The sequence below is a fragment of the Chelonia mydas genome, chromosome 2, assembly GCF_015237465.2.
Source record: "Chelonia mydas isolate rCheMyd1 chromosome 2, rCheMyd1.pri.v2, whole genome shotgun sequence".
Lineage (NCBI taxonomy): Eukaryota > Metazoa > Chordata > Testudines > Cheloniidae > Chelonia > Chelonia mydas.
In genome coordinates this window covers 36,110,291-36,398,648 of record NC_057850.1, presented here as the reverse complement: position 1 = coordinate 36,398,648, position 288,358 = coordinate 36,110,291, and the positions used below count along the sequence as shown (strand labels likewise).

Sequence of the window (288,358 nt, the reverse complement as noted above, 5' to 3'; positions counted from 1 at the left end):
GCTTCAACTATCCTGTGTCCCTGAAGGATTAAACTATAAATCACAGTATCTGTGAGGGTGGAGCTCTGAGGAAGCTGTGCTTAAGCTAGTGGTGGGATCTCCTGGAGGGAGAGGGGAGTTCAGCACTGGTCTAAGGCTTAAGACAGCTGGAGCACAGGTCTCCTGAGAAGGGGTACAAGACAGAGTTTGTGCACCCAGAAAGTATGCAAAGGAGGCTGGAGCCTGCTCTGGCCGAGGGACGCTTAAAAGCACATGAATCCTGCATCTGGATCCAAGCACAGCAGCCTTGTGAGTGTCCAACAAGTGGGAGCTCAGCCAGGTCTGTGACAAAAGAATAAAAGGTGGCTTTGAACCATGGACGCTTTGAAGGGAAGAAAACACAGCAAAAGAAAAATATTCCTCCCCCCGCCCCAAACTTGTAACAAAAAAGTAATCAGAAAATTAAGCTACATCTAATCTTGTAACTTCTATAGCTCTTGTGTATTGCCATAGCAAGTAACCATAGTCACCAATTTAACCTTTACCTGTGTAGCATGGAGAACAGAATTCAGAACCTGATCCTCAAATGTATAACAGCTAAGCCATAGGAGTATCTTCATTAGTTATCACCAGTATATTCTATCATAAGCTGATCCTGAATAAAAGATGGCAAATCATTTAAAGCCATCTCTGTATAGGCCAGATTGCTAAGGGTTTGAAAGATGTTTGGATATGGTGTTACGATACATGGTATTTGTCCCTTTCATGCACACGCTTGTTGAAAGTTGTGCAGTTACCTATCCGGAGTAAATCTTTAAGCCGAAGCTATTTTGTCTGTTCTTCAAAAAACAAAACAAAAAACAAAAACCTACTATATACTGCTCTTTGAAAAACAAGATATAGCCAGTAAGTTTTCTTTTTGTTGCACCAGTAATATTAGAATGTAAAGCGTTTTTAAACAAGAAAACCCTTAGTTAGAACAGAGCAGCAGGAAAAAAGAAAGAAAGGAGGTTAATTTTCTTTCTGCTTTCTTTAAATCTGGAGAGCATCCCAAGATTTCCTTACAAAGAGGAATGTAATGAGAACTGAGATGTGTGGGGGAATTTTAAATATTAAAGAATCAATGGATAAATAAGGGAAGGGGAGGACACCACTGTGCTGACAGAAGTCCAGTTTAAATGACTGAAGATAAATTATTCCATGTTAGTCTTATAATAGTGTGAAGATTAATTTTCTGGACAATTAGGCCTGCAGCTGCTGTTCAGTTCAGCACGTCACAATATCAAGTAGCAAGTTTCCAGATTTAAAATTCATTGGTGCACGCTTCCTGAAAGGAGGGTGCAATCAGTCCACATAACTTCCAAAAGCCTAGCTGATTTGGATCTCTGCCAGAGCAATGTGTGACTTGTTGGAAGAGTTATTGTGCTGGTGGTCACCTTTACTAGCAACACTAATAAATCATACTTTTCAGAGCTTCAGATCATGGCTGATAAATTTAGCTAGCAACGTTTTTATAGCTAAAATATTCTTAGAGCATAACTTTGCCTTTCTATAGGCTTTTGCAAACTGCTGGAATTAGCAGTAAGAAAGAATGGTATCTGCTATAAGAGCTGCTGAGGATGACCACTTTTCATTTATCTTATGTTTCTGGAGTGATTTTAGTACTGGTGAAAGGTCCTGCTTCATCGCTCAAGAGGACAAAGTCCCTTATTTAGCCACAGAACTGCTACAGCAGTGGTAGCAACAGGCTTCTACCCATATCACCCATCCCTGACAATGTGCCTCCCCCAGGAGGGACCACCACTAGGGGAGGGAAAAGGTAGCTGCCTCCGCTAAGAGAGTCTTTTGTGATAGTATTGTTTGTGACATGGATAGGGTCACTGTGAGTGGTTCCACTCACTGCCATAGCGCCCCCTGACATCAAAGCATGGCACTGTGGGGTGTTCACCTCTAGCATCTCCTACTGACCACTTCTTTGGCCCTGCAGTGGCCTGTTTCTGTCTACATCTTCCATGGCCCTCCAGCCAGGTCACCTCTTTCCAATTCTGTCCCTTTCTGGGTAACAAGAGTCCTACTAAAGAATCAACACCAACATCCAAACAGAAGATCCTTCTTCCCCTCTCAGAAAACATTGATGTTTATTGCTCTTCACTCTCCACTTCCAGGGACTACAGATTTCCTTCTTTACTTCCTTGGCTGTGCACCGCCATCCATGTCACTTTTCCTGGAGCAGGAGGCCCTTCTTCCTAGCAGGTTTCCTCGCTGCCTCACCTGCTCAGGGACTCTGGCAGCTTTTTCCAGGGACCTCTTTGCTTCTTCCAAGCCCTGTGTCGAGGCTTCCCCCAGGAGCCTGACCTGCTCCCTGTAGTTCTCTTCAGCCTGGCTTCACAAGGCCTTTCCCAGAGAGGGGGAGGGAATGCCCCATGCTTCTCATTCCTGGGTCTACTTCTTACTGAGTTCTCCCTGACCTTTCAGAACAGGGCTCAGTAATCGTAACTGGGTAACTGCAACATTTTTGGGGATCACTCAGACTAGCACAAGGTTCTGTCACTGCCTGCCCTGTGACCTCGAGTGCCTTAATGCTGTGCTTCTATGGGTCAGAGCCCTGACACCAGTAGCCAGCCTACAAGCATAAAGGTCCTGAGTCTCCCCAAACCCACCTACCCCAAATATTTAACTACTAGACACTTTTCCCCTTTGGTTTGTGACCTCCCAAAGGAGTGAAACCTGCCCCCAGTTATCAGTTCACTTGGGCATGTGCTCACTTCACACAGTTTGCACTATAGAGACCTGCCTGCGGTAATAATAAACAAAAAGTTTATTTAATAGAAAAATCAGATTCAGAGATGAAATAGTAAGTTACACAAAAAATAAACAAGCAGACAAAATTTCAGGCTTTACACTTCTATATGAGCTAAATTCCCTTTTCTAATATGTTACCTATTGCCTCTGAAGAGTTTCTCCACATACCCCCATCACAGAGGGGCTTCAGTGTTTCACAGACAGCACCCAAGATACTGCCCCTCAGTTTCTGGATGTCTTTCACTTTGAACCCCCTTCTCTTCTAAGGGTTTGAATCTTTTTCTTTCTCTCAGACTATAGTGATTCATGGTGGGAGAAATTCTTTCCTCTTAGTTTTTCAAGACAGGGGTTTTCTTTTCAGTTTCAAGTTGATTCAGTGTTTTCCCATTAGTTCTAGTGGTCTGCCATTATCTCGTCCTGGCTGGACAATGGATAGGTATTTGAAGTTAGTCTCATGTAAACAACTGGCTTGGGAGTTCCTCTCTCCATGCAGTGAAGTGCACTTGAAATTATAGTACCAGTTATGAGCATACTATTCTATATACACAAACACATCATTCATAACCACAGTCTGTGTACCTATCTCATAATGACCATAAAGTTCAGGCCATTACAAACTTTCATAAAAGCCCTTACTTAATACACTTTCCTAGTACAAGAACATTGTATACAATCAGTTGAGTCAGCTGCGTACTCTTTGGGGTTCAGACCCCCTGTTCTGCCTTTGGGTTGTCTGGACCCTGATTGACACAGACACCCAAACAGGATCAGCTGGGGGGCTAACTGTTTGTGACATGCCAGGGTACAAGGCAGACTAATGAATAGCTGTGTCATGCCTGCCCTTTGCACTACTTTGCTACTGTAGCCTCCAGCCTGGACTGCTTACAAACAGCCTCCAGCATGTAAGTCACTCTGTCTCTTACCATACTTGGTCATACTGCAGGGTGACCCCAACACACCCCCAGTCTCAGATTTTCCTCCAGCTATATATATCCTGTACTGCCCAGCCCTCTCCTGGACAATACAAGTGTATATAAAGTCCATTATTTCTTTAATAAAATAATATGCACACAACTTGCACCCCAAATGGAGATTCCCAGATACTTCAATTTAAACACACTGGATTAGATAAAACAATAAAACAAGTTTAACTACAAAGAGATTTTAAGTGAGTACATGTAATGATGCATAAAAGTCAGAAATGGTTACAAGAAAATAAAGTTAAAACGTTTGTCATAGCCATACAGCTAAGGGTAGCCTAGAATTCCTCCTTACCTGTAAGGGGATAAGAAGCTCAAATAACCTGGTTGGCACCTGATCAAAAGGACCAATGGGGAAAGAAGATACTTGAAATCTTGGGGGGGGGAGGGAGGCTTTGTTTTGTGTATTCTCTTGGGAAGCAGAGAAGCATCAGGTCAGGAAACTCCTTCTCCTATAAACCATCCTAAAAGTCTCTCATATTACAAAAATTGTAAGTAAAAGCCAGGCAAGGCATGTTAGATTATCTATTGTTCTGCTTGTGAATTTTTCCTTTGCTGGGGGGAGGTTTATTCCTGTTTTTTGTAACTAAGCCTAGAGGAAGTTCTGCTGTGTTTTTGAATCTTTTGTTACCCTGTAAAGTTATTTTACATCCTGATTTTACAGAGGTGATTTTTACCTTTTTTTAAAATAAAATCCTTCTTTTAAGAACCTGACTGATTTCTCTATTGTCCTAAGATCCAGGGGGTTGGGTCTGTGATCACTTTGTAACCAATTGGTTAGGATATTATTCTCAAGCCTCCCCAGGAAAGGGGGTGTAAGGGCTTGGGGGCATATTTTGGGGGAATAGTAACTCCAAGTGGTCCTTTCCCTGATTCTTTGTTAAATCACTTGGTGGTGGCAGTGTACCCTCCAAGAGCAAAGAATTTGTGCCTTGGGGAAGTTTTAACCTAAGCTGGTAGAAATAAGCTTAGGGGGTCTTTCATGCGGATCTCCACATCTGTACCCTAGAGTTCAGAGTTGGGAGGGAACCCTGACAACATTATTGGTGCTTAACTTAACAAACTGTATCAGATTCAAGCAAAGTTTCTTACCATATGCTTTCAGTGGTCTTACTGACCAAAACCTCTAGGTCAGTATCCCTTCCCCAGAAACCAATGAAGGCTTCTTCTGTAGCTTCAGGTCCAGAGACTCGATAGGCAGGGAGAAAGGGGGTGTCTTGGGTGTTTTCCCCTCCTTTTTATAGTTTCAGTCCCCCTTTTGAAAAATACTTCCTGCTGGGTACTAGGAGACACAAGTCTTTGTGGAAGGATGTTCCCTGCTACTTTTTACTCACTTGTTTGAGCTTCTTTTGTCTCCCCTTCCTGCTTGATGACTCTGTTTGTTGATTAGATGCAAATTAAGCAGAGCACGTATTCCTTTGTTTGAGACAGACCTATTTGCCAACCTCTGTTTGGATCATGTGTTAATAACACCATAGAGTGGAAGCTTATAACTTCACATACAGTGTTGCCCCATGCATTTTATTTTATCAGGACAATACTGACCAGCAAATTAAGAGTTTTCAAATGCTACACTTTGTACAAAGATTATTACAATGGTGTGTAGGGTGAGGACCCAGGGGTACATTCTGTCACACCGCTACTGAACAGACAAGGCTGAGACTGACTCTCTCTAAAGAGCCAACTAGCCTGTGACAGTCATCAATGCACAAGGGGTGAGGAGAGTGCATGGAGCTCTTTACAGTTGTGAGTGGGATCCCTAGCCAGCCCAGAAAACCCCAATACTCCATTGCAGCTGTCCAAACACGCCCCAGTTTCTACCCACTTTCAAGTATCCTGACTCCCCGTACTGTCTCAGCTACAATGATTCTCCCCAATCCACATTGACAAGCAAGTGATGGATGCTCATGCACCTCTTCCCAGCTGTCAAAACTCACTCTGACATGCCCCACCAACATCCAGCACCCTTCTCCAGTTTGCCCAAACCCTTTCTGATTCCTCCCCACTGGCAACAAAGCCCTGGCTGGGATGATTTAATTGGGGATTGGTCCTGCTTTGAGCAGGGGGTTGGACTAGATGACCTCCTGAGGTCCCTTCCAACTCTGATATTCTATGATTCTATGATTCTATGAACACCCCAGCAAACCTCTCACTTAAACCTGTCCCAAACCCTACCTGCCCAAAGAGATGCCCTCCCAAAACTCACTGCCAACTTTCCTGCTCTGCCTCCCTAACTCTGACTCCTGTCCCAAGTGCCCTCTATCCCATCAAGTTCCCTCTCTGGAGAAGCAGCCCAACTACCCCCAGCTTCCTAAAACTACTCCAGTTCCCACTGACAAGCACTCAATGCATCCGCTCCTCTCATATCCCATTTCCAGCTGCCTAAACTCTTGGATTGCCCCCAAATGTCCCATCCACACCACCATCCACACACCATAGTTGTGCAAACCTTCTGTTATACCCCAAAGTACTTTAGTCTCCCCTTCTACATTTCTTGATCATAACCCTTGTCTGGAACCTCCCTCTTTTCCATCCACCAACAAAACGGTTCCAACCTTTTTTCCTGATACCTAAATCCTCCACAGCAAAACACCAGACGCTATTAACAATATTGTTTATATACCATATGTGTCTCTTGCTGAACATGTGTAAATGAATTGTAACTGAGTTTTCAGTTGTTACCAACATTCTATTTGATAAAGTGTTGATTGACTGATTTAACAACACTCCTCACAAATAACAAGATACTGTACAATATGGTATATGCAGATAACTTTTCCTGGCAATGAAATATAAACACGTCTAAAGGTGAGATGCAGCAACCATTCTATTCTAGCAACACTTCCCAACTTATCTGAAGACCGAGAGAATAACTTATTCTGTTGAACAAAAGCGAGAATTTAGGGAAAGAGTGTAATCATCCAAGTTGGAATTTGCAGGACAGTGTTGCTATCACCTCCACTCTTCTGAGAAACACCATGGGATCTTTAATGTCTCATCTGCGGTGAAAAAAGCTGTTCACAAAAGCAGTTGATATTGTATATTTGTGTCTTTTTCTTTAAAAGTGAGATTATATTCAGTGTAGGTGTATCCTGGTCTTATTGTTGTTGCCATAGTTACTATCAGTGTTTTTGTGAATACTGTCAGATATAACCCAGTATAAGGCAGCATTCTGTTTTCCTCCTGAGCTGAGCTTATACAACAGTTAGAACAATTTATTAAAATGTTAGATTGATCTAGAGGGTTAAACAACTCATTTATTGGGCCGGGGGAGAGAGAAAAAAGAATCAGAACTTGAGACAAAACTTTTAAAAAACGGCAATGGTTAAAAACCCAAAGAATAAGATTATGGGCTTCATCCTTTCCCCACTGAAGCAAATGGCAAAACATCAGTTTACTTTCAAGTGAAATTAAGATAAAGGTCTTTGGCTCCAAATGTTGTGCTTAGCTTACATTTAGTATCAGTGCTTAGGGTTTTAAAGAGGCACAGAATACACCGGTATGTATTAATTTAATCAATGGCTAGGCTGTGACTTGGACTGTGTACTCACACAGGGGCATAAAGGGGAATACATGTCCCTTGGGCAGGGTACAAGGGCCTGGGCACACAGAGGTTAACAAGCACAGTATTCCTATTATTCTCCCTCCCCTGTCAGTTGTTAGGCCTAGTGGCTTTTGACTGAGCAGACTGTATAGATTTTGGTGATCAAAGACTCTGAGACTATAGGCGCGGGAACTAGGGGTGCGGAGGGGGGTGGTGTTGCAGCACTCCCGGAGTCCCAGCTGCCAGCCCCACGCCTGGGGTTCTGGCTGCTGCCCCATGCCGGCCCCGCACGCCCAGCCTCAGCTCTGGGAGGGTGGAGGTGGATAGGGGCAAGGGGACTGGCTTTCAGCACCCGCACTCTTAAAAATGTTACAGTGCCAGTGGCTGAGGCCCAGGTGAACTCAACGTAAGCTTTTGGGAACTCTCTGAGCTTCTCCTCAGTGTGCTTCTGTGTGGACTGACCCTGTTTAGATTGTTTGTTTTTCTTTATTTGTTTATGTATAAATGTGTATTTGGATTATAAAGTAGCCATGTAATGTTGCAGAAATTAAGCTGTCGTTTTTGTTAATTATTTATTCTTATTTATTTATTTATTGTTATTTTATTGTTTCTTCATCATATGATTTTATAAAGTTGGTACTTAAGAATTAATTCCTTTTTGGGACTTGAATGTGGGGAGATTGACCCTGTGCAATCCTTACTGAAAAATCCTTAGAGACCGAATTCTGGGTCTCCAGGTGCTTTTCTATGGGAGTTGGGGGGGGGGGGCATTAAGCACTGGAGAAGGGCAAAGAAGTAAACTCTAGTGCACCCAAAGGTTACACTTGCTTCTGATGATGAGTTTGGAGGGATTGGGGGGTTGTTTGAAGGCCAGAAGAGTAAGTTCAGAAAATATTTCTTTCAGGATGGGTTCCCCATTGAGCATGGTTGTAGTTAGTTGATGATACCCCTTATGGGTTCCAGTGCGGGATGCTAGGTGACAACTAGGGGTGTGCTGTTCAGGGGCGTATTTTTGTATTGAAGCAGCTTCTCTCAGGTATATTTGTGTGGGCCATTCCATGTTATGATCTACTTCTCTGGTGGAGTGTCCTAATTTGGTGAAAGCGGTTTTGTGTGTGTTATGGTGTGTATCTTGCTCCACAGAGCCTGTTCTGTGGTATCTGAGTGCCTGGCTGTAGATAACAGATTTCTGGGCATGTTTGGGGTGGTTACTGGCTCAATGAAGGTAGGTGTGGTGATCCGTGGGTTTCTTGTATGTAGTTGTCTATAGGGTTCCATTAATGGACCACTTCACTTTGAATGGTCCCTTGAAATACATGTTAATAATTTATGCAAAAAAATCTATTCCACCTTCTATTTAGCTGTGACACTCTGAGTACCGGTAAGTTTCCCAGACCTGAAGAAGAGCTCTGTGTAAGCTCTGTGTAAGCTCGAAAGCTTGTCTCTCACACCAACCAGAAGTTGGCCGAATAAAAGATACTACCTCACCCACCTTGTGTCTCTAAGATTCTGGGACAGACACAACACCAGTCACTGGCAATCAGAAAAAGCAGAATTGATATATACTGGCTGCTGATATAAAAACCACAGATGAAACCCTCCTGACTGGCAACAAAATTAAGCAGCTAACGTAATTACTTGACAAGTTTTGAAAATCTTGTACATGGGCAGATTTACTAAAACTTTGTGAAATTAATTAAGCACTCTCTCAGGAACTCATTCAATTAATCCTTTTATTTTAGCAGGCTAAATATAGCAAGAACAAAACGTAATGAAATAAATGGTTTGTTTATATCCTGTTCATGCCAATCAAACATATTACAAATCCACATTAATGAGATTCTATGATTCCTAACTACCAAGGCTAACTTTATCTTTGGGTATGTCTACACTGGCAGAGTTACATCGCCAGCAGTCACAGTGTCGCTCAGAGAAGGCTGAAGGGAAACCGCTGTTGTGTGTTCACACTGTCAGCTTCCTGCGCAATAGCATGTTCACACTTGCAACACATGCAGCAGTATTCGGAGCGGTGCACTCTGGGCAGCTATCCCACAGAGCATCTCTTCCTCTTCTGCCGCTAAGAGTTGTGGGAAGGCGGCGGGGCATCCTGGGTCCTGTCCCAATGCCCCGTGATGTATTGCTTTGCATCCCAGCAATCCATGTGCTTCCATCTGCATTTGGTGCCATCTTTCAATGGTTTGTGTAGTGCGCACTTTGCCTCTTCGGTCTGCAGGAATGGATCCCGCACTGTTGACCAATATGCTGCTCGCTCTCACTAACATGTCACAAGTGGCTGTGGAGTTATTCTTTAAACTACCAAGGCAAGAGGAGTTTGACATTGATCTTGCCACGCATAGTAGCTACAACATGAGATTGCTTGTGGCATTCACAGAGATGCTGACCAGTAGAGTTCAAACCGATGACCAGAGAGAAGAGAACAGGCATTGTGGGACACCTCCTAGAGGCCAATCACAGCGCTATAATTGACCAGGGTGTCTATACTGGCACCGTGGCGCTGTAGCCCCGGCACAGAAGGCTGGATGCCTCTCGTTCGGTTATTTTTTTTACAGGGTTGCAACTGTGCAGTTTCTGCACACTAAGTGGCTTGGCAGTGTGTATACCTCGGGAGTTACACCTCAGAAAGTCGCTTTACTGTGCAGAAAGTTGCCAGTGTAGACAAGGCCTAAGGCAAAACACAAAGATCCTGTTTGTCATAAATATAAAGGGAAGGATAAACACCTTTAAAACCCTCCTGGCCAGAGGAAAAACCCTTTCACCTGTAAAGGGTTAAGAAGCTAGGATAACCTTGCTGTCACCTGACCAAAATGACCAATAAGGAGACAAGATACTTTCAAAGCGGGAGGGGGGAGAAACAAAGGTTCTGTCTGTCTGTGTTTTTTTTTTCTTTGCTGGGACGAGAGCAGGAATGCAGGTCAGAACTCCTGTTGAGGGCTAATAAGCAATCTAGTTAGATATGCATTAGATTCTGTTTTGTTTAAATGGCTGATAAAATAAGTTGTGCTAAATGGAATATATATTCCTGTTTTTGTGTCTTTTTGTAACTTAAGGTTTTGCCTAGAGGGATTCTCTAGGTTTTGAATCTGATTACCCTGTAAGGTATTTACCATCCTGATTTTACAGAGGTGATTCTTTTACTTTTTCTTCAGTTAAAATTCTTCTTTTAAGAACCTGATTGCTTTTTCATTGTTCTTAAGGTCCAAGGGTTTGGATCTGTGTTCACCTATGCAAATTGGTGAGGATTTTTATCAAGCCTTCCCCAGGAAAGGGGGTGTAGGGTTTGGGAGGATTTTGGGGGGAAAGACATTTCCAAGTGGGCTCTTTCCCTGTTATATATTTGTTAGATGCTTGGTGGTGGCAGCAATAAAGTCCAGGGGCAAAAGGTAAAATAGTTTGTACCTTGGGGAAGTTTTAACCTAAGCTGGTAAAAATAAGCTTAGGGGGTTTTTCATGCAGGTCCCCACATCTGTACCCTAGAATTCAGAGTGGGGAAGGAACCTTGACACTGTTACAAAAGTATTTCAAAGGGTGATAGCGAAATCATTCTACAAAAGGATTTTAAGGTAACAACCTTTACCTTCCATCTCTTTAATCACAGATTGGATCAGTCATTGGTTTGATACAGTGCTTGTGATTCTCATGAGTTGTTCATGGCATTGTTTTTGTTATCTTTTCTGTTTCATTGTTTAATTCATAGTACACTACAGTAAGTGGGGTTTTAGATACCTGTAAGATTTAAAAGATTTGAGTGTTAGGACCCAGCCCCACAAAATGCTGAGCCAATGGGACTACTGTGTACTAAGCACCTAGCAGGACAGCGAGAAGAGGGACCGAAAGGAGAACGTGGCACGCCAAAACAAAGCCACAGAGAGGCTCTTAAAAGTTATGGAGCGCCAAGCAGACACGCTCGAGGCAATACTAGCACTACAAGCAAGCAATTCCGTGCCCACCCTCCCCTGCAGCTGCTGTCTCAAAACTCTTTCCCATGCCCTCCCAGACGCCGCCAACACACTCTTATCAACCTCCTGGCTCCAGTCTGTACCCGCAGCATTCCACTCCTGCCCCATCATCATCCAGCACTGCAGACTCCCAGTACCCACTGCACTCAACACCCGTCTCTCTGCAGTTTAGCCCTGCTGAAGTTCAGTACCCACTGCACTGTACTCCAAAGGACAAGGCTGCATATGATACCTGGACATACACAAATCTTTAACTGTCCTGGGACCCCCACCTCCTGGGACCTTCCCTTCCCCCATCCCCCACAGTGCTGATGTGTTTTTTTTTGTTTGTTGTTTTTTAATAAAAGAATTGTGTTGGTTTGAAAGCAATCTTTATTCCATTAATTGAAAGCAAACAGAGCCCTGCAAAGCAACAGGCAACATTCTTAAACCTTCATAGTGCATCATCCGCACCAATCACAGTCACCTCCTAGCATGACAAGCACTGCACTCTCGAGCATAGCAACAAATATTAGGGGCTTTCAGCTTCAAATTGCTGCCTCAAGGCATCCCTAATCCTTATGGCCCTGCACTGCGCCTCTCTAATAGCCCTGGTCTCTGGCTGTTCAAATTCAGCCTCCAGGTGCTGAGACGCAACGGTCCAGCCCTGAGTGAAGCTTTCACACTTTGCTGCACAAATATTATGGAATGTACAGCACGCGGCTATAAGCACAGGAATATTGTCCTTGGCCAGGTCCAACCTCCCTTATAGGTAGCACCAGTGAACCTTTAAACGTCCAAAAGTACACTCAACAGTCATTCTGCACTTGCTCAGCCTATTATTGAACCGCTTCTTGCTTCTGTCAAGGTGCCCCATGTATGGCTTCATAAGCCATCGCATTAAGGGGCTGGCAGGGTCTCCCAGGATCACAGTGGGCATTTCGACTTCCCCTATGGTGATCTTCTGGTCCAGGAAGAAAGTCCCTGCTTGCAGCTTCCTAAACAGGCCAGTGTTCAGAAAGATGCATGCATCATGCACCTTTCCGGACCAGCCTGTGTTAATGTCCGTGAAATGCCACAAGCACCTGGAGAACCATAGAAAAATACCCCTTCTGATTAATGTACTCGGTGACTAGGTGTTCTGGTGCCAGAATTGGAATATGCGTGCCATCTGTCGCCCCTCCGCAGTTAGAGAAGCCCATTTGTGCAAAGCCATTCACAATGTCACACACGTTGCCCAGAGTCACGGTCTTTCGAAGCAGGATGCGATTAATGGCCCTGCACACTTCCGTCAACGCATGTCCAACAGTCAACTTTCCCACTCCGAACTGGTTAGTGACTGATCAGTAGCAGTCTGGAGCAGCCAGCTTCCACAGTGCAATTGCCACGTGCTTCTCCAATGACAGGGCAGCTCTTGTTCTCATGTCCTTGTGCCGCAGGACTAGGGCAAGCTCATCACACAGTCCCATGAATATGGTTTTCCTCATGCGAAAGTTCTGCAGCCACTGCTCATCATCCCAGACGTGCATCACGATGTGATCCCACCACTCAGTGCTTGTTTCCCGAACCCAAAAGTGGCGTTCCACTGTGGTCAGCATCTCCATGAATGCCACAAGCAATCTCATATTGTAGCTACAACGCATGGCAAGATCAATGTCAAATTCCTCTTGCCGCTGTAATTTAAGGAATAACTCCACTGCCACTCGTGACATGTTAGCGAGAGCGAGCAGTATACAGGTCAGCAGTTCAGAATCTATTCCTGCAGCCCCAAGAGGCAGAGTGCGTAGTACACAAACCATTGAAAGATGGTGCCAAATGTGGACGGAAGCACATGGATTGCTGGGATGCGAAGCAATGCATCATGGGACATTGGGACAGGATGCAGGATGCCTTGTGACCCCCTCCACCTTCCCACAACTCTTAGCAGCAGAAGAGGAAGAGATGTTCTGTGGGATAGCTGCCCAGAGTGCACCACTCCTAATACCGCTGCAAGTGCAGCAAATGTGAACACACTATTGCGCAGGCAGCTGACAGTGTGAACACACAACAGCGGTTTCCCTTCAGCGCTCTCTGAGCGGAGCTGTGACTGCCGGTGCTGTAACTCTGCCAGTGTAGACATACCCTTAGCTGCAAAAACAAAGATTGTGTGGTATAGGCCAGGAAAGGCAGTGCAAAGCCATGGCAGGCAGCTTGAATAGCCAAAACTGAGACCTCATTAAAATTAAAGCAGCAGATACTGACATGCTTTAATCCTCATTTAGATGGATACAAATGTTTTGCTGTTAGACTTTTCAACACCTCAGGCATGCCATTTGCATTCTCAGCAACCTTTTTTCATACAGATGTGATGATGGAAGGTTAAACTTACTGAGAGCTTGAAATGTCAAAATCCAGTAAGGGTTCATGGTAACTGTCTGGTGTTTCAGGGCCAGGACTGCCGTGCTAACATGCTTGAAAACGCTACTGTTATCATATGCACTTTTAAAGGTAATTTCAAGCAATTTTTAGAGAAACTGTAATTTCCACAGCCTTCTGCTGTGCAAAACCAGGCTACAACAATAGATGCTTCTGTATTGCTTCACCACTGAGACCATACACCAACCTGTCATAAAAGGTGAAAAGGTGAATGAGGTAGTATCTTTTATTGGACCAGCTTCTGTTGGTGAGGTTTTGAGCTGCACAGAAATTCTCTTCTTCATCAAAAAGGTGTCATTTAACACACAAATTCAGCATTAAGCCAACATTTTCAGACTATCACAAAACATTAAACTTTTTTCCCTCTTCTTCTTCTTGGGGCTTGTCTACATTACCCGCTGGATCGAAGAGCAGCGATCGATCCAGTGGGGGTCGATTTATCGCATCTAATCTAAATACGATAAATCGACCCCCGAGCGCTCTCCCATCGACTCCGATACTCCACCAGAGCGAGAAGCGGAAGCAGAGTCAATGGGGGAGCATCAGCAGTCGACTTACCACAGTGAAGACACCGCGGTAAGTAGATCTAAGTACGTCGACTTCAGCTACTTTATTCACGTAGCTGAAGTTGCGTAACTTAGATCGATTCCCGCCCCCACCACCACCAGGCCTTGGTTTCTCTTATGAAACCAGAATCCCTCTGCAGTACAATTTCTGTATGTTCTGATCTGTTCGCTACCATCAGACTACATAATGCTATAAAGTGGAAGGTTTGCCCCACACTCAGGAGAGTGGGTATAGTTGGATTCACAGAAATAGCATTTGCAGCTGCACTGAACATTTTTAATATTCTGTAGGAAGTCCATATTCTCATCCAAATCGCCCAGAGGTCCTATCGCAGCTGCCATTTAAAAAAATTTAAATTAATATCTTCAATCTCACAACACACATGGCCAACTGTCCCTCCTTTCCTCTCGGGGAGTTTTACTGTCTCATTCCAGGGTATGAGAATACACAACTCAGCAAAATAGGTTTGATTCACTAGATCCCCTGCATCTAAAAAAATACTTTTTTATTAAAAAAAAAAAAAAAAAGGCCAGTTGTCCTGCGGCTTTTTTTCCTGATGATTCATAGTAGAATCATCAGACTTGTCACCTTTATTAAACCTGGAACTTAGAGACTGTCACATCAATGAGAAAATTCACCAGCAGCAGATCAGTAACCAACTATATGTGATGTTCTGCTGTACAGAAAGATCTAAAATAATTCCTGCCATCCCATCATTTTAAAGTATATTGTTAAAATTAATTATGCATTCTATGCAGTCATGCAACACTGCTATCTAATCTATCATAGGTAGCTATATGATCCCAATCACCATAAGTTCCAACCACCTCTCTTTTTTCTTCCCAATCTGTAGGAGAAATAGCTTAATTTATTGATGGGTATTTTTGTTTTGTTTTAAGTAAGAAGAGCATGTTTCAGGGAAGTGAAACCCATGGAATGTGTTTTCCATCTAGCTCTAAAAATTGTGAGTTATTTTTATTTCATCTAGTTACAAGTTCTGTTTTCTAGCTCCAATAAATGTTCTCTCTCCCAGGCTCACAAGTTTCCCCATACTGATTGACAGTTCCATTGTACCAGTGGAACATAGCTGTTCTGGTAGCTCTAGTTGGCACTGGAAGAGACAACCTTTCAGGTAGCTAGGCCTAGTCCCAAGGAGAGGGTTGTTTATTTGGACAGAGACTTTGAACTGGATTCTGTATTCAGTGAGGAGTCAATACAGAGAATGGAGCATGGGAATGATATGTTTGTGACGCTGGCAAACCAGGTGCCAGCTCTTGCCAAGACTGCACGCGTTAGCTAAGAACTGACAAGCTCATAGCTGGAGATCAGGCCAGTTCACCTATATGTTAGTTTTGCTCAAATAGGAATTAGTCTCAAGAACGTATTTAGACTCTATGAAGTGCTTGTAAGTTGCTGCATGCATTAATTTCACTTGTAATGTCTGTCTTCCAGGCTATAAGAAAATATATAAATTTTGCTTTATAACTTTGAAAATGTTTGCTCTGAACTTGTGAACCCAGGCACAAAAATCATCTCTCCCTTCCCATTCAGAAGGATTATCATAATCGGATGGGCCATCAAAATACAAAGGATTGGTTAATGGCCCTATCACACCTGGGAAATACTATGTGCCAGGAAGCTTGTCCTGTGGACTTAGAAGCTGAGTGAAGGAAATAAAAGAAAGTCACAGGAAAATTTTCCATCTTTTTGGCTGGTTGAACCCTGACAGGGCTAGACACGCTAACCTGAAGCCAGAGATCCCCAGGGACTGCCCCGTATATCTGCCCTGAAAGACTTGACAGATCCCTACAACTCTGTCTCTTAGGATTTAGATGATAGCTCATTTCTGTGTATAAGTTTGCTCGCTTTAACCTTGTAATAACTCTCTCATTTCTTTTCTCAGTTAGACTATCCTTTCCTGAACCCCCATCTTCTGGCTTTCAAATTACCTTCATCATCAGAAGCAAGTTCCCCACAAACCAAGACACAGTCACCAACTCAAAGTGGCACCAGACCCTTTCAGAACAACAGATGCAAAACTGGCTGACAAATCTTCACTGGTACAATGGTCAATACCCCCCACAACACACCTTTCAAAAGGCATGTGTAGAACCCATTGATATCACAACATGTGATGTACCTCATCCAGGGCACTAAATGCCCAAATAGCAACTGTGTGGGTGAAACCAGACAAGCACTATGCTCTTGAAAGAACTCACATAGGAAAATGATAAAAGACAAAAACACCATATCACCTGGGGGTGAACACTTTTCACAAAGCGATCACTCTATAGCTGACCTTTCTGTCCTCATCCTAAAAGAAGGCAACCTGCACAACACTTTCAAAAGATGTGCCTTGGCGCTTAAATTCATAACTTGGCTAGACACTAAAGATCAGGGACTGAATAGCAACACTGGATTTATGGCTTCTGTGACATTATTGACTTGAACTGGGACCATATAGATCATTGTTGCAACCAAAGTCCTGTAGTGGCACCAAATCTTATATAAAGGGGGTCAAATGAGGTGTCTAAGATAAGGTTATGGTTTGCTGATTATGATTATGCTATCTGTGTACGTGTATCATTTTTATAGTTGAAGTTATGAATATTGGCTCTATACTGTCTGTAGTTCAAACTTATGCTATGCTTCTGGGTGACACCCCAGACAAGTTGGTGTCAGCTCTGCCTAGCCTGCTTGATGGCCCATTAAGGACCATCAGCTATACAACTGACCCATTGAGAGAAGGCAGACAAGCCTTGTGACTCAGCAAGGTATGCAGGGACATGCCTATGGACAGAACTCTGGAGTGTTTCCAGGCCATGTGATAGACAGCTTGTCCTTGGGACAAAGAAAGCAGAGACCACATGGCAAGAGAATATAAAAAGCTGCTGCAGCTCCTCCATCTGGTCTTCAATCCTGCTTCTTACCTCTGGAGGGACTTTGCTACACTGAAGCTCTGAACCAAGGACTGAAAGACCCATCCCAGCTGTGGATGTACTCCAGAGACTTGATTTGAACCTGCAGTCTATTCCATCACTGCTGCAAGCCTGAACCAAGAACTTTGCCATTACTATATGTAATTGATTCCATTTAACCAATTCTAGCTCTCATCTATATCTTTTTCCTTTTATGAATAAACCTTTAGATTTTAGATTCTAAATGATTGGCAACAGCGTGATTTGTGGGTAAGATCTGATTTGTATATTGACCTGTGTCTGGGGCTTGGTCCTTTGGGATCAAGAGACCCTTTTTTCTTTTACTGGGGTATTGGTTTTCATAACCATCTGTCCCCATAACGAGTGGCACTGGTGGTGATACTGGGAAACTGGAGTGTCTAAGGGAATTGCTTGTGTGACTTGTGGTTAGCCAGTGGGGTAAAACCAAAGTCTTCTCTGTCTGGCTGGTTTGGTTTGCCTTGGTGTGCATGGAAACCCCAGCCTTGGGCTGTAACTGCCCTGCTTGAAGCAATTTGTCCTGAATTGACACTCTCAATTGGGTCCCACCAGAACCAGCATCGTTACAGCTTCTTACAACAATTTCTAAACCACTAAGGGCTTGTCTACACTGGCACTTTACAGCGCTGCAACTTTCTCGCTCAGGGGTGTGAAAAAACGCCCCCTGAGTGCTGCAATTACTCCCCTCGTGGAGGTGGGTTTTTAGAGCTCTCCCAGCGCTGTGCCATGACTAAACAAGCCACGTTAAAGTCCTGCCACAGCAGTGCTTTAACGTGGCCAGTTAGGACTAGCCCTATCACAGTCCCACTCTCCCCCCATCCCCAGCTGCTTCCTGCCCCCTTCCTTTCCTCCATAGGACTGGAGAGGTATTACTGGGCCACTTCACTTTGAATGGTCCCTTGAAATATGTGTTAATTACTTATGCCAAACAATCTGTTCAGACCTTGTATTTAGCTGTGACACTCTGAGTACATTCCCCAGACCTGAAGAAGAGCTCTGTGTCAGGGCATGTCTTCACTGGCAACGTTAAAGCACTGCCATGGCAGCGCTTTGATGTGGCTGTGTATTCGCAGTACCAGCGCTGGGAGAGAGCGCTCCCAGCACTGTAAAAAAACCACCTCCACGAGGGGAGTAGCTCCCAGCGCTGGTGCACTGTTTCCACTGCCACTTTACAGCACTGAAACTTGCAGCGCTCAGGGGGGTGTTTTTTCACACCCCTGAGAGAGAAAGTTGAAGCGCTATAAAGTGGCAGTGTAGACAAGGCATTAAAAAGCTATTTTTCTCTTGCAGGTTTCTTGTTTCTTAAAATATCTGAAATTCCTGCACAGAACAAATACCCAGTAGTTGCCAGTCACTTAGCAATCAATTTTGAATATCACATTAAATAAATAATGACAACTAGGTGGAATGCAGCCCAGCCAGGATTAATGAAATCAGTTTGTGAAAGGTTTTTTAAAAAAACAGACTTGATATATATTTGGTTCTACTTGTAATGTTTCAAAAGCACTCAGGAGTCAGGTTGGTTAGACCGAAGCTTTATTTAAAAGTGCACTAACTTTCAGTTCAGTTTGAGTTTGCTTAGGCTTCTGTGACTATTTAGCTGACATTGGGCACGCTCAGAGGTTTAATGGATGAAAAAAGTAAACGCACCAGAATTCTTTCTGCAAGGAAATTAGCATGTCTTTCACAGCAACACACAAGTAAAGCTAGACGCAACATCAAAACAGGCTTCTGGACTTTTACTTTGATACTTTTATTACCAGTGCCATTCCATGAAATATCAGGTTTTCTAGCAAATCTAACCTCTTTATAGGTAGGGCACCAATCATTACCGTATGTAGGTACTGCAAATAGAGAAAATGGGAGGTATGAAGGTGGGCTACATTCTTGCTGTCCTGACAATTCACAGCTTAAACATTTTAAGATTTCCTTTAACGAAAACAAAATAAAATTACAGATCAAAATATCTTCTAGAAAAAAAAAATCATAGAGTCTATTAAAGAGCAAGACATTTTTCAGCAAAATGGTTTGCGGCATTTGAGTACCAGCTGTCTGACCTCATTTGACCCTGGCCACACACTCATGCTCTCACTTCCCCCTCAGGTAAACTCAGGGTTGCGGCGGAGAATAGCAGGAATGGTGGGCTTTTAATTGACTTCTGTATTCATCATTTATCCTGCCTTACGTAACTGTTTTCACTTTTCTGAGGACTTGTGAGACTGCTAAGCGATGCAAATTTCCTGGCAAAGCAGCCAGTAAGTAGCTTATTTACAGCACAAATGGCAAGGTAAGAGAGGAACCCGATGTTTCTTCATATTTTGTATATGTCTAAGACCAAATCCTCCAATCGGCTCTACAGGCTGATGCCACGTCTGCACTGTGGCATCCGGCCTGGCAGCCAGAAGGAATGCTAGTTTTTGCCAAGTCGTTAGATCTGGTTGGTTAAGGGAGGTTTGAAATAACACCGTTTAACTGTAAACTCCAGCAGCAACAACCTCAAGAGGATCAGGGTCCAGTGGTCTCGACTGTGAGACAGGAAGTGCTGTGTTCTAATCTTAGCTGTGTGGCTTGGGACAAATTCTTAACCCCACTGTCTCCTCATATGAAATAAAGGGATTTTAATTTATTTGTATAGCACCTATTGTTCCAGCGAATAGCTCTCCAGTCTCAAAAATTACCAGTGAGTCATCTATAAAATGGAAAAATAATACTCCTTTCTCCTACTCTTTGTTTTGTCTAAATAGACTGACGTCTCCAGGGGAGGGACACAGTGTGTATGTTGTAAAGTATGTGGGCCCATACTGAAGTGGGTCTGGGATTACTTAACTGTTCAACGCTAAATAAAATTAAGTTTGATAGAAATGTTAAAGCAGTTTTGTGTCTTTACGTTAGAGGGTGCTGAGGTAAGCTATGGACTTAAGTAAGTGTGGATGTAAGTGTGGGCCCCTTACTGAATGAGGGAGGCAACCTAGTGACAGAGGATGTGGAAAAAGCTAATGTGCTCAATGCTTTTTTTGCCTCTGTCTTCACTAACAAGGACAGCTCCCAGACTGCTGCGCTGGGCATCACAACATGGGGAGTAGATGGCCAGCCCTCTGTGGAGAAAGAGGTGGTTAGGGACTATTTAGAAAAGCTGGACGTGCACAAGTCCATGGGGCCGGACGAGTTGCATCCGAGAGTGCTAAAGGAATTGGCGAATGTGATTGCAGAGCCATTGGCCATTATCTTTGAAAACTCGTGGCGAACGGGGGAAGTCCCAGATGACTGGAAAAAGGCTAATGTAGTGCCAATCTTTAAAAAAGGGAAGAAGGAGGATCCTGGGAACTACAGGCCAGTCAGCCTCACCTCAGTCCCCGGAAAAATCATGGAGCAGGTCCTCAAAGAATCAATCCTGAAGCACTTACATGAGAGGAAAGTGATCAGGAACAGTCAGCATGGATTCACCAAGGGTAGGTCATGCCTGACTAATCTAATCGCCTTCTGTGATGAGATTACTGATTCTGTGGATGAAGGGAAAGCAGTGGATGTATTGTTTCTTGACTTTAGCAAAGCTTTTGACACGGTCTCCCACAGTATTCTTGTCAGCAAGTTAAAGAAGTATGGGCTGGATGAATGCACTATAAGGTGGGTAGAAAGTTGGCTAGATTGTCGGGCTCAACGGGTAGTGATCAATGGCTCCATGTCTAGTTGGCAGCCGGTGTCAAGTGGAGTGCCCCAGGGGTCGGTCCTGGGGCCGGTTTTGTTCAATATCTTCATAAATGATCTGGAGGATGGTGTGGATTGCACTCTCAGCAAATTTGCGGATGATACTAAACTGGGAGGAGAGGTAGATACGCTGGAGGGCAGGGATAAGATACAGAGGGACCTAGACAAATTGGAGGATTGGGCCAAAAGAAACCTGATGAGGTTCAATAAGGATAAGTGCAGGGTCCTGCACTTAGGACGGAAGAACCCAATGCACAGCTACAGACTAGGGACCGAATGGCTAGGCAGCAGTTCTGCGGAAAAGGACCTAGGGGTTACAGTGGACGAGAAGCTGGATATGAGTCAGCAGTGTGCCCTTGTTGCCAAGAAGGCCAATGGCATTTTGGGATGTATAAGTAGGGGCATAGCGAGCAGATCGAGGGACGTGATCGTTCCCCTCTATTCGACATTGGTGAGGCCTCATCTGGAGTACTGTGTCCAGTTTTGGGCCCCACACTACAAGAAGGACGTGGATAAATTGGAGAGAGTCCAGCGAAGGGCAACAAAAATGATTAGGGGTCTGGAACACATGACTTATGAGGAGAGGCTGAGGGAACTGGGATTGTTTAGTCTGCAGAAGAGAAGAAAGAGGGGGGATTTGATAGCTGCCTTCAACTACCTGAGAGGTGCTTCCAGAGAGGATGGTTCTAGACTATTCTCAGTGGTAGAAGAGGACAGGACAAGGAGTAATGGTCTCAAGTTGCAGTGGGGGAGGTTTAGGTTGGATATTAGGAAAAACTTTTTCACTAGGAGGGTGGTGAAACACTGGAATGCGTTACCTAGGGAGGTGGTAGAATCTCCTTCCTTGGAAGTTTTTAAGGTCAGGCTTGACAAAGCCCTGGCTGGGATGATTTGATTGGGGATTGGTCCTGCTTTGAGCAGGGGGTTGGACTAGATGACCTCCTGAGGTCCCTTCCAACCCTGATATTCTATGATTCTATGATTCTATGACTTGCATCGAGATGGGGCTCTCAGAGACATTTCCTTAATTTCTTGCCTAGTAACAATCATGAGTTAATATGTGTGAGAATGGCTGACAAGTTGCTAATTATTTTTAAATAAATGAAGTGTGCACTCCAAGTCCATCACCCGGAGTAGAAGCCTGTTGCCAGTCCTTCCAGCAGGAGCCCCACATGTATTCTTGGAAGAGCCTCAGTCTTTAGTCACCACAGTGGATCTTGGAAGACTGAAATTTTCCGTTATGACTGAAGACCTAGAGACAGCCAAAGCCTTGGGGCCACATCAATCATATCTAGCATGCAGGGACCATCTAACTGGCCTTTCAAGATACAATGGTGGCCCCTGAGGTGAAGTGAATGGGATACTGACCCCTATAAAAATTAAAACCATGAAAATTAAATGTGTCTCTCTCAAGACATTAGCAACACCAGACGCTACATGCACCTGTCCTCCTTTCTTCATGCCCCTTGCCCAAGCCATCCAGAGAAAATGAGGTAAAAGACCTATGCCTTTGGCCATGCCACCCTGACCAGTCTACAACCAAATGAGACTCCCCACATACACACACACCATGTGCCTGAAGGTATCTTATGAGTTCTGACAGCTGTTCTATCACCTGCTTCCAGTTAACAACAATCACATGAGTTAAAGACACCAAGAAACAAAGAAGAAATGAGAACTCTAATATGGCACGAGGGACTCCTCAAATCCCCAGCACTACATCAGTGTGTGTGTGTTTGTAGGAAAACAGCTCCCTTTTAATAGCTCCCCAGAATTGAATATTAAACTGTCTGTTAGCTAATTAGTCGGAGATTTTCCTGGGTTAAAAGGAGGTGTTTAGTCTGAAGCTCCTAGTGTGTGTGGTTTAACACCATCACTGTGTAAAACCTGTTAAAAAGATGCTGTGCTATTGTGTGATAGGGTGAGGGGAGAGGGAGAGAAGTAAGAAAAGTGGGACAATTGTTTGTAACTACAATGAGACTAAAGGACTAAGGGTTCAAGTGGTGAATTACAAGGAAATCATTCTAAGGTCTTGTCTACAGTACAAAATTAAGTTGACCTAATTTACATCAGCATACCGCCACCGCAGTGGTTAAATCATGTTTGTGTGTCTACATTTTGCTCCTTGTGTTGGCAGTGCGCACCTTCACCAGGAATGCTTGCACTGACTTAACTGTCAGTGTGGGGCATTGTGAGATGGCTTCAGAAAGGCTTCTGAAAGTTGATGTAAGCAACACAGTGTCTACACCAATGGTGGGCAACCTGCGGCCTGCACGGGGCCCATCAGGGTAATCCTCTGGCGGGCTGCAAGACAGTTTGTTTACATCGACCGTCCGCAGGCATGGCCGACCTGCGCCGCTTCCCGCAGCTCCCATTGGCCGGGACCAGCAAACCGCGGCCACTGGGAGCTGCGGGCGGCCATGCCTGCGGATGGTCAATGTAAACAAACTGTCTCATGGCCCACCAGGAGATTACCCTGATGGGCCGCAGGTTGCCCACCACTGGTCTACACTGATACTACGTCGACCTAACTACATCAACATCGACTCCGTGTCTCCCATGGAGGTGGAGTTACTAAGTTGTGTAGTGAGCAAGTTACATTGGCGGGAGCAATAGCTTAATGTAGGTGCTTAGAGTTAGGTCTATGTAAACTGCCTCACGTTGACCTAATCTGTAATGTAGACCGGGGCTTAGAGTTTTACTTCCTTAAAATAATCCAAGGCAAGAACATTGTCTGCTCTGAGCAGTCTCATTTGGTTGGGGTCTCAGATCAGAGAGAAACCTGCTGCTCCTTAACTCTGGTTAACGAAATAATTCTTTGTGATGTCAGCCCCATAATTTGATTGGATTACATGTATTAACTGGAGAAACTGATAGACTGAGCCATAGATCAATTGATTTTTATTTCAACTGTAACTTTGATCATTGCATTGTTCTATTAATTAATATAGAGAAATGATAGTAACTTAGGGATATGATTGTTTAGTTTTATATTTGCTTGCTTATTCTCTTAATAAAATCCACAGAAAGTACACCAAACTGGTTTCTCTCTCAAAACTGCAACACAGCTCCTCCCACCCCAAGAACAAAGGTACTTTTAATTAAAACATAATTAATTCCTAGATGGCTCCTACAGTGTACAGAGCCTAGGCTGCGGCTTCTAGATGCAACTGCAATATAAATAATCACAAACACATAAAATATTTATCTCACCAGGAATTGTGAACATTAATTAGATGAGGCCAATCTTGAACACTGTTGAGCACCCTCAACTCCTACTGTCTTCTGTGGGCATTGAAGGCATCCGGGATCCAGAAGCTATTATTTCCATCTAACAGCTCTGCAGTGACCCATGTGAGAAAAAAGGGATGGTATCAGTTCTGTATCTAGTAAGAGAGGCATCTACAAACAAGTCACCATTGAAACTGGCACTCTTTTGGTGGTCCCAGCAGAGGTCAATGAAGATGGACACTGCCCTGCTTTCACAGCCAGAGATAGCCTCTTTACCGTATTGGATGGTTTGGATGTGGATGTTTTTATCCAAAAAAATGTATTTTTGCTGAAGGTTTTTTTTTTTTTTTAATATTTCGGTTCTACTTGGTCTCTTCCTTAAAGGCTAAGACACGAGGAAAATGATAAATGGTTTTCTCTTTAGTTTTCCCTTGCTGCTCTGTGTCACTCCAGCCAGAAATCAATAGAAAAATGATAAAAATCTTGAGGGGAAAAAATCTAAGGTTTCCCACCAAGCAACAGATTTTGGTTGCAAAATAAATGAACATCCTAAGTCATGTGTCATTCAACAATGAAATGGTGGATATTTATTGTCCAGGATTTCAGCCAAATGTTTCCTATTTTGGGTGTCTAGAGAAAGGCACTTAAATAATTGGCCTCATTTCCAAGTTTGGCTTCCATAATTAAGCTTAAAAATTACACATGTGGAGATGTGTGTGTTAAATTCATAGATCATAGTTCTCTGTCTGCACATGCAAAAAATCATCAGTGCATGTGTTTATATTTAAAAGGCTGCATTTATAGCAAGAAATGACTGTTTAGTTGTGACGTTATTGCCATAAACTGTGACCGTATAGATCATTGTTGCAATCAAGGTCCTATAGTTGCACCAAATCTTGTACAAAGGAGGTCCAGTAAGGTGTCTATGGAAAGGTTATGATTTTCCGGTTATGATTATGCTATCTGTATATGTGTATCATTTTTGTAGTTGAAGTTATGAATATTGGCTATGTACTTGTATCTCAATGTGTTTTGATCCTAAATAGTCGCAGTGAAGCATTTAGTCAGCTTCTTGAGAAAGGCCTATTCTCAGTAAGTGCCCAATCAAGAAACACTTAACTGACAATGAACTTTGGGCGACGCCAATCCGCATCTGAGCTTTCCTGGGAACGTTCAAACTAACATGTAAACAATGGCATCAGTCTGTAAAGAACTGAATCATGCACGGACATGTGACTTGCCCATGTGACTCCAAACTCCATCTTGTTGCTGTGCTTTTGCACAGAAGAACCAAGGGGTTTCTGCCCACAAGAGAAAGAATATAAAAGGCCCTGAAAACCCCTCCATTTTGTTTTCAGTCCTGCTTCTAATCTCTGGAGGAACCTTGCTGCAAACTGAAGCTCTGAACAAAGGACTGAATGACCCATCCCAGATGTGGATGTATTCCAGAGACTTGATTTGAGCCTGCAGTTTATTCCATCACTGCTACAAGCCTGAACCAAGAACTTTGCTATTACTGTATGTAATTGATTCCATTTAACCAATTCTAGCTCCCATCTATATTTTTTTCTTTTATGAATAAACCTTTAGGTTTTAGATTCTAAAGGATTGGCAGCAGCGTGATTTGCAGGTAAGATCTGACTTGTACATTGACCTGGGCTTGGGGCTTTGTCCTTTGAGATCAGGAGAGCCTTTTTTCTTTTACTGAGGCACTGGTTTTCATAACCATTTGAACCCAAAACAAGTGGCTCTGGTGGTGATACTGGGAAACTGGAGTGTCTAAGGGAATTGCTTGTATGACTTATGGTTAGCTTGTGGGGTGAGACTGAAGTCCTCTCTGTTTGGCTGGTTTGATGTGCCTTAGAGGTGGAGAACCACCAACCTGGGGCTGTGACTACCCTGCTCTAAGCAATTTGTCTTGAATTGACAATCCCAGTTGTGTCCCGCCAAAGGCAGCATTGTTACATTAGTACAGAAAGAAACCTTGGATTTTGGAGAAATTTGTCAGAATGCTTCCACCTCGCCATACTCTGTAGAAGTCTGCTGTCCAATTTTTAGTACTACTTGGTGAGCCAAAAACTCAGCTAGTGTAAGTCAGTGTAGATCCACTGAGCTGCTGTTAATCAGCATAGTTTCATTTACTTCAATGGACTTATACCAACTGAGGATTTGGCCTAATGTATTTATCTGAAAAAGAAAAACTTTACACAGTTGGAGTAAGATGTCAACCCAAACTGTCTGATAGAAGCCCAGCTCAATATGTTTGCAGGTATTAATAGCTAAAGGGTATGTATGTGTTGGAGGAAATTGTCTAGAATCTAGATTTATTAATCCACACAAACGGCCATGAGTGTCGGTGACACAAAGACTGTATATAAATTGGATTTTGGGCAGAAGTTTCCCATTGCTACCCATCAGTTCAGCCCCACCAACAGCAACACTACAATTGTCATACACAATGCTCCAAATGGCCACTTATACTTTTCCTGTATCATGTCTTCTAATCCTGTTCAAAGCAAGGTTACACAACATAGTACTTGAAATATTAGAGGCTTCTGGAACCTTATTCACACTAGCTCACTTACTCTTGCTATCACTGTTGCCACTCCACCATTGGTAGAAGTTTTAGCAGGAAATTTTAGCAAGAATTTCTTCAGGCCCTGTCTACACTACAAAGTTTTGCTGAAGCAAGTTACGTTGGCATACGCCCACCATTGTTAGCATATCACTTTTGTGTGTGCATACTTGGCTCCTTGCATCAGCATTGCACATACTCTCCAGAAGTGCTTATGTTGGTGCACCATGGGTAGGTATCCCACAGTGCAGCCCGCCACTGTTCAGTCTTTTGGGTAGTTTTGACAATGCATGGTGGGGTGGAAATGAGTCACAAAGGGGTGACTGGGAGCCAGGGGTCAACTTCCCATGATGCAATGTTGTCCATCTATATCATCTATAGCCCATAATTTTCAAGACATAGAGACATTGTTCTTTGACTGACCAAGGAAGTAGCAGTCTTCTATGATGGCAAAATATATTGGAATTGGAAAAGGTACAGAAAAGGGCAACAAAGAGGATTAGGGGTATGGAACAACTTCCATTTGGAGGAGAGATTAAGACTGGGACTTTTCAGCTTGGAAAAAACTAAGGGGGGGGATCTGATAGAGGTCTATAAAATCATGACAGGTGTGGAGAAAGTAAATAAAGAAGCGTTATTTACTGCTTCTCATGACACAAGAACTAGGGGTTATCAAATGAAATTAATAGGCAGCAAGTTTAAAACAAACAAAAGGAAGTGTTTCTTCACACAGCACACAGTCAACCTGTGGAACTCTTTATCAGAGAATGTTGTGAAGGCCAAGACTATAACAGGGTTCAAAAAAGAACTAGGTAAGTTCATGGAGGATAGTCCATCAATGGCTATTAGCCAGGATGGTAGGGATTCAAAACCATGCTCTGAAGTGGCCCTAGCCTGTTTGCCAGAAGCTGGAATGGGCAACAGGATGGATCACTTGATGATTACCTATTCTGTTCATTCCCTCTGGGGCACCTAGCATAGGCCACTGTCAGAAGACAGGATACTGGGCTAGATGGACCAAAGGTCTGACCCAGAATGGCTGTTCTTATGTTTTTATCTCCACACAAAAGGGTAATAGGAGCTAGTGAGGGCCAAAATTCACAGGAAAAGCTAAATTGATGCAAGACCTCCTCCTCCCCCACCACCCTTACCATTCAGATTACCATCAACCCACGACCCTTAGAGACTTACAGCCACTTAGCAACTGTAACTCCCACCACACATTCAGTACCTTTACACTGCTTGCTGGTCCAGAGTTGCTTTCTGTGGCATTCACCTTGGTGTATGTTTAATTTTCTCTATGTCTGTAAAATTGCCAGTTAAGACTTTAGTTTGTCTTAAAGCAAACAACTGTTGGCTGTGTGCACAAAAGAGTTAAGTGCTGAGATGCTGAACATCATTGTGCCTAACTTTCAGGCATGTAAGAAAACACTGATTCTCAAAGCCTGAGTTAAGCACAAAGGCACTTTTGACTGCAATTAACAAAAGACATGCTAGGCAGGAAGCCACCTAAACTATCCAGGAGATGCTGACCATAGGGCTGTGTGCTAAACCCTGCCCCTCTATAGTCATAGTTGCTTAAGTCCAGGCTGGCGCCTATCTCTGTCAGCGATTTTTCAACTGTGAACCCTCTCCTGGAGCCAGGCACCTATGCTCTTTTAGCAAAAAGCCAGGGGCAGGGAAGGACCTCTCAACTTTTAGCCCAGTGGTTAGGTATTCAGCTGGGATGTGGGAGAACCCCAGTTCAAGTCCCTCTCTCCTTGACAGGGAGAAGGGTTTTGAACTTGGACCTGACACATGAGCACTCTAACCACTGGGCTATGGGATATTCTGATATAGAGCTCCCTCACTCTCTCCTCTTAAAGCTGTTGCACTGTGCAACTGTGGATAAATAGTCATCGGAGCTGGGGAACTGGATCCTACTAGATTGGGCTCCACACATGACTTAGGGGGCCAAATGCCTATCTTACCCCAGTTTGTGAATAGTTCTGGGGCTTAGGTAAGAGATAGGTATCTGGAGGCCTCGAGGGTGAAAGCAGTACACACATTGAGAGGCAGAAACATAAGTGCCTAGGGAATGTATACTGCAAAAACTTAGGCGCTGAGTGAATTTAGATACTTACAGGGTTCAGAGGGAGTTTTGTGCATCGCAGTGGCCCAGAAACTGAAACAGGGACTTGGGCACCTACCTCCTTTTGTGCATCCAGTCCTTTGTACCTGACTTACGTGAGCCAGATTTTGGTTGATGCACTCTCAGAGCTGGTCTACGTGGGGAAATTTACAAACAGAAATACAATTTTACTGCTATAGTCATACCGGTATAACTCCCTACATAGACACTTATTCTGCAATAAGAGTGTCTTGGAAAAAGAGCGCACAAAAGAAGTATTCTAGAAGTAGTGTACGCTTAACTGTACATTAAATTCAAGTTAGTTTTACAAGGTTTATAAATAAGAGGGCAACTAGTCTATCACTAATCAAGACTAACTAACTAATCACTATAACTAGTCTATCACTAATCAAGACTAACGCTGATAGACATTGTTGCACTGGCTGTGTTTTGTAAGCAATAACCCAATCAACATGCATCACACGGAGGTCTGTATTAAAATTGTTCTTTATTGTAAACAAGGTATAAAGTACGACATAAGAAGTATTGTGCAAAATTTTAAAGTAGTCATAAAAGATTACCTAGTACACTATTATCCAACTGTTTAGTTGTCTATATTTGTGTACTCAACATAAGATACACTAGAAAGATGGTTAGTAAAAGTTGATGCATTATTTGTCACAAAAATCTACAGTATTAATTCAAGGCTGGTGTGTTTACTGCCTTATTTTTACTTTACAAATAACTCCTAACTTTCTAATTTAATACAGTATAGATTATATCCTCATTATATAAAGACCATTTATCTCTAATAGAAATCATCTTCAAAAGTGACCTCCACATCAAGTAGCCTAGCATAACATACTTGTTCTTGCCTTCTTAATAAACCCACGTAATTTATTATTCTTATGGTTACATTTTTATTTTTTTAAACATACCATCTCAGTGTTTATGAAAAATGCGGTGGTATGGAATTTTGAAAGGTATAAAGGAAACCATAAGCAACTTGAAAGCAGAAGCATCATAGGATGCCTAAATATAACCAATTGTAATAATCATGAGCTTTCAAGAGGAATAGCAAAAATAGTATTAGCGTTCTATATTATAATAAATTAATGGGGATTTAGATACTTTTGGCTCTCTCTAGCCACTCAATCTATTCCATATTTGGACAGTAATGTAAAACTGGCATGACTGACATACTTGATACATTAAATACTGTATCAAGAGGTGCTAAGCCTCAATGCCCATCTCTCATGATTGGGCTGCAATGTAAATAGGAAAAAAAAAAGTATAAATATCCTATCAAGGAAAGGTGACAGCAGTAGGATAACTGTTTTATACTATCTCGTACAGATGCATTTCTGATCTACAAATCTGTACTATACATTGATATTTCTCTCTAGTCTGTGCTCTACTGAAAACTCATTACGTCTTTGAAAGCTGTAACTTTAGTTGGTTTCAAGAATTATCAGCCAACAGCTCTGCATGACTTATGTCTGACCACTCTATAGTACATACAAATAATCTGCATAAATTCAAAACCCTTCGCTACCTGTGCTGCTCTGCTCTCAAACCTTCAACCTCTTTCTCTTTTCACCAAGTCGAAAAGAAACCTGACATTCCATTATTAGTCACTGGTTCTCTCAGTAGCATTTCCTGTGACCAAGCACAGACTGCCTTTGCCTCTCTGCTGTAATGCCATCAACAGCTGGCACTGAAGAACTACAGACCTGGAGTAGGAGCTTTTATACATCACTGGTGGTATACCATAGTGACAGCAGTTAGTTCTGGTAACTTTTCAGGAATTCTTTCACTGTGCAGGTGTGGATGCAGGTGGCACAACAATGTCATTTAGCTTGCTCACTTCCATTTGCCAGTTTGGTAGCTTCTTAGCTGACAAATGCCGCCGTGCATGCTTTGTTAAATGGTCACTCCTCATGAACCGCCGATCACACATCGGGCAAGCAAACTTCTTCTCACCAGTATGCGTTCTGCGATGCCGAGACAGTTCATCAGATCGTGCAAATCTCCTGTCACAGCCTTTCCAACTACAGCTAAAAGGCTTTTCTCCTAAAACAAAATAGAAACATGAGCATTTATTTAGCAAAGATTTTGCTTTTCACTGATATTATGTTTGACTTTTTTATAACCAATTTCTACTGTGACAATCAAGACACAAATAAACAACCAGCAAACCCAGAGACAAACAATATTACGATGGTTTTGACAGTGCTAACTCGAAAAGTCACCATCATTAGGTAGCCAGCTGTACAAAGGGTCAGTGCACTAGCCTTTCATCACTGGAAAGCAGAGTTCAGCTTGTGCTTTATGTTTCAAAACAGTTATATTCTCATCCTTATCTTCATTTATATACATTACGAAACCATGACAGCTTTGCGTGACCAGCACCCGCTGCTGAAAATGACGTCTATACTAAAAACAAGAGGGATGTTACATGACAAGCTGAAGTGCGCCAGTGGAGCTGTGTAAACATACATAGCCCCTTATCCTTTACTAGTGTGATTAGATTCACTACCAGGTTTTTTTAAAGAACTGCCGGACACCTGAAGGAATGACTCTCTGGGGTGTTAATGTTGAAGGTGAGAATGCTAGTCACCTCTCCTTTTTGAGGCATCCTACCAAAGATTATGCCATGTATTAACACCTACTGGCAAAAGCAAGCAATAGCACTCTGGGACTACCCCACAATGCTAGATTATGTTCAGTCAAGACAAAAAAAAAAATCTTTAGAGATGTACAATGTTAAGATAGCTTTAACTGAGGTAACTAGAAAGGTCACCATTATCAGGAAGCCAGCTGTACAAAGGATTAGTGCACTAGCCTTTCACCTCTGGAAAGCAGCAAACATGAACAAAATCACAACTCACTAGAACATTGATAAATATTAGCACAAATATACATGAAAAGCTTTCTTTGAAATTCCTACTATCCACTGCTTAATGACTTACCCGTGTGTGTTCTCACATGAGCCTTCAAATGAGAGCTCTTGAAATAAGTCTTTCCACATCCTGGATAGTTGCAAATGTGGCTTCTTATTCTTGATGAGTCAATTGGTGGAGTGATTTTTGCTGCAGAAGGTGTAAAACCTGGAGCAGGAGCAATAGGAGAGAGTCTAGTGCCATTTGGACTAATGTTTGGAGCCTTTGTGTTCTGCACAACCGGCTGGGGCACAACAAACATAACGGCACCTTTAGGAACTTGAGTTCCCATGAACATCATAGGCTGGCAAAGGGTTGATTGTTGGCTAGAAGGAGTGGTGGGCACTATTGCTGTCACAACAGAGTTGTTAGTAGACAGAGGAACCATCTGGCAAATTACTGGTACAGATGAGACACCACTTGCTTGCACAGCAGGTGAAGATGCTATCATCGATGACTGCTGTACTGATCCAGGAACAGTCTGCGGTCTACTGGTTGAAGTCTGGATCAGGGACAATGGACTGACAGCTAGTGCTGTACTTGTTTTTTCTTCTAAAACTGGAAGTTTGTCACTTTTGTAAGTTGCTCTGTTTGGTGACACAATTGCACAAGGTGGATTTTGTTTTGCAGTTCCATTATTCTGTATATTTATTTCCCTTGAAGTATTGTTCTGATACTTCAACACACTAGCTGCTCTCACTGGACATGTTCTTTGATTACAAAGCTGAGCATCAGCTGTATGGCGAATAACACTTGTTGCTTGAGCTTTCATTGGTCTTGGTGCTGGAGACATTTCAGTCTCTTTAAAAGTTGCTGAAGGAACAGGCTTTGAAATATCAGACAATAATCTACATTGTACAGCAGATGGCGCTGCTGCTGCTGGCAGATGAATTACTTGAGACATCTCAAAATCAGAAGGGCTGTAGGGTGGAGTCAAGCACTAAAAGGGGAAAAAAGATGCAAGTAATGAGACATCTATTCAGCACGATTATTTCTCACAGTTAATGTGATCTAAAAAACTTTAATAAGGCATGTACAATAATAGAATAAAGCTTACAAATGCTGGTATTGCATGAAAGTCAGCTGCACCAGGTAGAAGGTTATCATCAGTTTCTTCTGACATATCAGATGCTGGTGTTATAGGTCTCAGTTCGGCATATTTTTTGAAGTCTGATTTCCAGTTGCAGCTCATGGACATAAGGGCTTCTACGGCTTCAAAATCACTCTTTTCAGCGGTATTGTTCCAGGAACGTCTATTGTTTTGCTTTTCAGTAATCATCTCTATTCCTTCCTCCTAAAAGTAAAAAAGGAATATTTTTCAGTTTACGGTTAATTTAACTATTTATCAGTTCCTTCTTTAAAGAAAAATTACAAAAATTAAATGCAACCTGTAAAACATATTATACTTCATAGAACCTATTCAATATTTTTAAAGACACTCTACATTCCTGTTTCCTCTCCTAATACAGTATATAACTTTCATTAAAAGGTTAATATGAAAGAGGGAATCAGACTATCTGATGAATATTGTGTCTGCACAGCTGTCTAGTGAAATTATTTGGAACAAAATACAAAACAGTTTTTGAAAAGCAACAGTAAGTTACTCCCTTACTGCAAGTTTTGAATGACTGAAAGAAAGCTTGTTCCTTAAACTTTCCTTTAGTTATTTTGTACTTGCTGTTCCTTTATTCCATCCTGTAAGGATTTTAATTAGGGTACAATCTTAATGTTTTTGTTTGAATAAACTGAAAAGGGACAATACTGAGGCTGAGGCACAAAAGTTGACTGACTTGAATTGTGACCTGATAAAGTTGGTCAGACAATATGGAAAATGTTTCTGTTGTTTCATTCTGTTGTTTTACTCATATCATTTGAATATTAAAAACAGGTAAACACTATTTTGTGTAGCTGGAGGGTGGTGGGTGGGGAATGTTTTGGACTCTACAGGATCATATAGCAGCCGCCATTGCTGAAGCCGATGATTTTAGAGTGCTGATGCACAAACAGATATTTGTGTGCCTGAGCTCATTGGTGGGTGTCCTCAGTGGACAATTCACACTGCAGGAAGCTGTGCCTAAAGTGCTCTTGCCAGGGCCCAAACTAGTGGAGCTTCAGCATGCATTAAGATGGAGCTGTTTGATCAAGCTTTTAACCAGCCTCTGGATAATTCTTAGGGGCAAGACAGGTAAGGTTTTATAGATGCTTTTCTAAAGGCCTATGTTTTGCAGATTTTGAATTTTATAAAGATGGAACATGTAATACTCAGAAGATGGTCCCTGAGAGGGCTAGGGAAAGGTTGTCCTCATTGGATTCTATAAGGAACTGGCCTATATTAAGAGAGACATGAGCAAAAGCAGCGGAGGAAAAAACTGCCTTTGGCTCACAAGGGAGGCAGCAGAGGCTCAGGGAGATCCTCGCTGGCAGACGGATCCTGTGTTTGAACCACGCTCACCTCAGTGAACCTCTGTGACTCACTCTCTCCATGCCTGCACTCAAACCACGCAGCACCGCCCCCGCCTCTCGCCCATTGGTCGCCACGGTCAGGCACCTCAGAAGCCGAATGGCTGGCACAGGGCCGAGGCGAGGTTGGGGCGGAGGCATGTGAACAAAGCGTGATCAGCGGCTGGTCCCAGGCACTCGCGAAACGTGGTGAACTGGGGACTGCCGCTCGGCGACCTTTCCCCTACTTGTGCGGTCTCTCTCTTCCCCCGCCTCCCTCCCCAGAGGGTGGAGGCTGAGCCAGGGCCCGCCGCCAAGCAGGAAGGGAGCCCGCCTGCTGCAGCAGTGAGCAAGGCTGACAGCCAGCCAGCCGCGTGCTTCCTCGCAGCTCCCGCCAGGCCAGAGCCACACGGAAGGGAGGGGGCGGCCTCAGTCCACCCCCGCGGCTCCCAGGAGAACAAGGCGGAGACAGCCCCTCCTCTCCAAGGGCTGGGGCCGAGAGGTTCAGCACCACCACACCCGACGCTTTCCCGCGCCGCAGCTCGGGTTACCGCAGGGAGCCCTAGGAGGGGTGCTCCGGGGGGGGGCTCTCAAGGGAACGGAGACAGGGCGCTCCCTGTTCCCAGGCTGCACAAGAACCATTCGCCCAACAGGCACAAGCCCTGTCCGGAGCCTGAGCCCGGCCGACGTGTCCGGGGACTCTTGCATGGCGGGAGCTGGCCACGGACTCCCTCGCCCCGCCCGCTGCCTTCAGCCTGTCTCGTCTCATCTCACCCACCCCCGGCTGACCTCCAGCCTCCGCAGCCTCGCCCACCGGCTTGTCCCAGGCTCATCCCTCCCCGTTCGATCCCCCTCCCTGAGCCTCGCCCACCGCCTTCCTCACCCGCGAGGGAATCCCCCAGCGTCTCCGGCGCCCAGCCCCCACTCACCGCCCCTTTCCCTCACAGGCCCTCTCAGTCTTTTACAGTCACCCCAGTGCAGTCCGCCCCCGACCAAACCCTCCCCACCCACCCCTCGCTCTGTCACACGCACCCACCTCCCCGCCCTCCAGGCAGGGCTCCCCAACTACCCGCATCCTAGCGGCGTGAGCCCACAGCTCCCGGTACACACCACGTGCCCCTCCACTCGCCACAGGCCCCCCAGCAACCTCTCCCCGCCAGCGCCCGCAGACCGATGCCCTGACATCCAGTTCCCCAGTAACCTCCCCCAAACAGCCCCCCCCGACTGCCTCCCTCTCTGCCATCCCCTCTCCGCAGATCACCACAGGTTCCCCAATAACCCTCCCCTAATCCCTCCCCCCTCTCTGCAGATCAGGCTCCCCAGTAACCTACCCCAGCTCCGCCCACCCACTGCCTCCCCCTCTGCCATCCCCTCTCCGCAGATCACCACAGGTTCCCCAATAACCCACCTCCGACTGCCTCCCTCTCTGCCATCCGCTCTCCGCAGATCACTACAGGTTCCCCAATAACCTTCCCCTAATCCCTCCCCCCTCTCTGCAGATCAGGCTCCCCAATAACCTACCCCAGCTCCCCCAACTGCCTCCCTCTCTGCCATCCCCTCTGCAAATCAGGCTCCCCAATATACCCCCCGAGTGCCTCCCTCTCTGCCATCCCCTCTCCGCAGCCCCACCAATAACCTCCCCGCAAGACCCCGATTCTCTCTCCAGATCCCACAAGCTCCCAGTAACCTCAGCCCCAGCTCGACTCCTCCTCTGCCGCCACAGGATTCCCAGCAACTCCTCCCCGCAGCTCCCCAAAGGGAATCCCTTGGGGCATCGTACCCCAGACAACATCTCTCCCCCTCCATCCTCCCCGGGCTGAGCCCCTTCTCCTCGTGCCCCGCCTCACGGCGCGTATCCACCTCTCCCCAGGTGCAGCTGATGCGGGGAGGGCTCGCTGGGCACCAACCCCCCAGGACTAGGGAGCGGGAAGAGCCGCACTTACAGCTGGCTGGTAGAGGGAAGCTGCGAAATTCAGCATGGCCCTGCTGGGAGGCGCCGTGGCTGGGAGCTGCTCTGATGCTGATGCTGCAGCTGCTGACAAGAGCTTTCACCCCAGGCGCTCTCTGGCCACTGCCTTGATTTTCCTCTTTTTGTTCGCAGCTGCCCATTCGGCTGCTGGTTCCACCAGCCCGGCGTAGGGGGAGACCGGAGCTGGCCGCGGCCAATCCGCTGCAAAGGTGTGTGAGGCGGCGGCCAATGGCGAGCGGGGGCACGCGTGATCAGCGGCTGCCCAGCGGCATGGAGAGCGTGTCAGCTCTGCGTGTGCACTAGCCCCGGCAGCGTGTTCCCGACGCAGCCCTTGGGTAAGTCCCGACGAGGGCTGAGTCAGTGTCACGTCTCCTCTGTCTCCCTCTCCGGATCCATGTGGGAGAGGCGCGCCCGAGCGGGGGAGGGGGCAGCAAGATACTTCCTGTCAAATGAGATCATACCGCTGGGGGAGGGGAGGGCATAGATCATGTCTCCGCATCTCCCTTCTCATCCGACTAGCCGGGGCTTGTCCTTGCACCACTCCCGAGGTCTCAGGTTGGGTAGGGGGTACTTTGTCCAGATTTTTTTGGAGGGGGGATTTCCTGTGGGAGTCCAAATGGCTGTACCTAAGTGACATCAAATGGAGCAGTTTACAGTCACCAGTAATAGCTGCTATTTATTATTTTATTTATGGTCTCCATCTGAGCAAATATTAACCAACTTTTCACTGCAACTCCCCTGTGAGGTATGCAAGTATTATTATCTTCATGTTACAGATTGGGGACTGAGGCACAGAAAGATTTGTGATCCCGGGGATGAGTGTGGCAGAGCCTGAAAGAGATCTCATACCCAGCCTTAACAGGACCATCTGATACTCTTACCATTTGAGTGGGTTGGTCAGTGTGATCCATGGAGGCTACAAGTTCCAATATTTGTTGCTCCTAGGGGGCCTTCAATGCAATCAAAGGAAACAGCTGCTCAGGCTCCTACCTGTGTGTCACCACTCTAAATCCACCCTAGGTTTGAGTCCCAGTGACAATGAGTTTGCAGTTCATAGTGTAGAACCAGGGACATCTACGTCAAACACCTCACCGGCCACCGACACTACCAGGAGGTGTGAGCCGGTACAACATTGTGCATCAACTATGGGAAAGGGACTGAGAGACTTTTTCCATTGGACCATGTGAACTGGAACCATAAACTCACTGAACATTAAATCCCACCAAATGAGGGTAAATCCATCCTCATCATCGTATCCACTCATACTCCACACCTGAACATAGCATTATATGAACAACATAACCCCATATCTCAATGTCTGTACTTTGATCTGTTAAACTTTTACCCCCAATCGGGGAGATTGCAGATTATGTATTCCTTACACCACCTGTTCCTAAACCAAATTTCGCACCCCTTGATAATCTGTACCTTATTCCCTGATAACCAGAAACTTCTATGCTTAAACTCTGTACCGTTTTCTTTTTACTTCAACGTCATCTTAATAAAATTATTAAATGTGAGTGACTTTAATCATCTGTAGAACCCAGCTAAAACCTCAGTCCTATCCTAGGCTTTAGCCTGCTATTGGAACACTGTATATTACAGATGGCAACTGTGTCAGAGGATAGCCTTGGTGTAATTAGGTTCATTCAGCTGTCTTCCTAGTGGCTTGGCCCTTAATGAACCTGCATCCAAGGCAAGCTCTACTTGTCCTAGCTCCCTTATTATTATTGAGACTCAAAGGGGAAGATGATAACTAAGTGTTTTTCACACATGCTTGTTGGGAGCAGGCCTTGAGAAGAGGCAACTCATGGCTTGATTTCTCCTACTGGGAAGTTGGGACAATAACTGTAAGGCCAGCCTCATCTTAATCGGAGTGGTGCAGCTTATGTGGCAGTTAGTACCTATTTTACAGGTTCTTATATTGTTACCAAAACTGTGGTTTCTGAGTGCCTTCCATATATTAATGTATTCTCATAACACCTGTTATTTAGGAAAGTATTATTAGTCTTTTACAGATGGACACAGAAAGAGATTAAGTGACTTTGCCAAGATGGTACAGGAGATCTGTGGCAGAACTGGGAACTGAAACTAGAGTCACAGTCTAACACCTTAACCACAGCATGTGCTGCTCTGCCTTGATCTGAGAGAACAACTCTTGCTTGGATCAAGTTGGAGTACCTCTCGGGCTAGGACCCATTGTCCCCACAGACTATCATTATGAATCAAAGATGTAGATGAATGAGGGTCATACTGTTGCAGTCAGTGGGCTGTGTTTGATATAAGGACCAATGTATTGGTCCCTATATCTCTCAGTGATTACTCTGCTTACTGTAACTGTTGTTAGAAAAAAAATAAAATAAAAGGGCTTAGTAGTTAAAAAAATTTTTACACTCTGTTGTCCTGTGGAGTTGGTTAGAAACGTGAAGAGTGAAAACATCTAAACTTTTAAATTTTACATTTGTCAAACTTCATTCCTTTCTTAGTGCTGACTTCAGCTCTTTTAGTAGCACAGTTTTAAAATTAGTGTTCTACAGCATCTTTGTCCAAAACATCTTTAATAATGATGCTGTAGAAAGTACATATGGATCTGACCCAACTTCCATTAAATTCATTGGGAGTTGGATTGGGATCAGTGGCAGTTTAGATGCTAAATAGCAAACAGGAGAGTACCCACTTTTTTCTGCATTTCATAAAAATTGTTACTGTTCCTTGAATGTTAAACTTTATTTCAGATATTATAATACTTTAAATCTCTCTAATTTCTTTCATTCTAAAGGGTTCTAAAATACTTGGTTAACTATATACATCTAACACCAATGAAATGCAAGCCTGTCTTGGGTGGAGGCTGGCAGTCAACTGACACATTGCATAGTAACAAGGGGTGTGGGAATTTTGGCTAAGGACTGTCAAAGTCAGATTCAAGGCTCACAGAATTTGTCAGACCACTCTGTTTATTAGCGAAGCGCTTTGCCAATGCACCCAGATATGTGAGCCCCCTGCAAAAGCTCAAGCTAACTTATTTATACAGATAAGCCAAAGCCAATTTAACATAAGAGACAAAAGGAAGAGAAACTGACAAATATACATACATATCTTATTTGCATACTAACGTTTACCAATCTCCTAGCTCAGTAGGAGCTCTAAGTTAATTAGTTTGAGGACCCATTGTCTCACACTCCTTAATGTTTCTCTTCCTGACAACTATATTTCAACAAACCTTTCAAGCAGCATTTCTTTAATGAATTATAATTTAAATATAATTCGTTCTACTTTCACAATCCCTCCTTTTGGTCAAGCTACGCAATGACCAACAATTACTGGGTTCCACATATCAATCGTTCTTTATCTCTTTGTTCATCAGTGATATTTAAAATCATCAAATTAGCACTCTGGTTTGGGGCAGTTATCTGTGTAGCATGCCTGACACAATTTTGGATACAACAGGAAAGTAACTGAAAACATACAAAAATTATTAGGATTCCAAACAGGAGAGTTAGGGCTCCCTGAAACAACCAGTTTTCTATGCCAGAGAAATTGAAAAGGTTACTTAGCCACTTCCATAAAGAACTTGGCTCTTCGTGGGGAAGATATGCGATTTGTTCTAAGTGGCTAGCACGATCTATTACGTCATTGGTGTTGTCTGGTATATACACACAGCAGTCTTTTGCAATAAGAGCACAAGTCCCTCCTTTTGCCGCCAGCACTATGTCCAATGCCTGACGGTTTTGGAGGGCCATCTGTCGGATTGCCCCTGTTTCTTTGGCCAGGGCTCTTAAACTTTCTCCGGTTTTATTTGCCATTATTTCAACTACTGCTTGTAACCTTAGGAGCCTTTTTGCATGGTGTATTACTCCCCCTAATGGTATTAAGGAACCGCCAATGGCCTCTTCCCAGGTTAAAGGGCTTATGTTATTTACATACCATTGGGCATCTGTTAAGCCCCTTCTTTTTCGCCTGAAATTGCGGAGGCGTTCTTGAGGGAAGGTTCCTAGCACTCGGAATTGTGGGAAGAGTCGGGCGGATAAACAAATTCCTGACCAATTAGCTGGTAGTGCAGTATAAGCTCTGGTCCCACACACCCAGTGATGGCCCATTAAGGCCAGGAAGGGTTGGTTGCACCCATTTGTCATATAGGTGTTTGCAAGGAAGGAGTAGTATCCCACAAAGGGTACAGGGTAATTCTCCTTACGAGGAGTGATGTTATTTGCATGACATTGAAAGATTGTATTGTTTTCACTAAGGTTACTGTAGGTGGGAACATGAGAGTGATTTCTCTGTTTGATCCCAGGTTGAGAAAAAATTCATATCTCCATACCCGGCCCGCCACTTTTTAGTTTTGTTTGAATAATCCCATACACCACTGGCCACAATATGCTGAAGGCAACGGCTTTTCCCCAAATCCAGCACTGTCCCATTACACACCCAACACCAATGACCTTTTCCCTCCACCACACTTATCCATTTATTCCCACCGCTTCCCAAGTGTCATTGCTGTTCCATATTTTGTTAAACGGATGAGGCCCTCCAGTGAGGTCTGGGGACTTGAGTGGGATAGCCAGGACAGGAACACCAGTTTGAGAGTGGGCTGGGGTGTGGTTACAGTTAGAAATATTAAGGGTCTGAGCTATCCACACCTGCTGCTGGATAAAAGAATTGTCATCGTGGTCTCCCCAGACCGTAAGATACCAGCAGCCGAGGAACAGGCAGAGGCGCATGTTGGAGGCAAGGCTCTTCTGGTTCTGACAACCTCAACTGAGGGAACCGCAGTCACGGTTTTATGCCCACCAGGCAGTAGGCGCTAGGCTCACTACTGCTTTTTTTTTTTTTGTTCGTCTGTTTCTGGCAACCCTTACGAGAGCATAGATTGTAAGGTATTGCAGACTGTTCCTCTATGTCTTCTTCTGGAGTCAAAATTGACTTTGCGTTGTCCTGAGGTGATGATTGGTTCTCTGGGGATGGTGCCTTCTTACACTGTGAAGCATGTATCCACGCTGCGATGCCAGATAGTTTAACAGCTGTCTGTGTAGTAAGCAGTACCTGATGAGGACCCTTCCACCGGGGCTCCAAGGCGTGCTTTCGATGATGGCGCCGTACATAGACCCAATCACCTGGCTCGAGGTTGTGGCAAGCGTCGGCGGTGGGTTCCGTGGGCCAGGTGGCTCGAACCTGTGAATGGAAGTGACTTACAGCTTGCATCAGTCCCTTGCAATACTGAAGGAGCGTGCTGTGGGTCAAGTTCAAATCTGGAACGGGAGTAATGGTAGTCATAGCTCGCATAGGGCGTCCCATAACAATTTCAAAGGGACTTAATTTATGCCTTTGGGATGGAGTGGATCTCATGTCCATAAGCACTAATGGTAAGGCTACTGGCCAGCTTAATCCTGTAGAGTCACAAATTTTAGCAAGCTCATTCTTAAGTACACCATTTCATCTTTCAACTGCATCTGCACTCTGTGGGTGTTAGGGACAGTGCAACAGGTGTTTGATATGCAATATATGGTCCAGGTGTTGAACAAGTTGTCCAGTAAAATGTATATCCCGATCACTGGACAGAGTAGCAGGAATTCCCTTGGCAGGCATAATATGATTTAACAAACATTTGGCAACAGACAGTGAGTCAGCCTTGCAACAAGGAAAGGCTTCAATCCAACCCGAGAATAAACATACCATAACCAATATAAATTCATATTGTTGACACTTAGGCATTTGTACGAAATCAAGTTGCCAATGCAAGAACGGTGCTTGAGGCAGGCCCCGGAACCCCTGGGCCATTTTTACAGGTTTACCAATATTATGGCTTTTGCAAATGGTATAGGCTGCACAGTGGCGGGCTGCAAAAGAGCAAAAATGGGGGGCCCACCATCCTGTCTTAGTTACAGCAGAGACCATCCCCTCCTTTCCGACATGTGAAACACCATGTAGCAGGGCGGCCAGAGACTGGTAGAGTGAAAAGGGGGTTACAAAAGCTCCAGTAGGCGAGCGCCAAAGAGAATCAGGATGTAGAGAGCAACCTTGGGCAACCCAGGATTCTTTCTCGGTTTCTGAGGCAGAGTCTTGGAGCAGGGTGAGGTCAGTGAGGGACGGTGGCGGTATAGAAACAGAAAGGGAACCTAGAAATGCATCTGGGGAAGGTTCTATGGCAGCAGCATGTTTAGCAGAGGCGTCAGCAAATATGTTACACTTAGCAACATCAGTATCCGCCATTGAGTGGCCAGGGCACTTAACAATAGCTAGGGCAGAGGGAAGTAAAACTGCATACAGGAGGGCAGCGATGTAGGGCCCATTTTTAATAGGGGTATCGGCAGAGGTAAGGAAACCCCGAGTTTGCCAGAGGGTACCAAAGTCATGTACAACCCCAAAAGCGTAGTGGGAGTCAGTGTAAATGGTGGCGGAGCGTCCCTCCGCCAAAAAGCAGGCACGGGTGAGGGCAACTAATTCAGCGACTTGTGCTGAGGTTACAGAAGGTAAAGGCGCAGCTTCCAGGGTTTCAGAGAGTGAAACTACAGCGTATCCTGCAAGGAGATGACCTTGGTCATCTCGAAAACAGGAACCATCAGTAAATAAAACAAGGTCAGAGTTAGGGAGAGGGACATCAGAAAGGTCAGAGCGCGGGACGGTGACAGCAGAGACAGTTGCAAGGCAGTCGTGGGGATCACCGTCATTAGACAAAGGAAGGAGAGTGGCAGGGTTTAACTGAGAACAACGCTTTATGGTGATATATGAAGCTGATAGTAGTAAAAGTTCGTACCTGGTAAGGCGGGCAGAGGAGAGGTGGCCTGTGTTACTTTGTAGCAGGAGAGTTTCTACAGAGTGAGGGACCAGGAGGGTAAGAGGAGAGCGGAGAACAAGGGAATCAGATATTTCGACTAGGTGCGCTGCAGCAGCCACAGCACGCAGGCAGGGGGGTAAGCCTTGGGCAACAGGGTCTAAAGTGGCAGAGAAATAAGCCACTGGGTGGTTCTTTTCTCCGTGCATCTGAGTGAGAACTCCAAGTGCACACCCAGATTGTTCGTGGCAGAAAAGGGTAAAAGGCTTAGAAGAGTCAGGCAGCCCTAAGACAGGGGCAGAAGCCAAACCCTGTTTGAGGGAAACAAAGGCAGAATTGGCCTTAGGGGGCCACGGCATGGGGTCAGGCACAGAGAATCGAGTGAGTTCCTGGAGAGATTTTGCAAGGGAGGCATATTGGGGAATCCATTGTCTGCAAAATCCAGCCATGCCTAAAAACTTCCGGACCTGGCGTGGGGAGCGGGATTGGGGAAAGCTAAGGATAGCTTGGACGCAGGTGGGAGAAAGTGCACGGGAACCCTGGGAGAGGAGAAAGCCAAGGTATGTGACAGAAGCTTGACAGAGTTGTAGTTTAGAGCGAGAAGCTTTGTGACCCTTATTTGCTAGGGCAGTAAGGAGCACTAAAGAGTCAGTTTCAGAGGCAGACAATGAAGGGGAACAGAGGAGTAGATCATCTACATATTGGACTAGTGTGGACCTGGATGGGAAAACAAGGTCAGCAAGGTCTCGGGCTAATGCTTGGGAAAAATATGACGGGCTTTCAGTATACCCCTGGGGCAGTGTGGTCCATGTGTACTGTTGCCCCTTGTAAGAAAAGGCAAACAAGAACTGGGAGTCAGGGTGAACCGGACAGAAAAGAAAGCAGAGCACAAATCAACAACAGTAAAATGAGTTGCATCTGGTGGGATAGAAGCCAGAATCTTTGAGAGAGGCAAGTTTTGATTCTGTCCACCTATGATTTGTCTCTTCCCACCACTGCATGAAACAATCAACCTCTCCTTTTGCCAATTTAGTTTCAGGTTGGCCGAGTTTGTCTTTTAAGACGTCTACTCGGTCTTTGTCCCAAGATCCTAACAGTGGCCACTGAATTTTGGGATTCTCCTGAGTTAGCCTAGACCATTTTTCCAGAAATTTACAGGAGTCCGGACCCTTCCTAAAATACATAAAATGAGCCAGCATTCCTTTAGGGAACTGTCCCGACTTAGACATCTGGTTACACATACAGGAGGACTTTACACACCAATCACACAAGAAGGAAAGTCGGGTTCGTCAGAGCGATGCCCGGTGCAACACACAAAAGGAGCCCACAGGCTACTGCCTCAGTCGCCCTTGCTTTCAAACCAAGGGTTTTACCCAAGGCGCGGTGCGGCTGCGATTGTGCAGATTTCACTCACTCAGATCGTGGGGACAGGAACCCTTTGGTCAGCCGATCCCCGGACGGAGACGGCGACCAGACTCAAACACACCACAGGGAGGACGGATAGACACAGAGACAAGACAGTCCTCAGTCCGGACAAAACACAAAAATAATTACCTGACCAGATTCCTGATGTCAGATCCCGGGATCCCTACCAGAACAGAGTGGGAACCAACAGGTTCAATGGCGTAGACTTCACTGTGGTCATGCACCCTTCCGTTCTGGCGGAGGACCATTCGGGCCAGGTGCCGGCTTGCCACGGCTGTCCTAAGAACGGTCAGGAGTCACACGGCCCCAGTGAAGACAGTTGCCATCTCAGTGGGACCTCCAAATTGTCAAAGTCAGATTCAAGGCTCACAGAATTTGTCAGACCACTCTATTTATTAGCGAAGCACTTTGCCAATGCACCCAGATATGTGAGCCCCCTGCAAAAGCTCAAGCTAACTTATTTATACAGATAAGCCAAAGCCAATTTAACATAAGAGACAAAAGGAAGAGAAACTGACAAATATACATACATATCTTATTTGCATACTAACGTTTACCAATCTCCTAGCTCAGTAGGAGCTCTAAGTTAATTAGTTTGAGGACCCATTGTCTCACACTCCTTAATGTTTCTCTTCCTGACAACTATATTTCAACAAACCTTTCAAGCAGCATTTCTTTAATGAATTATAATTTAAATATAATTCATTCTACTTTCACAGGACCCTGGAGCAGAACCTCCTTCTTATGAAAAGTGCTATGGGATCTTTAACTTTCACACACAACAGGCAGGACGCATCCTAAAGGCTCTAACACAAGCAACTTCTTTTGTTGTCTTTGGGAGGATGAAGAATTGCAGTACATTTTTAGATAGTACAGATAAGTATTTAGAATCCAGCGGGTGCCCCCATAATATATGTCATGATTTTAAATGCATACCAAATAATGGGTTAAAATATTCACAGTGTCCTTTTAATTAACTCCAAGAACCTGATTCTCCACTTAGTTGCACCATTGTAAATCAGAAGTAACATAAAATAAATGGAATGATGTCACTGTAAAACTAGTGTGAGAGGAGAATCAAGTCTTTTGTGCTTATTTTCCTTAGACAGAAACACATTGGTTAATCATTTGGGCTCTAGGAAATGCACACAGAGCAGTGCCAAATTCAGCATTCATTAACATTAAAGTAAATGTGGAGTCACTCCACGGAAGTTGATGGAGTAATCCATCCAGATTTACACCAGCGTACCTGAGAACATAGTTTGAAACACAAGTTTTATGTTTCCCACCAAAATAAGAATAAATTATTTAACAATTATCTTTCTTCCCATGTTGGAGTATTACGGATCAGGTTTCAGCAACCATCCTTCCAACCAACATGGACTGGACATGGACTCCTTTTACAGTCACCCTTAAGTCCTAATATCTTCTAGAGAGGTTACTGTTGAGAAATGAATGCCTCTTTTCCTCCTTGGCTGTCTGTGTCTTTCCTCTCTGTGTGTCCCATCCTCCTGTGCACGTTGTGCTGCATTGAAGCAGTGTAGCTGGACACAGCACTGCTTGGAATGAGTGTTATCAGGTCTGAACTCAGCGCTTAATACAGTGCTTTCTGTTATTGGTTGACACGGGGTGCTGCATTCAGCTAAGCCATTTCAAAGTGATATGTTGTCGTCAGGACAAGCGATACCTAACTTGGGTTTCAGATAGAGGCCCCATTCTCTCTGTGGCATGGTCTTCCTCTGTCTGTTCTTTTTAACCATCTCTTTAATGAAATGATAATACCAGGATGTATTGGGGGAGCTTCTCTGAAGCCCTCAGGCCCTGGTGCTCTCTTCTCTTGCTGCTTTTTTTTTTTTTTTTTATTATTGTGGCTTCTCATTATCACGGCAAAAAATGTGCTCTTCTTTTGTGTCATGCACTCCGTACAAGTTATGAGGATGAGAAGGTGGTTGAGTTTGGCAGCATCTGAAAAAGTATCACCTCCTGCAAGGCTGTTACTTTGGTGGTTCAGTGCACCATCTCATCTCTCCTGCATTGGGCCACTCCCCTCACTCCTGTTCTGCTCCTCCAATAGCAGCTCACCACCTGCAGATGGGAGCTGACAGCAAGTTGGTTATATCCTGCTGTTTTGCTTGTAAGCATTACATAATACTTTGCATATCTGAAGGTGAGAAGTGCCATAATAATAGTGCACAAAACACTCTGGGATATTTCAGTCTGAAGGTAGAGTGAGGATACAAAGTGAAAGCTGAATGCACAAATTCATTGGACAAGAATAATTCTAACAAATTCTTAAATTATTTATTTTTTTAGCTGAGAAGACACATTCTGAGGTGTTACCTTGATTCTGCAGTTGCCACTGAAATTCTGTGCATGGGGATTCCTTTCCACACAACTGCTCATACTCATTTCCTTCCTACTGGGGTACTCCATGCCACACACCAATGGTGCCCTTCTGTCTTTCCTCTGTTCTATTCTATTCAGGTTATTTATACTGCTTTCATCACCATGGTATCTGAGAGACCCATTATCTCTCTGAAATGGGAGAGCCTATGTATTTTGCCTTTTGGTTACATTATGTAGCTTGTAGCAATATTGAGGATCTGCTACTCTTTGGCTGGTTTTTTAAGACCTCTAATCTAATTGTGAGGAGCCCAATCGGCTGAAAAGCCCTTTTCTAGATTTCTTGAAAGAGATTTAGTATACTCTGAGCCTCACTCCCTAACAGCAGCGAACGGTTGTTTATAAACTAATCCTTTGGTTCCCACAACTCAAGTTATGCTTCAGCAGGAGAAATTGTATTAACTGTTACTCTTAGGGTTTGATCTTTCTCCTGCTGAAGTCAGTGGGAGTCTTCAGTGGGAATAGATCAAGCCCTTAATGTACTGTACTTCATCAAAAGGCTCAAAAAAATCCCTTAGGCATCCTCATAAGCACAGATTCTCCTAGCTGCTGCCCCAAGCCCCCACTCCCAGTTACATAAATAACTGCTGTGCGATTGAGGTAGGAGTCACTCAGTGAAATTTTATGGCCTCTCTTATGCAGGAGGTCAGACTAGATGATTGTAATAGTTCCTTCTGGCCTTAAAATCGATGAAATATTTCATTTACTAGTATGCTAGAGATTAATCCAGAATAATGACAACAAATAACAATTGTCTGTGTAAATGAAATGAGTACATTGTATGAAATACTACTTCCACTTCTTTTTTTTTTTTTTAAAGAGTTTGTTGACTTACCCTCTAAGGCCCACTGCAATTACAGAAAGTTGCTGGTAGGTCTACACTGCAGCTGGGAGCTAGTGCGGCTTGAGCTAGCACATTACAAACAGCAGCATGGACGTTGTGGCTGGCAGCAGCTCAGGCTCTCAAGTCCACCTGAGCCCCTTGGCTTGAGAGCCCGAGCTGCTAGCTTAAGCAGAGCTAGTTTGAATGTCTACCTGGCAGCAGTATAAAGAGACCCTCAGTCGTCAGTGAAAGCTAATGATATACAGTACTCTCCTAGTGGGGGGGAGGGGAAAGAAACTACTCAGAGAAATTCCATCGTTATGTTCATACATAGGTCAAAAACAGAGTATTTCTTTAGTTTATCTATATTGAGGCTTGATTCAGTGCTCACTGAAGTCAGTGTACGGACTTTCATTGATTTCAGTGGGCATTGGATTAGACCCTTAAATTGTATGCACTTTGGGGCAAGGACTGTGTCTTTGTGTTTGTACAGCACCAAACATGATGGGTTGGAGTCTCTGGGCACTGCTGTAGTATAAATATTAAATCACTCACATTCTCAGGTGGCCCTTCTCAGTCAGTTTTTCCTTTTCTGCTCTTTCTTCCTCTTTTGCTCCCTTCCCCTTTTCTTTCTTCACTGCACTTCGTTATTTTCACACGTTTATTTTGGCTTCCTCTTAACGCTTTCTTTCTGACTCACACCTTTTTTTGTTGCCTCCTCAAAGGGTGACCTTCTGCTGTTGCTATACCATCTTCAGATATCCACTACTCACCCACCGCTTTCCAACTGCCACCCCCAATTAACCCCTGCTAACCTGGCCCCGCCAACTGCCATTTTCATCTGGCCCTGCCTTAATTTGCACCTGTTCCCAGATGCTCCTTCCCATCCATCATTTCCAGACTGCCTTCTCCCAGTGCACTGTGTCCCACACAACCCCCTCCCAACTGACATTCCCAACACGCCCCCTTCCAACCTGCCCTGTAACAACTGTCGTTGTCAACCCACCGCCTCCCCACTGCCCTTTTCAGTTAAATTCTTCCAACCTGTCCCTTGCCAACAGTCATTTCAAGCTGCTCTCTTCAATGGTGTTTCCCATCCTGCACCTCCCAACTGCCATTTTATACCTACCCCTTGCAACTGTAATTCCCAGCTGACAACTTCCCACCTGCCATTCACACTTGCGTGACCTAACCTGCTTGTTGCACTCTAATTCCCAAATGAAGCTTTCCCAGCTGGTATTCTCAACTGCCCCTCCCAACTGTCATACCCACCATGACCCTTCACAACTATCATTCTCACTTACCCCCTCCCAACTGTCAGTCTTGTCTGTTCCCTCCCAGTTGTCTATTTCCAGCTGCCATGGCACCTTCAGAGTCCAGCATGCCATTCCATCTCTTGTTCAAGGGACAGCATCCAAAACACTGTGCATGCTGCCTGAACATCAATACAGAATAGAATATCTCCCTGTCGGAATCCTGTTACAATTCTTCTTGGATCCTTTGGGCTAGATTTCAAATGAGATCTGGCCAGCAGCACAAAGGGGCTGAGTTCTAGCTGCAGTGGCCAGCAGGGAATTTCCCTGGTGTAGAGGAACTCCATGCTGGCATAAAGCTGACACCTGAGTGCTATGCCAGCTGCTCCTGAATCCTGCAGTGGGGTTACATCAAGGGGAAAGGAGGTAGGGAGGGGAAGAAGTATGGTGGAGTAGAATTTTGCTACACCTATCCTCCACTGACAGAGACTCCCTTAAGGACCCTATGCCAGTGACATACACATGTCAGGGCTGGGATTGGTGTAGATCAGCCCTCAGAATGAGGGAGCTGTAACCAGCTCGGTGACACTGCTGCCATTATCCTAAGGAAAGCTGCGTCTCAAGAGACTCTGGTCCTTTCTGTGTACTCAGAACTTCCAATTGGTCTAAACCTCTGCAGGGTAGTGGGAGTGGGCTTGTGTATGTTGTACTGTCATTTCCCCCTACTCTGCATGTTTGTCCCAGGGTATTAAAGAGAGGAGGTGGGTGAGGTAGTATCTTTTATTGGACCAACTTCTGTTGGTGAGAGAGAGAAGCTTGCAAGCTGCACAGAGCTCTCAGTTCAGTTCAGAGTGCTGCTCAGAAATACCATCCATGCTTCCGAGAGAGGAAAATGTGACAGCTTCATTTTCACACCTAGATCAGGGCAGTGGGTGTCGGAGGCAGAGAAGTTTGAGGGGGTGGGAAGGGAAGCACAGTGCTGAAGCAGCAGAAGAGTGTTGAGCAGTCAGGGAACAGGAGAGGAGAGAAGTGGGAGGAAAGTGAACAAATTAGAAAGTGAGGAGGGGGAAGGGAAGGGAGGAGACAAAGGGGAGGTCAAAGCGGGCCAGTATGTGGCAGTTGAAGGGATAGATATATTTTTCCCCTGCCTCTAGTCTGACTTGAGGGAAAAATGAATTGAAGCAGCATTCATTTCAGAAGTGTTTTGTTGGCAGGGCAGGTGACGAGTGGTGCAAAGGAGGGACAGTGTAATGATGTGTGGATGTTGTAACTGTGTGGTAGAGGTGGAACTTACAATTTGCACCTCTACCATGGGGGTGGATTCAAGGGAGGTGACAGCGTGTGTAAGGATGAGAAAGTGGATAGTGTGCATGGACCTGAGGGAGGGAGGTAAAGTGGGGAAAGGCAACAATGTGCACATGTAGCAATACAAGGCCAAGATCAGAGATGATACAGGCCCTAGGAAATGTTCGCAGTGTCCTGGTTTTAGAAGTAGTTTAGTTTTTGTCTGTCAGAGAAAAGACAGAGCTTAACTGAAATGAATATAAAGGGGATTCTTTATTAAGGCTCTGGAGACAGGCAGCTCCCTGTAGTTTCTTCTAGCAGCCTGCCTCCCAAGCTAACTAAGCACGGTTTGGCTGACTATTTTTTGTTGTTGTTGTTTCTTCCCCATGCTACATCACATAATCTATAGTCATTAAATGTAGCTACTTTGTGTGTGCATTTCACAGAATACTCCTCATGGCTTAGGGCCTCCTGTCTAAAAGCACTTGTGCCTGGTCCTGAGTCATCACTGCTCTAGTTTTGCCTCTCCTGATTGGTGCCTTTCAAGGGGAGGGATCAGAAGAGGGTCATAACCATGACGTTCTCACTCCTGCTGGTAGGAGACCAAGGCTGCCAGGAAGGGCAGTGACTCGGACACAAATGACGATCCTTCCTGAAGCCTAAGGAGAGCAAGAGAAACTGTTTGTGCTATCAAATAAACCGTTTCCAATAAATCTGTCCCCCGTCCCCCCTCCAGTATAGTCATTGGAAGCATTTGAACGATCACAATAAGCTCAAACTTAGTTATGCTTCTCATTCACTTTCCCAAACATGTTAACTACATTCATGTTTCTAAGAGAAAATTTGTGAAGAGTTTACAAGTATGACCTGTTTAGCACTTGTGCCGGGGTTATCTATTTGTATATGCCTGTTGCACTGGATTGTATATCTTTTATGCTGAATTTCCCAGAAAGCCTGCAGCCAGGAAGTCCAGCCCGCAGGTCCTATTCTGTTGATGCAGAAAACTGAATTACCATGGAATTGTGACGATAAACTGGGAGAATAATTGGCAGCATGTCGGGTTTCTGGTGGGGAGTCCCCAGGATTGGGAGGGGGATCCCAGGTCCCAGCCATGCACCTCTGCACAAACATCAACACTCCCTTCTAGGTGGGTCAGAGTTAACCTGAGGAACAAGCCCCTTACTTAACCATTGAACAACAGTTCTATCTATCCCAGGCAAAGCCAGGAATAGACCCATGTGAGGATCTCTAGCAGGGCTTACACAGACTCCCTTGTCTCTGACACAGCATACAGAAAAACAGCACCCCTTCTCCCTCTGCCCCCACCCCCCAAACGCCTGGCTAGACACACACAAGATCTCTGCTCCACACCAATGAAATCTCCCCCTCCCCACCCCTGTCCTTGGGTCAGTACAACCTGTCTGTGCACTCTGATGCTGGCATGTGATGTGAGCTCAGAATGATGTGTCCTGTTGTGTGGTCTCAGCTGTTCTGTCAGCTCCAGGCTAGGCATTTACAAGAATCCCCTTTTGCAAACAGCTGGCTCTCCTCCAAGCAACTCCCTCCCTGCTGTAGCTGAGGGTTTCTGCTTCCTGTGCTTGCTTCTTCCTTTGTTTCCTCTCTGAATTTTCCCAGGCTCGTCCCTGTTCGCGCATTCACTCAAACCCTGGCTGAGTTCAGAGTTAGTTCTGTGTCCTTGGTTTGGAAACCACCCCACCCCCCACAATCAGGTTTCTGCAGAGTATCAGGAAGGGGAGGAGAGGAAGGAAGGGAGGAGCTTTCTGGTTAGCCCCAGACCTGCCACCATGTAACACAAATGTCACCAGGTAGTAGGCACACCCTGTAGCTTGGTCACCCTCATGACTGCTATAGCAGTCGGGTACGGGGATCCCACCCCCACCCCCGGTTTGGGCCTTTGAGAACAGCAGGGTCCTCTGCCTCATTGCTCTGTTTCCTCCCCTGCCCCAGTTTCAGGCTTGGGTGCCTCCTCCCTGCTCTGCTCTTGCCCTGCCTCAAGGCCGGGACCAGGGTCTGGGGCTTCTGGTGGGGATCCCTCCCAATGTGATCCACCCCACAAGCGGGAGCACATTGACTCCTTCTGGCCCTGTCTCCTAGGTACTAGGGCTTGGATCTCTTTCCCCACACCCTCTTTTGTGACTCAGGCTCCAAGTGGTAAGGCCTGAGCATGTTGTGGTGGCCCAGGTCCTCCAGTCTATCCGCAGACTCTGCTCAGATCTTGTATCCTGGCTGTCTGGGGTATGGGATCCCACAGACAATGCATGACTTGGGGCTCCAGGCTGGATCCAGTTTGGAGCACCTCTGCTGCTTAAGTAGGACCAGATCCCCCAGCGCCAGTGGCCTGGCACCAGTCTGTCATAACGCTGTTTCTGCCTGTCTCGGTCATGGCCTATGTTAGTGGCCACAATCTGGCCTGCCTCCCAGAGGCATTGGTGATGCTCATGGACCAATTCTGGGGCCCCTGGACCCTGGTTCCCCTAGGTGGCTGCCCAGGGTCATGTCTGTAGGCTGCTGGCCATGCCTGCTGAAAACCAGGAATTAGCACGTGTATTTTGGGGCAGAGTGCACTGCATTGTTACACATGTAGGTCAGTTCCGGCAGGTAGGAAAGCCAGTGTGTCTGCTGCATTTCTGACAGGGGCCTCAGCCCTGCTAGCAGTGTCTGGTTGGCTTGTTTGCAGATGATAGGATGTCATCCTTCGCTTGTGGCTGCCATATAGAAAGCACAGTTCTTTGAACATCTGAGACTTCTAGGGTGTGCCTTTGTCTGTGAGCACCTTGATAGGACAGCCACAGGGCTGGTCAAAGTAGTGCCGGAAGGCTTCTGTGGTTGCTCTGGATGTGATCTCCCTGAGGGGCGTGGTGACCAGGAATTTGGTATAATGATCTACCATGGTCAGGATGTAGGATGCACTGCTCTGGTTTATTTCCATCTTCAAGGGGTCCAATGCCACTGACTCCAAGAGTGTGCTGGTCTCTGTTGGCTGGAGGGTTTCTCCATTCCTGGGTTTCTTCTGCTGGTGCAGACCAAGCAGTTGTCACAACACTCCTGCATGGCTTGGGCTATCCTACAGGTAGAACATCCTAAGGCTGTTTTTCTCAGACTTTTTGGGGCCAGAATGGCCCATAGCATCATGATAGGCTTGGAGCACTATCTCAGCTGCTATCTGGGGCAGCACTGTCTGGATGATTTCTTCATTAGTCCCTGGGTCTCGGGTCTTGTGTACCAGTCTGCCCTCTACCCTCACATAGATAGGCCTGCTGGTCACTTCTGGGGTCAGAGCACTCCAATCCATGGCAGAAAGTCCAATGCTTCTCTGGATAATCTCTAATGCTCTCTGAATAACAGCGTTACGGTCTTGGATCTGGACCCAGAGGTCTTTGCCCTTTTCAAACTCTTCCAGGCGTGGTTCATGCAAGCCTGGACTGCTTCAGCAGAGATGGTCACAAGTGGTAACATCTCTAAATCCTTGTGGTCATCTGGTGCTCTGGTTCCAGTGTTGTCAGAGCCTTGATAGGGCATCAGCATTGATATTGCTCCGGTCAGATTGGAATTGCATGGAGAAGCTGTAATTAGCCAGTCTTGATGCCCAGCATTGATCTAGTGCTCCTGGCAGAAGGGGAGAAGGGAGGGAAGGCGCTTTCTGCCCAGCCCCACAATGGCAAATCACAGCACTTTTAGCCATTCAGCTGAACCTGAACCATTTTAAATACTTCTGATTCTTATAGTGCACTGGTATCTTTTAGTCACAGCTCTGTACAAGTGGGTGTCTGGCTAGTGGGTCTTGCCCACATGCTCAGGGTCTAACTGATCGCCATATTTGGGGTTGTGAAGGAATTTTCCCCTGGGTCAGATTGGCAGAGACCCAGGGCTGGGGGAGATTTGCCTTCGTCTGCAGCATGGGGCAGGGGTCACTTGCAGGTTTAAACTAGTGTAAATAGTGGATTCTCTGTAACTTGAAGTCTTTTTAATCCATGATTTCAGGATTCAGTAACTCAGCTAGAGGTTATGGGTCTATTGCAGGAGTGGGTGGGTGAGTTTCTGTAGCCTGCAATGTGCAGGAGGTCAGACTAGATGATCATGATTAAGGATAAGATTATGTCGTGGAGGTCACGGATTCCGTGACTTTCAGAGACCTCCATGACATTTTCCAGCCCCGGCATGGCGGGCCGGAGCTGTCAGCTGGCGGTGGGCCCCTGCACCTGTAACAAGCGGGTGGTGTAGGTGGTGAATGCTGAACCCCTTCCGCAGTGGGGGTTCTCATTTCCCCCCAGCTGCCCCACTTGGGCTTCAGTCCCTCCCCAACCCCCCGGTCAGCCCCATTTTCTCAGTTACTTTTAGTAGAAGTCAGGGACAGATCACGGGCTTCCATTAATTTTTGTTTATTGCCCATTACCTTTCTGTGGCTTTTACTAACAATAACTGACAAAATCTTAACCTTAATCATGATGGTCCTGATCTTAGTCTATGAGAAGGGCCTGCATGCAATTAGAGCAAGAGGAATTCTAGCTCAATAAATACTTCATCCAGTGCCTAAAGTGAGAGGCTTTCCATTAGCTTCAGGTGTTGAATCAGACCCTATGTCAGCCACAGTTCCTTCTGGGGTTCTGCAGGTGTGTGTGCTGTTGCAGAAGTTCACATCCTTTTGCAGTGTGCGGTATCGGTATGTGCACCTCCTTGTGTTCAGTTGGTATGCTGACAGGCCCTTCCCTGTCCTCCCCCTTCCTCCCCTTTTTGCAGGCTAGCCACAGTACTAACCTAGTGCAGTGGCTGCACTTTCTAGCTACTGTGCAGCTGGTATCTGAGTGGGGATGGGGCCGGGACAGGGGAAGTCTCCTTGTATTCTCTACCACCGCCTTAGTTAGCCCCCACATGAGTGTGTAAGCACAATTTGCCCTTTACTGCTCTCAGAACACTCTAGTACTATTGTCAAGGTTCCTTCCCCACTCTGAACTCTAGGGTACAGATGTGGGGACCTGCATGAAAGACCCCCTAAGCTTATTCTTACCAGCTTAGGTTAAAAGCTTCCCCAAGGTACAAACTATTTTACCTTTTGTCCTTGAACCTTTATGCTGCCACCACCAAAGTGTCTAACAAAAATAACAGGGGAAGTGCCCACTTGGAAACGTCTCCCCCCAAAAAATATCCCCCCAAGCACTACACCCCCTTTCCTGGGGAAGGCTTGATAAAAATCCTCACCAATTTGCATAGGTGAACACAGACCCAAACCCTTGGATCTTAAGAACAATGAAAAGCAATCAGGTTCTTAAAAGAAGAATTTTAATAGAAGAAAAAGTAAAAGAATCACCTCTGTAAAATCAGGATGGTAAATATCTTACAGGGTAATTAGATTCAAAACATAGAGAATCCCTCCAGGCAAAACCTTAAGTTACAAAAAGACACAAAAACAGGAATATATATTCCATTCAGCACAACTTATTTTATCAGCCATTTTAACAAAACAGAATCTAATGCATATCTAACTAGATTGCTTATTAACCCTTTACAGGAGTTCTGACCTGCATTCCTGCTGTGGTCTTGGCAAAAGCATCACGCAGACAGAGAGAACCTTTGTTTCTCCCCCCTCCAGCTTTGAAAGTATCTTGTCTCCTCATTGGTTATTTTGGTCAGGTGCCAGCGAGGTTTTCCTAGCTTCTTAACCCTTTACAGGTGAAAGGGTTTTTCCTCTGGCCAGGAGGGATTTAAAGGTGTTTACCCTTCCCTTTATATTTATGACAACTATCTATGCTAATTCCAGTAGATCCAGTACTTAAAATGGAGTTCTAAAAATTACTCAATGAATTTCCCTCACACTTCATAGGAAAAGTTTCTGCCTGGTTGACAGTTTATGTATGCAGTACTGCAGCATTTTAGACAGAAACATACTTTTGCCAAAAATTGAAAATCCTATACAAAAGAGATTTATTTACCCCTTCACAGGAACCAGGGGTCACCCAAAGAAATTAATAGGCAGCAGGTTCAAAACAAGCATAAGGAAGTACTTCTTCACAAAACACACAGTCAACCTATAGAACTCTTTGCCAGGGGCTATTGTGAATGCCAAAAGTATAACTGGGGTAAAAAAAGAATATAATAAGTTAATGAAGAATAGGTCCATCGGTGGCTACTAGCCAAGGTGGTCCGGGGCGCAACCCCATGCCTAAACCTCTGACGGCCGAAAATGTGACTGGATGACAGAGGTGGATCACTTGATGAATTGCCCTGTTCTGATCATTCCTACTGAAGCATCTGGCACCAGCCACTGTTGGAAGACCGGATACTGGCCTAGACAGACCATTGTTCTGCCCCAATATGGCTGTTTTTATGAGATCCAAACCAAAACTGCTGCCAGTCTTAATTATTACATTCACAAACAAGCTATATTATAGTTTATGAATACCAAATTCATGGTCCATTTTGATCAATTTCACACGCACAGGATTTTAAAAATCATAAAATTCACGATTTCAGGTATTTAAATATGAAATTTCATAGTGTTGTAACCATGGAGAGGGGGGGTCCCGGGGCAGAAGGGGAGGATCACAAGGCTATTGTAGGTGGGTTGCAGTATTGCCCCCCCCCTTACTTCTGCACCGCTGCAGGCGGCAGCGCTGCCTTCAGAGCTGGGCTCCCAGCTAGCAGCTGCGGAGCTGCCTGCAGCTGGGGGAGGTTCCTAGAGATGGGTCTGACCCAGCCCTGGGAGCAGCCACTGCAAGGGAAGAGGAAGTCCCGTCCCTCCTCAGTCCAGCTGGAACTAGCATCTGGAGACCAGCGCATAGTAAGAGGCCCCAGCCCTGCCCCTCCCCTACACTAGCCAGATTTCTTGGGTGAGACCAGATTTCACGGTGTGTGACACATTTTTAATGGACATGAATTTGGTAGGTCCTATTTTTGAAGTTATGCAATATAGCAGTCAGGTGGAAACCTGTGAATGCTGGTTTGTAAAGTATTGGGACGACAAAATACAACGTTTACATGTTGACTATCATGATTAAAGTAGCCCACGTGCCTAGAATAAGAAGATCCCAGGCAAAACCAAGGGCTGCTGTGTACTGGCCCCACACATCCTATAACTTTCCTACAGTGTTATTGGAGACATTGGGTTAGTGTGTGCTGCTTTAGTTTGTTTGTAGTCCTAACTCCTTCACATTTAGAACTGCAAGTAGTGCACATGGATTCAGAATTAGCTTTTCCTCCTCACTGCCGCCCAAATCAATGACGCTGTATTCTTGAGCTTAAGCTCTTTATAGGATGATGATAATTTGCATCTACCCCATAAATGCAAAACCTTGAGTCTTGATCTGAGATGATAGTTGCCCTGGTTTTCTTAAACCAATTGGCTGCTGCCCAAAATAGCTGCATTAGGGGCCAGCTTCAGATGCAATGTTTTAGTGAAGCAGACTTCTGCCCACACTTACGGGAAATAGCTCCTTATGTTGGTTCCATTCTGTTTGGGGTTAAAGATGAGTAGGAGTGCCTGTATATAATACAAACACTACATCTGTTTGTAAGAATTGCTGTTTCAAATGGGTACTGCAAAATGTATACTCTCTGACTATCTTCCACAGTAGTTTTTGGTTCTTAAGCCCAGGGTTCACAATTTGGAGTATAGACTTGGAAGTGTTCTTATGGATAAGATATACACTCTTGTTTAGATGGCCTTTTGGGTCTAACCAGCCCAGGAGAGAGATGAGGGTATATGGCCGGTGGAGAATGGGCGGGAGGACACAGAACCCTTGGCAGGAGCAGAATAGGGGACCCTGGTATGAAGGTGAAGGGGGCACAGAATCCCTGGTATGGGGGGGAAGATTAAGGGAGGCGTAATAGGGGGAGGAACAGCCCCTTGTATGGGAGAGGGAGGGAGGGGGACACCTACAGAGCCTCTGCCATGGGGAGGGGGGAATGGGGAGTACACAGAGCCCCAGGTGGGGGAAGAATTGGGGACCCTGGTATGGGAGGGGGGATGCAGGGGTACACAGCGCTCCTGGCGTGAAGGAAGTGGTGGGAGAAGATGCAGGGAGTCTCTGAAATGGAGGGAGATGGGAGGGTGGCACACAAGGAAGGAGTTTGTGGGAGGAATGAAGGGATGCGGGGAGCTCCTGGTATGTGCAAGGTGCTCAGTCTACAGAAGCAACAAAGTTACAATCTTCTAGTAAAACTTGCAGATAGGAAGCTGAATCTCTCTCTGCCTCATTGCTTTGAACTCTCATTCTGGGGTATTGCCTTGCCAGGGAAATGAAGCACATATATGGGTCAACTCTTTCCTGTACGACCCTGCAAAAACTCCTGGTAAGAGCAAGGAATGTTTGTCTTCACTAAATTAATGCAGCCAACTAGAGGTAAAGGAAGACTTTGCAACCTTTGAAGGTCTAATCTAAACATTTCATCTACTCTCCCTTCTTCAAATATTATCTGTTTAGATAAACACTTGCACTCCCACATATTTGTGGCCTTTAGGGTTCAATCACATTAGAAGTTAATTATGGATTGATATGCTGATTCATTCCATATAGGCAATGTTTCAAATTTCGCCATGTTTACATAGAAACTGAATATGGCACTGTTCTTCTAGAGCTACATTGAATAGAGTTGCCAGTTTGAGTTAGGGATACCAAAATATCACACAGAAGTAGTCAGAACTTGTGTTCATATTCTAGTCCTGGGGGAATTCTGTGCCAAAAAACTAAAAATTCTGTGCATAATATTTTAAAATTCTGCAAAATAACACTATAATCATGCCAGTTTCAATTATTTTGGTAATTTATTTCAAAATACTTATCAGTAAGTATGTCTGTAGCAATACAGATTAAAAAAATATCAGGGATTTTTTTTTGACAAATAGATTCCTTACTAGGCATATTAATACAGAATGTTGAGTAATTCATTTAAACTACAATACAGAAATCCTGTGTGCCCTCAGAAGCCTCCAAGCGAAGGCTTGGAGGAATCAGGGGTAACAGAAGAGCGGAGGAAGAGAGAAGGAGCCTGGGAAGGAACCTGGAGGGTTGTTGGGTGTGGGTGGGAGAAGTATGGAACTGTTGTTTTGGGGGAGCGGGGTGGGAAGGAAGGGATTTTTAGGGAGTTGGGGAGCCTCCCCTATGCAGAACCTGGTTGACCCCTAGCCTCTCCCATTCAGTCAAGCACATCTGCCCCCTGTCCCTGTGTGACCCTGCAGCCCTTCTCCCATTCAACCCCTGGCTCAGTGCTGTCACCTCACTAGCTCCTGAGCCCACGCTCCAGTCTGTCCCCGCCACTAGCCCTTCTGAACCCCAGTCTGTGACATGCCCCCCAGCAGCTCCTTGTGCCCTGCTCTGCCCATCCCATGTCTCCTCACCTAGCCCCATTGTGAGGAACGAATCCTCTCCCGCTGGCTGCCCTCTCTTCTGGTGCCACAGCAGCCTCTGGTGGGTGAAAGGTGTAACTGCAGCACCTCTCCAGCAGAATCTATATTCTGTGGAGGAAAAAAAAGTTGTGGGGGGGGGGGACGACATGATTCTGCACATGTGCAGTGGCACAGAACTCCCACAGCAGTAATATTCATTTATATCAGTGCCTTGTGTATCTTCACTGAGTATAAACTGCTAGTGGGTCTATAAATAAGACAAATAAGGGTAGAGACAATGCACAGTCTTGTCACGTCCCACATCATAATTCAACAAGTTCTAAATGTATCCCATTTAAGAATGCCTTTGGATAGTTACAGAAGCATTCGATAGATTTCATAAATTATTGGATGAAGTTAAATTACCTTTTGCAGTACTTGAAAAATCTCATAACCTAAGTTCCCTGTAAGCTGTGCAGTTGGGCGGCTGCCCAGCAAGCTATCAAGTGCCACACAGTTCAGGTGTCCCTCCCCCCACTGCCATGTGTTGCTTCTGCCTTAGAGCTGCTCCCAGGTGCCTCCTGCTTGCTGTGCAGTGTAAGGGGGAGAGGAGTGCTGATGACAGGGTGCCCCTCTCCCCCCACCCCTGTACCCCATCTCCACAGAGCGGGAATATGACAGGGTTCAGGATGCCGGGAGCTTGCTGGCAGCTGCTGCTGTGTTTGAACTTGCTGATTTACTTAAATGGGGAGCATACTTAAAGTGGGGTCAGCATACTTAAAGGGGCAACATGCATCTCTATCTCTGTCTCACACACACACAAACACACACTGTCTTTCACACTCACCTCCCAACACAAACATGTTGTTGTTACTTCTTGATACTTCTTTCAAAGTGTGTTGTTTTAGTTTTTTGACTGCTCTATGCATTTCATAATTTTTATTTCTCTCTTATGCTTAAATTTAATTTTTTGAATAGTGCGTTCTCAAATGCCTAACCTGTCCTGGATGGAGTAATTATCCCTATGGTAACTCTTAAAAAATATATATTATATCTAGGTTTTTGGTTTCTACTGGTGGCGCACACATCCACACATTACCTCAATATGGTGCACATAACAAAATTCATTTTGCACATGGATGGAAAAAATTAGAGGGAACACTACCCATAATACACAATCAGAATTTTTTTTTTCATGGAAGGATAAAAGAAGCCTGTGTGTTGTATCTTTGGGAATGGTGTAGGACATTCAAAGGTCTCCTGCTATAATGATTTGTTGATCTGCCATATGTAAAGCCCACTTGATCAATGTGAATTAGGGCTTGATCTTGCCAACACTAATAGCTGAGCTGTCAGCCACTTTGGTTGAAATACAACAACCTTTAAGCATGACAGAATGATGGGCTTTCACTGAGCACAACACCATCTGTCTGTACTATGAAAAATAAGCAAATTTCTTGACAAAATGCTAGATGCAACTCTGTGTTTTTAATATCAAAACCAAAATTTATTTGTGATATAGGTGACCTAATTACTGCTATTCTTGACAGAGTTCCTTTGATGTGATAAACTCAGGCTGTAGGAAGTGGGATTGTTTAGTGATCTAAACGTCACGATTGGCATATTGATATGGATTCAAATCCTAGCAGGGACTATTCAGCCTTTCATCCTTTTAAGGAAGATAAATAGAATACTATCTAGCTACTCTGTGTGCATGTGTCTTTTGAGGCCTTAAAATGAAGGTCCTGTCTTCCCTCTTTACTCCAGTGTCCTTGATTTTCACCTCTCTGTCTTGATGTGCAGCAGACTGCAGACCTCCACCCCAGAGGGGGTTGCATATCAGTGGCATTGTGTGTATATAAGCCCTGATCCTGAGGTAGTATCACCGTATGTGAACCCCTGCGCCTATGTAAAGCCCTGCTGACTTAACTGTCAGGCATCAGTGTCTGCTTCTGTGGATTCTGTTGCCCCTTTTTGACCTGAGGGGCTAGTCAAATTTTGGGGCCCTGGGGTTGTGTCAATTAGAAATAGAAATTGATGGTGTGTGGTATTTTCTTTGATGCTATCTTGTTTATTTACAAGGAATGTACAAAGTCCTGCTTCAACAAACACAAGAGGAATCAAAAGCAAAAGGAGCGGTTCTTAGCTTCCATCCCCAAGCCTCTTTAGCCAACAGCCCCAAAAGGTCTGTCTGTAGCTTTTCCCAGGGTCAGACTGTGCTTGCAGGTTACTGCTTGGCTTTCTTTCTTTTTGTTTTTCACCCCCTCTCTCTTCTTCGTTTCTGTGCATTCTCTCACATGCCCATCTGGTCACAATACCCAGTGGAACTCCTGCCCACATGGTACTAGTTTCTGGGAAGACTCTATTAGGCCTTGTTTTTGGTGTGGCCTCTTAACTGTCTCTGACAACTATCTTAATTGAAGGGCACGTTCATACGTCAGTTTGAATAAGGTTTTGTCTCAACATATAGCAAGGCTTAATCCATTTTACAGCAATCTGTTGTGAAACTGGGGTCAGTTTGTAAAAGGTTTTGTGATTCTTATAATTTTCCAGAGATGATTTTAAAGTATAAACTGCAAAAGCTACTGGAGAAAATCAGTTAATAACAAGAATGTTTTATTAAGACAATTAACACCTGCTTTATTTGTGAGCTGTCAAAATCCCATTTAGTGAGAATACTTGTTTGATTACTTTTGTTAAATCTTCCTGGAATTAATTGTTACAAGATATATTATCTTAGCTCTCAGTATTTGCATGTATCCATTTCAGTTTTTTATTTTTATATTTTCTTGTTTAATGGTTAGATTGTGTAAACAAATCCTAGTTTTATTAAGATATAAATGTTCAAAGTAAATGTATAGCAATATCAGTTTTTATCTTTCAAATGGCTCTTTGTGTCAGTGGAATGGTGCTATCTAAATTTAACCATCTGTTTCTATAGTAATGACAGGACAAAGTGATTGTTGTACAAACCCATTTCACCTCACTTCAACCTCAGGACAAGGAAGGGCTGGTGATGGTGTTTGTGGTACGTGCAGAGGGCCTGATCCTGCAGTTCTGCTCAGAGGTTTTCTTGAGGAAGGGCCCTGTGGCTGAGAGGAGTGAGCAGCGGGCAGGCAGGGCCTTGAAGGAAGAGGTGGAGTGAGGGTGAGGGCCTTGAGGGAAGAGGTAGAGTGAGGGGGAAGGGAGGCTGGTGGTTCCCCCACTTCTAGGGAGCTTTGCATCCTGCACTACGAAAGTGACAGACTGGCGCACCTCCAAAGGGAGGTGACCCATGGCGTATCCGTGGCATTTGCCCTCCTGCATGGCCAGCCTTTATTTTATTTTATTTTTTTTTTGGAGAGGCTTCCCCTCCCCAAGCCTCTTGTATGCGCTGCCCACACATTTGTGACACAAGCTCTTTGTTCTTAGAGACCCTTTGTGAACTGGTTTTCTTTCAGAAAGTGCTGTCAATTTGTGCATGCGGTGCAAACGCCTGTGTGTGCGGTTGGTGGTTTCTAGATAAATGGATTTTGTGCATGTTCAGTTTGTAACCTGTGTTTGCAGGTACTAGTGCTAGAAAAGTGCACATGCAGCTTTACACATCCAAATACAAGCAAGTGCACAAAAGGAGGATGGGTTGGAGCCCTTTGAAATTCAGACCTTTGATCTCCATTGCCCTGAGGAAGCTTTGAGGTTAGACTCAAACTCAGGTCAGTTTTGTGACAACAGAAGGCACTTTGTGCAGGGTGACATTTAGTGCTCTGGAGCAGGAAACATTAGTGAATCCTTTCCACCCAAACATGCTCTGTCTGTTTTCTCTCTTCTGTGGAACAGCAAATGCTGGTGAAGGAATCCCTGAAGTTCCAGAAGTCCATGTGAGTGCTGTTTTATGAGTGAATTTGCTGGGATTACCCATAACCTTGTGAACTGAGCTGTGTTGTGTTTGGTATGCCCAGTGGCAGATTATGCAACGGGCCAATTGGGGAGCCCAGCAGAAACCTGCCTTGGGATGGCAGAAGCCCAGAGCCATTGCAGAAGCCCCGGAACAGCCAGGGGAAGCCCCAGTGCCTTGACCCAGGGTCCCTGCAGAAGTGCCAGGTGGGCAGGGCGGGGGAAGCCCCAGTGGCTGGCTGCGGCCCCAGGACGGGAGGAGGTCTCACTCCCTGCTGTAGCCCCGGAGCAGTGGTGGGGGGACAGAGCTTCTCTGGTCTTGGGGCCGTGGCAGGGGGACACAAAAGGAGGCAACAGGTTGCAATGCTGCAGTGTGGGAGGAGGAGTGGAATGGGGCGGGACTGTGGGTGAACTGGGGGCAGGGCTGCAGGGGAAGGGGTGGAACAGGGGTGGGATTGCAGGCAGTGGAGGATTAGCCAATGGGCCCACAGGGCCCATGCCCAGGGGCCCTGGCCAATTGGGGGCCCCCCAGAAAATGAGTGCCCTGCCCCCAGCAGACAAGCACCAGGGTGTGGCAGGGGAAGCCCTGGACCCCGCTCCTCTCCCCGGCAGTAGTGCCAGGTGGGACAAGCCCCCATACCCCAACCCCGCTCCCTGGCAGCAGTGCCTGGCGAATGGGATGAGGTAGGGGAAGCCCCAGTGCCTGGACCCTTGCTCTGGCTCCGGGACTGGAGGAGCTCTTGCTCCCTACTGTGGCCTCAGGGCTGGAGGACTCTCACTCTCTGCCGCAGACCATCCTCTTTTTTTTTTTTTTTTTTTTTAACACTGACTCTGGCCGTCACAAACTCAATGTGCAATTTTATTATGGTCAATGCAATATTTGGCAATTCTGGCATAATGCCCTTACTGGTTCTCTGGGCTCTACATTTTGGACAGCTTGAGAGTTTAGAAATCCTTTAGCCAGCTTTACCCACGTTAAATGAACAACTGATATGGATTACAACCTATGAGAGGCTCTGTGGTTTAACAGTCTTCCTGGTACTGTGACCACTCAGAATTCATTTTAAAACGTATACTCAGAATTCATTTCAGTAAATATTTGTTTTTGTGTGAGACAGAAAAACAGTTCAACCATTTCTCACACAGCTGTCTCTGTGCCTTTATCTATATCACCCCTGCACATGGAAGGTAGAGTTTTCAAAGCTATTTGAAGATTTGGATGCTCAATTCCCATCCATTTTAACTGAGTATCCTGATAGGTTAAGTAGTTTTGAAAATGTGAGCCACAATGCTCTGGCTAGCCTAGTTCACCTGGAAAAAACCCTCTCCTCATTAATATCCCCTCTAAACCAGTGGTTTTCAAACTGTGGGTCGTGACCCAGTACTGGGTTGCAGAATGTAAGGTACTGGGTCACAGCAGCGGCTTTGGTCAGCACTTCCGACTGGGCTGTTACAAGTCCCATCAGCGGTGCTGCCCGACTAAGGCAGGCTAGTCCCTGCCTGTTCCGACCCTGCGCTGTGTCCTGGAAGGGGCCAGCAGCAGGTCCGGCTCCTAGGCGGGGGCTCGGGGGGACGGGACGGGGCTCCACTTGCTGCACCAGCTCCACACTCCTGGCCAGTGGGAGCTGGGGGGACGGTGCCTGCGGGCGAGAGCCGCGCAGAGCCACTTGCATGCCTCCGCCTGGGAACCAGACCGGCTGCTGGCCACTTCTGGGGCGCAGCACGATCCGTTGTGCCAGGACAGGCGGGAAGCCTGCCTCTGAACCCTGGCTGCGCCACTGACTGGGAGCCACCTGAGGTAAGCCCGTGCCCCAATCCCCTGCCCCAGCCCTGAGCCCCCTCCTGCAATCCCAACCCCTCATTCCCAACCCCAGCCCAGAGCCCCTCCAAACCCTGAACCCCTCATTCCCATCCTGAAGCCTGCACCCCAAACCTCTGCCCCAGCCCTGGGCCTCTCCCACACCTCAAACTACTCATCCCCAGCTCCGTTGGGTCGCGGGCATCAACAATTTTCTTCAGTTGGGTTGCCAGAAAATTTTTTTGAAAACCACTGCTCCAAACACTCCCATCTGCTGCACTGCCACAAAAAGTGAATGAAAATGTTTTAAAACAGATTTTAATGCCCCCCCCACAACTGTTCATCCATCTAGCCCTGCTCTTTCCTGTCTGTGTTAGTGGGTAAGGTCTTTGAGGCAGAGTCTCTCTGAGTTCCGCGTATCATACAGCAGCAAGTCCATTGTCAGCATGCAAATCATCATAATGTACCTGTCATAAATATAAAGGGAAGGGTAAACACCTTTAAATCCCTCCTGGCCAGAGGAAAAACCCTTTCACCTGTAAAGGGTTAAGAAGCTAAGACAACCTCGCTGGCACCTGACCAAAATGACCAATGAGGAGACAAGATACTTTCAAAGCTGAGGGGGAACAAAGGGTTCTCTCTGTCTGTGTGTTGTTTTTGCCAGGACCAGAGCAGGAATGCAGGTCAGAACTCCTGTAAAGGGTTAATAAGCAATCTAGTTAGATATGCGTTAGATTCTGTTTTGTTTAAGTGGCTGATAAAATAAGTTGTGCTGAATGGAATAAATATTCCTGTTTTTGTGTCTTTTTGTAAGTTAAGGTTTTGCCTAGAGGGATTCTCTAGGTTTTGAATCTGATTACCATGTAAGGTATTTACCATCCTGATTTTACAGAGGTGATTCTTTTACTTTTTCTTCAATTAAAATTCTTCTTTTAAGAACCTGATTACTTTTCATTGTTCTTAAGATCCAAGGGTTTGGGTCTGTGTTCACCTATGCAAATTGGTGAGGATTTTTATCAAGCCTTCCCCAGGAAAGGGGGTGTAGGGTTTGGGAGGATTTTTGGGGGAAAGACGTTTCCAAGCGGGCTCTTTCCCTGTTATATATTTGTTAGACGCTTGGTAGTGGCAGCAATAAAGTCCAGGGGCAAAAGGTAAAATAGTTTGTACCTTGGGGAAGTTTTAACCTAAGCTGGTAAAAATAAGCTTAGGGGGTTTTTCATGCAGGTCCCCTCATCTGTACCCTAGAGCTCAGAGTGGGGAAGGAACCTTGACAGTACCATTCTAAACTGACAAGGTGGGTGAGGTAATATCTGTTGTTGGTCCAATTTCTGTTGGTAAGCTCGAAAGCTTGTCTCTCTCTCCAACAGCAATTGGTCCAATAAAATATATTACGTCACCCACCTTGTCTCTCTAATCTCCTGGGACTAACAGCTACAACAACACTGCACACATTATAAACTGATACAGATTAAGCATCCAGAAACCATTTTTTCCCCCCTGTTGATTCCTCTGCTGTACAAATACATGTCAGGCTTCTTGCCTAAATGAGAACACCACATAGCACTGCCAAATACAACTCAAGGCAGAACTATGTAGACAGAGTTATGTAGGTGAAAGGACCTGGGAGTCCTGTTTACTACACTGGCACTTATTATCCATCCTGGGACGCTACCATGTAGCATTGCCAGTTTTGTTATCGCAGCATAGCGAAGACATTGTTTACTGTAATATTATTTGATGAGTGTGGTTTTTTGGTAGTCTCTTGTGTCTCGTAAAGGACTGTTTGAAGGATGAAATAGCCGTAACTATGAGGTCTATCTCCAGACACGCTGAGAGGAGGACCCAGGATAATGGTTCAGCCAGTCTGGTGTGGGTGAGTGAACGAACAATCACAGAGATGGACCCATCCAGCTCTGGGAAAATGGATGCAAAGGTGGATTTTTCCTAATGGTTTTTCCCTTTTCTTTTTAATTCTGGTCTAAGTGGAAGTCACCATGGTGAAGTAGATTGCTGAGCATACAACCCGTTGAATGGGAATTGAAGGTGCTCAGCACCTTGCAGGAATGGGCCCTCTGCTGGTGCTATGTGTTGCTGCTATGCTGTAGCTGTGTTTGGCCAGTGTTTCCATTTTAAACTCCATTTTTTCAAGGCAGAAATTAGCTTGGACCTTAGCATACCAGGGCAATGCCGAGTGTGAACAATTTTAAAGTAAGGCGCCTGATTCTGATCTCCCTTATGCTGATATGACACCATTGACTACAATAACTTACTTCTGATAAAGGTAGAAGTGTTCAGTAAATATTTCTGTTCTGTATTAGAGGGGGAAAAACAGATGATATAGCCATATCATATAACAATCTGTCCATTTCACTAGCATCTGAGGAGAATGTTAAACAGTTGCTACTGAAGTTAGACTCTTAAAATCAGCAGATCTCGATAACATCCATCCAAGAGTTTTAAAAGAGCTGGCTGATGAGCTTGCTGGACATTAATATTGCTATTCAATAAATCTTGGAAACTGAGGAAATTCCAGAAGACTGGAAGAAAATTAATGTTGTGCCAGTATTTAAAAAGGGTAACTGGGATGACCCAGATAATTATAGGCCTGTCTGTCTACAGGCAAGACAATGGAGTGGCTGCTATGGGACTCAATAGTTAAAGGAGGGCAATGTAATTAATGCCAATCAGCATGGGTTTATGGAAAATAAATCCTGTCAAGTTCATTTATCTTTTTTTAATGAGATTTCATGCTTGGTTGATATAATGTACTTAGACTTCTGTAAAGTGTTTGTTTGACTTGGTACCACATGACATTTTGATTGTGGGGGTGGAACTAGAATGATATAAAATTAACATGCCACATCACAGGTTAAATGGACTAAAAACTTGCTAATTGATAGGTTTCAAAATGTAACTGTAAACAGAGAATCCTCATAATCAAATGGGTGTGTTTCCAGTGGGGTCCCAACAGGATTGGTTCTTGGCCCTATGCTATATAACATCTTTATTAATGACTTGGAAGAAAACATAAAGTTTACAGATAACCCCCAAATTGGGGGAGTTGTAAATAATAAAGAGGAAGGTCACTAATACAGAGTAATCTGGATCTCTTGGTAAACTGGGTGCAAGCAAATAGGTGTTTTTAATACAGCTAAATGATGAAACCACTCCCGGAACAGTGTGTCCAGTTCTGGTGTCTGCAATTCAAGAGGGATGTTGAACATTTGGAGAGGGTTCAGAGAGGAGCAAATTAAAGGATTAGAAAGCATGCATTTATAGTGATAGAGTCAGGGAGCTCCATCTACTCAGTTTAATAAAAAGGTGAAGGGGCAACTTGATTACACATCGATAAGTACCTGTATGGGGAACAAATATTTTGATAATGGGTTCCTCAGTCTAGCAGAGAAAGGTATAACATAATTGAATGGCTGGAAGCTGATGCTTGACAAATTCAGACTGGAAATAAAGTGTAAATGTTTAACAGTGAGGGTAATTAACCAATGGAACAATTTACCAAGGGTTCTGGTGGATTCTCCATCACTGACAATTTTTCAATCAAGATTGGATGTTTTTTCTCTAAAAAATATGCTGTGGGAATTATTTTGGTGAAGTTCCAAGGCCTGTGTTATTCAGGAGGTCAGACTAGACTGGGGTGGGCAAACTTTTTGGCCCGAGGGCCACATCTGGGTATGGAAATTGTATGGTGGGCCATGAATGCTCACGAAATTTGGGGTTGGGGTGCGGGTAGGGGGGTGAGGGCTCCGGCTGGTGGTGCGGGTTCTGAGGTGAGGCTAGAAATGAGGAGTCCAGGGTGTGGGAGCGGGTTCCAGGCTGGGGCAGGTGTGCAGGTGAGGGGGGGAGGTTAGGGCTGCAGCTGGGAGTGTGGGCTCTGGGGTGCAGGAGGGTGGGATGGAGGGGTTAGGAAGGTGGGAGGGGGATCAGGGCTGGGGCGTGAGAGGGGGTGAGAGGTGCAGGCTCCAGGTGGTGCTTGCCTCAAGCAGCTTCCGGAACCAGTGGTATGTCCCCCCTCTGGCTCCTACGCGGAGGGCGCGGCCAGGCAGCTCTGTGCACTGCCCCGTCCGCAGGTGCCACCCCTGCAGCTCCCACTGGCCAATGGGAACTGCAGGTGCGGCACTTGGGGCGGAGGCAGCATGCGGAGCCCCCTGGCTGCCCCCTACACATAGGAGCCAGAGGGAGCCACGTGGAGCAGGGCAAGCTCCCAACCCCACTCCCGGGCTCCAGGGCCAGATTAAAAAGCTGAAGGGCTGGATGCGGCCCCCGGGCCGTCGTTTGCCCACCCCTGGACTAGACAATCACAGTGGTCCCTGCTGGCCTAGGAATCCATGAATCTGTGACGTAAGGCCACATTTTGTCCCCAAACTGCCATTGCACAGTACCTTACTCCATGAGCAGACCCATTGAAACAAATAGGACAACTTGTGGAATAGGATGGGTATTGTCTGTGTAATATGAGGACATATGATCTGAACCTCTCATTAGTGTAAATGAAAGGAGAATCAGGCCCAAAACGTCCTAACAATTTAAAAAAAAAAAGCCCACTTTATTTCTGGGAGTGCTGAAAAGTTACAGTGTAGTGGGGGCAAAGATCTTGTGTTCTTATAAACCCTGGAAACAGTGTTTTTGTTAAAGGAAATTTTCACACACAATGAATCTGTAACAATCTATCTATATACTTCTCTGGGTCTCTTCACTGCAGCATTCGAGAACCTGACAACAGAGCTTCCCTCAGACAAAGTCCAAAGCAAAGTGCTAGGCTAGGCTTCTCATGAAGGGGGGCCTAAAGTTAGGCCTCTAAAATCCCTATTTAGACACCTAAATAAGTTGCTTGCTTTTCAAAAGGACCGAGCATCCAAGAGCTTCCAGTGGAGACAATGGGAGCTGTTGGGTGCTCTGTTCTTTTGAAAAGTAGGTCAGTAATGGAGGTGACTAAATCCATATTACATCTAACTTCAGGCACACGTTTTTTAACTTGTGGCACTAACATGGCTCAGGCCAGCCAAGTTTTAGACAGGCAGAGGAGAGCCCTGCCTCTGGCGCTTCTGTCTGTACCAGCTCTGTATGTATAGATTTCCCCTCCCTGACTTTCCCTGCCAGACTCAGCACTCAGTTCCCCACAGCACATCCCTCTTATTACTACAGTACCCAGTTCAATTCCAGTTGTCGTCAATGGCAAACCTCTCATTGACTTCAGTGTTGCAGGATCAGGCCCATAGGATGCTGGGGGAATATTAACTAACTCCCCAAAGTTGGCCCTGCCCTAAAAATCCCTGCATACCCACAGGTAATTAGGGTCCTTCCTGTAGCCAAAGGAGATGGTTAACCTTGGAACTGCACCCATACATCCTATCACAGGACTCTTCTGAGGAGCAGATCACTGTATGGATCCTAATGAAATGCAGGGCAGGTGCCAGTCTTAGGTCATTTTGTCTGAGAAGAATTTCACACCTTTCACTCCTTTTTATTATTCACACAATAAGTTACTTCAGCTACTGCTGATGGAGCAAGAGACAGAAATGGACAGTGTCACTGAGCTCTCTTACATATGCTCACAAATGCAGATTTATTCTTTCAGATCCCAACTACGGAAAGACATCAGGGACACCTACAAATTCCTCCCTTCTTACTGGGTGGCAGTGACTCTCTTGCTCCTTGCTCTCTGTTTATACAACAGTTAGTATGTCATAAGGTATGTAAGGAATCAATCGCAGACAACCTAGTGACCATTGGTAAAAGTAGATTTCTTATATTTGTTTGTCTTTAGTAACCATTCTGTGATACAGTTTATAGACTGCATGAAAACTACACACAAGATTAATCCAATTCCGATTGAAAGTGTGGGCCTTTACTCAGATGCTAAATACTACAACTTTGATGTTTCCTCTTTTTGGCTTGCTAAATGGATGGACAAAATCCAAAATCATAAAGCTGGGTATCTTTATTTGTGTGAATTAATAACCAATATTCCAAGAATAGCGGTTCTCAAATGTAACTGAACTGCAATCCCCTTCTGACAATTACTTCACAACCCCATGAGGGTGGACTGAAGCCTGAGCCCGCCTAAGCTCCACCACTCTAGGCAGGGGAGCCAAGCTGAAGCCCAAGGGCTTCAGACCCTAGTCAGGGGGCCTGCAACCCGAGCCCTGCCATCCAGGGCTGTAGCCCTCGGGCTTTGACTTTGGCCCTGGCCCCCAGCAAGTCTAAACCAGCCCTGGTGACCCCATTTTGGGGTCCCGACCCACAGTTCAAGAACTGCTGTGCTAGATCTTGAGACAAAGCTCTGTTGCTTTCTATCAGAGGTTTTAGCCATTTTGATCTTAGCTCATTATAAAATGAGCTCCTTAATATAGAGTGGCACATACCCTCAACTTTACCCTTCCCACATGGGCTTAATCTCAAATCAAACTCTCTAGCCTGGGGTCCGCAATTATTTTGTTCAAAAAAGAAAATAAAACCGACAATTCTGCATCTTGCTTTAACATGGGAAGGATGAGCGTCCTATGTGAGATTCTACAGGTGAACCAGTGACTTTATGGGGAAATGTCTTAAAAGAATATTGGTAGTCTTGAATACTTCTGTCATGAGAAAACAAGGAGATGCAAAGTGAAGTTTTACATGTAAAAACAAAACACCTCATGAAAGTGATTCAAACAACTGGGAGTTATACTCTACCAGCTTATGCGCTGGCATGCTGTCTAGATTAATTCTGCTAAGGGCTTCAAGGAGTTTGAATCCTGGGGCTGAAGGCAACTTGAGCCAGATCCTGGGGTGCTGCATGGCCACTTTGCATCACATTGCAGTCAGGTTCTGTTCCTAAAGTTGGTATAACTGACCATGGGAGGATCACCCAGTGCAGGGGGATCACTGAATGTGATATAGGAGCTGCTGTCTCATCCCCTAGCTCCCTGCTGTTGGCACAGAGGGCATGATTGGAGCTTTCCTGTGTCCTCCTGAGCCCTGGCTGTTGTGTTGGCCCTTTGGGCTCAGAGGTATGCTGGGGGGAAATGGCCTGGCACACAGCCAGTTTTGAATCAAGAGAGCAGAAAGGCCACCTTCTCCCCATTTCTGAGCTGCCATGGGTGCTGCTTGGCTGTAGCTGAGGAATCAGGATTTGAGCTTTTCAATCCTGTATGTTTGCATTCTTCCACAACTGGCTTGTGAGCGCCAGATGTTCTGCTGAGGACATTAAATCTTGCATAATTGCACTGACACATTTGGCAAGTAAGCTGGAATTATTCAGCAAGGACGTCAGGTGAATTTTAACATCTTAAATTGCTAACCCCAAAACTGTTCACTTCTTGAAAGGGCTTTCAGAAGTCCCAACGCTGTAGGGGAACTTGCCTTGGCCTGCGTGGGAGGAGGGCAGGAGGAGCTGAGAGTGCAAAGAAGAGGTGGAGCATAGTTGGGCCCAGAGACAGCTAACATTTTGGCTGATACTAGGGGCTAAAGAGAGACCTTCGCAGCAGACAGCATGAGTTTCTACAGCTTGAGCTGAGCTGAAGAGCCAGCCTGTATAGCTGGGGCTGTAAGAGATTCATCTCCTCTGTGGATCAAGCACAGAGGGGCACATGTAACCCATACCAACCAGTGGGTTCTACTTGCTCCCCCGGTGTGTTGAGGTGCTCAGGGAAGGATTGTGCCCCTGAACACTTCCTGATGCTCTGCCCCCCACAGAGGCCAGTGATGAAATGCAATACTTGGGCCCTGAATTGTTTTGACTGGTTGTGTGGGGATCGATCAAAGCTGCAGCCATGTGCCCATATAGCTCAGTGTATCTGTTGAATCGCAGACATGTGTGACTACAAGTGGGGTGTGTCAGGTAATGCACAATATGCAAGCTGCACTAATAGTGTGCACACAGGATGATGTGCTCTCTGTCAGTGTGTATACACATGAGGGAGGCTTGCTGCTTACTAAGGGCATGACATTCTTGGAGGTATTGCATTGTCCTTTGCTGCTGAGCAGTGTGCATTCTGGGATTTCTCACTGTGCATTGTGGGATGCAAAGCAGAAGCCAGATGTGTTTAATTTTTAAAAAACAAACAAACCCCAGAACACCTATGTTTCCTCTGTCTCCACTCTGTCCTTCCGTTTTGGGTGGCCTAGCACCATTTCTGAATTGCTGTCAGCCAGCACAGACCCAACAATGCTCTGCACTGCTATGCTGGCAACCATGAATGTGCAGAAGCTGTTTGGGCTGTCTTAGAGCTCTCAATGCTGGATACATTTGGCTTTGGACTCCACCCACCACCCACTGAGCACGTGATGTGGCGGCAGCAGCAGCTCCTCAGTAGTAGGAAATTCAGGGGCAGAAGAAGCAGGACGAGGATGAAGAAGAAGAGGAGGATGCTAAGCAACTGGTTCCTGGAGCAGCTTCATGCTGTGCAGGGCTGTTTCTGGGCTTGGGGAAACCAGTGTGGACTGGACATTCTGCAGACCTGGAACAAATAGCAGTGGGGAGAGAATTTCAGGATGGGAAAGGCCACCTTTTTGGAGATATTTGCTGAACTAACCCCTAAGCTGCAGCAGCAGCGAACCAATATGAGCTGTCCCATACCTGTGATCAGTCAGGTTGTCCTTCCCATCTGGAAACCAGCCACCCCCAAATGCTTCTGGTTCATAGCTAACCAATTCAGCATGGGGAGGGGCCATTGTCATACAGGTGTGTGATGCCATGGAAAAGGTGCTGCTGAATTGGGTTATAAAGCTCAGTAATGTTCAGGAAGTTATTGATGACTTAGCACACAGGGGCTTCCAACATTGTACTGGGATAATTGATGGGACCCATGCACCTATTATTTGCCCACAAGCCTCCCTCCTCCATCAGGGATCAGAATTTATAACCAGAGATGGTCATTTCTCCATGGTGCTCCAAGGGCTTACAGAACAGATGTAAGGTCACACATACTGGCTGATCTTTCAGAACTCCGCTCTGTATACCTTAGTGGTGAAAGGACTGCTTGCCACCAGGAATGCTATGGACCTTCATGGTGTGGACACTGCTCATTATCCTGGGAGACACGGCTTGTCCTCTTGTTTCCCTGGCTAATGAAGCCATTCACTTGTTGAACTACTGTCTCAGTGGTTGCAGAATGACAGGGGAGCATTTGGCCGTTTGTAAGGAACGTGGTGCTGTTTGTGGAATAGGTTGGAAGCAGCAGGAAAAAAGTGCCCAAGATCATAGCAGCATGTTGTGCTTTGCACAATGTTTGTGAGAGAAAGAGAGAGAGCCTTAGTGATGAGTGGGAGGCTGAGGCGCAGACACTTGCTCAGCGGTTTGAGCAGACAGCAAGATGTCCAAGAGAAAATGGAAACAGACAGGACAATATTGTCAGGGATGCCTATTGCTCCTACTTTGAGTCTCAAGCCTAAACCTGTGCGGCTGTACATCCAGCTGTTAACCCGCAGGGAGGTCTGGATGGATTGTGAGCAGTTTCATGGTGCTTATGGGCAATGGAGGTGCAATGTTGTGGCAGTCCTTATTTACCTCATGTCTTTGCCTAGTACTCTTGTAAAATGGTATGAGTTATATAAAACTTAATGAATTTCAGTATTAAGTGCCTTGACCCCTTATGAATGTTTCTTTGAATTTCTCAGTGGTTTTGTTATTAATCTATTATGTAATAAACAAAAAATAAACCTATAAATGAAACCATAATGAAACAATGTATTGTCAAACAACTACAAAGAAACCTCTAATTAAAACAATAGTCAAAACATTAAAGTGCAACAGCACAATGCATGGTTTGAAGTCACAGGCAAGCTTTACGTCTTGCCTCTGCTTCTTCTTATTCATGGGTCTTATGGTGTTGAATGGTGAGGCTTAAATTTACCAGGGCAATAGAGGTTTCTAAAGAGCTGGGCCAGCAGGTACAACTGTTCTCAGTGCCCTGAGCTTGGCCCAACAAGGGGAATGGCCTCTGGGAGCTCTCCTGTGGGGTACAGAAGGGAGGAGTTGCTGGTGCTCCCACTATTCTGTATTGCCCAGGAGCTGCAGAACTTGACTGGGTCCTGGTTTACAACAGTGCAGTGCCTCCTGCCCTAACAGCAACATACGTTATAGTGCAGCATTTTGGCTGTGTGTTGTATTCAGGAGCGGCCTCTGCATCTCCCTTGTCTTTGATGAGGTCTTTGGCCACAGCAATACTGTCTCTGGCACCTGCAATGCTTTGAATCCCACAATGTCATTGGCCATTCCCGCAATCTCCGAAGAGTTCCCTGTCGGTTTCCCTTTCCATCCTCAACAACTAACTCCACCACTGCGTGTTTTTTTGGGTTTTGGGAGGGGGGGTAGGGATGAGGAGGAATTGGATGGTGGTGGGTTTTTTTGTTTTGGACTTTGCGGTGATGTCCATGAAGATTTCATCATGAGTTAGCCAGCCGGTCAGTCACTGATAAAGGCCCTGTCCTTGAGGGTCTGGCCAGTGCAGGTGCTGTGTCAGTATTTAGAAGAGAGGAAAAAATTAATAAGTGATTATTGTTCATATTCTAGGGAAGCTGTGATAGAAATGCATGCTAAAAATGCTGACTTTACCTCCCTGAGAGTCTTCCCATCCTTGCGGGAGGCAGTTGAGTGGAGTGTGCTTTGGGATTTTTGTCTTTGCTGTTGTGCATTGGAGGTGGGGACATAGGCTGAGTTGGGAATTATGTTCCCAGTCTGGGGGTGGTCGGGAATTATGTTCTCAGTCTGGGCTTTGCAGTTTTGGTGTATCTTGGAGGTGCCTGTATGCTATCAGAAGGGACACTTCCAGGAGCAAACTGCATAGTAATCCCTTCTATGTCCCCTTTAGGCTGTCCTGACTCTGGATGACATTACACTGAGGCAGGAAAGCAGGAGACAGAGAATGGCCTTATTCAAAAAGGCAGAGAATAGACCAGTAAGGTACACTAAAGTTATTCACCAAGATGGTCCCTCCCAGAAGCGTTGCAGGCGTGAAAGGGAGTTGTGCGCTATATCATGCAGCTATTCCTCAAAATATCCGGACAAAACCTGAGAAATTTCTCAGTCTTAGATTTTGCTTTATCTGCCCTGCAGCCATGGTGAAAGTTCAGAGAAAAATAGAGTTCTGAAACGATGGACACATTCACTGTTCCCAGTTTTTCTCCGTGTAAGCCTGTGAAAAGTCACTAAGATCTTTGCTGTCCCTACAGTAAAGCTTTTGTACTGTAACATGTTATGGAGCTTTTATATCTCAGCTGGGGGCTGCAGTCTTTGTAACTTAATTGGCATGCAATGTCCATGTCTACCTCATGCAAACAGAGAACGCTAACCAAACTTCTTTTCCTGTAATCATTGTCTCAATAAATCAATGAATTTTGCACAAAATAATATTTTCATTATTCGAGTCAGCTGCAGGAGAGGGGGCTAAGAGAGGCTGTTGCTGGCTGCCGTCTCGAGCTGGGGAATAGGGTTGTGGGCAGACTGGTGTGGTAGGCTGGGCAGATCAGGGAAGGGGAAAGGAAAGGAAACCAGAGAAACTGAGGCATGCCTAGGAGTCATATTACAGAAAACTCCCACTTTGTCAAAGCTACACCCCATTTTTGTACAGGTATAACTATTTCTGAGAGAGTATGATTTATTTTGGGGTTTTCATTTTTTTCTTTTTAACTGACATAACCAGTATAATCTACCAGTATAACCTCTCATGTGGGCACAGTTATACTGGTAAAAAGGCACCTTTATACCAGTAACACATATTCCCCTTCCCCTACAGGAATAGCTATGCTTGTATAAGCAGTTATACAGAGTAACTGTATCCACACTAGGGCTTCTACCAATATTGTTAAAACAGTAGAACATCTGTGAATAGACAGGGCCTTGCGTATTATCTTGGAATCAGTTGCAGAACAATTTACCTTGAGCTGACAGCATTTTTTTTGGCTCCGTCTCCTGCTGATGACAGTTACTATGGAAAATGAGGGTGATTTAGAGGGTTTATGAACACCAGGTTCAAGGCAAATTGGAAAAGGAGACATATTAGCTCCTAATCCTTGTCCTCACTTTATTTGATGCCTGTCTCTTTTTACCGTCACCCCCATATCTCCTTGGTCTCCACACCTCCTTCCCAGCTGGGGCTGTGTTATCATCAGATGTCAGCTTTTAAACAAAAAATCAAGGTCCATCAGCAGTGTATGGGAATGCTACAGAGATGAGCTGTTCAGGGACAAGGGAACTCTGCCAGTCAGCAGCCAGTCCACTAGCCAACTAAAGGTTACTATTGTCAGGCTTGGAAGGGGGAGGGTCCTGTCTGGGCTAGCTAGCTCCAGATGGAGCAATGGTGGCCATGATTTGATTTGTAAAGCAAAAGGAAAATTGTGGGGAGATCCTCAAGACTGCATCAAGGCAGGAGATAACCAAGGCATGGAGATGCTTCTTAGCTGTAGGGGCAGAAAGGAAGGGTTGGAATTTCAGTATGTTGTGGAGGAAGAAATGTCAGGATTTGATGACATCCTGGATGTGTGAAACATGACACCACGGGCTAGATTTACAAAGGGGACTTAGATTCAGTGTAGCAAGGCCTAATGTTTAGATGCCCTGCCACCTAGCATAACTCTCAGCCTTTTGTCAGGTGCCCAGGCTCCCTACACACTGGATGGCGGGAGAGAGGTGAATGAGAATGGGATCCACAAAAGCCAGCACACTAAGTGGAGGGCTACCTAAGCTAGCCAATAGGACATGCTGAGGAGAGGGGTCTGGCCTAAGCCCTGCTCTTGAAAGGGATTTAGGTGCCTAACACCAGGTCAGAGGAAGGTGCCTTTATCTAGTTGGGATTCGGAGAGATGAACCCCTTCCTAGAGTTAGGCTTACCTGACTTAGGCACCTTTCTCACAAAAACTGGTGGTAGTGATGACTTTCCCCCGTAGTCCAGTGGATGTGGAGTAAGGTCTTGACTCTGACTTGCCCTCATTGTACATGAGAGCCCTAACTACTGGGCATAGAGTCAGCCTCAGTCTCTCTCTCCCCCACTGGCAGAAATTTAGGCACCTACAGGGGTAGGTGACAGCTGAGCAGAAGTTTTGAGGATCTACATTTTGGATGTAGGCACCTAAATCCCTTTGTGGCTCTAGCCTCAAGGTTGCAATCTGGATGAACAGGAAGATGGTGGTGAAGGGAGGGAGAAGAGAGGTGAGAAGGTCAGTGAAGGTCATGTTGAAGCTGAACTGGAGGCTGAACATCCAGCATCATAGGTAGTAGGATAGTTGGAGGAGGGTGGCTGGACTGCAGGGGAAGGTTAGGGTGGAGAGAGAGAGAGATTTCAGAGTCGTTGACATAGATGGCAGCTGCAACAGAGTAAGCAGATTAGGTCACCCAGTAACAGGGTATAGAGGGTGTCAAGGTTCCTTCACCACTCTGAACTCTAGGGTACAGATGTGGGGACCTGCATGAAAGACCCTCTAAGCTTATTCTTACCAGCTTAGATTAAAAACTTCCTCAAGGTACAAACTATGCCTTGTCCTTGAACCCTATGCTGCCACCACCAAGCGTGTTAAACAAAGAACAGGGAAAGAGCCAACTTGAAGACATCTTCCCCCCAAAATATCCCCCCAAGTCATACACCCCCTTTCCTGGAGAAGGCTTGATAAAAATCCTCACCAATTTGTACAGGTGAACACAGACCCAAATCCTTGGACCTTAAGAACAATGAAAAATAATCAGGCTCTTAAAAGAAGAATTTCAATTAAAGTAAAAGAATCACCGCTGTAAAATCAGGATGGTAAATACCTTACAGGGTAATCAGATTCAAAACATAGAGAATCCCTAAGGCAAAACCTTAAGTTACAAAAAGACACAAAAACAGGAATATACATTCCATTCAGCACAGCCTATTTTACCAACTTTAAACAAAAGGCAATCTAACGCATTTCTAGCTAGATTATTTACTAACTTTCTACAGGAGTTCTGAGCTGCATTCCTGATCTGTTCCCGGCAAGAGCATCACACAGACAGACAGACCCTTTGTTCCCCCTCTCCCCCCCCCCCCCCCCCCCCCCCCCAGCTTTGAAAGTATCTTGTCTCCTCATGGGTCATTTTGGTCAGGTGCCAGTGAGGTTATCTTAGCTTCTTAACCCTTTACAGGTGAAAGGGTTTTTCCTCTGTCCAGGAGGGATTTAAAGGTGTTTACCCTTCCCTTTATATTTATGACAGAGGGAAAAGAAGATAAGACCCAAGAACAGAGTTTGGAGAGTTAACAATACAGGGAGGGAGGAGCAAGAACAGAAGGGTTCCTGGAAGTAGCAGATGGGGGAAAACTAGGAAAGTGTATCAAAATCCTTACAAAGTTCTCCATGAATGCTATCCACAAGCTTTCCCTCAGCCACTATTCTTCGATCTCTTTCCCCAGCCCCTGAATCCTGCTCCTGAGGGTTCACTGACCTCAGCCTCTTCTTTCTGCTGTAGCTGCTCTTACCACTGGCTCAGTGCATGCTTGCTTTGCTAAGTCAGTCAGCTCAATGCTGTGCTTGACAGGAGGCTGTTTCTTCAGGGCTGAGTAACAGAGTGGGGACTCATGGAGAATTACATTCAGGACGCTCTTTAAGTAATGGTTTGTCAAGTTATGGAAAGATATATTCCCTTAATTATACCCCTGCCTCTGATATAAATAATTATGAAATAAAACAGGAATGGAATAAGAGTAAACCAGACGGATCAGTTCAAGTACCTGGGTGGCCGAGTTACAGAAGATGGCGAGTTTGAACATGAAATACAGTCCAGACTGGGGAGCGCTGGAAGAGTGTGGGATAACTTCTCAGGAGGTGTGTATGCCCCTGAGACTGAAGGCCCACTGTACAGAGCAATGGCTCTGAAGCATGGGCAGTGAAGAGACTGCAGGTTGAGTGCCTACAGGGGTTTGCGATTAAGTCTTCACACAATAAAAAGAATTGTGACAGGACAAGATTTTGAAATGAAAGCATTAGGATGGGGAGATAGCGAACAGGGGAGTTTGTAGGAGGGAGTTGTAATACAGTCGCTATGGTTAGGAAGGGCCACATCGCCAGTGCCAGCGCTGCTGCTGTCTCCTCCACCTGCGCCTGTATCCACACAGACAACCTAACCACAGATGCCTCTACCCAGATCCTGGTGTGGCTTTGCAGAGACTGTGGCCTGCATTTCCCACTCTTAGAAAGCCAGGCTAGGGGGACCATCCAGTGTGAAAGGTGCCTGCTGGTGGAATCTCTCAGGAAGCAGGTGGGAGAGCTACAGGAGGAGGTGGCTAGACTGAGGAGCATCCTTGCCCGAGAGGAGTTCCTCAAGAATATTTACATGGAGACATCCAAGGTTGAGGAAGCTATCCAGCTACAGAGGATTGCTGTCACACCACTGGGGGAGGAGGATATGGGTCTGTCACAGGGAGGGCACTGGCAGCTGGTTACTTCTGGCAGCAGGCAGTGCTCCACCCCTACTCACAATCCACCCACCCACCATGGTGATGGAAAACTGATATGCTGACCTAGCAATGACCAATCCTCCCCCCGCCTCCCCAAGAGGAAGAGGAGAAGCCATGTACCCCCAAGGCTGGGAGGATCGCAGCCACCACTCCCAGGAGGAAATGTAGGGTAGTGGTGATTGGTGACTGTCTTCTGAGGGGGATGGAGGCACCCATCTGTCGCCCTGACATGGCATCCCGGGAGTTATGCTGCCTGCCAGGGGCCTGTATGCAAGACGTTATGGAGGGATTGTCGAGGATCATCCAGCTCTCTGACTACTGACTACTACTACCCCATGTTACTCATCCATGTGGGCACTAATGATACTGTGAGGTATGACCCTCAGCACATCAGAAGTGACTACAGGGCTCTGGGAGTAAGGGTGAGGGAGTTGGGAGAGCAGGTCGTGTTCTCTTTGATCCTTCTGGTCAAGGGTAGGGGCCCAGGCAGAGACAGACTCATCCTGGAAGTGAATGCCTGGCTGTGAGGATGGTGTCGCCAGGAGTGCTTTGATTTCCTTGACCACAGACTACTGTTCCAGGAAGGACTGCTAAGCAGAGATGGGATCCACCTATTGAGGATGGGGAAGAGCATATTTGGATACAGACTGGCGAACCTAGAGAGGAGGGCTTTAAACTAGGTTCAAAGGGGGCAGGTGACCAAAGCCCACAGGTAAATCAAGAACATGGAGACCTGGGAGAAGGTTTGGAATTTGGATGGGAGCACAGGCTGTTATAGCAGGGATAAAGGAGAGACCAGACAGAATTGGCAGGGGAGTGGGGGGATCAAATCAGTATCTTAGATGTCTGTATATTAATGCAATAAGTATGGGGAATAAGCAGGAAGAACTCAAAATGCTAGTGAATAAACAGAACTATGACACAGCTGGCACCACAGAGACCTGATGGGATAATACGCATGATTGGAATATTGGTATAGAAGGATATAGCTTGCTCAGGAAGGACAGGTAGGGGAAAAAAGGGAGGAGGTGTTGCCTTATGTATTTAAAAATGTATAACACTTGGATTGAGGTTGAGATGAAATAGGAGACAGACTTGTTGCAAGTTTCTGGGCAAGGATAAAAGGAGTAAAAAACAAGGCTGATATTATGGTAGGGGTCTACTACAGACTACCTAACCAGGAAGAAAAGGTGTGTGAGGCTTTTTTAAACAACTAAAAAAATCATCCAGAACACAGGACTTGGTGGTGATGGGGGACTTCAACTACCCAGACATCTGTTGGGAAAATAACACAGCAGGGTACAGATTATCTAATAAGTTCTTGGAATGTATTGGAGACAACTTTTTATTTCAGAAGGTGGTGACAGCTACTAGGGAAGAGGCTGATTTTGACAAATAGGGAGAAACTGGTTGAAAATTTGAAAGTGGAAGGCAGCTTGGGTGAAAGTGATCATGAAATGATAGAGTTCATGATTCTAAGGAATGGTAGGAGGGAGAACAGCAAAATAAAGACACTGGATTTCAAGAAAGCAGACTTTAGCAAACTCAGGGAGTTGGTAGGTAAGATCCCATGGGAAACAAGTCTAAGGGGAAAAACAATAGAAGACAGGTGGCAGTTTTTCAAAGAGACATTATTAAGGGCACAAGAGCAAACTATCCCACTGTGTAGGAAAGATAGGAAGTACGGCAAGAGATCACCCTGGCTTACCCAGGAGATCTTCAATCAAGAAGAGTCCTGCAAAAAGTGGAAACTAGGTCAAATTACAAAGCATGAATATAAACAAATAACACAGACATGTAGGGACAAAATTAGAAAGGCCAAGGCACAAAATGAGATCAAACTAGCTAGAAACATAAAGGGTAACAAGAAAACATTCTACAAATATATTAGAGGCAAGAGGAAGACCAAGGACAGGGTAGGCCCATTACTCAAGGGGTGGGGGGAAGGAAATAATAACAGAAAATGTGGAAATGGCAGAAGTGCTTAATGACTACTTTGTTTTGGTTTTCACCAAAAAGGTTGGTGGTGATTGGATGTCTAACATAGTGAATGCCAGTGAAAATGAGGTAGGAACAGAAGAGGCTAAAAAATAGAGAAAGAACAAGTTAAAAATTACTTGGACAAATTAGATGTCTTCAAGTCACCAGGGCCTGATGACATGCATCCTTGAATACTCAAGGAGCTGACTGAGGAGATATCTGAGCCATTAGCAATTATCTTTGAAAAGTCATGGAAGACAGGAGACTGGAAAATGGCACTATATTTGCCCATCTATAAAAAGGGAAATAAGGACAACCCAGGGAATTACAGACCAGTCAGCTTAACTTCTGTACCCGGAAAGATAATGGAGCAAATAATTAAGCAATCAATTTGCAAACATCTAGAAGATAATAAGGTGATAAGTAACAGCATTTGTCAAGAAAAAACCATGTCAAACCAACCTTATAGCTTTCTTTGACAGGGTAACAAGCCTTGTGGAAGTGGTAGAGGTGGTATATCTTGACTATAGTAAAGCTTTTGATATGATCTCACAAGACCTTCTCATAAACAAACTAGGGAAATGCAACTGAGATGGAGCTCCTATAAGGCGGGTGCATAACTGGTTGGAAAACAGTTCCCAGAGAGTAGTTATCAGCGGTTCACAGTCATAGTGGAAAGGCATAACAAGTGGGGTCCTACAGGGATCAGTTCAGGGTCCAGTTTTGTTCAATATCTTCATCAGTAATTTAGATAATGACATAGAGAGTACACTTATAAAGTTTGTGGACAATACCAAGCTGGGAGGGGTTTCGAGTCCTTTGGAGGATAGGATTAAAATTCAAAATGATCTGGAGAAATGGTCTGAAGTAAATAGGATGAAATTCAATAAGGACAAATGCAAAGTATTCCGTTTAGGAAGGAACAATCTGTTGCACACATACAAAATGGGAAATGACTGCCTAGGAAGGAGTACTGCGGAAAGCAATTTGGGGGTCATAGTGGACCACAAGCTAAATGAGTCAACAGTGGAACGCTGTTGCAAAAAAAAAAAAAAAAAAAAAAAAAAAAGCAAACATCCTTCTGGGATATATTAGCAGGAGCATTGTAAGCAAGACACGAGAAGCAATTCTTCTGCTCTACTCTGTGCTGATTAGGCCTCAACTGGAGTATTGTGTCCAGTTCTGGGCGCCACATTTCAGGAAGGATGTGGACAAACTGGAGAGAGTCCAGAGAAGAGTGACAAAAATGATTAAAGGTCTGTAAAATATGACCTATGAAGGAAGATGGGGGAAAAAAAAATTGGTTTGTTTAGTCTGGAAAAGAGAAGACTGAGGTGAGGGACATAACAGTTTTCAAGTATGTAAAAGGTTGTTACAAGGAAGAGGAAGAAAAATTGTTTTTCTTAACCTCTGAGGCTAGGACAAGAAGCAATGGGCTTAAATTGTGGCAAGGGAGGTTTAGGTTGCACAGTAGGAAAAACTTCCTAACTGTCAAGGTGGTTAAGCACTGGAATAAATTACTTAGGGAGGTTGTGGAATCTCCATCACTGGAGATTTTTAAGAGCAGGTTAGACAAACACCTGTCAGGAATGCTCTAGATAATATAGTCTTGCCTTGAGTGCAGGGGACTGGACTAGATGACCTCTCAAGGTCCCTTCCAGTTCTATGATTTTATGACGGAAGTCAAAGTCCGTGATGTGGCTGACAAATCTAGGAAGCGCAGCTTTGCTGGTTTGGTTATGTACAAAGGATGAATGAAGAGGAGTGGGTGAAGATAGCATGGCAAGAGAGGGTGGTAAGAAAGAGACCATGAGGAAAGCTGAGGAAGCAATGGATGGATTGTATCAAAGAAGGTGGTAAGCAGGTGGACATTAGTGCCAGCTCAGGCAGGTAAAGATGGCAGAAGCACAATGACCTGACCCCAGATAATGGGATAAGACGAAGGAGGAGGAGAAGAATAGGAATAAGGAGCTGGACAAAAAGGTGAAGTCTAGACAGAAACATAGGATGGGGAGAATGGGATGAGACAAAAACTCATTCCTCTCCGGCTTCAGCTGCACTTTCAATCCATCCTGGACCATGCCTTCCAAATGAAGCCCTTCTTTCAGGGACTGCAGGAGAGGAGACCATGCACTGATGCAGCATGTTGATGGTCAGCTAGACTAGTCCAAATTTACTGGAAAACTGTAGAAAATCAACAACGGAGACCAGTGCATGGTTTCTGAACATCTTTGGAAGCCAGTAAGGCTTTGCCTCTGGTATAGATCCTTAAGAGGAGGAGGACTCACAATGTATCATCCAAACAGATGCTCTAGGCTGCAACTGGCATTGACACCATTTCAGATACATCTGAATGAGCCTGGAGAGGCTTGTGGCTAAGAGACAAGCACGCCAGAGACCATGTCCTCAACTGGGAAAGAAAAGGACCAAAAATAAAGTGTTAGCATTTTGGTTTTGTTGCAAAAGTAAGTCTCAGGGAAAGCGTGTCTGATTCGGAGAATGAATTTCTACCCTAACGGAGTGGCCTGATTGTGAGAAGTGCTGAGCACCTGCATCTCCCAGTGATTTAAAAGGGACTTGTGCTGATAATCTGCACTTCTTGGGTTTAGGCCCTAACAATGCAACTGTGATGGAGGGAGGGGTTTAAAAATAAAGAGCAGGGAAGGGTGGAGGGGAAGGGAGAATTTTCTCTCTAAGGTTCTAGCAGCGAACTTGACATGATTACATCAATTTTGTTTGACTGTAGCTTTGACCAGATGTATAGAAATTATGTTCTCGGAACTGTGTGTAGGGAGGAATTAGCTTTTTATTTCAATCTGCTGAGAAGAAAGGGGTAGTATGATCAAATTACTAGGGCACTGAGCCTGAGGCACTGGCTTCTGTTCCTGGCTCTGCCATTGACACACTGTTACCTGGGGCAAGTTACTTAATCTCTGCACTACAGTTTCCCCATAACTCACATGGGGACGACAATGGGTACCCATTGTTGTAAAGAACTTTAAGATCTACAAATGGAAATTTATCATGTAAGTACTAAGTGTTGTTTGTTAATAATCGTTTAATGACACTTTAACTACAAATAAAACAACAAATCTTTGTCACTAGAATGTTACTTAAGCCAAAAATGGTTTTTTTTTTGTTTGTTTGTAATGTCCAATCTGTCTGCCTACATAAAGTTAAAGAGCCACTGATTCAGGCAGTGCCTTCAGTGCTACAAGGACATTTGTGTTTGAATAAACCAGCAATCCAGTTTGGGGGAAAAGGTTTCTTTGGGAGAAGGAGACAGTCTGTCTGTGACATGCAGATGGGCTGGTCCCTGAATTCTGTGCCGGTTCTTTCTACTGCAACAAACCAAGTATTTCACCCTGCAACTGTCAGTACTGCTATGATGCATCACAAGTGTGCACTGATAATACTCTAGGAAAAGGAATAGCTACTGTCAAGAAAGCCGTAGATCTCATCCAAATGGGGGGAGAAGGGAGTGCTGGTGCCAGACTAGTGACAGGGCTCGTGCAATGTGTGTGGTTAAGAACAAAACACATCCCACTTTCATATACCTGACTTGACTATCACTTTCACTGTCACTGCCAAATCCCAGAAACATCCTCAGGTCTGAGCTTTTCAAGGAAAGTCCTGCCCATAGAAGCGAAAGTTGTAATAGTCACTTTAGAAGGCAAGACCCATTTCTGTAATCAATGTGTCTGGGTGGGGAAATTGAGAAGTTGACTCTTGCTGTGGAAGTCAAGGATTGGAGTTGTTCACATTATAGTCATTGTGATAAATACAATATTGTTATTTTATGGACTGTTCATCACATCAAGTGTTACACAATGCTTTACACTCATAAGCTAGAGACAGAAGATACATTCTAATTCAAGATTTAAAGCAATCTACTCGCTGGCTCTTGAGGGCACTAAGTCCCAGTCAGATGGAGTAATACAAGTAAAGCTGTGACCCCTAGTGGAGAGTGATAGTAGGACACTAAGAGGAGGCTAATGCTGGAGGAGGGGAGTGAGCTGGTAAAAAGTGATGAGGTAGCACCAACAGACAACCCTTCCTGGTTTGTCTGTTTCACTAAAGAAGTATTTGATTAAGACAGCCCATGCACTGTCTTATCAAGCCTGTAAGATTGTACTGAACAAGTCCATAGACATAACTGTTTGAGCTGTGTAGGAAATGATACATCCCCTTTTCACCCATCACACATACATTTTCAAATCTCAGAAGTGTTAATGTAGAACATTATTCTGATGGAGCCTCTGGTTTTCTCATATCTGAGTTTGGGATGATGGTGACTGATTTCTATCATCCTTTCCTGAAAGGTCAAAACAGGTATTTTACATGTACTATCATCTCAAAACAGGTATGTGCAGACCTGAACGCAGAGAGAAGACCTATTACATAACTTAGTCTATCCCTTGCCAATGCAAGATTATATTACAAATAATCAGAGACTGGTTTAAGTAGCTTGTCCCCATCACTATTGTATTGAGTGCCTGCCAGCTACTCAAAAGTAAATGTAACGATCTCTCCTTCTCCTTTTTCAACGTGTAGAAGAAACAGCTTGGTTAGGTCTTGTGTGGGTGTAAAGAATTTAGTGAAGGAAAGCCAAGTCTAAGGGATGAGCTTTGCATTTAGTTCTGAGAATGCTGATAGCTGTGGTCACTCTTACCTGTTGCAGGAGCGAGTTCCATAGTTTCTATCTACCTCTTGTGGAGGTTTTGTCTTCCACGTTGACCAACCTCTCAGTTATTGGTCACAAGTTTGATCCAGTGAAACCAAGGTGTCACGGGAGATCACTGTGCTGGAGAGAAAGGCAGTGGCTCAGGTAACTAGATAATTCACACAAAGAGCTTTAGATATCAGGATAGAGATGCTGAACTGGACTCTCTTATTAGTGGAGGCAGAACACTGGAGGGGAGTTCTAGGAGACATTTGGGAAACAGACAGGCTGCTGTGTGTTGTACCATTTAGACCCTTTTCAGGGTTGCAGGGATCTCAAACTCAAATGACCACGACGGCCACATGAGGACCACATGAGGACGAGTGCATTGGCCCGAGGGCCGCATCACTGACACCCCACATCGCTGCCCCTGGCTCCGCCCCCACTCCACCCCTTCCATGAGGCCCTGCCTCTTCCCACCCCTTCCCTGTCCCCATTCCAACCCCTTCCCCGAAGTCCCCACTCCAACTCTGCTCCCTCCCTGCCCCCAAAGGTGCAGGAGGTATGCAGGGTACGGCAGGGGGCTCAGGGCAGGGAGTTGGGGTGAGGGGTGCAGCAGGGGGTTGGGGTGCAGGGTGCGGCAGGGGGGTTGAGGTGCAGCAGGGGGTCAGGGTGCAGCAGGGGGCTCAGGGTAGGGAGTTGGAGTGTGGGGTGCAGCAGGGGGTCATGGTGCAGGGTACGGCAGGGGGCTCAGGACAGGGAGTTAGGGTGCAGGCAGGGCTAGCTCCAGGCACCAGCAAACCAAGCAGGTACCTGGGGCGGCAAATATAAAGGGGCGGCAGGAGGTCGGGCTCTGGGGCAGAAATCCACCCTTGGCAGCGGCGGGAATTTGGCGGCTGCTCCGTCACAGCGCGTTTCGCGCTCGGTGGCGGGGATGCGACTCATGTTTGGTCACCGGAGGCAATTCAGTGGCTGCACCGTCACTCCCCATCCGTGTTTGGTGGCAAGGTTTTTTGTTTGTTTGCTGCTTGGGGTGGCAAAAACGCTAGAGCCGGCCCTGGGTGCAGGAGGGGTGCAGGATGCAGCAGGGGGCTCAGGGCAGGGAGTTGGGGTGCAGGAGGGGTTCAGGGTGTAGGCTCCGGCCCAGTGCCGCTTACCTAGAGCGGCTCCGGGGTGGCAGCGGCGCGCACTGGGGCCAGGGCACGCTCCCTACCTGCCTGCCCTGGCCCCAGTCCACTCCAGGAAGCAGCTGGAAGTATGTCCCTGCAGCCTGGGGGGGGGGGGGGGGGCAGAGGGCTCCACGTTACTCTTGCTTCCAGGTACCTTCCCTGAAGCTCCTATTGGCCGCGGTTACCCGTTGCCGGCCAATGGGAGCTGCAGTTGGCGGTGCCTGGAAGAGAGAGAGAGCAATGCACGGAGTCATCTGCTCCCCCCGCCCCCCCGGGGCTGCAGGGACATGGTTCTGTGCACCATGGGGGGGCAATCCCATGGCTGGATTTGGCCCGCGGGCTGTAGTTTGCCCACCCCTGGCCTAGAGATAGGCAGAGAGGTGGGGGGGGGGATATGGGGGGCACAGGGAGCTTGCTGGGCCGCACAAAAGAACCCCGTGGGACGTGTGTTTGAGACCCCTGGGTTATGGCTTCTTTCCTGGGCATGAGTTGCAATAACAAAGCCCCCAGGTCACACAGACACGGCCAGTTATCTATGTATGAGACTAATAGGATAGGGCTTTATCTTCTGACCAGACACAGATTCGTAAGTTCCAAGGAAGAAGGCACCATTGTGAGCTGACCTCCTGTACAACGTAGGTCATAGAACTTCCCCAAAATAATTCCTAGATCGTATCTTTTAGAAAAACACATAATCTGGATTGAAAAATGGCCTGTGACTAAGAATCCATCATGATGTGGTAAATTGTTCCAATTATTAATTACCCTCCCTGTTAAAAATATGCCTTATTTCCAGTCTGAATTTGTCTAGCTTCTTGCTAGATTGAAGATCTTACTACATTCGTTCCTCTCATATGTACCTGCAGAAATGATCAAGTCACCCCTTCATCTTTTTTTAATGTTAAATAGTTTGAGCTCCGTGAGTTTGTCACTATAAAGCATGTTTTCTAATCCTTTAATCATTCTCATGGCTCTTCTCTGAACTCTGTCAATCCCCACCCCCCCCAACCCTTCTTGAATTGAGGACACCAGAACCGAACCCAGTAAAGCAGTGGTTGTACTCGTGTCAAATTCAGAGGTAAACTATCCTCTCTGCTCCTACTCAAGATTTCAGTTTATGCATCCAAGGATTGCATTAGCCCTTTGGGTCACGGGATTGCACAGTGAGCTGATGATCAACCCCAATGCCTAAATCTTTTTCAAAGTCACTGTTTCCTGTGCAAGTATGGCTTACATTTTGTTCCTAAAGGTATCCATTTACACTTACATATTGTTTGCTTGCACTCAGTTTACTATTTTAATATAACTAAGTGATCTAGATCACTCTGTATTAGTGACCAGTCCTCTTCATTATTTACCACTTCCCCCAATTTTTGTGTAATCTGCAAACTTTCTCAGTGATTTTGTTTTCTTCCACCACTGACAGAAATGTTACAGCATAGGGCCAAGAACTGATCTATGTGGGATCCTGCTAGACACACACATTGTCAGACCTCAGTGCGCGTTTTCTGCATCATAGCTATTCGTGCCCTCAGTAGAATTGAGGGCCTTGTTGGGAGTCGATTGGCTACAAACAGCTTGAGGGCAGGTGACCTCAGTGGGAGGATGATGTACAGTAAACTTAGGACTTCTGTACAACTTTTATAGGATAGGAAATGTCTTTTCATTCTAAATCTCAAGGTTACGAAAATAGGACCTACTCAGCCCTTCAACAATGTAGACTTTAAATTAAAAAAACAAAACAAAACAAAAAAAACAGAAGACAGTGTCAATTTCCAGACTTTGGAATGGCTGCAGCATAGCAATCAAGAGAATGTTAGTATAGATTGTTACATTCAGAGGCAGCCAAGGAGTAACAACCAACTTGACTTCAGAGAAAAATAACTATTTTTGTAATGACCACATTGCTCTGTCTTAATCTGACAAACAGGAGCACTCGGGACAGAACAGAAATTAATCTGTTAGTGCTGTTACTGTCTTACAGCAAGTTTCCCTTCTGTCAGCTAGCTCATACTGTCAAGCACAATTGGCTTTGTTCTACAGCAATTCGCTGGGTAATCCTATTAGAACACCTAACTCAAATTAGACTATACAGAGGCAAGGAGATTAAAATGTAATGTGAAAAGGTGGCTTTGTTTAGCTTGAAGGTTACAGTATTGTTTAATATTGGGTTCTATATTCTACTCAGCCTGTGACCATTTCCACGGCAGCTAGTTTTACAACAGTCAAACCCTCCTCTTCTTCAGAGGCTCTTTTAACACAGGTAATTTTGTCATGCCAGCCATTCTTCCACTGGAGGACCCAATACTATTGTGTTATACAAAGAGGCTACAGGGTAGCTGTACTAGGATCCAAACACGAATTCCCTTATGGGGTAGCAGTATTGCCAATCTCAACCATTCAAAGATCATGAGTCAGATTAATTAAAAAAATTTTTTTTTAAAATAGGGGGGTTTACTTGCCTTCTTATTCTGAGCCTGCAGCATGCATTCCAGTTCACGTTTTCATGCTTTTCTCTGCAACCATGAGGTCTAAAAACTTACTTAAAAATAAAAAGCCGACCCATATCGCTTCTCTCCAGGAGATTTGGGGGCAGAGGGAGGCAACACTGCAGTAGTAAATGGTATGCCTGCATGACCACCATCTATAGCTCCCCCATCTTCTTAAGAAGGGTTTTAATAAAAGATGTGTTTATGGCTATTTGCATTTTACCATGGAAACTCTCAGGATGCAGATTCTAGTTGGCGTCAGGTAGGAAAGGAGATGATTTAAAACAATGAGTTTAGGCTATTCTTGTGTGAACTGAAGGGCTGAATACTTAAAGCCTTGGTTGTTCACAGGCAGGAATGGATTAAGACTATCAAAGGCCACTGGCATGCCACAGCTTGCCCCCCACCCTGCCCACCACCTGAAGTGGCTGTGGGCCTACCTTCCTTCCCAGAGAGGTGGCAGCAGGTACCCTTGTCTACTCCCTGAGCAACAAAAGTCAGGGTCTACCACTTGTGGGTCCCATCTCCCTTGCAGGGGTGACCATATCTTCTAGGGTAAGTACTGGGGCCTTACAACTATTTACCTTAAGAACTGGCGAGGGGGAGCCTCTGACACTCCCCTGCTGCCACACACCGAGGTCCGTGCTAGGGTGCTGTTGGTAGGACCTACTAAAGCAGCAGTGGATCTTGGTCTTTATAGCAAAGGCACCTCATGTCTCAGCACTGCTGTTTGACTCTACAAACTCAGGCAGACCTCTCTCTAACTATGCTCAGTTTACATTTTCAATATTTTTATTTTAATGAAAGCTGAGATGTCACAACCTCATCATGTGCCTCTCGGAGTTGGTGCCTAGGCCTGTGCCTAATTACAGGGAGTCAACAGCAAACCAAAATGCAAGATTAAGTTTTAGACTAGCACGCCCTAGTCTATCAAATTCTAGCAATTTATTTAGCAGGTATCTTCTGAGGGAAGTAGGGACCGTAATTAAATCTAGTTTGTTTTCCTAAATATACAATGAAATGGTTTTTCATAACTTTCCCTGTTCTCTCAAGCCTGGATCAAGTCTCATGTACAGCCCATTAAGAGTATTAAATCTCTTTGGTGTTCCCTATAGTGTGGGGGAGTGCGTTCATTAAAAATAATGAGATGGGGAATGGAATTTATCCATCTCTGACACAGGACTCACCTTAGCTAGGTGACAACCCTCAGCTCAAGGTAAATTTTATATTTAGGTTGACTGGGTAGCAGCAATGGATTTACTAAATCACATTTATGTGACTGGTTGCTTGGATAGAGCAGAAGCAGCTGCAAAGTGTCTTTCCCTACTGAAAGATAACTGACAGAACTTGAGTAGCTTGGTTATACCAAATAAAGAGGGACCATTGCCTCAAGTTGTGGTGCCTAATTAAAGGGTGGTGATGAACGCTTGGGAAATGCCAAAACATATATACAAACTGTCAAATGTACTGATGTAGTACTTCAGAAGAAGTATTAATAGTTTTGTGAACATAGGTATGGTGTAACACTGAGCCTATTTGGGATATACATGATTATTCCAGTGTACTGGAAACAGCGCTTGGATATTAACATCATGGAAATTAATGGTTTAAAATCCCCACTGTATTCATACCAAGGTCCACAAGAGTAGTTTTCTGAGCAAGAAGTTGTAGATGTGTATTCAGCATGACAAAGCTACATTACAGTTCAATTACCATATAGAAATCATTCAGGTTTATATTTTAACTTCTGAACTGAGATTACAATATTGTAAACAAATGATGGTAACAATTTTTAGCATCAAATTGAAATACATACTGGGTTCAAACTTAATTTTTTTTATGGCAAACTGTCTTCATATACAATAGGTATGTCTGAACTGACCACCATATCATTTACAATGGAATTATTCGCAACTGAGCTGTAAGTTTAACATAAAACAATTCTCTTTAAGGCTCCACAGCAGAATCCTGCAACATGATCTCAGATAACCCTAGCTGATGTTTTGTATTTGTTTAGGATTTCAACCAAACCTGCCACTGGAGGACTAGAGTACACAGACTCTTTCAAACCTAGAGAAATTTGGGCTGATGGCTAGATTTTCCATAAGAAACTAACTCTGAAAGTATTAACCCCCATAAATAATTATTATAAAACATGACCATCTTCAACCTGTCTCTTCAAGAGACAGGAACAATTCATTAACTCAAAAAGCACAAGACAGTTAAGCCCAGAGGTGCAAAGGTATTTAAGCACTTAACAGCCACTGATTTCAATGGTACTTAGATACCTAAATACTTCTGAGGATTTGGGCCTTAGTGCTTCCCTTAGGACTGGCCTACACCATTCTATCAATTGAGAAACAGCATGGTACAATTCCCTACTGTGATTGTAGATACAGGTATAAAACTGTGTGTAGGCAAGCCCTTGGTGCTGGAAGTCCAAGGTGAAAGGATCCTTCCATGATAAACTCACCTTCTTTCCACCTTTAAAGATATACAATATTATGTATTCTTAGCCTTTCTGAACTGCAAACTTGGGTTTCCTGCCAGTTGGCACTAATGTACAAATGCATTTGTACATGTAAGGTGGAAATTTCACACCCCCAGGTAAGGAGCTAAAAAATCATCTCCATTTTCTAATTAATGCTTTTGATTCAGAGATCCAGGATTTAGCACAATAGCCATGAGTATTTAAAAATCCTGACTCCTAACAGTTTCAGGTTAGCAAGAAAAATAAGTTAAAATGAAAAAGCAAGTGGAGGACTGGAGAAAAGAATCAAGAGACTTTAATAACAGAACAAGTAATTCCACTGAACAGCTTCAGTTATTAAGATTAGTTGGCATATATAGTTGGTGTGCTTTGCTGTTATTTAAATACACAAAGTACAGTGCAAAAGAGCATCAAGGTTTCTGAAGACATGTAGCCCTTCTATTACAAAGACAATGCTGTACAGGACTAGTTGAAGGTTTTCTATAAAGCTAGTTCAAAAAAGGGAACTGACATTTCTATTTAACATTCAGTACAGCTGTAATTCATATTTCTACATGGGTACTACATGCATTCTAGCTACAGCTACCTCTCTCCTAGGTACTGCTATATTCACTACTGTTGCCTTGAATGTTTGATATTTTTGGTGTTAGAAATGTTAATATAATTTAGTTTATGTTGAAGCAACACCACAAACTGCATTTCAGCTTGCCAGGAACTTATCATCTGAACTTCCCTTCACACGAGCTCACCAAACTTAATTTACTTAAATTAATTATTCATCATTTAATGTTCTGCCAACCTAAACCTGAAATAGGCTGGAAGAAAAAAAAAATCTTTTCAAAACAATCATCTACATATCCATTTCACTGCTATCTAGTCCCTCTCACAAAGAGAGCCTGAAAAAAAAAATCTACACAAAGTTTTATTGCAATCATACATGGGTTACGTCAAGGGTCAAATACAACAAATACTATGATGCAATTTTACATTTATTGAACTACAGTTCAAAGCACAAATTTACACACTAAATACACTGAACATCTCTAATGAAGTCACACTAGTCTCCCACTGACATTTGATATATCTGGGTGAAAGACAATAACTTTACAAGACTTTCTAACAGGAATCCTTAGTATAAAAACTGTGTACTTGTATGTAAACTGTTTAACTGAGAACCCAAGTGATGGGTTTCCATCTCGACTAAGTCATCCATTTTGTTGCATATTTTATTTAAACGCTCAGGGGTTGAACGAACTGGCAAGTTTAAATCTGCACACTATTATCTAACCCTCCCACCCCAGTGAATTGTAGTTGTAGCTGGTTTTGCCTGGTCCCAATTAGCTATTACTAATTTTCAAGTTTTGAAGAGAATGAGTTGAATTCAAGATTGTTCCATTTTAATTCCACAGTGGAATGTTGACCAGACAAACTACAGGCTTGCAACTGCAAGTCTACATGAAGCGTTACGGCCTGTTTAAGCTGCAGTGGAAAAGCTGTCTTCTGGGCTCAGCTGAATGCAAGAAGGCACAAAGAAGAAGTTCTTCATCAATGTGTCTGAAGTAATTCCAGCATCTTGCATCTCATACCTACAGCAGAAAGTATAACAGAGGTATGTTCAGGAAGCATAGACCTGAGAGTTTTAAAGTTCTCATGGCGGCTTAACATTGGAAACCAGCATTAAGTTCAGTATTCAGTCTAAACAAAAAAATTATTTGGCAGACTTAAGATTAAGTTAACCTTTTCCACCTTAGTAATATGTGCATCACGGTATTTACTGGTGAATATATGTTATATAGGCTGTGCTTATCACAACACTTCCTTTTAACACATTGGACAGCTGCACAGAGACTCATCAGCCAGCAAAGCAATACCTACAATTGTATGCATTCTACCATTGTCTTAAATGAAAGACTTGTCTACACCACACCACAGGGTAGACTATGGGATTGTGAACTGCAGAGCACTCCAAACCATTGTGCTCTAACTGTCCTGCATGGACACTACTGGTGAGAATACCTAGTTCATGTTAATGTAGTCCTGTTTGAAAGGTGAAACAGTGCGGTAGCATTTTAAAAAAGAAACATGAACTAATTGTCTAAGTTGATTTTTTTTTTTAAATAAATCTTCCTCTATCAATCACCATGCATCCAACTGTAAGATTATGACTAAATGTTTTCAGGGGGGGGAAAGGCTGAGTGCAACTACCACAGCAAATATTGAGATCATCATCTTACCAGTCATTGAAAGACATCATGTAGTAAATTGGTGGTCTCTGAAAATCATTAAAGGCAGACTGTTGACCCAAGGTACCAGAACCCATATTATCAAAGATCAGCCAGTCTCCGACACTCAACTCAGGAAGAAGACAGTTTTCCACAATTTGATCAAGCTCATCACAGGATGGACCCCAAAGGCTGCTGGCAAACAGAGGCTCATCTTCCTTGTATTTCTACAAAAACAATCCAGTCAAGTCAGGCTTTAGTTTAAGGCAAAAGAAAGTTTTACAGACACATTAGAAAAAGAACATTGATATTAAGTCATCTGAAAAATTCCTTTCTTCTAGGGAAAAAGTCCACAGATCCATTACAATGGGTCTCATGCCGGCTTGCAGCTTCTTGGGGCAGAAAAGACTTGTCAATCAGGCAGTCTGGGAGAGGCCATACCCCTAAAGACCTAGCCAGTTCAAAATACTTCCAAAGCTGTTTTGTAGTGCAAAGTCCTTTAAAGGTTAATTCACAGGTTAGCAGACAAGATTCATAAACATTTTCCGCTGCAGAGCAACTTGAAATTCTACCCCAATTATATTATGTCCCTAACTTCAAATTTCACCCCAAGGAAATATATATTGTGTCCCCAAAGAAAATGGAGGCGAGTGTGATGGTTTAAGCCTTCCTCAGACCACAATCCTTGTGCTGGGTTGGATCTGCGGACTTTTATGACTGGAAGAAAGGAAATTTTTGAGAAAAGATATGGTAGGTTTCCCTATTCTTTTTCACAGGGAAAGTCCACAGAGCCATTACAACAGGGTGTCTAAAAGCAGTGCATTTCCGTGAAGGGAAAACAGGAAGAATGAGATGAGTGGCTCTGAATGAATGAGCACCAGTTTTTTTGGTGGGGGGCATGCTTTGCCTGTTCCATGCAGGCCAATAATGTAACATGACACTCATAGACCAAGCCCTTGAAGATGTCCTGTTTGTAAAAATACTTTTTCAAGGCTAAAGAAGTGTTAACACATCTGACTATCCTATTTTAATTATACCTCTCACATAATGTAGTTAAGATTTGATTTTCTGGACTTGGGTACAGAATTTTGTCCTTGGGAGCAGATTCTTTTTGTAGAGGAGACATAGCTGAGTGGTGGTTGACAACTGAATTCTACATGAGACCTAGAATTTCCCTTGACAGCATGGAGGCCATCATGGCTCACTTCTGCCTTGTTGGTTTGTCCTGGAGATCCTGGAGAATACTGTGATCAGAAAAAGAAAGTCAGGCTTTTGGCCCTGGAAGAAAGGTGCATAATCATGCCTGCAGCCTATTAATTTCTTCATCAGAAAAGAGACTCGTCTTTGCTGGGTTCTGGCTGCAGATATGTCCATTGACACACAGGTGACTCAGGGCTGACTCTGCACTCAAAGACCTTAGGCTATAGACTCCGCTCTTCTGGATTTTTCCTTTACTTTAACCACCTGCTATATTTATTTATTCTATATGTAGTGCTTGAATATACAGAAGATTTTTTTTTGCTCTTTTCAAAATATGCAGCCAGGAACAGCGAAGATTAGATGCTCATCCAGGTTGAGGACCTGGTACCTCTGTCCTTGTTTAAAGCTATTGCTGAAGTGTTGTAAGGGATCACTGCTACATCTTGGCTGATCAGGACTGCTCTTAAGGCCTAATTATTTTGATCCCCTTGATACTGTGTTAGAAGTCTGTTCTTGCATTAACTTTGGATGAAATTTGTTCCCTGAATGAGGTTTCCTGCTTTTGAAGCTGCTATAGATTATCTCCACCAATCCTCTCATTGCTACATACCCTCTCTTCCAAGTACCCCTGGCAATGGCACAAAAAAGACAGTCCTACATGCTCAAGAAATTTATGGAGAAAATCCATGTGGAGTCTCACAACAGTATGTTGTTCCTAGAGACCTCTGTTCTTATCCAAGACAACAGAGCCCTGACAGATGTGACTGGAGAACAAAGGACACTGTGCCTCCTGACCACTGGCTTGGAGTGGAGGTTGATAGTTATAACTATTCCCAGAAGTAATAGTGCCAGTATGATCTCATTTAGATGTTTGTGATATTGACAAACTATATTGTTCCAGGAAAGAATATGAACTGTATGGTATCTCTTTTGTGTGGGCATTTTCCAGGAACAGTGCTCTGATGAGCAAGTCATCTTAGCACATGTATACAAGAATCTTTTTCTGCTTGAGGAGAAACAATGTTAACTAGCACTTTGGAGGACAGCCTGAGAAAGGCAGGTAGGCCACAGAATAAAGGGCTATATGGGTAATGTAGTCTGTTGCACATGATGCTGGTATCTCCTCCAGCACGGTTGCATAATAACATGTAGATAGGTGTTCACATCAATTAATGATGAAAATTTGGTGCAGTGGTAGAACTTGGTCTCCATCTTGTGACTTTGGAGTTGAAATTATGAATATTGGCTCTATACTGGCTCTATACTGTCTGTATATCAAACTTATGCTATGCTTCTGGGTGACACCCCAAACAAGTTGGTGTCAGCTCTGCCTAGCCTGCTTGATGGTCTATTAAGGACCATCAGGTATACAACCGACACATTGAAAGAAGGCAGATACACCTTGTAACTCAGCAAGGTATGCAGGGACATGCCTATGGCCAGAACTCTGAGGTTTTTCCATGCCATGTGATAGACAGCTTGTCTTTGGGACAAAGAAAGCAGAGACCACATGGCAAGAGACTATAAAAAGCTGCTGCAGCTCCTCTACCTTGTCTTCAATCCTGCTTCTTACCTCTGGAGGGACTTTGCTACAAATGGAAGCTCTACACAAAGAACTGATGACCCATCCTAGATGTGGATGTACTCCAGAGACTTGATTTGAACTTGCAGTTTATTCCATCACTGCTACAAGCCTGAATTAAGAACTTTGCCATTACTGTATGTAATTGATTCCATTTAACCAATTCTTGCTCTCATCTATATCTTTTTTCCTTTTATGAATAAATCTTTAGACTTTAGATTCTAAAGGATTGGCAACAGCGTGATTTGTGAGTAAGGTCTGATTTGTATATTGACCTGGGTCTGGGGCTTGGTCCTTTGGGATCGGGAGAACCTTTTTTCTTTTACTGGGGTATTGGTTTTTATAACCATTTATCCCCATAAATAGTGGCACTGGTGGTGATTCTGGGAAACTGGAGTGTCTAAGGGAATTGCTTGTGTGACTTGTGGTTAGCCAGTGGGATAAAACCAAAGTCCTCTCTGGCTGGCTGGTTTGGTTTGCCTTAGAGGTGGAAAAACCCCAGTCTTGGGCTGTAACTGCCCTGCTTTAAGCAATTTATCCTGAACTGGCACTCTCAGTTGGGTCCCACCAGAACCAGCATCATTACACCCTCCTCTAAGTCTCAGCTGGATCAAAGAGTGCCAAGACCCATAGAAGAGTCTTTTTCTCCTTTTGAGTTATCAGAGCTCCTTAGATGATTAGTATGTTTTAAAATTATTTTATGTAAGCAGGTTTCCAAGGCAGGTTTGTTTATAGTCACTAAAGTGTGTGCCCCCTGTCCTACTCAGCAGTAACCTGTACCTACTTGGCCTGAGGATTGGAGCTCCACAGCCTCAGACAGAGCTGGTGCTGTGACTAAGTTGAGCTTATTGCTCTTACTGTAAATCTCAGGCTGTTTTGATGTGGGAGGGCTAAGGAAATCTTTCTCAACAAGGCTGCTGGCCTGAAGGTTCTTAATGATACAATGGGCAAGAGGTAGTCTGGCCATGTATGTCTGGTTCTAGTCCAATATGTGGAGGCACAAAAGACTGCTGAGCTGGCTCAGGGGTTGTTTTGGTTTTTAAATTATATTCTTTTTTCATAGATTCATAGATATTTAGGTCAGAAGGGACCATTATGATCATCTAGTCTGACCTCCTGCACAACGCAGGCCACAGAATTTCACCCACCACTCCTACAAAAAACCTCACACCTATATCTGTGCTATTGAAGTCCTCAAATTGTAGTTTAAAGACCTCAAGGAGCAGAGAATCCTCCAGCAAGTGACCCGTGCCCCATGCTACAGAGGAAGGCGAAAAACCTCCAGGGCCTCTTCCAATCTGCCCTGGAGGAAAATTCCTTCCCGACCCCAAATATGGCGATCAGCTAAACCCTGAGCATATGGGCAAGATTCATCAGCCAGATACTTCAGAAAATTCTTTCCCAGGTAACTTGGATCTTACCCCATCTAAAACCCATCACAGGCCATTGGGCCTATTTACCATGAATATTTAATTACCAAAACCATGTTATCCCATCATACCATCTCCTCCATAAACTTATCGAGTTTAATCTTAAAGCAAGATAGATCTTTTGCCCCCACTACTTTTTAAATAAAGATCATCTCTTTCTTTAACATGAGGACTGAATCAACACTGGGAGTACAAATTATCACAAATTTGCTTGTGGATGAACTAATTCCCCTTTCCTCACAATCCCCATGTTTCCTTTTGCAGGGGCTTATCTGGAGGCACACAGAGTCCCCACCAAATACTCCTGAGAATGGTTTCTGATTACTCCTCAAAAGAAAAAAACCTGAGTTCTTCCTGTATTGTGGTGACCTACAAGTGGAAGGAAGTCCCTGCACCTTTTTCTCCTCCTTTTTACTAGGAAAAAATCAAGCCTTAGAAATTTCCTCTGTGCAGGAGTGACACCTGCGAGTAGAGTCCATAGTGTGCCTTTTATGTCCCTCTCAGCTTCTGTATTCTGTGGTAATAGAATATCAACAGAGGGGGTCAGGAGAAAGCATAGCAGGTGTGGTTCTACAGAAATAATGTTCTTTTGAGATGAGCCCTTGAATTTTATAGAAGCTCCTTAAATCCCTGCCTGTGGAAGGAGCAGGGAAAACAATCACATGACACAGCCCTTTTGTCTCACTAAATTCCCTGGTGGGCCCTGTAGTGCTACACAACAGTTAACACCCATGTTGTCTCACTGAATCCTAGGGTGGGCAAGGCAGGCTTCCATAAGGGATGACTCCCACCTTGTTAAAGAGGGTGAAGTAAATTAGAAACAAGTAGTGGGCCAAGACACCCTTTACTGCTGCTTGTTCCTCCACCTCTGGGCTGCTCTCTACCTCAGCCCTCCAAGACTGGCAGTCTGGGGCATGGCTGACCTGCAAAGAGCAGGGACCCATTAGTCAGGCAGGTAGCACATGGCTGACCGGCAAAACAAGCTGAGTTCAGCTGGCCAGACATTTTTGCGCCCTTTTCTTCCAACTTCTCTATTCCTCTAATTGCCTTGAAGCTGTTCCAACAGAGCGGCATGTCCAGACAGGTTAAAACGGAAACTTCTGCAGCCAGCAACCCTGGTATCAAAACGGGGTGGGGGGAAGGTGTTTCAGCAAGCCTGCTGCAGAGCACAACTCCTCCACTCACCCACACCCCTTCCAAGGCAAAATAAAAAGCCAGTTCAAACTGGCTAGAAGTGGCTGGGTCTTCAGGGGTGTGGCCATTTGCACTGTCTGAGTGGCAGGTCTGGTTACTGCCCCAAAGAAGCTGCGAACAGGAATAAGATCCATTGTAATGGATCTGCAGAATTTCCCCACAAAAGAATAATCCTTTGTAAATTCTGTAAGAATATGATATAGACTCACCTTGTGAACCTCTGGGATGGTATTAAATTTTTCAAACAATTTACTTGCAAAAGAACCATAAACACCATCGTTCATGTAGTACATAAAGATTGGCTCATCATCACTCCTGGTTTGCTCCACTGGAAGAAAAATGGTTACAGAGGATTGCGAATTAAATGTTTTTATTATAAAAATATGTAACAGTTAATCCCCACCCCCCAGAGTATGTAAAACATGCACTGGGATAAGAATGTTGGGGAAGGAGTGTAATTATGAGACTACAATATCCATTCAAGCCTACCGTTAAAGGCTATGCTTAAGGACACATTTTGTATATTAATATTTCAGTCATTTACTCAAAACATCCAAAAAAATTCCATTTTGGTAAAAGAGGGACAATAGTAACTCCATTGCATGTTCTTTCATCTTCCCCTAATACAGCTGTAATTATATGCTGATAGGATGCCTGAAGATCATAGATGAGTCACATCCATTTACCAGTGAGGAAAAAAGCAATGCCAAACAAACACAGAAAAAAGAAAATTATCAGAGGTACAGATTAACCAGGTTTGGAAGGATTAGATTTTTATCGGTATATGTCTTTCATTGTACACACATCAACTGATGAAAAAATATTTCCACCAATGATAACAAAATATACAGATAAGCAAAGAAAGAAAAACGCTGCTTGAGAATTTATTAGAATTTGATTAATGATATTCATTTTATATATTTTGACATGATGTTGATAATTTGTTTTAACAGTTATAAAAAATTTGGTTTTTTGAAACTCAACATCTACTATAACAAAGTAAGTATTGTCTGACCATGCCACATAATATCCTGCAAAGGTGAAAATTTAAAATATATAAAAATGAAAAAAATATGCTTTAAAACAAACATCAATTATTTTTAAAAAAATCAACACTTAATTCTGCCAAACCTAAGATTAACATAGGGACAGAACCTTAAAAAATAGACAGACTCAAGTATGAGCCATTTATTGAATAGAATATTTAAAAAGCATAATTCATGATCTGCACATAAAATGGAGCTATGCTGACAAAAATGGAGACTTATTTGTACTGATTCACACATGTACAAAACAAATATATTGCTTACTTCCAGAAGGAAGAAATTTATCGTATTCAACAGCTTTCTTTGCAATGATGTTAACTGCTAGAGTAAATGCAGATGAAACATAATAGCATCCAGGCTCTGCAATCACATTAACACCGGATTCTTCAGGAAAGTAGACATCCAACAATGGACTGATGACATGATTAACCTAGGAAATTGAAGTCATAGCTAATGTTTAGATTGCTCATCTGATTTATTTTGAAGTTTATTTATAGTTCTTGTGAAAGGTGCTGGATTGATAAATCAGACACAGAAGTCCTCTGTCACAAATTCCCAGCCAACAATTTACAGTGCTGGTGAGTTGGCCATAAGCTGATTTTTACTATCCATATTGGGCCTTTGCTGAATCAAGTCTCAGACACCACGGTTAAGATTTACAAAAATAAAATGGGTGTTACTTTTGGGATACTGATGCCATACCTAGGCACCTAATAATAATTGCTAGCTCTTATATAGTGCTTTTCATCAGTAGATCTCAAAGCGCTTTACAAAGGAATTAAGTATCATTATCTTCAGTCTCCAGTAAAGTCCAAGTCCTCCAAATGACTGAATCACCCATTTAAGTAATTTCATAGTGGTTGTAGTACAACAGATGTTGTAAAATTATTTATGAATCCATGAAATGCATCAGGGTTGCGTTTAAAAACAAAAAAGCAATTTGGTCCACTACCCTCAATAGTTGTGCATCCTGACAAATAAAGAAACAGATGGTATTCACTGAATTTACCCAACATTAATCTGATTTTTAACTTCAGTATTAATGCCATAGTCTTGCATGACTTGTCCACAACTACTTGATAAGGCAAACACTAAGCAGACAATTTTCAAAGTTCTATTAATGATTTTAGCTGTTTGAACCTATTCATTTCAGCACCCCAGGCTTTGGGAGTTTATCTTTAAGAGTACACAAAATACAGTGATCAGTCTAAATCTCCATTATTCACTAGTGACCAGGTCATGACACCAAACCAGAGATCAAACGAGGCTCTGTCTACACTTAAAATGCTTCACTGTAAACACTTACTAAAGCAACAGGAGGGGTTCTGTCATAGCTAGTAGGTAATCCACCTCCCTGAGAGGTGGAGCTAGGTCAATGGAAGAATTTATCTGTTGACCTAGCACTGTCCACACTATGGGTTAGGTTGGCTTAACTGTGTCTCTCAGGGCCATAGATTTTTGACATCCCTAAAAAATGTAGCTATGCCACTTTAACTTTTCAGTGTAGATCTGCTCTAAGAGTAAAAATCTTAAAGCTCATTAAAGCAAATGTCCAGCTGATGCATTGTGTCTTCAGTTCTAAACCAAAATACTGAAAATTCCAGCTGCAGCAGCAGGTCAGTATTCATCCACTATGAACACAATAAAAAGAACTGCCTCCAGAAGAAAGGGCTAAAATCTTCATGGTACGAAGTATGCAACATTTTAAAAGTTACAAGGATAACCGAGGCTTTGGTTTGCTGTCAATTTAGAATGGTTACTGTTTCTCTCATTTGTAAATCCTTAGCACCTGAGGGACAATTCTGTGAATAATTTATGTAACATTAGTTGAATCAGAGTTGAGAAACTAGCAGGACTTCATGGACCTGTACTAATTCTCTGCTAATGACTCCACAATGCAATTGTGGCATATAATCCAGTCCATCCCCATGGTTTTAAATCTGTCAATCCAGCTTTTAACTATCAATATTAGTTGGAAACTGACATGTCAAAAAACTCCAAACCTACAAATGAAAGGCAAGCTAGTTCTAACTTCCACTGAGTTGCATACCTCTTCCAGCTGAAGTTCTGAACCTGTGAAGCCCCCACCAATGTCCAACATGTTCATCTTAAAGCCAAATTCTTCCTAAAAGGAAGTATAGACAGGCCTTTAAGTATGCAGACAATAGAAATTGAAGTTTTTATTGAAGAGCTCTCCAATCTCATTCAATATTGTATGCTCATGATTTTAAACATGAAATTGTGACATCTTAAATACAGTAGAGTATTCCAGTGAACAATTCACTCCTGTTATACCTAGTATTATTCTACATTAAACATTACTGCAATATTAGTAAAGAGAATAAATAAATTAAGCAATTCCAAAGTAAAGCAACCTTAATTTGGCCTCTGTTGAGTATGCAGAAGAGTCTTTTCCTCACAAAACTGGACAGTGCAACACACTGTCCAGCAAATACTTTACTACAGTATAGAGGGAAAGAATTACATGTTTATAACATTAGATGCACATAACAGTATGTATAATATAAATGGATGCATGGTATGATAATGTAATTCAAGCCCCTCTTGTAATGCATATGCACAAGGAGGAAAGAGTTAAACTGTGTGGGAACTTCAACTGTCTTCCTTGTGTAATTAATCACATCAATAATTTTGCAATAATCACAGCAAGGTCATTATCTTTGATTTTTCTGAAGTAAAACTTAAGCTTTTCTTTCTCACTTAAAGCGAACAGAAATATTTTCAATACAAAAATCTGTTTCATTAACACAAGAAGTATACATTTATAGCCTCAAACAACAAATTAATTTACCAGTGTCAACAAGTCAGTTCCTCTTTGCCAAGAGGATCATTCAGAGTTCTGTTCCTCCCCACCGCAAAACCCAATGACATAATTATACAAGGAAACATAGGGAAGGCAGCCACATGCATTGTTCAGTTGGTAGTGATTTCATCTCATGCAGAAAAACAAAACCTGTTCACTGGTCTTGGTAGATAAACATTTTAGTTTACTTTTAAGATGTATTCTTAACTTAGAAAGCTACAAATATATTCTGCTCGAGTTGAGATCTGGGACTTTAAAAAAAAAAAAAAAAAAAAAAAAGCAGTTGGCCTTTAATGAAAATTTTAAAATACAATCAAAGCATGTTTTAGTGGAAGATTTTATTTGTCTCACATTAAATACTAAGTAAGGTCTATAATTTACTGCTCAGTTGTGTGTAATCATTCCTTTATTTGAAGGGTCTTTACAGCAATTATCTTTCCTACCCTTATCAGACTAGCAAGACACATTTTAGGAAACAATTTTTCTTATCTCCATTAGTGAGAATATAGTTGGATGATGACTCTATTAAATCATATGTTACCATAATTACTTACAGCCATGTCAAACACACACCGAGCATCAGATATAGCATGAATGTACACTTGAGGTTCCTTGCAAGAGCTTGAAATGTGAAATCTAAAAGAAATGAAATATAATAATAAATACACAAACCTACAACCTGCATTAACAACAGACCACTGATATATCTAGACCAATAGGGACGTACAGCAGATCACTCAAGGAAATTTGACAAAGGAAGTATTGTTTTGACAGTACACACGTATTTATAGTAGTAGAAATGCATGTATATTCCATGCATAGGTGATTAAGGTTTTATTTGTTTACAAGAAATGTATGCAATATATACAGGACTATAGGAAGAGACCTCAAAACATCTTTGCTTTCCTTCTAGCTCATTAATTTTGCCCACAAGACAAATTTGTACAGCACAATTTAAGAATGGCTAACAATGGCTTCATTCTAATCTTTTTCAAAAAGGAAATGTCAGTGTCAGTGTTCTCAAGATATGACAGTTAAAGTTGCCTAATGGCAATTCCATAGAAATAGTTTATTGAAATAGGTTTATAAAGAAAAATAGGCTCAGTAGTGAGATAGCATCTGAGAACCAGTTACCGAAAATACTCTAAAACACAGTCCTAGCACCTCCCTACCCACAGTGTGTCCATATCAGTTTTGATTTTAAACAGAATTTTAGGCTTTGGAGAATTAAAACTCTTGTAATGCAGGTTTATAGAACTGTACAAATGACCAGAGGGACACAGTAAAACAATAGATGTTATAACAATTGGGAACAGTAGTTATTCCCAATTATCCTCTTTATGATTATTTTCCTAGTAGACCAGATTGTGGACTAGACACTAGACAGATTGATTGCACAGATGAGATGGGGTAATTCAAAACAGGTGAACAGAAAACATTAGCTAGAAAATGAGAGGCTAAGAACAGATCAGACAAACCAGCCATTTTCTCATATCTAAAACTACAGACATGAAAGGAATAGAGCACAGTTTCAGCCAGCAGTCTGGTCTCGAAATCTAAGATTACTATCTTACTATGACAGAAGACGACACAAAAAAATAAACATTTTCATCACGGAAACTTAAAATATTGTGACACCATGTTTATTCACAAAAATTGTTCCTTGTGCCCATTCACTAGCACAGGGCCTTTTAAAAGAGACCTAGTACTTATGAACTTTGTTATCCTGACAGCCCAGAAGAATGATGATGTCTTATTTATGTACAGAACATAAAAATATAAATACAACTGTGAAGATATAAATTTCCTTTATAAAAATGTATCCATATTGACACTGGAGAGATGAGAAGGTAATTCAGCTTCCATGGTTATACAATCTACTAGACCACTCTGCTCAGGCTGCCAACAAGGTGCCAATTAAGAGGGTGACTCTTGTCCAAGGGAACTAGATGAAGACTACAGTTCATTTTATATCTTTTATGTTTCATGCCCCTATTATATAAAGCTTCAGTGCTTGTGAAAAACACTAACTCTGCATCATATAGAGTAAAGGTCACAAAAGCCATTGGTTGCTTCTGATCACTATTAACTTGGGTAAGAACCAAAGCAGCAATCTAGAGGGGAAAGGCTCTGTATCCCATTATCAATCCCCTTGAGCCATTCAACCTCTAACATGCATACTTTGATATGTAACATGTATTCACTCAGTATTCTATAAGCTGTTTTATAAATAAAAAATGGTACAAAATGCAAAACAGATGACCCGTAGCTAGAAGAAAAGGCTCAGCGCAACCAAATGATGGGAAGGAGAAAGAGTAGAATGTAAGTTTGAACTACAATGGATAGAGTATTTTAACATATTTTAGAGCCCAATCCTGCACCGCCAGGATGGACTAAGCGTTCTTTTCCAAATTATTTGGCCAAACATCTGAAAGAGGGAAGGAGACAATGAAGAATGTGACAAAACCAGACACAAACTCAGAACCAGCTATATTTTCTGCCTCTTTTTGGAGCCTTGTGAGCCATGTGGCCCCACTGATTTTCATTTCTAGAATTAAGTTAGAACAGTTTTAGACAAACTGATTTAACCCTGTATGCTGACAATTTGTATTCTCTTCTCATCCTTAGCGCTAAGTAAGCTCAGCCACAACATGACTGTTACTGAAGTGACAAAAATCAGACAGATTAAGCTACTGATACCTCATCCAGAGTCTAAGTCTTCATTGTGACAGACATGACAGATCAATTTAAATCAATTTTCATCCTGTTTTGCATTTGTACATTTTAGTTATTTTTCTAAAGAAAGGGTGATTTGCATTGATTGGTTAAATTTGGTACTTCTTTTTGCTAACCAGGAGGATACATTATCTATAAACAATATTTCAAAGCAATTCTATAGCTTAACATATAATAAAATGCAAAAATCTGAATAAATGTGATAGAAAATGGTGAATGATGCAGTTCTAGATGATTTTCTAGATTAATATTTTTACTTGTGATGTTTGTCAAACTACATTTCAATGGAAATTGGAATTCAATTAAAAATGCACAAAGCTTTTTAAAATTAGTTAAAAATACCTTAAATGTGCCGAATACATAAAGTTTATCAAAACATATTTTGCATTTAAAACGGATTTATAAACAAAGGAAGTATCTGCAGTTAGTGAACTGAACTAATTGTTTCTGGTCACGTCCTTCAGGATTTATAAGTAGTTCATCTCATCCTCAGACACCTCATTTTTGTATATTGGAAGAGCCGAAGAAGCTTCTCTGCTTTTTCAGCTCCCAACTGGTTTCTCAAATTTGAATGAATTAGTCATTAAACTGAACTAACTGAATAAACTGAAATGAAGAAAATATTCTCTCTGTACTTGCAGAAGCAGCTAATGCTGTCAAAAGCTGGTTTAGCATTTCAACACACACTGGTTCCAGGTGCTTAGCCAATGACTTCCATTAGTTCAGTGTTTTGACTTTCTTTAAAACTTTGGCAGCAAACATATACTGCTTGAATTTTTTTAAATTTAATTTTAATACTTTAAGAGATTATAGTAAGTTTAGGCATTAACATACATTGCCAACTTCAATTTTAAATAGGTTCATTTATTAAATAATAATGTATTTAATTTAAAAAATCCAATTTGTTTAGGTTAAAAAATAGATTTTTTTAACCCACCCCCGGTGACTGTAAAGGAATATTCCTCTTATTTTGATTGTTTCCTTAATCTATCAAACATGTTCATTAGTGTTCCACAAGTTTTTTCAGCAGTTGAAAGCGTACAGACAATTTGTGCATCGATTTTTGATCAGTGTGATATGAGAATTTTTCATCTTTGTGTATCTAGCTTACTCTAGATTTAAGAACCACAGGTCACTCAGTTTAGGAAGACTAAAAACACTTCAAGAAGATCCTCTGCCATCTACAGGTCAAAAACTAAAATTACTAGAACTCTGAATTTGAAGTGATTACTATGGACATCACTAAAAACTTTTCATAGTTAAATCTTACAGCATTATCTCACCTAGTATCTGTACTGATTTTCCCACACTTAACTACTGGCTTTTATCAGTTCAACTGTTTATTTTTCTATGCAGAGTTAGACAGATAAAAGCTAATCACTGGAAAGCACAACAGCAAGAGTGGGGAAGTCAGTGGATGAAACGCTCCAGCAGTTTTTCTGACGACAGCAGAAGGGATTTCACATTCCCACTATGGATTGCATTAAATTCACTTTATGTAGCTCAAATGCAGTTACTTTTCTGTTTCATACTGATTTGAATGCTTAAATGTCACCAAAAATTCTCAAATGATGCAACTGGATTTTATATTGTTCCCTATAAGGAAAGGAGAATAAACTGGCACAATAAAAAATAGTTTGAGTTAAATCTAAGTTTGAGTATTTAATATTACACATAAAGGGAAAATGAAAAAGCTACTCACTTAACACCAACTATTTGGACTTCAAGCTCCTTAGCACATTCCATGAGGTGCCTACAGCTCTTCAGCATGGTGCCAAATTTCATGTTCATCTCCTCAGCTCCACTAATGTCTTCTGTGGCAATACGTAGTAAGAGCCTAAGAGAAGGGGAAGATGATTGGGGCACAGTTGGTTTACACCATCATCAGCACATGTGAAGCCTGAAGACTGTCAGAAGTATGTTGATTATGTTGTCAGTACTCCAGCTCCATCGATGGATGAGTCAAGTGAACCTAATAAAAACAATCCTGTACAGAGAAAAAACTAGCAATTAGGGGCTAAAACATGGAGCCAACAAGGAAAAGGGATTTGGAAATGCAGCAACTAAGACTCTGTTGTAGCAGCAAGAGTCTGTTGGGTGCTGTAATAAAGAAAGGGTTACCGTCTCATAAGGAGTGCTTGCTCAAAAGCTGCTCTTTAGTGACAATGGGATTGCTTCTCTCCAGCCCTTTCCTCCTGGCTGGCAGGAGGAAGAGTGCCCTGGGATTCCCTTTGGAGCCTGCTGTGTTTCTCTTCTTACATCAGCCTTGTCTGGTAGAAGTCTGATACATGTAGAGACCCCTCCCATCCCCCCATCTCCACTGGCAGTTGGACTGGGTGCAAGGGGTGTTCCATTCCCTCCCCCATTACTTCCTAGTTGCCTGTGAGAAGGAGGCTGCTGTCTGAGTGCCATTTCTCCTCCTCCAATGGGTCTCACATATCAAAGCTAGAAGACCTATTAACTCAGTCTTTGGCTAGAGCATAGGTGGCTAATTTCTTGTGGCTTCGTGAGCTGAGTCTCATTAGTTGATATTTAATCAGTCTTGTTATGCTTTAATTGCTGTGGAGTGGTAATTTGATAAGACATGCCTATCAAAACCAGAGAATGTACAAACAAGATTATATTAATACAAACTCACTCAACGTCAGCTAAAAGGGTCAATGATTCCATTTTCAATCCCAAGTGAGAAACACCATCAAACATAAAAAGCCGCATTTTGCACTAGCTGAAGGTTGGCTGGTGAAGTCCAAGCACCCTATGCAGAGTGAACTGCAGTAATCCAATCTGGAGATGAAAAAGACGTGGATAACTGGCAAGTTCTACATCTGAAAGGAAAGATCACAGTCTCCTTGCCAAGCAAAGATAAGCACACTGTTGGCTACTACCAGTGATGTGATAATCTAACAGCTGCCAAAAATTTAATGGAACCCTCAAATTGCAAACATTTACAAAAGACAGTTTAAAGGTGTATGCCGGGGGGGGGGTGTGTGTGTGTGTGTGTGTGTCATCTAACTTCCATTTCTTCCATGTGTGCCCTTCAGCATCCTTGCTCGTCATTTATGCCATTTGTTACTGCTGGCATTTCACTCATTTTGGATAATTAAAGTAGACTGGCCAGTTTCATTTCCTGGTTCTCTTTCACCAGCACAAACGCTTCAGAGGAATTTTTTAAAAATCATTTATCAAAATTAAACAATTTTAGTTATACAGTATTCCGTAATAACATTTGGACAAACCTATATATTCGGCCTAGTTATTTGACAAAATCAAATCCTTTGAATTCATCATATGAAAACTCCAAAAGTATATCTATTTTTGCACACTACAGCTTAAGTAGCACCAAGGTTAGCCTGAAAACATTTGTTAACCAAGACTACATATGCCATACTGAACTGACAAGTTTTCATGACAGCATTATAAAGCATCAGTAAAGATTTTCTAGCGAAAACAACTGTACAAGATAAAAAGAGAAAACTACTTTACCTTGTAATTCTGCTCTTCTCAAAATATCTTGCAGGATTCTCACACCTGGGTCTCAGCTGGCTAAAGTGAGGCTGGAGGAAGTCCAAGATCTTGGTGCTTTTTGGCCCTTAAAGGCAATGGTAGTGGGTAGGAGCATGAGCCATTCTTTCCCTACCAGAGGTCACATGACACCCTGAGCTTAATTACTGCCTTTGGATTCTTTCAGTCAATTCCAGATTTTAGCAAAATGTGAAGGCTCCGCAAAGAAAAATTCGCCAATCACAAAACAAAATGATTAGAAGAAAAGAATGCTTCAGAAGGCTGAATAGTAAAAGCATCAAAATCTGAGAAACCAACACTTCAAAAAGGTTCCTCTTCAAACATCGACAGAGATGGATGAAAATCTTCAGAGAAGAAGTACAATTTTCTGTGCAGGATTCTCTCCAGGAATGCAAGTAACTAGAGTCACATGATTGGAACAGGCAGCAAAGGCAAGTCAATGGAAAAATATGAAATTATTTTTGAAGTACACAAAGAAGGTATAAGATAACTCCCAAAAGGAAAACCAGGCTTATCACTTCAGACTGTTGGACAAACACAACGACTTCAAAAGTTTAGCCAACTCAGGTGAAATCCAGAAAGAAATAAAACTATATAGTAAGAGAATTTGGACTCACAAGTTGTACAGGATTTATACTCCAAAATGGGATTTCTTCCTGTAAGCTGAATCTAAGCAACTGCTTTGTACATGCATGGAGCAAGCATCATGTAGCAGTCTTGTACACTGCTAGAAACATCCACGAGGAAGACAGCACAAGCCACTCTGACTCTGATTGAATGATCCTTTAACAGGGCCTTTAGCTTATAAAGGCTTTCACATACACCTGCTAGCTACCATCACCCACATCAAAGGCTGTCTGCACCAGATGCCAGCCCAGGTCCATGCCCTCCTGCACTAAGATTATTTATTTACCTTAAAGAGTCCTGGCATTTTGTCCAAAGAGACTGACTGAACCAGGGCAGAGGCCTTTTTTCAAAAGTCAGTCTGTCCTTTAGCATGATGAAATATCAGTTCTTCACGGTCAAAGGATCCAACTGTGCACTAGTAAACCTTTGTCCAAAAGAATCTTAGTACTGAAGCTCAGGATCACAATGAACAGTCTTTGTTCCAGCCATGGTCACCTCAACCACAAGCTCATGTGGGGATGGGGCAGGGCAGAGAGAAGGGAAACTTAGCTGAAATACACTTCTTGACTGTCTGACAGGGACAACAGTCTGGGCAGCCTGATACTTCTTCACCAGCTGGACCCAAAGAGGGTGCAATGGTACCACAAGCCTACTGGATGGAGGTGAAAGTCTTGATTATAGCCTTTGAAGATTCCTGAACTGGCACTAACTCAAACTAGCCAACTTAGCCAGTTTTTCAAGAAACTGGAGGAAGCCAGTTCCTCCCACAGTCTTGCTAACCTGCTGCTGCTCTGCAGTGGAAATGTATTTGCCATTAGTTGGTGGTCAGCTTATCTGATTCCAAATAGAAGCCATGTCATCCTGATCACCACCCTGCTCCCACTATAGTGATCTATCTAACACGCTAATGGAGCATAGACAATACCACAGAAGTCATCTACGCTGCTTTTCTTAAGACCCTTCAATTGCATGAGGTACCTATGTCAAAGCCAATGCTTCATGCACCAGCTCAGTGTGAGTGTAGTCTCTGTGCAGACGGTGCTCTGATTGTGTGAAGCGCCACCAGGTCTCAATGCAGGGTGGGAGATAAGCACTGAAGGGAATACTGTAGCCTCTGGGACAGCCTGAGAGATAACCAGGAGGGATGTGGCAAGATCCCAAACACGTACCATCACAGAATCTCCCCACATCCATCTCCAAGATGTGAACCTGAACAGAGTCGGGTGCTTTGGTAGTGATATGTCAGGCAACTTGTTTCTTGGTGTTTCCTGTTGAAATTTACATGGAAGCAACGCCTTGTTCACCAATGTGAAGCATAGTACTGTTCACTTCAAGTACTAACTCGCAGTGTCTTGGGAGGCTTGGACCATAGGCGAGCCCCAAGCTATGAATGGGAATGATGCAAGATGCTTTGAGGGGAAGCTCTCTCACACTGGGTTTGGAGGGAAGTGGAATCTGTACCAATGTGGGTGGCACTAACGGAACTCCAGCCCTCAGCAGCTGAAGCAGACTCAGGTTTATGATTGAGTGATTTCTCTTTTGAAGTACTCTGAGCCATGGCTGGGGTATCTCAAGAAGGGACTGAAGGCAATACCCATTACTCTTAATTCGCTTGTGACATCTGCAGGTGTATCTGACACCACTACACAGCACACCCAAATCCCAGGCAGAAGATTCAGTGTATGCGGTCATTTGTTGACAATTGAAGCTGTTGGGAGTCAAGTAAATGGATGACATCCTGAAATAAAACACTGAAGCCATGCAAAGCAAGACTACTTGTAGATGAAGAGAAGCTGAGGCCTCAAGGCAGGTGCCAATGTACTGAAATTAAACTGCCAGAATACTGAAGTGAAAGTTGGGCCCCCAAAGCCAAAGTTCCCCCCAGGTTCTCCTGAGCATAGGAAGTTCCACCTGTTATGCTAGGAAGCTGAGACCCAGAAGAGAAAATCCTGCAACAAAATATCTTTAGAGAAACACTGCTACGCCAGAGCCAAGGTTGGACAAAATACATGCAAGTAAACTGCATTAAAAAACCCACATGCTTCTCTTGCTTCCAGGTAAACAGACAAACCATACCACAGCCAAAGTTAAATTCCCACAACAATAAGAGAAACTAAGATTTCTCTCTCTTTTCAATGCAACACTTACTTAGCACTTGGATGGTTACGTGCAATTTTCTTTAATTCACTTTCATTGTCACAAGTCATGATGTTTACCCCAGCTTTCGCTGCATATTTTATCTGAGAAGCTTGCTTGCAAGGATTTGTATATATAATGTTTTCAGGAGCAATGCCCAAGTCTTGTACCAATGCCATTTCAGACTGAAAAACAAGACAGTATTAAAGTGTTAAGACACAAGTCAAATGAGTTTCAGTAGTGAATTTATCTTCAATTTATGTGGGGATATATAGCTCAAATAAGGTTTTCTTCTAATTAAACTGTATATTATAAGCTGCTTCAAGAGTACAAAATGGAATTGCTATACTAAATCATAATGAAGGTTTTACAGTTTAAGGCAAAGAATGTGTCCGCATGGTAACTAACACCAAGAGCAGAAGTTTTATACAGGACAGATTTAATGAACTCCAGGATAGAGGGTAATTTGACAGGCAAACAGGATATACAGAACAAACACTCACTTTACTAGAACATGCAAACCCAATTCCAAGAGCTGCCAAAATCTCAAGTACACCTGGAGTGGAATTGCATTTTACAGTGTAAAATGGTTTTACTGGTGCCATCACATTCTGCCATTCGTTGTGTTTCTTCAGAAGCTTTCCAAGATCACCAACAAAAAATGCATTTTTTCCAGTCTATAAACAAAGGACAGTAGAAAAATAAAAATCATGTATCTATAATGGTGGACCTGAAGTCAAAGCAAAAATATCCTATGACGCACAAATATCTCATGTTTATTAGGTCAAAGAATGACTGGGAATCATAGGTTATATATTTTTTATTCTGCCATTTGCTTAATGTATGACCGTGGACAATTCTTTTGACTTCTGAGCCACAATTTACCCAAATTTAAAATGAAGGCAATACCTACTCCTTCAAAGAAGTTGTTAAAATTATTTACATAATACTTTAGAATTCCTTGGATGAAAGGCCCTACCTTAAATGCCTAGTATTATGGCTTTTGCAAGAACTATATTTAAGGTAACAACTATATTTAAGGTAACAAAATATTTCCATTACAAGCACTTCTTTAAAAAAAAAAAAAAAAAAAAAAGTCGTCAACTTTCTTGAGCAGGGCCAGGGCCATAGCATCAGAGAAATGTAGGACTGGAAGGCACATCGATAGGTCATCTAGTCCAGTCCCCTGCACTGAGGCAGGATTAAGTATTTATCATGACTAGGGCTCCGTGTCTGTCACGGAGGTCATGGAAGTCACGGATTCAGTGACTTTCTGTGACCTCCGTGACTTCTGCAAGGGCCAGTGTGGCTGACCCCAGAGCAGCCGAAGCAGCCGACTCTGGGGACAGCTACTCAGGTGGCCTCCAGGACAGCCACACCAGCTGCTGCGGTCCGCTGACTCCTGGATGCCTTGCCTCAGCCACCCCCCCGGATGCTTCCCCCCCAGCAACACCCCACCCCCCCAGCCTCAGCCACCCCCCCAGATGTCCCCCAGAAGCGCCCGCCCCAGATTTAGTCAGAGGTATTTTTAGTAAAAGCCACGGACAGGTCACAGGCCGTGAATTTTTGTTTATTGCCCGTGACCTGTACATAACTTTTACTAAAAATAACTGTGACTATGTCGTAGCCTTAATCATGACCATCCCTGGCAGAACTTTGTCTATCCTTATCTTTAAAACATCTAGTGATGGAGATTCCAAAACTTTCCTAGGTAATTGGTTCCAGTGCTTAACTACCCTTAAAATTAGAAAATTTTTTCCTAATGTCTAATATAAGTCTGCCTTGCTGCAATTTAAGCCCATTACTTCTTGTCCTGTCCTCAGTGGATAAGGAGAACAATTTATCACCCTCTTCTTTGTAACAACCTTTTATGTACTTGAAAACTTTTATGTCCCCCCTCAGTCTTCTCTTGACTAAACCCAATTTTTTCAACCTTTCCTTGTAGGTCAAGTTTTCTAGACCTTCAATAATTTTTGTCATTCTCCTCTGGACTTTCTCCATTTTATCCATATCTTTCCTGTGGAGGCCTTTGCTGAGCAATTTAGTGCTGAGCAGTGTACTCCAACTGAGACCATAGCGCTGAGCAGAGTGGAAGAATTTCTTCTCACGTCTTGCTTACAACACTCCTGCTGCTATGTCCAAGAGTGATGTTCACTTTTTTGGTAACAATATTACAATGTTGACTCATTTAGTTAGTGATCCACTATAACCCCCAGATCTTTTTCTGCAGTACTCCTTCCTAGGCAGCTGTTTCCCATTTTGTATTTGTGCAATTGATTATTCCTTCCCAAATGTAGTACTTTGCACTTGTCCTTACTGAATTTCATCCTATTTCTTTCAGACCATTTCTTCAATTTGTCCAGATCATTTCGAATTCTAATCCTATCCTCCAAAGTGCTTGCAATCCCTCCCAACTTGGTATCATCTGCAAACTTTATAAGTGTACTCTCTATGCCACTAGGCAAATTTATGAAGATATTGGCTAGAACTGAACCCAGGACAGATCTCTCCTGCAACCCATTTGATATGCCTTTCCAGTTTGACTATGAACCATTGATAGCTACTCTCAGAGTACGATTTTCCAACCAATTGTGCACCCACCTTATAGCAGATTCATCTCTAGGCTAAATTTCCCTAGTTTGCTTATGAAGAGATCATGTGAGACAGTATCAAAAGTCTTACTAAAGTCGAGATATGACATCTACTGCTTTCCCCCCTCCACAAGCCTTGTTACCCTGTCAGAGAAGGATATTAGGTTGGTTTGACGTGATTTGAGGTTCTTTCCCCCATCTATCTGAGGCATCAAGATTATAATTACAATTCTATACAAGAATCTATACTAAAAGTACATTAAGGTTCTAAAGTCAAGCACTCAAAAGTTAGGAAAATGCCAGGTCACCTATGCCATACCTAAGAGTTAACCAGGTTGCACATTAAAGAACAGGGTTCTATTCTGAGCTCTGCCACAGATGGCCTTGTGCAACACTTCCATTACCCCTTTATGCTGTCTGCCTGCTTTTTAACATTGGGGTGTGAGACCTTGCTCAATAAAAAAAGTCTATGACATCACAGAATTAATAAAACTAGTCAGTAGAAGATCCAAGACTAGAACTCACTGTCTCCTCCTGGCTCCCAGTGCAGCATACCTTCCTCTAGGCTAAAGGAGGAGCTGCTGCTGTTGTTACCCCACCCTACCCCACCCGCTCTGTTCCTAGCATGTAGGAGGCTCATTGGGAACGGGGAGCATATACAGTGCACTTACCATATGTGGAGAAGGGCTCTGTGAGACTGCTCAGTGCAGATGGAATATAGAAATTTTAACAGGAAGACCCAAACAATCTCTGAGCACGTGCAAATGATTATTTTCAGAGGCTTATGAATCAGCCAAATCTGTGCAAATTTTCATGGGGGCAGTAAAAGTCACTTCTCTAACCCCAGCACTATATACTGACCAAACTTCAGGTCGCTGCTCCAAATCCCATAGCTAAAGCTCTTCATAGGAACAGCTGGAGAATTTTATTTATTTAACACTGGCAAAGCTATTTTCCCCACAACCTCATTCTTGGAAGTGGCTGACCAGGTTTTGCTCAAACTTTGCCAACAGAGAGCAAACATGGAAAATTTCAGCCCAAATGATTAAAATTCAGCAAAGTTATAAACAATTGGAAAGGGGTTTATAATTAAACAGGTTAGGCAAACTTAACTGTATGTGTCATTGCCATCTTGCCTACAATACACTTGCTAGTCAAACAATTTGAAACTAGGAATTGAAAAATTTAAGTACTAGAAAATTATACACGAAAATTAATTCAGTTAAATTAGAAGGCATGGGTATCAAATACTTACAAGTGTATGTTCATAAACATAGTTGTCAATAACATCTCCAAGAGTTGCTCCTTCATCCAGCAAGCCAATGGAATAGTTTGCATCCTCAAGAAATCCTTTCATCTCAGCCGTATTCCGCAAAGCCGACAGTCATAAACCAAGAAACACAAGGGACAGGCCGCCAAGCCTTAGATCCGGGTCCTTAAATTATGCAACAAACTGCATAACAGAAAAAGAAAAGAAAAAAGAAGGTAAAATAAACCAGCTGATAGCAAACAGCACACATCAGCCCCCAAGGCTTCTATTTAAATTTACAACGGACCTTCCATTTTTGGTGTGCTGCAAATGATAAGACACTTATTAAATGAAGCTTTCTGCTCTGCTCCCTTCACTTACCATGGATCAAGAGAACGTGGGTCCTGCACAAAGATACTCTGAGAATTAGTAAAATTGTGTAAAATAAAATAAAACTGCCTTAAACTGATGCTAAACTTTGAGATGAGTCAGCTTTCATATTTTCTACTAGAAAGGCACTATTCTTACCTCTATTCAAATGGCTGAAATAGTTCCTATGAAAGTCCTGTTCTTGGAAGGGTCTCAGGCTGGACACACATTTATTTGTGTTTTGCGACAGGAATTCAAAATGTACTGCTCTGGATTATACAAATTATTAAAAATACTCGTAGATAAACCGTAAAACCGAAACGTGGGTGGGTGGAAGCTTGTTTTCAGTATTGTTGTAGCGTGTTGGTCCCAGGATATTAGAGACAAGTCGGTGAGGTAATCTCGTTTATTGGGCCAACTTCTGATGGTGAAAAAGACAAGCTTTTGATCCGTACAGAGCTGTGTGTGACTTGAAAGTATGTCTCTTTCATCAACAGAAGTTGGTCCAATAAAATATATTACCTCATCCACCTTGTGTGTGGAAGCACAGTTCAATGTCCAGAGTGTCATCAGCACTGGATGTGCTTTATCATCTTAACAGTTGCAACCCCTTCTGTGTTATTCCTTACGTTTGGAGACAGATGTGTATACAAGGCTTTCAATAGTGTGCTTCTTGCTGAGGCCTGGTCTACACGAGAAAATTAGGTTGGTATAACTACATAGCTCATGGGTGTGAAAAATCCACACTCCTGAGGATGTAGAAAACGCTAGGTCGATGGGAGAATCCTGGCAACTGCCTCTTGGGGCAGTACCTACGCTGACAGAAGAACTCCTCCCATCGGCATAGGTAGTGTCCTCTCTGAAGTGCTACAGCAGTGCCACTGCAGTGTTTTAAGTGTAGACAACCCATATTCATGGAGGCCCTATCCGCAAGGAACCCCTGAGTCTACTGGAAACATGCTAGCATTAAGATTTGTTAGGCTGTTCCTATATTTTCCGTTCACAGTTTTGTTTTGAATTTAGAAAATACAAATGCATACCCATTTTATGCGGATATTAAATCCAGGAAAAAAAACTTGACTTTGTGCCATTCTAACTTTATCTACGGTCTTTGACATCTCTATTTCAGAAGAGCTAAAGATATCAATAGAATGGAAATAAGATCCGTGAAAAGCAGTTATTTAAGAAGCTTTAAAATTGTATAAGAACTATAACTGCATGTTTTAAAACTCATTTGTTGTGTTTGCTATGTTGCGATTAATAGTGACAGACTTCAAAATAAAATCACTGATGTAAGAAACATGCATTTGTTTGTCTTTTGTTTAATAATAAAGTCTGTATTGACAGTTAAAAAAATTTTCTGAACAAGGTGCATCAATTCAATTTAACAAAGTGACAATTTGGGTCAAGAAGGGCCCTGAATAACTAAAAAATATTTTTTTATTAAATATATGCAATGTATTAATATGGGGGTATGTGAGATAAGGCCAAGTAATTTCATGTAAAAATGTGCACATGGCTGAGAACTACCAATTGCTCACTGGATCATCCCATCAGTCTTACTTGCTTAATAGGCTGAACTAGTTTAATCCTGCTTAAAACAGTCTGTTAGAACCCTTTGAGATTTTAAAGATTAACTGTCCAGCTTTCCATTTTTTCAGATCCCAGACTGGAGCTTATAAAAATTGTCTGGCTACCACTTTTACGTGAACATTGTGGATATTCCCCAAAATCTCTGGTTGAAGATGTCACACTGATTAGGAAAAAGAAAAGGAGTACTTGTGGCACCTTAGAGACTAATAAATTTATTTGAGCATAAGCTTTTGTGAGCTACAGCTCACTTCATCAGAAACATTTAGTGGAAAATACAGTGGGGAGATTTATATACACAAAGAACATGAAACAATGGGTGTTACCATACACACTGTAAGGAGAGTGATCAGGTAAGGTAAGCTATTACAAGCATTCTTACAACTACAATACCCACCTGCTGAAGTGAAGAAACAGACTGACAGAGCCAGAAGAGTACCCAGAAGTTACCTACTACAGGAACGGCCCAACAAAGAAAATAACAGAACACCACTAGCCGTCACCTTCAGCCCCCAACTAAAACCTCTCCAACGCATCATCAAGGATATACAACCTATCCTGAAGGACGACCCAACGCTCTCACAGATCTTGGGAGACAGGCCAGTCCTTGCTTACAGACAGCCCCCCAACCTGAAGCAAATACTCACCAGCAACCACACACCACACAACAGAACCACTAACCCAGGAACCTATCCTTGAAACAAAGCCCGTTGCCAACTGTGTCCACATATCTATTCAGGGGACACCATCACAGGGCCTAATCACATCAGCCACACTATCAGAAGCTCGTTCACCTGCACATCTACCAATGTGATATATGCCATCATGTGCCAGCAATGCCCCTCTGCCATGTACATTGGTCAAACTGGACAGTCTCTACGTAGAAGAATAAATGGACACAAATCAGACGTTAAGAATTATAACATTCATAAACCAGTCGGAGAACACTTCAATCTCTTTGGGCACTTGATTACAGACCTAAAAGTGGCAATTCTTCAACAAAAATCTTCAAAAACAGACTCCAACGAGAGACTGCTGAATTGGAATTAATTTGCAAACTGGATACAATTAACTTAGGCTTGAATAAAGACTGGGAATGGATGGGTCATTACACAAAGTAAAACTATTTCCCCATGTTTATTCCCCCCCACCCCGTTCCTCAAATGTTCTTGTCAACTGCCCACCCTGATCATCACTACAAAAGTCCCCCCCACCCCCGGCACTCCTGCTGGTAATAGCTCACCTTACCTGATCACTCTCGTTACAGTATTTAAGGTAACACCCATTGTTTCATGTTCTCTGTGTATATAAATCTCCCCACTGTATTTTCCACTGAATGCATATGATGAAGTGAGCTGTAACTCACGAAAGCTTATGCTCAAATAAATTTATTAGTCTCTAAGGTGCCACAAGTACTCCTTTTCTTTTTGCGGATACAGACTAACATGGCTACTACTCTGAAAACTGATTAGGAAAAAGCTGAGAGCTTTCTGGAAAGATATGCTACTTTGCTTTGAAATAAAAGCTTTGTAGATTTTAATAACGGTTCTGGGAACAATTGTACAGAAGCTGCAATAACCAAATGAAAAGAACCCATTGTTTCAAATGTCAGCATTTTCCTATATTTGGGGTCCTAAGTAAAGCACCAAAAGCTATATTTCTACCAAGGGGTTTAAAAAAAAAAAAACCATCACAAAACATGGTTGATCTGTTTCCAAAAGTTAGTAAGATAACTATGACTTCAGGTGGCTTGAAGACCACTGTACTATTCCTGGGGGAATTCTTCACCACTGCACATGAGCAGAATTAATTTCCCCACAGATTTCTTTGCTTCCCCGCTGAAAAATGACTTTCTGATGGGGAAGCAAAGGGAATCTGCAAAAGTCGTCATGTGCCACTCCCCAGCAGCGCGGGTGCGTTGTTTTGGGTGCCCAGAGCAGCCATCTGAGAAGTAAATCGGGGGGGGGGGAGGGGGCAGGGCAGGGCTGGGGATGCTCCAGCCAGTGGCTCCTACCCTGTGCCAGGCTCAGCTGTTAATCCTGGCTGGGCTGGGCTGGGCCTTCCTCTTCTCCTGCAAGGAGCAGCCACGGCCGGGTCAGACCCATCCCCAGAAACCTTCCCTCCCCCCGCTTCCTGCCCCCATTGCTCCTCAGTCAAGGGGGGCGAGGAGTCACTGTATAAGGAGCTGCTCCCCCATCTGCCCAACCCCCATACATCTGGGACCTCCCCCATATACAGATCCCCCACACAGAACCTCCTGCACCCAGGCCCCACCCTCCCAGCATCTGGACCCTCACCCCTGCACCCAGACTGTCCCTGCACTCAAACTCCCACTCTGACAAACTCCACCCCAGATCTCCATCCAGACTGCCCCTGGCACCCAGACCCCCCCACCAAGCCACCTGCACCCAGATTTCCCCACACAGAACCTCTCACCCCACACCTGGATCCCCTCCCACTTGCACCCAGCTGGGCTGAGCCTTCCTTCCTATTCCTAGTGTACCTGGCATGGAGGGGCAGGGCCCCGGAGTGTTTCTGGGGCAGGCCTAGCCCTTGTGCTGTTTCAGGGATGGGTGCAGCCTCACCACTGAGTCCGTGTCCCAGGGAGGAGGGGACAGGGCTGCAGGGTGATCTCCTATCTCCGTGCTTGCATTGGGGAGCACAGGCTACTACCATGTTGGAGCCATCATATTTATTTATTGACAAATAGAGTTTGCAGAATTTTAAAATACTGGGTGCAGAATTTTTTTTGGGGGGGGGGGGCACAGAATTATATCAGGAGTACACTGTACTAGCCCCTTTACCCTTTCCCCAGAAAGGATACTGGGAAATGAAATGTAAAACCAATTTCGCGAATCCTGCTTAGTAAGGTTATGAAAACAACACTGCTAGTATCTCACGCCATCTTTGAGAAGGACAACTTCTATATGCAGTTCAACTTCTTAGCATTTTAATCTGGTGTATGGAAACAAATCATGGCCTTGATTTACATGCTTTCTATTTGGACTTATTTTAAAACTATATGGTCAGAAAAGTGCCTTGAAAAAAAAACCTGTACCTTCTTATCTGGCATACCTGCCCTGGTACATACAGCTTATCTGAGATTTCTACTTTTGTGAGCCCTGCAGGGCCAAAACAACTACAGGAGAGCGAGATGGATACCCTGATTAGCATCAACAGAATTATTTACTAAGTTCTCAGCTGTAGAAACCTCACTACAGGTAATGGTGAGCCAGAAAGATAGTGGAAATGTCTATCAGATCAGGTTCAGTTTGGCAATTAAAAATTTACCTTTAACCTCAGCACATTTGATTTGGAATCAATAACACCAATATGGAACACCAGAATACTGTTTACATAGCTACTATGCACAATGCAGTAGCATTTTAAACACCCCAGCAATATCGTGGACTTGACAGTTAGCCAGTGTCCTAGGCAGGAGCCCATGAACCCATTTTCAGACCACACGCAGAAGTTACAAGAAAACAACACTGGGAAGACTCTAGCTCAAATCTTCATTTTATTAAATTTGGTGTAGTTCTGGAATCTATTCAAGGACTGATGGAGAGAGGAAAAGCTATAAAAGGAGTTAAAATCACTTCCTTTGCCATTTCTCAACACTACAATTTAAGGCAAAACTAGTGTTTGACTGTTCTTTGAGATGTGTCCTTCTGTGTGTGTTCCACTGTAAGTGACTTCACAGCAGTATCCCTCATGGATGGCTGGGACTTTGGAGTGGAGTCTGTTACTACAGAGTACTGTGGAGTCGAAGATGGCATTGAAGGCCAAATCTCCAGTGATTGCATACTGTTCTGTGAAAGTGTGGACAGAGATCTAAGTCCCAGCTCTGCAGATTTCCAAGATAGGGGACATCTTTAAGGAATGCGACCAAGGTAGAAATTGTGGAGTGCATAAGGATTCCAGACAGAGGCAACAGTTTGCACCCAATAACAGTGATTAATGTAACACGAGACCCATTTGGATAGTCTTTGAGCCAATATGCACATTGGAAACTATACACATAAAATGATGGGATCTAAATTAGCTGTTACTGTAGAACTGATCAATGAAATAGTTTTTAATTGTTCACTTTATTAATATAACTTCATAAGCAAAGGTTTATGAATGAAACATTTATTCATAAACCAGGTATCCCAATAACCGGCTAATTGAGTTTCACTTTCAATCCAATGAAACTTGCACTGTTTCAACATTGTAACTTCTGCTCACTGTTTGTCATTCCTTACACTTGTCCATACTGTAACTCAGACTCCATTTTAAAATGCTCATTTCATTTTTGCAAAATCCTGCTGTAATCTTACTAGTTTAGATGTGTGAATGAGGTATGTATGGATGATGGAATCAACCTCCAGCCCCAGACTGTCCTGATGAAATAAAGTGTAAACACCAACGGCTGAAGATCCAGACAACAGCCCTGACAAAGCAAGAAGAGTCCACCCTAAAAAGAAAAGAACAAAAGTACAACGGAAGAAACATCAAAGCCAGGTCCCAGGCTGAAAGTCATATCTGCAGTTGACGGGTGATCAATCACACCGAACCCAGAGACAGCATGACACAGCAAGACCTACAGCCTCTGGATTCAAACTGAAGCCTACAAAAAGAATGGGTGAGATGGAAGACTTTGGAGGGTAATATTCTGCTGCCAACATGGAAGGGCATCAGTGCATGCCCAACAGAGACCCAGCCCTTCCTTGTGCCCGGCTTTCCTGGCCAGTTAGCCGCCACAAGCTACAAACCCAAGCCACAAACTCAAGCTACATTCAGGACTGGTAACTATCTAGCAGCTGCAGAACATTTGATATGTGTGTGTGTGTGTGTACATAGGTATTAGATATTAGTTATTGGTCATAATTCAAACTGTGTTATTATAATAAATGTGACGTCTTGTCTTATCCCCTGAAACGATCCTGTGCAGTTTTGTCTGTATAACATTACCACTCGAGAGAGAGCTTGGAGTCATTGTGGATAGTTCTCTGAAAACATCCACTCAATGTACAGCGCCAGTCAAAAAAGAGAACAGAATGTTGGGAATCATTAAGAAAGGGATAGATAAGACAGAAAATATCATATTGCCTCTATACAAATCCAAGACGGTTGGTAGCGATTGGAAGTCTAAAATAGTGAATGCCAGTGAAAATAAGGTAGGATCAGAGTCTAAAATAGGGAAAGAACAAGTCAAAAATTACTTAGACAAGTTAGATGTCTTCAAATCACCAGGGCCTGATGACATGCATCCTAGAATACTCAAGGAGCTGATTGAGAAGATAGCTGAGCCATTAGCAATTATCTTTGAAAAACCATGGAAGACGGAGGACATTCCAGAAGACTGGAAAAGGGCAAATATAGTGCCCATCTATAAAAAGGGAAATAAGGACAACCCAAGGAATTACAGACCAGTCAGCTTAACTTCTGTACCCAGAAAGATAATGGAGCAAATAATTAAGCAATCAATTTGCAAACACCTAGAAGATAATAAGGTGTAACGTAACAGTCAGCATGGATTTGTCAAGAACAAATTGTGTCAAACCAACCTGATAGCTCTCTTTGACAGGGTAACAAGCCTTGTGGATACGGGGGAAGCGGTAGAGGTGGTATATCTTGACTTTAGTAAGGCTTTTGGTACTGTCTCGCATGATCTTCTCATAAACAAACTAGGGAAATACAACCTAGATGGATCTACTATAAGGTGGGTGCATAACTGGTTGGAAAATCGTTCCCAGAGAGTAGTTATCAGTGGTTCACAGTCATGCTGGAAGGGCATACCAAGTAGGGTCCCACAGGGATTGGTTCTGGGTCTGGTTCTGTTCAATATCTTCATCAGTGATTTAGATAATGGCATAGAGAGTATACTTATAAAGCTTGTGGCTGATAACAAGCTGGGAGGGGTTACAAGTGCTTTGGAGAATAGGATTAAAATTCAAAATGATCTGGACAAACTGGAGAAATGGTCTGAAGTAAACTGGATGAAATTCAATAAGGACAAATGCAAAGTACTCCACTTAGGAAGGAACAATCAGTTGCACACATACAAAATGGGAAATGACTGCCTAGGAAGGAGTACTGCGGAAAGGGATCTGGGGGTCATAGTGGATCACAAGCTAAATCTGAGTCAACAGTGTAACGCTGTTGCAAAAAAACCAAACATCATTCTGGGATATATTAGCAGGAGTATTGTAAACAAAACAGAAGAAGTAATTCTTCCGCTCTACTCCACTCTGATTAGGCCTCAACTGGAGTATTGTGTCCACTTCTGGGCGCCACATTTCAGGAAAGATGTGGACAAACTGGAGAAAGTCCAGAGAAGAGCAAGGAAAATGATTAAAGGTCTAGAAAACATGACCTATGAGGGAAGATTGAAAAAATTGGGTTTGTTTAGTCTGGAGAAGAGAAGACTGAGGGGGGACATGATAATAGTTTTCAAGTACATAAAAGGTTGTTACAAGGTGGAGGGAGAAAAACTGTTGTTCTTAACCTCGGAGGATAGGACAAGAAGCAATGGGCTTAAATTGCAGCAAGGGCAGTTTAGGTTGGACATTAGGAAAAACGTCTTAACTGTCAGAGCGGTTAAGCACTAGAATAAATTGCCTAGGGAGGTGGTGGAATCTCCATCATTGGGTATTTTTAAGAGCAGGTTGGACAAACACTTGTCAGGGATGGCGTAGACAATACTTAGTCCTGCCTTGAGTGTAGGGATCTGGACTAGATGACCTCTCGAGGTCCCTTCCAGGTCCATGATTCCTATGTTATCCCCATATCTTGAATACTGCGTGCAGATGTGGTCGCCCCGATCTTAAAAAAGGTATACTGGAATTGGAAAAGGTTCAGAAAACGGCAACAAAAATTATTAGGGGTATGGAACAGCTTCCATATGGAGGAGAGATTAAGACTGGGACTTTTCAGCTTGGAAAAGAGACAACTAAGGGGGGGGGGAATATGATTGAAGTCTATAAAATCATGACTGCTGTAGAGAAGTAAATAAGGAAGTGTTATTTACTCATAACACAGGCACTAAGGGTTACCAAATGAAATTAATAGGCAGCAGGTTTAAAACAAACAAAAGGAAGTATTTTTTCATACAACTCACAGTCAACCTGTGGAATTCCTTGCCAGAGGATGTTGTGCAGGCCAAGACTATAACAGTATTCAAAAAAGAACTAGATATGTTCATGGAGGATAAGTCCATCAATGGCTATTAGCCAGGATGGGCAGGGATAGTGTCCTTAGCCTCTGTTTGCCAGAAGCTCGGAATGGGTAACAGGGAACGGATCACTTGATGATTACCTGTTCTGTTCATTCCCTCTGGGGCACCTGGCATTGGCCACTGTCAGAAGACAGAATCCTGGGCTAGATGGACATTTGGTCTGACCCAGTAGGGCCGCTCTTATGTTCTTATGGTATTGCAGAGCCTTTGGATCTTTCTGCAAGCAAAAGGAAGAGTTTAAAGGACCTCCTGAAGTCCTTAGTTCTGTCAAAGTAGAATGCTAGTGCTCTTCTAAAATCTAGCATATTCAGAATGGCCTCCTTGTTGTCATAATGTGGTTTTAGGGAAAAAACAGGAAGATGGATCTGTTGATTCATATGGAAAGTCGAGGCAACTTTAGGGAGAAACTTGGGATGCGGCCTTAAAGTTACTTTGTCTTTTAAAAAAAGACCATGTATAGTAAGTGTGCTATTAGGACTGCTATTTCTTCTATGCACCTAGCTGAGGTGGTGATGGCCATTAGAAATGCAGTCTTCATGTACAGGTGTTGAGAGAGCAAGTTGCCGTGGGCTCAAACGGAGGTCTGGTCAAAGCTCTGAGAACTAGGTTACGATCCCAGGTTGGAGTGGGTGGGTCTCACTGCCATGGAGACCAAGTGGGCCACTGAATCAGCTGTATCCGGCGCCATCTATAGTGCTGTTCTGGCTACTAACTGACCATCTCTGACAATGTCCTGAACCTGCTCCTTGTGTGTGTCTGGTAAAATGTCCAGAAACACTGAAAGAAAAGGAGTACTAGTGGCACCTTAGAGACTAACAAATTTATTTGCAGCTCACGAAAGCTTATGCTCAAATAAATTTGTTAGTCTCCAAGGTGCCACTAGTACTCCTTTTCTTTTTGTGAATACAGACTAACACGGCTGCTACTCTGAAACCTGTCAGAAACACTGAGTTTCCCATAATTAATACGATCATATTTAGCCATGATAGCTCAGTAGATTGCGACTCTAAACTGCAATGTTGCCAATGAATATGCCTTCCTCCCAAAGAGATCTAGCCTTTTCTGATCCTCACTGTATGGGGTCTACTTGGTATGCTGTTGCTTGCCTCGTGCATTAACCACACCCACTATGATGGAGCTGGGTTATGGATGCTGAAACAGGAACTCTGCCTCTTTGGGAGGCATGTAGTATTTTTGTCAGCTCTTGTAGGTTGGTGCAATGGAGATTAGTGTCCACCAGATGACTTTGGCAGGATCTAGAATTGCTTCATTAATTGGGAGGGCAATTTTAGATGAGGAGGTGGTGTGCTGAATATCTACCAGCTTGTGATGTGTATCTGGCACCTACTGTAGAGGAATCTGCAGCTCATCCGCCACCCTCTTAGTAAGGTCTTGGAAGTTCATGAAATCATGAGCTAATGATGGGGGGGAGGCACATCACAACCTCATCTGTTGAGGACTAGGAGAAGTAGCTTCCCCTTCGAGCCCTTCTTCCTGTTCCTCAAAAGGTTCCTCCTCCTCTGGTTCAGGGGTTCTGGACAGTGACACTGTAGGAGACCATCTGACAGACTCTCTCTGAGACACTAGTCACCTGCAGAGTATGGGATCTGTACATCGCTCAAGGATCCCAATATGGCCATGGGTTGGGGAAAGGGCATAGGTGGTGGGAGTGCCCAAGGGGGCCCAAACCAAGAACAGAGGTCAGCTCAACGAAACTGAAGAGGATCCTTGTATTGTGACGGGAGGCCAGGGAAATTATATCCTCCTGGTCACTGTCCGACTCCTTACTGGGTAAGGGTGGTGCTGACTGTGGTATTGGTGGTACACAGCCCAGTGCTGAGGGAGGTTCCAGGCAGTGGGATGTGCTCAGTACCAGGGACTAGTAACAAGTAATGGGGATTGCTGTTCCTCCCCAACTGTCAGGTCTCTAGGGTACCGGAACTCTTGTGGTACCGTTGGCTCACTCAGTACCACAGAGGAGTGTCCATAGTATGTTGTCAGTACCAATTCTTTGGAAGGTGCATAGCGCTCCCTAGACCAAAGGTTTTCTCAGTGCTGCTCCTTTAGAGGCAGTATGGTATTTTTTATTTTTTTTTTTGTCCTTAGAGGGGGGTAATGCTGCCTCAAAGACTCTAGGTGGTGTGGCAGAGCTCACAGCAGAGGCACCCTGCTGTTTCTGGATACTGTGCTTTGGAGCCACTGGTACCGAGGTGGTTGATCACACTGGGGAACCCTGCTGGCTGGCCAACTCAGTTTGGGGAGTTGGAGCCCTTTTTTCCCCCACAAGCCTTTTGGGGGGGAATCTGCTGTTTTTTCCCCCCACAATTCTACTGCCTTTGAAGTTGAAGGCTCCAGAGATGAGCCAGGGTCAGCACCAGAACCCTCCGGAGGGTGAAGTGCCTTCTCCATAAGGAGGAGTTTTAACTTCAGCACCTGGCTCTTGTAGGACCACAACTTTAGCTGATGGCAGAGGGAGCACTTTGAGGGATATAGGACTCTCCCAGTCACCAGACACAGTGAGAGTGTCCGTTACAGGAATCAACTCCTTGCAGGAGAGGCACCTCTTGAAGCCAAGGATAGGAGGAGAGGGGAACGATCCTACTCTCGCAGTGAGGACTGCAGAAGAAAGTTGTCTCCCCCCGCCTTCCTTTTAAAGTGGAAGAACTTAGAGAGGATCTTCTAAATACCCAAAGGGAGGGTGGGCGGAGAGAGAAATAGTCCCAGACAGGGCAGGGAAACAAACGAAAGTTTTTTCCTTCCTTCCCTTTTTTTTTTTTTAAATCCCAAGAAGGTAAAAAAGGAAACACTAACAAAATCCAACTACTTATGCTAATAACACAGATAAGAAAGGGATAACTGTTTGTTGAGGCCAAAGGCAGTCAAGAAGGAACTGGAGGGGGGAGGGGTCGTCTAGGAAGTGCTAGGTAACCTTGAGGCAGACCATGAGGGAGGGAGGGAGGGAGCGAGCGAGCATGTGGGGGCTGAACTGACACTGCAACCTAAAATCTCCGATAAGAGGTGCAGGGGTGCAGATATACCTATAATAGAGCACCCACAGGGACACTACTTGAAAAAGAAGCTGCATGTTTAAACAACTGATGAAGTTGAGTACAAATAGGAGAAAGAGGGCTTTTCTTCATTCTCAGGTTAGTACATTAATTAATTGCTCAAATTACGCATAGTTTTTCTAAATTAGCTGTCTAATACTTGAAAATGGGCAAGTTTAAAAAAGAAATGCAGGCCAGGTTTTATAAGACACTATATTTTTTTTCTTTCAATTAAGAACATCTGATATGCTGAAGGTTATAGTGTATCATCTCTACTTTAAGTTATGCTTGAGTAAGACCACTGAATTCTGAAAATGAAAACCAATTACTGTAAAGTCAGGAGGCAAAAAAAGGGACTTTTAGGAATGAACAGTTAATTAACATTTCATATACAATAGGCATTTAAAGTGTATTTAAAGAAAAAATTAAATCACTAAACAGCAATTCCATCCCCTCTCCTTCACAGGTGCACAGGCTCCCCAGGCAGCAGAACAGATGTACATTTGTTTGGAAAAGGGGCAAGTTTCCAGGAGCTGCTCACTACTTATGTGGCATATAGCTTTGCAGCAGCTCCTACGCAGCAGACAGTCGAGTGGATTCTCTGCTGCACTGATCCTTCTGTGGATGACAGTTAGCGGGAACACAGCTTCAACTGTTGGGTTTCAGTAGCCTCAGAGGAACAGATCTGTCCAACACTCAAGCTGACTCTTCATTTTAGGATTTATCCCTTAATTAGCTTTTAGGGAAAAAAAGCTCAGATTTTGTCAAGAGTTATTGTTCATGTGTGTTTTCTAACACTCTCAGCCTTGGTCCAACTCTGCTCTCATTGAAGTCAACCATTGGGAGAGCAGAGTTAGGCTAACTGCTTCATACTTTGACAATACAGGCTGGGATTTTTAAATTTAATCAAGGTGGTGGCGATGTTTAGTAGTACAAACTAAGCTCAGTGGACAGATTTCTTCAAATCCCCTTCTCCCCCCCCCCACCCACCCACCCCCGCCAACACAATTAGATGGAATCAAAGATGACAAGATAGCTGGGAGGGAGGGAGGGGGCAAAAATGACAAACAGAAGGAGGAAACAGGGGTTTAGCTCTTAATTTTAATCTTTTTCTGCACCTCACTCTGAACAACTTGGGCAGAAACCACCATTCCAAACTATGAAGTGAAAGTTTTGCTTGGAATGTTGAATTACCATAAAAGTCACATAAATGTAATGTGTTGGCAGTAACAATACCCTCTTTACCCCACAAGTGTCACTCTTCAGACAAAATCGTTTGAGGCAGACCCAACTACCATCAACTGAGCACTATAAAAGACAGCCACATAGCCATGTAATTGCTCCCTTTGACGTAGGTGTTAAACAATGAAGAGCCTGGGGATCCCTAGATTAAAAACTTTCAATTATTGATACATTAAAAATGTATCTTAATGTAAAATACTTAAATACTGCTGTTAGAATACAAATATCTGAAAGCCAAAGAAGTTAAAATTCAGTTTTACTTTGAAAAGCAATTCAAACCAAATATTTGTTTATTGTATCTGAGTGTCCATAAACTGTAAACTAAGGCATTTATTTATTTATTTATTTAAACTGACAGCACTGGATACGCAGCCTATGCTCTAAAACAAGTTAAGGTGGTTTCCTTCTTTGATATATATCACCTGAAAGCTAGCTAGAAAATAGAAATCACTTCCCACCAATCCCCTCCCCCACCATCAAACCTATGGGGTTGGTTTTTTGTCTGTTTGTGGGTTTTGGTGGTTTGTTTGTTTGTTTTTTTGGGGGGGGGGGGGAATAAGCTTGAACCACAACAAAATGGTCAAAAAATGCAAAAAAAAATTCACAGGAAGATGTTTCAAGAAAAAAAAATCCATTTGGGGAGAACCAAACTGGAATTTTTCAGCTTCCTAACAAATGAAATTGAAAAGCGCTTACAGCCAGGCTGCCAAAGATGCAGAGAGCCGGGGTACAGAGCCTCCCCTCTAGCTCCAGGGCTAGAGAGGCAAAGGTCAGTCTCTGCCACAGCTGTGAGAGAGGAGGGAGTCTGAGAGACCAAGTCAGGGTGCTCAGCCTTGGCACCTGTTCTGGAAACCGTTTATCAATTTCACTCACAGAAATTTAAATTGACAAAAGCCTTTGAGGCCTAAAGCCAGGGAACCGTCATTTTGATTTTCCTGACAGAAAAACCCAAAACTTTTCAGAAAAGTTGAAACTTCCCACAGAAAATTTTAATTTGGCAAACAGGACATTTTTTGTCACAAGAGCATTCTGATGTAATTTTTCTGATGCGCTGTAATCAGTATCAGGGGCTTTGCAGGCTAAGCTAGGTTCTCAGTAACAACTTTCAACTCCATTGGCTTCAGTTCAATTACAGAGGTAACAGATTGGAAGTTTAGCAAACACGTCTGTTGATGCACTAAGAGGAAGAGAATTCACCTTACATCACTAGCTGTGTTAATTCTGCAGAGCTAACAAGTAAAAACCAGCAAAAGTATTATCACTAAAGCCAGAACATATGACTGGATATAGCCAAGGAGCTATTCTGTTGAGTCAGGAAGTGCCGTTAGACCCTGGTTTTACATAGTAAAACCCAGACTACAAGATTATACAAGAAACTCCAAACATTGAAATATATATATAAAAATCCCTGTTTAAGATACTCCAGACCACCACTACTCTGCCATTCTGTGCATCTTCCGTATACAAAAAAAGATTCTGGTACTTCAGTTAACTGAATTTCCCCATTAACAAGGCCATGGGAACATGTGGGGTCACACTCCACTTAGGCCAGGTCTGCATAAATAAACTAGATCACCATGTAAAGTGCAGCAATTTAATTACTGAACCAAAGCATCTACACTGCTTTGTTATGCTGGTTTAAGGCATCTGTATTGTTAATCATTGCATCCACACAGTTCTCTCTCTGCACTTGTCCATATTAACTCGTAAGTACTCTGGGCAGATCTCTCATGGCACAATGTTCCACCACTCTGCTCTGATTTTTCTTGCAGTGCAGTGTGTGATGCCTACTGAAAATTACAAGAATTCTGGAACTGGGGTTCGAACCAACAGACTCATGACTCCTACCCAGCATCCATTAATTTTGCCAGTGCCATTTTCCAATCTGTCAGGCAGAACAGATGAACCCCTGTGCTATGACAGTCAATATAAATAGGATGATACACATGCACCTGGAGTTGTGCAGACAGATGGATTCAGCTCTGCAGATTCATAGGGCTTTGGATGATGCGGAAATACAGCTAAAAAGAGGAGGAGGAGGATTAAATCAAGCAGTTACTTCTGCACAGCATTTATACAGAGCAGCTTTATTTGGTGGAGTGCTGCTTCTAGTTTCAGCCAACTCTCACTTGGTGAGATGAAATATTGATGCAGAACTGAGATGACCAGCAGTGGCTGCAGAACTTCACAGGGAGAAAGGCCACTTTCCTAAAGATCTGTACAGAGCTTGCTTCAGAGCTGCGAGAGCAGCAGAACACCAATATTAAGAGCTCCCCTCACTGTGAAGAAGCATGTGGCCATCACCTTCTGGAAATTCACCACCCCCGACTGCTAACAGGTCAGTAGTTAACCAGTTTGATGTTGGCAGATCAACTGTTGGGGCTATTCTGATCAGGTTTCCAATGCTGTGAGGGTGCTGCTGTGCTATGTAATGAATCTTGACAAGGCAAAACCCACAAACAGGAGTTTGATGACTTTTCATGGATGGAGCTCCTGAATTGCATATGGGCTATAAATGGGATCCACCTGCCTATTTTTTGCCCCTCCCACACTGAAACAAAGACCATCAACAGGAAGAGGCATTTCTCCATGCTGCTGCAAACATGGTTGATCACCATGGAAGATTCATCAATATTCATGTGCAGTGGGTTGGAGGTCCATAATGCCAGGATATTTAGAAATTCAGGCCTCCTTGCAGGAATAGGCAATGCAATATTTGCTCCACAACCACTACAGACATTCATGGAGTTACGGCTCCTCCTGTCATTCCGGGAGACCAAGCTTATCCTCTATTTCTGTGGCTCAAAGCCTCTTGCTGTACACTTGGCCAAGAAAAAGGAGCAGTTTGATTTTGGCAGGAGTAGGTACAGAATGCCAATGGAGTGTGAGTCTGGAAGGAAAGATAGGTGTGTGGTGCCTTATGAAGAGGCTGGATGTTTATCATTAAGTGCCTCATCATAAGTACCTGCTATATTTTGTACATCTGTAAGAACAAAGGAGAGCCTGGAGGATGGGTGGGAGCAGGCTGTGGAGAGACTTTTGAACCAGACAGAAAGGGTGCTGCTGAACATGCCCCAAGTGGTCAAGGAAACAAGGTGAGGCATGCACTATGCTCCTACTTCAAGGCCAGAAGCTGTTAGGGGTAATAAGTCACTGTAACCAAGAAACAAACCAAGGTGTGTTTCATTTTATTAAGAGGTGACAGGGAGGAATATTATGCCATTTATGGATTGTGCTGTGCCTCACTAAAATTTTTCAACCAAGCTGTACCAAAACGAAGGTACTAAATTAACAAAGCCATCACTCCGACATTGCTTCTTTAATGAAACCAAAAACAATTAACCAAGACTATAGTACAAACTTAAGATGAATAGACTTTAGGCACGGCCAACCTAAGGTGTGCTCAAACACTCCTGTAGGTGATTCACTCGATATGGAAGAACAGTGTGCAAATGTCCTGTAAGTGAAAGGAACACAATTGGAAGGTGCTGGCTACAAATACCCAAAGTCAGCTGAAAATAGTGAAAGAGGCACTCCAGGAATGCAAAGAGATAGATTCCTGGCAGACCAAGCTAAAGCCTCTGAGAAAATTGAAAGAGAATTATGTGCTCCAAGGTATGGTAAAGAAATTAACCTTGAAGCAAGGCAGAGCACCTGCAAATCATAGTCGTCATGAATCACTAATTAAGAGTCAGACAAAAATTGGGCTTTGCCTCTAAACAGGTAGCAGTCATTACAGCAGGTGAAGGGGGAGAAGGTCCTATGTACGGCACCCCCAGGCATAATTACAAAGAGAAGAGAGTGAAAAAGTTACCTCTGCAGAGGCTGGAGGGAATTAAGCAGCTAAACTTTTTTCTTTTTAATATTTTCACAAAGCGTTAGAGGAAAATAATTCTTGGTTTCTTTTGAGGATGAAGTACAGAAAGGGAGAAGAGAAGAGAAGGCAAACTCAAAAATAAACCCTTTCCCACATGAAGACTGGTGGTGCTAGATTTCCTCTTACAGAGAAAGGTAAAAATTTAGGCACAAGGTATTTCAGTTTTAAAGAACTTTAAAAAATCCTTTCAGCTTCCCTCAAGTTTGCCAGGTTATCTTGCTACAGGAGTCGTGTCACAGGAGGCAGCAAACAGACTTGAAAACATGAGTTTGAGGGAGGGTGTATGGATTATTTTTTCTTTCTCCTTCTTGATAGGAGCTTAGGAGGGAAGGCTGTGACAGCTACAGAAGCAGCAGAGGTAGTGACTTAAAGATGAATGGATGTGGAAGCTGCAGAGAGAATACCTGAAAGATGCTTTGTATGTATGAATAGCACCTGAATGATCTGATGGAAGAGAAGATCCAAGGTTTGGAGCTGCAGATAGAAACTATGGTTGAAGTTCTATGGGAATTTGAGCAGTTAGTGGAGGAAAGAAATGAGGCTGAAGACTTGCAGATGCATACTGGATCAGAGAACTGTGAGGACAGACTGCTGGATGAGAAGGGTGGCCAGTGGAAGCATAGCACTACAAGGAAGAGGAAAAGACTGGCTAGCAAAGGAGAAACAGAGCCGAGAAAAGGTTTGCAGAGGTGGAAAATGAAGGGGAGAGGCAGGCAGTAACAAAAGATTAGAGAGTAAGGAAGAATAGCAGAGCAAGTCCTACAAGAAGTAGGGAATAGACAATGGAGATACAGAGTTCAGCGTCCCAGGAGACCAGATGATTGCTCAGAAGATTGCAAGTGAGAACAGAGGACAAGACAACTTGCAGCCAGAAAGAAGAGAAGGAGGAACTCCAGAGAACCACACCAACACCAGTAAGAGGCAGATCTGATTGGGGATTCCCTACTAAGAACAGACACTCCAGTCACCAGAGCGGATCTGGAGACTAGAAGGGTGTGCTCTCTGCCAAGGGCTAAGATATGCGATGTGGACTGAGGCTGAAGGAGGTGCTAGTGGGAGCAGGAAAGAAGCCACTGATTGTCCTTCACATGGGAAGGAATGATAGAGCAAGATTCTTGTTGGGACACATCAAAGGAGACTATGCCAGGCTGGGGAAAATGCTTAAAGTAACAGAGGCTCAGGTGATAGTCATTGGGATTCTACATGTTGCTAGAGGAGGTCAGAAAGGGAGAGACAAGGTTATGAAGATCAACAGCGGCTCAGGCAATGGTGCTATAAGGAGGGACTGTGGGTGTTCAACCACAGAGGCATTCATGGACAGAAGACTGTTCGCATGGGATACACTCCACCGGAGTAGGGCAGGAAATAGACTTCTGGGATGGAGGTTGACAACTGAGCTTTAAACTAGGAATTCAGAAGAGATAATTGGAGATGGTCATGTAATCACTACACCTGATTAAAATACTGAGTGAGGAAAATCAAGTAAAAAACACAGCAATTGAGAAAGAAACAGAGGATAGGAGAATGGACAACAAAATAAAAAGATAGTGCCAGTACCAATGACAGTAACAGTCAGGTAGGCGATACTGGCAGTAAAACTACTACTAAATCAGGATAGAAATCTGGGTTATGCCAAACAATTAAGATATCTGTACACCAATGCAAGGAGCCTGGGTAACAAAATGGAGGAGCTAGAACTACTGATGAGGAAGTTATTATATGGATAATGGAAACCATGGTGGAATAATAGTCATGACTGGATTACAGGTATGAAGTATATGTACAGTTAAGGAAAGACAGAAAAAAGTAAAGGTGGTGGAGTGGCATGGTATATTAATGACGAAGTGGATTATAAAGAAGTGATGGAATAGATAAAAAACAAACAATCTGTTCAGGTCCAAGTCACTTTGGGGAAGAAAGACGACTCCACTGGGCTAACACTTGAGGTTTGCTACAGACTCCAGGATCTGATCTGGATATGGACAGAGACCTAATATTTTTCACCGATATTCCTGGATGTGACAGCTGACGGATTTTTTTCTACCAAATAGTCACTGAACTAAGAAAAGGTGATGCCATTTTAAATTTAGTAAGCAGCAAGGACCTCAGAGAAGAGATGGTTGTAGAGGACAACCTTGGTTTGAGTGATTCATGAGTTAATTCAGTTTAAACTAAAAGGAAGGATAAACAGGTGTGCAACTAGGGCCCTTGACTCAAAAAAAACAATGAAGGCAATTAGTTAGGGAAGTGGACTGAACTGAAGAAATCAAGGATTTGAATGTGGAAGAGGCTTCGAATTAATTGGATACAATTAACTTAGACTTGAATAGAGACTGGGAGCGGCTAAGTCATTATGCAAGGTAACCTATTTCCCCTTGTTTTTTCCTTCACCGCCCCCCCCCCCCCCGACGTTCTTGTTAAACCCAGGATTTGTGCTGGAAATGGCCCAACTTGATTATCATACACATTGTAAGGAGAGTGATCACTTTAGATAAGCTATTACCAGCAGGAGAGTGGGGTGGGAGGAGGTATTTTTTCATGCTTTGTGTGTATATAAAAAGATCTTCCACAGTATGCATCCGATGAAGTGAGCTGTAGCTCACGAAAGCTTATGCTCAAATAAATTGGTTAGTCTCTAAGGTGCCACAAGTACTCCTTTTCTTTTAATCAAAGTTGAAGATAGTATCTGGAGCCTGCATCCCAAGCAAGGGGAAAAATTCATAAGGCAGGGTTGCAGACCAAACTGGATGAACAAGCACCAGATTATTGAGAAAGCAAAAAGCCTACAAGGAATGGAAGAAGGGATGGATCAGCAAGGAAAGCTACCTCTTGGAGGTCAGAAAGTGTAGAGAAAAAAAGTGAGAACTGCCAAAAGTCAAGCAAAGTTGGACTTTGCAAAAAGTATTAAAACCAGCAGTAAAAGGTTATTTTAGCCATATAAAGAAAACAATGAAAAAAGTAGGACCAGTAAGCACTGAGGGATGGGGTGGAGATTAAAGGTAATGTAGGTATGGTCAACCACTTAAATATTTTGCCTCTGTTTAAGAATAATAATGAGGCACTTGGGGACAGTGGCAGGGTGGTTAATGGGAATGAGGATACAGATGTAGAAATTACCACAGATAGAAGCTGAACTGAAACAGTTTAATGGGACAAAATTGGGCAGGCCAGATAATCTCCATCCAATGCTATTAGAAGAAGTGGCACATGAAATTGCAAGCCTAATAGCAAGGATTTTTAATGAATCCATAAACTTGTACCCTATGACTGGAGGAAGTGCAAATACAGTGCCTACATTTAAGAAAGGGAGAAAAGTGATCTGGGAAACTGCATACAGTTGGGGTTAAAGTAATAGGCCTGTAAGGTCTTAGAACAATTTTTGAAAGAGTAATTAAAGACAGAAACAAACAGTAATTGGGATGAAATACAACATGGTTTAAAAACGTAAATCATGCCAGACAAAATTCTCTTTAAAATAAGATTTTCTAGACAAAGGAAATGCAGTAGATCTAATCTACCTAGATTTCAGTAAAGGATTTGATACAGTTCCACCTGGGAAATTAGTTATATTGAAGAAGATGGAGATTAATACAAGAATCAAAAGGTGGCTAGGGAACTGGTTAAATGGGAGACTACAATGGATCATGAGGAAAAGTGAAATGTCAAGCTGGTGGGAGGTTACTAGTGGAGTTCCTCAAGGAACTGTTTTGGGACTAATCCTATAACATTTTAATTAATGTCCTTGCAACAAATAGTGGGAGTGCGCTAATAAAATTTGCGGATGCCACAGCTGGGAGGTATTACCAACATAGAGGAAAACTGGAATATCATACAGGATGATTTGGATAATCTTGAAAACTGGAGTAATAGAAAAAGGGTGATATTTAATAGTGCAAAGACATGCACTTATGGCTAACAACAAGAATTTTTGCTATAAGATGGGGACATATCAGTCAGAAGAGACAGGAGGATGAGGAGAATCACAGTATCGGTCAGTCACAGGATGACTATGAGCCACCAATGTGATGTAGCTGTGAAAAAAACTAAATTGCTCCTAGGATGCATTAGGAGAGGTATTTCCAGAGGAGTCAGGAAAGTGTTATTATACAAGGCACTGATGAGACCTAATCTGAAATACTGTGTGCAAATCTGGTCTCCCATGTTTAAGAAAGATTAATTCAAACTGGAACAGGTACAGAAAAGGACGACTAGGATGACCACAGGAATGAAGAATCTACTTCACAAGAGGAGACTTAGGCTAAACAAGCTATGCTCCTTAACAAAATGAAGGCTGAGAAGAGATATGATTACTTTCTATAAATACATCAGAGGGATAAACATCAGCAAGGGAGAAGAGTTATTTAAGTTAAGGCCCAATGTTGACACAAGAACAAATAGATATAAATTGGCCATCAACAAGTTTAGGATTGAAACTAGACCAAGATTTCTAATGAGCAGAGGAGTGCAGTTCCAGAACAGCTTTCCAAGAGGAGCAGTGGGGGCAAAAAACCTAACGTATTTCAATACTAAGCTTGCTAAGTTTATGAAGGGAATGGTAAGATGAAGCTGCCCCACAATGGCACTTGGCCCATCCAAGACTGCTAGTAGCAAATATCTCCACTGGCCGGAGATGGGACATTAGATGGCAAAGGCTCTGAATTACAAGAGAGAATTCTTTCCTAGATATCTGGCTGGGGGGTCTCACACATGCTCAGCATCTTATGATCACCATATTCAGGGACAGGAAGGAATCCCCCACATCCCTAGTCAGACTAGCAGAGACCTGGGGGTTGGGTATGTGTCTGATGGGCGGGGAGGTACCTTCCTCTGCAGCATGGGGCACAGGTCACTTGCTGGTTTGAACTAGATTAAATAGTGGATTTTCTGTAACTTAAAGTCTTTAAATCAAGATGTGACAAACTGGAGTGGGTGGGTGAGGTTCTGTGGCCTGTGATGTGCAGGTCAGGTTAGATAATCATGACTGTCACTTCTGGTCTATAGGAATACACCACTCTGGGATATCACCAATATCAAAAATCAGAGCTTAATAGAAACCACTGGTCCCACAGGTTTATGGAAAGTTATGAAAGTCTGTGATTCCCCCCCCCCCCCACAACATCTGCTGACAAAGTTACTCCCTGACTGCCCTTTCTTCAGTAGTCTAATCAGTGGGAACACTGAGCTGATGTGTTTATGTTTAGCTCAGCTCGTTTTCTGGTTTTGCAGTTGAACTGTAGCTCTACAACTGGCTATGTGAGGAGTGAAGCCGAAAATAATGTTACTACTGATCAGTTCTTATGGACCGTACATATAGTAAAACTTACTCACCTAATAAATCATAAGTGAATACATCCTTTAGGCATCATTATATGAGAAAAAAGTTGACTGCAAGAACTTAAAGGAATAAACTCGTTAAGCGGCTTCAGCTCTGCTCACCAGGCAAAACTACAATCAGGATTTAAAGTCAATATCTGCACAGGGACTTCTGAACAGTAACTGAAGAATCCAAGACTTTCAAATATGCAAAGCTTAGGATAAATCAATTGTTTATGTTTTGCCCAAGTTTCTCCCATAGTTCTTTGGCCACTAAATTTACTGAAGATTGTGAGGTGCTTGGATACTACAGTAATGGGTACATGAGATATGATATATACGTACATGAGACAGACCTTTTAAATTTAACCAAGCGCACTCAGTTATTATGCATTACTACAACATGTGTTATTTAACCTAAGTAGTATCCACTGAAAGCCTTTACTCTAGGGTTAAAAATGCAATTCTAAGGTTGCTTTTTTAAAAGATTACAAAAATGGCTTGGATGAAAGCTGCCGTCTGAGTGGGAGAAGAGACTTCAAACATGTAATTTTCTCCCAATGAATTCACATCAGGACTACAAAGTCTCTTCAACAAGATTGCTGTAATAGCCAAGCACTTTTAAAAATTATTAAATTTAAATCTTAAATTTTCATCTGAATAATCTTTAATTTTAAATTATCTTATAAAAAGTGGTTGATGGGATCAGAGAAGGCAAGAGCTGTAAAATTCAGACAGCTCTGAACCACTACTTCTTTCACCTGACAGAGATGGGTCTGGCTAAAAGTTAAATGGCTTCCCCACTGCCTACTACTTCCCTTCATCTCTCCATTCAGGGGGATCTGTCAGCAAACAAAGCAGATTTTCTAAAGTAGATCAAACCACATTTGCTAGCCCAGATATGCTGCTCAGCAGGAGCAGGGCTTGAAAGAGCAAGGCAGAGCTAAGCAAGAGAATGGGATCATAGTAGTTTCAGAGGAAAACAGCTCAAGCAGTTCCTCCTTTGCCACCATCAGCTGGAAGAGAAGGAAGAAAAATGGGAGGGAAGCAGGTTTAATGGGAATATAAACACATCCTCAGACATAAGCAGATTTTTATGAGTGTCTGTATGAAACAGATTAATAATTATGCTTAAACGCTTAATTGACTTTTTCCTCAATAAACCATTTTATAAGGGGAACAAACTCCCTAGGTGCACATTAATCAGCTAATTTAAGCACATCTTGGCTGTGTTTGAGGGACTGCTGTGCTTCAGCACACCCAATATGTGCGTATATTGGCTGATTAACAGTTGTGTGCTGTGGCTTTATACATCACTAGTAAATTAAGATTTAATCTCCTTAAATTCATATCATACTACTTGAAGAGTAACAGTTCCTACCACAAAACAGAAAACCAGAATGTCTTAAGACATCGTTACAAACAATATATCCAGCTCTACGATAAACCAATTTTCACTATTTCCTATGGCATGTCTGCTAATTCACCAGTAAAAAAAAATGAATTAGGAGGCTTTAACATTAGAACATTTTCTCTAGTAGCTTTTGTAACTAATCAACTTAAAGAGATTTGTATCTAGCCAGTTTTCAAAACGAATTTAAAATTGTTTTAGATTGTACACTACACCCACCTAACTCTCTCTGACAATTCTTCTGATTCTGCAGTGACATCTTCCTATCATTTTAAATGTATTCCCTTTATCCCCTATTTCTGTGAAAGACCCATCTGTCAAGGAGAACTGACCATGTAAAAAGTGCAGTGAAACTCAAAGTGGGAAAAAGAAGAAAAAAAACACCTGAAAAAGAAACATCTATTACAGTAATCATAGGTGTTATCTGCAAAACAGCAAGCAAGAGATTTTCAGGCAGTTTTCAATTTGAGAAACATTCTCTCAGAAGGTAAGCATAAAAGTAAGCATATTTAGATTAATTCAAAACAATTTTCTCATAAGCTTGAAGAAAAATAACCCCAACAAAACGAAGCTACAAGTCATGGTCAGCCAAATTGTTCCCCAACCTCTCCCACCAAAGTGTTTTCTAATATAGGATTCCATCTGTATTAGATACCTTATAAATACCAGTCACTTTGGTATCTCATTTAACTCTGAAGGGTCATTTCAAAAGCACTTGAGTGTTCCTAACTCGCTTGGGTGCTTTTGGAAATCTCACCCCGAAGTTTTAAGTAAGAGTTATACAGCAATTAGCAAATAAACCAATACAGCATATTACTTTGAGCCAAACTGAGAAAAAAGGTACCATGTATAGAATATCAAACCATCTTAACTTTTCGGGTTACACTTAAACAGTAAGACTTATGATAGCCATCTTAAGCAATTGTTTTACAATGTTATACAAAAGGAGACTACGCAAGTGCAAAATACAGAGCAAGATCTTGCAAGTTAAAAGAGGCCACTGAAAAAAAAACCAACAATAAATTGATTCAAAAATGACTGGCATGAGTTCTGGATTTCCAAGAAATTAGGTTTTTCAACTTTAAGAAAATTACAATAACTAATACCTGAACATTTAGTCACTAATACACTTAAGTCATCAGAAGTGCAAGTGTAATGGTATTGGAAGATCTGGTATGGACATTCATTATCAGAGAGCAAAGTCGTTGCTTTCTTTCGTAGCCTGCCACTGTAATTTTAAGTCTGTTTATAATTTGTACATAATGTCAGTCCAGCACAGAATTCAAGATTCTACTCTAACTGAACTATAACTATTTGTGGAAGTAGCAAGGTAATTAGCAAATAATGCAGACAGGCTTTTGGGGAGGCTCACCCTTCTAGAGCAGTATTCATACTGACTCTTTAAAAGAGCAGATTTAACTATTTAGATATAAAACATTAAAAACATATAGTGCTGTGCCAAACATTATAATTCAATAGTCTAAATAGCTATGATCTCCAACTTAGCACAATGGAACTACAATTGTCAGACAGATTGGAAATAAACATAGCATTTTATTTCAAAAATTTCTGTAGCCTGTAGTTGTGATTCAGGAAAGCATTTCAGCATCTGACTTCAGTGGGACTTAAACACATGCTTAAGCACCCTTCCTGAATAGGGAGAGACTTCAGCACAAATTTAAGTGCATTCCTGATTTGTAGCCCAAGATTCCACACATTTCCCCACCTATTAAGAACTCTTGTAACAAAGTAAATTAAATATTTATCAAGATGTCTGGATCTATAAAAGAGAATAGATGTGTCCTACACATTTCTCTAAGTTGTTTCCTTGCTTGTGTAGCCATAAAAAAAAAAAAAAAAAAAAAAAAAAAAGACTTACATGGACAAGTTAGGAGATGGAACCCTACTATCATCAGCTAGGTTCCCAAGGTGGCTCGGCGTTGAAGTCGAACTGTTCTCTATAAAGCACTTCTCCTAGGCCTTCTGGATAGTTGTAAACCTGATCAGAGAGTTTGCCCTGTAGGAAAAATATATAGACAAATAAAATTGATAACTTAGGAGTAAACACAACTTTACCTTCAAATATGCAACTTCTGTTCTTAACTGCACTTTTAATATGGACTGCTGTCTCCTTTTATAGTAATTTACAACAACTTACAAAGCCTGTTTTTCAAAGGTGAGTGCACACACAAATGAGCATAAGCAAGACAAATTGTCATCAATAGATGTTATCCACCTTATGGCCTCTTGACATTTATGTCCTCCTAGAACCTTCTCCCCTTATTGTCTCAGATAGCAACTATGAAAAATCGGGACAGCGGGTGGGGGTTAACAGGTGCCTATATAGGAGCACAGGAGGTCAAAGCTATGTGCAACGATTGAAAATGGGACTACAGGCAGTGGATACAAGGACAAAATATAACAATCCGCGGGTGAGGGAGACAGTGGGAAGTACACAGGAGAATTAAGCTTGAGTATGGAGTGACATCAGGGGGTATGGGACTGTAATTGTCAGCAGGTGGTACACATGGAATTTAATAGTCATCTTTGAGGGGATTAGCAGCATCAGAAGTGGTGCAAAGAGCACCACTGTTCTGATGGCCCACCGATGATGAACTACAGGTTTGTTAGAACAGATCCTCTTTGAAGAACTTCCCATAGTTCATGGGCCTGCAGTCCCTCTCTCAAGGACCACATTTAATTAATCCAAGTCGAGATGCTGCATGCACCACAAGTCCCCTCAGAATCAAAAACGTATTTCCCCAATTCCTACCCAGCTCTAATTAGCCCACACCCCCAAGTGGGTACATATCTTCTAGGACCTCCTACAGTGCTCCTACTTCCTCCCCACCCACCCCCTTAACAGAGAGCGGTTGGGAATGTATTCTAGGGGAAAAGTCAGGGGCCTTGACCTATGGGGAGGCCAGAGTCTGTGCATCAAGAAACTGGCAGTTTAATGGGCCCTTAAGGGCCAAGCTATTAAATACAGATGCAAAAGTAAAACTAAAGTCTTGTCTACAGAGGGACAGCAAAGAAAATTAATTCAAATTAATTAAAGGTGTGAATTCAAAGTGGCATAGTTAAATTGCATTAAATCACTACATGAAAACATTCATTCTGAATTAAAGTGGCCTTAGTTTGGTTTATTTCAATTCACTTTGGAAGTTAATTTAATCCTGTTTAGTTTAATTCACTTCCAAAGTGAACTGAAATAAACCAAACTAAGGCCACTTCCATTCTGAGTAACAGTGTCCACACAGGAATTTAATGCAGTTTTACTAATACACTTCAAATTCATACCTTTAATTTTCTTAGCTGTCCCTATGTAGACAGCCCCTTAGGTGTTAAAATATGAGGTTTATATACCTGAGTTCAATTACAATAGTCATTTCAAAAAGTACCATAATAGGTCACAGTGGAGTTTAAACCAGCCCTGCTTACACAAACTGAATTCTTCACAGGTACAAACTCAGTGTCTGTCACATTTTAAAATAATTGAAATAACCAGTGTAAGCAAACTGGTCATCTTGAAACCTGGGACATGCTGAGACTAAAAAGTGTGTGATAATCCATGGTATAAAAAACAGAATACTACCGATATTTAATAAAAGTAAATCTACATTAAACTTAAAAATCTGAATACATATGGGCTACCAAAAATGACTGATAGCAATCTAAACTAGTCTGTTACAGATCCTTTATCACATCTTTATCTTTTCAGCCATAGAAGTTGCTTATGCATGTATTGGCAAGGATAAGTGAGCAAACACAGGAGAATTATGCTAGTTCACATTCCATAATTTGCACTCCAAACGTATCCTCTTTCTTTCCATCCCAACAAAAGCATAATAGCAGTGCTGTAGTGGAATCTCATTAATAAAATGTCATTACTTTTACAATACAAACTATAGAACATTTACTAATACAGTTATGACTATTAAAACTGAACTACATTTGTTAAAAATGAATTGGGATTCTTTACTTCTAGCTGACAAAGTTACTTTTCATGTTCAGTTAACTTTAATTTTTCCACAGGAATTCTTTAAATTAAAGCTAAGTCAACAACATATTGGCATAAGAAATATGTTTTAAAATCAAGTGTTAATTTCACAAAAGCAAAATGTTTAAATATCTACACTATTTTTGGATGCTGTTCAAAAAATGAACATCTGTATGCGGCTTTCAAACTGAGAGCACTTTTACAGCAAGATAAGTCTCTTAAAAACAGGTGTTGCAAGCAGAAAAGATGACCTTTACTAGAGTACATAAAAGGCCACACTACAAGCAAATATGATCTGCAGTATAGTCAAAATAAATTTTGCCACATGCCGCAAGGAGAGAGAGAGCGAGCGAGCACGAGAGCAAGTTTCCTTGGAGTTGGAATAAAAATTGACAATTCTCCCTAGTGATAACTTCGTTGTGTTGTGTTTTAGAGGAATGCACTGGAATTTTACTTAAACACACTTAGCATTTTAAGTCCTAAACTCAGGATTTCCCCACACACCCCCCCCCTTATTAGTGATCTCTATTAATGTACAGAAAGTACAATTCACTTCTCATGCATGAATATTTAACTCTCAAATATCCATAAAGGATAGAACAGCATTAATGAAGTCTGACTTTTGAAAAAAGAAAAGGAGTACTTGTGGCACCTTAGAGACTAACCAATTTATTTGAGCATAAACTTTCGTGAGCTATAGCTCACTTCATCAGATGCATTCAGTGGAAAATACAGTGGGGAGATTTATATACATAGAGAACATGAAACAATGGGTGTTACCATACACACTGTAAGGAGAGTGATCACTTAAGGTGAGCTATTACCAGCAGGACAGCAGGGGGATGGGGGGGAGGGGGCCCGGGACGACAGACATGACCTTTTGTAGTGATAGTCAAGGTGGGCCTGTCATAAATATAAAGGGAAGGGTAAACCCCTTTAAAATCCCTCCTGGCCAGAGGAAAACTCCTCTCACCTGTAAAGGGTTAAGAAGCTAAAGATAACCTCGCTGGCACCTGACCAAAATGACCAATGAGGAGACAAGATACTTTCAAAAGCTGGGAGGAGGGAGAGAAACAAAGGGTCTGTCTTTATGCTGCCTTTGCCGGGGATAGATCAGGAATGGAGTCTTAGAACTTTTAGTAAGTAATCTAGCTAGCTACGTGTTAGGTTATGATTTCTTTAAATGGCTGAGAAAAGAATTGTGCTGAATAGAATAACTATTTCTGTCTGTGTATCTTTTTTGTAACTTAAGGTTTTGCCTAGAGGGATTCTCTATGTTTTGAATCTAATTACCCTGTAAGATATCTACTATCCTGATTTTACAGAGGGGATTTCTTTACTTCTATTTACTCCTATTTCTATTAAAAGTTTTATAAAAAGTTTTCTTGTAAGAAAACTGAATGTTTTTTCATTGTTCTCAGATCCAAGGGTCTGGGTCTGTAGTCACCTAGGCAAATTGGTGAGGCTTTTTACCAAACCTTGTCCAGGAAGTGGGGTGCAAGGTTTTGGGAAGTATCTGGGGGGAAAGACTTTTCCCAACAGCTCTTCCCCAGTAACCAGTATTTGTTTGGTGGTGGTAGCGGCCAATCCAAGGACAGAGGATGGAATATTTTGTACCCTGGGGAACTTTTTGACCTAAGCTGGTAAAGATAAGCTTAGGAGGTTTTCATGCAGGTCCCCACATCTGTACCCTAGCGTTCAGAGTGGGGGAGGAACCTTGACAGGGCCATTTCCAGCAGTTGACAAGAACGTCTGAGGAAAGAATTTTATTCTAAGAGGTAAAGAATTTAACTAATGAAAATGTTCAGTTTCCAGATCAAAACAGGACAGTGCTAAAATGTAAAGTACTATATGCTAACATTTCACGCAGGGTTGCCACATGTCCCTAATTCATCTGGGCAGCACAGATTTTAAAGGAATTGCCTCATGTCCAGACTGAAATGCTTGATTTTTCCCTATTTTGACTGAAAGTCTCAAAGGTGGCAATAAAAATTGTTCTTTACCAAGAGAAGTTTTCAGATGAGGATTTTTTTTTTTTTTTAAACTAAATGCCTAGTAGCTGTACTTTGCCTTACAACACTTATAAAACCACCACCCACCCACCCCCACCACCAAGAAGGTGAGACTCCTAATTCCCCTCTATGGTAAGAATGGTACAATTTATTACACAGAATATTCACATCAGCATCAAGCCCACTAAGGAAAATACTTGAGACTCAAAACTAGACAAGGTACACAGTCCCCTTTCAATTTTACAGCATAGGCTGGGGCAGCCAGAGGTACAGCTCACTGTAGCTCAGTTTCTCTAATACAGAAGGATTTCCCCCACCCCTCCCCCGAGAGAAATATTTACATTACTATGTTACTACCAAACCCTGTCCTAGCCTCAGAAGCAGCCACAATCCCCTCCTCCCCACAGACTTGGAATTCAGTGCTGCCTGTCTGCCACCTGGCTGGGGAATAGAGAGAGAAGGCAAGCAGAAGAGCGTGCCTGCTGGAGCTGCTTTGGGGAGAATTGCTGTTCAGTGTATATGAGGCAGAGCAGGGAGGGGGCATCCACTCTTGCACTCACTGCAGTCAGACACATGGGGTGGGGGGATGCAGTGTCGCAAGCAGCCGCGACGGCAACGGCAGCAGCATTGTTCGCATGGTGACAGGAAGGAAAGAACCAGACTGGACCAGTCCAGACTGGAACAAACCCCTCCTCCCCTTCCACCACCATTATTCAGGCTGAAATGCTGTTGTCTTTCACATTCACCAAGGGAAGAACAGCAAGCAAGTGCATTATCTCTAAAGCTGGCAACCCTCACAAACTCAGGGAGGAAGAAGAATTGGGGCAACACTTCAGCTCACTCACACATAAGCATGAGTGTAAAAGAACAACTCAGAGTTCTGAGTAGGGGCCCAGAGAAAGGAAAGCCAGAGCTAATCCATTTCGTAATTGTTATACAGCCGCTTCCCACAGCAACTGACACAATGCAGCTGTATTCCACTGGGGCTACCCAAACAAGCTATGCTGAGCCACCAGAGACTGCTGTAGACAGGATCTGAATTGCAGCAAGCAGAGAATTGCAGTAACAGTACTTTTGCTCCTGTGTACTGTCACTTCTTGGTTGTGCAGGATGTTGCATAGCAGAAGATACATACCAAAAAGGACTGAAAGAGGTTTAGTCTTGCTTTCCTCTGATACCCACAATTTGGATCCACCCTTATTGCAGTTACACATTTGTTCTGACTCCAAGCTTATATTTTATATGGATGGCATCGTGCTAAGTGTGAGAACATGAGTCTTCCAAACCCTATCACCTCATACACATGTGCGTACACACTTGAAAACATACTACAGTCCCCACCTTGTTGCGTCTATATGGATGTATAAAAAGCCCTACAGTTCCCTCACGAGCTCCCCTTTGTATACTCACCCCCCCCCAATTCTCAACAATATACCTGACTCTTCTTTCTCCTAGCACCCCCTTCCAATGAAGCAGGTGCTGGGACCATGACACAAACATATCCAGCTGACACCACTCTGAGAATACACTGACAGCCAGACCCGCTTTGTACACATTCTAGCAGAAGCTGAGTAGTGACTCAATCCTCCTTCATATACTTTCCACAGGCCACCACTGTGACTGAGAAGGACATAAGTAATCAGACCAAAAGGACTCCCAAGGCAGCCAAAACAGTGAAAATGGGCTTAACTGAGACAATTCCAAAAGAACTGGTGGGCAGCAGCAACCCAGTTACTGTTAGCCTGACAGACTGGTGGTGGGGAGGGGAGAATATTTGTGTGTGTCCTTGAGGCAACAAGGGAAGGAGAGATTGTGTCTGAGGTTGAGGGTGATTGCTAAGCAGGATAGAGGGGGTACAGAAGAGCATTCCTTACCCATTGGCACATCAGCATTAAGTCAATGTGCCCAAGACATTAAGACCCCTGGGAGAGGGCTACCGTAGGCCACTTGTGCAGTATCCTCAACCCCTACACCTCCCACTGCTGCCACATGAGCTTCACACATGCCCCTGTCACGAACCCCAGTAACAAAGGCAGAGCACAAAGATATCATTGGGGGTTACCACCTGCCAGCACCCACAACATGGCTCAAGTGGTGGGGATAAGAAAAGAGGTGTGTGACACCACAACGGAACCCGGATGGATAGTCACAGTCACACAACATGGCCTCTGAGAAGCGAGAGGAGTCTCTGCCATGCTACAAACACCTCTTCTGCTCCCTTGCCCTCCTCCCCTGTCTAGTCAGGCCTTCTTTACTGATCAAAACATCTAGTTACAAACCTATTTCCCTACACCCCCCAAAATGGCATTCTGAGTGTCAGTTTACTAGAGAGAAAGAGAATCAGCTAAGATCCATATGGGAGGGAAACAAGACTACCCCTTGTCAGAGCTGCCCTGACTCAGAAGTGATGATAAAACAGTTCCTGCTACAAGGACTATTCCTGGGGGAGAGGAGAGTCTCCTTTCACTGTTATTAAGTAGCCAAGTCAAGAGACCCCCCTCTCCTCCCCCAGCCCCAAAAAAAGGGCATCGAGCAATGCAGAAGCAGCTGGAGGAGGAGTCTGCTATTACTGCTAACTGACCCACTTCAGACTGAGACACATCACACATAGCCACCCAACCCCCTCCACAGGAATCCGCCATGTTAGAGCAGCTGCTGAGCCCCCCCTTACATAGGCACATTTGGGTCTGTGGCTCGTCTCCTCTCCTCCCCCCACTGAACGGATACATCAGCCACGGACACAGCAGCCCCCAGATCCCCGCTCCCTCTCTCACACACATACACACACGGGTGTCCGCCATGTTTGAGGAGCAGCTGCTGAGCACCCTCCACACACACATTCCCTTGCTAAATGTGCAACAGCACCTCACTTCTGCCCCGCTCAGTGAGGACACGCCAGCCCCGCATTAAGCGGCAGAGATCCGCAGCAATGCGTACTAGGGGAGGGCGCAAATCTGTGACTCATCCTCTTCTTCCCAGCGACCGCTGCTGGAAAGGGGGGTGCTGCCCGCGGCTCCCCCAGCCCGCCACGGCTGCCAAGGACCTGCAGCTCACGCCTCCCACAGCCGCTGCTCGGGGCGGGGGTGGCCGGAGGTCTGCAGATCCCTCCCGAGGATGGAAGCGGTGCTTGGATCCCCCGCCCTCTCGTCATGTGGGGAAGGGGACAAACATCCTCCGCTCTTTCTCGGGGGCTGGAGCCTGCCAAGCCCTAGGAACTTGCCCTCCGCCAGCCGGGAGGTCTGGGGCCAAAAGCCCGCAGAACACGGCTGTGCCCGTACCTCCCGCCGACAAGCCCCAGACTTGGGAGGGCGTCTGCTTCGCAGCTGCCAGCGTTGGAGGCGTGGGGGGGGGGGGGGTCTCTGTCTCGCCCCAGCCCCCGGGGGTTTGGGGCTTTCGCTTTCCACCCCACCCCCCTCCCCGGCCATAGTGAAAAGGGATGTGCCAGCCTTTGGGGGGGTCTCCCCCCGCCTCCTCCACCGGCCCCTGCGCGGCAATACGCAGTGCCGGAGGGCAGGGGGTCGGCCTGCCCCCACCCCACGCCCAGTGTCCCCGGGGGTGCGGGGTCTCCCTCCGCCCTGCCCCCAGCCCGGGTACTCACGTGGGACAACGGCCCGAAAGATTTGGTAAATCGTCTTCGCTTTTTAGGCGGAATTTTTAAAGAGGGATGTGGGAACCTACAGCAGAAATACAGGCGGCGGCAGCGGCGCCCTCCAGGGCCATAGGCTGCGGGGGCGGCCGGCGGGGGGAGCGCAGGGCAGCGCTGGGACGGCGGGGCACGGGCGCGGAGAGACGGACAGGCCGGGAGCGCGAGGGGAGCGAGCCGGGCAGAGCGGGGCGGTGGCGGGCGGCCAGGCAGGGACACGCGCAGCGACGCCGAGCAGGCAGGAAAGAAGAGAACGGGGCGCCGCAGCCCGGCACTTATAGGAGGAGCGGGGGGCGGCGCCACGCGTCACAAGCATGGGGGAGAGGGCGGCGCCTGCAGCGAGCAAAGCCGGTAACCCGCCGCCTCCGCTACCCAGGGCGCAGCGCACCCCTCCGGACAGGCCTGGGGCGCATGCGCCGGCAGGGAGCGCGCGGTCGCGAGCCGCCCCCTGCCCTGTGCCCCTCAGCTGCCGGCTGGGCGTGGCAGCGGGAGCGCCCAGCCCACAGGTGGGAAACGTGACGTAATCCAGCCCCGGAAGCTGCAGCCGAGCCTGGGCCCGGCGTCCTTGTTTCCCCCAGGAATTGAAATTGGAAGGGGGGGATGTTGGAATATGGGCGGGGTGACCAGGGTTGAGACCGTGGGGGCGAAGGTCGGCTGTATGGCACCATAGTAAAAACTGAAAAATGTTTCACGACCCCTTTTTTAGGTTTAACTCGTCTTTTAAAATCATGACAAAAATTAAAGTTGGCTACTCAAGCTTACTATGATGCCCTACATCTGCCTGCTTCTTGGTTTCTTGTTGTAATTTTGCACAACCCTTTGGTGTCTTCTTGTGTGTCCGTTACTTCCAGTCCTTCATGATATGCTCAAGATCAGGCAGAAGGCGACAGGAATGCTCAGTTGTAGCTGTTGTGACTGGGAGTAGCAAGAGATGAATTTCTAATTCTTTCATCCCAGGAAACATAGCACAAAAATTGGGTCAAACCATTAGTTATGATAAAGAAGTTGAAGTTAAGTCTTCATTTATTTGTCATCTGATATTCCACCCTCTGTTCAAAATTTTCTATTCTGTTCTGATCCTATTGCTGGTAGTGCCTAACTCCACTCAACTGTAGGTGTTTTATAGGACAGGCATCTATAAAAGCTATGTAGAGGTTGAGTAGAATCCAGAAATAGCTAATGTAGATTTGTAAGAATCAAGTCTGTGTACTTTTTCAGCTGGCTTAACAAACACTTCTTGTCTTCTTCACTTAAGACCTTCATTAGTCAACTTCTGGACTGAAGTTTTTGCTTCTTCTAGTACATTTTCAATGGATATCTCTGATTGATCCAAGGGTAGCTTCTATTGCTGGACAAAGATCTATTACTGTTGTAGCAGATGCCTGGATGACATTGTTTAATGACCCAAGTGGTTTCAACAATAGACTTAGAGAGAATGGCGTTAGTCTTCTCTGAACTTAGTAAAAAAAGTAGTCCACCAGTCTCCTTACTTAGATCTGTCCTATCTTGGATACTTTCCAAAGCCAGTAACAATGGTTGCAGTAATTTTAAGACAACAGACAAGAATTGCTAATGAGAAAGCCAGCAGGTTTTCCCAGGTTTGAACTTCAGTGCCAATGTAGCTTTTATTTGTTTCCAAGATGTTCAGTCCTTTTGGACTCTTGCTGAAAATGTATGGCTTTTTAATGTCTTTTGAAGATTCTACAGCTTGTACTAGCGCTAGCTGGAGTAGATGGCCTCTCCAGTGTGTATAGGAGAGATTAGGGTTACACTTTTCTCTGAGCAAAACTTGTACTCAACTATGTCTTCCAGAGAAGTTTGTAGCTCCATCAAATGCACAAGCAGCCATCTGTTTAGGGTTCAGTTTACAAGCATTTAATTCTTCTAAGATATCACAGATGCAGCTGATGTGTCTTCTATAACCTGAACATCGAGAATGCATCTATTGGCCTACCACGGACATCAAGATAACATACGCAATGACTTAAAACTTAATGCCTATTTGCATTGGTGCATTCATCAGCCATGTATGCATATATTTTGAATATGGTGAGAGAGTTCTTCACTTTTTCAACTGCTGAGTCTTTCACTGTTGCACCGCATGCTTCTAGAGAGTCAGCTGCGTTTTTTCAGAAAGATAGCGAGCATTTGCCAGTCTTGTTCAAAACCAGTGTCCAACTTCAGGATTAACAAGTGACAATGCACTTTTCATTGGTCTCCAGTTTGTAGTGTGTGGTATCTCTTGCTGAAATAGAAAGTATGATGCAATAGCCACATAAACAGTTCACATAAACTGAGTTGAGTCTCCAGCATTTTACAGCCTCATTAAGTTCTTCTAAAATTGGCTTTGACAGTGACTGGCTTATAACGCTTTCTGCATGTTGATGCAGTCCAGAGCCATGGTGTTTTGCAGCCTTTTCATATAGGTTGTCAGTATTGGCTTAGCTGATCAGTCTGGCAAACGAAGCTCCTCCACTTTTACTATATAAATCCATGATATGCCCACATCTTGAATACTGTGTGCAGTTCTGGTCACCCCGTCTCAAAAAAGGTATATTAGAATGGGAAAAGTACAGAGAAGGGCAACAAAAATGATTAGGGGTATGGAACAGATTCCATACGAGGAGAGATTAAAAAGACTCGAACTTTTCAGCTTGGAAAAGAGACGACTAAGAGGGGATATGATAGAGCTTTATAAAATCTTGACTGGTGTGGAGAAAAATAAAGAAGGAAGTGTTATTTACCCCTTCACTTAATACAAGAACCAGGGGTCAACAAATGAAATTAATAGGCAGCAAGTTTAAAACAAACAAAAGGAAGTATTTGTTCACACAACACACAGTCACCCGTGGAACTTTTTGCCAGGGATGTTGTGAAGACCAAAATTATAACAGGGTTCATGAAGGTTAGGTCCATCAATGACTATTAGCCAGAATGGGCAGGGATGGAACACCATGCTCTTGAATGTCCCTAGCCTCTGTTTGCTAGAAGCTGGGAATGGGCAACAGGGGATGGATCACTCGATGATTCCCTGTTCTGTTCATTCCCTCTGAAGCACCTGGAATAGTAACTGTTGGAAGACAGGATCCTGGGATAGATGGACCATTGGTCTGACCTAATATGGCTGTTCTTACATAAAAAATAATTATAATAATAAAGTTTAGTACAGAAACTCCCCAAGATAATGACCTCTTGAGATAGCGATGATCATAGATGATAACCTTGGCAAATAATGCATTTTAAAAATCTTGGCCTACTAGGAAACATATATTTATATAAGTTTCCCAGTCACAAATCTAGCATTCTGGAGCGAAGTCACTAAAACATAGTCCAATGCTCTGGCTGCTGCTGCTTTTTGTGCCACTGTTCACACTACCACTCCATCCCCAATGTCCCTGCACTGTCACCTTCTGCTGCCACCTGCCACTGTGATCTCGGCAAGTCAGTCTCTCGCGGTTCTGTCCAGCTCTCGGTGGGAAAACCTCACGGCTAGTGCAGGCTGGGCTGTCTCTTCCACAAAAACACTGTCCCATAGCAGGTCTGAGCTCTTAGTACAGTTCTGCTGTCCTTTACTCATACAATAAGAACAACAACATTTCATGACCCTCACATTTAATACTTACGTGATTTGTAACCCAACCCCAGCCAAAATTGATCAGTTGGGCAGCATAGCTCTGTCTGCTGAATACCTAGGCAGAGTAGGTGTGTTCATGTAAATACAGTCTGGTCCTGAAGCCTTTCCACCCACCACTGGCTCATCACTAGCTGTCAGGGGAGAGCTCATTCAGACCTTGCTTATAAATAATAATTTGAAATTATTAGGTAGGCCAATATAGCCAAAACAAATGTACCGACATTGTCATAAATAACAGCTGTATGAGGAAGCTAGTCTTTGTTCATATTTTTCAAACCCATTATGCTTTCTCAGGTACAAGTATTTTCTCATATACTGCATATGCTTTTAAAGTGTCTATTAATGTTTCAATTTTAATTCAGATTTCCAACCAATGACTAAATTGGCAACACTGCATGTAACTGGGGGTGGGGGGGGGAGTGTTGGGGAAATTCGGGGGGGGGGTGTACACCCCCTAGGGGGGTCTCAGGGAATCCATGCCGGGCAGCCTCCCCGCACTGGGGGCGGCCAGAAGGGACTTGCTCCGTTCCCTGAGGGGCTGCAGTAATGTGAACCGGGGCCTCAGAGGTGTGGAGGAGGCTGAGGACTGCAGTGTGATGGGGTGCGGGGGAGGGGAGGATTAGAGGAAGATAGGGCAGTAGCCAGTATCTACTTGGGGCCTCACAGCACCTCAGCAACTCCCAGGCTGGCCCTCTGGACCAGCAGGGTATCCTGTGGGGGAGGACAGGCTGGCTACCAACACACCCACCCTGTGAGGGGGCAAAGGAGGAAACAACTCACTAGGATATCATAAAACTGGAAGGGACCTCAAGAGGTCATCTAGTCCAGTCCCCTGCACTCAAGGTAGGACTAAGTATTATCTAGACCATCCCTGACAGGTGTTTGTCCAACCTGTTCTTAAAAATCCCCAATGATGGAGATTCCACCACCTCTCTAGGCAATTTATTCCAGTGCTTAACCACCCTTGCTTTTCCTAGTGTCCAATCTAAACCGCCCTTGCTGCAATTTAAGCCCGTTGCTTCTTGTCCTATTCTCAGAGGTTAAGAAGAACAATTTTTCTCCCTCTTCCTTGTAACAACCTTTTATGTACCTGAAAACTGTTATGTCCCCTCTCAGTCTTCTCTTCTCCAGACTAAACAAACCCAGTTTTTTCAATCTTCCCTCATTGGTCATGTTTTCTAGACCTTTAATCATTTTCCTTGCTCTTCTCTGGACTTTCTCCAATTTGTCCACATCTTTCCTGCAATGTGGCACCCAGAAGTGGACACAATACTCCAGTTGAGGCCTAATCAGCGTGGAGTAGAGCGGAAGAATCACTTCTTGTGTTTTGTTTACAATATTCCTGCTAATACATCCCAGAATGATGTTTGGTTTTTTTGCAACTGCATTACACTGTTGACTCATATTTAGCTTGTGATCCACTATGACCCCCAGATCCCTTTCCGCAGTATTCCTTCCTAGGCAGTCATTTCCCATTTTGTATGTGTGCAACTGATTGTTCCTTCCTAAGTGGAGTACTTTGCATTTGTCCTTATTGAATTTCATCCAATTTACTTCAGACCATTTCTTCAGTTTGTCCAGATCATTTTGAATTTTAATCCTATTCTCCAAAGCACTTGCAGCTTGGTATCATCCGCAAACTTTATAAGTGTACTTGTGACGGGTTGGATCACAGAAACCCCTTTGGGAATTGCCAACTGATGTGCTGAGACTACCTCTGAGCCTGCTTTCCCTGCCAGCTTGGGACTTCAGTGTCCTGCCTGGTTTGAGCCAGACATGCTTGCCTGCTCCAAACCCAGACCCAGGTCTGAACCATGCCCCACAAATGCTGCAGGCTTAACTGGAAACAGCTTAAGAAGTGTTCAAGTCTCCAACACTCAGGTACCCAGCTCCCAATGGGTCCAAACCCCAAATAAATCCGTTTTACCCTGTATGAAGCTTATACAGGGTAAACTCACAAATTGTTCGCCCTCTATAACACTGATAGAGAGGTTTCAGAGTAACAGCCGTGTTAGTCTGTATTCGCAAAAAGAAAAGGAGTACTTGGTTAGTCTCTAAGGTGCCACAAGTACTCCTTTTCTTTTTACTGATAGAGAGGTATGCACAACTGTTTCCTTCCTCCCCCCCCGGTATTAATACATAATTTGGGTTAATTAATAAATAAAAAGTGATTTTATTAAATACAAAAAGTAGGATTTAAGTGGTTCCAAGTAATAACAGAGAGAACAAAGTAAATTACCAAACAAAATAAAATAAAATACGCAAGTCTAAACCTAATACAGTAAGAAAGTGATTACAGGTGAAATCTCACCCTCAGAGATGTTCCAATAAGTTTCTTTTACAGACTAGCCTCCTTCTAGTCTGGGTCCAACAATCACTCACACCCTTGTAGTTACTGTCCTTTGTTCCAGTTTCTTTCAGGTATTCTTTGGGGGTGGAGAGGCTACCTCTTGAGTCAGCTGAAGACAAAATGGAGGGGTTTCCAGGGGCTTAAATAGACTTCCTCTTGTGTATGGAAACCCCTTCTCCTCTCCTATGCAGAATCCATCTCCAAGATGGAGTTTTGGAGTCACATGGGCAAGTCACATGTCCAGGCATGACTCAGTCCTTACAAGCCAGGCCCCATTCCCAGGAAAGCTCAGATGTGGACTGGAATCTCAGAGTTCATTGTCAGCTTAAGTGTTTCTTGATTGGGCACTTAACTTGCAAATTCCTTTCTAAAGAAGCTGACCAAATGCCTTACTAAGGCTACTTAAAATCAAACAAGTATACATCCAATATTCATAACTTCGAATACAAAAATGATACATGCATACAAATAGGATGAATACATCCAGTAAGTCATAACCTTTGCAGAGATATGTTACATGGCATATCTAACATAAAACATATTCCAGTTACGTCTTATTTACTTTCATAAGCATATTTCCATAAAGCATTATGGGGTGCAACATCACAGTACTCTCTATGCCATTATCTAAATAATTGATGAAGATACTGAACAGAACCAGACTCAGAACTGATCCTTGCGGGACCCCACTCGTTATGCCCTTCCAGCATGACTGAACCACTGATAACTACTCTCTGGGAATGATTTTACAACCAGTTATGCACCCACCTTATAGTAGCTCCACCTAGGTTGTATTTCCCTAGTTTGTTTATGAGAAAGTCATTCAAGACAGTATCAAAAGCCTTACTAAAGTCAAGATATACCACATTTACCACTTCCACCCTATCCACAAGGCTTGGTACCCTGTCAAAGAAAGCTATCAGGTTGGTTTGACATGATTTGTTCTTGACAAATCCATGCTGACTGTTATTTATCACCTTATTATCTTCTAGGTTTTTGCCCACACCAACCCCCAGCCAGCCAGGGGGCCAAGGAGAAGGAAACAACTCAGCACTGCATCTGCCCACGACAGCCCTGTAAAGGGACCAAGGATAAGGAAACAACTTACCATGGTATCTTTCCAACCTCCAACAAAGGCACTGAAAAGGGAAGAAGCAACATATTACTAGATCATCCTATTCATCTCTACTTCGCAATAGGAGCAGTGGGGAAAGGAAGCATGAAGTCTGATTGTCACTCACAAGGAGTAGGGTGGTACCTGTGTGTTAAGAAAATAAAGGACTGCTCCATGAAAAATGTCCGGCAAAAGTTACTGTTAAAGGACACCAGGCCACAATGTTTTTATTCATGGAACAAAAGTGTACACAGTACAAAATAATTCATTTGTGTCAAAGGGTCTGATTGTTGGCATAATTATTGCTTGAAAACACATTTTATCTGATTCAGTGCTTTGTGGTAGTTCCTTATTGGAAATGGGTCATGGGCCATTAGGCATCAAATAAAAGGCATCTCTCAAAATACAGTGCAACTGGACAGCCATGCATCACTTCATTATGGCAAGTTGGAGGCCTGCTTTTGATTGGAGGCCCCCACAAAAATAATGTCTGGCTCTATCCATTTGGAAGCAGATGTCATGGCAGAAACTAGGTCTTTAAAGTCTATCAGCAGCCTCATTCAGTGAGTTAATGACAGCCTATTAATTGACTGACTTCACTAAGCATTAATAGGCTGTTATTAACTCTCACTGAAGAAGGCTTTAATCATGTTCACATACCTGGCAAACGCAGGCTTTTTATGGATTTCCCAAGCCCTCAGGACTACTGCATAAGCAAATATGTGGACTAAAAAACTTAGGTAGCTCCGTATATTCCATATAGTTTATCTGGGCACTAATGGTCTCCAACACTAGTATCTTTGCACATCACAAACAATTTGTCCTCATAAAACCCCCTGAGGAAAGGAAGTATTATCCTAGTTTTACAACTGAGGCACAGAGAGATTGTTGCCCAAGGTTACAGAAGAAGTGGTAGAGCTGGGAATTGAACCCAGATCCACAATCCTGATCCAGTAGTTCAACCACAATGACACGTTCAGGATATTTTAAAAATTCACCTTGTTCAAACTGTCACAATTCTATTACACACACAAGTATAGAATGAATTGTCCAGCTCACTTACACCCACCAAAAAGCCACATGAGGATGGGTGCTTCTGACTTTCCAAACCAATGGCTGAGCTGAGAATGCACCCAACACTAGAAAAATATGAAATTACCACTGTGGAGGGAAACTATTTGTTTTCCTTCAATGCAAGACTATTTATAGCGATATTTTTATAATAATATACAGAGAGAGTTGATAGTCTTAAGCAAAAGGTACAGACCTGTCAACTTTTCAGAAAAAAAAAATTGAAAGTATACAGCATCCAAGGATGGTAGGTCTGGGTGTCTTCATCTTTGCTTCTCACTCTTCCACCAGTCCAGTTTCCCTTTTGTCAATCACTTTGGTGAGGATGAAGTGAACTGGCAAGTAATTCTGGGTTCATTATGGTGTCTCTTCATCTCCTGTAGGCACTGGTGATTCCATGTGGATAAGTCAACAGGACCAGGATCAGCAGGCAGAAAGTCAACAGGTATTTTGCAAGGTATTCTGCATCTGGGCACAACAATTTAAAATGCCTGTAGTGCTATACCCCTATGCACATGCTTCTCATTTTCCACCTAGACAAGCTTACAACCTGCTATTGGGAGCTCCATCCCTAGGGTGTACAAGCAGCAGGGAAGATGGAAAGAAAAAAATCCTGTGGAGAGATGGGGGGAAGCAACCAAGTAGCTACTACATTCTGAAAGCCAAGGGGGAAACCACAGTCAGAATTCAATTTTTGAGACAGATTGTATGAAAAGCAAATAAAATTTATTATTAACTGTGAAACCAACAGGTGAAAAGAGATTAGAGGCAGGCCAGTTGAAAGTCTCCAAGTAAAGATAAAAGGGGAAAAATAGGGGTGACATCATGGTAAGGGTCTACCAGAGACTATCAAATCCGGAAGAGGAGGTGAATGAGGCATTTCTAGAACAAATAACAGAAATGTCCAAAACACAAGACCTGGTAGTAATGGGGGAAAGTAATATTGCAAAATTTCCAATATTGGAAGGTATTGGGGACAACTGTTTGTTTCAGAAAGTCAAGGAAGTAACCAACAGGATGGCCATTTTAGATTTGATTCTGACCAACAGGGAGGAATTGGTTGTGGATTTGAGGTGGAGGACAATTTGTGTGAAAGTGATCATAGAATCAGAGATTTCATCAGTCTAAGGAAAAGAAGGAGTGAGCGCAGCAGAATAACATAAACATAAAACTGTGAGCAGGACACCCACCTCTGAGTGCATGAGGCAGAGTCTTCTGCCTCATGTTCTTGAGTTCTACAACCAAAAGTTCTTTTACTGTGCCCCTCTCTGCTTCCTCACCAGACCCCACTCATGGTGGTTGTCCTTCGTCAGTGAGGACCCAGGGTTCAGAAGTGCATCTGTGTGAGTTCACCTCCCACCCAGAGAAGAAGACACCTGGCTTGCACCACCATGTGAGCACCTGCTCTGGCTGGCCGCCCTGCCAGCTGCTGTTCCTGGCCACCCTGCCATCCGCTGTTCCTCAATGCCACCAGCCGCCTGCTCTCTGCCTCCTCACCACTTTTTCTGTCACCTGCCTCTCTGCTGTGACCTCTGTAGATCAGTCTCTTAGTGATTTTTAGTTTTTAGCAGTGTGGGCAGAAACACTGCCCCACCACAAGTAATTTCAGCTCTCATTGAGTACTTAATGTAACAAATGGCTCATAATGAAGCCTATTTAGCTCTATCTTTCAACAGTGGGGAGGAATAAGTTAAACCTGGGGGGGCGGAGGGGGGAGAAGAGAGTCCACATCTCCTTGCTAGAACACCCACACCCTGCCCCTCTTACTTTCATGGGGGTCTGGCATTCGAGCCCCTGACTTAACGAGGTCCGTTCAGTTGAGGATGACTCCCTCATTTGAGACAGGTTAAGCACAGTTCTGATCCCCTTTTTTCATACAATAAAGACAACATCGATAACAGCATTTCACTACTCCTGTATTCAGTACTGAAATGATTTGTAACCCAACACCTGCCAAAATTGATCACTTTGAGCAACACCACTCTATCTGCTGGATATCTAAGCAGAGTAGGTTTGTTCAGGTAAATACAGTTTGCTTCTGAAGTCTTGTCCCCTCCTAGCTAGCTGTCAGGGGAGAGTTCATTCAGACCCTGCTTACATCAGGAAGAACTTTCTAACTACCAGGGTAGTTAAGATCTGGATTAGGCTTCCAAGGGAGTTTGTAGAAACCCCATAATTGGAGGTTTTTAAGAACAGGTTGAACAAACACCTGCTAGTGATGGTCTAGGTTTACTCAGTTCTGCCTCAGTGCAGGAGACTGGATTTGCTGACTTCTTGAGGCCCCTTCCAGCCCTACATTTCTATGACTATGAAATTTTCAGGTATTGTACATTTATTTGAGAAAGAAAATAGCAAAATTTCTATCATTTCCATCAATTTATACAATCTTTCCATCATTAGTGATATTAGTAATATTCTCTTCAGAAGTGATATAAAACTGATGTCACAACTCAAATATTATTATTTTTAATGTCTTATTGTACAGAACAATGATGTCACTTTGTCCATAGCAAGCTGTGATACAAGACAGCTGAAACAATGAGACTTCTCTCCTTCCTCATTTTAATCTCTCCTGATATCAAAACTATACATGATCTCCAAATATGTACATTGTAAGTCTCTGTATATGTATATTTCATAGGTGGCTGTGACATAAGCACATGGGATAAAAAGTCACCAGATGACCCAATCCATGTGTTTGTGTGTATATTTCATAGGCTGTTGTGATGTAAGTAAGCAACTCAATTTTTGTTCACATGGGATAAAAGGTCACCAGAGGACAAAATACATGCATGGCCTCAAGATTTTCCCAGATACTGGTAGTGTGGCAGACTCACCACATTTTAAATCCCCACATTCTCCTCCTTTAGTGTTTACAGCTGGGTATATAGTAAATTATGTTTTGTCCACATGACATAGCACGTCAAAAACATACAGCTGCAGGAAAGAATCCACGTCTGGATTGCAAAAAATACACATTCAAATCAGTGATGATAAAATTAAGTGGTTTGGAGTTCAGAATTGATTTGGGTAGACATCCTGAAAATACTTCTTTGATTTACAGAGGCTTCCCACCAGGCTTTTTGACCTCTGCCACCAAACCAAGGCATTTCCTTCTCTCTTCCTCCTATGTGTCTACCCGTGGGTCACTTTTTCTCTTCTCCCGTATGCTACCTCTTCCTTCCTCTCTCCCCACTTACGCTCCCTCCCTCACCAGACCCTCGCAGTGGCACCAGATTTAAGTCTCCTTCCCTTACCTGTATGCTCTATTTCCTCTTCTCCCCCTGTTCCAGTGTTGCCAACTCTAGTGAGTTGTGAAAGCTGGTGTTTTTCTTAAAGCCTCAGCTCCTGGAGTCATGTGATTCTGTGAGTTTCTCACTTTTCATTAAAAAAGAGTAAGTCTCTAGTCCAGGTGATTATGCAGAAAAGTTTGAAAACTTGGCCCTAAAGGTTCAAACACCAAAAGGCAAACAAAAAGAACCTAACACTTAAGGTTTTATAAAATATCACTGTTTTAAAGCCATTCTCATGATTTTTTTTGGAGCCTAACATGATTTTTGAACACTTGGGGTTGGCAATACTATTCCTTTCCTGCTCTAATGTAGCTCACTATTTGACTCAATCAGGGTTAGAAACAGTTAAAATCGCTTATTCTCCAGCTTCACCCTAATCGAGGGGGGTGGGGAGAGAATCACAGCTAGAATTTTCATTTCAGTCCCAGGGCAGAACAACCCAGTGTACAGAGCAGCTATATGAGACAAATTAAAGGAGTGGTGATTCTGGACTTTTCTTTCACAAGGTGTTACAAGGAAATGGTGGTTTTCATACAAATTTTATGATTCTGTAAGTCTTTTAATCTTTTTTATTAAGATTAAAGACACAAGTAGAACCTTCTGAAAGTAACAGCAATTTTCATATTTGTATATGTTTAAGATAAAGAATCACCATCTTCCTCTCCCTGATATGTTAAATGAAATTTTGGTGGAAGCCAGAGGGATGATGCATACCTATTAAAAACACAGTTACGGTCGGGAGGGAGGATGTCTTTTACTGAGCATATACACAGCACTAACCTTTTGTCTGTTTTTACTGAATTGCTGTTTGGATCAAAATTAACTGGAGCACAAACAAGTGCCATGACTTCCTGGTGCTATCTTGGATCATCTTCATCCCAGACCCAGAATATGTCAGTACACTGAGTACAATGCTGAACATCCCATGTGCAGACTGAAGCACTTACACACAGGAAGGGGAAAAGGAATACTAGTGGCAGTGTTTTCACTAACTGAGCTTCTACAGGTGTATAATTGCATGAAGTCACACATGGAGGCTTAATGGAACATAGGACCGCATGGCACTGTATCAAGATGCCACAACTAAACAAATTATGGTTGATCCACAAAATCAGAGACAGTTGGGAAGTATAATGGGAAATGTAATCCTATTTTGAAGGTATCCAGCAATACATCATTAACCCAAATTCTGCTTTTTCCAACTGCAACACTCCCCCAGACTGATACCAGATTGTTACCATCACAATTTCAGGGTAACTGCATCTGTATCCACCAATGCCTATTGTCCACTCCAGGAGTTCCCAGTCAGATCTCAGATCTCCAGCTGTCACCTGTCTCTGGACAGGGAGCCTTGTCCCACTCCTTTGTAACCGAGGGTTTTAAAGCTGTATAGCTTCCTGTCTTCCACTGTAATGTGCCCAGCAAGCTGGTCTGCTGAAAGTCCAGCATCCGTACTTTGCTTTCTCTCCAAATCCTATGAACAGTGCATTGCCAGCAGTTACAAGTTACCACATCACAAAGCTCCTTCTAGGCAAGTGCATTTAATCAAGGTAAAAGCATTACAGAGAAAACATAATAAAAACCATAAACAGATTTAAACACACACTAAACGCACCAGGAGTCAACCATCAGTCTTATGGGGCCCTAGTAGATCAAAGTATTTTCAACCCTACTGCAAGGATTGCAACACACCTGCCCCCCCTTCCTTGAACAGGAGGTCCTATCCGTTTGCTGTATCAGAAAGAAGGCCCCAACTCCAAGTCAGTTTAAAAGCAGCATTTTTATGCCAGAAGCCTTTTCTTTGTCTGTTGGCCTCTGGAAAACCCAGTTTGAACTAGTATATGCGAGCTTCCCCAAGGGAGGTATCTCTCTGGAGATGTTTACAACTTGAGTGATTCATCTTAATCATCCTGCACTCTTTTTAGTTCCTGGGGGAGCTAAAAGCAACCCTTTTCCCTTCCTCCCATATAACCCCTGGCCCACAGTGATACCTAAACAATTCATAACCTTAATACAATATGTTCCCCCAAAGATACTGCATGCAGGTGCAATATCTGTCAGTTACATCACAATAAAAGCTGAACTAGAGACACATGGACTAAAGGTAAATCAGTCTGAAATGAGGATTTGGCCCGCAGAGTATGGACAATTAATGAGTGTATTCAAATATACAGTATTTTGTTTGGCCAGAGTCAAATTACACACTCAACAACACTGATATTAATCAGTGAGAACTGGAGGACTGAACAGCTTAGGGTTTCTGTAATCCACCAGAGAGCTGCTTGCTTCTAAGTCACAGGCATAAATTCAGCCCAGGTCAGAAATGACCTAAAGCCATTACCATCTGATGGTTGTTCAGTGCCCTATAGGAAAATAATTGATGGTCTCATTCCAGTTCTAGTAGGCAAGTAACACAAAATACCAAAATCAGGAGCATCAGCCAAGAGGTTGCTGTTGTGGAGTTTATCCTTTCCCACTACAAGTAGTACCCCCAGATCAGAGAAGAGACATAATGTTCTGGTAATGTACGGAGCACCTTTTATGGCTAACTTGAAGAAATCAGTTTCCAGAGCAGTCAGCTGAGCACCATTAATAACCACTAAATTTACTGTTTAAAAAAAACACTAAAATTAGATAAATTCGTTCATCTTTAAGAGCTAAATCAGGACTCATGACAAATGTTTTTAAAAATTAAAAAGACAGCACATGCAAATTATTTACTGTTATTAGTGCTTACTGAAGAATAATGCAATAGTATATTACAAAGTAACTGTTCCATCATAGGACCTAATCACATTAGCCATGCCATCAGGGGTTTGTTCACCTGCACATCTACCAATGTGATATATGCAATCATGTGCAAGCAATGCCCCTCTGCCATGTATATTGACCAAACCGGACAGTCTCTATGCAAAAGAATAAGTGGACACAATCTGACAGCAGGAATCATAACATTCAAAAACCAGTAGGAGAACATTTCAACTTCTCTGGCCGCTCAGTAAAAGACTTAAGGGTGGCAATTTTGCAACAGAAAAGCTTCAGAAACAGACTCCAACAAGAAACTGCTGAGCTTGCATTAATATGCAAACTAGATACCATTAACTTGGGTTTGAATAGAGACTGGGAGTGGCTGGGTCATTACACATATTGAATCTATTTCCCTATGTTAAGCATCCTCACACCTTCTTGTCAACTGTCTAAATGGGCAACCTTCATTATCACTACAAACGTTTTTTTCTCCTGCTGATAATAGCTCATCTTAATTAATAAGCCTCTTACAGTTTGTAAGGCAACTTCCACCTTCTCTGTATGTATATATATATCTTCTTACTGTATGTTCCAGTCTATGCATCCGATGAAGTGGGCTGTAGCCCACAAAAGCTTATGCTCTAATACATTTGTTAGTCTCTAAGGTGCCACAAGTACTCCTGTTCTTTTTATCTTGGTAATATCAACACTCTTTTCATAAATAATCAGTTATGATTATTTTATTTTTGTTACATAGCCCAGATTTTCTTTAATAGTTCTGTAGTTTTTCTGAAGAAAGTCCACCTGGAATTTGGTCCTATGACTACTTGGGACTAGTTCCAGGCATTGATTAAAAGTGTTTTCAAGCTGCTTTGCTGCCTAATAATCCTCATCTGTTACCTTCCCTCCCGCCTCTCACCCACACAGAGACACGTACTACTTGTGCTTTCTAAGGCTACACTTACAGAATCTTCCAGAGTCCATGATGGTTTCAGTTGAGTTTCCTCCAGCTGAGGGGGCATTAATATGGCATCAAACTAATTAGTTCATCATCTTAAAAGAAAAGGAGGACTTGTGGCACCTTAGAGACTAACCAATTTATTTGAGCATGAGCTTTCGTGAGCCACAGCTCACTTCATTGGATGGCTCACGAAAGCTCATGCTCAAATAAATTGGTTAGTCTGTAAGGTGCCACAAGTCCTCCTTTTCTTTTTGCGAATACAGACTAACACGGCTGTTACTCTGAAACCCATCTTAAAAGAGGAAGTTTTGCAACTGAGTCTTGGAGGAGTGCTTTACACCTGTCAATTTCTCTCTTCTTGTTTTTCCACCTCTGATAAGTAGCAGTGATTTCCCTCTTGTGACTGGAAGGTGAGAGATAAAAGAGGATAAAGAAAGTGCTCTCTCTTGCGATTCCACTTCAGTACATTCTTAGATATCAATGGACATGCGTCTGCATTTTGTTTGATCAACAGCATTGCCTCATGCATTCTTGGGGTGAGAGAACCACAAATCAAGGCTGAGGTCTGTTCCCACAAGGATGAAACGGGCAGGACTCTTCAGTCAGACAAAAAACACAGAACTGCTACAATTTTTAAAAATAAATTGCACAACATGTAGAAATAGATTGCACAAAAAAAATAAATTGCACAACATGCAGAAATAGTTGAACCTGTTTAAGACAACAAGACCTATTTGCCTTACTTGCGTAAGTAGACTCACTAATGTTAGGTTAGCAGGATTTGGCACAACAGTAGTAAAAACCATATGGACATACATAAATATGAATCTAATTATTATGCAATATATTTGAAAATATTTTCTCTATATTTGAAATTCCTTCACTGCATGCATTTTTTTCCTGAAACCGCTGATGACAGAACATCTGAAAAAGATCAAAACACGTTATATAACCTTTGTGGGTTTTCTAACACATTTTCACAAATAAAATATAAAAATGATAATAGGCCAGCAGTAGGGCCTGATACTAAGCAATATTTGCTTGAGTAAAATTAAGCATACATATAAGGGTTTGCAGAACTGGGACCCATGTCACATATACAACATCATACATAATTGTCGAGATTCTGTCGGTCTGCATTTTACTGAGATACTTGTACAATTACTGTTCAGGATATTAGAGCCAGCTGAATTGCATGGCAAGTCAGAGCCTGACCTTGCAAGGTGCTGATGCCAACATTTTCAAACCTGAGTTCCTAAAAACAGGCATTTAAGCCGGTATTTATGCATGTAAGTGGTCTTATTTTCAAAAGTGCTGAGTGCTTGCAGCACCCAATGGAAGCTGCTTATTCTCAGCACCTTTGAATATCAAACCACAGGCGACTTATTTTTAGGTGCCTAAAAATAGGCTTTAGTGCCTAACTTTAGTCACTGTTTGAAAAGTTTGGCCACCGTGCCTCTTCAAGGGAACGAGCAGCCTCCTCTCCCATGCACTCAGCACTTTCCAGAATCCGGCGCTTAGTTCTTTGATATATAGTTCATATTTTCTTTTCATAAATTAATTGTGTTAGTGGTTCTCAGGGGTGAGTGTCAAAGGAAATTCCTATTACTTAATTCTCTGAGTCCAGAGAGCCATCCAAACAGATCTTGATTAGTTACTTTAGTTCCAGTTTATCCAAGATTGCATGAAGCAACATTGTTGATCAAATAAGAAAAATAAGTGGAAAATGAAACATTAAATATAAATGTCACAAACTAAAGATACTGTGTTAAGATATAAACAAGGAAAATAGAACTAGATAGCTAGTTTTGCTTAAAGAAAAGAAAACATTGTTGTAAGGGTGTTTCATACTAAAAAAGAAAATACATTTAAATGAAAAACTGCAAGTTCAACTGTTACCACCCTGTCTCGCTACCAGCAGTCACTGATGTCAAAGGCTCCTGTTCAATTTGTATTAGGATGGTTAGTATACGGACATGGGCTTGGTGTTTTCAGTATGTTTCTTTTCATCAGACCCAGCCAAAATGGTCAATGACCTCAACTTCTGAGTGAGTTTGGGGGTACAGATAAAAGCCAAGGGGCTGAGTCTTAACCAGACAAGGCTGAGGTGGTACTGGTGGTTTGGGAGCTGATCCTCTTCTTTTTCCACCTATTGTAACCAGCAAGATAGTGTGCCTTCACAGAGCTCCACAATGTACTGAGAAATACATCCAGCTAACACACCAGCATACACACCACATCCACAAGGAAATACGATCTCTGGGCTAGGGGACACATCCACTCTCCCAACCAGCCAAAGTGTATCTGTTCGCAGCGAGCACTAGCTGAGGTGCAGCGTGTTCTTGCTCAAGGAACAGTAAACAGTGCCAATAAGAGTGTTGCAAAAGTTCCCCCCTATACAGGCTGCCCTGCAATTGCAAGATGGCCTGTGCTCATGCAAGACAGATAGCCAGGATCATTCAGCTACTATCAGCCTTGCACGGCTGCCTAATGTAACCCTTCTGCCAGGCCGAGTTGATAGCAGCAAGGGCCGGGTTCAGTACACAGGGGTTCCCTCTCATCAAAGCAAATGCAAAACTGGCTCGAGCCCCCACCCAGTGACCTGGGAAAATCTTACACACACCCCTGGGCGCCTCAAAGAGGCAATACTTCCCCTCTCGCAAGCACAGAGTCTCGGTGTAGCAGAGAATTCTTTAATAATATGAGGTAAATGACATCAACATTAAATTGGGAAAACACCACAACTAGAGTTCATCAACCAAACCATGAGCAAAGACCCACCCCAGCAAATTGGGCCATGTCCTTTCCCTCAGGTTCTTGAGTCCCACAACCCAAATGTCTCGAGTCCAGCAATCCAAAAATCACCCAAAGTCCAAAAAGTCCAACAACCCCAAAAGTCCAGCCCCAGAGTTCAAAAGTTCATCTGCAGAGTCTTACTCCCCAGTCTGGGTAAAAATGTGGGCGGGCGGGGGGGGGGGGGGGGGGGGGGGAAGAAGAGGTAAGGGGCACCTTACGTGACCTGAAGCTGACTGCCCCACAGCTCTACAGGGCTTCACTCTGATCTGCTCCACAAGCCGCTTGGCTCCGCTCCACTAGCTGTCCCATGAACGGCTCCGCTCTGCTCCGCTCCACACAAGCAGCTCCCGCCGTCCCATGAACTGCTCCACCAGCCCATCCACGAACGGCTCCCCACTGCTTGACACAGGGCTCAGTGATTTCAGCTCTTAGTAATTTTAGCTCTTTAGTGATTTCAGCTTGTAGTAGTAGGAGCCTTAGTGCCGGTGCACCATAAGGCCAAAGTGAATTCAGCACAGTACCTGTAGCTAGACTCTTAATAGACCCAAAATTAGCTCTGACATTCCACAGTGGAGAGAGACAGAGGTGCAATTGATGTTTCACAAAAGGGGCCTGGCCCACCCCACCAGGTGCAAACACCTGTCTCCAGCCTCTCTCAATTCACAGTTTTGGAACCCATGTCCCTTGCCTAGCAAGTGCTACTTAGTTGATGGCGAGTCCCTCCCAACAAAAGGCCAAGTACAGTTCCACTGTCCTTGATTCCCATAATCAGGGTAATAACAATTTATTCTTCCTGCCCCAATAACAGAGACACTGCGGATCCCACAGCAGCCAAAGTGACCATTTGGGCAGCTATGGCCTCATTCTAGGCGGGGTGGGTGTGCCTATGCAAATGAGATCGACCCCTGAAGTTCTTTTCCACAACTTGCCACACCTCACCACCAGATGTCAGGGTGGAGCTCATCCTGACTCTGCTTACACAAAGATAAGTGTAGACAAGCCCTAGGACACCTAGGTGTTTTGGGAAATGTCACCCTCCATCTTGTTTAGTAGATAGCCCCTGCTGTTTCCCTATATTGCCCTCATGCTGCCTCGAGCCAAGTTCCCAGCATCTCTCCTTTTTTATATCCACTTTCTCTCTGCATTTGTTTTTCTTCCTCACTATGTATTTTTTTCTTTATATTTTTAAACTATTTCTCACTTCTCTTCATTACCCCACTCCCCAGAAGGTTACATGCTACTCATGGGGGTGACCCATTGCTGGATCTATGGGACTGTGTACATTTTATTGTAGCTGAACTGAGTGCCAGAGGGGAAGAGAAGATTGGATGAGCTGCTTTCTGAATCTGCTCCTCTGTACAGGAGCTGATACCATGTCTAGCTTCATCTATAGTACCACTGGAACAGATAGGGAAGGTGAGTTACTGTCAAGGAGCCATCTATCACTGGAATGGAAAGTACAACATGGGGTGAATCTGGGGTCATGCATTTTTCCCCCTGCACTCTTCCTCTCCTTTGCCTTGGATCTCCCACCCCATACCACTGATTAGACACAATGCTTTGGGCCAAGTCTAGCCCCATCGAGTCAGTGGGAGTTTTACCATTTGCTCAAGTGGAAGCAGCATCAGGACTCTGTGAAGACTTCAAAGTGTAACAGATTTTTCTGTGGAAAGAATTCAGTATCCTTAGGAAAGCCCTATCCTGGTAAAATGGCATGTAATCATTCCTAGATTGCATCGGTTTCTGAGATATCACCATGTGTGCACAGTATCTTTTATTCATCAGCTTCAGTGACTTCTATTGCATTTTCATTACTTTTTTTTTTATAACACCACATTGGGTTAGACATGGCCAAGGGTAAATTAAACTTGATTAGTTCTACTATTTACTTGTATAACATGCTAATTTATTTCCCACAACAGGGCCATTCATTGTACAAAGCTAACAGTTATTTTTCATCTTTTAACATGTCTGTGTTGTATGCCAAGATAACTTTATAATTGTTTCAAATTGGGTTACAAAGCTTGTATTATTTTGTGGTAGACTTTGTTCAACAAAACCTAAAACATCCCTGTGAAATTGATCAGCTGCCCACGTGATCTCATGCATAAGCAAGTTTAAAAATGTTAGACCTTTACATTTCTTTGTGACAAATGTGTTAGAAACCTTTATTAAGCTGATTCTTAGTGGTGATCTTGATTTACATTCATTTATTAACTTACACTTTTAAACACAATGTATTTGAATTGAAACACTGATGTCATGGCATTTTTTGCAGAGCACTGAGCATCATAATAATGATCTTTCACATGGCATATATGGGAGTTCTCTACTGTATGAATCAAATCTAAGCCATAGTATCTCATGAAAAATGAACTTAGGTTACACTACAGCAGCCATGATAAAATGTGTGGAAGTCAAGCACATCAAGGAGTACAGAGAAATCACTGAAAGGTTTAATGGGGGCACCCTGTTTTTTAAAATATCATTCTTTAATGTCCAGTTAATTATAGATTAATGTGGCACTGCTTGGCGAGTGCAATCCCTGGAGATCCAAAAGACCTAGCCTTCTGCATGAGATGCTTCCCCTAGATGTGCAACCTGGTGCTATTGCAATGGATGAGGAGTTTATCCAACTACTCGGGGCACTAGAGCTGCATTATCAAATCCCACATGTACATTTTTTGCTCTGACAGCGGTTCCTGGCATACAAAGGTTGTCATACAGAGAGTTAATGTTTTAAATTTTATTGCACCAAACATGTACATTGCTCTTACCAGACATAATATAGAAGACATTTTGTGCTGAGGAACAAACAGTCTAAATCAGACAGGAACATCAGGAAGGAAATAGGAGAAAGGGATGTAGCATAAATTTCTGTAATTTTATTAATTGGTTAGGTTGACTAGGTATTGTGTGTGTATGTATATATATATATATATATAAATATAGAAAATATATAGATATAGATAATCACAATAATTTGATGAAATTTTGGGCTATGAGAGTGTGTCGAGATGGCTAAAGTTGGGAGGTGAGCTGAAGGAACTGAGGGCCTGATTCTCATTCAAATTAAGATTCTTTTACACCACTCTGGAATTGTAAAGGGGTCTGAAAGTGGGTGTAAATTGCATTCAATATTCCAAGGAAAACACAGATCTTCTAAAAGGAAGATGGCATTTATACCCACTTTAAGGGTCCTTTATACTGCGAGAGTGGTGAAAAAAGTGTCTTAATGAAAGCAAAAATCAGGTCCTGAGTTTAGGAGAGATTTGAAGGTGTAGTGGCCTGTATCAGGGATGATGTTCCAGGTATAAAGGAAAAGGTGGAGAGCTACCACTGGGATGAGGAGACAAAGGATTCTAACTAATCCAACAGTGATGTGATCATTCAGAGTGATACAATGCAGTCAATCCTCAGTTTAACTGCTCATCAGAAGAGCTATGTTTTGATTCTCTCCCAAGTTAAATGTCACCTTGCCATCACTCTCACAATGGAATATTTCTGGGACTGATGTAGAAATATTGGAAAATGTCATCTTTGGAAGATCAACAATGATCAAGTTGCTCTCTATTGATCTCAGAGGATCAGTTTCTGCTATTCCAAGCACTCCAAAAACAATACAACCCACTTGATCCAACTGCATGTTACAGTGTAAGCATCTCTTGAAGGACATATTTGGTCCTGGGATCACCAGAGACAGCAGAATTGTTGTTGATGTGGAGAGAGCTCCATAGGTTCATCCTACCAACTTTAGCCTGTTAAAAACTCCTGGCCCAGCAGAACTCCCTAAATTAGATTGCCTGGGACACATTTGGAACAAGGATTTGTGTATATCCTTGAGCCCTAGCCAATGGGGAAGTGCCTTGCAAACCATTTAAAAACTCTACTACTGATCTATAATTAAAGCTGATGCACCAGAAAATTATACTTTGTTCACATTGGTCCCCTCATAGGTCTTGCCAAAACAGACTGCTGGTGGAGCTACACTGGTTCACATGTTTGGAACTGTCCCAGAATACTGTCCCCTTTTTGGCTAGAAGTAGATAAGATTAAAATTATAATTGCTATCTCCTTAAAAATTACCTCACAGAATTGTGTTTAGTGATATTTCCCATCAACTTGGAAACTCCTCCATTCACAGAAAAAAACATTCTCTAGAGCAGTGCTTTTAGCCAACTGAGTCATATTGTTTAGAGAAGAAGACTGCCTCTAGGGATAGGAACTTGGCCCAGGAACTTGGCTGACCTGGCAGATATAGAGTTGGTAACATTTTGGAGAAGAGGGCCCACAGACAAATTTGAGGAGATTTTGTTTGGACTTTTTAGAAACTTTTGATTAATTCCTAGTGGATGGAAACCGGATTGCTCTCCTTTCCTCTTCCTGCCCTCCTTTCCTTTTTCTCCCTTCCCATTTCTTTACATTTTTTTTCCTGTTCTCCCTTTATTTTTCTTATATTTTTTTTTAATTATCACACATTTTTCCATCTTTATACTATCAGAGCATGCTTTGAAACTGCACTTATGCTCAGACGTCTCAGAAAAAGGGACTGATATGTTATGGCTAAGGTGGTGAAGAAGTGCACTATTGAAATGAACACTTGATATGAAACTCTCCATAAGGGTTAAATATGTGGGACTTAGCTATAGAACTCCATAATATATTAATAGATGTGAGTAATGATCCATTTAGGACACTTGGATAGAGGAACTGACTGTGACAGTCAGGCTATACACATCCCAATAGGGGGTCTGAATTCCAAAGAGTAAGCAATTGGACCAAGTGGTTGTATACAATGTTGTGTATAAAAATATAGAGTAAGGTCTTTTATGAAAGCTTGTGATCTTCTGAACTTGATGATCATTATGAGATATGTATACAGACTGTGGTTATGACTATGCATTTATCTATATAAAGTGCTATGCTCATGACCTGTACTACAATTTCAAATACTGTACCTCACAGCAGGGAGGGGCTCCTCCCAATCCAGATGTTTACAAAAAAACAGATGCAAGTAACTATCTATGATACATCCCAGGAAAGGACAAATGATGGACCATTGCAGTTAATGGGAAGACACAGACATCCTGACTATCAAGTCAAGTGGGAATTTCCCCCATCATGAATAAGTGAGAGAGAGGGAGAGAGAGAGAGAAACAAACTCTGCAAACCCTGTTAAAAGGGAAGGGGTTTGAAGTGAAAGACATTCAGAACTGAGGGACAGTCTCAAAGGCAGGGGGCTGTCTGTGAACACTGGATCCCACCTAGGGCTAAGGGTAAAACTGTTCAGAGGCAATAAGTAACTTGTATTAGAAAAGGGGATTTGTATAATATAGAAGCATAAAGCCTGGAATTGCACATTTATGTTTCTTTGCTGTGTAACTGGTATGAGTTTGCCCTTCCTTACTATTTAATCTTTGAAACTGTGATTTTTTCCAGGGCTTAATTTGTGCTGGGGCTTGCCAGGGCTGAGTCCCAGCACCTCTAGGCTTGGCAGTTCATAGCCCCAGCACCTCTGGGCTTGCCACATTAGTTATGAAAGTAAAAAAATTGCTTGAGCCCCAGTACCTCTTTCATTACAAATTAAGTGCTGGATTTTTCTATTAAATAACCTTTTTGGGGGTTTTTTTTCCCCAAGCAGGTCTCTGTTGTGCAAACTGCATGGAGTGTGTGTGTGTGTGTGTCTGTATGGGCCAAAGTGAGCTGATAACAAGTGAGCTGGTTTCCCTCTTTTGGGGGTGATGAACAGAGGGGAAAACTCCAAGCGTCTGGTAGCTAAGAACTCAGGAAGGACGGATTTGGAAGGACTCGGGACTGGAAGGGCTGTTGGTATGACCCTGCAAGGAGTAATTAGGCTGGGGGAGCCAGGGTGAGACCTATATGCCTGAAGGCTGGCTACTGGTGTCAGGGCTCTGAACCATAGCAGTACAGCATTAAGGCACCCGAGGTTACAGGACAGATGGTAAAAGAACCCCTTACTATTCTGGGTGATTCCCACAATGTCACAATGACAATTGGCCCACCTCGGCTGTCTTTGTCCACCCTCAAGAATTGGACCATAGTCAACTGAACAAGTGTAAGTACCTACTGTTCATTATGTCCACACTACCCCTGCCGTTTCATTTTAGTTTTATACAGAGGCCCATTAGTGGTTTGCTACTCTGTGGCAACACTTTTGTCAAGCCTGACATACTCACTACATCAAACACACTGATGTCATGATATATACCCAAAGGTAGTATATATCACTGGAAGACTAATACATCACTGATCACCAATATTCTTGCATGATGTATATATGGGATGTGTACAAAGAGTTATACATATGTGCTGAAATTATGTTCTTAAAATGGCAGGACAAAGTACCCCACCCTAGACAAAGGAATGTGGTTCCATCACCTTGAAGATAAATCAAAAGACATTGGAAATGCATTTACATAAAAGATAAACAAAGCCATCAAGCTAAGAAGGGGAGGAGGTAACCACTCAACTATCCCAGAGTGTCATACCCACTTTCATATTAGTGGTCTTCTATAACATTGTATCTGCAATGCCCTGTGGGTAGCTGTTCCACCAGTTCCTAGTTCATCTCTCTGAAGCAGAAGCTGTTAGGAGATTTTGAGGCCTTCTGGGAGTCTAGGGGAACTGTGAGAGAAGAGGTCAAACCCCCAAACATGAACATGAACCACCAAGTACTGGCACCATTTCCTAGGTTATTTACTCAAAATGAAGGCCAGGATGAACTTATAGCTCTTGTATATCAAGAACAGTTTCTGCTTAAGCATTGATTCTCAACCTGGGGGTTGTGAACAAGTCCAAAGAGGATGTGACTTCCCTTCTTTTCTTTATGGCTCTATAAGTAGAAAGATCTTTAAACTCTGTTTCTGTTGTAATACAAGATCACTGTACAAGAACCACTAGATAGACCTTTTAAAAAAGTCATGAGGTGATGGAGGCTGTTCTGGCAGTACCTGTGGGGATCCAGAGATCAAGCCAGAACTGTTTACAGCTTCTTCAAAAGATAAGGTCATCTCCCTGTGTTGGCAGAGTCCTCCATTGCTTGGTCTGTTCAACCTCTGTTATGGTGGAAGCAGGATACAGCCAGGTCACCAAATCTTGTAGAGGTTTCTTGGGGAATGAACCACTAAATAGCTTTCTACCAAAAAGTTTGTTGTATTTCAATAATGCCAAACCCTAGAGATCCTCAGATTTGGGCACAATGATATATCTTTAATTACTGATACAGTTACCTCTGCTGATATACAGACTAATTGTACAATCCAGTGAACTCTTCATGTCATCATTCACATACAGTAGGCATAAAAGCACTTGCTCTTTGCTGAAGAAGACTACTGTTTCATCTACTATAGCTGTATGCCACTTTCCAGAATTTTTCTCAGAAATATTTTTCACAATTTTAAGAGCCATGATTTCCTTTATCTCATTTTGAACAACTGGAGTTGTGAATCTGTCTTGACTTTTTCAGCTCATATATAAGGATCCTCTTCTGCCTGCAAAAAAGCAGTTGAATAAAAAGCAGTCAACCTCTCCACTTAAGGGCTTTGTGATCGTGTCCACCCCACTCCAGACCTGAAGGGCTTCAGGTGACTAGGTGGGCCAATGAACCACCCAGGCTGCACCTGGAGGAGGAGCCATGGAGCAAGGGGGACTAAGCAGAGATGAAGCTCAGCTGGAGAGGAACAGGAGAGGCCTGTATTAAGCCCACTAGCTGAGAGTAGAAGGGGCTGCAGAGAGTGAGGCTGAAGTCACTCAGGATGGGAGAAGACAAAGTAGGAAGTAGCCCAGGGATACAGCAGTAACAGTAAGGTTTAGGACTGTGCAGACTCTGACTTCTTGTTGTAGGGTCCCATGGCTGGAACCTAGTGTAGAGGGTGGGCCTGGGCCTGGGCCCGGGAGAGGAAAACTACAGGGACCTGGCCAGAGGGCCAAGCCATGACATAAGAGCAGTCAAATCCTGGGAGAACGAGAGTGAGAGGCAGGTGGAATGAGCAACTACAGGAAGGAGCATCATACTGGCAGAGTTAATGCCCCGATGCAGCCAAAGGAGGCACTCCAGTGGTGAGTAGAACACCCTGTGACAGGCATATTTTCAGTATAATGGCCTTGGAATGCAAGTCCTTTTCTAACAAGATAACATACGTTACTTAGTATTTTCAGTAGGCTCTTCCTGCTTTCATCTTTCTTCTGAGAGTACTAGTATATCACCATGATGTCACCACTAATTAATAAGGCAGATATAGTATTGGAGTAGCAACCAAACTGCAACAGGAGGAACCATGAGCTATTTATACTCATTGCTATGGGCTTGCCTTGAATCTGACATGCCAGGACACTATTCCAATTAATACCATCCTAAAAGATATTCTTGAAACTATTTACAAAAAAATCACAAAAATAATTTTAAAAAAATCACCCAAATCAGATATTTCAGAACATAAAATAAGTTAGTGTTAAATTCATCACCTGGCATCTGTGTCCTCTGTCCAACAAGATGTATTCTCCGTGCAGAGGCATTGACTTCAATTTTGAAGAACTATCTTGGACTGTGTGCATCTTGGGAGGTTGTGAAAGATGCAGTGAAAGATTCTGAAATGAGATCTTAAATTAGCTCAAACAGAAAAGTTTCACTTCCTCTTTGGTACTGAACTCGTTCAAGAAGCGTTAAGCATGCTAGACAATCTGTTCCAAATTCTTCAGTCTAACTCATTTAATTTACCTCAGTACATCCAATTAGATGAATGCCACCATACGCGCCAACTTCTCCTGGCGCTGGTGGGTGCTTGACCCCCCTCTGCTCCCGGCCCCGCCCCGACTCCATCCCTGCCCTGCCCCCTCCCACCCCCATACCAACCCCTTCCCCAAAGTCCCTGCCCCAACTCTGCCCCCTCCCTGCCCCTATTCCGACTCCTTCCCCAAATCCCGGCCCCACCTCTTCCCCGCCTCCTCCCCCCTCCCTCCCGGAGCTTGCTACAGCTGTTTGGCTGCGGCAAGCACTATGAGGTAGGTGGACGAGTGGGGACATGCAGTGCACTCAGGGACAGAGGTGGAGGTGAGGTGAGGTGGGGCAGGGCAGGGAGCTTGGCTGCCGGTGGGTGCAGAGCACCCACTAATTTTTCCCTGTGGGTGCTCCAGGCCTGGAGCACCCACGGAGTCAGCACCTATGAATGCTACAGCTTATACTGAGAACAAATCCACCAGAAAAAAGTTTAAAATTGGAGATAGTTGACTGGCCTGAGCTTCCAAGGAAGAGAGAAATTCCCAGGAAAATGCTAATAGGGACAGGTGAACCCAGCTACCCAAATTCAGTAAAAGAATTTTATAAATACATCTACTGTGAAGCAATTGATTTGAGAATGTCCAATATTCAGTGAAATTTACACAGGCTACAAAATTATTCAAAATCTTGAAACCTCTCATCATAACTCCAAACCTAACAAACACAAGTTCAAGATGTGCTTCAAGTGTATAGACTGATTACTCAGCTTCATCTGTTGCAAACCAGTTTACAGAAAGATCATTGAAGTCAATACTGAAACATCTCAGTTCATTAAGCTAGCCTGAACATGAGTTGTTTTCCAAAGTGGTGAAGTTGATAAAAATTATTTTGTCGGTGCCCGCAACCAGTGCTGTGAGAGTAATTTTAATGCTCTACATTGTATTAAAACATGGCTTTCCTAAGTGAAGTACTTTGCACTTGTCTTTATTGAATGTCATTTTGTTGATTTCAAATCAGTCCTCCAATTTGTCAAGATCATTTTGAATTTTAATCCTGTCCTCCAAGTGCTTGCAACCCCTTCCAGCGTGGTGTCACCTGAAAATTTTATATGCATCCTCTCCACTCCGCTACCCAAGACATCAATGAAAATGTTGAAGAATACCAGACCCAAGACAGACTGCTGCAGGGCCCCATTAGATACATCCTCCAAGTTTGACCGCAAACCATTGACAACAACTGTCTGAATATGGTTTTGCAACCATTTATGCACCCACCTTATGGTAATTTCATCTAGATCACACTTCCCAAGTTTACTTATCAGACTGTCATGTGGGACTGTGTCAAAAACCTTAATAAAAATCCAGATAAATCACATCTACTGCTTCCCCATATCCACTAGGCCAGTAACTCTGTCAAAGAAGGAAATTAGGTTGCTTTGGCATGATTTGTTCTTGACATATCCATGTTGGCTGTTTTTTATAACCATATTAACCTCTAGGTGCTTACAAATGGATTGTTTAATTTGTTCCAGTATTTTTCTAGGTATTGAATTTAGGCTGACTGGTCTATAACTTCCCAGGTCCTCTTTGTTTCCCTTTTTAAAGATAGATACTAGGTTGCCCTTCTCCTGGCCTTTGGGACTTCATCTGTCCTTGTGATAAATGAAGTGGGGTGAGAGGGGGGCGTAATTCCTTTTATCAACACTCAGCCACGCAGTTAGCTATAAAGTCCCTCTTGGTAGCTGTTCTTGACTCGCTTTACCTGTAAAGCGTTAAAAAGGTCCAGGTAAAAGGAAGGGAGTGGGCACCTGACCAAAAGAGCCAATGGGAAGGCTAGAACTTTTTAAAATTGGGGGGAAAAGCTTTCCCTTTGTGTGCTGTGTGCTGTTGTTCTCTGGGAAAGAGGGGAACAGGGAGCAGTTATGCTGTGAGAAGCTGAAGCCAGATATGAAAATCATTAGATCATATCTAGAACTACTTACTTAACAACCCAGATATGTAAGTAGATCAGGAATGTTTAGAAAGATGTGATTAGGTTTATTTCTTATTGGCTTGTGGACTCCTCTGTGCTAACCCCAAACGCTTTTTGTTTTGCTTGTACCTTTAAGCTGGACCTCAAGAAGGTTATTCTTGATGTTTAATTTTTGTAAGTGGGTTTTTAAAATCTAGCAAAAGCCTAAGTTCCAGATGTATTTTCTTTCTTTTTGTTTTTAATAAAAATTACCTTTTTAAAGAACAGGATTGGATTTTTGGTGTCCTAAGAGGTTTGTGCATATGTTGTTTTAATTAGCTGGGGGCAACAGCTAATTTCCTTTGTTTTCTTTCTCAGCTCTTCCCCAGAGAGGGGGTGAAAGGGCTTGATGGTACCCCACAGGAAGGAATTCCCAAGTGCGCCTTCCTGGGTTCCAAAGGGTTTTGCATTTGGGTGGTAGCAGCATTTACCCATCCAAGGTCAGAGACAAGCTGTGACCTTGGGAGATTAATACCAGCCTGGAGCGGCCAGTATTAATTTTTAGAATCCTTCTGCACTCGAAGTGCCAGAGTAGGGAATCAGCCTCGACAGTCCTCTAGAAGTTCTCAAAGATAATCACTAAGGGTTCCAGAATTCCTTCAGCTAGTTCCTTAAGTACCTTAGGGTGAATTTCATCAGGCTTTGCTAACTTGAATATGGCTAATTTACCTAAATATTCTTTAAGCTGTTCTTTCCCTATTCTGGCGTCTATTCCTTCCCCTTGTTGTTAATATCGTATTAAGTATCTGCTCACCATTAACTTTTTTAGTGAAGATTTGACTCAAAATAGGCATTAAACACTTCAGCCTTCTTCTCAGCTTGGGCATCCAAAAATAGAGGCACTCAAAATCACTACTCAATTCTGGAAACCTTGACCAATCTCTTTTTCTTGTAAACTGAGTACATGCCATGTGGAAGTTGCTGAGAGGCAGCATGGAACCCCTGAGGGCCACTTCTTTGCATCGCAATCTGATCTTGCACAGGGTATTTCATAACACAAGATCTTTACAAATTAAATGACAGTTAGCTTTCAATCTCTAGTGCAGGGGACTGAAATTTACTACAGCTTCTCATTGTAACCGAGGCAAAGAAAGAACAAGAAACATCAAAAAGCAAAAAAACAAAAACAAAAAAAAAACAGTGAACTCCTATGAGCTTTACAACGTGTCTAAAGATTTCCCAGTTTTCTTTTTGAAAGAAAAATCTGTTTAAAGAAATCTGCAGTTAATTAACCATATTGTTGTGTGTGCATTTCTGTGTGAACAATTAGGTCAACCCACTGAGCAAAGCACAGTACATGTGTGAAACTCTCTTTAATCAAACATTGGCTTCAGATCGTATTTAAGGAATTAGCTAGGTAGACTAGAATGTCCTTCCAGGCATGTGCTACTTTGAAACTTTAGTCTGCATAAGTCATTTGAAACCTCCTTTGGCCATAGTTGAAAAAGGGAGCTAACTCCACTGCTGTGATTTCTGCATTAACTTTCTCTAACCACTTGCTACAGCAAGATTGTAAGAATGGAATTTTCAGCAGTTTTATCTCCTCCCTCCCACCCTACCTAACATCTTTTAATGTTGAATGATTAATTGCCTTTCCAACAACTAAGACTATATTAGTCTTTCTACCGTGTTCAGCCTGTTCCAGCTTTTGAGCTGTTAAGCATTATTTGGAGTTCCGAGAGGGATAATTCTTGGGTAAGAAAGGAGCGAGAGGGCACAAATCTAGAATACTTTTACTTTGGCTATTTTTATTTGCCATATGCACGTAGTTGCTATTGTTGCCTTGAGCAAAAATGGATAAAACAGCAAAAATGGCAGGCTACATGTGTGTAAGCTTTGCTGAGTTCAGGATTCTGGCCAAATCATAGAAGATTAGGGTTGGAAGAGACCTCAGGAGGTCGTATAATCCAACCCCCTGCTCAAAGCAGGACCAACCCCAACTAAATCATCCCAGCCAGGGCTTTGTCAAGACAGGCCTTAAAAACCTCTAAGGATGGAGATTCCACCACTTCCCTAGGTAACCCATTCCAGTGCTTCATCTCCCTCCCAGTGAAACAGTGTTTTCTAATATCCAAGCTAGACCTCCCCCACTGCAACTTGAGACTTTTGTTCCTTGTTCTGTCATCTGCCACCACTGAGAACAGCCTAGCTCCATCCTCTTTGGAACCCCCCTTCAGGTAGTTGAAGGATGCTATCAAATCCCCCCTCACTCTTCTCTTCTGCAGACTAAACAAGCCAAGTTCCCTGAGCCTCTCCTCGTAAGTCATGTGTCCCAGCACCCTGATCATTTTCTTTGCCTTCCGCTGGACTCTCTCCAATTTGTCCACATCCTTTCTGTAGTGGGGGGCCCAAAACTGGATGCAATACTCCAGATGTGGCCTCACCAGTGCCTAATAAAGGGGAATAATCACTTCCCTCAATCGGCTGGCAAGGCTCCTACTAATGCAGCCTAATATGCCGTTAGCCTTCTTGGCAACAAGAGCATACTGCTGACTCATATCCAGCTTCTCACCCACTGTAATCCCTAGGTCCTTTTCTGCAGAACTGTTGCTTAGCCAGTCAGTCCCCAGCTTGTAGCAGTGCATGGGATTCTTCTGTCCTAAGTGCAGGACTCTGCACTTGTCCTTGTTGAACCTCATCAGATTTCTTTTGGCCCAATCCTCTAATTTGTCTAGGTCACTCTGGACCCTATCCCTACCTTCCAGTGTATCTACCTCTCCCCTCAGCTTAGTGTCATCTGCAAACTCACCAAGGATGCAATCCATCCTATGATCCAGATCATTAATAAAGAGGTTGAACAAAACCGGCCCCAGGGGTACTCCGCTTGATACTGGCTGCCAACAAGACATCGAGCCGTTGATCACTACCCGCTGAGCCCAACAATCTAGCCAGTAGTTATATAGTTATGTATACCACAATTGCTAGCCAAACTGCTTCTGTCTTAATGCCATCAACCTGGAAAGCACCTTTGTAAGAACATGTTTTGGCTCTCAATCAAACTCACTGAAGCCAGCTAGCCCAGTGCCAAATAGTTTGTGGAGACCTTTTACTCTGTGGGCTTATCTACATGGGGAAATTGACCAGAATAACTATTGTGGAATGAACTATTCTGCTCTAGCTATTTCAGAATAGCTCCCTACCTGGACACTCTACTCTGGAATAAAAGCCACAATTTATTTATTTATTATGGTGCTTTGTGAACACAGTAGTTTTTCTGTAATAAAGTGACTTTTATTCTAGAATAAAGTGGCCACATGGGTACACACAGGGAGCTATCCCAGAATAGCTGTTGTGGTGCAATAGCTATTCTGGTCAATTTCCCAATTTCCCCCATGTAGACAAGTATTACATTTTAGAGGAACTTCTACTTTTCAGACAAAAAGCGAAACAATATGTAATTCTACACATAACCTATTCAGGGGTGTCAGCGTGTGATTATAGAGCAAAAAGTGGCACTGGGGGTTCTAGGTCTGCCCCTCTGTGACTTCCACATCACATGTGCTTAGCTTAAAGTTAAGTTAGTTTTTGTTTGGGTTTTTTTTTTTTATCATTTTCCCCCTCTTTTAACAATAGGAATGACCCCTGAGTTCACAGATTCATTAAAAATCCTTGCTATTGGACTTGCAATTGCATGTGCCAGTTCCTTTAATATTCTTGGATGGAGATTATCTGCTCCCTGCTCCCAACCCCAATTTATTCCTTTAAACTGTTTGAGTTTGACTTCACCTCAGATGTGGTAATTTCTACCTCCATATCTTGATTCCCATTAGTCACCCTGCCACTACCCCTAAGCTCTGCATTAGCCTCATTAGAAACTGAGGCAAAGTATTTGTTTAGGTTAGGGGTTCTCACACTTTTGTACTGGTGACCCCTTTCACATAGGAAGCCTCTGAGTGCAACCCCCCTTATAAATTAAAAACACTTTTTTATGTATTTCACACCATTATAAATGCTGGATGCAAAGCAGAGCTTCGGATGGAGGCTGACAGCTCGCGACCCCCCCATGTAATAACCTTGCAACCCCTTGAGGGGTCCCGATCCTCAGTTTGAGAACCCCTGGTTTAGGTGTTGGGCCATGCCTAGATAATCTTTACTCTCCACCCCATCCTCAGTGCTTAATGGTCCCACTTCTGCCTTCCTTGTTTTCTTTTTATTTATATGGCTATAGAACCTTTTACTGCTGGTTTTAATTCTCTTTGCAAGGTCCAACTCTCCTTGGCTTTTGGCAGTTCTCACATTATCCCTACACTTTCTGACCTCCAAGACGTAGCGTTCCTTGCTGATCCATCCCATCTTCCATTCCTTGTAGGCTTTCTGCTTTCTTTTAATCACCTGTTTGAGATGCTTGTTTATTCAGCTTGGTCCGCAACCCTTCCCTACACATTTTTTCCACTTGCTTAGGATGCAGGCTTCAGATAGCTTCTGCAACTTTGACTTAAAGTAAGTCCAAGTCTCCTCCACATTCAGATCCTTGAGTTTTTCAGTCCAGTCCACTTCCCTAACTAATTCCCTTAATATTTTTAAATTATCTCTTTTGAAATCAAGGACCATTGTTGCAGATCTATTTTTGTTTGTTCTTCCATTTAGTTTAAACTGAATTAGCTCATGATCACTCCTGTGGCTCTGAACTGTGGTATCTCCATTGATTCTTTCCCTCTTCTTACAGGACTAGCCACTCTTCTCTTCTAACTCTATTTCTCCTTCACTAGCCGGTCTTTTCCTCTGCCTAGTTCTCGTAGTCACTGACCAGTCTCCCCTCCAAGTTCTTCAGTCCAGTTTGCATCTGCAAGTCTTGACTTTTCCCTTCAGCCTCCTCTTCTTTGCTCTGTCATTTGTTCAAACCCCCTTCAAAACTCAACCATAGTTTCCACCCGCATCTCCAAGCCTCGTATCTTCTCTTTCATCAGCTCTATCAGGTGGCACTTCATACAAACAAAGATCTTTTCAAGTACCCACTCTAGGATCATGTACATCCCACAGCTCCCATATCCAGTCATCTTCATTGTCTCTCCCATTGGTTGGGTCACTACCACTGCTGCCTCTGTATCTATTATAGCCTTCTCGCCTAAACTGCTGTCAAGGAAAAAGAAAACAATCAAACAACCCCAAAACACCCCCCCCCCCCCGGCCCCGCAAACTCTCACTCAAACTCCCCTGTTTGTGTGGCAGTGTGCTGTAGCATTTTGAAAGTTTGTTTTTTTTTTGTTTTTTTTTTAAACACAATCATATCTCCCCTCTCCTACAGACTAAGTCACATCTTTAAAACCATTCCTGGCCAGGTCACCTTCTGCCTATATCATTTATCTCTCGATAGCCCCAGTAATTCCCCATAATTGGCTTATTCTGGCCTCTTTTTACATTGCTCTCTTTTGCTGCTGCCCCAGCTTTTTGAAACAGCTAGCACACCTTATCTGTTCTCTTTTCTTTTTAAAAAATGACTTAACCTACCTCTTCTATAAGGTCTAGAACTTGCCAGCCAACTATCAATCCTTCATACCCTCCTCTGTTTCTCCCTGTGCACTGTCCTCAACCATTCTCACACCTTTTACTGTAAAACTTCCACTGTTTAATACCTGTGCAATTGCACAGTTAGAAGGGATCCAAAGAAGGGTGATGAAAATGACCAGGGGCATGAAAAAACACTCACATGATCAGGGTTTGAAAAGAATGGGATTATTTACCTTAGAAAGTAGATGCAAATGGACATGCTAAAAGGATATAAAAATGTTTGTATAGAGAAGGCAGATTGAGAACTTTACGTGTACTGAGACAGGAAGAACAGAACAAGGAGTCACTCACTGGAATTAAGAGGTGGCAAATTCAAAACTGATAAAAGGAAATATTCTCTCACACAATTCATAATTGAACAGTTTGAAAGCATTGCCACGGGACGTCATTGAGGTAAAAAATTTAGCAAGATTCAAAAAGGGATTGGACATTTAACAAAAATATCCAGTGCTGTAATAGTTAATGCTAATATCTTTGAAAGAAGTTTAAAACCTCATGATTCAGGATTTAATCCAATATCTAACAGAGATTATGAGGTGATGCTTAATCTCACTCTCTCTCTGGCCCAGTGTATTTGAGAATACATAGTGGAACAACTCCACCGGAGAAACTGAGAGACTTGAGTCAGAATAGTCTGTAACCCAGTAGTGAGGGCACTGAGGTGGGAGCCTATGTTCAAGTGCTTGCTTCACATCAGACAGAGGGGAGATTTAAACCTGGGTTGCCCACATTCTGGGGGAGTGCTCTAACCACAGGGCTAAAGGTTACAAGTTCACCACCTTTGCTCATTTTTTTGTGTGGATTTAGGAATGCTCTTAACATGCCGATTGGCTCAGGCCCTGAAGGCAAGATGGATAGGCATGCCTAGCTGTGAAACCTGCAGGGGCTTAAGTGTGAGTTAGGGGCAGTGTCAGCCCTTTGGTGTAACAAGGCACCAAAATATATGTGCCTTGGGGACTTAAGAGTGGCAACTTAGGTGCCAACGGACTTTAGGGGCTGTTGATAGGCACAGTCAATTGCTTGACCACACTTTGGTTCGTTATGCTGTTATGAAATACCTTTGAGACCAAATAACCTATGTCAGTCTCGTTTGATAACATGGTACAGGAAAAAGGTTCTATGGAATACCAGTCTCCAAAGAGCAGTTCCGTGCAGCGATGGTATATTCACCTTATGCAGAAGGTGTACTCCCCAAAGTTATACCTCTAAAGCCACCCTTTTATACTCTACTTGTTTACTAGAAAAAGTTACTATCTATGCCATTTGAAACTGGATTTAATTAATCAGCTTTCTACCTTGTTGGTTTCTGGTATCATGGTGCATGCACTCGCTTTATCTTTTTTGTTCTGAACCCATGCATTCCAGGTTATGATGCTCCTTTACTTTTGTTCTGAGCACATGCATTCCAGGTACTAAGGGTCATGAAGACACCTCCTAGGTTTGTGTGAGTAACTCCTTTCCTGTTGTCATGAAGAAATAACCATATGTCCTGATACTGACAGTTTTCCATCTACTCAAGCCAAGGCTTGCTTCAGCTAATGTAAGGTGTTATGGGATACTTAGCCTTACTTATAATCCGATACACTTATGCTATGTTTTAGTCATAGGTATTTTTAGTAAAAGTCATGGACAGGTCACGGTCCGTAAACAAAAATTCATGGGCCGTGACCTGTCCATGACTTTTACTTAAAATACCTGGGTGTTCGGGGGGAGGGGTGGTGGTGGTCTGGGGGCACTGCAGGTGCTGGGAGAGGGGGGACATGGCCACAGCACACGGCCCAGGGCCCCTGCTGGTACTGGGGGAGGGGGACCATGGCCACAGCACACGGCCCAGGACCCCTGCTGGTACTGGGGGAGGAGGGCTGGCAGGGGCTTCCTACCTGGTTCCGCATCCCTGCAGCTCCCAGGCAGTGGAGGAGGAGCTCTGCTGCTCCTGCCACAAGTACCAGCTACCACAGCTCCCATTGGCCAGGAACTGCAGCCAATGGGAGCTGTGGGGCCTGCAGGCAGCATGGAGACACCCCTCACCCCCACCCCTCTGCCGCCTAGGGGAGCTGCAGGGGGGCCATGCCAGTGGGAGCCGTGAAGCCCCCCCACCCCGAGGTAAGTACGCCTCTGCACTCCCCAACCTCCTTCCCCTAGCCCCCTTCCACATACCCAAACTGCTGCTGCTGGCCCAGGGCTGCTTGCCTCAGGTAGCCCCTGAGCCAGCACCAGCCGCTACAGAAGTCACGGAGGTCATGGAATCTGTGACCTCTGTGACAGACTCTCAGCCTTAATTATAAGAAAGGTACAGGCCAATCTGGGCTATGTAACTGCTATACTAATGATTAATATGTATACTTAAATGCTTAAATATATAAATTGTGGGTCATATTATTAGCATAGTATATATGTATGCTAGTCAGTGTATATTAGTCAAAAGGGCCTACAGAGACAGACAGTAGCTGACCAAGGGTTTTGTAAATGCCATTGGCACCTAAATGTTGGATATTAAGTGCATAAAATGGCAGTTACGTACCTAAGTGCCCCTTGGGTATCCTACCCCTAACGTAAACAGGGCAAGGTGCAGCTCCACCTCAATGAAGCTGGTTGAGGAGAATCCAAGGTAAAAGTATAGCTTGCCCTATCTACAATAGGATTTTACAATGTCTTTATCTCATTGTAAAAACATGATCACAGAGAACATCCTGCTAGTAACTTCCTCTCTTTTAAATGAAGCATTAACAGCTTGATTCAATGACCCACTGAGACCTCAGTGCATGTTTGTGGGATCACACCCTAAACTCTTTAAAAAGCTACTGTCAGAGTATCTGTAGGGTCAGTTACTACTAATAATGACCAATTAGTGGATATTTTGTTATTTAAAAGACACTCCAACAGTGTTTGGAGTCTCCATGTACATAGTAAGCCAGATGCAGTGTTGCCAACTCTCACAAATTTATTGTGTGAATCTTGTGATATTTGATCTTTTGCTTAAAGCTCTAGCTCTTGTAGTGAAGTGATCACATGAGACTCTCTGCTTTTTTTAAATGAAAAGGTTTCTAGCCCTCCTGGTTGTGGAGAAAAACCTGAAAGCATGAACCCAAAAAGCTAAAAAAGTAGAAAGCAAATAAAAAGATCCTGGCTGGTCAGGCCGAGACTGAGCTGCTTGGCTGCCTTTTGAACTCCCGCCCTCAGTCTGAGCATGCTCGGTAAGAGCTAAGGGATGGGGCATCCTTAGCCCATAACTGTTCCTTAACCCTTTCCTGACTAGTGAGTGGTTTTTACATTCTATCACACTATCACATGATTTTTTTTTTAAGGGGGACTGACTTATTGTTTTTGAAAGCTTGGGGATGACACTGCAGCAGCTATAAGCACATGTGAAAACTGTTAGTATTACAGTTCAAAATGCTGAGGAGCAGAAAGGCCCATTTTTGGGTCTGGTCTGAGTAATGAGAGACCATTTACTCTCCCATCAGTCTTGTAGTCTTAACCTGGGTCTTCAGAATTACTTAATTGAAATAATAGCAAATATTTTATTTAGGAAAAAAAAACCCACACACAAATGCAGGCATATATATGCAGTACACCCATGAGACCATTTACACTTTTCTAGAGGTCCATGTTGGGTAAATTATAGACAGAACAGAGCTGGAGCATGACAGAATTGGATCACTCCAGAAGAAGGTCCAGAAGATATTGTGCCTCAAACTGAGCCTCATAATTCCTCTGGCATGCATAAGCTATCCCTTAGGATAATGCACTGGGCTTCCCTTTTTGCATATGACAGCCTCCCCATCCATATAGCGTGCAGTCACAATCTGGATTTGAATTAGATGTCATCATCTGACCAGTCATTGTGACATCACTAGAAATCCTAAGAGTGTTACATGGTTGCCAGCAACTACAAAGTACAAGACTTACTAAATGACCACAGTATCCTGTGAATACAGCAGCAAAAGGTATGGAAAAATCCAGAAAGGTAACCATAATTTCCCAGGTAGCTTGTATTAGACCACACTTATAACCATAGCAATATCTATATTTTTATCCATAATGCCCAGAGTATTCAGCAAACAATAGTAATTTAAAAGTATCTAGAATAATTAGCATCCAAAAAGGGAAACATATTATGTTTCCAAATAAATATATATTGTTGCTGGTTTCTGGCTGCCAGTTTTATGGGTATGACTAGTGGTTCTAGCAGGGGATTGGAAGCTAGAACTCTTGGATTCTTTTCTCTCTGCCACTAGTTCACTGTACCATATACCGTTGGGCAAAATCCTGAGGCCAGATTTTCAAAAGTGCTAAACACTCGTAGTCCCAAAAATTAGGCCCTTAATCTTTCTGTGCCATAGGCCTTGTCTATATAATAGAAAAGTTGCAGCAATTTACGAGATCAATTTCAACATGATTTAGTAAAACTGGGTACAATTTCTGCAGTGTAAACAAGGCCGTAGTTTATCCTAGGGTTGCCAACTTGTAATACTTAAAAACTGGACATTCCAGCAGGAGTGTCAGAACCTCCCCTTCCCCACCTCTTCCCCCTACCCTTCCCTTCATTCTTCTTCCCTTCCCTCCCCTTCTCGCTTGCTGTTTTTCACCTCCCACCCCCTGCCACCTGGGTCAGGAGGGACTTGCCTGCAGAGCCAGGGCTGGGAGCTGCAGCTGCCCGATGAAGGATTTTGCCCCCTGGCTGAGTAGGGGCTGGAGCAGGTGATGACCTCCCCACCTACCCCACTCAGAGTAACTGGACTTTAGGTGTCTGGTCAGTAGATCTGACCGGACACTGTCAGGTCTCCTTTTCGACAAGGTTTTCCAGTTGAAAACCGGGCACCTGGCCACCCTAGTTTACCGATGTGTAATACGGTAATTTACTAGATCCATTTTAAACTGATTTAGTTAAACTGGTGCAATTTCTGCAGTGTAAACCGGGCCTTAGTTTACCCATCTGCAATATGGGTATAAAACTCACTGTTCCTGCTGAACAGGGTTGCTGCAAGGCTTAATTGTGTGTAAAGCTCTTTCAGATTTCCAGATGAAAGGCATTAAGCGCCAAGATAATACTGTTTTGTCCTATTTGTTAGGCCTACACTATAGTATCTGCTGTAACAACAACAGGTGGAACTGCACTGCAACTCCATACTTATTCTAGGCATCTAAATCTGAAGGGTCTTGGCTGACTTACTTAACATTTAAACTTTGTAAGATCAAAAGCTAAAATTCACATTTCTACTCCTTGTTGCTTTTAGCGGTCTTCCTGTGCTCTCTCTTCCTACTCAGGATTTTCCTGAAGTACTGAAAGGACATTGTCAAGGCCACCTTTTTAAATGCAGTCCTAGCATGGTAGAGACTATCATTATTCCTACTGCAGCTGTGTTACAGAGAACTCAAGGAGTTTTCTATACCAGTGTTGCATTTTAATTGAAAAGTTAACCTTTTTGCTTTGGGAGGTATGGGGGGAGCGGAGGAGGAAGGAGTAGTGGGTTACCTTTCCTAGAACCCACTCTTTCTGGCAGTATTGGCTGAGGACAGAACATTGGACTCTCACTCAGGAATCCTGGGTTCAATTTCTGGCCCTGCTACTAGTATGCTGGGTTACCTTGGGCAAATCACTTCATCTCTCTATACTACCGTGTCCTCACCTGTAAAATAGGAATAAGGATACTGACCTCCTTTATAAAGCACAAGGACATGTATGGATAAAAGAGCTAGGTATTAATTAATATCCAAAATATTTATACCTCAACTCTTACATACCAAGGTTCTAGACACTATAGAAACCGAGGGAAGATAGTGATAATCACAGTTGCATGCACCAGGTTTCAGTGCTTGGATGATCATTAAAACTGAGTTGTAGGTGGGGAAAAAGAGTCCACTTTCACAGCTTTTAAGACCAGAAGGGACCATTATGATCATCTAGTCTGACCTCCTGTAAAACACAGGCCATAAACCTTCCCCCAAATACCTTACCTCCTGGCCTCCTCAAACTCATGCAACAAGTGTCCCCAGACAGTCTCCCAGAAGTGTCTTATTCTTAATATGCACATTACCATAGGAAATTAGTGCTTTACTGCAGGTGCTCCGAATCTAGTGAATGCAGTGCAGGTTTAGTACTGATTTCACTGTTTTGACTGTAATTGGAAACAAAGTATCCAGATGAGACTAGTCAGTTACTATGTCACTCAGGCAAAGCAGAATAAAGCTGAATCAAAGATTTGATGCAGAGAAAAACTTGGTACATTAGCCTAGCTCCAAAAGAGACCAAACATAAGAGAGACCCAAAAGTATTTTCCGAGTCACCGGCATCAAGAAACCACAGAGCAAAATGATGCATTAAAAGGCTGAGTGAATTCTTTGAATGCTGTTTATGGTGTTTCTGTATTCCAAATGACTAGAAAAGAGCGAACGCTTTAGTCTTTTCATTAATCTCAGAATAAAATGTATTCTATGTATTCTTAACTCTGCCCTCTTTCCACAGTGCTCCAATAGACCACGATACCATGCATTTCTTTACTCTGCCAACCCCACAGCTGTTGAAATGTACAAGCTCTTCACCTCCTTTTACAACCCATTCACTCTCACCTACAGGACCTCATCTAATACTATTAAATGACAAAAACTAAACCAAAACAAAAAGGTTGCCCATGCCATCTTTCCTCTGTTTGCCTGGAGCTGGCAGTAGCTAATGGGAATTATCTGCATACATTCCAGGTGCAGTCAGTGTGTTAGGTATATCTGCACTAAATAATGTAGGTAGTAGTTGGGCAAGCTCGGTACAGGTGTGTTTGTGATATGAGGATATGTGACAGAGCTGTGATTATGATATGAGATCTACGTCCCTCTGATGTGTGTGAGTAAAGGAAAGAGCTGTATGTGTTCCTTCAGTATCCAGTATGCATCATTTCAATGCAGAATTATGTATGTTATTTAATTAGCATGAGACAGGGCTTTTACCACAAAGGGTATTGTCAGTTGTGAGACGGGACAGAAGAGCAGTCTAAGCATTTATTATCTGCATGCACTCCAGGTAAAGTGTGTGTGGTCCATGTCAGGTGATGCTGCGCTGGCTGATGGAGGCAGTAGTTAGCTCTGCTCGGTAGAAGTATGTTTGTGAGATCTGTGGATTACTCTGAGGTGCCTGACAGAGCTGTGGCTGTGATATGAGGAGATCCATGTTTTCTACCCCCTCCTGTGTGAGGAAAAGAAAGAGATGCATGTGTACCTTCAGGATGCAATGTACCGTAGGTTATGTCAGTAGCAGGGCATAGGACTTTTATTACAAAGGATATTGTCAGCAGTGAGGTGGAATAAGAGGATTCTAATGCTTTAATGATGGTTAAGAGAAAGTGTATGCTGAGATGGTATCCTGTGAGTAAGTGTAAGGGAGTTGTAAAAGGCTGTGAAGTGGTTCTTAAATTGTACACAAGTGGTGTTCTTTCTGGGGAGCTAGCTAAGTGGGTGACTGTACCCCATGACCTGGAACCTCCTGAATCTGAAAGTGCCAAGGGCCAGCATGAGCCTTTGCTATGTGCATATTGAGGCATTGCTTGAAGAAGATGGGGGGGGGGGGGGGGAGAGGTGGAGTGGGCAACTTTTTCCCCCCTTTTGTCCTTTAATAATGTTAGCTGGAATCCTATGGGTGGGAGTGAATGGGTTGTAAAAGGAGGTGAAGAGCTTGTACATTTCAACAGCTGTGGGGTTGGCAGATTAAAGGTTTGTGTTGGGGCATTGCTGAAAGAGGGCGGCGTTAAGGTTGCCCACGTGCCTTTCCTGGTTTTCAGAGGCATGAGTTCTGTTCAACGCAGCATTCTGCAAAGGGACAGCACACCTCCAAGCTACCTTAACTCTGCATTAATGTAGGTTTTTGCCACTGAGTTTCCTAGTTTTAACAGGAAAAGATATGTTATTGGCAGGAATTAGTAGTTTTTTAGACAGTTGTATATATCATATACCTCAGTTTGCATACTGAGCCAAATATCAGCAATAGTCATGTGTTTGTAGTCAGCAATCCCAATGTCATTGTGTATTCCTTGCTCTCTTGCAAACTTCGGCAACCTTATGATCTAGGAATCCCCCAGAATCCACGCTTTGGCAACCTTGGCAGCACACACGCTTCTTTTCCCTCAGCGATTAAGGCACTTGTGCTGTCAGTTCCAAATCTCTGCACTATGTCTTTGGAAACACCACATTAAATCTGTCCCCAAATCAGCACATAGCCATTTGAACACTTGCCTGCTACCCTCCCGAAATTGCTCAGGGACTAGGTAAATAAAGATTTTATCCAAGGCTTACCTACCACCTGTACTCATTGCCCAACCCCTCTGCAGCCTCAACCTGTCTCTCTGACCCTGTGCCCCCCACCCAAAAAGTCCTCTCTCTCTCTGCCTCAGATGCATCTGAAGAAGTGGTTTTTTACCCATGAAAGCTTATGCCCAAATAAATTGGTTAGTCTTTAAGGTGCCACTGGACTCCTTGTTGAACATGAGTTATTAAATCTTAACTGCACAGATCTACAAAGGTTTGGACTAGAAATCTCAGTAATAACATATTCACCAGGGACAATGGTGTTGGCACAGTCCCTTGCACTACCCAGGAAAACATAAAGTGGAGGCACAGAAATGCTCTCACTCTCTTTTCTTTATTGGTGCATGCACACTGAAATCCTTCCAGACTGCACATGTATGTAGGCAAAGAAGTGAACGTGTTCTTAAATACTGCTTACATTTTTGGACTAGTCTGGGTAAAAATTGAGTGATTGAGACCATTTTGACCCCCATCAGAGCAACAGTTTGATCACTAGCTCTGCTCAAAAAAACCCAAACTAAAACAAAAAAACAGATTTTTTTTTAATTGCTATTTTTTCCAGGGCTTATATCTCCAAAACCATTGGTTCAAAGGACTCCCAAAGTGGGTCACTAACCATACCCTCTGCCTTCCTGAGGCACACTACATTTCAAAGGAATCTGATTAAGCATGTCCATTTTAGAGGACTTGAAAGCTTGACCTTTAAACAGATGTTATGACACAACCTTAATTACAGTGGCGTACCAGTGCCACTGTAATTCAGGATGCTACTGGCAAGTGTTCCTTTACTTCCTCGTCCAAGTAGTAAATGTCTACAATAAACTTGGGGTCTCTGTTGTGAAGATATGACTTCACCTCTTTCCGTCAGAAAAAAGAATATGTCCTACAGCTTTTGAGCTTTGATCACTTTGTACCTCACCCTTGGTACATCTGCACTTGTAAAAAGTGAGTGTGTTATCACTGGTGTTGCTGAGTGGAGAATTCTGATTTGGTAGTATTTTACATCCACTTTTCACAGGTGAAATTGGCTATGAGGTGCATGGCAGTGGAGAATCAGGCCCTAGGGATTACACCATTATTTACATGGTTGTTTGGAGCTCCAGCTGCATATATGCTGAAGGTTTGACTATTTGTAGTGCACCTTTATATTAGAAGCAAACTAGAAAATCAGCTTCTGCACATACACAGACTGCAACTGTAAATATTAAGAAGTCTGTAAGCCAAGAGTAAAATCCTGGCTCACTGAATTCAATGGGAGTTTTGTCATTTTACTTCAGTGGGGCCAGGATTTGACCTCCAATATCTTCAAACTTGTCAAAGGTACCTGTGATGTCTTCCAGAATCTACTTCCCTTCCAAAGTAAAACCCTAATCCGCTGTCCAAACACAGCTCAGTGCAGGATGAGGACCTAACTAGAGCTCATTTTAAAACACACTTGGGAGTCTTAACATTATCCTGCAATGAAGTTCCAGGAATTGATTTACTTATCCTAGCAAAGGCCAGAAGAACCTCTATATTTATGTGCTCAGATACTATGCTGAGGAGGAGTATATAAGTAACTAGACAAAGAGACCAGAGTCCATTGCATTGTTCATTTTAGCCTTGGATAAAGCAAGGACTTCTCTTGTTTGCTTGCTGACTGATCCCTTTAATATGCCATACAATGCCCTAGTCCAGTGGTTTTCAAACTTTTTTTCTCGTGACCCAGTTGAAGAAAATTGTTGATGCCCATGACTCAACAGAGCTGGGGGTGAGGGGTTTGGGGTGTGGGAGGGGGCTCAGGGCTGGGGCAGGGGGTTGGGGTGTGGGCTTACCTCTGGCAGCTCCCGGTCAACAGCGTAACTGGGGTGCAGAGGCACGCTTCCCGTCTGACCTGGCACCGCGGACCGCGCCGCACTCCAGAAGCGGTCAGCAAGAGGTCTGGCTCCTAGGTGGAGGCACACAAGCGGCTCTGTGCGGCTCTCGCCCACAGGCATCGCCCCTCCCAGCTCCCATTGGCTGGAGCTGGTGCTTGGGGCAGCGGCAGCGTGCCGATTCCCGTGGCCCCCCTGCCTACGAGCCGGACCGCTGCTGGCTGCTTCCAGGGCACAGTGTGGTGTCAAAACAGATAGGGACTACTAGTTTTTACTGGCCGGCCACCGGGGTCCCTGGCTGCTGAGCAAAGCGACCCAGTGCCTTGCATTCTGCAACCCAATACTGGGTTGCGACCCAAACTTTGAAAACCACTGTCCTAGTCTACACCTAAAAATTTCATGCCCCGTTCAACATAGGTAAGTCAACCTAGCTCCCACTGTGGTGACAGCTAGGTTGGCAAAAGAATTCTTCTGTAAACCTAGCTACCACCTCTCCAAGGGGTGGATTTACTATAGCTATGAAAACCCCTCTTCTGTTGTTGTACATTGGCGGAGCTGCAGCACCTCAGCTGTGCTGCTGTAGCACTTAAGAACATAAGAATGGCCATACTGGGTCAGACCAAAAGTCCATCCAGCCCAGTATCCTGTCTACCGACAGTGGCCAATGCCAGGTGCCCCAGAGGAAGTGAACCTAACAGGTAATGATCAAGTGATCTCTCTCCTGCCATCCATCTCCACTCTCTGACAAACAGAGGCTAGGGACACCATTCCTTACCCATCCTGGCTAATAGCCATTAATAGACTTAACCTCCATGAATTTATCCAGTTCTCTTTTAAACCCTGTTATAGTCCTAGCCTTCACAACCTCCTCAGGCAAGGAGTTCCACAGGTTGACTGTGCGCTGAGTGAAGAAGAACTTCCTTTTATTTGTTTTAAACCTGCTACCCATTAATTTCATTTGGTGGCCCCTAGTTCTTATATTATGGGAACAAGTAAATAACTTTTCCTTATTCACTTTCTCCACACCACTCATGATTTTATATACCTCTATCATATCCCCCCTTAGTATCCTCTTTTCCAAGCTGAAAAGTCCTAGCCTCTTTAATCTCTCCTCATATGGGACCTGTTCCAAACCCCTAATCATTTTAATTGCCCTTTTCTGAACCTTTGCTAATGCCAGTATATCTTTTTTGAGATGAGGGGACCACATCAGTACGCAGTATTCAAGTTGTTGGTATACCCTGGATTTATATAAGGGTAATAAGATATTCTCCGTCTTATTCTCTATCCCTTTTTGAATGATTCCTAACATCCCGTTTGCTTTTTTGACTGCCGCTGCACACTGCATGGACGTCTTCAGAGAATTATGCATGATGATGACTTCAAGATCTTTCTCCTGATTAGTTGTAGCTAAATTAGCCCCCATCATATTGTATGTATAGTTGGGGTTATTTTTTCCAATGTGCATTACTTTACATATATCCACATTAAATTTCATTTGCCATTTTGTTGCCCAATCACTTAGTTTTGTGAGATCTTTTTGAAGTTCTTTTCAGCCTGCTTTTGATCTTGACTATCTTGAGCAGTTTAGTATCATCTGCAAACTTTGCCACCTCACTGTTTACCCCTTTCTCCAGATCACTTATGAATAAGCTGAATAGGATTGGTCCTAGGACTGACCCTTGGGGAACACCACTAGTTACCCCTCTCCATTCTAAAAATTTACCATTTATTCCTACCCTTTGTTCCCTGTCTTTTAACCAGTTCTCAATCCATGAAAGGATCTTCCCTCTTATCCCATGACAACTTAATTTACCTAAGAGCCTTTGGTGAGGGACCTTGTCAAAGGCTTTCTGGAAATCTAAGTACACTATGTCCACTGGATCCCCCTTGTCCACACATTTGTTGACCGCTTCAAAGAACTCTAATAGATTAGTAAGACATGATTTCCCTTTACAGAAACCATGTGGACTTTTGCCCAACAATTTATGTTCTTCTATGTGTCTGACCATTTTATTCTTTTCTATTGTTTCAACTAATTTGCCCGGTACTGACATTAGACTTACCAGTCTACAATTGCCAGGATCACCTCTAGAGCCCTTCTTAAATATTGGCGTTACATTAGCTATCTTCCAGTCACTGGGTACAGTAGCTGATTTAAAGGACAGGTTACAAACCATAGTTAATAGTTCCACAATTTCACATTTGAGTTCTTTCAGAACTCTTGGGTGAATGCCATCTGGTCCCAGTGACTTGTTACTGTTAATTGATAAATTTAATTCCAAAACCTCCTCTAGTGACACTTCAATCTGTGACAATTCCTCAGATTTCTCACCTACAAAAGACAGGTCAGGTTTGGGAATCTCCCTAACATCCTCAGTCATGAAGACTGAAGCAAAGAATTCATTTAGTTTCTCTGTGATGACTTTATCGTCTTTAAATGCTCCTTTTGTATTTTGATCGTCCAGGGGCCCCACTGGTGGTTTAGCAGGCTTTCGTGCTTCTGATGTACTTAAAAAACATTTTGTTGTTACCTATTGAGTTTTTGGCTAGCTGTTCATCAAACTCCTTTTTGGCTTTTCTTATTACATTTTTACACTTAATTTGGCAGTGTTTATGCTCCTTTCTATTTACCTCACTAGGATTTGACTTCCACTTTTTAAAAGATGCCTTTTTATCTCACTGCTTCTTTTACATGGTTGTTAAGACACAGTGGCTCTTTTTTAGTTCTTTTACTGTGTTTTTTAATTTGGGGCATACATTTAAGTTGAACCTCTATTATGGTGTCTTTGAAAAGTGTTCATGCAGCTTGCAGGGATTTCACTCAAATCATTGTACCTTTTAATTTCTGTTTAACTAACCTCCTCATTTTTGCATAGTTCCCCTTTCTGAAATTAAATGCCACAGAGTTGGGCTGTTGCGGTGTTCTTTTCACCACAGAACTGTTAAATGTTATTATATTATGGTCACTATTTCCAAGTGGTCCTGTTATAGTTACCTCTTGGACCAGATCCTGCGCTCCACTCAGGACTAGATCAGTACCAGCTGCTCCAAGAAGCAGTCATTTAAAGTATCGAGAAATTTTGTCTCTGCATTTCATCCTGAGGTGACATGTACCCAGCCAATATGGGGATAATTGAAATCCCCCACTATTATTGAGTTCTTTATTTTGATAGCCTCTCTAATCTCCCTTAGCATTTCATCGTCACTCACCGTCCTGGTCCAGTGGTCGATAATATATCCCTACTGTTATATTCTTATTAGAGCATGGACTTACTATCCATAAAGATTCTATGGAGCATGTGGATGCATTTAAGATTTTTATTTCATTTGATTCTACATTTTCTTTCACATATAGTGCCACTCCACACCCCACCCCGGCACTACCTGTTCTGTCCTTCCGATATATTTTGTACCCCGGAATGATTGTGTCCCATTGATTGTCCTCACTCCATCAGGTTTCTGTGATGCCTATTATATCAACATCCTCCTTTAACACGAGGCACTCTAGTTCACCCATCTTATTATTTAGACTTCTAGCATTTGTGTACAAGCACTTTAAAACTTGTCACTGTTTATTTGTCTGCTCTTTTCTGATGTGTCAGATTCTTTATGTGAATGTTTCTCGTCTGATCTGGCCCATACTTTGTCCTCTTTCATCCCCTCCTCCTGACTAAAACCTAGAGAATCTCTATCAATAGACTCTCCTCTAAGAGAAGTCTCTGTCCGATCCACGTGCGCCTCTGCAGCAATCGGCTTTCCCCCATCTCTTAGTTTAAAAACTGCTCTGCAACCTTTTTAATGTTAAGTGCCAGCAGTCTGGATTCACTTTGGTTTAGGTGGAGCCCATCCTTCCTGTGTAGGCTCCTCCCATCCCACTATACTTGTATTGTAGACATATCCAATGACTTTTGCTGCCTTCACCTGGGGCTTTCCCTCAGACAGAGACACAGCTTTGCATTTCTCTTTTGGTGAGTAAAACAAACAGAATTTACTCACCACTCATGATCGCTATATTTATTATTAAACCTCATTATAGATTTGGTTGGGTTTGGGGCACAGGTTTGGGCTCGTTTTAATTTGACCAGTATTAGTTTGCTGGTCCCTACTGTACTGAAAGGATGCAGTGTCTTGCCTAGATTTTTAGTAACTTTTTTTTTTTTTAACTTATCTCCCATTGCCTGCATAACACACACACCTAAGAAGAGGGAAACGACTTTCCATGAGCCCTCAGAGAATATTTTTATGTGTCTGAATTCATTTTTAATGTGTCTCAGTTCATTGCCAGACAGGAAAATGAACAATTTAAATAGGCAATGAGGTAGGAGCATCAGGCTGCCAATGAACTCTGCCTTGGAGGCAAGCTGGAGAAGACTGAGATATTGCACAATATCAGAGGTTTTATGATAGAGTCTAAGCATAGAGATAGAAATGAAATACTTTGTAAAAGTATTTTATGTTGGCAGAATAAGTTAGTGTATCATATGTGACAAAGATGGCAATTTCCTGCAATATCCTAGCCAACCTTATTGAATTAAGTATTTTAGGAGCTCACTGTATTAAAATGCAAATGTTTGTGTTATTGTGGGATTGTATGTAACTTGTCTAGGAGATCTGACTAACACTTGGGAAGCGTTAATGAGCTTTAAAGGACTCTTTAAAACAATGGGCTAAGACAAGAATGAACTATTAGTTGAGTAGGTTTCCTGGGAAATATTTGGGAGGAGGGGAATGCAAATGACCCATCTCCAGATCCATGCTTTTGGTGCTCCACCTTGAGGAGAAACCCATTGTTTGGCTGATTACCTATTCTGGATCTCTTCAAAGACCCAAACTAGATAAAGGCGTGAGGGTGCTTGTGCCGAGCTAAAAGCTGTTAGGAATTTGTGACTACAGAAAAACCCTGGGTGGGGTTTGAAGGGCTATTCACAGGCCAGAAACTTTGTTGGAGTCAGGGGGTAATCACTAGTAAGCTTCTTAGCATGTGTGCAGGTTCTTTTATTGTTTTTAATATGTTTTTTCTGTAATGTTTTTACCTTAAGAATTAATGTGCTTGCTTAGAAAGAGTTGTGTGGTAACTTATACCTGTGGCAGTAACACTGTGTGTCATCTGAGGAGGAAAGTAAAGCAGGCCTGCTTAGATAATAGGACTTTGTTGGGGAATTCACAGTGTCGATATACTACGCAGTCTGGAAATATCCTCCTCAGGAGGAAGAGAGAGACAGGTTTTTGCCCAAGAGAGGTGATGACTGGGTAGCTAGGAGTTTAGAGTAGTTGCCCTTGCTGGACCATGAGGGAGAAATACAGGTGCAGTTGTCCCTGCACTGTGACACCGTATACATTATTATCTTTTAATCACCAAGGTCCATCTCTCACTCACTCATGTAACCTTACTCATGTGAATAATCTCAGGGCATGGCTACACTTGCAGATGTAGAGCGCTGTGAGTTAAACCCGCCTTCGTAGAGCGCAGTAGTGAAAGCGCTGCAGTCTGTCCACACTGATAGCTGCAAGCGCACCTGTGTGGCCACATTTGCGGCACTTGCAGCAGCATTGGGAGAGGTGTATTGTGGGCAGCTATCCCACAGAACACCTCTTCCCATTCTGGCGCTGTGACTTGTGGGAAGCGGGCAGGGAGTACGGAGCATTCTGTGTCCTGTCCCAACGCCCTGTGATGCATTGGTTCGCATCCCAGCATTCCCTTTGCTTCTGTCCACATTTGGTGCCATCTTTCAACGTTTTTTGTACTGCGCACTCTGTCTTCCCTTTCCGTCTGTGGGAATGAAGCCCAAACTGCTGAGGAGTATGCTGACGAGTCTCACCAGTATGTCACGTTTGGCAGTCAAGTTATTCCTTATGATCCAAAGTGACAGTGAGGGCTACGATGATATTGATGCGAGTAACGCATATGACACGAGTTTACTTGTGGCATTCACGGACATGCTCACCGCCATGGAACACTGCTTTTGGGCTTGGGAAACAAGCACTGAGTGGTGGGATCACATTGTCATGCAAGTCTGGGATGACAAGCAGTGGCTGCAGAACTTTCGCATGAGGAAAACCACTTTCATGGGACTGAGTGATGAGCTCGCCCCCACCCTGCGGCGCAAGGACACACAATTGAAAGCTGCTCTGACGGTGGAGAAGCAGGTGGCTATTGCAATCTGAAAGCTGGCAACTCCAGACAGCTACCGATCGGTCGCTAACCAGTTTGAAGTGGGGAAGTCGACTGTTGGAATCGTGTTGATGCAAGTTTGCAGGGCCATTAATCGCATACTGCTCAGAAGAACCATGACTCTAGCTAACATGCATGATATTGTGGCTGACTTTGCACAAATGGGTTTCCCTAACTCCGGAGGGGCGATACATGGCACGCATATTCCAATTCTGGCACCAGCCCACCTAGCCTCTGAGTACATTCATTGGAAGGGGTATTTCTCCAGGCGCTTGTGGATCACCGTGGGCGTTTCATTGACATTAACGCAAGCTGGCCCGGAAAGGTGCATGACACACGCGTCTTTCAGAACACTGGCCTGTTCAGGAAGCAGCAAGCCGGGACTTTTTTCCCAGACCACAAGATCACCGTAGGGGAAGTCGAAATGCCCATTGTGATCCTTGGAGACCCCACTTACCCTTTAATGCTGTGGCTCAGGAAACCCTACACAGGGAACCCTGACAGCAGCAAGGAGCGGTTCAACAACAGGCTGAGCCGGTGCAGAATGATTGTGGAGTATGCTTCTGGCCGTTTAAAGGGCCGCTGGCACTCTCTGTATGGGAAGCTGGACGTGGCTGATAACAGCATCCCCGCAGTTATATCCGCGTGCTGTACCCTCCATAGCATTTGTGAAGGGAAGGGTGAAAGATTTGCTCAGGCATGGAACTCGGAGGTTCAACACCTGGAGGCTGAATTTCAACAGCCAGAGAGCAGGGCTATTAGAGGGGCCCAGCGCGGGACTGAAAGGATTAGGGATGCCTTGAGGGAGCAATTTGAGGCTGAAAGCCACCAGTAATGTCTGGTGCCTCGTACGGGAGTGAAGTGCAGTGGTTCCAATGTTAGTAGGAATCTGTGTCAGCTACGCTGACGTGCAGTGCCTGTTTCTTTCCTGGGCTAAGGTACCTTTTACTTTATGCAATAATAAAGAAGGTTTTCAAAGCCAAAAAATCCATTTATTGAAAAACACAACTACTTGGGAAACAGAAAGGGCAAGGGGGTGGGGGGGGGGGGTGGGGAATGGTACAATCACAGATTTCCATATTCTCATACTCAGCCTTCCTGTCTGGAGTGCAGTGTAATGAGTGCTGCACTTCAGGATAGCTATACTGCATGGTGATGGGGGTTGAGTGCAGAAGGTAAGGGTCGTAGTTTTCAGGGCTGGGTGGTGAAGCTACAGGTGTTGGAGGCAGCTGGTGGCGGTAAGAACCCGGATGTTGGGGAAAGTGGGTTGGAGGTGACATGGGGGCACAAGAGAAATAATTTTGGGACAAGGGCTGCGGAGGGGAGGGAGGGTCAGGCACGGTAAAGTTCCACTTGCATGGCTATGAGCACCTGGATCGAGTCCACTTGGCGTTCCATTACACTTATCAGCCGATCTGTGCTTTGCTTCCGGAGCACCGTGCTTTTGTGCCGGCACTCCTCATTCTGCTGGCAGATCCTCCTTTCACTATCCCGCCACTCCTGCACTTTTTGATTTTCATTACTTGAATGCTGCATTACTTCATGCAACATGTCTTCCTTGCTTCTACGGGGCCTCTTTCTGATTCTTTGGAGTCTTTCGGCTGGTGATAACACGGACAGCTGAGATCTCAAGGTTGCATCTGTAAAGGCAAAATGCAGGCAGCATTGTTCACACCAGACAGAGCAATGATTCCCCCGTACTTAAGGGCAAGCACAGTCTACACAATAGCATAATTTGCCTGTCCCAAAGCAAGCGCACATAACCCATGGGAGCCCCAAAATTGTGAGTAAGCACAGGGTTCAAGCGTGACTGATTGTTTCACGGCTGTACTGTCCTCTGGGTTTCTGTGCCTTGGGGAGCCAACAGCAGTAGGGGACCCCTATACTGAACACCATCCCCACATTTTCCACAGGAGTTTGTCCTGGAAGATATCTCGCTGCTGAGGGTGACCTGGGAAGCAAGGGAGGGTCTTCTACTGCAATGCGGCTTCCGCCCTGGCAGCTTGCCTGTGTGCAGAAATAGTACACCCACCCCTCGCGGCACAGTGGCGTGGACAAATTAGCCTTACTGGGACAAGGAACACAGTGGCTCTACCGAGAAACCTGCGCAAGCACATTGCCCAATTCTGGATGAGACTTTTGAAGAGATCACTGAAGCCGATTACCACGATGTGAGAGAGGACATCAACACCCTATTCCGCATCTAGACATGCATGCAGCCTTAACCCTCCTCACCCCAAGAGTCCATACCGAATAACTTCCTTCCCAAAATAAAAGCCACTTACCGGGAATCTCCTCTGGTGTTTGTCCTTCCCCAAGCACCGGCCGCCGCAACTGGCTACCTTCCTCCTGGCTTGAGAACAGCTCCTGGCTGCATGCATCTAGGGATTTTGGGGCATCTTCCTGCGCCTTACCACCCTCGCTCCCACTTTGCTCCTCCTTGTCCTGCCTTGTTGCACTGGGCTCTGAAGTGCCTATGGCGGTACTCTGAGTGGAGGTGGGGTTACCCCCAAGTATCGCGTCCAGCTCTTTGTAGAAACGGCAGGTCACAGGGGCAGCACCGGAATGGCTGTTTGCCTCACGGGCTTTGCGGTAGGCATTCCGCAGCTCATAGAATCATAGAATATCAGAGTTGGAAGGGACCTCAGGAGGTCTTCTAGTCCAATCCCCACTCAAAGCAGGACCAATCCCTAATTTTTTTCCCCCAGATCCCTAAATGGCCCCCTTAAGGATTGAACTCACAACCCTGGGGTTAGCAGGCCAATGCTCAAACCACTGAGCTATCACTGCAGTGCATCCCAGTCATGGCCCCTTTCCATCATGTCCCTTGATATCTGCCCGAAGGTACTGTAATTCCTACAGCTGAAGCGCAGCTGGGACTGGACAGCTTCCTCCCCCCAAAGACTGATCAGGTCCAGCACCTTGCCATTGCTCCATACTGGGGCTCGCCTGGTGCGTGGAGGAATGGGCACCTGGAAAGATTCGCTGAGAGCACTCCATGCCTGGCTGAGCAAACAGGAAGGGGATTTTCAAAATTCCCAGAGAATTTAAAGGGCGGGTCTGACAGTTGGTCACCTGAGGGCAGGGCAGTAGAGTTCAAAGTGATGACCAGAGTGACCAGCACACAGGCATTGTGGGACACTTCTGGAGGCCGATCAGAGCGCACTATAGGACCAGGGCGTCCACACTGGTGCTGCGACGCTCCAGCGGGGGTGCAGCAAACATTATTCCACTCGCCGAGGTGGAGTCGCAGCGCTGTAGCCGTGGAGTCAGAGCGCTGTATGTGCCTTGCCAGTGTGGACGGGTAGTGAGCTAGTGCACCCGGGGCTCCTTTATTGCGCCGTAACTCGCAAGTGTAGCCAAGCCCCCAGTGAAAGCTAAGGAGTTATTAATTTGCTTAAGTTTTTTTCAGGAGGAACTCTGAATCTGTTCTCATTGAAGTCAATGGCAAAACTCCCATTTATTTCACTAGCATGAGGCCTTGTCTCCACTACAAAGTTCTGTCGGCAAAAGCTGCCTTTTGCCAACAAAACAGGGGAGGTGTACACACTACAAAGCTACTTTTGGTGGCAAAACTCCGCTCATCTAGAGGCATAAATCCTTTTGCGGCAAAGTTAAAAAGACAAAGCTTCAGTTTAGACACTGCTGTTTGTTTTGTCGAAAGAACTGGCTTCCGCCAGTATCCCACAATGCCTGCCCTGACCACTCTCCTGTTCACTGTTTTGATCTCTGCTGCCCTGCATGCATGTACCCTCCCCTTTCAAAGCTCAGGGAAATATCTGACAACTGAGAATGCTGCTCCCTTTGGGGAACAAAGAGCAAATCATTGGAATGCTTGTGTTCTTCCCTGCCCAAGGAACACAGAAGCAGGCAGACTGCTGCTGGCAGGGGGGATGACTGCTGTGCTGCTTTCACATTCCTCAGCATGGACAGCTCAAAGGTGTTGAGAATTTGAACCTCTGGGAGGTCAGGGCCCTCAGCACCTTGCAGGATTAGGCCCTGAGAGGCCCAAAATGAAGTACAAGCTTGGAGGGTTTCATTTTTATTACTTTTTCTCTGGTCCTATCCTTCTGTAATATGTGCTTTTAATATGGCTAAATGTAAATATATACATCTAGGGACAAAGTATGTAGGTCATAGTTACACAATGGGGAACTCTATCCTGGGAAGCAGTGACTGAAAAAGATTTGGAGGTTGTGGCGGATAAGCAGCTGAACATGAGCTCCCACTGTGACCCTACGGGCAAAAGGGCTAATGTGATCCTTGGATGCATAAATGAGAATCTTGAGTAGAAGCAGAGAGATTACTTTACCTCTGTATTTGGCACTGGTGCAACGGCTGCTGAAATACTGTGGCCAGTTCTAGTGTCTACAATTCAAGAAGGATGTTGAAAAATTGGAGAGCATTCAGAGAAGAGCCACAAGAATGATTAAAGAATGCTTTATTTATAGTGATAGACTCAAAGAGCTCAATCTATTCATTTTAACACAGAGAAAGTTAATGGATTACTTGATAATAGTCTTTAAGTACTTACATAGAGAACAAACATTAATGGGCTGTTCAGTCTAGCAGCGCAAGGTATAACAATTGAATGGTTGAAAACTGAAGCTAGATAAATTCAGAATGGAAATAAGGTATAAATTTTTATCAATTTGGGTAATGAATTTTGGAGCAATTTACCAAAGATCATAGTGGATTCTCCATCACTGAGGATTTTTAATCAAGATTCGATATTTTTCAAAAAGATCTGCTCTAGGAATTATTTTGGGGAAGTTCTATGATCTGCATTAGGCAGGAAGTCAGGTGAGCTGGTCACAAATGGTCTCTTCTGGCCTTGGAATCTAAGTCTATGAGGTGGAGAGGGTATTTGGTATGGCTTTAGATTTGTGGGCATCACTGAAAAAGAGGAATTTAAATGAGACAAGAGTGGGAAACTAGGACAGTAAGGTCAACTACTAAAGTTTTCTCTGAATAAAGGAAAATCTTTCTAGATTGGTTATACAGTATATAGCCCTGTTTGATCCAGAACCTCTTGTTATTAAAGGCACATCTGTAAGCACACCCAACAGTAAGCTGTATTATTTCTGTTGTACCTAGAAGCCTCTGGGTTCAAAGGTACCACTTGCAGTGCAAAGAGATGAGGCACCTCATCCTTAGTCAAAGTGCTTATATCAGGTGCCCTGAATTAGAAGTTACAATACTTAACCCTCTATTATGCCTTTTATCCTCAGAATTGTTTGTAAACATCAGTAAATAAGTACATTAAACTCATACTGTAGCATACCAACTCAATATGCAAAAGCCAGCGTGGATAAAAATCAATGATTTTAAAAAAAAAAAAGATTTTTTTGATAAGTTTTTTCCTCAAAAAGCATTTTATCTAAAGATAGTTTTAATTAAGATACATTATAGCTCTGAGATATCTCATCACGGAATAGGGATTATAAATTCTATAGTATGAGACAATATATTCATGTAATGTTTAAGAAAAGTTTTGGAAATGAGTTCCAATACTTCATGCATTAGGGACCCAATCTTATGGGGTTCCAGGGGCTTCTGTAAAGATTATTTAGGTTAATCTTTCTTTCTATCTACCCAGTGGGACTCAGTGCTCAGTCTAGAACAGGGGTGGGCAAACTGTTTGGCCTGAGGGTCACATCGGGGTACGAAACTGTATGGAGGGATGGGCCCCCCAAACAGCCTGGCCCCTGCCCCCAATTTGCCCCCTCCTACTTCCCATCCCCTGACTTCCCCCTCCCTCCTGGGATCTCCTGCCCCCATCCAACCCCCCCCCCCCCACTCCCTGTACCCTGACTGCCCCGACCTTTCCATACCCCTGCCCTCTGACAGACCCACCCGGGACTCCTACACCTATCCAACCCCCCCGCCCCGTTCCCCACCCCCTGACCACCCCAGAACCTCTGCCCCATCCAACCATCCCCTGCTCCCTGTCCCCTGACTGCCCCCCTGGGACTCCACACCCCTAACCACCCCCTGCTCCCTGTCCCCTGACTGTCCCCCGGGACCTGCTACCCAACCCCCCCTCTCCCCCCACTGCCATGCACGCTGCCACCGCCCCCTTACCATGCCGCTCAGAACGGCAGGAACTCGCAGGCCCACTGCCTGCGGGGCTGCACGGGAGGGGGAACAGCGTGAGAGGGGCTGGGGGCAAGCCTCCCGGGCCAGGAGCTCAGGGGCTGGGCAGGACGGTCCCGCGGGCCGTAGTTTGCCCACCTCTGGTCTAGAAGATACCATCAGAGTTGCTTAGTTTTGCAGTTCTCAAACTGTGGATTTGTGTCTCCAGAGATAACATGCTTGTTAATAGCAAAAATGTTTTAAAATAAATTGTATATTGAGGTGAGAATAACAGACCTCAACCCTATTGTCCCCCTGCAAATTTGTGTACACAGAGTCAATCCCTTACCTCTCTCTAAAAGTGCAAAGTTTCAGAAAGTTCAATGAACAGAAAATTGTTGTGGAATAGACCTGGACAAGGAGAAGAAGTCTGGAGATAAATGTGAGAAGGGAAGGACACGCAGTAGAAACAAAAGTGAAACTGTTTGAGCAGCATATTCCAGAAGTCTTGAGGTCTTTCTGAGTGTAGCCTTCATTGATTTGAGATCCACCATACCATTCTCTCACTAGAAGGGAAAACCTATAACGGCAGCAGGCCGTAAAAGAGACCCAGTTTGGGAATATTTTAATGAACTTCCTCTACCTGTGGGTAAGACAGGTATGTGTGCAAAATGCAAACAGTGCAACAAAGAAATGCAAGGCTTGGTTGCCCGAATGAAACAACATCATGAGAAGTGTTCCTTTTCAGGGGGAAGCTGCATTGAAGATGATGAAAGGAACATGTTTGAACATGCAGGATTTTCAGGTTGGTAAATTTTATTTCAAACTTCTTTCTTAAGGACTGCCTGTCTTGCTTCTGGACTATTCTTGACTTCTCATTTTGAGCAATAAATATACTCGTTACTCTATGGTACTATCATTTTAGATGCAGTTTTGATAAAAAACAAATAGCTGAAATAGGCAGATCTTTCTTTTACAAATTTCACCTTTAAAGTAGTACTGACTGTTAGTGAATGCAATGAGTAATACTAAATGAGCAGTATGGTAATAATAATAACTGCATTGACTTATTTTGTTTAGGAGAATCCATCTTCAACATACAGGATTCTGAAGATGATCCACCTTCAAGGTCACCATAATTTTCTATAGTTTCAGAGTTATCTACTAATAGTTTTTTTCAGTCACATCATGTATGTCAAAGCCACAGTATATCACCTGTAGCAAAAAGGAAAAAAAAAACAATCATCCAGAAACAACCATAGATAAGTTTGTGATAAGAACCAGCAGATTACAAAAAGAGGTAATTGATGAAAAAATTGCCCAGATTGTTTATGCAACAAACTCACCTTTCCGTATGATTGAGAACCCACACTTCATTAACATGGTTCAGTCATTAAGACCAGGATACATTCCACCCAACAGAGCAGATGCCGCAGGCAAATTGCTGGATAAAGTATATGAAAGAGAAATTGAGCAGTGTGCAAAAGGTCTAGAGGGTAAAATGGATAACTTGAGTCTTGATGGGTGGAGCAATGTCCACAATAATCCTATTGTATGTGCTTGTGTGGCAAGAGAAGGGAATGTCTTCCTTACAGAAACAATTGATACATCAGGAAATGCACACACAGCATGATACTTACAAGAAGTAGCATTAAAAGCTGTAACAAACTGTGAAAAAAATTCAAATGTCTGGTACCCAGCTTGGTCACAGACAATGCTGCAAATGAATCCAAGATGAGAAGAAATTTAGAAGAGAGTCCCAAGCTAATAACATACGGTTGCAGTGCTCATTTGATGCACTTCCTAGCCAAAGACTTCAGTGTTCCAGAAATAAAGGCTAATGTTGTTGAAATTGCAAAATACTTCCATAACAACCACTTTGCAGCAGCTGCTCTGAAAAAAGTGGGAGGAAACAAGCTAACTCTCCCACAACACGTTCGATGGAACTCAGTAGTGGACTGTTTTGAGCACTATATCAAGAACTGGCCTAATCTGATGACAGTTTGTGAACAAAATCGTGAAAAAATAAATGGCACGGTCATAGCCAAAGTTCTCAACATTGGGCTTAAGAGAAATGTTGAACATATGCTGAGTACTTTGAAACCTATTTCTGTAGTCTTGAACAAAATTCAGGGAAATAGCTGTTCTTCGAGTGCTTGTTCGTGTCCATTCCAATCAGGTGTGTGCGCATGCACGTGCACAGTGGCCAGAAGATTTTTCCCCTAGCAGCATCCGTCACGCTGGCCTGGGCGCCCCCTGGAGCCGTGCCTTCATGGCACTCAATATAGAGCCCTGCCAACCTGCCACCCCTTCAGTTCCTTCTTACTGCCAGTGACGGTTGGCTGGAACTTCCCTCAGCCCTTGCTTAGCAAGCGCATTCTATAGTTACTTTGTATAGTTACCTTAGTATCTGTTCTTAGTATTAGAGTTCTTAGTATAAAGTTGTTTGGGGTTCCCCCCCCCATTCCACCTCCCTGGAACCATGGTATGCCGCAGTCCTCAGGGTTTAAAAACTGTGTGGCCCGTGCAACGCGCATGCTGAAAAGCAATCCACACTCTTAGTGTCTACGGTAGCTAGGGGAGGGCCACCAAAAGGATCGCTGTAAAATCTGAAGCAAGTTTCGCCCTAGAACTCTTAAAGAAAGGGAACAGCAGCTTAAGGTGATCCTCATGGAGGCAGCCCGACGGCCCCACTCCGACCCAGGTCAGAGGACCCGGCTCCTAACACTTCATCCTCGACATGGAGAGCCTCAGCCTCAGCCACCTTTATCCTGCCATCAGCTACGCATCTTCCCTCTGCACCTGCCCACACACCAATTCCTCTGACAGCGGCACCGTCGTTGACTCCAGCAGTGGATTTGGCACCGACCCCAGCACCACCCTTGGCAACAACCTCTGCATCGCTGACACGCCCGACTTCCATGCCAGCACCGTTGTCAATGTCGACTATGACACAGGCACCTATGGCCTGGCCCACCATCTTTGTCAGTGCAGATCGGCACCAGCTCCATCGAGGTTCCTCTCATCGTACTGATGACAGCGACAACACATGGTCCGGCGTCTGCAGCCCTAGCACCATCAAGCGCACCACTGGCACCGATGCTGCCCCGAGAGCCTAGAGACCCCCTGGGAGCAGATGGCAGGGAGCATCTGCTCCTTATAAGCGCTTCCTCTTCTTTGTCACCTGATGGAAGCATTGGCAGGTACAGCCGAAGCACCAGCACTCGAGGACAACAGGGTGCTGCAGCAGTTGCTGCGCAGGGCTGCTCATGGTCTGGGCATTAAGGCTGAGGAAGTAGTCGAGGAGGCTGATTTCATGGTGGACATCCTCGCCCCCTCAGGACCTTCCCATATTGCCTTTCCATTAATTAAAACCATTGTGGACATCACCAAGACCCTGTGGCAGACCCCAGCTTCTTTGCCGCTCACTGCCAAGCATAATGAGAGAAGTTATTTTGTGCCCTCCAGAGGGTTCAACCATTTATACTCTCACCCATCCCTTCACTCTCTTGTTGTGGACGCTGCTAACCAGCATGAGAGACGGGGTTTCCAAGAGCCCTCCCCAAAAAACAGGGAGGCCAAGCGTCTAGACGTTGTTGGGAGAAAGGCCTATTCCACCGGGGGTCTTCAGCTCCGTATCTCAAACCAACAGGCCATCATCAGCAGGTACTCATAAAACACCTGTGCGGCGATGGCCAAATTTACGGAGCTCCTCCCGTCAGACTCCCGAACCGAGTTCTCGACCTTGGTGGAGGAGGGGAAGCTAGCCTCCCAGGCTTCCCTCCAGGCCACATTGGACGCTACAGATGCCGCAACTAGGGTCATGGCAACTGGGGTAGCCATGAGGAGGGGATCCTGGCTCCAAGTCTCGGGGCTCCCTGACGAGATCCAGCAGACTATTCAGGATCTCCCATTTGAGGGTGTGACTCTGTTTTCTGAAAAGACAGACAAGAGGCTGCATAGCCTCAAAGACTCACAAGCAACCATCAAGTTGTTGGGCCTGCACTCTCCCGCCACAGAGCGGAGACACTTCCGACCACAACCTCCTCACAGATTCCAGCAGCAGAACCGACAGGACGGTTCTCGGGGAAGGAACAGAAGTGGCAGGAGGAGGCAACACCCATCCTCAGGCCAGAGCTCTGGCCAGCCCAAGCCGCCCTCTGGCCCTAAACCAGTCTTTTGAAGGTGCGGTCAAGGACGGTGCACCAGATCAGAGACTAGATCTATGCCACCTTACCTTTTCCTGCTGACTATCCCCTTTCTACTGTGCATGGTCCCGTATCACTTCGGACCACTGGGTGCTCCAAATGGTAAAGAGGGGATATTCCATCTAATTCTGTGCCCTCCCGCCCTTCCACCCCCTTTCCCCATCCCTCTTCAGGGACTTTTCTCACGAGCAACTCCTCGTCCAGGAGGTGCAGTTGCTCCTATCACTAGGGACAGTGGAGGAAGTTCCTCAGCAGCACACAGGCGAGGGCTTCCATTCCCAGTATTTCCTAATACCAAAAGCCAAAGGCGGCCTCAGACCTATCCTGGACCTGCGAGAACTCAACAAGTTCATAAAGAAACTCAAGTTCCACATGGTCTCCTTGGCCTCCGTCATCCCCTCAATAGATCCAGCAGATTGGTATGCTGCCCTCGACTTGAAGAACGTGTATTTCCACATCGCAATCACTCAGACCCAAAGGAAGTACCTCAGGTTTGTGGTCAACGGTACTCACTATCAATTTACTGTCCTCCCGTTCAACCTGTCAGCAGCACCTCGAGTATTCCCCAAGTGCATGGTAGTGGTCTTGCAGAGGCTCCAAATATAGGTGTTTCCGTACCTCAACAACTGGCTGATCAAAGGCTGCTCCAGGACCCAAGTGGAAACTCAGGTCACATTTATCAGAGCCACTTTCGAGAGTCTGGGTCTACTCCTAAACAAAGCAAAATAGACTGTCTCCCATCCAGAGGATGGAGTACATAAGGGCAGTATTGGACTCGACCCAAGCCAGGGCATACGTGCCGCAGGCGAGGTTTCAGGCCCTCAACGACATAAGAGGCCACGTGCAGTTCCCCACCACTACAGTGAGAAACTGCCTGAAACTCCTCGGACACATAGCTGCCTGTACCTACATGGTGCAGCACACCAGACTCAGGCTTCGACCGCTCCAGTCGTGGCTCATATCAGTGTATCGCCCAGCCCGGGACAGTTTGGACAGGCTCATGACCCTGCCTCGCCTGGTCCTCGACTCCCTCTGGTGGTGGATCGACGCTCAGGAGGTGTGGTCAGGGGTCCCCTTTGCTGCCCCACAGCTGTCTCTGTCGTGGGTGACAGATGCATCAGACTTGGGCTGGGGAGCTCATCTGGGAGACCGCAGAACTCAAGGCCTCTGCTTGCAAGCAGATCAGCGTCTCCACATCAATGTCAGACCGGTGCACCTGGCATGGCAGACATTCTGTCCTTACCTAACTGGACAATGTGTATCAGACATGACTGACAATACAACAGCAATGTTCTATATCCACAAACTGGGGGGGCACATTCCTCTCCCCTGTGCCATGAAGCCCTCATGCTGTGGGACTTCTGTGTAGAATATTCAATTCACCTGCAGGCGTTATACCTCCCCAGGGTTCAGAACGAGCTGGCGGACCACCTCAGCAGGTTGTTCCACAGCCATGAGTGGTCCCTTCGCCCAGACATCGCAATTTCAATCTTCCAGAGGTTGGGGTTTCCCCGATAGACCTCTTTGCCACGCGACGCAACAGGAAGTGCCAGCAGTTCTGCTCCTTCCAAAATCATAGCCCGAGCTCCAGCGCAGATGCATTCCTCCTTCATTGGGGAGGTTCTCTCCTATACGCCTTTCCACCGATACCGCTCGTTCACAAGGTGCTGCTCAAGATCTGCAGGGATCAAGCTTGGGTCATACTGATAGCACTGGCCTAGCCCCATCAACACTGGTACACATCCCTCCTAGACATGTCTGTGGGAGCCCCGATTACCTTGCCGCTCTCTCTGGACCTTCTCACACAAGATCACAGATATCTCTAGCACCTGAACCTTCAGTCGCTCCATCTCATGGCATGGAAGATCCATGGTTAAGTCCGTCAGAGCTTTCCTGTTCAGACCAGGTTAGACAGGTCCTCCTTGGCAGTAGGAAACCCTCAACGAGGGCCACATACCTTGCCAAGTGGAAGAGATTTTCAATCTGGTTGGCGCAGCGCCATTTACCTCAAAGCTAGCTTCAGTGTTACACATTCTGGACTATAACTGTGGCAGACTTAATCTTCTTCTGCCCATCACCATCACTTGAATGGAGTGGGAGAGCAGGAAATTCACTGCAGGTCATTAGAAAACCAGCATAAGGAGGGTACATTTAGGCACAAGTGTGTATTAGTGGCTTTGCTCAGTGTATTATCATTAAATTTCCCAACATTATGAACCCTATGTCTACACCAGAAAAGTGTTAAAACATTTTTTCTAACACTATATTAATAGGATGTTAACCAAGACTTAGTGCCTAGTGTAGAAAGACAAGTTACTGTCAAAAAGCTTTAGCCAACTGTAATTAAAACCACAACCACACATTTTTAAACACTGTCATTGTCTACTAAAAGCAAAACAGTATATGACATTTAGCATGATCTATTTTCCAAGTGTAAACAAGGCATCTTTGGCCTACTGATTGTGTGTGATTTCTTCAAGAATGCTCTAGAATTTAGCTTGATCCACAATCTTATAAGGGCAGACAGTGGATTGTTGAGCTTGGAGCCCAAGTGCTGATCTGACTGGATGAGGTAATAATCTATCCAGGTTAGGGGAATGATTTTTATGTTTACTGTTACAGACGGTTGAAAAAAATAAGTATTTCAGGTAATTCATTTTGTTTCAACACTTGGGATTTTTTTCCAATAAACTACACACAATTTTAAAAATTGGTTTTAATGGTTAAAATACCCATTTTTTTCCTTTGACTTATTTTCCTCCACTGGCCAAAAGGGGATGGGGTGACAGTGAGATAAAATGGCACTTTTTTTCATCCTACCAAAAAGTTTAAAACTTCAAACATTTTTGAAATGGCAACTGTTGGGTTATTTTAATGAAACACTTCAACTAAAATTTTGTAGGTTTGGGGGAGGGGATTGGCTTTTTCTCATTTTTTTTCCAATTTTTTTTTTTTGCTGTCAAAGTATTTCCTTTTGAAATTTCTCAACAGCAACTTTTCAGTCAGTTCTATTCCTTAAATTCTCTTCCAGTCAGATGATCATGTTTAGGATGTGTCCAGATCTGGAGATTACCTTGGAAGAGTACTTCCCCCCTCCCCTTTTTTTAAAATTACTACCACTCTCCAAGAATAAAAGGTCCCCCTTTAGGTCAGCAAAACAAGGAAACCATGAGCTAAGGCTCCCTATTTTCTCTTCTTGCTACTGCAGTAGCTCTTTAAAGGACTCTGGAATAGGCACAACAGATAAGTTAAGTTAAAGGGACAATAAATCTATCTAATCTAACTTCTATGCCATGCTCATGCCATGTTCAGAGTATCTGAACACATTGAAAAAGGTAAAATTAACAGGCTGAAAGGGTGATTCTTACAAAGCAAAATCCCCCCCCCCCATCCTTTAAAAAAATCAGAGTTGGGAGAGTCTTAAAATGCCAAACATAAAATACCGTACACTTAAAGACTGTTGTAAATTTTAAAACCTTGCTATCTCACAAAAACAACTGAACAGCAAATAATAGAAGGCAGACTACATGCTCCCACCCAGTGTACTGTATTTGTAATTCTTCCGCTCAAAGCTCATTAGCTAGGATTTTAAGCCTTGTTTTGCAGGGCTGATAATTTTTCCACACATGTAACAGACCACTAACTTCAAGCCAAACACCCAGGGCATGGAACCTGTCAGCAACTGACTATTTTTTTCAGTGCAGTTGTAGCTGTGTCCGTCTCAGGATATTACAGAGACAAGGTGGGTGAGCTAATATAATGTATTGGACCTCTTTTTGTCTCTTTATTTTATTCAGTTTAGTTTCTTATATGCAGGCAATACTAGAGCTATAAATAACCCTAAACTGCCCATTTGAAGGGCCCCCTTTATGGGGCCTTTCCTTACCTTTGTCAGGCCTATTTCTTTTTTTTTTTAAATCTATTGTTTTTTATGTCTCCAAGAAGATCGTTGTTGAATTAGTAGGGAGGAAAGGGCAGACGTGACTGCTCTGGAGACTGAGCGCATGAGCTCCTTCCACCCTAGGTACAAGGGCTAATCTCTGGGGCCCCAAGGGCGCAAGTGTGTTTCATGCAAGCTCTCACCCTGTCCTACCCATCTACTACAATGCAAGGACGGGGAAGAGATGAGACAGCAGCGATGTAGTGCCCTGTGGGCGGGGGCAAAGCTTGGACAACTCACCGTGACTCCCAGCGGGCTGACAGGCCAGGCCAGGCCGCTTGGAACCGGCCCCTAGTACCCCACTGGGTTCAACAACAGGGAGGCTCACAGGGGCCCAGACTGGGGGCTGCTCGCGTCTCTCCCCCGTCGTGCAGGCCGCTCCACAGCGAAACCTGGAGAGGGCGTCACCCCTCCCGGCACCCGTCCTAACCGCCCTCCCCTCACGGCCATCAGCCCCGCCCCCCTCAGCTACCTGCTTTCACAATCCGCGCCACCGACCCTTCTCGGCGCCTCACCTGCCGCCCCCGCCCGCTCGCCCTCCAGCCCACCAATCAACAGCCCTTTCCGGTCTTCGCCCCGCCCCTTCCTCTCCCGGTCCCCCTCAGTGAAGCTGCCGCAGGGATCAGCTGACTGGCGCCTCACGTGACTCACTGGTTGCTGCGGGGGCGCCGAGCGCTGCTGTCACGGGGGGATGGAGCAGTGACGGGTAAATACCCACCGGGCGCGCCAGCGGGATCCGTCCCGCCCCCTCTCTCCCTCCCTGCGGCGGCCCGGCCACTCCGGGGACACCGGTGAGTGCAGAGAGTGCGGGGAGACGCTGTCCCGAAGCAGCAGCAGCAGCGTTGAAGGGCCCAGCCCGGGGGGGTGAGACTCGGCCCGGGTGAACGGGGCTGACAGGCCCCCGCGAGTGAGGGCCACTGCGGTGTCAGGGCTGGGAGCGGGTCACCCTTCAGCGCATGAGACACGCCCGGGCAGGCCTGGCCCCGGCCCCTGATTCATTGGCTTGCGGGAGGGGTAGCAGAGAGACTCTCCCGGGCGGGCCTGGTCCCCGGCCTCTCACTCAGGGTATTGGGGGAGGGGAGGCGGTGGGGAAAAGAGAGACTCCACCGGGTAGCCCGGGCCCCCGCCTCCCGCTGAATAGGGGGTGAGGCTGATGCTGAAATTGGGTGTAGGGTGTGTGCTGCCAATGTACCTCTTTTTCTCATGCATCCTTTTAAAAACCATGTTGGCTAACCATTGCCCCAATGTTAAATCAAAAAAACTTTGCTCTTGTCCCTAAAGTGCAAAAAACAACCCCCCTCCCCAAAGCTGTGTAAAGAGGCCTTCTGGTCAGTAAACTTGGGCTCTGTGGGGCCCATGGGAAACCAAACTCTAGAATTAGTGATTTCTGGTCCTAAAGTATTTTATTGTCTAATGAAACACTTAACAACTCCTTGCTTTTAAAATTTTGTTTAGTGAGATAATAACAGCCTCTCCTAGGCTCTCTAGGCCACCAAAGGTCTCAGTTATCAGGGATCATTACAGGACCCCATCTATCCTGCCTGAGTCAGTCAGCTCTAAATGCAGAAGCTGTATGTGTGCAGGATTATATCCTGAGAATTGCTGCTTCTAGCACCTGGTTCAAGGACACAAACTTCATCTGACCTGAAATGTCAAGGGTTGAAGATAAAAACTTTGGCATGTCTTTGTCCCTTGTAAATTTAAGTGACGCTTTTGTGAAAACCTGGAAATGACTGAGATTCTGTAGTGATGGGCACTGAATGCTCAGTCAAATGGAGCACTGTAGTCTACTTCTTGTGATATTGTCTTATGATGTATAAACATGTCCTCCCCCCCCCCCACCCCAGTGTGTTTGTACGAAGCTTACGTTTCCTCAAATTCTTCCCAGTACAAATATCACTTCCTTGCTATGGCAGACTTCCCTTTATGAAATGTAGGGACATTAATAGCAAAGCAATACATACCAGAAGTGATTTCTGGAGACAATAATGAAGAAGTATATACAACACAGTTACACTCTGAGGTACTGGAAACCTTACAGTCACCTTAGTAAAGATGAGAGCTGAATATAAAAACCTCTGAATTAGTCTAGAAAAATGCAATATAAAATGCATACTAGTTAAGATCCTGTTTTGGCATTATTATAGTTACACTCACTGGTCTACTAGTGAACTTTCTAACTTCTGTTTAGGGATGCTTGTGCTTATGCATGGCACGTTGCATGAAAGCTGGCTCTACAGACATGCATCTTCCCCACTGTCCATTCTTCACTTGATACCGCATGAGGGCTTTCATGAAAATATTCATAATGATGGAGAAAGATCTATATAGATGTGGCAGCAGGCATGTTCCAAAACATTAGTAAACATCACCTGATGAAAAATTCTTTGAGGCTTAACTTCCATGTTTCTAAGAGGTTTTGTACATTAAGTTCCACCCCTTGTAGGTAGTGTAGTTGTTTTAAGCATATTTCAGCATCCAATTATTGTGATGCCAAAAATAGTTTTTTTTTCCCCATTAGTTCAGTCAGAGTTAATATAATCTTTCGATATATATATAATATATATTTAAACTTGTATTTTGAAAACCAGGAAACATCTGTGTGTTTCTGTGACCGCTTTTGTAGTTTAGCAGTTGCTAATATCGTAAGTCTTATCTTGAAATCCCTTACAGGCATGTTTATAAAGGAGTATCAAGGAAAATTCAGTGTAATGTGCTGCTTAATCAGTGACATTAAAATGAAAACTAAGTTGTAAGTGTATTCCATTAAAACTCTACTGATCCTTTTTATTATAAACAAGAATAGACATTCTCTATCAGTAGTACTGAAGTGTTAAATAATGCATCATTTTAAAAGAGTGGCCCTACTGAGTCAGACCAATGGTCCATGTAGCTCAGTATCCTGTATCCTAATAGTGGAAAGATTTTAAAATTTTCCATATGAAGACCGGCTAAAACATTCCATTTTCTTGTCAGATAATTGGAGCAAAATGATTCATGCGAAATGTTAGACTTCAGTTGGTCAATCCTATAACTAATAATCTACAAGCCTGCAGCATCCTATCTATGCCCCTTAACATTAAATGACTAATAATACTTTATGCAATGTTGTAGCTGTGTTGGTCCAAGGATATTAGAGAGACAAGTTGGGTGAGGTAATATCTTTTTATTGGACTAACTTCTGCTGGTGAGAGAGACAAGCGTTTGAGTTTACACAGAACTTTTCTTCAGGTCTGGGAAATGAAGACTGTGTCTAAACTGTGGACCTTACAGCAGCACGGCTGTACTGCAGCAGCTATAGGTCACTCTATATCTTACCTATCGGTCCTCATCCTGAAAGAAAACCTGCACAACATCTTCAAAAGATGAGCCTGGGAACTTAAATTCATATCTTGGCTAGACACTAAAAATCATGGACTGAATAGAGACACTGGATTTATGGCTTATTACAACAATCTGAAACCCACTAACTATCCATCTTCCCGCTCACTTTTCTTCCCTGTGACTGGAGGGGGTGTCAATGGGCTTCTTGAATGGTCCCTTGAAATATGTGCTGACTACTTATGCTAAACAATCTGTTCCATCTTGTATTTAGCAGTGACACTCTAGTTAGGCTATGTCTACATTAGCACTTTTGTCCGTATAACTTACATTGCTCACGGGTGCAGCCCTCGAGTGATATAAGTTACACCGACAGCAGCGCCGGTGTGGACAGCACTACGTCAGCAGGAGACGTTCTCCTGCCGACATAGCTACTGCCACTCTTGGGGGTGGTTTAATTATGTCGACATGAGAGCTCTCTCCTGTCGCCATAGAGCGGCTACGTGGGAAATCTTATAGTGATGCAGCTGCATTGGTACAGCTATGTCGCTGTAAGGTATCTAGTGCAGTTTCCCAGACCTGAAGAAGAGCTCTGTCAGCTAAAAAGCTTGTGTCTCTCACCAATGGAAGTTGATCCAGTAAAACATATTACCTCTCCCACCTTGTCTCTCCAATATTTTCTGAAACTCTGCTTCTTATCTAACTAAAATATTTTAAAGAAGTTCCAGACATCCTTTCACAGGCTTAACCAATGAGAGGTTTTTATGTAACTTGCTTAGCTTAGTGACTTTTTGTTTTTAAATTGTATACAAATACTTCTTGTAAAAGTTGATTGATTTTTCATAGTGACATTTCAGAAGACGAGAGAACTTTTGTCCCACTCCTGCAATATATTGTGGAGGGTTTACTTTTAATGATTTCACTGGGGTCTCTACATAAGCACATGGGTCTGCTCAAACGCAACAGGATTCAGGCCATTGTTTCTGCCCATTCAATGTAACAGAATGTCTTGAAACAGAATAACAACATCAGTGGAAAAAAATCAGCCTTTAGAGGAATCAAACAATTTGACTGAACTATCTGCATCTGTTTTTCAAAATTAACAGTGGTGTCTAGTTTTCCACAAGCAAGTAGAAACTTCAGAATTATTTACTCTGTGTCAACTATACTAGCAAATGAGAAATTTTGCCTTTTGTTTGGCTTGTCGCTTAAGACTATATCTGCCAAATTGTTTTCATTTCACTGACTTGGAAGAAATTGATGTATTTCCCTATTGCAGGCAGAATTCCATTACATAATACGGATACCTCTGATTTGTTATGAATGTATATCAGAAATAATTGCAATGGGGAGAAATCGCTAGCAGTACCAGTGTTCATTGAATCCTAAATTCTATAAAGAATACTACCCAAGGGGGTTCAGATACTATGTTCCTTTGACATTCTTTCATAACATAATCAGCTTTTCTTAAAATGAGTGAAAAGTAGTCTTCAGTATTACACTTGTCCTCTACTGCCCTGTCAATCATTTCTCTTCAAAGTCGTTCACCCCCCAAGCCCCAGTTGTTGTTGTGAAACCTCACAAATAAGGGAAACTGAGTGAAACTCGGGACACAAAGTGCTGTCAGATGTGGAATGCAAACTAATTTGACGGATCTCTTTTCTAATCTTTCAGTTATTAGAAACATGCTCTGAAAACTTCTGAGAGGCACTTTTAAAATGTACAATTAAGCTGCTCTTAGTGTCTTCAGTTTTATTCAGTTTTTGAATATTGTTACAATAGTTTCTTGTAATACTCTTAAATTATACTTAAAATCTTAATCTGACACAACTTGAAAACTACTTGCACTAAAAATGTAATAATAATTGCACCCTCTTAGATTGCAGATTCTACAGATCAGAGACTGCATCCTTATATTTATTTGTATAGCACCTAGCACAATAGGACCCAATCTTGACTGGAGTTTCTGGGTGTTATCGTGCACAGTGTATAAACCTATTTATTGCAATAGTAGTAGTTTTAATCTTCAGTGTTATTTTTAACAGCATTGGATAAACCTCTTTGCAGGAAAAACGTTGACTGTCCTTGTAGGCAACCTGTATTTACAGTCAATGTATTTCTGAAGTAAGATTTTAAAATATGAATTTTATGACTCTAAACTGAATACAGTAAGGAATTTGGTCTTTCTGTAAAAGGGCTCATTTTTTCTCTGACTTGCAACACTAAAACTGAACAGCTGAATTTAGGTCAGACTACTTGTTACTAAGTAATTAAACGGAGAGCGGTTTTTCATACTTTTTTGATAGAATTGGCCAGTTCATTGGACAGTTAAACAAGATCTCAGTTATTGTACTATAGAATTTAAAACAGTCTGAATAAGAAATTGGGGGTAATAAGTCTGCAAGGAACTTTGCTTTATGTACTCTGCTTCTTTTGCTAATTCATAAGCTGCCCAGTTTTCAAAATTTAGTAGTATCTTTGAAATACTATGCGCTAGAATTTGAAATGAGGATTGTACTAATCTTTGGTATAACTGCTGCCAGCATTGGTGTAAAGGCCTGATGATTCTAGTTTTGTTTACATGGATGGAAGTTGGTATTTGTTTATATAATTGTTTTCCAGTATTTAAAAGTAATTGTCTGCAAAACCATATATCTATATTTCCTCCCAAATTTGAGACCACTTGCCCTAGAAACTGACAGATATTAGTCTCAGCTATCACAATGCTTGGGCTAATATCAGCAGATGCTATTTGTGATGCCAGGACTTCAAAATGTACCCAACACCTATTAGCCTAAAGACAAAATCTAACAGTTTGCAGTGGCGGGAGAAGAGTCTGAATCAACACTCCCATGCAATTTAAAGGAACAAAACAGTGGCTTACTGTTTAATTGCAACTCTATTGATGTATTTTGAAGAAAAAGTCACTTAACTTAGTATCAGAGGGGTAACTGTGTTAGTCTGTATCCACAAAAACAACGAGGAGTCCGGTGGCACCTTACAGACTAACAGATTTATTTGGGCATAAGCTTTCGTGGGTAAAAAACCCACAAGAAGTGGGTTTTTTACCCACAAAAGCTTATGCCCAAATAAATCTGTTAGTCTGTAAGGTGCCACGGGACTCCTAGTGAGTTTTAAGTAAAAACAACGATCTCTTCTTTTTGTTCTGCCATATTTTCTTTCCTATAATAGATTATTGCGTATCTTTATATGGTATATACAATAGCTATACTACTCGTCAAAGGCTGATGGAACTGTGTGGGGCAATGCCCAAGTAAGAAGCTAACCTCTTCTTGCAACTGATGAGAAATGGAAGGGTTCTGGAATTCCTACCCTGCGTGGAGGCTTCAGTTTCATATAAACCTCCAGCTAGTAGGTGCCTGAGAAACTTGAAGTGGTGCTGTTCTCTTCTGGCTACTGAAAAAGAGAAGGAATGCTTGATTTATGTTCTCTGACTAGGGTAAACACACTTGGCTGCTAATGAACATGTGCGTGGGTCTCCTCTGCTTTTCCTTTTCCCTCAGCTTTCAGTCTTCTCTGAGGATGGTAATGGAGTATTTCTCTACTACTCAACCCCTCCGCCAGCCTTTGTTTTTCAGGCCGGGTCTGCACTACACACCTATATCGGTGTCACTACATCACTTGGGTGTGGATTTTTCACACCTGAGTGAAATCGGTATATTGGCTTAACCCCCTCATGGAGACCGCTTCTACCTTCAACATAGCTACCACCTCTCAGGGAGGTGGATTAACTACACCAACGGAGACGCTCTCCCATTGGTGTAGTAGTGTCTTCACTAAAAGTGCACCTGTGCTTCTGTACGTGAAGACAAACCCTCAGTCTGCTTCCCAGTGAATAGCTCCATGATTTCCCAAGCAGTAGTGGTAGAATGAAACTGATCAGATTCTTTTCACTTTCATTGTTGCCCACAATAGTCTGAATTATCAGTTTTCACTCTACTGCAGCTCAGGTCTGCTTTGAGCAGCAGCAGAGGCACTGAGCTCTGTCTGCACATTTCAGATGAGAGCACTGCACTGGCTTACATTCCATGTTTGGAAGGATATCTTTCTATCAAAGGACTAGAAACAAACTATTTTTAAAAATGGAGATGTTAGTGGGCCTTGCCTGGGAAAGCTTCCTTTTCATCACAGGGCAAGATGGCAAGTTAATTTTGCAAGCCCTGAGCGGTGACAGTTTAAATGCAACTGTTACTGCAGTCTGCAAGGAAATGAAATAATTGTTTTAGTTAGGATCCTGATTTGAGCAGCTGACATAGCCACATACTTTTTCTATTGCTAGTTATGACAGTATTATTAGGGCTGGTCTACGCTAGAAAGTTAGGTCGACTCAGTGGTGTCACTCAGGGGTATGGAAAATTCACAACCCCGAGAGATGTTGTTAAACTAACCTGAGCCCTAGTGTAGATGGTGCTAGGTTGATAGAATTCTTCCATTAATTTAGCTACTGCCTCTGGGGGAGGTGGATTTACAACAGTGATGGAAGAACCCCTTCCATTGCTATAGTAAACATCTATAGTAAAGTATTACAGCGGCACAGCTGCAGTTGTGCCACTCTAGTGTTTTTAGTGTAAACATAGTCTACACTAAAGAGTACCCAGAAGTCACCTACTATAGGACAGGCCCAACAAAGAAAATAACAGAACGCCACTAGCCATCACCTTCAGCCCCCAACTAAAACCTCTCCAACGCATCATCCAGGATCTACAACCTATCCTGAAGGACGACCCATCACTCTCACAGATCTTGGGAGGCAGGCCAGTCCTTGCTTACAGACAGCCCCCCAACCTGAAGCAAATACTCACCAGCAACCACACACCACACAACAGAACCACTAACCCAGGAACCTTTCCTTGCAACAAAGCCTGTTGCCAACTGTGTCCACATATCTATTCAGGGGACACCATCAGAGGGCCTAATCACATCAGCCACACTATCAGAAGCTCGTTCACCTGCACATCTACCAATGTGATAGATGCCAGCAATGCCCCTCTGCCATGTACATTGGCCAAACTGGACAGTCTCTACGTAAAAGAATAAATGGACACAAATCAGATGTCAAGAATTATAACATTCAAAAACCAGTCGGAGAACATTTCAGTCTCTTTGGTCACTCGATTACAGACTTAAAAGTGGCAATTCTTCAACAAAAAAACTTCAAAAACAGACTCCAATGAGAGACTGCTGAATTGGAATTAATTTGCAAACTGGATACAATTAACTTAGGCTTGAATAGAGACTGGGAGTGGATGGGTCATTACACAAAGTAAAACTATTTCCTCTTGTCTTCCCCCCCCATTCCCCAACTGTTCCTCAGACATTCTTGTCAACTGCTGGAAATGGCCCACCTTGATTATCACTACAAAAGGTTTTTTCCCCCCCCCACTCTCCTGCTGGTAATAGCTCATCTTAAGTGATCACTCTCCTTACAGTGTGTATGATAACACCCATTGTTTCATGTTCTCTGGGTGTATAAATCTCCCCACTGTATTTTCCACTGAATGCATCCGATGAAGTGAGCTGTAGCTCACAAAAGCTTATGCTCAAATAAATTGGTTAGTCTCTAAGGTGCCACAAGTCCTCCTTTTCTTTTTGCGAATACAGACTAACACAGCTGCTACTCTGAAATCTATAGTAAAGTATTACAGCAGCACAGCTGCAGTTGTGCCACTCCTGTGTTTTTAGTGTAAAGATAGTCTAAGTCAAAACCAGTCTTGGTTATCAGAAAGAGGAATTGAATATAACAATATAAGGCTACAATGCAGCCTCTTGTATTTTTTATTACCAGCCGAATTAAAGATTTGCTACAAGTCACTCTTTTCAATAGTTTATAATTTTTTACCATAGACTAAACGTTGGACTATGTTAAAATAGTTTTCAAAGGTGTTCTGTACTATCTGTAAAAATCCCTAAAACTTGACATTCTGAAGTCAGTCTGTATTCGCTGTTTTCTTCAGAAAAAAGTTTTAAGTATTTAAAAGAATTTATTAATGATTACTGCATGTTCTGTTCAGAGACGCTACCTTTCACAACATCATTATCTGTAATGCAAAGAATGTGAGACCATGTCACCTTGAAAATGTAACTGTTCTCTTATTGATCATATCTGAGACATCTTTTGGAAATACTTTATAACACGTGCATGAGGAGCCTTTCAGATCTAAGTGGAAACATGTAATGTTCCACTTATTGGAGTGAATGAGTCAGATTTGGTTTTGCTAGGATATTTGCTTGCACTGTTATGCTCTCAGAAGAGCTACTTCCTCATTTTGCAGTGAGGCCTGTTTTTTAGTTCCTCCATCTTCCCACAAAATCCGTTTTAAAAATAAGTTTTAGTACTTTCGAATTCTAGTCAAACCTTAAGTGTGGCAAATTGAAAATAGCACAAATGACTTTAGCATTTCAGATGTCAGGGTGTGTGTCTCTAAACTGAACTCTGGTCTTTTCCTGTGGATAGGGTTAGGAGGCAGGGGAAGAGTGGAGCTCCATCTCATGCAGTGGCAGAACCAAAAGCTGATCGGGAGTTTCCACTCAGAAGAGATTGTGAGCAAATGTTAGCTGTAAAAGGCTCAAGTGCTTTACAGTAAACCAAAGCCATTCTGCCACTGTTTTCAGATAAAATATACAAATGATGTGAAAGGTGGTTGGAGTAGGGAACGCACAACGCACGCACCAAGCAACATCAGTACTTTGTGTATATAGAAACTAAGAGTGAGGGTAGTGGAAGAGGCGTCTAGCGTTGCAACTGGAACACTGGATTTTTGTCATATATTAAGCGAAAGAGTGCTTCTAAGTCATGAGAAGGGAAGGGTGTAAGTCTCATTTTCTGCAGAAACATGGGACATTTAGCAGATCAAATTCTATGGAAGTCAAATGATGTGAGATAATATAGCTAGCATTTTTTCATGTAGATGTCTAGGCTTTATGTACCAGAAAATTATACCCCCTCCTTCCCCTGCATAGACATCACACTCATGGGCATAAAATCTTTGCAGTCATGTGCCACATTCTGTTATTGCATTAAGTAGCTTCCTTTATAAGAGGGATATTGGTGGTGGTGAAAGGGCATATTATTAAGGGAGGAAATAAATTGGCAGTTGTCATTTGAGGAAATCTTCTGTGTGAGCAGACAGTAGAGTTTAGTAATATAAGCCTCATCCTGTTTATCTTCTAATTGGAAGAGACTTGCATTAATTTGGAAGTCATACAATCAAGGGGATACATGTGTTTTAAAGTACAGTAGAGCTTTGCTAACCCACACACTTTGATTCTTAAAGGTATGGCCCCCTTTCTCAGGAAAGATTATAAGTGCTTTAGTGAGGTCTCATTAAAACTTCACAACTTTTCCAAAATATACTATAGAAAAAAATATTAGGAATTAACAGAACTAAGCCATAATTGTCAAATGAACAAAGCACACTTAGTGATGTGTTAAACTTGATTTTTTTTAAATTCATTTACTAATTCAAAAAGTCCAGTAACTCTCAATAGGCTTGGTTCTGTTTTTCATGTCTAGAACAGTGCCTAAATACTTCCTCTTTGATCTTCTTTGAAAAGTTTACTTGTCTCACTGTAATTTTCTTTCAATACTTGCATTGTTATAATGAACAATTGTCTATTATGTGTACAGTTTTGTAAAGTACCATGATGGGATCAGAGATTCAGTGACTATTAGATTATGTGTAACAAATTCCCTATTCATGTTAGCCACTTGGAAAATGCTCTTAACTTCAGAGCAGTAAACGTCCAGAAATTACTACATTGTCAAGCAATAGCTCTTCAAGTGTGATTCTACTCTGAAAAGTGGTCAGGTAAAACTTAACGCCACCTTACTGAGCCAATTTGTTCTCCTTTTATATTCAGATGTATTTGCTTGCTGTCTGGGCTTTTTAAAAAAACCCTTCTTTATACTGGCACTGCAGAGTAAATATGGCTATGGGAATTTGAGCTGAATTCTGTTATCACTTGTGCACCTTCAGTAGACTTGTAAATTATGTCCTGTTGGAGAATCTATATAGTTGAAAGAACCCACCTTAACTTGCAATTTCTAGGTTGAGTTTGCAGGGCTGGTAATTTAAAAGTAAAATGGCAAGTAATGAAAAAAACAAATGTAACAACATTACGGGGTATTTTAGCAGTCTTTTTGCAGTGTGTTGAACTGTACTTTGAAAACACAGTAGACTTTTTTTAAAGTTACAGTACTACTTTGAGGGACACTAATCTGTGGCTAAGTATAGATCCTTTTTCTCTCCAGTGTCTCGCATCTATCTTCAGACATATTAAGTGTAAAGATAAAGTGACAAAAATGACAGAGTTCTGGCTTATTTCTGCTCCTGGGGAGAAAACATGTCAACAGACATGGGAGAAACTACATGCTGCAACTACAAAAAATAATAATCTCTCCACCAATTCAAAGTTCAATATTCCTGACTTAAAGGTACGTAAATACTCTCTCATATTTCCTAAAATGTGCATATTTTCTTTATCTAATTCAGGATTCTTCTGCTGCAAAAACTCAGTGAACTTATGTTTCTAGTTAGATAGTTATTGGTGGTTTGAACTGTGAAACTTTAATTTTAATGAAGAAAATTGCAGATAATTAGAAGTTTATGTAGACCGGAACACCAGAAATAAATTCACTTAAAGAAAATAACTGAAAAATCAATTATTTTACTTAACATATTCTGAGTTCTGGGTTCTGTTTACTCTGCAAGGCTTGAAGATGCAATAAACCGCACTCACTGCATTCTTCTAGATCTGGCAACTGCTGCATAAGAAAAAAAAGAATGTTGAAACCATGAGTTAGTAGTTAAATGGAGGAGAAGATATAAATGTATTTTGATCAACTAAGATTTGTAATATGAGCTGTCTGCGGTAGAGTTTTCTATGGTCCACTTCTGAATTGTCTGCTTCTCCTTTTTCACATGAGATACCATGAAATGGCTTGATTAAAATCAGAGTCTTTGTCAGAGACAGAACCTATATCCAGACACAGCACTTCCTCCTTCAGTGCAAATGGTGCTGCCTCAGTGTGTCTTGCCAAGTTATTGCATGGAAAAATGACTTCTGGGGGAATTCTGTGGCAAAAAAAAACCAAAAACTCTGCACACAATATTTTAAAACTCTGCATTTTTTTGGTCAAAATAAAACAGAATCACACCAGTTTCAATTATTTTGGTAATCTATTTTGAAATACCTGTCAGCAAGTATTTCTAACAATACAGACAAAAAAGAATTCAGGACAAATAGATACCTTACTAGGCATATTAATACAGAACGTTGAGTTATTAATTTACCCTACAATACAGAAATGTATTTACCTCAGAATGAGAGCAAAGGTTTGGTTGGTGGTCAGGGGTAATGGAGGAACCAAGGGAGGGGAAGTAATTGCTGAGAAGGAGTTTGAGAGTGAATCTGGAGGGTTGTTGGATGTGAGTGGGAGATTTATGGAACAAGGTTGGTTGTGTTTTTGTTTTGTTTGTTTTTGGGAAGGGGGGGAAAGGATTGTTGGGAAGCCTCCCCCATGCAGACCCTGTCAGACCCCTACTCTCTCCCATTCAGTCAGGCGTATGTGCCCCTGTTCCCGTGAGTTCCTGCAGCTCCCCTCCCATTCAGCCCCTGGCTCAGTGCTGTCACCCACTAGCTCTTGAGCCTGTGCCCCAGTCTGTCACCCTACTAGCCCTTCTGAACCCCAGTCTGTGATGCCCCCCCCCCAGCAGCCCTGTATGCCCCACTCTGTCCATCCCATGGTTCGTCACCCGGCCCTGCTGTGAGGAGCTCAGCTTCTCTGCCAGCTGACTTCCCTCTCTTCTGGTGCCACAGCAACCCCTGGTTGGGCAAAAGGTGTAATAGCAACACCTCTCCAGCAGAATCTGTATTTTGCATAGAAAAAAACAAAACTATGGAGGGAACATGCCTTCTGCACATGTGCAATGGTGCAGAATTCCCCCAAGAGTAAAAAACTAGTAAGAGACAGTGGATACCATTGCAAGGAAAAGGAAATCTGAAAAGCAGTTTCTCTTGAATTGGTTTACTTCTTCCTGTCAGTCACAGTTGGGAGCCAGTGCATTAAATAAGAAAAGGCACATCCTGGTCTCAGAAACAATAAGAAATTATAAGTCCAGATCAACTTTTAAAAGAAGAAAAATCTACCAAAGGGGAAGGAGAAAAGGAAGAAGGTAGGAAAATCTGCCTGTCACTGGAATGATTCCTAAATAGGAGGCCACCGGCTACCTACCACCGGCTACCTGTCGCTGTCCTTGGGAGCGAGTGTGAGAGAGCACAATGCTCCAGTTTATTCTCAGCGGGTGGTAAGGTTCTTCGGAGTCGTCTCCAGCTGGTATAATTTAAAGCACCCCTGGAAATACTCTGTATTATGCTGGTAGAAGTTTCAGACCCAGCATCCTGAGAGTAGAAGGTAGATTAAAACAATCTTCACTCTCCTCTTCAGTTGTGTCAAGCACAAGCTTAATGCATCTGTGGATCTGGCACAGAATCAAATAATTGTCTGTCTGCAGGGGTGTGGCCAATACTTACCAAGGACAGCTCCCTGTGGGTTTTACTATTGTACCCCTCATTGGGGATCTAAGCAGGTATTTCTTCCCTTTTTCCTTTATCTCTGATCTTGCTGAAGCAAGACTCTTTCCTCATGGAGTCAGGACTGTTTTGTGCTGTGCTTGTGTATAACCTTTCTAATTCCTGTGTATGCTTTATGGCCAAAAGTTGTATTCTTCCAGCCTAAACATTGTGTGGACAAAGAGGCTGTATTCAGGTGCAGAGGGAGCTTAGGTTAAGGTTTGGATGGCATCAAAATATCACAAGATGTTCTTGAGATTTCTCCCTGTTGAGACCAAAATCTCATAAATCATTCACTTTAGGATTTTTGGCTGTATATGAACCTGTAAGTAGGCCACTACCAGGGATTAGAATGTGAAACATCCTCTTTCCCTCCCTAGCCCTCAAGGCAAGAAAAGGGCACAGGGATTGTATTCAAAACTGCAACCTGAGGCACATTTTTATGTACATGTGAGTGCATAGAACAGAAATCTGTTAGATTTGGAGTCTTCAACAGCTTAGGTTAACGATTGTGTCTACATAAAGGTTTGTAACGCACCTTTATTTAATTTTCAGTGTAACATAATCACAGCATTTAAATGGCTTTTAAAGGTTGTAGGCTTAGTGCTTGTTTTTTGTAAAACATTTGTTTCTTTATGTGAACAACATGTACCAGCACATGTCAAGAGAGCTCAGAAAAATCTTATTTTACATGTCCTCTCCCCCCACCCCCCAAAAAAACCCTTCAATTTTTGTCTGTATATTTGAGGAAGTCTAACCATATATGAGGTTCCAAGACCTTCCTGTGACTTAAACATCAAATAACTAGCACCCAAAATATTTCATATAATCCACACTTTGTTACACAATATTTGAATCTAAAATGGTTACGTTTTAGTCTCCTGAAAGTAAATGTGCAAAAGTAGCTGCAAATATCTTATATATAAAAAGGAAAGGAAGATGACTGCTTTTGGAGGGTAGCAAAAGTAAGAACCAATGCTAAAAAACTACACTTCATTACTGTACTTTGGACACTTATATGAATAATGAGTATCCAGAGTTGTTATAATTAATAGCAACAAATCTTGGAAGGGATGTTAAATCTCATGCTTCAGGGCTTAAACCAATCTCTAATTATTAGATAAGAGTGAGACCTAATATGGGTGGCAAATTATCCCACATCTGCCTACTTCAGTGTTCTTATAACTTCCATTGAAGCATCTGGAACTAACCACTGGCAATTTCTACATACAGAACTCGAAAAGACTGCAGCAAATCACAATTGACTTTTCAGTATCGATGGACAGTATCAAAGGATTTTGAATGAGTATAGTGCAGAAAGCCCTGTTGTAGCAAGCTACATTAAGTCAAGTCTAAGACAGTAGTTTCAGGAAGCAATTAATGTTTAAAGTTTGATTTGTGTGACTCCTATTAAAGTCCGTGGTAATTATCAAATTCAGACATCTTGTACTGCTTTGAATCCTTAAGGTCTGGGTTTGTGTGGAGTGTGTAAAGCTTTTTTAAGTGCTTGGTCTCTAAGACTTGACTTGAACCTAAAATCCATTAATAAACTTTAATTATTTTTTCTCTTCTAGGTTGGCACACTGGATATTTTAGTTGGTTTGTCAGATGAACTGGCTAAGTTGGACGCATTTGTGGAGGGGTAATATAACTATATATATGTATATATTGTATAATTGATGTTGTTCAGGCTTCATGTCAACCTTCACAATGTCAAACTCCATAGTCAACCTTTCAGCAGATTGACCTATTGTTTAGTAGTATGTATACTTTTTATAAAAAGAGAGATCTAAACAGGCTTAAGGTTACCTTCAATTAATTTAAAAAAAAAAAAGTGCTGTGTGCTGCCAGATTCAGGAGAAATGTGTTCAGATCTTGGCTTAAGAATCACAGAAAGTGATGGTGAGTATGACGGGTTTTCCTGGGGTGCAACTGGAATTGGAATACTTCTGAGCCCCCTGGCTTACCAACTTGGGCTCCCTCTCACGCTGTTATGCTATGACAAGCTACAAACCTCTCCAGATACTGTCTGTGTGACATCCACAGGCAGGGACACATCCAGCTGAGTTACATAAATGCTTCTCCTAGCCACTCATGAACTAACAGTAGAGAGACTCCAGCCAATTCCCCCAGCTCCCCAGCCTAGGACCCCAGGGATGTACCGTCCTGCCCTGGTCAGAAGCCTGACCAGTGTAAGTTTATTGCCCAATGTGGAGAGGACCTGAACTAGCTTTTATACACTGAGCAGAGGTTTCCCCAGCACTTCAAGCACAATACGCTGTTTTAGGTAAAATATGAAACAGGCTTATTAACTACGGGAAGTTATAAGTGATAGGAATAAGGGATAGAGATGGTTACCAAAGAAAATTTAAAATAAGTGCACAATGTAAGTTCTGTAAATTTAAACAAGATTTGAATCAAGTCGTGTCTCACCCTGATAATGTAAGCAGGTTACAGATCTTCAGTACACAGGCTGGAATTCTCCTCCAGCCCAGGACTACTTCCCCAGTTCAAAGTCTTTGTCCACCAAACATGTTTCCAGGTGGTGAATTGTGGGGAGCATGAGGCCAAGTGATGATATCACTTCCCCTCCTTTCAAAGCTTCTTCCACCTTGCTGGAAAGATCCTTTGCTATGATGTGGGTCAAGCAGTCTCCATTGTCTACATGCTGTCCCTGAGAAGTCTCCATTGTATACAGTTCTCGGGATAGTCCTTGGGAGCGTGGATTCCCTTTAATGGGCCATCAGCATGTCTAGCTCCTCCATTGTTGCACCTGAAAGGCTGGTTGTGGGTGTTCCCAACCTCACAACATATTTCAGTAACGCAGACACAGCAAAACTTTGTACTTCTCAGTGGGGAAAGGGGTTTTTGGTGTGGGTGGGGGTCCAGATGCACAGGGGTCGGGTGGACAGGGGGAGCAGCTTCCCATACAGTGACCCCTCTCCCAATGGCCGAGGTGCGATGGGGTCACTGTATGGGGAGCTGCTCTCCCATCCACCTGACACCAGTGCATCTGGACCCCTGCTCCCCTATGCTGAGTCTTACCCCCTGCACCCAGATGCCCCCCCTGCTGTGCAGAGCTTCCTGCAGCTTCCTGCATAAAGGTTTCTGGGGGTTGATCTGACCCAGCCCTGGCTGCTCCATGCAAGGTAGAGGGAATTCTGTCTGTCCTTCCCCCTGCCCTCTCCCCTCCCCCCCACCCACCCCCCCGTGTGGTGACTTCTCTCCCACAGCTGCTCCAGGTGCCCTAACAGATGGTTCCAGGCTGCTGGGGAGGGGTGAGTGAGCACTAGTGGGGGGAGGCAAAGGGAATCTGCAGGGCCGGGGGAGATGTTTCTTCAGGCACACAGTGGCGCAGAATTCCCCCAGGAGTAGTTAATACCTTCTTAGTTAACTCTGAGGTAAAGTATATAGGATTACAAAGAAATTAATTTTGCTGTAGGGCCATTGTTTCAACAGAATGCATCTTTGCTGTTCTACAGGGTTGTCTGGTATGGAGTTTACCAATTCCAAAAAAGACTCATTATCTTCAGGGGCAAGGGTTTGGTCTTTCTTTAGGTGGGGAAGAAAAGGAAGAGATTAGAGGATCTTTCCATTTAATGCTATAATTCTTCTTCTAGTGCTGTTCCTGTGGGTGCTCCACTTCAGGTGTCGGTCGTTGATCGGGGATTTACAGTAGCAGTGTCCACACTGGTTGCACGTGCCCAGTAGCCTTCTTGCACGTGCTGTTGGTGCTGCATGTAGCGTGTGCATGATCTGAGCCCTCCAGTTCCTTCTCAAATGTCCTCCGCTGAAGATGGAGCTCTGGGGCAGTGTTAGCACTCTTCTCTAAAACCGTTAGAAAAATAGTTAATTAGATAGTTAGAAAGTTAGTTTTAGTTTATTGGGGGGAAAAAAAAGAAAAGTTTTCTTTTGTTAGCTACCATCCCCTGAGGGGAGGTATACCTGCTAAGATGCCTGGTTCTTCAGGCTTCAAATGCTGCGGCTCCTTATGCTCGTTGCATGTACGCTGCCTGGGTGAGGGGCATATCCCCCAAAAATGCCCCCACTGCAGCAATTTGAAAGCCAGAGCCCAATGTGACAGGGATCTCCGGCTAAAAATGATTTTAATGGAGAAATCCCTCCAACCAGAGTCGGACAAGCAGACTGCCTCTCTGGGCACTCCTCCAAATGGGAAAGGAGACATACCCTCTGAAAAATGAAAAAAGAGGGCTCAGACTTCTTCATAGAGAACACTTCGAAAACAGAGGCGGTCTCCTGCCAGGTCGTTGCCCCTGATGCCAGTATATGCTTGGGTGAGCATCTATGACGCTCCGGGCACCTCTGGCACCACCGAGGTCCGTGTGAAGGAGATGGAGTTGAGGCACAAAGACATGCTTCCTCCATGGCACTGAGTGCACCAGTAGGGGACTCGACACCAAGCTTCTCCTCAGGCACCATGCCTCTGCCCCTGGCACCGACATTATTCAGCATTATTCTTTCTGTCTAGAAGATGAGTTATTCAGAGTGCCAACAAGTTAAACTGTTGGGAGGATAAGCAGAAATATGAGAGGCTATAGTTATGATGGAAGGCATTAATGAATGCCATCAACCTGCTTGATCTGTGGAGAATTGTAGAGGTGCTTGAAGCTGTGACTGTGTTAATCAGGTGGCAGGAGCTCCATGTGCCAGAAACTGGGAATGGGCAACAGGGGATGGATCACTTGATGATGATTACCTGTTCTGTTCATTCCCTCTGGGGCATCTGGCATTGGCTACTGTTGGAAGACAGGATACTGGGCTAGATGGACCTTTGCTCTGACCCTGTATGGCCATTCTTATGTTTCCCCAATTTTCCCCTTTTGGTTTTCCAATTTTCTCCCAAATAAGTAGGATTTTGGCCACTGATGCCTAGAACATTCCCTGAAATTTTGGAATTGATCAGACGTGACATTCAAAAGTTACTGCATGAGAAACAGATGTTCTTGACAGGTTTCAGAGTGGTAGCCGTGTTAGTCTGTATCAGCAAAAAGAATGAGGAGTACTTGTAGCACCTTCGAGACTAACAAATTTCCTTGAGTAAGGCCTTCAAGCTCAGCTAATCAAATGGCCGACTAGTAGTGGTGCTGACATTTTTCTTAGCAAATCTGCAGTCAGTTGCTTGTGGTAGTATATTTTACAAATTGCTAGGTATAGCTTTACATGAGTTTGTTCATTGTTGTCTGAGGAGGTTTGTGTTGGGGAAAGTATCTGTAGCCTGGGCAACATAACTGCTTTTTAAAATGAAGAGCTAAATAAACACAACTCCTTTTCCTTTCAGAGCATTATGTTCACAGTGTCCCTGCTAAACCAGTGTGTGTCTTACTGATACAGACATAGTAAGGCATTCAATATAGATGACCATTGTCTTATCCAAATCTAAAATTGTTAGTTAACAGTTTGATGACATAGTCTTAAAGGGAGGGAAAGCGAAATGATTAATGGTGAGGTAACTTTGTTGTAAAGCTTTCAAACAAAGCAAATAATCTTTTAGGTTTGTACATGTAAATGATTGAAATACTGTTAAAATAGCATTCTACTTTCCTAGACAGGAAGGATGGCCTTGTGTTTAAGGCACTGGACTATTACTCAGGAGACTTGGGTTCTCTTGCTGGCTCATCCACAGTATGTCTTTGTGCCTTTGGTAACTCACTTAACACTTTGGTCTACACTTAATACTTAGGTTAGCATATCTACAGTGCTTAGGTGTGTGAAAAAGCACACCCCTTAGCGCCATAGTTATGCTCAGGAAGGTGGAGTTCTGATAGCGACGGAAAAACCCGTTCTGTCACTGTATCTGCGTCTATGCTACAGAGTTACAGCAGCATAGTAGACATGGCTTTAAGCAGTCTGTGTCTCAGTTTCCTTTGTGTTAAATAGGGCTAATCATGCTCCCAACCTCATTGGGCTGGGATTTTTCAGAAGAGCTTAAGGGAGGCAGGCACCCAAATCCCACTGAATATAAATAGAATATAAATACTGTGGAACTCTGGAAGATAGTCACATCACAATGACAAGCACCTATGGAAGCTTAAAAACAAAACAGATATGTCTGCAATTGTTGGGGAGATGGCTTCCTGCAAATGGAAAAATTCTGTAAGGTGAGGCTTCCAGGAACGCAATTTAAAAATTAAGTTTGATGTAACTGATCTGAAACTGTTTGGAAAACAGTATTAAAAAAGATTGGGCCAAATTGTCTTTGACTCAATGGACTAATGTAACAGATTCTCTTATAAGATGGCAGTGCTTTCTTCATCCTCAAAGCAGTTCATGTTTTGTTGCTCTATCTTGGTTCTCCAGAGTAGTCAAGAAGGTGGCCCAATACATGGCTGATGTTCTGGAAGACAGTAAAGATAAAGTTCAGGAAAATCTATTGGCTAATGGAGGTAAAGTGTTAACTTTATTCTCTCAAGTGTTTCAGGATTTTCTGCTTTTTTTCCTACCGACTTAACAGATCATGTAAAGAATCAGACTGAGAACTTAGTTTAAACATGAAAATGCTTTCATCTGTCTCTTGCATAAGTTATTTATATCAGTCTTACATAAGTCACTTATATCGGAGGGGATGATACCTCCAGTTGTGGGTAGAAAATATAGGTACAGATCTGTATGGTAAATGTCCACTTCCAAGAAAAGCCTTGAGTTCCTTTTGGGTACTGTGGTTTGAAACCTCCACCAGTTTAAAGTCCAATTTTTTTCTTTTTATACATTTTTAAAGATTTTGTTTAGGATCCAATACTCCATCAATAAATTATGTTCATATAAAAGGGTGTCCAAATTTTACTTACTAAGTTCTTCACATAAGCTAGCTGAGAATCTCTGCCTTCCCCCAAGTTGTCAAGTGGCATTTTATCAAGCTAGTTTTCTCTTAGAAACAGAAGACTAGCTATGGTGGAACACAGCACTGATCCCTCATGTCAGCATTCTGTCACCAAGTAATCTGGCAAATTCAAACTGAGTTTACTATTGCCTGGTATTGATATTAAAGATAGATACAAAATTCAGTTAAAATAACTGCTGAAGTAGTGCTCAACAAAAAGGAAATCTGATACATACATACCTATATAGAAACTGCTCCCAGCACCTATGCATGAAGCTGCTATTTGGAGAGCCAAATTAACTTTTAAATTAAAAAACAGCTTTGTGCAAATCCAAGACTTGAATGCCATAGGTCGGGGTCGCCAAACTTACTGACCCTCCCAGCCACACACAATAATCTTCAAAGGTTCGAGAGCTGGGCGTGCCTGCCGGGGGTAAGGGCCTCAGCCCTGCTCCTTCTGGAGCCCCAGCAGGTACCTCCCCAGCAGGGCAGAAGCCCCAAGTCCCACCACCCTCCCACAGGGCAGAAGCCACAAGCCCCCTGCCCCAGTCTGGCAGCTGGAGAATGGGGGAGAGGTGTGAGGGGCTTAGTGAGCCACACTTTAACTGTAAAACAGCCGCATGCGGCTCGCAAGCTGCAGTTGGGCCATCCCTGTCATAGGTGGTAGGCAGACATACTGTTTTTGTCTTCATCACTTTGCTGCTTCTCAAGAGATATCACTGCCATGTTCTCCAGGTTAATATTTCTTCAATTTTAAGGGTCTACAGCAGTCAATATCTGAAGGCAAGAATCTCAGTTAATGCACCTATAACTTTTTAGCATCAGAAATTCTAATACCATAAGTCTAAGGGTATGTCTACACCGCCCACATTACAGCGCGGCCGTGGCAGCGCTGTGATGTGGGCAGTGTAGTCACGCTTTATCACCAGGGGAGAGCTCTCCTGGCGATTTTTAAAAAAACAACAACCAAAACCCACCGCAAATGAGGGGTGATAGCTTTATTGCCAAGAGCATGCTGGTGCTTTTCAGCGCTAAATTTTTTGTCACTTTTTCACACCCCTGAACAACTAAAGTTTTAGCGCTGAAAGTGGCAGTGTAGACACAGCCTTAGTAATAGGGCCAATATATCTGAAAGTCTGCAGTCTTTCTCAGTACCTTCCATGGCATCATAAACAATACTATAGCAAACAAGTAAAGTATTAAAGTCTATTTTCTTTATTACCAAATTTAACACATTCATTCCTTTACATTTTTAGTTGACTTGGTTACCTATATAATAAGGTTCCAGTGGGATATGGCCAAGTATCCAATCAAACAGTCCCTGAAGAATATTTCAGAAATAATTGCAAAGGTAAGATGACATCTAATTCAAACTACATATATATTGTGTTGCTTTCATCCTTGATACCAGAACTTAGTTTGACAAAGATTCTCAATTTTTTCCACTCTGGACTACTTATGAAACGAGAGATTTTCTTAAGGGTCACCTCCTTTCCACCTATCACCAGTTCTGTGACAACTGTAGTATTTGGCTACGGCAAAAAATTCAATATTAACACCATATGTAAACAAAACTTGCTTCTGGTTTGGCAGGTTGGTTATGTCTTTCATTTGGTATCTGTGCTCTTTTTTTCTTCCTAAAATAAAATCTGTTCTCTCACCGTGTATAATCTCATGGATTTCTGTGGGATTACACAGGTCAGGCCAGATATGACCCCTTGAGTTATTGCTTCTTGTGTTAAAGCAACAAGAGATTTCAGTATATTCTTCCACTGCGTTAATAGCTCCAGGGTACTTTACGGTTTGTTTCTGTTCTCCTGTGTGGTGTCTGAACTGGCTAATGGTGGAATTTGCACAAAAGAAAATCCAGAGAACCATGAAGCAGCTGCACAGGGCACATAGAAGTACCTTCTTTAGTTCAGGTTTCAGAGTAGCAGCCGCGTTAGTCTGTATTCGCAAAAAGAAAAGGAGTACTTGTGGCACCTTAGAGACTAACAAATTAATTTTAGTCTCTAAGGTGCCACAAGTACTCCTTTTCTTCTTTAGTTCAGTTGGTCAAAACTGAGAATCATGAAAGTAGGTTGCAGGTAAAAGGAAGGATCACTGCTAAAATGCTGACATGTGCTCTGCAATTAGGGTGCATGCCCCAGCTGTTTACAGATTGCATCCTCTGGTTTGAACTTCTTGCTAGGTTGTTATACCAGTATACACCATGTAGCTGATCCAGATTGTAACTGACACTTAGTTTGATGCAGTGTTATGGAAGACTAAATTCAAGCTGTAGTAACTGTCATTTCTTAAATTAGATAAATAGCTTAAGATCACCTCTTTATCAAAAATCATGTTCCTAGGCTTGGTAATTAAACTTTCATATATTTTGGGTCTGCAGTACTTTAGTCCTACTGGAAGTATGAAGGCTGACTTCTGGCTTTGATAAAAACTGCATGACCTTAATATTTCTTATGTGAAATGTGTTTGTGTTAAAATGTGAAACTATGTAAGGTCATGAGTTCTTTGTAATCTTGAAGAAAGCAGAAGAAATGAAGAGATTTGTTTTTGGCAATTGATCAGTTGTAAAATGTTCATCCACTCCTAGAATTTAAACGCTGGAAAAAGTTTTACAGTAACTTCACTGGTAGATTTGTGAAAGTCTTATTGAGCTGATACTTGAGGAAATGAACAGTCTCTGAAATCTGGTTTTGTTTAATAAGTAAGAGAGTATGGAGTACTTGGACAAGTAACAGAAGATTTTGCCACTGTATCTTCTCTCATTATTGGTCCTGCAATGGAAATTAGCTATAGAAACAATCATAGTTATAGTAATTTATCTGTCCAGAGGTAGAGGATGGAAATCACTTAGAGAACTACACAAACGTAAGTGTAATTTAATTGCATTTCAAATAGCTCAAACATAAGCAGGACAGTGTACTCCGTGATTTCTCTACCCGCTCCCTCCCAGCCTTGGAAGTTGTTAAAGCTCTTACCCACCTGCCACAAAACTGTGCACCAGAACCTTACTTTTGATTATTTTTATTTTTTAAAGCCACCTGTTTCTAGCCATTGAGAGTTGCGGAGAACCTGAAATGAACAGTGTAAACTGATAGTGTCATCTGTTTGAGTCTGTAGAGAACCTGAAACAATAGCCCTGAGGGGTGACCAGCCACATTGATCTCAATCCACGCTCCATGCACTTTGCAATTCTGCAACTGTGCATATCTGGGAATTTTCAAGATAGCATGAAATTTTGCCATTTTGCTGCAGCCAGGGCCAGACATCTTGTTTCTATCTGTTGTCTTACCCTTCCAGGACCTGCCTACAGCTGCCTCTTACTGCACAGGAATTGCCATACTAGATCACAACATGGTTCATCTAGCCAGTCACCTGTCTGAGAATGGCCAACACCAGATGCATGAAACCTCACTGTAGGCAGATGTGGTATAATCTGCCCCACATGAAAGTTTCTTGCTGATTCCTAATAGTTAAAGATTAGCTTAAACCCTGAAGCATGAGGTTTTTAGATCACTTCCAAAATACCTTTTGCATTAAATATAACTCTGGTGGTTCTCGTCTACCATATTATTGTCCTAAAAAAACTCTGATGCTTTCCCCACAAGGGGGAGTTAATTTCATCACAGTGCATGTTCCCTTCACTGTTCCCTGGAGTCATGGAGCAGGGACTTGAGAAAGAGCCCAAGTCCAACCCGCAGCCAGGGAGCAAAGGAAACAGAAGTGTAGACTGGCAAACTAGTCAACCTGAAGACCAGCTCAGCAGCTGAGGCCTGGGGAGCCAGTAAGATAAGCAACTGAAGCTGGCTACAAGCTCCTGTTTTCTCTGGCACATAGGGAGAAAAAGGTTCTGAGCTGAGTCCCCCCAGACATAATCCTGGGAGCTGGGACTGGGTCTGGGACACCTGTTGCCAGTAACTAAAAAACCTAACCTTGGAAGCAGTCATGGTAAAAAATACTGAAAAACTCTCTGACAACAACGTAGGCCCAAATAAAGGCACTACCTATTAATAATCAGAAGGGTAGCTGTGTTAGTCTGGATCTGACATGTATCCGACAAACTGGGTATTCACCCACGAAAGCTTATGCTCCAGTACGTTTGTTAGTCTATAAGGTGCCATAGGACTCTTTGCTGCTATTGTCTATTAATAAGGCATTCATATATTATTGTGTAATGTATATGTACCTAGATACTTGAGATAGAAGCAGTAGAGGTGGGTTTTAAGTTTAATTATAAGACCAGAGAGGTACACTGTACTAAGTCCTTTTAGTGTGTGTGTGTGTGTGTGTATATGTGTGTGTATATATATATCTAAACATTTTTAAATCAATATGCTTAACAGGCAGCCAGCATGTAGAGCCTTTCTAAATTCCATGTGATAAAGGAATATCTGTTTTACCATCTCTTTATCAAAGCTCAGAAGATCATTAAAGGTTCACAGTGACCCCCTAAATCTTAAAGGTGGAGTACAAGTTATACTTGGCTTGAGTAGCCATGGAGGAAGTAGGCAATTCTAAGAGACTAGACTTCTAGTTACAGATGTAAATCTTTAATAGAATCTTATAACAAGATGGCTCTTAGATGGGCAGAGAATCTGTCTGTAATGCCAAAGATACCTTATATTTGAAACTAGCATGTAGGCTAATGTAATTGGAAATAATCAGACCCAAAACAGTGAATGAATAAGGGGGGCAAAATAGTCTGGAGGAAAGAAAGGAAGGAGTTAAGACATACCCAATTATCTGTAGCTAATAAAATAAGTCAGGCTCTGATTTTTAATTTTGAAATGCTTTGATTTTTAACCAGCAATAATTACACTGGATGTGGCCCAGTGCAATTTCAGCACAAGCCAAAATATCTCATGGCACTCTTTATTAAATGAAGAACACTCTCATAAAACATGCTGAAACAGCCCTCCCTCCACCCCACCATTTTAGTTATAACAAACTGCTACAGACCTGCAGCAGAGATAGCTTGGTATTATGCCAAGATATAAAACAGGACTGAAACTTCCTAAATGGAATTGGCAAGTGACTTTCTGATGCAAACTTTGCTACATCTTCCCTTCAAAGTATACAATCAGGGAACTGCTTAGTTCAAAAAAAAAAATGGTGTAGTATAAACACGACAATATTTAGAATTGGAACATAGGAATTTTCATACTGGATTTAGACCCAGTGCATCTAGTCCAGTATCTTGTCTGACAGTGTCCAGTGCCATATACTTCAGAAAAAAGAAAAGGAGTACTTGTGGCACCTTAGAGACTAACCAATTTATTTGAGCATAAGCTTTCGTGAGCTACAGCTCACTTTATCGGATGCATACTGTGGAAACTGCAGAAGACATTATATGTCTCTGTGTATATAATGTCTTCTGCAGTTTCCACAGTATGCATCCGATAAAGTGAGCTGTAGCTCACGAAAGCTTATGCTCAAATAAATTGGTTAGTCTCTAAGGTGCCACAAGTCCTCCTTTTCTTTTTGCGAATACAGACTAACACGGCTGTTACTCTGAAACATATACTTCAGAGGAAGGTATAAGAAACCATGCAATAGGCAGTGTAATCTGCCCCCATTCATGTCTCTTCTTGATACAGACTGGCTTAAACCCTGAAGCATGAAGTTCTATATTGCTTCCTAAAATACTGTTGTTAACTAGTGTAAGTCTGTATCCATGTAAACATCCATTCCCTTTTTGAATCATACTAAATTCTTGGCCTCAGTGACATCCTTTGGCCAAGAAATGGCTTGATAGAAGGAATAATAATATGATTAGAAATCGAGGTCAAGAGGGAGGAAGTTAAAAGTGTACTTAGTAAATAGCTTAGTGTGTAGTAGTAAAGAGAGAGCCTGCTTTAAAGATTCAAAATCTGTACTCCTTTTGAAGTCTGGAAACTAAACTTGGAGGATCTAATATTAATACAGAGCAACATGTTTGAACTCCCATTAGTGTACAGAAGAGTATATGGAGATATATTGGGAAGGGGATGAAATATGGTCACAATTCACTTTTTTTTTTATGATACAAGTGAAGATCATGCATTAGAAAATAGTCTGTTCACTACTGGCAGTTGGTCAGTTCCACTTAAATGGATGAGAAGTTTTCTGGCAGAAGAGTTGTGGTAAACTGTTTCTGCGACTATATTTTGTATAGTGTTTTTGGACATGTAATGCACTATAGAAGCACAAAGCAAAATGGATGAACAATTTCGATTGTGGGGTCTCTGAAAGTTTCTGGAATAAATTAAATATCTTGTAAAGATAGTTGACATGAAAATACAGATGAAATATTATTTGGTAAGGGGGAGGTGAGTGAAGTGTGCATCACTTCATGCCACTTCTGAAAACAAAAACCGCATGTCAGCATAGAACTTGTGGTTCATAAATGGCAAGTTCCAGTCTACATTACTCACTGGATTTCCTTAGAGATGATTGCAATGTGTTCCCAGTTTTAGAATTGTGTAGCAATACAACTTGTTCAGTGCTTTGTTTTTCCAATTTTGTCAAATTTCTGCTTACAAATAATGAAATCTCTAACTTTTTCTTAGAGACAATTTAAAAAATAATTTGTTTGCTAAATGTAGCCTTTTATGAGACTTAAAGTGAACAATTTGATTTTTGAATCTTGTGTTTTAAAGGGAGTAACCCAGATTGATAATGACTTAAAATCAAGAGCATCAGCATATAACAATCTGAAAGGCAACCTTCAGAACTTGGAAAGAAAGAATGCGTAAGTGATCTTAGACCTTGCTAATGCAGCACAAAAAAATGGCAGTTTAACTGCAAAGTGTTGGTAATGTGAATATACTATATTTCAGCTTGGTAGGTTTTTAGAGGTGCCTATGTTTCAGAATTCTGGTGTGTCATGATAATTAACTTGTTTACGGGGGTGCACAGGCCTAAAATAGCAATTTTTACTTCACTATAGTTATATGCAAACAGTATTCTACTTGAATAATGCTACTAATTACCTGATTCTGTTGCTATTGGTTTCCTTATAATTTAAGTATCTACCTAAACTTCTCTTGAGGAAGTTTCTCCTTTTATTATTACTGTCTGAAGAAACCAATTAATATTGAACTTGATATATTCCTCCAGTAATAGGTGACTTGTCCCCAAAAACCCAGATTAGTTGAGCAATGTAGATACAGTGTCTTAGATGGGTAAAGATAAAACGTAATGAAAATAGGGAATCGGAGTAACTGAGGGTAACATTCTGTCCTTCCTCTCTGCGTGTGAAAGGTCCTTAATGTAACCAGACTATGGTGTTTCCTGAGTGGAGGCATGCACTATGGGAGGGTATGCCCAGTGGCTATATACAAGCCCTAAGGATACATTTTTCAGAAGTGATTTGGGCTCCTAAGTCTCTCTGATAGTCAATTGTAGTTTTGCCTCTTAAAGTCATTTTTTAAAATGGGACTTAAAAACACGTAATTGACTTAGGAACTTTTATCGCAAACCCTCACATATGGATTGGTCAGGAGCAGTGGTGAGCTGGAGCCAGTTCTCACTGGTTTGCTAGAACCGGTTGTTAAATTTAGAAGCCCTTTTAGAACCGGTTGTTCCACAAGGGACAACCGGTTCTAAAAGGGCTTCTAAATTTAAGTGGCCAAAAGTGGCACCTTAGGCGCCAACTCCATGGGTGCTCCAGCCCTGGAGCACCCAAGTAGAAAATTTGGTGGGTGCAGAGCATCCACCGGCAGCTCCCCGCCCTACTCCCAGCCCCAGCCCCAGCCCCAGCTCACCTCCCCTCTGCCTCCGCCTCCTCCTCCTCCTCCTCCCCTGAATGTGCTGCCCCGCCCTGCTTCTCCACCCCCTGCCCCCAGGCATCCTGTGAATCAGCTGTTCGCGCGGGAAGCCGGGGAGGGCTGAGAAGCAGGCCGTGGCTTCCTGCTCAGGCCCAGGGAGGCGGAGGTGAGCAGGGGCGCGAGGAGGGCCACCCGCGCTGCAGACAGGTAAACCGGGGGGGCGGGTTGGGGGGGGGCTCATGGGAACCGCTCCCCGCCCCAGCTCACCTCCGGCACCCTCAGCCTGAGTGGGAAGCTTCCGTCTGCTTCTCAGCCCTTCCAGGCTTCCCGCCGAACAGCTGATTCACGGGAAGCTGGGTGAGGGAGTGGAGAAGCAGGGCGGGGCGGCGTGTTCAGGGGAGGAGGTGGAGGTGGGCTGGGGCTGGGGGTAGGGCGGGGAGCTGCCAGTGGGTGCTCTGCACCCACCAAATTTTCCAGTTGGGTGCTCCACCCCGGAGCATCCAGGGAGTCGGCACCTAAGGCGCCACTTTTGATGTGATCAGTGGGGGAGCGGCCACTCCCCCTGTTCCCCCCGCAGCTATGCTCCCCCGCCCCTAGGAGCCAGAGGGACCTGCCGGATGCTTCCTGGGAGCTGCCCCAGGTAAGCACCTACGGGACTCCCCACCTCAGCCCCCGGCAGGTGCCTCTGGCTCTTAGGAGTGAGCACCCACTACGGTGGCCCACGAGACCCTCCTGCCCAGTTCTGGGGGCAGTCAGGGGGCAGAGGTTCTGGGGGGGGGGCGTCAAGGAACACGGGGGGGTTGGATGGGGCAGGAGTCCCTGGGAGCAGGGGCGGGCAACGACCCCCTCGTGGGGTGAGGAGGGAACCCGTTGTTAAGATTTTGGCAGCTCATCACTGGTCAGGAGCCTCAGCTGCTGCCACGCCACATGGGCTATAGTAGTGACAGTGGAACCACTGATAACTCTTGTATTACAAAAACTTCAGTTACAGAAAGAGTAGTAAGTGCACTCTGCATACTAGTAATTAGTTCTTAAGTGAAGTACTTTCTAAAATGTTATTAACCAAACACTAGAAGTTATCCAGACCAAGTTTAAGATTTGAACTATACACTTACTATAGCAGTTTTTGTTCCTCTATAGGGGAAGCTTGCTAACTAGAAGTCTGGCTGATATTGTAAAGAAAGAGGACTTTGTACTTGATTCAGAATACTTAATTACATTGGTGGTGGTTGTACCAAAGTAAGTAATCTCGTGCTACCAAATACTGAATACAAATATAACCAAAATGCAAGCAAAAATGTAAGTTTTATACAATATGTTTTGTTAGAAGTAGGAAAGGACCGTTTATAGCATGGCTTTTAGACAATTTTGAGACTGAAAACAGTGTACCCAAACTTTTGGATGCTCACCCGTGGCATAATAAGCCTGTGTGGATATTTTCTCACTGTTGCTATTATTTTTTGGCTTTATCATAGGGGGTGCTCACTATCCACAAATCTCCTTGGAGAAAATTTGGAATTAGGCCCTTAATGTTTTGTATGGAAAGGTGATTCCCCTTGTTAATGTTACAAAAGTTGTCCATATAAAATAATAAAATCCAAGCAAAATACTGGATGGAAGCCAGGATTTCTTTCCTAATTTTCCTAAAAGAACTAGTCACTGATTTGCCTTGTAATTTCAGTATTAGCTTGTACCACTTAACTTAAGCTTTTTTTCATACATTAATTTTAATACATTAAGGTTCTATTTAGTTTCTTTATCCCATCTTCTCAAAGAGCTTGAGCATTGCCTTTAGAATCATGTACAACCTCTAGCAATTTAAGGAATATTCCTTTCAGTAGTCTTGTAATCTCATTAAGTCTTCTAAAGGAATGCTCTGACTGGCATGAGGGTCAAGAGGAATTGTCAGGTACATGCTGAGTACTGTATAGATAACTTTTGAAGTATTAGCTTCAAATTGAAAATCTGCCCCTCTGCCAAAAAGTGCTAACCTAGAAACCCAAATCTCTTTTTAGAGCGAATGGGGTGGAAAATAGCAGACTGACTATTTCTTGATTCAAAAACTGAGTAAACTCAAGGCATTTTGTTGTGCTGCCTTTATGTCACCAGGCTATCCCTTTGGGGCGTGGAGCAGATGGTGGGCTTCTAATTTACAATATATACACACAACATTACTAAATAGTAGTTCAGTATTCAGTAAGAATTAAGTGTAACACCATAGGAAAGGCAATATTATCTATTCTAGTGGCAGTAGCAAGGGAGTGAGAGTGAAGACTCATGGATCGTATTTTTCCTTCTGCATTTGACTTGTTTTGACTTTGGGCAGATTGCGTAGGGATGGGTTCCATTCCCATAAACAGGAATAAAACACCCACAAATGCATCATATTAATTTTGAGTGCTGGGGTGCATAATGTCTCTGAAAAGCTGGTTCTTAATCTCTGTACTTACATTTATCCAACTCCTAAAAGGGGTGTAAATATCTCATAGGAGTGTTGAGAGACTTCATTGAACAATGTCTGTCAGACATTTGGAGATCCTCTGAGAGGTGTTAAACATGTAATTATTAACTTCATTGTGTTGCTGTGCCGGATTTAAGAAAAACTTTGCTTTTCACTTTAAAAAATAGCCCACCTCATACAATACACGTGTAAACTTATAAACAATATTTTTAAAAATCAGATACTATTTCTCAATTTCTCTGAGTTCTCATTTCAGAGTGTTTTCTTTGCAATATTTCGTGCCCTGAAAAATAGGACAGGGGACCAAATTCCCTATTTCATATACTTTCTGATGTCCTCCAATGATAGGAAGGAAACTTGATTAGCAAGAGGAAGAAAGAATTTTGAAATACTCCTGTGGGTATCTTAATATTCAGGGTTTCTCTGCCAGCTTCTTGTGACCCATTTGATTTTTACCATGGTTTTATTGTTGTAGTACTAAACTTGAATTATAACCTATTTATTCTGTAGGTCAAATTACAATGACTGGGTTAAGCAATATGAAACATTATCGGAGATGGTAGTTCCACGATCCAGCAAGTAAGTGGCTTTTTTATGATTCAGCTTTTTCAGAAGTAAATCTTTTATTTGCTTGAATTGGGTTTTAGTGATGCAGAAGAGTACCTCTTCACCCTAAATCTTTGGGACCTTTTATTTGTAATTGGGTTTTAATTGCTGATTAGTAATTGATTATAAAGTCATTACCTATGTTCTTATTAAATAGTTCATCTGAATTCAACTCCAAGTACAATATTCTAAACTTTAAGATTCTCTCTAAATTCTGTAGTTCACAAAGGTGTCAGTCAGCCCCAGTGTTTATAAGGCATGGACTGAAGAACTGAAGCAGGAAAATTAAACTAGTCCAGATGTGCTGCGTTAGTCCTGGGCCCCAGTGTCTTATTTTAAAAAAACAACAACAAAACCCCCCTCTACAAAACAATGCTTGATAGTGGTAACTGTGTTGCCATTACTAGAAGGGCTAGAAACAAATAAGTTATATCACTGGAAACCTGATGCAGATGGTTCTGGGCAGGGGATAGGATGGAGATGAGTAATGTGTGTTTTGGCACTCTATAACCATGGAGGTCAGCACATTACCTAGAAAAAATGTGTGAGGAGGCACACACGTGTGCCTCTGTGTGATGGTGTGGAGGTGACTATTGTGTAGTGTTTTGGGGGTGATGCAGAGGAACAGGATGGATCCGTGTAAGTGCAAATCCTTGATGGGAGTGGGGAGTGTGGGTGTTGGATTGGGTTTTTTTGGTGGGGAGAATATTTGGGAACATGCCAGAGGATTGACTGGGGGAAATCCAGTGAACTTTACTATTTAAAAAAAAAAAAAAAATTCATGCAGGAAGGGGGAATGGGCAAATGCATTTTCCTTTGTCTGCAAGTCATATTAAGCAACACTGGATTTTTTAAGAGTGCCTAGATATGTGGTAAAAACATGATCCTTTCCTTCAAGAGCTTACAATGTAAATTTAACACAACAAATGTTCGTAAAGACAAATGTGATAGCAGTAGTGGGAGAGAGAACAAGGGCAACAGTAATATTACATGGTAACTCGAGCACATGCAAGCTTGATGCCTAACTTCCAGTCCTTTCTGTTTTGTTACTATTTTTGCCCCTATCTTACTTGGAGATAGAAATGATTTTTTAGAGGGATTTGAATGTGGCAAGGGAGATGGCTAGGCAAACAGTGTGTTCCAAGTGTTAAAAGCATTATAATTACTGAGGCAAAATTGTCATTTTCTATTTGAGGCATCATTTTTCAGTAGTTTCTTCATAGATTATTTTGATAATTAGGTATATTGTACACTTTGCTCTTAGATGGGTGGGTGGTGTAAATCAGGTGGGTTGGGTGATGGATTTCATGGCAGTGGGGAACAAGCTAGATCCCTTTAATTGTTCACTACAGACATTTTAGCATTTGGGCTTTTAGAAAGATTAACTTTTGTGAAGAAAGGCACATTGTATTGGGAAGTTAGCTGGACTTCTTTAGAGAACTCCCTTTCCAAGATGGCTAACACAGCTCCATGCCACCCAATCACCTACTCTTAGTTCGCTGCTACCTCAACTCCTGTCCCTCCGTACTTGCACCCATTTCCTTTCACCTGAAAGACACCAAAATCACTGTGACTGCTGAAAAGTCTCATGACTACGTACATTGAAATGAAATCAACTCAAGTTCATTTGCAATAAAATATGGCTTTAAATTGGAGAAATATCTGGTTTAGCACAGCTAACAGTTTTACTCCAGAAAGCATGTGAATGTAAAATGTAAACAGTTCCTCTCTTGCTCAAGGATGACAAAGGCACATGTTTGAGCTACAATTACTCTTCTCTAATGTAGTTAAACTCTGGAAATTAAGTATTCTGGGCATGGTAGGGTTGTTCTAGAACCATTCATAAGTAACTAATTTGATCTTACTAGTTCTGAGTGACCACAGAATAGAATTTTGATTGTGATGCTTAAGCCCCATAAAGGTTCTAAACCTGAGAATTGTAACACTTTTTTTTTCCTTTACAGTGTTCTTTCTGAGGACCAAGATAGTTACCTGTGTAATGTCACCTTGTTCAGGAAGGCAGTGGATGACTTCAGACACAAAGCCAGGGAATACAAGTAAGATCACTTCTTCAGATTGATTTCCTATTTAAGAGTACTCTACACAGCCACTTGCAGTGTTCTTGTTCCTCTCCAAATGTAGGTTTATGGTCCGTGATTTCCAGTATAATGAAGAAGAGATGAAAGCAGACAAAGAAGAAATGAACAGGCTATCTACTGACAAAAAGAAACAGTTTGTAAGTTGGCATAAACTAAATATTATTTTGGACAGAAGTTACTATAACTGAGCATTTAGGCATGAAAAGGTCACTGTTGCAATTATCCTCCAACTACAAAGCTCACAACAAGAGTCCTTTTCTCTGTTATATCTGCTTTTGGTTTGAGACATAATGCTCAGAGATGATAATCCTTAAGGTAAGGGTATACTCAGTTGCATGTGAACTGTTGAATGTCTTTTTGATGTTGAATAAACTCACCAAAATGGTAACTCAGTCCCAAAAGGACTTGGATAATATGTAAGTTGTTTCCATTACACTCATGCTTGAAATATGGTGGATCCTGGCTACGAACACCAGTTAAAGGCATTGTAGCTTGCCTGAAAACATTACAGATGGTAGCTCATAACATTACAAAGTCTTCTATAAAATATACAACTATGTCTCTAGTCCAAAAACACTCAGAAAGACTATGGTGTCCAAGCAGAAAGCTAAAACTCAATTCTCTCCTTCTAAGTAGAAGTAAAAACACATTAAGTTGTCCTCCTTCAGTGGTACAATATACCCAGCCAGATCCTTAGCTCTGGCTAAGGTAAATGAGGATGGGGGTTGAAGTGGTGCTCTCTCTGTTCCCCTGATCTTGGGGCTGCTGTGTAGTGGGTCAGTCTAACCCAATGCTAGGCAGATTGAGGCTCAGGAGCCACAAGTGGCTCTTTAATGTGTCTCCTGTGGCTCTTTAAAGCACATATTAAAACACTGTGTGGTTTAGTTTTTACTTGATCTAAGTTATTAACCAATCAGGATGCTTTTTTACTGTTAATTGTAGTTGATAAGATGATAATTGGTCAGTTATTTTGCTGTGAGAATAATGTGTGTGTGTGTGTGTATGTGTGTGTGTATATATGTATATATATATAATATATAAAAAAAAACTCCATGAATATATAGCGCTATAGTAAATTAAACAATGAATTCACACTACTGTTTCTCTTTTCAATAATGTTGATTGCTAATTTGGCTCCTAAACCACTGAGGTCTCAGTATCACTGATCTAACCTGTGCCTGCTGCCAGAAGACCTAAGGGGCCATTATGGCTCTAGGCATTCCCAGTGCACAAGAGCCCTGTCCACATCCCCTATACCAGCAGCTAAGAGGAGTGACATTGATTCTCTGTGGGGACTCTATCCTATCCAGGGATCTCCCTGTGCAAAGAAGATCTTAACAGTATGGTTTCTGGGTTTAGGGTTGCTTCATACCGTTGGAGTGGAGCAAAGTAGTTGAGACATGACTCAGGATTGTTGCCCTAATTTTCAGAGTTAACAAACTTCTATGGGCTAAAAGTACAGTAGCAGAGTGATTATGAACTTCACTAATAGATATTTGGGTATTCTTAAAGTCCAGTGTAGTCTCAGTAAACCCAAGTGCAGTTTTCATATGAGATCCCTACTGTACTTTCTCTATACTAAAACATTTTGGAGTTAGCTGTCCAGCATCGCCTACTCCATCCATCCATCCATTTTCTGTGTCTGTAGTAATACCGTTTTTAACACTGAGTATCTGTTTAAACAAATTTTAATAAGGCTGAATCTTTATTGATGCTTGTGAATAACTTCCTGTCTCTTCTCCCCTCTCTCCTCCCCCTCTAACAGGGACCTCTGGTTCGGTGGCTGAAAGTGAATTTCAGTGAAGCATTCATTGCATGGATTCATGTGAAAGCATTACGAGTTTTTGTTGAATCTGTTCTAAGGTAAATAGATCTGGAGCTGAGTGTCACTGTTTTTCCTAGATTTTAAAAAACCTATCTGGAGCGACATGTAGATAACTGAGGATCTTAATCCATGCACCATCTGGCTCAGCTCATTCTGTAGTGTTCTTGGAGGTGCTCTTGCCCTACTCCTTTAAGCATCTTGGGCTTTCTGTATATTAGAGCAAGAGGTCCTCACTGACTGTTAATGGTTTGCTTTAATTGAATGGCTTGTAGAAGAAAACTTTCTAGACTTAGAAATGCAAGCAATAAATAAAGTGATCTATTCAAGATACAGTAACTCCTCACTTAAAGTCGTCCCGGTTAATGTTGTTTCGTTGCTGATCAGTTAGGGAACATGCTCTTTTAAAGTTTCGCAATGCTCCCTTATAACATTGTTTGGCAGCCGCCTGCTTTGTCCACTGCTTGCAGGAAGAGCAGCCCATTGGAGCTAGCTGGTGGGGGCTTGGCACCAGGGTGGACCAGCAGCCTCCCTATCAGCTCCCCATTCCCCTAAGTTCCCTGTGTGGCAGCCACCCAGCAGGCTATCAATTGCCGGCAGGTCAGCTTTCCCTCCCCCCACTGCCATGTGCTGCTCCTGCCCTCTGCCTTGGAGCTGCTCCTGGGAGCCTCCTGCTTGCTGTAAAGGGGTTGGGAAGGGTGGGGAGCTAATGTCAGGGTGTCCCCCTCCCCCCTGCTCCTGGCCCCCGCTTATCCCATCTCCATAGAGCTGGGGGGGACACGACAGGGCTCAGGATGGAGGGAGCTTGCTGGCAGCAGCTGCTGTCTCAACTTGTGGATCTACTTAAAAAGGCAATGTACTTAGAGTGGGGTCAGTGTACTTAAAGGGGCAATGCGCCTCTCTCTCTCTCTCTCACACACACACACGGTGTGTGTTTCTGTCACTGTCTGCCATGCCTCCCTCCATTTGCGCTGCCTTGTAGCTTGTGAGGCTACATTAACAACAATGTGTTAACCCTTCAGGGCTCAGCCGAGTGCTAGTTCATCATTTAGCAGAAAGGCATTCCCTGGGAAATATTCCACCCTCTGACTTCACCACCTCAACCAAGCTTCACAATCATCATTGCTGTGTATAGTATTAAATTGTTTGTTTAAAACTTATACTCTGTGTGTATAATATAAAATATAATCTTTTGTCTGGTGAAAAAAATGTCCCTAGAACCTAACACCCCCCCCACCCCCCTTTACATTAATTCTTATGGGGAAGTTGGATTCACTTAACATCATTTTGCTTAAAGTCACATTTTTCAGGAACATAACTACAACATTAAGCGAGGAGTTACTGTACACAGAAGACAAAGCACTCAGTCATATTATTAGGTAAACACAGTTTAATACAAAATTGCTCAGGCTTTGAGGCATACAAAGGAACCCAAGACTCTGCATAGCAGTAACCACTAGATTTCTTTTTTCCCCAGCATGTGGCTTTACTATTTGCTCATGCTCTCTTTTCTCTTGTTCGTAAGTGAACAAGAAGCATAGCTAATAAGTTGATTAAAATAACTGGATGAATTCTGCGAAGAAGGTGGATTGTTAGGGTAGCAACATCTGGTTCTCAGTTGAAGTTTGCAGCTTTCTAAATTAGACAGTTACTGAAACCTTCTTGATACTACATTTACAGTAACGGAACAGTGTAAAGAATAAAATGAGGTAAGTGAAGGAGCAGTGTTAAAAGGATGGTAGGGATTGATAATAGAATCTTAAATTAATTTGATAGGTCTTTTCCACAGCTATCCCATCCCACAACTATGCAGACTTATTACTTTGGGAGACAATGCGGGAAAGGGAGCTAGCCTTTCCACACAAATGAGATCTTTCAACCTAGGTAAATTATTTTGTTGCTACCCCAAGACTTAGAAGTAAGCTAATTGAAGTCTTCAAAACTTAAAATAATAATAAATAATAATAATAATAAAGTGGGGGATGAAGCTTGGTAAGAATGAATATGGGAGTTCAATATTAACCATGGAAGGAATAAAAAAACAGGTGTCTAAATATTAGATATCTGCTCTTCTTTAACAGAGAAGAAATAAAGAAATAAAATTCTTTTTCCAAGGTTCTCAATATGATGAAACAGTAATAACAATATGGTCTTCCCAAAATTAAAAAATAAGCAGATGTTTTATTCTCAGGAACCAGAAACCTTTAGCAAGGTCTCTTCTCCCTAAAAAGTGGTATAGCACTGTTTGAAGTAAGAATGAATAAACTCTTATGCCACTTTAAAATAAATCTCATTAGCATCTGTCACAGCTTTCTGCTTGCTCCCTCAGGTATGGTTTGCCAGTTAATTTCCAGGCAATGCTCCTTCAACCCAATAAGAAAACAATGAAGAAACTGAGAGAGGTTTTGAATGATTTATACAAACACCTTGATAGCAGTGCAGCAGCTATCATTGATGTAAGTAACTTGTGTAATTTTTATAACTAGTGTTTATGGTGTCCAGTTGCCACCCACGTTCAATCCTACATTGATTAGTCTTTTCTTAAAACCAAGTGGGAATGGTCTGCCTCACTGTACAGTGTTAATCCTCTGAAAGGAATTGCTCATGAGAAAGAAAGAAAGACTCAGGCTTCTAGGCTCTTCTGGATGCTGTTTAACAAGAAATATGCTCCATGGATTGTCTTGGGGCAGGTCACAAAACATGTTTCAGGAGCTGTTTTGTTTTGTTTAAAGCTCATCCTCTCCATTAAGTACAACCGTTCCTCATTGCTCTCCTCTAGTGCAGAGGCCATTTTTTCTTATTGGAATTAATTCAGTGGAGTTCTCCAGATGCCTTCTGCATGGGTTTTTGCAAAGGAGGAAGTACTCAATTTACAACCAAGTCATCTGAAGAGCTGTTTTTGTGTTCTTGGGGACTGCTGTGGGTCCAACAGACACTGTACAATTTTTAAAGCACCTTTCCATGGCCAATGTACCATGGTGGCACAGTAAGAAGAAAATAGAACTTTAAGTCAAATGGATTGAGAAAAATGCCTTCAGTCAAGTTTAAACTTAGTTTAGAATTCATCTCTAGGCATTTCATAACTTTTAAGTACAAATAATTCAGGAGATAGTATTTGCCATCTCCAATCTGAGGGATTGCTTCTGTTTATTAAAAACAAGAAAAGCATACTTTACTTGGCAGTTTCAGCAGAGATGCGAAGGAGTGAATGGACATGAAGTCAGAATTACCCTTTCCACCTCTAGAGGTCCTCAGTGCAAGGAAAGCTTGCACTGCTACTGCCAATACTGTACTTGTTCTGTGTCTAGATAAAACTTCAGTGTCCATAGCTGTTACCTTTCATGAGCAGTTGACCTTAAAACAAGCCAATGTCTTCAGAGCAAAATGCAGGTGAAATGTGGAGTCCAGCCAAATAATCATGAAGGTTCCTTCTGAAAATGTTTCAAAAATTCTTTTAATGTAAGAAGTCAATGTTGATCAGAAATAGGGAATGAAAAATCATATTTAATCCTGCGGACTAATGTTCAGACTTCTGGATCAGCTGAATTGTCCTCCAGTACAATTTTTAAATTTGCATAAATATTAAATACAATAGTTTAATGAAATAGGGATGTAAATAAACAAATCTAAATTTCATTTATACTGATTCTTCAGGGTCTCCTTTAGATTTCCACACTTGAAAATAGTTAGACAAAACTGCATTACTTAAATGTTGCTATGTAAAGGAAAATCCTTTAATACAAACTATTGTAGAGGAGTAGCAGTAACGCATGTGATTTGCTGAAGATTGTATTAAGCTGAGAAACTGAAAAAAAGAAACAAGTAACTACAGTTTTGCTCCATATAGTGATGTTATGTTAACAAAGCCAAATGTCATTTCATATGAAAATATGGCATGTATTACTGATGCTAACCTACCAATATTTTGTAAGGCAAGATCTTTTTTCCTCTATTCATCTTACTCCATTTTGAGAAGCCTGATGGCATATTATCCTTTTCTTCCCTTAACGTTTACATTACCAGACAAAACATCACCCAAAGTTTAAAATTCAAATAGTTTTTTTTTTTTTTAAGTTTGAGGTCTGGCATGACTTTTGTGCATCTTAAATGTTTGACTATGTCATGTAAGCTCCTGAATGGGACACTGACAAATTATATTGTAAAATGTATAGTAATTTTTTTTTAAAAACTTTTTCACAGGCAACTATGGATATTCCAGGCTTAAACCTCAGTCAACAGGAGTACTACCCATATGTGTATTACAAGATTGATTGCAATTTGCTGGACTTCAAGTAAACCTTTTCTTATCCTGACAATCCTCTGATAGTGTTGGTGTAAACAGACAGAAGTGAGGTTGAAGTACAATGATACTTTTAACTCTGTTAATCCTATGCTTGCTTCTTACTCCCTTTACTTAGGTGAATTTTCCCCATGGTGGTCCATCTCCTGACATTTTCTTTTAAAGAAAAGTGTAGGTATTACTGCTTTTAATCAATCAAGTCTGTAAATGTATATTGAGAGAATGAGAGTATTTATAAACAGTCATTTATTTAAAGAAAAGGATAATTCCTCTTTCATATGGTGATTGCATTAATTTCATTTACCATTGTTCATAAAGACCTTGTTTACAAAGGAAGATAGTGTAAACATGCCATTTTGTTCTCTGTATTTAGTAGATACAGATGTTAACATTGTTGAATTGTGATGTAAAGTATGTGAGATTGATATACAGTCTGTGCTTTCAGAATATTTTAAATTACAATCCATAAGCACTGTCAAAGAAAATAAAAATACCTGTGCAAATGTATGGTCTGTCTTATTGTGATGCATAGAACTGTAAAAATCTCCAGCCAAACATTAATACAGGTAATGTAAAGATGTGATATATGCTGTATCTGACCGTATAAAAATGAAGTTTTCAGTTTAACATAAATATTTGATGCGAGGTAAACTAAAATAAACACCTGCATTGTTGTGAGAAATACTGGAGCAGATTTCATTTCTATAATTTAAAGTTCCATGTGTGAATATACGTACACAACTTCTGTTAAGGTGACAGTCATGGCCTTACTCTCTGGAGGAGTGGGAGAGACATAGGCTTCTTACGCCCTGGGCCTAGTCAGTATTTCTACTTATATATATGTATTACTCTGTTTTCACTTATTTGCAACGGTGGCTACTCTTATAACGTAGCATGCAAAATTCTAGAGAAAGAGCTGCTACTTACCCTATATCCTCATCACACAAGACAGCATCCTTTTAATGCTTGTCGGAAAGAGTTTAACATTTCCAGTAACTGTTCTCAAGACATTTGCATTTGAAAATGTATCTTCCACTCACTACTTCAACACTGATGGATTCCAAGTACTGGATTTATAACACTAAAGCTTATTGTAGTCATCTGGACAAATCCTGAGCTTTGAAATAATGTTTGGTAAATCAGTGCCTCTCTGGAGTGTTGTAGTCTTTTGGAATTGTTTCCCCCTAGTCAGTTGTTTCCCCTATAATCGGGATCTAAGCAATGTTGAAAGGCTCAAGGAAGATCAGTAGTGTGACTTCTAATTGCTTAGCATAAACACTCTTGCAGGCATATGTCTGGCAGACTTGGCAGCAGCTTTCATTGAAACTCCTGGCCCATTTAAAGGAAGGACCTGCTTGTGTATAAGAACTTCCAAGGAGTTCTGAGCTAAAGTAGCAAAACTCCAAAACAAAATCATTCATAGATTCTAAGCCCAGAAGGGACTATTGTGGTCCAGCTTGAACACCTGATTGGTGCAGACCAGAGAACTTCCCCCCAAAATAATTCCTAGAGCAGATCTTTTAAAAAAACATCCAATCTTGATTTTAAAATTGCCAGTGATAGAGACTCCATCACTTGGTAAATTGTTCCAGTGACTAATTACTCTCACCATTTAAAAACTTATGGCTTATTTCCAGTCTGAATTTGTCTAGCTTCAACTTTCAGCCCTTGAATCATGTTAGTCCTTTCTCTGATAGCTTGAAGAACATATTATTAAATATTTGTTCATCGTGTAGGTACTTATAGACCAGAATCAAGTCACTCCTTAGCCTTCTCTTTGTTAAATTGAACAGATAGACTCAAAGAGCTCAATCACTAAAAGGGATGTTTTTTCTAATCCTTTAATCATTCTCCTGACTCTTCTCTGATCTTGCGTCAATTTATCAGTGTCCTCCTTGAATTATGGGCACCTGAGCTGGACACAAATAAATAAATTTATTTCCTAGACCTTGTGACTATTTCTCATGTTGATTTTAATGTGCACTGGCAAAGGTTAAGCTGCGACTTGAAGGTGTGGAATAGATAAAGCAGTGAGAGGGGAGGCAGTTGTGTTGTAGTGGAGGGGAAAGCAGAGGGTTTCTTGTTAAAATGGAGACTTTTCCGCCTCATCTCTTGCCTTACCTTTCATATCATCTAGAGCAGGGCTTGGTTACTACTTTCATATATTATTGCACACAAGTATTTGGCACTTTACAGTACCAACAAAGAAATGATCCCTGCCCTGAAGAGCTTGCAGTCTAGTTTTAGATAAGATGCAACAAGTGGTGGTAACAAATCAGCAGGAAATGGAAGTAATTCTGTAAAATAGCTATTGTCTCACTTGCAGGCAGTATGGAAGAAGTGAATCCTTATGGAAAGATTGTGGGTGTAGGGAGGGTAGAGAGAGTGACTTTGAAGCTTGGACTTTGCGGGATATTCTGAGCATAGAGGTAGCATGGGAAAAGGCATGAAGGTGTTTGGCAGTAAGGATTAGTATACTGGCTGGCATTCTTAGAACAAAGGGCGTTGGGAATTTCCTGATAAGAGACTAGGTTGGATATATAGGAACTCAGACTTCCTTGCCTCCAACTCTATCCCCTGGAATAAGAGCATTCAAGTAAAAATTGAATCTTATTTGAACATATAGACCCTACTATCCACTTGAACAAAGAAAGGTTAAACAGCAGGTAGTCAAGCTTTGTTTCTTTCTCAAAATCTGTGTAATTCGAGGGAAGACCAAGATTATTAAATGACATTTATTGCTTACAAAGAAACTTGCACAGGCTTGTGCAGATCATTGTATTATATACTTTCATCAAGTGTTACAGGGAGAAATGTGGAGTTCTGAACTTGACTGCAAAGATAAGCGAAAGATCGGTCTTTAAACATCCATATTACATATCTTAGATACATCCACAACATACAGAACAAGTACACTTCAAATATTTGGTAACAGAACTAACAATTTTAGGAAGGCATTGAGAATGAAAAGTGTTTGAAGTGCTAAGTTTTGTACTATCTTAAAACTGTTTTCAATTTAAAAAAAAAAACTTTACAGTTGAGAAACTGGCAAAAGCAATGTAATTTAAAGTTAAGACTTGTAAATCCCTATTGTATGGTACCTACTACTGTATAGGTCTTGAATTCGTGCATGCTAATATAAGTAGCATCTGAACCTGAGGTACCTTAAGTATGGAATGTCCAGGCAAAATTAATTTTACTGTGTAATATCTTAATGTAAACTAACTTTACTGTTAAAGAACCTACTCTGAGACAGCTAGGGTGCAGCATCCTGCATAGGCAGTATATGTTAAATGCTAATTTCTTCTAATCATTACCCAAACAACATTGGGAACAAATAGCATGAGTTGAACACTGTGTAATACTAAAGGTCTTAGGTTCTGTTCTCCTAGATCTCCAGAGTCAACGCAAGCAATCTTGGATACTTCTAGTTTCAACCACAAACAAAGAAAGAAAGACCAGTATGGGACACCAGAAGATGAATGTGCCACTAGTGCAGAGGAAGATTTTGGATACATGAAGCGGAATGCTTTCTGCCTTGAGAAGAGAGGTTGGATTAGATGGTCTCTTTTCTACATGGAAGGGTTAGGGAAGCCAAACTTGAGTTCAGAATGGGCAGGCCTTCTTTTAAACTGGATTTAAAACATGTAAGAAGGGGAAAGTTATTACTTAACTCAGATTTTTGCATGCGTCCTACAAAGTAAGGCAGAATTTTTTTTGAAGTAGACAGCATATTAATGACCCAAGTATATATACTGGCTTGTAAACCGCATGGGAATTCTAGAAAGAAGAACTAGTTACAGCCTAATGGGTAACCGAGCTAATGGGAAAAACTGAAACATGGGATGACTTTCATATCAATGGACAAAATTTTAGGGAAAGGCAAGAATAGTTAGTGACACTGCACAGCAAAAGTATCAACAATTGTAATGTATTTAAAAATCCATATAAGAAAGAATCCAAGGACTTAACTAAAATGGTGATTGATACTGTAGAAAATCCTATGATAGATAAAATAGTTTCCTAATTAAATTATTTAGAAAAGAATATAAGGAATGGAAAAACAAAAGTTGCAGTGGCCCTTTTCCAGACCATCTGAAGTGGAGGAGAGCTGGAGGGTTCTAAGGAGGCAAGTAGTGTACTGGAAAGAGTGAAAGAGAGAACTGGAAGGATGGAAGACAACCCCTCCCAAAGGGGGAAAGCAGAGCTGGGTGGGTCAATACTTCAGAGCACAGAGCAGCATGAATTAAAAGCAAGCTGACTAGGTCACTGTTCAGTGTGGAGTGAGAGGAGAGACCAACATAGGTATGAGGCTGAGTGAGAGATGAGATGCAAGTTTCAGTGATGGGGGCAAGAATGTGGAAGGAGTGGGAAATCAAACAGTAATGAACTGTAGATGGTTTTAGAGCAAGGGGAGAAGAGACCATGAGAGCAGAAGAGATGATGGATCATAGGGGAGTAGGAAAGATAGAAGGGTAGAATTAAGACTGGATAAGAACAGATGTTGGGTATAGGTAAATAGCACAAAGTCCTGGGGAAGTGAGGCAAAAAAGAACCCTTGTGAAGGATCTAAGTTATGCAAGCAGTGACAACAGACCTTGCTCCATTTGTGTACTGAAGGTGAGTAAATGGTGATGAGGCATATAAAAGAGCTCAAAGCAAATAAGGTGAAAATGAGTTGACAAAGAAAGAAGACGGTGAACATAGAGTACATGGTGATATGTTCAATCATTGAATTTTTGATCTCTAGTTTGATGCCATGGAGGTGTTACTCAGGAGCCTTATTGAGAGGAAACACTGGATTTGAGCACTCTTGGCACATTCAAGGACTCACCCCAAGGAGTGCTCCCCCAATGAGAAATCTAGTGACCAGTATCCCATGATGACACATGAGTCAGTCTTTTAGAGTATGATCAAGACATTAAACCCGTAACTTTCTCCTTTGCAACTGTTTTCCTGTTCATTAAGATGTAGTCAAAGAGCTTGAAAACTTCTAAAGATATGTTTTCCTTTCTTCTGTTCTGCTTAGTAGTTTAAATATAGACCATTCATTGACTTGTACTTCATCTATTTCCTTGAGGGGTAGACCTGGGAGGACACTTCTGATTAGAGACTCCTGTACTAACCTTGGATCATTGGGAAGCATTCGCATATTATGGACTGAATGACTTGGGCAGCACTTATATTTTGCAAGAACTGAGATTTATTAAAAGTACACATCTTTTTTCCTTACATGTTGTGAGGAATCAGCAACACAATACTCTAGATGTAATTCTTAAAGTGAGTCAAATTGTCACTCATCAAGAACAGAGCATATACCTAAGGAGATGGAATATAGTTTCATGTACTGACTTGTAAGTCTGTCATTGCCCCCTAATGGAGACAATAAACAGGACAAGCTTGATTTATTGGTTGATAACTACTGAGACAACAGGTGTTTATCTGCTACAAAAACTTAATACAAATTACACACACACACACCCCACCAATAAAATGTGCAATACCTTGCTCGATGGGTCTTGGTCTCTGACTCTGGCCTCCAAGTACTCCTTGCAGTACAAATAGCTGAACCCACATATGATGCCCTAATTATATGCCATTCAGTTTAAGGCCTCAATGAACTAATGACATAGATGGGGAAGCCTGCAAAGTTCAGGTGCTGATAGATCACCAAGGAAAGTTGAAGGGGCTCAGTACCTTGTAGGATAATATAAGAACTGCCCTACTGGGTCAGACCATGGTCCATCTTGGCTAGTATCCTGTATTTGACAGTAGCCTTCAGTGGAAGCATACAGAACAGAGACTATGGAGTGATCCACCCAGTCTTCCAATGTTGGCTTCTGATAGAGGTTTAGCATCACCCTGAGCATGGGGCCATTCATGGACCTGTTCTCCTTGAACCCAGTTATATTTTTGGCCACCAAAACATCCTATCACATGGCAATGAGTTCCACAAGTTAGTTGTCTGGAAAAAGTACTTCCTCTTTATATTAAACCTACTGCCTAATAATTTTGAGTGACCACTGATTTTTGTTACTGTGTGATACACTTTTTGCACACCATACATGATTTTATAGGCCTCTATCATATCCCCCTTAGTCATTTCTTTTTCTATGTGGAACAGCCCTAATCTTTGTAGTCTCTCCTCATGTGGAATCGGTTCTATACCTTTGATCGTTGTTGCCTTGCTTTGAATCTTTTCCAGTTCTCCTATATCCTATTTTGAGATAGAGTAAACAGAACTGAACACAGCATTCAAGGTGGAGCCACACCAGGGATTTATATGGTTGCACTATTAGTATCCAGAATAATCCAAAAAAATAAGTGGAACATTTGAATAAAACTAGTTAGGTCCAATTCCTTTCCTTTCAATACAATCATTATTGACTTTAATTGTCTTGGGGGTCAGGCCGACTGCTTTAATCTTATGTATACTTCTGTTGGAAAAATAGGGCAAAACACAAAATTTCCAGTAAGTTTTTGGAATATATTAGGAACAACTTTTTTGTTTCAGAAAGTGGAGAAAGTAACGAGGGGGACAGCCATTTCCGGCTTGATTCTGACCAACAGGGAGGAATTGGTTGTGAATCTGAAGGTGGAAGGCAATTGAATGAAAATGAAAAGATTTCATGATTCTAAGGAAAGGAAGGAATGAGAGCTGCAGAATGAGGACAGTGGATTTTTGAAAAGCAGACCATAACAAACTTGGGGTATGTATATACTTAAAACACTACAGCAGCACAGTGCTTTGGCATAGATACTGTCTATGCCGATGGGAGGGACTTCTCTTGTTGGCAGAGGTAATTGACCTCCCTGAGAGGCCTGGTAGCTAGGTCGACAGAAGAATTTTTCTGTCAGCCTGGTGCTGTCTACACTGGAAGATAGGTCTGGTTAACTATGCCACTCACAGGTGTGAATTTTTCATATTCTGAGCGATTAGTTAAGCAGACTTAATTTTCTAACGTAGACCAGGCCTCGGAGAACTAGTACGTAAGGTCCCATGGAAAGAAAATCTAATGCACAATGGAGTTCAGGAAACCTGGCAGTTTCTCAAGGAGACACATTAGAGGCAAAACTGTAAGCTATCCGGCTGCAAAAGAAAGAATAGTAAGAAAGGTCTAGGGGTTATAGTGGTTCACATTGAATGAGTCAACAATGTGATGCAATTGTGTGGAAAGGCTAATATTCTGGGTTGTATTAACAGGAGTGCTGAATGTAAGATTCAGGAGGTAATTTGTTATGCTCTACTTAACACGGTAAGGCCTCAGATGGAGAACTGTGTCCAATTCTGGGTGCCACACTTTAGGAACAATATGGATAAATTGGGAGAGACAGTCCAGAGAAGAACAACAAAAATGATAAAAGTTTCGGAAAACCTGACCTGAGGAAGGGTTAAAAAAACTAGGCATGTTTAATGTTGACAAAGAAGACTGGGTGGTGGTAGGAAACCTGGTAAGTCTTCAAATATGTTAAGAGCTATTATAAAGAGGATGGTGATTAGGGTTGCCAATTTTGGTTGGATGTATTCCTGGAGGTTTCATCACATGACCATCTTTAATTAAAAAGATTAATCTTTAATGCCTGCAGCCCCCTGTGCTGAGGCAGGACAAAGTCAACCTAGAGCATCCCTGACAGGTGTTTGTCCAACCTGTTCTTAAAAACCTCCAATTATTGGGATTCCACAATCTCCCTTGGAAGCCTATGCTAGAAGTTAACTACCCTGATAAAGTTTTTCCTAATGTCTAACCCAGGAGCGGGCAAACTTTTTGGCCTGAGGGCTGCATCGGGTTTCAGAAATTGTATGGAGGGCCACTTAGCAGAGGCTGTGCCTCCCCAAACAGCCAGGCGTGGCCCGCCCCACTCCCGCTTCTCGCCCCCTGACAGGCCCTCCCCCCCCGTTCCCTGATGGGGGCCTCCCCGGGACCCCTGCCCCATCCAACCTCGCCTTCCTTCCTGACTGCCCCCCCGAACCCCTGCCCCATCCAACCACCCCTTCTCACTGCCCCCTGACTGCCCCATTCAATCCCCCCTCCTTCCTGACTGCCCCCCCTGTTCCCTGCCCTCTGACCACCCTGACCCCTATCCACACTCCTGACTACCACCCCAGAACTCCCCTGCCCTCTATCCAATCCCCCCTCCTTCCTGACTGCCCCCCAGTACTCCTGCCCCCATTCAACCCCCCTGTTCCCTGCCCTCTGACCACCCTGACCCCTATCCACACTCCTGACTACCACCCCAGAACTCCCCTGCCCTCTATCCAACCCTCCCTGCCCCCTCACCGCGTTGCCTGGAGCACCGGTGGCTGGCAGTACTACAGCTGCACCGCCCGGCTGGAGCCCGCCATGCACCGCGCAGCACAGAGCACCGGGTTGGGCCAGGCTCTGAGCTGCGCTGCCCCAGGAGCTCACAGCCCCGCCGCCCAGAGCATTGCGCTAGTGGTGCAGTAAGCTGAGGCTGTGGGGGAGAGGGAATAGCGGGGAAGGAGCCGGGGGCTAGCCTCCCTGGCCAGGAGCTCAGGGGCCGGGCAGGAGGGTCCCGCGGGCTGGATGTGGCCCACGTGCTGTAGTTTGCCCTCCTCTGATCTAACCTAAATCTCCTTGCTGTAAGTTAAGCTCATTTTTTGTCCTACCTTCAGGGGACATGGAGAACAATTCATCAGGCTGCCAAATTTTGGTTAAACATATTCCTAGAGATATCACATGACACAATCTTTAATGAAAGATTAATTTTTAATTCCTGGAGACTCCAGGGCAGTCCTGAAGGGTTGGCAACCATAGCCCAACCAGGACTGGCTGTAGGCACCAGCAAAGCAAGCACGTGCTTGGGGCGGCACAATTCCAGGGGGGGCATTCCGGCCACCCTTTTTTTTTTCTTTTCTTTTTTTTTTGCACTTGGAGCGGCAAAAAACCTAGAGCTGGCCCTGAGCCCAACATGCCACCAGCGGCTACTGTTCATTCTTCCCTGAACTTCACTAGACACTTTCTGTAGAAGCTTCTGCAGCCTCCTTTCCATCTGCCTTCCTACTATGGATTGAAAGAAACAGTACATTTCCTTTCAGATGCTAAGGCCCACCAAGGAAGTTCTATTTAGAAAACACCTAATATCACATGAAGACCATGCAGTGGACTCTTCTATACAGAATCATAGAAAAGGTAGAGCTGCAGGGGAGATGTTACTTATTACATAGTGTGAAGCCACCTGTCTCCCTACTCCAGCTACACAGATTTTCCTCCTTTGTTTCTGATAGAAAGTCTGTTGTTTCCTCAAACAATTAGAAACTGAACCTTTCCTGCACCCATACAGGAGTTTGAGTGGGTCTGCAAAATGATATTTTACTAATTCTCACCTCATGTAACTAATTCCTGTGTACCATGGTCACACTCCTATGCACAAGGCAAAATGAGGATTCTGGGGATAGTTCTTTGGGACAAACCCTAAACATAAGGGACTCATTTTACGTATTTTACTGAGATAGGGATTCCTCAGACGTTGATGACTAGAACTTGTCAAATTTGCAAATATTTTATCTCCATTTAAGTTTCCCCTCTCCCCATTTGTAAACATGTAATTTTGAACAATGGAGAATAATAATCATATTGGTAAAATAGTTTGTCACAATAAATTCTGGTCTATGCTCCTAGGAGTTTTCACTATTTGTGCAGTATAACTGGTACCTTAAATCACATGGTTTAGTGTCTTTCCTGATCAGACTGCCTATGTTTTGTAAACAGGAGTCTCCTCTTTCTGGTCACAAGTTGCTTCTGAACAGTTAATTGTTTGGCAAACCTATTGTGCAACCCAAAAGAGTTTTTTGTTTTTTAAGAGCTAATATACACCTTACATGTTCTTTTGAACAAGTCTACACAGAAAGAAGGCTAATACTTGTACTGTGTAGCGGTAAAAATAAACCCACCTGTTTCAGTGTTCTCCATTAAGTAAAAAGAAGCAGCAATTTGGTTCACTTACGGTTTTAAGATACTTAAATCTCAGGAACAGAATCTTTGCTTTTAAAACACTAGAGGGTACTCCAGTGCTATTTTCAAATAATTTCAGGATGAAGCATTAATTGGGTATGTAACTGGTTAAATTATTTGAATTAAATTGATACTTTACAGCTTTCAGAGCAACAGCCGTGTTAGTCTGTATTTGCAAAAAGAAAAGGAGTACTTAGGTGCCACAAGTACTCCTTTTCCTTTTCCAGCTTTGTTTCCCTAATGATTTGATATTTCAAGAACACAAGATCAATTTTATAAAAATTACTCTTCTACTAAATTTTGTGCAGGTTGTTTTTCCCTCTAACCAACCAGAGAGGAGTATTCGTTGCTGTGACAATTGATACTTGTTGCTCAAGAAAAACTAGAGTTCTGATTTACAAATTGTTACCTTTAAAGTTTGAAATGTAAATAGAAGGCACTCCACAGCACACTCATGTCCGAAGGATTCACCTTTTAGAATACGCTATTACTGTTTCAAGTGATTTCACAAAACATTGAATTAGGGGATTGTTATATTTACTCATTCAAAACAGTGTTATGTTTGACTGGAGATGGTACGCACGTGGCAGTGTTATACATTTTTGCAGTTCAGTGGTGTTACTGAGGTGTCAATTATGACTCCATAATTCCATCTTTTATTTAAAAACAGGGATTCAATGTCTTTGTTTTGTTGAAAAAAAAATACTTTCCCCAAATTTGCGGTACTTCTTTGGGAACAAAGTAAATATTGATAATTTACACAAATCTTAGTTTAGGTTAAAATTAATTAAAACCAACTCCTTTAATACATACATCTGTCAGTCTGTTCCAAATGATCTGAACAGAACACATACACTTCACACTTTCCATATAGTTAAAATGCAGTTAACTGAAATCTTCTTCATAGACTATATTTGAAAAAACTAGGTTGTAATTAATCTAATTTATTGTATCTAATTGCTTATTTGTATTACCATATTGTGTAGGAGCCCTGGTCACAAACCAGGATTCCATTGTGCTAGGTGTTGTACAAACACAGAACACAAAGACAATCCCTGCCCCGAGGAATTTACAGTCTAAGATGAGAGACAACAAATGGATACAGGCAGGCGGAGGGAGTACAAGATAATGAAACAATATTGGCCAGCATGATAGGCAGTGGTACAGCACACTGGCAGCTTAACTGTTAAGTGTTTTTTGTAAGTATCACAGAAAAGGAGAAATTTGAATGAAACTTTGCAGATGTTTGTGTAGAGCTTCTCCTAAGTGTGAGGGGCAGCATGGGAGAAAGTTTGAAAATTTAACAAGTTGGCAATGGAGGCTGGAGTCATGGGTTGATCAGAATCAAGGGCTGACATCTCTCATTCACTGTCAAGATGATAGGTAAGGTGGGAATAGCTTATGGTCGATGCAATAGAGAAAGGGGAGCCAGTGAAGGGAGAGGTGACAAGGTCAAAACAAGGGGCTAGGAAAATGATCTTTGCAGCAGCATTCTGAATGGATGTGAGCAGCACAAGATGGCATCTGTCAAGCCCAAAGAAAAGGATATTGCAGTAATTAAGACATGAGAGGATGAGAACCTGAAAGAGTTTTAGCTGCATGGATGGATAGGAAAGATCATATCTCAGATGTCATGCTGAAGGAATCAGCAAGATTTAGATATAACTTTAGTGTGAGAACCTACAGAGGTCTGAGTCAAAGATGATGCCCAACTTATGGGCCCAGGAGATAGGTGGAATGGTGGTATTGTCCACAGTGATAGAGAGAGGTTGGAGTGAGAGAGGTAAAGGTCTTTTGGGGTTGGGGCATGGGGACAAGGTTAAGGTTTTAGCCATGTTGAGCTTGAGCTGGCTGCTAGATGTCCACAGGGAGGTGTCAGAGAGAGAGAGACCTAGATTTTACTTTGGACAGAAGAAGGCAGGTCTAGAGTATAGGTCGATATCCTGAGTAGTTGAATTTGTGTTTGCCAATTACCCAGAGATAAGGTGTAGAGGGAGAAGAGAAAGGGATCAAGATCAATAAGCCCTGTGGAAACCGCACAGAAAGCTGGAGGGGAGATGAGGAGGATCCTGGGAAGGTGCAATTAGAGAGGTAGCAGGAGAATCAGAAGAGGACAGAGTCACAGAAACCACGGGAATATTTTTAGCCTATTAAAAAAAAAAAATCAGTCTGAGAGGCTCAGATAATTCTCAAGTGTGCCAATTGTGACATTAGAACTCAACCAATCACTACACTTCTTTAGAGCTAATTTGTATGCAAAATATGGTTATAATGACTCAATGGTATGAGAGAAACTGGACACGTCACTAGTAGATTATCTTGCCCAAATGTCATTGCTCTTTAAAGATCCTGTGGCTGTACACTAGCATGGGCATCAGTGCTTGGAAAGCTCGATACCGCACTGCTCTCTGGGCTCTGCTGTGTATTGCAAGAGCACTGCTGGAGGCAGACGTGCAGGAGGGAGCCCTTAAAATGCAGAGCCACTGGGACTTGTGGTCTTGGCTCTCTTTGCTCCTCCTGCACATAGTGCCAGTCTCACTAACACAACTCTGTAAACCAATAAGTCAATTGCAAATTAGGGCCAGATTCGCCACTACTTTTTGGCAGCCTTCTGCTGCTCTAGTGCTGGAAGTCAGCTGTTAAGGATTACATGACATCTATTCTAATAATTTAAAAATTGTATGGTCACATTCTTTTTAGATGTCTTGCTCAGTGTTTGTGTATTACACTTTTAATTAAAACTTAAAGAAATTCCCAAACTACATTAAGATAAAGGTAAGGTTGAAAGTGTGATTCAGAAATTTGAGTTAAAGAATTATGGGGATGTTGTAGGTTTCAGAGTAACAGCCGTGTTAGTCTGTATTCGCAAAAAGAAAAGGAGTACTTGTGGCACCTTAGAGACTAACCAATTTATTTGAGCATGAGCTTTCGTGAGCTACAGCTCACTTCATCGGATGCATACTGTGGAAACTGCAGAAGACATTATATACACAGAGACCATGAAACAATACCTCCTCCCACCCCACTCTCCTGCTGGTAATAGCTTATCTAAAGTGATCATCAAGTTGGGCCATTTCCGGCACAAATCCAGGTTTTCTCACCCTCCGCCCCCCCCCACACAAACTCACTCTCCTGCTGGTAATAGCCCATCCAAAGTGACCGCTCTCTTTACAATGTGTATGATAATCAAGGTGGGCCATTTCCAGCACAAATTCAGGTTTTCTCACCCCCCCACCCCCCTCTAAAAACCACACACACAAACTCACTTAGTCTCTAAGGTGCCACAAGTACTCCTTTTCTTTTTGGGGATGTTGTAGTTCTTCCCAAACCATTACAAACTCAGGAGATTCAGAATTAAGGAATTAATTAAGGATTAAAGGAAATCCAGACATGTTTGGGTGCCTCACCTGTGCATTTCTTACCCAACATCCTTAACTCCACCTGTAGTGATGCCATCAGGAGGGAAAAATATATTTAAAAAAATCAAATATCTTTAAAAATCAATCTAATGGAGTCACAAATAAAACTGGTGTGGAAAATTTTGAAGTTTTTCATCAGAAAATGCTGATTTGTTTAAATGGAAACTTTTCATGGGAACATACCAATTTCAGTGAAACTTTAGTCAGGAAAGGCTTCTCAGATCCAGGATGGATTTTCAGGGGGAAGAGGGGAGAGACACCTCCAACACAGCATGGTTTGGGAGTTGAAGCTACATCTCCCACATCATAGGTGAGTGCCCTAATCACTGGGTTATACAGTCTCTTAACTTTTTTGTAGAAAAAACTTTGAAAGGTGTTAGTTTGTCCTGCTGCAAAATAGGAAATTTTTTGAAATTAAAAATCTTTCCAGGATGGGAAAAATCACTGCACCTTTAATATTACTGTAATTATTTCTACAGTGCCAGAGGTGTTTGTGGTACTTTATAGAGACAAATACAAGAAAACAAGTTCCCTGCCCCAAAGAACTTGCAATCCAATGTAAATATTCAAAATCTAGATTGGTCAGTTCTGTTTGTTGGGGTGGATAGAATCCATCAGGCCTGCTGATCCCTCCCCCAGAACAGGCGCTTCTTGGCAGCCCCACAGTGGAGGGTTTCAAAGAGAGCGAGGCATGCTGAACAGCTACTGTTCTCTCAGCTAGATCCATGGGTGGAGGGAAATATGGAGACAATATGAAAATATCAGTTATTTAAGTTTACTCCTAAGGGCATGTCTACACTACCACTTTTGAAAAAAATCACACCCGAATGACACAAATTATGCCGACAGAAGTACCAGTGTGGACAGCGCTATGTTGGCGGGAGAGCTTCTCACAATATGGGACAGCCCCTCTCTATAAGAACCAAGACCCGTTTTCATGTTAGAGCAACCAAGGACAGAACGACAGTTTCCTAATATAGTTTTTATCTGTTTTATCTTTCAGTAACTCATTGTATACCCTTGATTGAATCTTTTCTGCCTTTTATTATTCACAGATTTTTCTCTTTTCTTCACAATCTACACCTGTACTCTCATTCAGCTTCCCTTGGTCATTGCTTGTTTCTCCTTTTTTCCTGAATTTAAAAACAAACACTTTAGCAAAGGTTGCAGTTTAGAACAGTTTATGTTGCTAAGCAACAACCTGCCTTTCAATGCAGTCTACTTTCCATATAAGCACTCTGTGTTGAATCATCGTCCATACTCCTCTCCTAGTTACGTGGCAGTCTTACATGCCAATTTCACCAGCTCATTTTCAGATGGTATCAGTAGAGCTGGGTGAGAATATGGGGGGAAAAGATTTTCACTTATGTTACTGATTCAGTTTTGTGGCTCTTATGCGCAGACATTGGGCTGGGTGACTTCATAAGAGTCTTCAGAGAAAGCAAACATGCCATGAACATTAGTACAAATCTCTCTGCATGTATTTGCACTGGAAATACTTTTTCAGCTCTTAAAATAAAAAAAAAGTTCTTTTGGGTTGCACAATAGGTTCGTCAAACAATTAACTGTTCACAGACAACTTGTGACCAGAAAGAGGAGACTCTTGTTTACAAAACATAGGCAATCTGATCAGGAAAGACACTAAACCATGTGATTTAAGATACAAGTCATACTGCACAAATAGTAAACTCCTAGGGGAGCATAGGCCAGAATTTATTGACAAACTATTTTACCAATCTGATCATTATTTTCCATTGTTCAAAATTACGTGTTTACAAATGGGGAGAGGAGAAACTTAAATCGAGATAAAATATTTGCAAATTTGATGAGCCCTAGTCACCAACGTCTACTGAGGAATCCCTACCTCAGTAAAATATGTAAAATGAGTCCCTTATGTTTAGGGTTTGTCCTAAAGAATTATCCCCAGAATCTTCATGCTGCCTTGTGCATAGGAGTGACACCATGGTACACAGAAATTAGTTACATGGGGTGAAAGTTGGTAAAATGTCATTCTGCAGACCCACTCAAAAACTGCTGTGTGTGTGCAGGAAAGGTTCAGTTTCTAATTGTATGAGGAAATAATAGACTTTCAGAAACCAAGGAGGACAGTCTGTGTAGCAGAGCAAGGAAAGACAGGTGGCTTCATACTATGGAATAAGCAACATGCCACCTAATGAGAGACATAACCTTTATAAATAGGGTCAAAGAGAGTAAAAGACTTCTAGTGTAATTGTTTTATTGAAACAGGAGTTGTATAGAATGAACTATCAAGGACATCTCCAAAGCCCTGTAGCTTTTAAAAAAGGATTACACAGGTATTTGAAGAAAGGAAATATTTCCTTGTGGAAAATTTAATGGGAAGAAGAAAAACTTGGTTCTAAATAAACTACCTTTAAAAACACCTAGGATACCACTCTCTCTTAAATTATTTCTATAAAAAGCTAGAGTATGAATAGAACTGGATCCTATAATGCAGGTCCTTATCAGCTTGCCAATTAAGTAGTGTGCACATTGAGTTATGAGACTGTCTGTGGCAGTTCAACACAAGTAATTCTGAAGTTAGAAATGTAAACAACTGCTTTGCTATGGAAACTGCCATTTTTAAAATTAGCTTCCCAGCCAATGCAAATTCATAACCATCCATCTTTTCACACATATTCAAATCTACTTTTAATTTCTTTAGTCTAAGAAGCCATCCATTTCATGTTACATCGTAAGTCCATGTTAGCTGAGAAATCTCTATGTGAAAGTTGCTCTGTTAATGAATGCTTACTTTCTGTTGCCTTCTAACTCCCTGTAAAGTTTCCAAAAGTAGTTCTACGTTGAACTATAGAGTCTCTCTCTCTCTCTAGCTCAGTACCTATTTGATTTACACACAGTGGAATGGCTTCAACAGGAAAGACTGAGCTCCCCACATCAGAACATCCTATAGTCCAGTGGTTAGGGCAATCACCTGAAAGATGGGAAACCCATGTTCAAATCCCTTCACATCAGGCAGAGGTGGAAATTGAAGCAGTGTGTCTCACAGCCCAGGTGAGTTCCCCAACCACTAGGCTAAAGCTCATAGGAACAATCCTCCCTCTCACCCTGTCTTGTACTGCTGCCATTCTTTTAAGAAACAACTTATGCACCTGACTTCAGGAGTGGGTTCTTGGCTATGGTTTGCAAGTGGAGTATAGGTGCATCTCTCCAGCTAGGACTTAAGTGCCTAACTTCCTGAGAAGGGCAGGGCAGCACCCCAACCCCTCTCCTTGGCTCCAGCTATTGACTAGCTTAGGCAGCTCCCTGCCTAGGATGCTGGCTTTTATGGATCCCATTCTTAAGCACCAATCTCTCCCCAAGTGTCGCATATGGAGCCTGGGCACCTTATTCAGACTTTGTGGATTCCACTGGGTAGCTACATGCCTAAAAGTTAGGCAATGCAATGCTTAGCATAGCAATGCCCCAAGGTGCTTAATTATGACAAGTCATCTTTACTGGGAGGAGCAGCTGTTAGCAGCCATCTCAAAGATCCAGTTCTTCACATGCTAGTCCATATGCATATTCCTCATTAGGTGAGTGCACATCCAGTGTGCGTGCCTCTGAGAATTTTCTAGTCAGTAGCATCCATCAGGGCAGCAGATGCACCCTTCCCTTCCTTGTGTGCTATGTAAGGGTATAAGGGCCTGAGCTGCCCCACCACATCCAGTTCCTTCTCTACTGCCCATGGTAGGTATCAGAATAACTCTCTTTGGGATTTACCTCTGCTTAGTTAACAGTTCACTTAGGTCTCTGAATGCTTCAGGGGGAAAGACTTTGTTCCCTCTGTGGTTGCTGGCAGCGTCAGCCACTGTGGTAGAGCATGGAAATGCCTGGCTTTAAGAACTGCCTTTTCTGTGAGGCAGTTATGCCTCTGAATGATAAGACACACACGCATCCAACGAAGTGGGTATTCACCTACAAAAGCTTATGCACCAATACGTCTGTTAGTCTATAAGGTGTGTGGCAAGATGGCCAATTTTAGTCTGGTGGGTTCTGCACTTTTCTTGGCAGGGAGCTAAGATGCTACCCTTTGCCCCTGCTCTTGGGTGCCAAGTGCCCCGCTACTATCCCGGGAAGGTGGTAGAGGAGGGAAGCAGGGGAAGGGGTCTGGGTTTGCTCCTTGCTCTGAGTCCCAGCCCCTCTCAACTCCTGTGGGTTTCTTACCCTCATCCCCCTTAGGTGGGGTTACCCTCAGTCCTTAGATGCTGGAGGGAAGGGAGTCTCCCTGTCCTGCTAGGCAGGATCTCCCTTACTTCAATTTTGAGGTCTTCCTTAATTGGGGCCTTAATTGACTGCAGGTGCTCCAATTAACCTGCAGCCACCTTCCCTAGTCTACAGGGAACCATGCCTTAATTAGTCTTGAGCTTATATATTTCCCCTCTAGCACTCTCCTACTGCTCTCTGTATCACAGGTGTAACTCTTTGTGGTGGTTACAGATCCAGACTAACATGGCTACCCTTCTGATACAAGACACATAAGGTATCTCTTCTGTCTTAAGGAGAGACATGTCCTAGAGTGCTGTGAAATCTGCAAGTCCTTCTTGAAGTGGACCCAGCTCTTGAGAGAGGTATGCCTGAGAGCTATCCTTAAGGAGCAGGCAATGAGGTCGGTTTCTGACCCTAGCCTCCAAGCATCTGGACCCGCAGGAGACCAGAGGCTGTAGAAATGCCCCAGCTTCAATGTTAAAACAGGATGAAGGGTCATTTAGGCCTGCGTCTCCCTTGTGTGGGAAGTACAAGGACAGATCAGACTCTGATCGGAAGTCCTCAAAAACAAACATAGCCCTCTCTAGCTCTGAGGCTGCATAAAACCACCAGGCTCTCAGACACTAGAGGTGCCTCAAAACATAGAAAAAGTTCCCCTGACACTAGACCTGGTGCCAGCCAAGTAGACCTGCACATTAAAGAGGCTTCACACCCCATGTCTTTGGGATGAAAGCAACCAGAGAGACTGCTGGCTGACATGGTACTGTCCAGAAGCCTGACTCTATTACTAGTCATCCTATTACCTCCATGCCAGCTACAGTATGGTCACCTCCACATTTTGCTACAGGCTTTCCATCACCTCTGGTCACTGCTCTTCCTGGCTGGCTTTGGTAGGCATATCTAAAGAATTACAAATGACACTGGAGGGACCTCCCTTGTGAGGACTGCTCACTTTTCCATGAGATCCCTCAAAAATTCCAGAGCAACATTCAGATCCCTCGGGATCTACTCTCTCCAGATAAAGGTACTTCAGACCCCATCTCTATCAACAGTGGTCATTCTTCCACTAAAAACTGCCCAAGCCCATAGGTCCCAGGCAGAGGGCAGAGAAGAAAATGCAAGGGGGGAGGGTCTACTTCTCGGTCATACCTCTGCTTTGGCTTTGACCAGGCAGCGAATCTGACTTATCACCCAAGGCAGAATACCTTTCATTCCATGTTCTTCACCCTGCCCTTCTTTTCTGGCAACTGTCTGGCTCACTTCCAGTGGACCTGGTCATAGGTGCTGACTTTCCAATGTGCCGGAGGGTGCTCGACCCCTGGCTGTGCCCCAGGCCCCACCCCCATTCCACCCCTTGACCCAAGGCCCCACCCTGCCTATTCCTGCCCCATTCGGCCCCTCTCCTGAAGGCGCCGCGTCCTCGCTCCTCCTCCCCAGAGCCTCCTGCACATCGTGGAACAGCTGATCGTGGTGGGTGGGAGGCACGGGGTGGGGGGAGGGAGAGGTGCTAATTGGCAGGGCCTGCCAGCGGGCAGAAAGTGCTGGGGGAGGGGAAGGTGCTGATAGAGAGCTGCAGGTGGGTGTTCAGCACCCACCATTTTCCCCAATGGGTACTTCAGCCCCAGAGCACCCACGGAGTCAGTGCCTATGGACCTGGTCCAACATCACCTCAGACTGCTGGGTCTTAGACATGGAGTAGAGAGTCTATGCTATTCAATTCCTCTCTCTTTGCACCATCCACCTTCCTTGTCCCTCTTTAGGGACCACTCCCACAAGATTCTGCTTCAACAAGAAAGGCAGTCTCTCCTTGCTTTTAGGCATTGTAAAGGAGGTTCCCCCCCCAGCAAAGGAGGAGAGGAGTTTCTATTAAACGCATTTCCTCACCCTGAAAAAGATTAGGGGATTTCACCCTGTATATAGACCCCTCAACACCTATTTCAAGAAACTCCAATCCAAGCTGGTCTCCTTCACCTCCATCATATCCTCCCTGGACCAGAAAGACTGGTATGCTGATTTCAGTGATAAATATTCCACATTGTGATAAACTCAGCACACAAATGCTTCCCAAAGTTTGTGTTGAACAACTACTACCAATATTGGGTTTTGCCCTTCAGACTTTTTACAGCACGCTGGGTATTCACAAAGTGCCTTGCAGTTGTGGCGGCGCACCTCAGAAGGATGGGCATTCGGGTTTTCTTGTGCTTTGGTAACTGGCTGGTCGGGGGTCCCTCACAATCTCAGGTCCAAGCCATCAGTGTGTCCATCCTCCAGCTGTTCACATGTCTGGGCCTGCTGGCGAATGAGAAGAAATCCACACTGACCTCTATGTAGTACATAGAATTCATCAGGTTCTCAACATGGAGACGGCGACTGCCTACCTACCACTTGACAGGTTTCTTATGAAACAAGACCTATGTTCCTGCCTACTGTCCCAACCCCTCATGTGAGTGAGAACTTAGAATTATAGAAGATTAGGATTGGAAGAGACCTCAGAAGGTCATCTAGTCCAATGCCCTGCTCAAAGCAGGGCCAATCCCCAGCTAAATCATCCCACCCAGGGCTTTGTCAAGACAGGCCTTAAAAACCTCTAAGGATGGAGATTCCACCACCTCCCTAGGTAACCCATTCCACTGCTTCACCACGCTTCTAGTGAAATAGTTTTTCCTAATATCCAACTTAGGCCTCCCCCATTGCAACTTGACACCATTGCTCCTTGTTCTGTCATCTGCTACCACTGAGAACAGCCTAGCTCCATCCCCTTTGGAACCCCACTTCAGGTAGTTGAAGGCTGCTATCAAATCACCCCTCACTCTTCTCTTCTGCAGACTAAATAAACCCAGTTCTGTCAGCCTCTCCTCATAAGTCATGTGCCCCAGCCCTCTAATAATTTTCATTGCCCTCCGCTGGACTCTCTCCAATTTGTCCACATCCTTGTATTGGCCTTATGTGAAAGGTGTCAGAGAAGGAGGGAAGACACTGGGGGCAGAATTGTGCTCTGTCAGATCCACCTCCTACAGGGCTTCTGCTACTGAAAAATATTGGGAGCTTCAGCCCTTCCTCCTGAGCTCTGCAGTGAAAAAGAGGCACCAGGTAAGTAAAATAGAGAGAGAGATTTCATGCATCTTGTACACTGGGAGTGCAATGTTCTTTTTTTAAGATGAGTATTAATACTAGCTATCTCACCTTTCTATGGAAATCTAATTTTTGAATTGTCCCTTTCATGTCCATAGTTATATTGTCATTGGAATTGTTTACCTGTGATTATGCAGTCCTTACTCTGACAAAACCCTCGGAGGACAGTGGAAATTTTGTTTCAGTAAGGACTGGAGGGTTCACAGATTAAGACCAGAAAGGTCTTTGAAATTTTCATATACATTTTCACGCACCTGGTGAAGAGTCAGAGTCCATAACTTCTAGTTAAGTTAATGTAGACTTTTAAAAATAAATATCCAGTTTTACAGATTTCAAGTAACAGAGACCATACACCGCTATAATTTTTCCATTGGTTAATTACCTCACTTTTAAAAATTTGCCCCTTATTTCTAGTCTGCATTTTTATAGCATAAGCTTCCAGCCTCTGGCTAATGGATAGGTCTCAGAATGTTACTATAAACGGGGAATCATCATCAAGCGAGTGTGTTTTCAGTGGCATCCTGCAGGGATCAGGTCTTGGCCCTATGCTGTTTAACATTTTTATCAGTGATCTGGAAGGAAACTTCAAATCATGACTGAAAAAGTTTGTAGGTGACACAAAAATTGGGGAAGTTTTAAATAGTGAAGAGGACAGGTCATCCATTCAGAACAATCTGGATTGCTTGGTAAACGAGGTGCAAGCATAGGTGCTAGGGGCGCTGCCGCAGCTCCTGGCTTGAAGTAGTAATAACAACCCAGTAGAGGGGTTTGGCCGGGGCTTGTTCTGCTCCGGGGTGGCGGGGGACCACACTGTCTCGGTACATCCTTCCAGTTGTTGATGGGGAATTAGCCTAGCCGCGGGAGTCTCTCGCCGCGGCAGCAGTAGAGGCAAACAAGATAGTTATTCACGCCCGGCCCGTGGTCGGCAGGCAATAGTGAGTCCAGGGCTCAGGTCCTCAGGCAGGAGCTGAGCAACAGTTATATAATTAGCAGGCCCAGGCCCTGGTTCAGGGCAGGGCAGCAGAGTCAATGGCTCAGGTCCTCAGGCAGGGCTGAGCAAGCACAGGTAAACAATCAGCCTAAGCTCTCAACTCAGAGGGGCCTGGGAGAGGAGGAGACTGCCACCCGCAAGTTGGGTGGCAGGGGGGATGCAGGCCCACCCGCTCCACTGTGCCCCAGCCTGAATCAGTGGGGATCTTGGCCGTGACACACTGACATAGGCTCTGGCAGTGCTTCAGCCAGACTAGGGTTGGCCACCCGCAGGCTACTTCCTAACTCCCCCTCTAGAGGTACCTGGGTCTGGACAGTGTCCTCTGGGGGGTCAAGCCCCATGGGCTCCTCTGGGTAACTGGCGAGGGGTAGGTTTGGCAGCTCCTCCAGGCTCTGGTCAGCGTCAGGTGTTGGTTGGGCGGGCCCGTCTTTGGGTCCACCATTGGTTGCCGGGGTCTCCCAACCAGCAGCGAGGCCGCAGGCATCTGGCCTGTCCGGCGGCTGCTCCTCCAGTGAGCTCTTGGATGGGGCTTTTATATTTCCAGTTCTGCACTTTGATCTCTAGGGGGCAGGCACAGGACTCACTGTCTCCACCCACTTTGGTGTCTGGAGGGGCACGTCTCTCTCTGGGGTGGTGGGGGCCACACTGCCTTGCTACAAACCCAAATACATGGTTTCCGCTTTCAGCACCCCCACTATAGAAATTGTTCCAGCACCACTAGGCGCAAGCAAACAATATGTGTTTTAATACAGCTAAATGTAAATGTATACACCTAGGAACTAAGAATGTAGGCCATTACTTACATGATGGGGGATTATCCTGGGAAGCAGTGACTCCGAAAAAGATTTGGGGGTTGTGGTGAATAATCAGCCGAACATGGCGCTGCAGCTAATGGATGCAAAGCTAACTGATGCAATCTGGGGTGCAGTGGCATCTTGAGTAGAAGTAGAAAGGGTATATTTACCTCTGTATTTGGCACTGATGTGACCGCTGCTGGAATACTGTATCAAGTTCTGGTGACCACAACTCAAGAAGGATTTTAATAAATTGGAGAGGGTTCAGAGAAGAGCCATGGGAATGATTAAAGGATTAGAAAACATACCCTGAAGGGATAGGCTCAAGGAGCTCAATCTATTTAGCTTAACAAAGAGAAGGGGTGACTTGATCATAATCTATAAGTAACTATGTGGGGAACAAATACTTAATAATGGGTTCTTCAATCTAACAGCAAAAGGTATACACAATCCAATGGCTGCAAGTTCAGACTGGAAATATGGTGGACATTTTTAACAGTAAAGGTAATTAACCATTGGAACAATTTACCAAGGTTTGTGGTGAACTCTCCATGGCAGACAATTTTTATATCAAGATTGTGTTTTTCTAAAAGATCTATTCTAGGAATTATTTTGAGGAAGTTCTATGGCCTGTGCTATCCAGTAGGTCAGACTAGATGATCATAATGGTCCTTTCTGGCCTTGGAATTTATGAATCTATGAAACCTCCCATTGAGGTTTGCTTGACTAAGGCTCTCACGTTTGGGCTGTCAGTCAGTACAGACAAAAATGGCAGCACAGGTGGGGGAAAACTCCCTTCACAGGAAAAGGATTTAGCCAGACAGTGAAGAGAAAGGAAATTATCTTTGCTGATACTGATGGGCCAGAAATACAATGATGTAACTAGAACAGGAGTACTTGTGGCACCTTAGAGACTAACAAAATTATTTGAGCATAAGCTTTCGTGATGTAACTGACACACGCTTGGTTTTACTGAATGAAACCACATTCAGAAAGTTCATAGCCCTCAGACTTACAGTACATCTGATCTGATATTAAAACATACACCCAGCATCATCATACAGAGAAGGATTAGGAGGGAGGAATAAATAATTTTCTGGGACAGGAATGGATAACAGAGATATATTTTGATACTGATGTAAATAAATCCTAATCAGTGACACTCTGATGAATCAGCACAGTGGGTGGAAGTGATTTTTATATAATAACAGTATCATCCTTTCTCTTCTACTGCAGTGTCACACAGCAGCAAACACAGGCACTGCACAGCAACCAATGAGTCAGATCCTGTGTACCAAACTGACATGGATGAAACCAAAATATTTACAGTTACATTTGTTATATTTTATACAGTAAAGAATTAGTAGTTGGTCCCAAGGGACCACTAACTCCTGCTTCCCTAGCAGCTGACCACACAGCAGCCAGAACTTTTGTGGTAATCTAACAGAAAAGATGCTGTGGATTCAGCCAGTGTCAGATAGAGAAAGAAGGAGAAATTATTGAGGCTTTGGGGAAACAAAGGCTTTTCCTGAGTTAGGTTTTGTTTTTGTTTTTTAACAGGAGCCCGAATAACTACAGTATGGTAAATCCCCAATTCCATTTACCCCCCTCCAGTGATGAGCTGCCAAAATCTTAACAACGGATTCCCTCCTCACCCCTCGAGGGGGTTGTTGCCCACCCCCACCCCCCAGGACCCCTGCCCCATCCAACCCCCCTGTGTTCCTTGATGCCCCCACCCCAGGACCCCTGCCCCATCCACCCCCCTTCCCTGTCCCCTGACTGCCCCCAGAACTAGGCAGGAGGGTCTCGTAGGCCACCATAGTCAGTGCCCACCCGCCCCACCCCTAAGAGCCAGAGGCACCTGCCGGGGGGCGAGGTGGGGAGTCCCGGAGGTGCTTACCTGGGGCAGCTCCCAGGAAGCATCTGGCATGTCCCTCTGGCTCCTAGGGGTGGGGGAACATAGCTGGGGCGGAGCAGGGGGAGCGGCCGCTCCCCCACTGATCACATCAAAAATGGCGCCTTAGGCACTGACTCCTTGGGTGCTCCAGGGCTGGAGCACCCAAGTGGAAAATTTGGTGGGTGCAGAGCACCCACCCACAGCTCCCCACCCCAGCCCCAGCTCACCTCACCTCCGCTCCGCCTCCTCTCCTGAACGCGCCGCCTTGCTCTGCTTCTCCCCACCCCCCCCCCGGCTTCCCACGAATCAGCTGTTCGGCGGGAAGCCGGGGAGGGCTGAGAAGCAGGTGATGGCTTCCCGCTCAGGCCGAGGGTGGCGGAGGTGAGCTGGGGCGGGGAGCGGTTCCCCTGCACGCCCCCCACCCCGGGTTACCTGCTGCGGTGCGGGCGGCCCTCGTCATGCCCCAGCTCACCTCCCCCTCCCTGGGCCTGAGTGCGATGCTGCCGCTTGCTTCTCAGCCCACCCCGGCTTCCCACGCAAACAGCTGATTCGCAGGGGGAGGGGGCAGAGAAGCAGAGCTGGGCGGTGCTTTCAGGGAAGGAGGTGGAGGCGGAGCAGAGGTGAGCTTGGGGTGGAGAGCTGCCGGTGGGTGCTCTGCACCCACCAAATTTTCCCCTTGGGTGCTCCAGGGCTGGGAAGGGTAACCACCTTTCTGTATACAGAACTATAAAATCCCTCCTGGCCAGAAGCAAAACCCTTTCACCTGTAAAGGGTTAAGAAGCTAAGATAACCTCGCTGGCACCTGACCAAAATGACCAATGAGGAGACAAGATACTTTCAAAGCTGGGGGGGGGCAGGGAACAAAGGATCTGTCTGTCTGTGTGATGCTTTTGCTGGGAACAGATCAGGAATGCTCTTCATAACTTCTCAGAACTTCTGTTGTTAGTAAGTAATCTAGCTAGAAGTGCATTAGATTTCCTTTTGTTAAATGGCTGGTAAAATAGCTGTGCTGAATGGAATGTATATTCCTGTTTTTGTGTCTTTTTGTAACTTAAGGTTTTGCCTAGAGGGATTCTCTATGTTTTGAATCTGATTACCCTGTAAGGTATTTACCATCCTGATTTTACAGAGGTGATTCTTTTACTTTTTCTTTAATTAAAATTCTTCTTTTAAGAACCTGATTGCTTTTTCATTGTTCTTAAGATCCAGGGGTTTGGGTCTGTGTTCACCTATGCAAATTGGTGAGGATTTTTATCAAGCCTTCCCCAGGAAAGGGAGTGTAGAGCTTGGGGGAATATTTTGGGGGGAAGACGTCTCCAAGTGGGCTCTTTCCCTGTTCTTTGTTTAACACGCTTGGTGGTGGCAGCATAGGGTTCAAGGACAAGGAAAAGTTTGTACCTTGAGGAAGTTTTTAACCTAAACTGGTAAGAATAAGCTTAGGGAGTCTTTCATGCAGGTCCCCACATCTGTACCCTAGAGTTCAGAGTGGGGAAGGAACCTTGACAGGAGCCCAAAGAATTGAATTGTCCGGTACCAGTGCATGCTCAACCTATAACTAAGCCAGCATAGTTAAGGGGATTTGCATTGATATAGGAGATTAGTAGCTGCCTTGTGGTGTTTGTGTCACATACTGGACTGAAACCAAGACACAAACCAGCATCCTGGTGTTTCACAAAGCTACCAAGCCAGAGATTCTCTGTTAGGCAGTTGCCCGAGGAACCTTCATTTAGGGGACGTTATGACGTTAGTGTTTTTTTGCAATTAAAAATAATTCACAATGTTAATGCAAAGTTAAGTTTGACAAATTAAAGCCACACCGCCAGGAAATTCATTTAAGGGTCCAAAATCTGCCTTAACCCACTTGAACATATGCAGCATATTCGGGTCTTTTCAATACATTATCACCTATGTGACATACTACTGATTAAATACCACTTGCAATGGAAATAGAAATGGCTGAGGTGGCACAGTCTGGATCCAAAGATATTTTAGGCTAGTATTTCTTTTCTAGATTAAATGAAAGCTAAGTTATTAATTGTATTACTATAGCCCCTAAGAGCCTTAGTCATGGATGAGGACCCCATTGTCCTAGGTGCTTAGAAACAGAATGGAAAGTTCCTGACCCAAAGGGCTTACAATCTAATTATAAGACAAGAGACAACTGATGAATCCAGACAAATGGAGTATTACAAGGAAACAATGAGACAATGTTCGTCAGCATGATAGGAGTGGTCTCAGCACCCTAGCAATCTAACAGTTGTCAAGTTTTTGGTAAGCATCATGGCAAAAAGAAAGAGTTAAGGAGAGATCTGAAGAAGGATATTGAGGTAGTTTGTGGAGGTTGACAGGGACCTCCTTGCAAGGGTTACCAAGCTCTCATCATATCATGGCTTGATTACTTCAACATTGTTTGAGTTGTATGGTGCTGAAACCTTTGGGGCTGTCCTTGTGAGATTCCAGTCCAAGGCGGTGATGTCTTGTTAGAAGAAACTACTTACATGAGGTGATCATTCAAGCTGACAGTATTTGGTCTTGTTGAATAGAATAAATCTTGTCAGATCAGCTATTTTAACAAGACATCTGCCATTTTGGGCTGTGTCTAAATCATTTCTGGAAAAGAAGCCTCAACCAGTCCGGGATCTGATCCTGGACCAAAACTCAAGGAACAGGGCAGGATCCAGGAAATCAAAGTCAAACCTCCATATTAAAATTTGGGGGAAATGGCTCTGAAGTTCTGGTGTGAGCTCATTTCTAGACAGAAGACTACCACATGGAAAGTTGCAAGTCTGAAAAGGGTTATGACTGAAGTAGGATGTTGGTCGGTCCTTATCAAAAACAGAATGTCTAAGCTTTCCAGTGGCTGTATAAGGGCCCAATCATGCAACCCCTAGCTCAGATGAAAAGTCCACAGTTCTTCTGACGCATTTCTTCCTTTCTGTTAAGCAGGAAGTATGGGAAAGAATCAATAGACTTCTAGGGAGTAAAGAGAGCAATTAAGAAAAATAAGGACATTGCTGAGAAGCTAAGTGATTTCTTTGCAGCATGCTTCATCACAGAGGATGTTGGGAAGAGACCTGCTCTTTTCTGGTAAAGAATCAAAAAGTTCAAGGTAAGTGAACTGTTTAGTGGACATTTTGAAATTCATGTTTGAACACTGTTGTTGTCAATGAAATTAATGAACTGACAGTGCTCAGATTTGTCATTGTTTGATGTTTGTTGAGTTAAAAGTCTATTTTTATTCAAACTGGGCAAAGTGATTATTGATCAGAGCAGGGCCATATTTGTGGGCTAAATCACATATTTTAATTACAGTATTTCACTACAAAATATGACAAACTGTGACATAAGCGTTTTTATTTGCATTCTTCTATTTCATTGCTCAACCAAATTTAATCAAACCTTTCCCATTTCTCTGTTCATCCCTCCATCCTCCTCACCCTCCCACCCCAAAAAGAAGACAAAGAAGCAGCTCTGAGACTGAAACAAAAGAATGGCAGGGTTATTTTTGCAAAGTTTATGTGTGGTTGACTAAATGGTGCTTGTATGAAATTAGGATACCCCCTCTAGCCTCACTAATGTAGTGCTGTAATTACTGCAGTGTACCTATGTGTGCATTACCCAGTTACTGACTGGATTTATTTCACTGACTTATTGCTTTATGAAAGAAGCAAATAGATTACCAATAAATAATCAAGTGAAAACATGCCTGTTTATTTTTAAATATTAGTAAATCAGTGGATGTGTCTAAAGGTAAAAATCAAGGATATTTAACTTTTACCAATTAGGAACATAACACTTCTGAGATACCTAGTCAAGAACATCCTAAATGATCAATGGATTTAACATGGTTGCTTATTTACTTCAAATGCTAATTTCATAATGATGTTTTATAATATTATATAATAATTAATAATAAAACCATAGTCCTTGTGAAGAGCTTGAGGTAAGCAGGTTCTTTGCAAAGGAGTTCTGCAGACGCAAGGGGAAATAAGAGAAAGTGAATCCTCTTTCAGGCAGTGAAGCTATTCCACAGTTGATACTCCAGCCTCACCTCTCCAGTAACCCTAAGGTTAGTTCCTTTACCCAGCCTCTACAGGCAGACTGGTGAGTATGTAACACCGACGGACCCTGTTCATCGGTGGGCAGAATTGAACCTAGGGTCCCTGGAGCCTCTACTGCATGAGCTAAAAGCCATGGGGCCCTTAGCTAAGGTTGTAGAGCAGACTCATTAATTTCTCTCTAAGTGGTCTCAGTGCCACTACATGGGACAGAGCACCACACCCAGGAGGTGTGTGGGTTACAAGTAGGTCTGCATAGTGATGGATTCACCATCCTTAACCCCTGAGGTCTGCTTCCCCAGAGCTCTGTGCTTGAGCAGGAAGCCTGCAGAGAGCACGTATCTGAGGCTTGAAGGAAGCTCCTATGTGTGAGATCCTAGCTCTGCTGGTAGGAATTGCATTGGCTGGGCAGTAGCCAGGGCCCCCTTTGCACTCAGAGGCCACTTTCAACCAGTATATAAACTCTATCAGATACTTACAGCAAAGTATATATCTAATCTGTCTTTGTTTGCAGAAAGGACTGCTTTCATCATCCATCAGTTTAAGTCTTTACTCCTGAGGGCATTCTGTGCCAAAAAATTAAAAATTCTCTGCACAGTATTTCAAAATTCTGCAAGCTTTATTTGTCAATAAATAAATAAATGGAGAGGCTCCAGCATGGCAGTGTGGAGCACAGGCCACTGGTTGTAACAAGATGGGAGATCACCCTGCAGCCTCCCTGTCCCCTACCCACAGAAGATGGACTCAGTGATGAGGCTGCACCTGACCCGGACTCAGCGCAAGGCCTGGGCCTACCCCAGAAACACCCTGGAGCCCTGTCCCTCTGCACCACGTGTGGGGCAGGAAGGTTCAACCAGGCAGGATCCAAGTGTGGATGGGCTTGGTGTGGGGTGAGAGGATTCTGTGTGGGACAATCTGGGTGCAGGCAGCTCAGTGGGGGAGGGAGATCTGGTGTGGGGGATCTGGAGGCACAGGGGCTCATTGGGGGGGTTCCAGGTGCAGGGGCAATGGGACTCTGGAGGGGCTTCCAGGTGAAAGTGGATGGGTCTCAGCAAAGGGGTGTGGGGGTCTCAGCAGGGGGCGCTGGGGGAGTGGGGCTTGGTGGGGTGTGGGTCTGGGTGCAGCTAGTTGGAGGTAAGTGGCATCGGGGTCTGGATGTGGGGGCTCGGGGTGGGGGTTTGAGTGTAGGGAGCTGAGTGGTGGATGGTCTGGGTGCAGAGGTGGAGATCCGGAAGCAGGGGGTCTGGGTGCAGGGGGATTTCAGATCAGATGCAGCGGTTAAGGTTCAGTGGGGTGGGTTTCAGTATGGAGGGCTAGTGGGGTTCTGGGTATATGGGGTGAGACTTGGCGGAGGTGTTTGGGTATGGGAGGTCTGGATTCGTGGGGTTGGGAGGATGGGGGAGCAGCTCCCCCTACAGTGACCTCTCCCCCTGCAGCTGAAGAGCAAAGGGGGCAGGAAGCAAGGGAGGGTGCTGAGCTTCCTGCAGTTGTGGGAGGTCTGACACAGCCCTAGACACCCTTTTCAGGGGAAGAGGAAATCGCGTCCTCCCCTGCCTCCAGCCCAGCCGGGACTAGCAACTGATCCCAGCTCAGGGTAGGAGCCACTGCTCTGGGTGCTTGAAACAACGTACCTGCGTAGCTAGGGTGTGGTGCATAACTGCTCTTGCAGCTTCCCTTTGCTTCTCTGTCAGAAAGTCATTTTTCTGAGGGAAAGCAAAGAAATCTGCCAGGGACATGAATTCTGCACACACGCAGTGGCGCAGAATTCACCCAAGAGTGTTAGGTATAGGCCTAGATTCTGACTGTCCCTGTGCCATGGGTACACCGGGGGAAGCGAAAGAGGGCTTGGAGTGCTTTGCTCCCCAGATTATTTGAGTAGGATGCAGCTAGAATGCCAGTCCTTATGTGCCTGCAATGTAATGGGAAAAGGGAATGGCTACCTAGAACAACCAACAGCTCTTAATACTACAAATCTGTGCGGCCAAAGCATCATCTTCATTCTCTCCTTACCTCCCTTCTGGACCTGCTTGCACTCAGTGGCAGGTGCTGTGAGAATACATGCTGCACCTTTAAAAAGGAGGAATAATTATCTCATCAGAGCACACTCCTTGGGCTTTCATCTGTCTTTCACAGGCAGAATGCGTCTGGCTACTGCCACTCCCTCCTCCTCACTCCTCGGGGGGGAGGGGGGAGAGAGAGAGAGAGTGAGTGTTCTGGCTATGAAGCCAAAATGCAGCTCATCATTTGCAAATCTCTTTTAGTGGTTGAAAACAAATTGAATTACAGCTCTGAGTAAATATATTGTATTTGTAATGCAGAAAAAGCACATTGAATTTTCTTTCTACATAAAGCATTTCTTCTTGTTCTCTTTAAACCATTTAAACTCCCAACTTTATGCATAGAAGTTAGAGATGGAAAAATACCTTTTAGGCCTTATCCTTCCACCTGCCAATACTGGACATTTCCCTACAGATAGCACTGAAAAAAGTGATATGCAACTCCATGCAAAATATGCATTCCAAACCCAAGGGCAGACAAACATATTGATAAAAATCTTTGGCAAAATATCCCATAGTGATGGAACTTTTAAGGCTGCTGCACATCAGTTTTGTATTATTTACACAGAAAGTTGTGATTATTTCCATATAATTCAAAAGGGTATGTATTGTCTCTAGCAACTTCCATCACCTAGGGTCTTGATTCTGTACTCCTTGTGTATCCAAAACTTCCACTGCCATCGATATAATAATTATTTGTAATACTTAATGGAAGAGGAGATGGGCCAGAAAGGTGGTGACCAGAACTAGGGATCAGAATTTAAATTCAAATCTGGTCCAGAGCTATGTTTCAGAAATCTCCTGAGCTGTCCTTGTGAGAGATTAGCCCAAATTGGTGGGATTTCCATGTTATTAGCCATTCTCATGAGATTTCCACCATGCTGGGCTAAACTTTAACTGGATGTGAAAAATAGTCCCTTTTTTGTTTTGGATTCAACTTGGAATCAAAAACAGTGTGGCAGGCCCAGATCTGGGAATTCAGATTCCTTCTCCCTAAACATCTCGGTGTTGGGATTTGAAATTCTGTTTCAGTCTGATCTCTAAATGGGAAACTATGAAGTGAAAAGGGTGAATTAATTATTTGATAACTTTAACTTTCTCTTCTGTATATTAAATGTCTGCTGACAGATTACAAAATTCTCTGACTTATTCATTAGTCAAAACTTGCAAATTTCTTCTGCAACTAATTTTTGGCAATTTGCAAAGAGTTGGTTGCCAATAGTCACAATTTGAAATTCACCGTCTTTTGATTAGCTCCATAAGTCACATGGTATTGGTGCTGTTTCCTGGTTTAAAAACATGCATATCTAACATAGCACAAATTGTAAATTGCAAATTAGACAAATTGAAATTCATTTTAGGGAAATATTTGAGCAATCAAGTTAAAAAAAACACAAAACACTTCACAAGTATCCATGGCATGCTATAGTGCTTGAATTTCCAGTCAAGGCAATTACATTTATTGGTTCCTTTCATTCCCATCTTTCTTTTTTCCATGTTTCTTTCCACAGGGAAAAAAGAGATTATCCACAGCTATGAACAATAAAGCAAAATACAGTATTTGTAATGGCAACCTTCTCTGTGCTAATAGGTATTTGAGCCAAGAGACGATGCTCAGGTTAAGCTCATTTGCCTGTTAGATCAAGAAGAAGAAATAAAAGAAAAACAAACAAACAATTGGTTGCCTATATAAATGCTACAAAATGCAAAGGCAACCGGATTTGAATTCAAGTCATTCAGCTCCAGAATCACAGTCCTGGTGTGTGACATACTTCTAACCATAGACTAGCTTAGAATCACAAAAGTAAGAAATGGAAAGATGCAGTCCAT

At 43.3% G+C, this 288,358-nt stretch overlaps 3 protein-coding genes and 3 long non-coding RNA genes across 14 annotated transcripts; 3 read left to right on the top strand and 3 right to left on the bottom strand.

Annotated features, from left to right (window-relative positions):
• Positions 1–29,517: 29,517 nt before the first annotated feature.
• Positions 29,518–46,923, bottom strand: KLF10 (Kruppel like factor 10). Of its 2 annotated transcripts, none has more exons than XM_043539232.1 (4): positions 46,706–46,923; positions 32,821–33,057; positions 31,794–32,703; positions 29,518–30,894 (listed from the first exon to the last, which is right to left on the bottom strand). In XM_043539232.1, the coding sequence occupies exons 1-4, from the start codon at positions 46,796–46,798 to the stop codon at positions 30,635–30,637; spliced, it is 1,500 nt and encodes a 499-aa protein (XP_043395167.1). In that variant the 5' UTR covers positions 46,799–46,923; the 3' UTR covers positions 29,518–30,634. The 2 variants fall into 2 exon arrangements, with proteins under 2 accessions (XP_043395167.1, XP_007056166.1); XM_007056104.4 differs by lacking the exon at positions 46,706–46,923 and adding an exon at positions 36,146–36,579.
• Positions 46,924–93,612: 46,689 nt separating this feature from the next.
• AZIN1 (antizyme inhibitor 1) lies at positions 93,613–151,767 on the bottom strand. 6 transcript variants are annotated; one of them, XM_037889841.2, is made up of 12 exons: positions 151,376–151,767; positions 143,645–143,782; positions 117,701–117,898; positions 114,358–114,531; positions 113,867–114,039; positions 109,272–109,406; positions 105,388–105,469; positions 104,060–104,134; positions 102,274–102,439; positions 101,173–101,291; positions 95,570–95,784; positions 93,613–94,921 (listed from the first exon to the last, which is right to left on the bottom strand). In XM_037889841.2, exons 3-12 carry the CDS (start codon positions 117,800–117,802, stop codon positions 94,810–94,812), a joined length of 1,353 nt encoding a protein of 450 aa, XP_037745769.1. In that variant the 5' UTR covers positions 117,803–117,898; positions 143,645–143,782; positions 151,376–151,767; the 3' UTR covers positions 93,613–94,809.
• LOC122464411 lies at positions 94,836–96,810 on the top strand. The gene is made up of 2 exons (XR_006288399.1): positions 94,836–94,944; positions 95,515–96,810. It is a non-coding gene; the product is annotated as an uncharacterized LOC122464411 (long non-coding RNA).
• A 19,815-nt stretch (positions 151,768–171,582) lies between the features above and the next one.
• On the bottom strand, positions 171,583–216,539 carry LOC119565556. The gene is made up of 3 exons (XR_005224262.2): positions 216,426–216,539; positions 177,872–177,994; positions 171,583–176,898 (listed from the first exon to the last, which is right to left on the bottom strand). It is a non-coding gene; the product is annotated as an uncharacterized LOC119565556 (long non-coding RNA).
• Positions 216,540–216,702: 163 nt separating this feature from the next.
• Positions 216,703–256,661, top strand: ATP6V1C1 (ATPase H+ transporting V1 subunit C1). Of its 3 annotated transcripts, none has more exons than XM_037892165.2 (13): positions 216,703–216,891; positions 227,779–227,961; positions 231,674–231,741; positions 236,418–236,503; positions 238,194–238,288; positions 243,582–243,673; positions 245,832–245,930; positions 247,663–247,731; positions 249,723–249,815; positions 249,901–249,994; positions 251,623–251,720; positions 254,009–254,135; positions 255,880–256,661. In XM_037892165.2, exons 2-13 carry the CDS (start codon positions 227,830–227,832, stop codon positions 255,973–255,975), a joined length of 1,149 nt encoding a protein of 382 aa, XP_037748093.1. In that variant the 5' UTR covers positions 216,703–216,891; positions 227,779–227,829; the 3' UTR covers positions 255,976–256,661. The 3 variants fall into 3 exon arrangements, with proteins under 3 accessions (XP_037748093.1, XP_037748092.1, XP_037748094.1); XM_037892164.2 differs by having other exon boundaries at positions 216,703–216,976; XM_037892166.2 differs by lacking the exon at positions 245,832–245,930 and having other exon boundaries at positions 216,798–216,976.
• Positions 256,662–281,305: 24,644 nt separating this feature from the next.
• On the top strand, positions 281,306–285,068 carry LOC122464222. The gene is made up of 4 exons (XR_006288163.1): positions 281,306–281,358; positions 283,455–283,522; positions 284,427–284,482; positions 284,986–285,068. It is a non-coding gene; the product is annotated as an uncharacterized LOC122464222 (long non-coding RNA).
• Positions 285,069–288,358: the final 3,290 nt, after the last annotated feature.

Bases quoted from the DNA above. Each gene is read 5' to 3' on its own strand.
- ATP6V1C1 (XM_037892165.2), top strand. From the start codon at position 227,830: ATGACAGAGTTCTGGCTTATTTCTGCTCCTGGGGAGAAAACATGTCAA. The intron at 231,742-236,417 runs GTAATATAACTA...TTGGTTCTCCAG, and splicing joins TTGGACGCATTTGTGGAGGG to AGTAGTCAAGAAGGTGGCCC. The intron at 249,816-249,900 runs GTAAGATCACTT...CTCCAAATGTAG, and splicing joins CACAAAGCCAGGGAATACAA to GTTTATGGTCCGTGATTTCC.
- AZIN1 (XM_037889841.2), bottom strand. From the start codon at position 117,802: ATGAAAGGATTTCTTGAGGATGCAAACTATTCCATTGGCTTGCTGGAT. The intron at 105,470-109,271 runs GTGAGTAGCTTT...CATTTCTTTTAG, and splicing joins GTCCAAATAGTTGGTGTTAA to ATTTCACATTTCAAGCTCTT. The intron at 94,922-95,569 runs GTAAGATGATGA...TTTCTGCTGTAG, and splicing joins ATGATGTCTTTCAATGACTG to GTATGAGATGCAAGATGCTG.
- KLF10 (XM_043539232.1), bottom strand. From the start codon at position 46,798: ATGGAGTACCCCAGTAGGAAGGAAATGAGTATGAGCAGTTGTGTGGAA. The intron at 33,058-46,705 runs GTAACACCTCAG...TTTTACTTTTAG, and splicing joins GTGGCAACTGCAGAATCAAG to GAGGAAGGAATAGAGATGAT. The intron at 30,895-31,793 runs GTAAGTCATTAA...ATTTTGTTTTAG, and splicing joins TCATGTGAGAACACACACGG to GAGAAAAGCCTTTTAGCTGT.